Source organism: Pinus tabuliformis, chromosome 4_2, assembly GCF_031772625.1.
Source record: "Pinus tabuliformis cultivar Carrire ecotype Pingquan chromosome 4_2, CPIR1, whole genome shotgun sequence".
NCBI lineage: Eukaryota > Viridiplantae > Streptophyta > Pinopsida > Pinales > Pinaceae > Pinus > Pinus tabuliformis.
In genome coordinates, this window is record NC_142304.1 from 364,040,752 (window position 1) to 364,280,259 (window position 239,508).

At 40.3% G+C, this 239,508-nt stretch overlaps 2 protein-coding genes across 5 annotated transcripts; one reads left to right on the forward strand and one right to left on the reverse strand.

The window, feature by feature from the left end:
* Positions 1 to 2,113: 2,113 nt before the first annotated feature.
* Positions 2,114 to 169,444, reverse strand: LOC149169455 (pathogenesis-related homeodomain protein-like). 4 transcript variants are annotated; one of them, XM_089428700.1, is made up of 10 exons: positions 169,183 to 169,444; positions 168,056 to 168,117; positions 167,140 to 167,949; positions 130,107 to 130,272; positions 129,721 to 129,844; positions 107,623 to 107,735; positions 107,083 to 107,478; positions 61,998 to 62,231; positions 2,470 to 2,559; positions 2,114 to 2,281 (listed from the first exon to the last, which is right to left on the reverse strand). In XM_089428700.1, exons 3-10 carry the CDS (start codon positions 167,802 to 167,804, stop codon positions 2,129 to 2,131), a joined length of 1,941 nt encoding a protein of 646 aa, XP_089284826.1. In that variant the 5' UTR covers positions 167,805 to 167,949; positions 168,056 to 168,117; positions 169,183 to 169,444; the 3' UTR covers positions 2,114 to 2,128. The 4 variants fall into 4 exon arrangements, with proteins under 4 accessions (XP_089284826.1, XP_089284827.1, XP_089284825.1 ...); XM_089428701.1 differs by lacking the exon at positions 169,183 to 169,444 and adding an exon at positions 168,818 to 169,143; XM_089428699.1 differs by lacking the exon at positions 168,056 to 168,117.
* A 16,673-nt stretch (positions 169,445 to 186,117) lies between these two features.
* LOC149169456 (uncharacterized) lies at positions 186,118 to 186,903 on the forward strand. Its single transcript, XM_089425200.1, has one exon. The coding sequence runs from the start codon at positions 186,118 to 186,120 to the stop codon at positions 186,901 to 186,903; it is 786 nt and encodes a 261-aa protein (XP_089281326.1).
* The last annotated feature ends 52,605 nt before the right edge of the window (positions 186,904 to 239,508 follow it).

Sequence of the window (239,508 nt, forward strand, 5' to 3'; positions counted from 1 at the left end):
TTAATGAGAAAGGTTTAGGAGAAATATGGGAGAGTGATTATATAACTTCGTTATAGGGTTTGGGGGAGGGGCGTATTTCTTTTCCTTTATTTTTTTCATCCACCACCTCCTGCCCTCTTCCCGAACTGCTGCTGGCTCAACAGATTAGTTCACAATTGGAACTGATTGGAAGTGGCTGGTTCACCCAGTAGTTCAGGTGCTAAAAGGGCTGGACCAGGTCAGACAGGCTGATCTTGTTGACAATGGTAGTAACATACTTTCAGTACAAATATCAGTTTCAACTTTCTACTCATGCAACAATCTTTCATCTATCCTTGTCAGTTAACAGCAAACCTAAATCACAAGGTCTAAAAAAGTTCAGATCACTTCAAAGTGCACTTTGATTGCCATGTCCACCAGGGCAAATATCTGCCCAATCCAACTAGCACTACATCATCATGCATTCACAACAGCTATCCATACTCATTCGTTAACCAGGCTACCCAAGAAGTCACCACAAGGTCCTTTTGTGCATGTGAAGTTTGACTCACATGCTCTCTGATTGGACAAATCTTCTAGCTAACTTTGATTCCAAGCTTGCAAATCTAAATTAATGAAACTTGGTCTTCAGCTATGACAAGCATGCAACATTTCCCAACTGCATGTAATACATCTAATTCCAAGCTTCAGGAAACACTTCTCATGCAACACTTCTCATCTTTGTGCAATTACAAAATCTCTCAAATATCATGCAACACCTCATCTTTATGCACATGTCTCGACTCTCAACCATCATAAAACATTTCTCAGCTTCAATTTTGCTAAAAGATAATAGAAACACTCAAAGCATCCTGCAGCATAACCTCCATCCCAGAGTCAGTCTTCCCTTGTCATAAAGTGATCCTCGAATTCTTTATAGATTGTTCCATGTTAATCATCAATCCTCATACACTATGGCTTCCAAAATATGAAATTCGGCAAACATTTCAAGATCAGTTTCCAATTAATGAAGATTCGTCTGCAATAATTTGAAAGCTCACATAAAACATTTCACCTTCACAAGAATGAACTCCAACCATCATAATCAACCGAACCCCCTCTTGGTACATTGTGTTTACTTTTCCAAGAATCACACATGTATTTCTGGATGTTATAGGCACATTCCCCTTTGCCAATTAAATCTGCATGCTGATAATAATTACCCTCCATATCTTCCTTGAAGAGTGTTAAATCCACAATGAAAATCACGCCAAAAACACTATGCTTGCCAATAATAATTCCCATGCCCAATATGCTATTAATATGTGCTACTCAAAAACACAGTCACCCTCTCTCTTACCTCACACATATGCCTGCTTAATTTAAGCAACTGAGTCTCAACTAAACACTTTGTGTTCATGACAATCATCTTGCCTCTTGTCCAGAAACATGGGATCCATTAAGTCTTTGTGTTCCACCTTTCACTCCAAAGTGGCCCATCTCTAAATATAGTTCTATTCTTGTCACAACAGCAAATTCATTGATAATCTACTAAAGATAATAATGTGCACAAGATATCATAGTAATATTTTTTATTCAAATCACTTAACACATCTCCCTTTTCCACTGGAAACCTTAAACTTGAGTTTCCGCAATCAACTAATGGGATGATACGTTTTTAAAATTTGATATAAATAATTATCGACTAAATTGCATTATGAGAGTTGCTCAAGTAAAAGAAAATCAAAACACAGATTCATTGTTAGAAAAAGAATATACCATAGTCTGCTCACTGTTGGAGAACAATTAACTATCTGACAAATGAAATTTAAATAAAGTGATAACCAGTCCTAACTGCCACGCCATCAATAATCTGTCTCGACTCTCAACACTAGATGCTATTGTGGAGTTTTCAAAGGAACTTTTGCTGAACTTCATGCACCCAGACGGTGGAATGCTTAATGCTTGAATTCTGTTTTCTTGTAATTTTACATGCATGCTACATATTTTGTCGTATTATGCTTGGTTCCTATGCTTTTTAATAACATTTACTAACCATACCTTTTTAATATTTAATGTGTCTTTCTGTTTGTCATGGTTACTCTGTGTTTCAATCCAATGCACCAGTACTACTGTATTTATGTGAACTTGGTCTTTGTCTCCTAAGCATTCAGGTTGTGGACAAGAAGCTACAGAATATGAAACGTATCTGATATATTAACAAAATTGTAACTATTTGCATATAAAGAGACCAAACAATAGCAACCAATACCTTTCGGCTCTTCAGAGACATATAACGGGCATTTTTGAACCACATATGGACCTGAATAAGACCAAAATGTTTCCACATATGAATTAGATTAAAGGTTTAAAAAATGATAGTTTCTACTTCATACAATGAGGATTGACATCAAAGACAGGACAACTAATAACACTGCAAAATTCACAACTGCTACTAAGCTACCACCTGTGAAGAATATTAGTATTAGCTGAACACAATGCAGAACAAACCTTTCGAAACGTAAGGCCCAGTTGCTGTGACAGATTTTCCTTGTAAGACCTTGACGGTAGCTCATTTTCAGCAAAGACTTTGCGCAGCTTCTGTTTTAAGATCACATAAATATGTCTTCTTGTTAGAATTCATTGCATTACAATTTACAATTGTCCCTACTAGAATGGCCAGTTGTAGGCATTACATAATGCAAGATAAAGATAGATATGATCTAACATAATTAGAGCCTCATGGGTCAGGTCAATTGGAGATTCTCTACTGCAAAAGTTCATGGAGGTCTCATGGATCAAAAATCATCAAATCCCATCAACTCCCTTGTGGTTACCAGCGAGTATTTCAGCCAGTGGTTAATAGCAGTGTTGAAAATATCGGTATCGGCAAAATATCGGCGAGGGTCCAGAAAATATCTTATAGGCAATATTGGCGAAAATATCGGTAAATATCGGCAAGCATAAAAAATAATTTTTTCAAATTTTTAAATATAGCCGATATTTTGCCGATATTTTCAAAATATCGCGATATTTTTCCTATATTTGCCGATATTTTGAAAATATCGCGATATTATCAAAACAGAAAATATCGCGATATTTTCTCGGCGATATATCGTTTTGCCGAAAATATCGCGATATTTTCGAATATCGCCGATATTATCAACAGTGGTTAATAGTACATATTGTCCTCAATTCAAGACACTGTGGAAGGTGGGGAATTCTGCAGGAGGCTGGCAAGCAACCACTGACCTTATTTGGAATGTTTAATATGTCGGAAACTGAGGGCTATTTTTCTGAAAAAAAGTAATACACTTAGAACCATTACTGAACTGTACTAGCTCAGACTGGCGCACAGACTCAGAAAGAACAAAAAGCATATGAAGTTCAGCTAAGGAAAAGAATTTACCTGTACACCCATGAAAATAAAAAGAAAAAGGTGGACTGCTTAATGGTTATGGTGGTATTCATAAGACATTTATCAAGCAACCAAGTTCTTTTAAGATACAACATACTAGCAATGTGACTCTCTTACAAGTTAATGGTTGCGCAAAATCAAGCAGTTAGTGAAACTTTAATTTCTGTAAATTCTCCATTAAAAACATGAAAGAACCCTGTCAACAAAACTCATAAATCGCCAAGCAACCCTTACAAATGAAAATATTAAATATGATGAAGTAATTGAAGCCTATGCTCAATGAATATTTTCTGCGAGTTCCATTGAAATATTTTATAATCTATGGATGTTAGGAAAAATCACAGATCAGGACTGGAAGTGAAGTGAAATCTGAGATAAGAGATAAGAAGCCAAAATCCCATTCGATATTTTTCCAACATAAGAACCACTGAACCCTTGGCCATTTTGAGATTTGTAGCTTGGGAGGTACTCCAAACCCTAGGCTAGAGGGTTTTGGAGGAATGGATTTCACAAATGTGATTTGTGGGCTTAGAACCCAAGGTTGGGGTTTTGTACCCAAAGATGTGGGGCCAAAACCATGAGGAGATTTGGGCACTTGGCACATGGAGGATGTAGGGCATCCTTAAAGGAGAAAGGAGCCATTTCAAGCACCATGAGATACTTTATAAAAATGGAGGAAATAATTTTTAAATGTTTTGTGTGGGCTTGTGCAACTAAAGTCAAGTCAACCTAGACTTAGTGATGTGGCATGCCCCAAGGGCTAGTTGTTGCACACCCTAATGATTTGTATATATAGAAGTGAGGAGAAGCCTCATTTCTCACCACCACAAGTGCATACATCATTAGAGAAGACAATCTGAGGCAGCTGCATGCTTGGAGGAGGCAAATCAAGCAAGGAAGGAAGACAGTTGAACATCTTTCTGTGGTTTTGGTTTGTCCAGGACCAAGAGGAGGCCCGGGTCAAATATGAAGAGCTGATCTGGGCACCTTTCTGTGGAGAAAACCTTCAACGAACAAGGCCGCAGTCATATGTACTATATTCAGGATCAGATGAGACCTGGTTTGGGTGCTAACTGTGGTTACAATAGCTGTTGTAGAGGCCGCATGCTACTGTGATATTAGCACAAACAGGGAGACCTTGTAGAGGGAGGATACCAGCAGTTCGAAGGATTTTCTGGCCAGGTCGAAGGTGCAGACCTGTAGTGATTAAAGGGTGCCCTAACCAGGGCCGAGATCCTCAGGAGAAAGGCTGGACAGGGCAGCATTGAGGCAGGTTTGACAGAGGTATCTTTTGTTCTTCTTGTATGATGTATTGCTAAGTTTGCTGGTCCACATTTGGGAGATCATCCAAGTGCAAGGAGCATAAGGGATACATCACAGAGATTGCAGCAGCCAAGACAAGTCATGCAAGTCTGTTATGACAGCCTTAGAGAAGGAGGAATATAGAAGGAAGGCAGGGCTTGGAAGAAGGCAGAATAGTGCTGAGGTTAGAGGAGTTTTGAGGCAAGTGTTAAGGGCTGTTGCAGTGGATCAAGAAGCCCTAACCAGTGGGCTGAAAAACTCAGACCCTAGGGCATGTTACAGACTTGCATCTCAGATGTAGTATGGTGTTTCAAGTTGTTCTTTGCTAAGTGGATGTTGTCCTAGTGTAGGACAGTTGTGGGAGCAGCCAAAAGAGCAGGAATTAGGAGGGCTGTAGTGACTTGCTCCAAGCCCTAAGTATATCCTCCTGAAGGACTAAGAGGACTGTTCGAAGAGGTAGAATTGGCTGAGCTCAGGACTGATTCTTGAAAAACAAAGAAAGGAGGTCAAGGGAGCAAATCACATCAGCCCTCATTGTTGGAGAAGGACATCTCGCAGTGATAGGTGGCAGCCCTCCGTGCCCTAAGTGTGTCTTCATCAGGCAGCACAGGAAGGCACTAGTGGGAAGAAAGTCCCTAAGAGTTGTGTCCTTGAAGGACTAAGGAGCAGCTAGTTGGGCAAGAAGTCCCAAAGGAGTTGAGGAGCAACAGTGGGCAGTTGAGAGTTGTTCACAAATGGAGTTGTGAACAACTTAACAGGAGTCTCAATGTGTTGATGCATTGAAGGACTAACGATCAGCTAGAGAGCAGTTGGAGCCATGTTCAGTGACCTAATGGAGTTGGTTCATTGATAGAGGCAGAGTTGTGTTGTTGCAGATCAGAGCCAAAGGACTGGGCAGGTGTGTTTAGGAGATGACCGAGAGGAGCTGAGAGAGCATGTTACATCAGTCAAATGGTCAGCGTATCTTGTTCGGGCAGTTTGGTTGTCATAGTTGTTGACACCAAGTCCCCAGTTGTAGTCTTGTATCAGTGGATGTATGAGGGCCATTATCCCTAGTACGAGATCCCTAGAATTGTATTATCAGTTTTTTAATATAACGAAGTTGGGTTTTGCAAAAAGTTGTCTATATTTGTGCAAAGTAATTTGTTGTGATACTTGGATTGGTAGCATCAGTGATTGTAAGATTCTAACCTAGACTCCAATATTGTGGAAAATCAACATGGTATTAGACCTACTTTGAAGGGCCAGTGAATCAGAGTGTGCACAACAAAGCGGATCAGAGGGAGTTGAGATTGTCTAGATCATAGAGTAGAGGATTCAACTAAAAACATGGAGATGTGGTCTTGACTGGCTTTGCAATGAGATAGGCTAGGAGTTTTGGTGGATTGGTGTAGAAGTTGGTGAACAACAGTTTGTTGTGTGGCAAGTCGTTGATCATGAACTTCCTCTGACTTGCCATTGATTGTTGGGGTAGCTCGAGAATTTTTTTGGCGTGGATGAGATTGGTATGATCAAGATTACTTCATGTGATGGACAAGTTGTTGGCAGGCTAGTTTCTTCTTTGGGCAATGGTGTTGCATATCCGAGATTGGAGGGATGTGCACGAGTTGTGTTTGATCCAGGAGGATGAGTGCTTGCAGGATTGAGTTGCATTGATGATGGCCTATGTTCGACTGCAACTCGGACTAACCTTGTAGGACACAAGATCAGTAGCAAGTTGAGTCAGTGGAGGTACTACAGACTCAAAGAGAGTCTAGCTTCAGAGGGAGCAATCCTATGGAAGTTGGGGTCTTTAAGTTCAAATGAGATGAGGCAAAGGCTCTACCAAGATTGTGTGGTTCATTCTACAGAGATGTTGAAGTGATGGATGCCAAATGGGCTAGTGTCACCGGTATTGATGTTGGAGACTTCATAGTGTTGGAAGTACCTCCCTCACTAAGAGGGAGTGTTGAGATTTGTAGCTTGGGAGGTACTCCAAACCCTAGGCTAGAGGGTTTTGGAGGAATGGGCTTCACAAATATGATTTGTGGGCTTAGAACCCAAGGTTGGGGTTTTGTACCCAAAGATGTGGGGCCAAAACCATGGGGACATTTGGGAACTTGGCAAATGGAGGACGTAAGGCATCCATAAAGGAGCAAGGAGTCATTTTAAGCACCATGAGATGCCCTGTAAAAATGGAGGAAATCATTTTTGAATGTTTTGTGTGGGCTTGTGCAACTAAAGTCAAGTCAGCCTAGACTTAGTGATCCCCCAAGGGCTAGTTGGTGCACACCCTCATAATTTGTATATATAGAAGTGAGGAGAAACCTCATTTCTCACCACCACAAGTGCATACATCATTAGACAAGACAATTTGAGGAAGTTGCATGCTTGGAGGAGGAAAATCAAGCAAGGAAAGAAGACAGTTGGGCATCTTTCGATGGTTTTGGTTTGTGCAGGACCAAGAGGAGGAAGGGATGAGTATGAAGAGTTGATATGGGCACCTTTCTGTGGAGAAAACCTTCAAAAGGTAGCAGTCATCTATACTATATTCAGGAGCAGTCGAGACCTGGTTTGGGTGCTAACTGTTGTAGAGGTTGCATGTTGTTGTGATATTGGCACAGATAAGGAGACCTTGTAAAGGCAGGATACCACTAGTTTGAAGGACTTTCTGGCCAAGTCGAAGGTGCAGACCTGTAGTGATTATAGGGTGCCCTAACCAAGGTCGAGAACCTCAGGAGAAAGGTTGGACAGGGGCAGCATTGAAGCAAGTTTGACAGAGGTATGTTTTGTTCTTCAAGTATGATGTATTGCTAGGTTTGGTGGTCCAAATTTGGGAGATCATCCAAGTGCAAGGAGCATAAGGGTTACACCTCAGAGATTGCAGTGGCCAAGACAAGTCATGCAAGTCCGTTATGATAGCCTTAGAGAAGGACGATATAGAAGGAAGGCAGGGCTTGGAAGAAGGCCAAGTAGTGCTAAGGTTAGAGGAGCTTTGAGGCAGTGTTAAGGGTTGTTGCAATGGGTCAAGAAGCCCTAACCAGTGGGCCGAAAAACTCAGACTCTAGAGCGCATTGCAGAGTTGCATCTCAAATGTAGTATAGTGTTTCAAGTTGTTCTTTGCTAAGTGGATGTTGTCCTAGTGTAGGACAGTTGTTGGAGCAGCCAAAAGAGCAGGCGTTAGGAGGGATGTAGTGGCTTGGTCCAAGCCCCAAGTACATCCTGTTGAAGGACTAAGAGGATTGTTAGAAGAGGTAGAATTAGGTGAGGTCGGGAGTAATTCTTGAAGGACAAAGAAAGGAGGTCAAGGGAACAAATCACATCAGCCCAAGTTCATTGTTGGAGAAGGACATCTTGCAGTGATAGGTGGCAGCCCTCCGTGCCCTAAGTGTGTCTTCATCGAGCAGCGCAGGGAGGCACTAGTGGGAAGAAATTTCCTAATAGTTGTGTCCTTGAAGTACTAAGGAGCAACCAGTTGGGAAAGAAGTCCCAAAGGAAGTTGAGGAGCAACAGTGAGCAGTTGAGAGTTGTTCACAAATGGAGTTGTGAACAACTCGACAGGAGTATCGATGTGTTCATGTGTTTGAAGGACTAACGATCAGTTAGAGAGCAATTGGAACCATGCTTAGTGACCTCATGGAGTTGGTTCATTGATAGAGGCAGAGTTGTGTTGTTGCAGATCAAAGCTAAAGGACTAGGTAGGTGTGTTTAGGAGACGACCAAGAGTAATGAGAGAGCGCAATACATCAGCCAGATGGTCAGTGTATCTTGTTCGGGCAATTTGGTTGTCATAGTTGTTAACACCAAGTCCAAGTTGCAGTCTTGTATAAGTGGGATGTATGAGGACCATTATCCCTAGTACGGAAGCCCTAGAATGTTGTATGTTGAAAATTTGGCAACTCATGGATGAATTTCTAAAAATAGAACGTCTAAAAATAGAATTTCTACAAATAGAAAGTCTCAAGTATGACTTTCCAAATATAGTAAATCACCTTGCATCAATTGGTAATCAGGAATTGTTGATGGAAAATCCATTATGATCATCAATTAATCCTAGTAGTTCAATTTCGACTTAATCATCAATATTATTATTATTATGATACTATTATATTATTATTAAAAATAAATTCAAGTCATTCAATCATGGCTCTCAATAATGTTCTCTTACACTCTCATTATTGACATGGCATATTCCTCTTACACTCTCATTAATGCTCTTAGCCTCTTACACTCTCTTACACTCAATAAACGCTCGTCATAAAAGATTCCTCTTACACTCTTACGCTCTCATTAAAGCATGTCATGAAAGATTCCTCTTACGCACTCTTTAATGCATATATTACACTATCCTTCTTAATGGCATAAGTTACAAAGGCATTTGTACCTTCTTAATGGCATGAGTTACATTCTTAAACAGGCATATGTTACTCTCCCTCTTGACATGCAAGTTACTCCTCCTTTATGGCATGGATTCATTGCTCCTCCTATATATATGTGCTTCACTTTCTCTCCTTACAACTAGTGCATTGTGAAAGAAGAATTTGAACTTGAGAGAGATTTGGAGAGAGTTGAAGAAGATTGTGAGAGAGAGACATGGAGAGGAAGTGCAAAACTTGGTGAGCCAAGGTTGATTCAATGCTTCAGTGTTTCAGTGTTGATTCAGTTAAAGGGAAGGTTGATTCAGTTTGTGCATATGTTGCTGCTACAGTGATCTTCATGCTACAGGTTGTTCACGTTTGGGTGAACTTACTCACTCTCTTGATCTCTAATTGTACTTTGTATCTTTGTTGAACAATTGATTTCTAATAGAAGAAGAATTTGGTTGGGTTTTCCCCTTATGGGTTTTGCCCTGGTCATTGGACCTAAATTCTTTGTGTCTCATTTTGTTCTTGGTTGTCTTCTATTGTGCATTTGATTTATATTCTATCTACATTTTCTTATCTAATATTGCAGCATAAAGGCACTTTGTAATAAGTGATTGTTACAGCATAGAACATCAGCATTTCAACATTGTATTATCAGTTTGTTAATATAACGAAGTTGGGTTTTGTAAAAAGTTGTCTATATTTGCGCACTAGTAGATTTACTGTTGTATATTGTTACATTGTGCAAAGTAGTTTGTTGTGATACTCAGATTGGTAAAATTAGTGATTGTAAGATTCTAACCTAGACTCCAATATCATGAAAATCAACAAGCCACTTAAAACTTTAATCTTAGGCAGTAACCATGCTTTGGTGGGATGTTTTATAGGCAGTGTCACCCTGCCAGTTGCAATCAGCAACTGCTATCAAAGAAATATAGGAGCCTCATGGCTAGAAACTTACAAGTATTAATATAATCTTATCAATGTCCAACGAATGACCGCAAAAGTAGGTCAATAAGACGACTGAGTACAATATTGCCAATACACAGTGGCAACATTTACAGGGACCCATACATAAAGCAAGATGCAAAAAATAAAATGAAGAACCACTCTAAGATAATATCTAAAAACGGAGCACTGATAGAAGAAACAAATTTGGGAAAAAAGGACCCAAAATCTGCAATACTGATATAAAAAGAAACCTTACTAAAGGTTTATTTTTATATCAGTTTGCAAACCATGTGCATTCCCATTCATGTCCTCCCGAGTCCCCATTGTCCTCAATGAATCCATTGATGTTACGGTTAAAGAGCTCAGATTCACTGCAACGGTGCCTTGTATTAACATACCCAATCATTGTTTCTAGTACCAAAACATGGATTATAAGATCATAAGTTTTCCTAGATAATTCCCAAAGCATCTAAGACACATTGACAAGCACCACTTCCAAGAGAGCAAGTAAAAGAAGATGAACCACAAGAAGCTTATATGATCTACTAAATAGTATTGCAATCCTTCTAGGTTCTAGAAGGAAGCCAAATGAAAAATCATTACACAACTGCCAAAAGCTAGATCTTCTCAGTTTCCTAAACCAGAGCCTCAGCCCAAGAATACCTTGCCAAGACATTATTGAGCATTTCACACGAGGCCAAAATACAAATATACTCCTTGGAAAGGAAAGAATTACAAGGACATACTCTCCCATCAAAGAAGTGTAGAAGATGACAATGAAGCCCTTGAACCCTATTTAGTTTGTATCTTGTAGAGCCCGAGTGATTAGAAGATCCTTGGAAGTTACCTGACAATCTTATTCTCCTCATTACCTGATTGGTACTTAATCAAATGTATGTGGGTTTTTTGTGAGTTTTTGTAGCATCAAATGGTGTTCTAGTCTCGAAACTTCGCGGAGAGGTCAAAACACATGAGTTCTCCAAAACCCAAAAATTGTTTCTAGAAATTCCACCTAGAGAAAGCTCAATTAAATTAATCGACCATCATTTAAATTTTTTGGTAAGAAAGGTAAGAATTCTCTAGAAACTCACACAAATTGACTTAGAAATTGTCTTAGCCATCGATTAACTTTTAATCTTGGTCGTTGGGGTCCCAACTGGAGATTATAAAAAGAGATCGATTGATTGATGGAGAGACACACAGAAGAGATTTGGCAATGCGAGTTCCTTGGGCAGTTTGAGCTAGCTAGCAATAGAGTTCGAGCCAGAGAGGGGACGCAGAGCTAGGGAGGGGTAGACACAGTGATACGGAGGAAGTTTTCCAATTCCTGAGAGGCAAAGAGAGAAGGTCGAATTATTTCTTTAGGAGGTTGGATAAAGCCTCAAAGAGGGCATTCAATTTAGCTGGAGCAGTGGCAATTTCAGGTGCTAGGGGTTGGGAATATTTATAGAGGGCCAAGTTAGAGGCTTCCAAACCAGCAGCAATTAGTCAGTAGCTGATTCGAGGCAGTTCCGGGCTAGCAAGGTTCAGGTTTGCGCATAGGTGATGCAGGGCCTGCACAGAGGCAGTAGGAGAGTCAGTTCTATTAAAGTATGTAACTAGGTTTGGTCTTCATAAATATGATACTCTTGATTCTTCTATATTGTAAAAAGAAAGGAAAATTATTATTATTATTTTTGTGGCATGGGTTTCATGCTCAAGGTCAATTTATTTGTAGGTCAAGCACCCATTGAGTGCTTTTAGGGTTTGTCATAGAGTCAAGAAGTCAATTGAGACATTGTCATATATAAAAGCCCCATTAGGCACTTTGTATCATGTAAAGAGCATTTATATAAGTCAAAAAGAGTCAAATGGCCTCATCCAAGACCAAGTCGACCTACAAGCAATGACAAGTCGACCTCATAAGGGCTATTTGACCTCCACAAGAAGCCTATATAAGAGGTGCTCGACCTCATTTGAAGATAGATCAAGCAAGTTCATTAAAGCAACAAAGACAAGGAGACCTAGCGAGGAAGGCGAGAAGATCTAAAGAGAGAGAAAATTCAAATTTTAGAATTGTTTTGGGCCACACGTGCGAAACTAGGGCATCATTATTGCTGCAACTAGACCTCATTGCGGATTTGTCAAGAGAAGCAGAAATTTTAGAGCAAGAAGATCAAGGAAGGAAGTCGAGTTATCAAGGAAGAGGAAGCACATCAAGCGAAGGAGAGAGAAGGTCATTTCAGCCACTAAACTACCCACACGTGCAAAGTTGCAGTACTTGTAGGTTAGGGAGGCCGAAATTGTAGTTAAAATTTCATGTCTAAAATTTTGATCGAAGGAGAAGTTGGAGATGCTATGAGGCAAGTTTGACTTGGGTTGACTTTGTGAGAAGTAAGTTCATCAAGAAGAGGTTTGATTTGGTCTTGGAGGGGTCTTGGTCTTGGGTCATAGGTCTTGGAATTCGTCATTTGAAGATTCTGTAAGAAGAAAAGAATTATTGTGGGTTTTCCTCTCAAGAGGAGAGGTTTTGACCCTGGTGTTGACGGTGCTGGAAATCTGTCAACCAAGGGGATCTCCCCGGTATGAAGTCCCAATCAAACCTCACACCATTTGGTGTAGGAGTCCCATCCAGTATAAAGGCTCGATTGCCAAATCCTTAAAGATTTTCCTTGGCTCTAGCTATCAGCACAGGAGAGTGATGCAATGGTGTCTTCGAAAAGCAAGGGAGGTGTGCCTGGTGAGTGTGCAGTTGCAACTATGTCAAGGTTCCTCTACTACAAAAGGGGGATAAAAGTGAGCCTCTAAGTGAGAGGTAATAGTACCACCCAAGAAGAGACACACATGAACCAGAAAGCTTCGTCTAACATCCAGCGGAATAGTCCACAACGGATGTGATGGTTGTTACAACCAACAAACAAGGAAAGATCTATCTAGTATCCCGCGGAATAGTCCACAAGGATGGGACAACAATAACAACCATTACAACACATTCTCAATAAGATAAGCACTAAAATAACCAAAATAGTTCAACTATCTTAGTACATGTGAAAGCAAACATGAAATACAAACGTCCACAAAATAGTCTTACAAACATTCATAGTCCATGCATGAAGAACATGCTGGCCTTAAAAGGCTTTTGTTATTAAGAAAAATTTCCAAGACACATGTTTACAATGTACATCACTAGCCCCAATAGTGGGACATTGGAGCCACTCCTTGCTCCTCAAAGAACTAGTTGATCTCTCTAATGCCTTGCGAGAGGAGCCAAGGTGAAAAGTCTTTTGCTCATACAATGAAGGGGTATATATAACCAAGGGGTGATGCTTCCCTTTTGACTCTTTAACTACCCTCATGACTGTTCAACTTCCTATGACTTTTCAACTTACATGACTCTCCATATTCATGTGTGTCCTTTGGACTTCCACTTTACAATACATTTGAATATAATATACATGGTCCACAATGATGATGTGGCATATGACAGCTCATGAAAAGACATGACATGGCACTGCTGATGTAAACTGTTTGGATGTTGTGGCAGTGTCAGGCCACTGCTGCTGCTGTGAGTGATGTCTTCTTGAGAATACTCTTGTCTTCCACCTCCTCATGGCTTGGTGACAGGAGTCTTCAATGATCTCAAGTCTTGGGTTGTGGTCGCAAGTTGGTGTCCTTTTGCCTTGATAGATCAGCTTGCATGCTCAGCTACAAGAATGTCCTTTGCATGTCTTCCTCCTTCATCTCCTTCTTCATCATCCCGCCAAGTTCTTGTATCTGCAACTCACTCATGACGAGACAACATCAACCCGAAAACCTCCTAGCCTAAGATGATGCATTCTAGTCCAGGGACTGAGCTGGAACTAAGTTACAAGTTGGGAAGGGAGGCTCAGTGACTGCGCATTGCGCAGTCCCAGCAACTAGGGCTGAGGCTTGAGGTCTGGAATTACGCAATGCGCAGTTCAGGCTAGGCTGAGAGGTTGTCTTCTGCGCAATTTTGGAGATGAGTGAGTCTGGCTGAAGGAGGGGCCACTATGGAAGATTTTTGCGCAGTTCTGGAGAGGAAGGTTGATTGACTTCTGTGCAGTTCTAGAGAGGAAGGTTGACTGACTTCTGTGCAGTTCTAGAGAGGAAGGTTGACTGACTTCTGCGCAGTTTGGGAGATAGTGGGTCAGGATGAAGGGAGGACCACTGAAGGCAGCTTTTGCACAGTTCTGGAAGGGAAGGCTGACTAAAAAGATTGCGCAATTCTGGAAGGGAAGGTTGGGTCTTGGGCTCAGGAATTGCACAATCTAGCAGTCCTGGGAGGCAGGAACTGAGCATTGCACAAATCCAAGGGTCAAGGTCACAACCTGCTAACTGGAACATTGAAAAGATTGCACAATTCTACAAGGGAATGTTGGGTCTTGGGCTCAGGAATTGCGCAATGTAGCAGTCCTGGGAGGCAGGAACTGTGCATTGCGTAGATCCAAGGGTCAAGGTCACAGCCTGCTGACTGGAACTGCGCAATGCCTAGTCCAAGCAAGTTGGGTGAAGCCAAGTTGAAGGGCTCAGCAGCTTCTTCGGAAAAGGCTCAGTACTGGACCAGTGAGACTGATAGGTGAAGTGATGAAGCTTTGACTGTGTCCTAACACTTAGAATACTTGACGACTCAACAACATTGATCACCCATGACACGTGAACAACACTTTCGCTTGTGTGTGCCTGCTTCATGACTAGTTACGACAAGTATGACACCTAAGATAACCTTTATTATGATTGTGACGACACTTGTGCAACAGCACTCAAGACTTTGTGAATGAGTGTGACAGGTGTTTATATGGTTAGGAAAACTCATAAACACAAAGATGAGCCCTTGAAACCACCAAAATGAGCTTATGCATAAAGTGCGACAACTAGCATGCAAAAAGACGACATCTTGCCTATCTTGCGAAAGGGAGTGAAACACTTAGCAAAAACACATGGAATGACTTTCAGTGTTTGCGACCATACCTGTCATTGAAGACATAATGATATGACAATGATAAGTTGGTCTTCAAATTACACTAAGAGGTGCATTTCAACTTCATGAAAGATGTGCTTTGTTCTTCGTACCTACCCTCCAAAGGGTTGTGGATCAAATGGATTTTTTCATGCGGTCCTGATCTTTGATCTTCTATCATACCTCAAGGTTCCTTGGTCTTCTTATATGATGATTATCTTTTCTCCTCGACTCCTTAAGTGTCATCTAGCATGTCCTCCTTCATCTCCTTCTTCATCATCTTGCCATAGCATGGTAGAATTCCTGTATTTGCAATCCACTCATGACAAGACGACATCAGTCTGATAAACCCCTAGTCTAAGATGTCGCATGATAATCCATTGACTGAGCCGGAACTAGTATTAGGTCAAGGGGGAAGGCTCAGTGACTGGGCTAGACTAAGGGATAAGATTGCATAGTGCCCACTGAGGGAAAAATTTGCGTAGTGCCCATTGAGGGAAAAATTTGCGCAGAGCCCAATGAAGGACGAAATTGCGCAGTTTAAGCAGGTAGCGGTTATTGTAGGATGGGACCCTGGGAGGACAAACTGCGCAGTTTCAGGAGGCAAGGGGGACTGGGCAGCTGAGAGGCTTGAGAGACAAAACTACGCAGTTTCTGGAGGCAGTGAGCTCCGGCTGAGGGAAGGACACTAGAGGAAGCATCTGTGCAGTTTTGGAGGCCAAGGGAGGCTGGGCTTTCTACGCATTGCGCAATTCCAACAAGAAAGGAAAAAGCTTGGGGGTTGCAGATGCGAAGTGCACAGTTAGGAAGGTTGGATGAGGCTAGGTTGCTAAGAATCCTCTGGAATTTGGCTAAGTGTGGGATCAGTGGAACCGATGTGAGCAATGATAGAACTTGACTGTGACCACACACTTGGACACTTAGTGATACAACATAGATCATCTAGAACATATGAAAACATACTTCCCTTAATGCAATGACCTTTGTCGCAGCTTACGACAAGTGCGGCTCCAACAATAGACTTTCTGAGGATAATGACGACACTGGTGTAATAGTGTGTGAAACTTTGGAAATGAGTACTAAGTATGTCTATATGATGAGAACAACTCATTTTCACAAAGATTGCCCCTTGAAGCAAACCAAAACTCCCTTTTGCATGATAAGCGATAATTCCCATGCTCAGAGACGAGACTTGCTCTATTAAGATAAAAGTGTGAATGACACTTGAGATCCAAGAAGGGAGCTTGAAATCATCCACTGACCAATAAGTGAGTAAGGAATGTCTGATCATAGGATCCACAGTAGGCTCAAAAATTTGAATGTAAGCCAAAATTTTGGAGGGTATTGCAGCCGCTACAACACTTGGCGACACACTGGTAGAATCCAGCTTCTCTATTTTGGTTAACTCATTTCGTGCAGGGCCTTCGTTCTTCAGGGAGTATTGATTCACCGTGCAGATTACCTTGGCCTCCCCACTTACCCCACGAATAGACATGGTCCCCTCTATACCTTCTCAGTCGAACACAACATAATATTCAACATAGTCACAATGTTTCGAATTGGGAAGGGTAGTGTAGCTTGTGAGCTTAAGATTTTCAGAGCATAATTTTTCTTCTTTGGTGTTTCTCTATTGTCAGCAGGCCTGGACAGTACCCCAGCGGAGTCACGTAGGAATACAAACATTGCTCCGCTACCAGCGAGCCTGGACAGTGCCTCAACGGAGTTGCTTGCCTCACCTCTCTGCACAGGAAGCCTTTCTCTTCTTTCGCCTTTATTTATTTATTTAAAGAGAATTATGCATTGGCACTTATTTATTTTGGGGCGGAAGAGGGATCCTGACTTATTGAGAGCAGGAGAGGTTGTTCCTTCAGAGAAGCATATAGAAACCTTTGATTTAGGTTTTCTCGTTTAGATTTTTTCCCTTCTCCATTTCTACTAGTTGGATAAGCTTGAGAACACCAAAGCAGAAAAACCGAGTATAGGCATGAGGTTTCCAGACTAGACATGGGTTCATGGTTGGACCAAAACTCTCCTTACGGACGGATTGTATTTCCCGTCGGAACTTCATCAGCCAAAAGATATTACCAATGCAAGGAAGACGAACAGAACACTAGCCAAATGTTGAAGTGTTACAAGACTCTTTGTAGTTCGGCCACACGCATACTAAGAAGCCAAAATAGGTCCAGGCTCAACACTTATTCACACAATGAAAACAAAAAGAGACAAACAACAACAAAAACAAAAACAAAAGAAACAAAATGAAAGGAAAGAAAACATACCACAAGGAATCAAAACCAAAAATCAAGCAAAAGAGATTAAACCACAGCATAATGCAAGGAGAAAAGGGAGAAAAGACAAGAGAAACTAAAGGGAACAAAACGGGATGGGTGCGAGAGAATGAAAACTAACGATGCAGCTAATCCTACTCCTAACCTAACAGCTAGTAGGTTGGGTCACATGTAATGAAATTTCTAGTGAAGCCAACATAATTATACCTGACTTGCATCCACAGAGATACGAACAATTAAAACAGATATAAAGCAATGTGCAACAAAAAAATAAGAACTTGAATAATTTTCACAAGAAAAGGAAGGTCTTCCTATAGGCGAAACGGTGTGTCACAACCACTACTTTCATCCAATCCACATGCTTACCTTTTTGATGAATACCATTTTTCAACAAACCTCGGAAGCTTCTTGCGGATGTGTCTTCATCTACACCGAGCTCCTTAGCAAGCGCGAGGAAAGATTGAAACTTGTTGTTTGCTACAAAGCTTGCCAGGTAAGATTGTTCCAGCCATTCAACGATTGGATCGTAAAATTCATGATGGCCCTCTTGAAAACCCCGAAATCTTGGAAAAGGTGAATTTTCAACTAGAGGAGCAGGATCATGATGGGAATCTTGTGAGAAAAAATAGATTTGATCATACTCAAGAGTTATGTCAAGATAGTGAGGCCCTGCCATAACCATTAGCAAAAGCTGAAGTGCCTCGCTTGCTTGAGAAAAATCTGAATAGAGAGATGTTGAACAACGAAGACCAAGAGGTGTGAAACAATAGTCATTGGGTGTATTGATGGGAAAATGATAAGCTGAATGGCAGTCACCAAAGATAGAGAAATGATTAGATGAGCTAATTGAAGCATCAAATTCCCAATTTGCAATAAATGAAAAAAAATCGATTTGAACAGTCTCGCGAATGCTCTGAACAATTGAACCAAGTTCCTTGCGAGCCAAATATGATAGACCATTTTCCTGCAACTAGTGACAAATTGTACAAGCATCGTAGTCATCAAAAGAGTTTAAAAAGGATGCCAACACCACAAATACATGAGACCAGTTGGGACATGGTGAATGGAGAAGAACTTGATTCATGTGACAACTTGTGCATTCATTATCACTCAAGAGGATTTCTGGTGCGATGAGAGGACAAATTTGCAACATAAAATTTGCAAGAAGACCCAGGAGCTGACCATTAAGGGATAAATTCGATAAGTATGATTCCTTTGGACAAAGATAGTCTTTGCAATTCCATGACTCTATGAAAGATGCACATTCCCAACCCGAGTTTGATGCGAGAGATTTGCATGAAGATGAATGAACTATAACAGATTCTTGAATTCAGTCAGAAGTAAAATCTTGAAAATTTGAAAGGTCACACCCGGAATACCAAACATTTTTCACAAGGAAATTTACATCGAGTGAAACCATGCAAAGAGACGGATTGTGCAAGAGAAACCAAATCTGACTTAGTTCGGGGGGCTTACTAGAGTCACGAGATCCTGACATAACCATTAATGGAAGTTGAAGTGCCTCGACTCCCAACAGGTCCCGAAACTTCCCAGGATTGTAGAATCGCATTTTGAAGCTTGGACCATATCATGCATGGTTTGAGGATAGTTGCTATTGTTGATTTCAGTAAGACCACTGCTCATTGGATAGTAGCCATCTTTGTCACAGATTTTACCGGATTTTTCAACTTCAACAACCAAATTTCTCAAGTCAGAAGACTCTTCTGATCGCAAATTCAAAGATAAATGAATCAGTGAGATCTCATGAGCAAGCTAATTTGAAGAGTTGTCCTCATGCAAGAGAAGAGATGATGAGGGGTGGGAAGGGTTCTCTATGATTTGACTGTTTTCAATTTCATCATGGATAGCCTCACCGCCTTGTGTCCATCGAGGGGATAACTCATCGGATGAAGAAACAAAAGAGCATGGAGTATCTTCGTCGCAAGTAGATGCGTTGCAAATGGTAGGACACAAGGGATAGTGAGGTGAAAAGGAAGTTTCGATGATGAGGGGTGGGAAGGCTTCTCTATGATTTGACTGTTTTCAATTTCATCATGGATAGTTTCACCGCCTTGCGTCCATCGAGGGGATAACTCATCGGATGAAGAAACAGAAGAGCATGGGGTATCTTCGTCGCAAGTAGATGCGTTGCAAATGGTAGGACACAAGGGAGAGTGAACTATATTCTAGATCTAAATTAAAATCTTCATGAGAAACCAAAGATCATGTAATGTGCTTGGGCATTCGTCACAGCATACAGTGATAGAGTTATCGTCATTAGAATGATTACTACCCAAGGCTGGGGGTTGATGAAAGAATTAATTGCATTGGATTACCTATCGAGATTAGCAGATTGAAAATCATCCAAGTGCGAAAACTCATTATTTCAACATGGAAGATTTTGAAAGAGAGGAAAGATTGAAAGCATCTTCACCTTTCTGCTCCTCTACCTGGGTAATGTGACTGCTTTGTGTGAAAATTCCGAAGTCTGGAATCTTACTGCAACAACTAATATTATCTCTTCTATTTGTTAAATAAATTAAACAAATTATTTGCAGTTTCTTATGGAAAATATCGAAATAAATACACAGCAGCCTTCACAAATTAAATACTACGGAAAAATAAATGCAAGGAAAATTAGAGAAATGCTAGCACACATATAAGCACATTAACACAGTTATTTTTGGACAATCGTCCCCAGAAAAACCCAACTTGGGAAAACCGGTGCAGCAGATGAGGGTTTCTTTATTATTCTTCAGCAATAATTCATGTACAAGATATCAGACAGCAAAAAATAGAGAAAGAAACACTGGGAGAAATTTAGAATTAAATTTCTCGCTCTCCACCACGATAATCTGACCCTGAAATGGACCCCCTTCCCTTACGCTGATCTCACTGCGTCATCCTGTGTAGTGCCCTGATGAACTGCGTCCTCTCTCATGCTGGCCCTTCCAGAATTTATCTTGCACTCTCGGACTACTGTTGATGCCCTCTCTCTCTCCCCTGCAACTCACCCTTTGGCTCTATCTTCTCTTGTTGAACTTTAGCCACTGAGAAAATCGATCTCCCTAGGCAATTGAGTATCTGCACTGGTGCACTCCCCATCTACCTATCGACTTCTTCTTATAATCTTCTGTTGGAGCACCAACGGCCAAGATTAAAACATAATTGATGGCCCAAATTAATTCCATGTCGATTCGTGTCAGTTTCTAGATGATTCTCACCACATCTTAATTAATACTGATTAATTAACCATATTCCCTAAGTTTAGACTGAGGAAATAATTAAAAAAAAAGTTATTAATCTAATTGAGACACTTCTGGGTGGAATTTCCAGAAATGATTTCTGGGTTTTCGAGAACTCATTCATTATAGCCTCTCCACAAAGTTTCGTGGCTAGAACACATTTGATGCTACAAAAACTAACACTCCCTCTTAGCGAGGAAAGTGTTCTAGTGTTGTTGCCCCCTGTAGCAACACCCTATCTCTACATTATCTCCTGTCAGGTTGTTGTTGCCCACCAACAACTGTGCCACTCTGAAATGTGTTGCATCTGTGCTGCTACAGACCCTGCTGAACTGCTGTCAACTACTGCGACTCCCTATAAACTGTTGTTGTTGAGAATCCATCAGTGTCTGCTATTGAAATGGGTTCTCCACCATACCCATCTCTTCTCTGAAATGGATGAACTTAGCTCTCCCTAGAGCTTTTGTGAGTATGTTTGCTACCTGATCGCCTATGGGGACATACTACAGCTGGATTGCCCCACGCTAAACACAATCTCTGATGAAATGACATTTGATATCAATGTGCTTTGACCTATCATGAAATACTGGATTCTCAGAGTTTTATGCAACTCTGATTATAACAGTAAACATTGGTCGCTCCCATTTTCTTCCTGAACAAACTCACTAGCAATTTCCTAATCCATACGGCTTCACACGTAGCTGGGCTGGCTGCCATATATTCTTCTTCTGCTGAGCTCAGTGCTACTGACTTCTGCTTCCTTATGCACCAAGAGACCATCCCTGATCGAACGCTGAAGCAGTACCCGGGGGTGCATTCTTGTCCACTGAATTACCTGCCCAATCTCCATCTGTGAATCCGCTCAATCTAACGTCATCTCCTCGAGTATATTTTAACCCAAGCTCGATTGTTCCATGCACATAACTGAGAATGTGCCTAGTTGTTTCCCAATGTACCCTCTTCGATTCCACCCTGAACTGGCTAAGGGTATCCCTAATACATCTATCTTCTTCTAATTGGTAATCGTTGGTGTTACCATGGGTCTGCAATCTTGCATTCTGAATCTCTTCAAAATTTCTATAACATATCTCCCTTGCCCAAGGAAGATCTCCCCATTATGCCATACTTCCAATCCTCGAAAATAGTGCATCAACCCCATATCCTTCATGTCAAATCCTACTGCAAGGTTCCTTTTGCAGTCCTTTATGAGCCTCGATGATCCTGTCAAAAACAAATCATCTACATATAAAACTAGAATGACAAGCTCATTCTCCACCATCAGGTAGTAGAGAATGGGATCTGCATCACTCTTGATGCATCCCAACTGCTACAAGTAACTGTCAATCCGACCGTACCATGCCCCGAGTGCCTACTTGAGCCCATATAGGGCTTTCTTCAATCTGCATGCATGAGTTTGTTTCTCATGATTTTCGAAGCCTTCAGGCTGCTCTATCTATACCTCTTCTTCTATCACCTCTTTCAAAAATGTTGTCTTGACGTCCATCTGGTGAATTTCCCATCCCATTTGTGCTGCTATGGATATGACAGATCTGATAGAGGTATATCTAGCAACTGAGGCGAAGGTCTTCTCATAGTCTAGACTTTATTCCTTCCTTCTATGCATACCCCTTTGCCACGAATCTAGCCTTGTACTTCTCCACACTACCATCTGCAGCGTACTTGATCTTGTAGATCCATCTAGAACCTACAACTGATCTATCTTCTAGACGAGGCACTACCTCCCAAACATCATTTGTCATGATAGAGTTGTATTCTTCTACCATGGCATCCACCCACACCTGATGTTGTGTGGCTTCCTGAAAACTGGAAGGTTCTGCAACCTGAGCTACCAAGGCTTGATATCTGTCAGGCTGCCTGTGTTGTCTTTTGTCTGTCCTAGGAGCTCCGACAAACTCCTCTGCGTCTCTCAAGGTCTGGCGCACTTCCCTACTGGCTCTACCACTGGTGGTGGGAGGTTCAGTCAATTCCTCCTCCTGTTCCTATTGCTCTGTCTGCTGAGAACTTCCTGGATATCCTACTCTTGAGGAGATGCTGGTACTGGTCACTGTACTCAATCCCTGCGATTCTCTTCCTTCTTGTCCAACTTGCTATCCTTGCTGCTAGACTAATGGAACTTCTGCTAACTGATCTCCTGCATGCATCTCTCGAGATTTTCTGAAAGCTCTATCTTCCATGAACTTTCATCTTGTCTTACAACAATCTTCCTACTACTAGGAATGTAGATCTTTTATGCCTTTGAGGTTTCGCTATATCCTACGAGGAACCCCTTCTCTGCAGTCTGATCTAAATTACTCCGTTTTTCATCTGGGATTTGACAGTAAGCCACACTCCCAAAGATCGTCAAATGACTTACTTCAGGCTTCTTCCCTGTGAAGACTCCTTCTAGCATTTTCTTCCCTAATGCTCTATGAGGTGTTCTGTTTTGAATGTACATCGTTGTGTTACATGCCTCAACCCATAGAAATCTAGGCAAATCCTGGTCATATAACATAGCCTTTGCAGCCCCAACTATTGTTTTGTTCTTCCGCTCTGCTACGATGTTCTGCGTAGGGTTGTATGGAGTTGTCCATTCCCTTTTGATGCCTTCTTGTGCACAAAAACTTGTGAAGCCTTTACCAGTGTATTCTCCACCGTTATCTGAACGCAACACCTGGATATTTTTCCCTGTCGTGTTCTCTAAGAGTGCCTTGAACTACCTCAACCAATCAAAGACCTCAACTTTGATCTTTAGAAAATAGATCCAGGTCTTCCTGGAATGGTCATCGATAAAAGTGACAAAATATTCACTTCCACTAAGAGCTTTGGTGGACATAGTGCCACAAATATTTGTGTATCAATCCCAACACGCATTTTGCTCTGTTATCACTTCTGGGAAATGCTACCTTAGCGTACTTCCCAAGTACGCAGCCTCTACAAACGTCGTCGTGCTCAGTACTGAGAATTGGAACACTTGTCACAGTTTCTCTGAGCATCCTAAGTGCTCCATGGTGTAAATGTCCCATCCTCCTATGCCATAGTTCGTTCAGCTCCTTCCCACTGCTATTGTCCTTGCCTATCAGTGCCATTGGAGAATCAATCTGCAACTTGTATAACCTGTTGCTTCTAGCTCCAATCTATCTCACCTTCTTCCAGCTAGAGTGTTTGACATACACTTTCTTTCCCACAAAATGTACGATGTACCCCTTGTCTTGCAACTGGGACACTGAAATTAGGTTCATACCAAATCCTAGCACATCCAATACATTAGTAGCACTGGTGTTGGTTGTTGTTTCAGTTTGAAACTATATGGTGACTCTCCCTACCGGAGTACGTTTAGTTTTGTTCCCCATAGTGATCTAGAAGTCCATTTGCTCCTCCTGATAGTTAGAGAAATATTCTCTAACTCTCGTCATATGAGATGAAGCTCCACTATCAATATACCAGATACCAGATGATGTTGAACTTGACAAGCATGCAAATTCATCTTCCAATCTGGAAGACAATTCTGAGGCTTCCTGATTGCTGATTCTATCCATGACTTTTCTGTGCTATTTCTCCTTTCCTTTTCAATGCTGATTTTGTTGCTGCAAAATGTTGCGTCCTAGATGGAAATCTGCTCTGCAAGGAAACTGTTGCAACTCCCTCTACCTTTGGTAATCTTCGATCTGGAAAATTTTATTCTTTGTTGACTCTCTCAGAGAAATAAATTTTCCTCAAAAGCTAACCCTCCTAGCCCAAGGGATTGCGCTGCCTCTAGAAGGTTTCGAACTACTGCCTCTATAGAGATTTGAAATTCTCTTCCCTTCTGCTACTGAGCTCTCCGGCTTATGATTTGTGCTTTGATACCATGTGAAAATTCCGAAGTCTAAAATCTTACTGCAGCAACCGATATTATCTCTTCTATTTGCTAAATAAATTAAACAAATTATTTGCAGTTTCTTACGGCAAATATCAAAATAAATACACTGCAGCCTTCACAAATTAAATATTACGGAAAAATAAATGCAAGGAAAATTAGAGAAATGCTAGCACACATATAAGCACATTAACACAACTATTTTTGGACAATTGTCCTTGGAAAATCCCAACTTGGGAAAATTGGTGCAGCAGATGAGGGTTTCTTTATTATTCTTCGACAGTAATTCATGTACAAGATATCAAATAGCAAAAAATAGAGAAAGAAACGCCGAGAGAAATTTAGCATTAAAGTTCTCACTCTCCACAGCAATTCTCTAACCCTGAAACAAGCCCTCTGCCCTTACGTTGATCTCATTGTGTCATCCTCTGCACAGTGCCCTGATGAACTACGTCCTCTCTCACGCTGGCCCTTCCATAATTTATCCTGCACTCTCGGACTACTGTTGATGCCCTCTCTCTCTCTCCCCTGCAACTCACCCTCTGGTTCTATCATCTCTTGCTGAACTTCAGCCACTGAGAAAATCGATCTCCCTGGGCAACTTAGTATCTGCATTGGTGCACTCTCCATCGACCCATCGACTTCTTATAATCTTCTGTTGGAGCACCAACGACCAAGATTAAAACATAATCGATGGTGCAAATTAATTCCCTGACGATCCATGTCAGTTTGTAGATGATTCTCACAACATCTCAATTATTACCGATTAATTAACCATATTCCCTAAGTTTAGACTTAGGAAATAATTAAAAAATTGGTTAATAATCTAATTGAGACACTTCTGGGTGGAATTTCCAGAAATGATTTCTGGGTTTTGGAGAACTCATTCATTCTAGCCTCTCCACAAAGTTTCGTGGCTAGAACACATTCGATGCTACAAAAAGTAACAGTTACTCTAAGCGAGGAAAGTGTTCTAGTGGTGCTGCCCCCTGTAGCAACACCCTGCCTCTGCACTATCTCCTGTCACGCAGCCAATGTCTAGTTGTTGCTGCCCACCAACTACTGTGCAACTTTGATATGTGTTGCATCTGTGTTGCTGCTGACCTTGCTAAACTATTATCAACTACTGCAACTCCCTCTAAACTGTTGTTGAGAATCCATTAGTTTCTACTATTGAAATGGGTTCTCCACCATACCCATCTCTTCTCTGAACTGGATGAACTTAGCTCTCCCTAGAGCTTTTGTGAGTATGCCTGCTACCTAATCCCCTGTGGGGACATACTGCAGCTGGATTGCCCCACGCTGAACACAATCTCTGATGAAATGACTTCTGATATCAATGTGCTTCAACCTATCATCAAATACTGGATTCTCAGAGAGTTTTATGAAACTCTAATTATCACAGTAAACACTAGTTGCTCCCATTTTCTTCCTAAACAAACTCACTAGCAATTTCTTAAGCCATATGGCTTCGCACGTAGCCATGATGGTTGCCATATATTATGCTTCTGTTGAGCTCAGTGCTACTGACTTCTGCTTCCTGTTGCACCAAGAGACCATCCCTGATCCAACACTGAAGCAGTACCCCGAGGTACTTCTACTATTCACTGAAATTTCAGCCCTTCATTCAAATTTGATAATTTAAGATTCTCACTCTCCTTCAATACATGGAAAATATTTGGCTCTCTTGAGCAGCCAAGCAACCACCCTGCTCTCCAGTCAAGGTATTCTGTTGAATTTAATATATAACTAAAAGGCATATCATTGTTACATTGTATGAAGTTGTAAGCATTATTGGTTAGTGACCTTATTTGAAACAAAAATATAAATTGTTCATTGTCATGATAAGGATACCCTTTCAAAGGTGATTGTAAGTCAGTGTGATTGCAAAGGAGGGGATTTTGAATGTGTGAGGGTTATCTTTGGGTTTCAATGCAATGCAAGAAAAAGTGGTCAAAAAACTAGTTGAAGACTTGTTAAAACATTGTAAAAGAGAGTACGTTAGGGCTCTCTCTTTGAATTTCATTGTGATTGCAAGAGAGAAAATCCTATAATAAGATTCTATTTTCTCTGCTTCTTGTCCTAGACCACCTTGAAATTGAATAAGGGGGTCTAAGTACATTTGTCATTGTGCTTTGGATGTGTGACACTCTATTTTTATTGGGGTCTGACACGCACTTGCAATTTTTCATGACACACATGAAAATCAAATCGATTATTCACATGTAACAAGTAGATAGAAAGTCGCTTGGAACATTGGCAAAACATCAAAGACAACACTCTTTTGAAGCATTAAATTGACCATTACATTGTAAAAATTTGAAGGATACATCATTGAATTTGAGTATTAAAAAGGGTAAAGTTGTAAACCCTTTCAAGGCAATAGTCGTTTTCAAGTAAAGAATCAGTTGTAACCAGCCTCAAATTGAATAAGGCTAACATGAATAGTAGGCAGGCTGACTTATAGAACATGGAGTTGGAGCCAATTTGAAGGATGGAGGTATGTTATATACTTTGACTCAAAAACATATTTTTCTTCTTTGATATAAGAAGCCCAAAAAGGGTCTTTTACACAATGATTTTGATTTGACTCAATATAAAAATCCTAGAGCACACAATGGGCAAGGTTACTTGGGAGCGGGAGCAGAAGCAGGGAGTGGGAGGGGGAGCGACATTTTCAAAAGCTCCCGATTCAGGAGAGAATCGGGTGCGAATTTTTATATAATATATATTTTTATATATTTTGATGCATATATGTCAACAAAAGCATGTAGAATGACGAATTAGATATAAACAACATAAAAGCATGGAATGAACCATATAACATCAATTATATAGAGTTATGATCTTCATCAACAATGTCCACAAGTTAGTAATATACAACATATCAAGTCTCATGATTCATCAATCTTAAAGTTTCAAGCTTTCAAAATTCAATATATAACATTTATCATCATTGATCACTAAAGTTGTAATGTGTACTTGTAACCATTGCCATTACCAAGTAACCAAACGATAACAAAGAATATCTAACATGAAATGAAATGTTTCAACTTTCACGAAGCATCATATGCATAATTCATTACCAATGAGTTAGAAATGCAAACTTCAAACTTAAAATTGTCATATATTGTTTACAAAAAATACCATAATAAATATGCAAGAGACAATAGTCATAAAAAGTATTAGAAACTTGAAAAGACAAGTAAATCTATTATCTATTGCTTGATCCTCTTGCCACGAGAAATTTCTAATTACTTGTCTCTTGCTTTATTGGGAGTTTCCTCCTGCATAGTCAAACAACCTTGGTGCTCTTGATTAAATACAAGTTCCATAACCTAGTACCCCAGGTGCTCTTGTTTATTGGGAGTCTGCCCCACATAGAGGGCTTGGTGCTCTTGATTAAATACAAGTTCCATACCCTTCTACATGACAAAATCCAATGGAAACATTGCAATCCGCCAATCTTGAAATCCTAAAAAAATAATAAGTCTGTTGGATTTGAGTGAGATCTAAAATTCTACTTTCTCCATATGAAATCCAATGATGTCGAAACCACTCTCAAACATCCTGAGCCATTTCATGGTAATGTTAAAAAATTATGTAAAAGGATGAAAATGAAATATAAAGGAGAATGCCACTTTTACTTTAAGAATTTAACATTACAATGAATTGCATATCAATGCTAGGGCCATAGGCTTGAACATTACGCCGCCCCACTCAAAAAAAATTGTTTTCGATCTTCAATAGTTCCCTTTATCACTCCTAAATTACCAGAAGCATGTCACTCCTGATGCACTCTTGCCCAGAGCACGCTCTAGGGGTGGGTTCGGGGGGGGAGTCGCTCCCATGCAACCCTTGCAATGGGTGCTTTGACCCATTGACCAATGAACCAAGCATGAAACCCATGCTTTAATAAGTCAATTTCTTTTACAATAAAAAAAATCATTTTTCTTTCTTTTGACAAATACAATTATGAAGACCGACATTAGTTACATTCTTCAACACTCCCTCTTAACTAGGGAGGTATTCATAATTACATATATACAAAGGTACAAGGATGATCTCAAAATGATATGTTCTACGAAGAGTCATAGCACATGCAGTGCTACAGATTAGATACTTGACCAAGGTATCTAACCAATTGGGACTAAGGTGTGTTCCAAGCTTTAGCCACTATAGGTACCATTAGGCTTCAGCTCTAACACCAACCCAGGGATCTAGGTATCGTATCCAAGGTCGGAGCTCCACAAGACCAACCAGGTATCTAGATATCATCACAAGCCGACCAGATGTCCTCCCAAGTATCTTGTCGCCCCAAGATGCTTCATCTCTCCCTATCAACTAAATCAGATATATCCACCAGTCCAAGCATGCTCCAAAATGTTCAACCTTCTTATGGAGAGATCCTACACAATCACAACCCCAATTAGTAATATATATATATATATATAGAGAGAGAGAGAGAGAGCATAAACCTACAAGGTCCTCAATCATTCTGATGTTGCTTAGATCATCATCATATTATTCAAACACATCTCATCAGAAGCTTTCTTCTTTAACTTCTTCAGTAACACCAAACTCAGCCTCAGCACTTTTCAACTCAACCAAGTCTTTGTTTGCAACTTCATGAATCAAGAACATCCATCTGTAGAGCTTTTATTTTGATCTCATTCTTTCTTCAAGGTATTCACTATAGTTGTCATAATATGCCCTCCCTCTTAACTGGGGAGATATACCCTTTTCTTCTTTATATCAGAAACCTCTTTCTTCCAACGACACAAGATCTTTTATCATCTGAATAACTTCAACCTTTCAAAGCTTCATTCCTTCAGGAACACTATCTTTAATGTCATCATTATTCTTATAGCTCCCTCTTTCCATCATGCTCATCAAGTCATGAACATCTTCAACATCTTGAAGATCATGTACCTGCAAATCTTTCAACAAGTACAACCAAGTACAAATATATAGGAGCATGAAGTTAACTTTATCAAAATAGGGTTAGCATGTCATTGTAATGGAAGCATCAAAACAATCAAGCTTTAGACATCTAAAACCTAAACCTAGTTAGGTTTACAATCAACAAGAGTTACATTTTTCCTAGACTTCACCAACTTTGCTAGAAAAACCTTAGATTCCCGTCATCGAGATTTAAAGTCTTAGATATCAGCGACTAAATCAAGTTAGCAATCATTACATCTAGGGATTCAATATTGTCCCTAGAATTTCATGTCAAACTCTACTAGGGTTTTGTCACAAACCCTAGATTTCATTAATAAAAGGATATTAAGTTAGCATACTAGCATTTCATATCTGGGGTTTCATTATTATTTTCTTATACCAATCTCTTACTAGGGTTTTTATCGTTAACCCTAGATACACATACAATTTGATAAGACTAGGGTTTCAATTATACGGAAGCTAATACACCTAGGGTTTCATTCCTAGGATTGACTATTGCAAGGGTTTTGTCATAAACCCTAATTCATCAAACCCTAAAAATATAAGGTTTCATCATATAACTGAGATATCAACGACAAACCCTAAAAGGCTAGGGTTTCTTCAAAATCCTAAACATCAAGAGAGTAGGATATCATTATATGTTCTAGACTTTATCAACAAACCCTAAGTGGACTATGGTTTCATTATTAACATACCCTAAGCATCAAAAGGCTAGTGTTTTCAAGTGAACCCTAAAGATTAGGGTTTTACCAAAATAAACAAATGGTAAAATATAGTATATCAAGGGTAGATTCAATCTAAAAATTAATCACCCTAACAAGAATCTTTATGATTCAAAAGACCTAAACATGAAAAAGTTAGTGATATAAAACAAATTTCAAAATAACCATACCTTTTAATATGAAAAAGATCTTGCTACAAATATTTATACATACCTTGAGATTCTTCCTTTACAAACCTTGTAGGATTTTAGTTGAAGGGTTCCTTTAGCAACAAAGCTCCTTATAAGCCTTTCTTTGAAGATTCCTTATTTCTTCCTACAAGCTTAGTTTCGTGAAATAATACCATCCTTATTTCTTTATGTATTTACTACCAAGAGTATACAAGTATAATTACAAGTTCAGGATTTCAGATTCAAACCTTAAGTTCAAATCCAATTCTTACTAGGGTTTCCAATTTTACCCTAGACTAACTATAAACCCAAAAGCTAGGGTTTCTTAAGAAGGAACAAGGGTTTCCATATGAACTATCTAGGGTTTTACAATCCCTAGATACAATGAAAATTTTCAAGTCCTAGAATCATATAAGCAATTGAACATTTTTAATAAATGATCATGCTATACATACCTCAAGGTTACATACTTTAAGCAAGCGAACCAAGCTCTGTACCATGTTGAGAAATCTAGGGCAGCATAGATAGGGTTACATTAATTGATTTCTCTTGTAACTTGATAAATGCTTGTGATATTCTTTTAGATTCTTTATTTTTCTTGTTATTATTGTGTTCTATATCATCAAACAGCTACCAAAACATGAAGATCATCAAAGACAAATGGACACCAGATGTAGGCACTCAGCCAGGGCAAAACCCCTATGAAGGGGAAAACCCAGTCAAACTCTTCCTTTAGTAGATTCAAATCATGATGAGACAATCCAAGACTTTTGATCAAAACATTGACACCCTCCAATCCTTCAAGTCATCCTCCCTTGTAGACAAATCAAACTAAAGTCAAATCTCCAAGTCAATAAAGATCAGTTCTTCTGCAATCCTGAGATTTCCGGTCATCACTATAGCCCTGAAATTTTCGGTTCTTTTTGCAATCTTGAAATTTTCGGTTCTCTCTGCAATCTTGAGATTTCGGCTTCCCTTTAGATAGTAGTCTATTCTTCTTCGTTGTACCTTCTTCTTCCTTTAAGCTATCTCACATCCTCTTCTTCACTAAAAAGTTGCAAGTCAAATTACTTTTCTTCTGCTCCTCCAAACTAGGTCGAATGTTAGGGTATATATAGTGGTTTGTCACTATACTTTTAGGCCGACATGAACAGTAGGCAGGCCAACTTATAGAAGATGGAGTTGAGCCGACTTGAAGGATGGAGGTATGTTATATACTTTGACTCAAAAACATATTTTTCTTCTTTGACATAAGAAGCCCAAAAAGGGTCTTTTACATAATGATTTTGATTTGACTCAATACAAAAATCCTAGAGCACACAATGGGTGCTTTGACCTATTGACCAATGACCCAAGCATGAATCCCATGTTTTAATAAGTCAATTTCTTTTATAATAAAATATATATATATATATATCTTGCTTTTGACAAATACAATTATGAAGACCAACACTAGTTACATTCTTCAACAAAGGTGACACAAAAATAAGTGAGCATGACACATAAGCATATAATCAAGTGAGTGTGACAAGAGAGCCTGAGAGAAATGGATAAAGTAAGAAAGCGTTTACAAAATGTCTCTCAGAAAATAAAGGATTTGCAAGAGTACAGACATGAATCGCAAAATCAAATTAAAGCACTTGAGTAGAACTTACATCATAAACAAAACATAATTGATCATATGGTTGATACATTACAATCAACAAATGATCTTATCCAAAAGATTGATGCAACTTGTTACACGAAGGATTTGATAAAGAAGTTTGATGCAACATGTGATATAGAGGATCTTATCCAAAATTTCGATGCACCATGTGATAAAGATGATCTCGTCCAAAACATTGACATATGTTGTGATATAGATGAAATTATCCAAAAAATTGATGCAACATGTGATACTGATGAAATCATACAAATTGTTGATGCAACCTATGATACATAGGACATAATGCAGATGGTTGATGTGAAGTGTGATATAGAGGAAATAGAAGATATGATAGAGATAGAATCATGTAATCAATTGATGAAGGAAACAATGATTGAAGATGAATCACAAGAAGAAGCACGAAATGATTGTAGAAGTAGCAACAAATGTGAAGAAGCAAAAGAACAAAATGATCTTTCCAGGATTTTTGTCAAACCTTGGGAGGAATTATCATTCAATTGAAATCAACATGGCTTGGCATATGACAAAGGAACCAACTTTCATATCCCATATTACTCCAAACTAGTTCAATTTGTGATTGCAAGATTTATTGAAGATGTTCAGAATCTTGGTAACAAATTCCAACATTATCAAAGAGGATGTCACAAGGAGTATCAATGTTTTGATCTACGTCCTTGTCTTCATTGTGGGAAGACAAATCACCTATCTCAAAAATGTCAGAAGTATAAGCAAGTTAAGGGAACAATTCACTATGGATGGATCAATTCTTGGAGATGGAATCAAGAGGTAAATAAGTTGCATAAGTCTTACCATCTACTCATGATAGAGGTGAAGACACAGAAAAAAGAAGAAAGGGATAAAGCAAAATGCTATCAAGCAATTATTCCAGATGATTTTGGGCATGACTTGGATCCAATTCTATATGATCTTTGAAGACAAAGATGGTATTGTCCACACCCCAAGGGGGGGGGGAGCACATTGATAAAAGAAAAAGAGAGAGAGAGAAAAGAAACTCTCCTACACACTTGTGGGGGTTAGGGGAGGGGAGAGTATAGACGTGAAGATGATTAGTGGTAAACCAAAAACCACCACATTGTTCAAATCAAATTGGTTAGTGATTGTTAATTCTCCTACAAACCTATCACTTGACAAACCATTAATCTAGCAGATTACAAACCTATTGAATGAATTGCAGAACTGGTTTCCTAACATTAATTAGTGGAAGCAATACAAAACCAATCTTATAAAAAAATGACACATAGATTCTGCCCAATCAAATTAGTTCATCATTAAATTTATTCAGAGTCTACTTGAGCTCGCGTCCAAGGATAACGGTCCAACTTTGAAAATACAAGTACAACATTGTATTTGATCCAAATGATCAAACCTTCCTTGAGTGATTTGGATCTCCAATCTACTTGGACTCCCGTCTAAGGAAAATGGTCCAACTGTGAAAATACAAGTACAATATTGTATTTGATCAATCTAATCAAGCCCTCCTTGGGTGATTTTGATGTCCTTGCTACCCTCTTCCTCGGACCCAACACACTAGAGTATCATACTCCTCACTAAGATGCCTCACGACCTTAACAAAGCGGGAAAAATGAAAATTTGAATTTACATTCTAAACACCACAAGATGCCCAAGTCAGCCTCCCAGTGTTGAAGTCAGCCCTGTCCAAGAGGCACCTATTCGACCCCTTCTAGCTTGTATATATAGAGACCACTTGTCTCCACTCCAAGCACAATTCGCATCTCACAATCAAGTGTATTTTTTATCCATCCTAGTGAAGGAAGATGAGGAAGAAGAAGGTCGAGTTGAAGGAGAAGAAGTCGAGCTCAAGGAAGAGTCTCCTCACACATGTGAATTCTCTGGTTCCCTCACACGTGTGTATTACAGGTCTAAACTTATGTGGTAAAAGTCTAGTTTAAGGTCCAAAATTTTGAGATAACAAGGCCAAAATTTGACCACTTGTCTCCACTCCAAGCACAATTTGCATCTCACAATCAAGTGTATTTTTTATCCATCCTAGTAAAGGAAGATGAGGAAGAAGAAGGTCGAGTTGAAGGAGAAGAAGAAGTCGAGCTCAAGGAAGAGTCTCCTCACACATGTGAATTCTCTGGTTCCCTCACACGTGTGTATTATAGGTCTGAACTTATGTGGTAAAACTCTGGTTTAAGGTCCAAAATTTTGAGATAACAAGGCCAAAATTTGGCCCTAGTGCAAGTTTGTGGAGAGGCCTCTTGAAGTGATTTGGGGAAGTTTTGACTTGGCATCTTGAGGCATCTTTTGGTTGTCATCTTGCTTGTTAGTTTGACTTAGATGTATCTCTTGCTGCATTGATTCTCTAAGGTTGTTGGGTTTTTCCCCATAATGGGTTTTCCGGGGGTAAAATCTTGTTGTCTCTTTGTGCATTGTGATATCTATTGCTCTACTGTCTATGGGGTTGAATTTCTGAAGTATCATCTCTGTTGATGCAGCATTTGCCTGGTGGGGAAGACAAGAAGCTGATAAGCGACCAATCCTTCCCATCACTATATGGTGCCTTTGGAAGTGGAGGAACTTAAAAATCTTTGAGGATTCAAATATCTCCTCCAAATATGTTCTGTCTTCTATCTCAGCTCTCTTTCCTACTATCTGTTGAATGCAGTATATGTGGAGATTGATTTTGGTTTTGTGTCCTTGATGTTTCGGAGGGCTCTCATCTTTCTGTATTGTGTCCTTAAGTTTTTGTTGCTTCAGGTCTCCGACTGATATCATGCTGAATGCACAAGCGATCTTCTTATGAGATCCATCAGAACATCTTGTATATATTGCCTCAATATAATATAGTGCTTTTCTTTCTGAAAAAAGAAAAAAAAAAATTGCTTAATGATCATCTTGTTTCGCTAAATAACATCTACATCATTGGAAGTAATCATCATACTTCAGAAATAAAGTACTTGTATCTAGTGTACTATAAAAATCAACATTAAATCCCTCATCCGAATCTCCAAAGTGATTGACAGCCAAGATTAGATCTCGCCTCACATGAGAGCAAGGGTTGCGATTAAAACATAATGACTAAAGTAAATACTTTAATTTTTCTAAATTTTCTTTAGCTCAATAAACCAACATAATAATTATGTGCTTTTCCTAAGCTAAACTTAGGCTAAGTTACAAAAGAAACTTGTTCACACTAGAGCAAGTGTCTAAGAAGACTTTGGGCGACTTCTACATGCCTAGATTGTTGAAAATTGGCAGCTAAGGGATGAATTTCCCCATTGAAGCCCTTCCTGCTCTTCCAAAAGAGATCATGCACTACCCCCTTCATACACTTGATTGAATAAACAAATGTTATTGATAAGGACTTCATCAAGTTGGCTTGACATAATAAAGAGAATTTAAACTGGTGAAAGGAAATAATTATTGTGCCAAAGTCTGCTCCAATTCAAAGAGGGAAATATTAAATTTCAAATTTGGTCACCAAATAGATAAAGTCGGCTCACCCTCAAGACATGACCCTTAGCATAGACAAACAACTATATATTGGCATCCAAGCTCCACCATTTGGCAAGAAGTTAGATGATCTTTTGTGATGGTTCCCAAGGAAATAATGCAAGCTCCCTATGGCATATATTCCGAATTGATGCGAGATTTTGTGGAGTCCATGATCTGAGTTAATGCTAGTTTTTAGTGGAAGCTATATTGTTGGTCAATACAAGTTTTTTGTGGTTCCCCTTTGATGAAGTCTGAGCTCTCCTTCTGAGGTTCTAAAGCAGTGTGAATTACTCCCCCTATGATTCTACTGTGTTCCAAGTCATACTAGTGATGCGACGTTTTGTGATTTGGTGAAGTCTGAAGTCTTTGATTTCATGTGATTGTGTTCCACAATAATGCGAAGGTGTGACAGAATAGTGATGCGAGATACTCCTCCTTAGACAGTAATGCAAGATTCTTGGCATTACAGTGATGAAAGTTATGCACTCTATGTATGTGATGCATCACTGTAATCTGAATTGTTTCCTCTATTATTTGAAAGAGATCCAAAACTTTTTCTAAGCGAGTTCTTCCCATGATTCATGCATATGATGATACCAGATAGATGCAGTAGTGATGCAAGTTATCTGCTAAGGAAATTTGATGTTCTTCTGTGATTCTTCCTGAGACTAATCTGAGTATCCTCCTGAGGCTAATGCAAATATCTTCCTAAGGTGTAATGTGAGTTATGACAATGATATGAGTTCCCTTCCAGGGCATGACAGCGATGTTAACTCTCTTCTAAGATATGACAATGGTGCAAGTTATTTCTTCCATGGCATGACAATGATATGACTTATCTTTTGAGGTATGTCGGAACTGTAACCTTGATGATATGGCAGTGACCTTGCTATCATGGCAAGCACCTTTGTTATGTGATAGTAACCTATATATTACCAGTCACCTTGTTTTATATGGCAATGACCTTGATATATGACAGTGCCCTTAATATAGCAGTGATCCTTGTTAAGAGATAACAGTAATATGATAGCAATCTTAGATATATATGGCAGTATGATTTAACAAAGACATATATGGCAGTATGATAGTGATCAATGGCTTGTTAAAATATGTAACTAGGTTCGGTCTTCATAATTACATAAGTAATCATGATTTTATGTATTTAATGTAGAAAGAAAAATAAATTTATTATTGTTGTTCTTGAGGCATGGGTTTCATGCTCAAGGAAATTTATTTTATAGGTCAAGCACCCAATGAGTGATTCTAGGTTTGTCATAAAGTCAATTGAGTCATTGCCATGTATTGAAGACCCATTTTGGCATGTTACATATTGTAAAGAAAAAATTACTGAGTCAAAGTAGAGACAAAAGACCCTCTAAGACCCCGTCATGGCACAAAGATCAAGTTGGCCTACATGAAGAGACAAGTCGGCCTAAAGATAACAATGCATACCCCTCAAAATCCCATATATAAGAGGGAACTCAACCACATTTGGACACACTCTCAAGCAGGTTCAATCTCCCCAAGATAGAAGCTAAAAAAGGATGAAGAACAAGAACAAGAACAAGATCGAAGTTTTGGGCCTCTTTCTCTCTCTCTTGTGTTAGGGTTTCTACAGTTACTGGGAAAAATTTTGAATCTGCATCGAAGTTGTGAAGCTACATCTAGGTCAAAATTGTCAAGTTGCATCGAAGTTGTGAAGCTGCATCGAAGCTGTGAAGCTGCATCAAAATTGTGAAGCTACATTGAAGATGTGAAGCTGCAACGAGGTCAAAGTTGTGAATCTACTGGAGAGGTTGAAGTTGCAGTAGAATCTGTTGGACGAAGTAGCAGAAAAATCTGTTGGAGGGTTTGAAGTTGCAAAAGAATTTGCTAGGCAGAAGAATTTATTGGAAGTCGAAATTGCAGATGTTGCAGAGAAACTGTTAAAGGAAAGCTCGTCAAGGGACTTGGTCTTGGAGGGTCTTGGTCAAGTCATAGGTCTTGGAATTCGTCAATTGAAGATTCTATAAGAAGAGAATAATTCTTGTGGGTTTTCCTCTCAACTAGAGAGGTTTTGGCCTTGGTTGATCGCCTATATCTTGTGTCCTCTTGTCTCACTGTTCTTTATGGTTTGGTAGTTGTTTGATGAAAAGAACATAATAATAATTAAGTTGAAGAAGAATTTAACTAAGATAAGCAAAAATACATCACAAGCAGTTATCAAAGTAAGAGAAATCACACAATCTAGCTGCCCTAGGTTTTTCAACATGGTATCAGAGCTAAGGTGTTAAAATTGGCAACTTGCGCCAAACTCCACGTGGGTCACCTTATTTATGGTGGCTGATATATTTCTTGGAATCCTCTCATCGAGAGGTGTAGGATTGATCTAACAATAATCCGATTCCGACATGTATTCATGGAGATATGAATTTATTTGTATTTCTTGACAATTTGTCAAGGTCGTCCAGCAAGCAAAACAATGCTTTACACCCCCAGCTCATCCTCAATGTGGCATATAAAAGGAGCAGACCTTAAGGCTTTATGACACTCATCTCACCATCTCATTCCCCTCTCTCCTAGTCTATTTGGGTATGCGTAGGAGGAAGACACTCACACGTGGGAGAAGGAAGGACGCAGGTCTGATTTAGGGCAGCATTGACCTAAAGTTGACCGTGGAGCAGCAAGGCTGCATTTTCTCTGCATTGACCAGCGAAGAGGAGATTTGGCTGCGGTTTTGTGTTGGGCAACCTCTCCTAGGCTAGCCGCATTGCTAGGAAGCCAAGTGTTGACATGTTTTACCATATATTTGACCAGCGTTGACTGGTTAGGGCTAACTACAGAGCTGTAGATGCGTTGGTTGTGGTTTGATCATCTTTCGTGGACTATTTTGGGTTGCCTATCATTGTTGTTGAAGGCTGAGTTGACCAAGGTTGACTTGAGGTCATTTGGGAGCTATTTGACCAGCTTTGACTTTGCTGGTTAGGGTTTTATTGTTGCTGTTGTAAAATCACAGATTTGTGAAATTGTACTATCTCTCTCTCTGCTGAATTATTGAAGAATATAGAAGAATTGATCAAAGGGTTTCCCCGCATTGGGGTTTGTCCTTGGCTGGTGCCACATCTTGTGTCTCTTGTCTTGGCTTGTCTTCTACTGTTTACATTTATGCTCTATCTACATTTTACTATCATGTTGATGTGATTGCAATCTAGAAATTGATATTGGGCTAATAAGAAGATTTGAAGCAAATTGCTCTTAAGCATAGAACATACCATAATTTAACATGGTATCAAAGCCGAGGTGAAGACAAAGCCCAAGCAAGAGTGAAAGAGGAGTCACCAAAGATAGTTGGAAAGGTCAAAAAGGCTTCATGGGTTCCTCATCACACTTCCCGGCCGAAGACAAGCTCCGTGAGAAGTCTAATTATCACAGATGGCAGATGTCTCTTGATCTGACATTGGAAGAGAAAGAAGTGTTGGACTATGTGAGGGGCAAAATTACGGAACCTCCATCAAATGCATTGGCTGCTACAAAGAACAAGTACACTAAGGGCGAAGTCAAAGCGAAGAAGATCATCCGGGACTCAATTGACAAATGCCTGGTGGCCTACATTTCCGAGTTGAACACCTCCAAGGAGATCTACGATAGGAACTAACTATCACTACCCTTGGAGGGCTCCCATCCAAATGGTATATATTTAGAACCACTCCTCTCAATAATGATCGAATTCCAGGATTTGAAGAAATGATGTCGAGATGCATTCAAGAAGGGGCAAGGATGGTGAAGCATGAAATGCCTTCAAGCAAAGGCAACCCCACCGGTTTCTCCTCTCATGCCAAAAGGAGAAATAATTCTGGGTCTAAAGGTCATTTCAAAGGAAAACCCAAATCAAAGGGTGGAAAGAAGGGAAGATGCTTTGCTTGCAATAAATTTGGCCACTATGCGAGGGAGTGTCCAAATAGAAAGGACAAATCACATGATGATGATCAAAATCACTCTAGAGGCAACTCCATAAACAATCAAAGAAATGGCAGGTTCAATGGCAAAGGAAAGAGGAATGCAGGAAATCAAGGAAGTGGTCAACCCTCCAAGAAAGCAAGGAACTCCAAGTATGAATCAAATGTTGTTAACAATAAGCAAGATGAGTATTATCTGATATCGACCCTCTCCACTGCCTCTCCTCCGGACTCGTTGGGAAATTGGCTTATTGATAGTGGTGCCTCAAGGCACTTCACTGGTTACAAGGAAGCTCTCTCTAATCTAATAGAGAAGGAGACAAACTTGGAGACAATTCCACCTATCCCGTAAAGGGTGTAGGGAATGTTACTCTTCAATTAAATCAAGGTAACACAATCTATTTGCAAGATGTCTTATATGTACATGATCTCAAGAAGAACCTGGTGTCCATTTCGGCAATGGAAGACAAAGGCAACAAGGTAGCATTCATCGATGGAAAGGTACGTGTTTGGAAAAAGAATTTTAAAGATGCTTTTACTCTTGGGTTTTGGGTTGACTCTTTATATCAAGTTGGAGGAAGTCCGTTGGGAGTCATGTCTTGCGACACATCTCTATAGTCTGAACTATGGCACCGGAGGTTTGCCCACCTTCATTATAAAGCTCTACCCGATGTGAGACAGATGGTGACAGGGATGCCCGAGTTCAAAGTAGAGCATGAAGGTGTATGTTTGGGATGTGCTGAAGGAAAGCTCAAAAGGGGACCATTCCCCTCAAGCCATAGAAAGACCTCCAACATTTGTAGTTGGTTCACTCCGACATATCTGGTATGATGCCCGTGAACTCTTTGGGAGGATATCTATATTATCTCACTTTTACAGATGATTATTCTCGCAAGACTTGGATATACTTCTTGAAAAAGAAGGATGAAGTGTTCTCCGAGTTCTGTCACTTCAAATCCTTGATCGAGAATCAAACCGAGAAGAGAATCAAGATTTTAAAGACTGATAGTGGGACCGAGTATGAATCCAATGAGTTCCATGACTTTTGCAAAGAAGTTGGCATTAAGAGGGAGACAACAACAAAATACACTCCTGAGCAAAATGGTGTGGCTAAAAGGAAGAACCATACGATTATGGAAGTTGTTTGTTCCATGCTCCATGATCAAAGGCTTCCGAAGTTTCTATGGGTCGAAGCTGCAAATACCGTCGAATATGTTCAAAACCGATGCCCTTATCAAGCATTGGATTCCAAGACTCCCGAAGAAATGTTCACTAGTAAGAAACCCGATGTCTCTCATTTTAGAATTTTTGGAAGTCCCGTATATTTTCATGTGACGAATGAGAAAAGGAGCAAATTGGGTGCATATGGAAAGAAGGGAATCTTTGTGGGCTATAGCAAAAATTCTAAGGGCAATAGAATCTATGTGGCTGGTCAAAGGGAAGTCGAAATAAGTCACGATGTCACCTTTGACGAAGATATGGCTCTTATCAAAATTGACAATCTTCCTATTCTAAGGAAAGATAAAGGCTGCATTTTCTCTGCATTGACCAGCAAAGAGGAGATTTGGCTGCGGTTTTGTGTTGGGCAACCTCTCCTAGGCTAGCCGCATTGCTAGGAAGCCAAGTGTTTACATGTTTTACCATATATTTGACCAGCGTTGACTAGTTAGGGCTAACTGCAGAGCTGTAGATGCGTTGATTGTTGTTTGATCATCTTTCATGGACTATTTTGGGCTGCTTATCATTGTTGTTGAAGGCTGAGTTGACCAAGGTTGACTTGAGGTCATTTGGGAGCTATTTGGCCAGCTTTGACTTTGCTGGTTAGGGTTTTATTGTTGTTGTTGTAAAATCACAGATTTGTGGAATTGTACTATCTCTCTCTCTGCTAAATTATTGAAGAATATAGAAGAATTGACCAAAGGGTTTCCCCACATTGGGGTTTGTCCTTTTCTGGTGCCACATCTTGTGTCTCTTGTCTTGGCTTGTCTTCTACTGTTTACATTTATGCTCTATCTACATTTTACTATCATGTTGATGTGATTGCAATCTAGAAATTGATATTGGGCTAATAAGAAGATTTGAAGCAAATTGCTCTTAAGCATAGAACATACCATAATTTAACATGGTATCAGAGCCGAGGTGAAGACAAAGCCCAAGCAAGAGTGAAAGAGCAGTCACCGAAGACAGTTGGAAAGGTCAAAGAGGCTTCATGGGTTCCTCATCACACTTCCCGGCCGAAGACAAGCTCCGTGAGAAGTCTAACTATCACAGATGGCAGATGTCTCTTGATCTGACATTGGAAGAGAAAGAAGTGTTGGACTATGTGAGGGGCAGAATTACGGAACCTCCATCAAATGCACTGGCTGCTACAAAGAACAAGTACACTAAGGGTGAAGTCAAAGCGAAGAAGATCATCCGGGACTCAATTGACAAATGCCTGGTGGCCTACATTTCCGAGTTGAACACCTCCAAGGAGATCTACGATAGGAACTAACTATCACTACCCTTGGAGGGCTCCCATCCAAATGGTATATATTTAGAACCACTCCTCTCAATAATGGTCGAATTCCAGGATTTGAAGAAATGATGTCGAGATGCATTCAAGAAGGGACAAGGATGGTGAAGCAAGAAATGCCTTCAAGCAAAGGCAACCCCACTACTTTCTCCTCTCATGCCAAAAGGAGAAATAATTCTGGGTCTAAAGGTCATTTCAAAGGAAAACCCAAATCGAAGGGTGGAAGGAAGGGAAGATGCTTTGCTTGCAATAAATTTGGCCACTATGCGAGGGAGTGTCCAAATAGAAAGGACAAATCACATGATGATGATCAAAATCACTCTAGAGGCAACTCCATAAACAATCAAAGAAATGGCAGGTTAAATGGCAAAGGAAAGAGGAATGCAGGAAATCAAGGAAGTGGTCAACCCTCCAAGAAAGCAAGGAACTCCAGGTATGAATCAAATGTTGTTAACAATAAGCAAGATGAGTATTATTTGATATCGACCCTCTCCACTACCTCTCCTCCGAACTCGTTGGGAAATTGGCTTATTGATAGTGGTGCCTCAAGGCACTTCACTGGTTACAAGGAAGCTCTCTCTAATCTAATAGAGAAGGAGACAAACTTGGAGACAATTCCACCTATCCCGTAAAGGGTGTAGGGAATGTTACTCTTCAATTAAATCAAGGTAACACAATCCATTTGCAAGAAGTCTTATATGTACCTGATCTCAAGAAGAATCTGGTGTCCATTTCGGCAATGGAAGACAAAGGCAACAAGGTAGCATTCATCGATGGAAAGGTACGTGTTTGGAAAAAGAATTTTAAAGATGCTTTTACTCTTGGGTTTTGGGTTGACTCTTTATATCAAGTTGGAGGAAGTCCGTTGGGAGTCATGTCTTGCGACACATCTCTATAGTCTGAACTATGGCACCGAAGGTTTGCCCACCTTCATTATAAAACTCTACCCGATGTGAGACAGATGGTGACAGGGATGCCCGAGTTCAAAGTAGGGCATGAAGGTGTATGTCTGGGATGTGCTGAAGAAAAGCTCAAAAGGGGACCATTCCCCTCAAGCCATAGAAAGACCTCCGACATTTGTAGTTGGTTCACTGCGACATATCTGGTATGATGCCCGTGAACTCTTTGGGAGGATATCTATATTATCTCACTTTTACAGATGATTATTCTCGCAAGACTTGGATATACTTCTTGAAAAAGAAGGATGAAGTGTTCTCCTAGTTCCGTCACTTCAAAGCCTTGATCGAGAATCAAACCGAGAAGAGAATCAAGATTTTAAAGACTGATAATGGGACCGAGTATGAATCCAATGAGTTCCATGACTTTTGCAAAGAAGTTGGCATTAAGAGGGAGACCACAACACCATACACTCCTGAGCAGAATGGTGTGGCTGAAAGGAAGAACCATACGATTATGGAAGTTGTTTGTTCCATGCTCCATGATCAAAGGCTTCCGAAGTTTCTATGGGTCGAAGCTGCAAATACCGCCGTATATGTTCAAAACCGATGCCCTTATCAAGCATTGGATTCCAAGACTCCCGAAGAAATGTTCACTAGTAAGAAACCCGATGTCTCTCATTTTAGAATTTTTGGAAGTCCCGTATATTTTCATGTGTCGAAAGAGAAAAGGAGCAAATTGGGTGCATCTGGAAAGAAGGGAATCTTTGTGGGCTATAGCAAAAATTCTAAGGGCAATAGAATCTATGTGGCTGGTCAAAGGGAAGTCGAAATAAGTCACGATGTCACCTTTGATGAAGATATGGCTCTTATCAAAATTGACAATCTTCCTATTCTAAGGAAAGATAAAGAAGCTGACACCAGAAAGCCTGAAGAAAAGGAAGATGAAATGATGCCCGATGTTGAAGAACCTATGGATCTTATTGACCTCCCTCCGCAAGAGCCTTCCTCTTCTAGGAAGAGGCCCTCATGGCTGAGAGGGACCCTTGAAGATGCTGAGAGATATATTGCACCCAGAAGGACTTTCCGTGAAAGCAAGAAGCCAACCAGGTATCAGGGATACTTGACCATTATGAGCACCACCATTCAAAACGAGCCTACATCATTCGAAGAAGCCGTAAAGCATCAAGTATGGAAGGATGCTATGAATGAAGAATATGAGTCCATCATGAAGAATGACGTCTGGGATGTGGTCCCCAGACCCCAGGACAAAACAGTTGTCACCTCGAAATGGCTTTACAAAATCAAGCATAAAGCTGATGGGAGTGCTGAAAAGTACAAGGCTCGCTTTGTTGCTCGAGGCTTCTCTCAAAAGAAGGTGTGGATTATGATGAGATATTTGCACCTGTTGCCCGATACACCACCACCCGCTCGATCATAGCCCTTGCTGCTTCGCAAGGATGGAACCTACATCAAATGGATGTCAAGATCACGTTCTTGCATGGTTCGATTGAAGAGGAAGTCTATGTGGAACAACCCGAGGGGTTTGAGATTCATGATTGCGAATCTCATGTATGTAGGTTGAAGAAAGCCCTATATGGGCTGAAGTAAGCACCTCGAGCTTGGTATGAGAGGATCGATAGCTATCTGATGAAGTTGGGATTCACTAGGAGTGAAGCTGATCTGAACCTTTACTTTAAAGTTGAAGATGATAAGCCTCTCATACTGGTGTTGTATGTTGATGACCTCTTTCTGACTGGTGCAGGCCCTATCATTCACAAATGTAAGAGGGAGTTGGTTTCCGAATTTGAGATGAAGGACCTAGCACTGATGCACTGTTTTCTAGGAATGGAGGTCTAGAAAAATCCAAGAGAAATTTTCCTATCTCAAGGAAAATACGTGGTAAAGATATTGGAGAGATTTGGTATGGTGGACTGCAAGCCCATGACTACCCCGATGGAGCTTAACTTCAAGAAGTTATGCGGTAGTGTTGTCGGACCTGTTTTGGGAAATGCTTCTGAGTATTGTCAACTCATAGGAGCATTGATGTTCTTGGTGAACTTCTGTCCGGATATATGCTTCGCAGTCAACACGTTGAGCCAATATATGGTTGAGCCTCATCACTCACATTGGATTGGTGCCAAGAATCTTCTGAGATATCTTCGGGGCACAATCACTCATGGACTGAGATACACTGTCGGAGATGTGAGGCTGCATGGTTATTCCGATGTTGATTGGGCAGGCAATGTGGTGCACAGAAAAAGCACTTTCAGGTGTTGTTTCTCTTTGGGTTCTGCTTCGATATCCTCGATGAGCAGGAAGTAGAAGCCAGTGGCTTTGAGCACCACTGAGGCCGAATACATTGCTGCGAGTATGGCCTCCTGTGAAGTTGTCTGGTTGTGGAAGCTCTTTAGTGAGTTGTTTGGTCATATGTTGGATACTACCGTGATCCTCTGCGATAACCAGAGTGGGATTCGTTTATCAGAGAATCCCGTATTTCATGATCGCTCCAAGCACATCGATATCAGGTACCACTTTATCTGGGATATGGTACAACGAGGAGCAATAAGGCTCCATCATATTAGGACTGATGAGCAAGTCAACGACATTCTGACGAAGCACCTAGGAAAGGTCAAATTCTTGACTTTCCAAGCCAACTAGGAGTTGTGGAGAGACCCTCTTATGAGGGTCCTGTATGATACATACATTAAGCTCTGGGAGCTCTGAGGGGCTTTGGGTACTTCTTGGAGCGACGAGCGACCATAGGGTGACTCACCCTCCCCTAGTGGTGCACTATATATAGGGTGAATGGTTCAGCCTTCCCCTGTGATACCCCATGGCTACATGTAGAAAGGATGAGTGGTTCATCCTTCTCCTATCGAGACATCCTACCCATGCAGTCTAGGACTCATGGGAAGTACCTCTCATCTGACCAATGAGTAGGGAAATGAGGATAGGGACCATAGTAGTATCGATGGACGCATCGTGTATCTACCGTACTCCCTATGCTAGGATGACATTGATCTGGGATCAATTGGAACTGCCTTCGGGTCAATAAGAGTGATATAACTCACTCTTTTTTGGAACTATTTGGAACTGATTTCGGATCAATAAGAGTGCTATTAGACACTCTCTTTTATCTGGGACTGACTTCAGGTCAGTAGAGGATGGTATGATACATTCTCGATCATTTCTTCTTCTTCATAATTCAGTAGAGAATAGCAGTACAAGGCAGTGCATTTGATGGGAGAGATAGTACCGACAAATAGGTGGATTGGCAGATGGAGTTCTCCCTAGTTGAGAGGGAGTGTTAAAATTGGCAACTTGGGCCAAACTCCATGTGGGTCACCTTATTTATGGCAGTTGATATTTTTCTTGGATTCCTCTCATCGAGAGGTGTAGGATTGATCTAACGATCATCCAATTCTGACATGTATTCATGGAGATATGAATTTATTTGTATTTCTTGACAATTTGTCAAGGTCGGCCAGCAAGCAAAACAGTGTTTTACACCCCCAGCTCATCCTCAAAGTGGCATATAAAAGGAGGAGACCTTGAGGCATTATGACACTCATCTCACCATCTCATTCCTCTCTCTCCTAGTCTATTTGGGTATGCATAGGAGGAGGAAGACACTCACACGTGGGAGAAGGAAGGACGCAGGTCTGATTTAGGGCAGCGTTGACCTAGAGTTGACTGTGGAGCAACAAGGCTGCATTTTATCTGCGTTGACCAACGAAGAGGAGATTTGACTATGGTTTTAGGTTGGGCAACCTCTCCTAGGCTAGCCGCATTGCTAGGCAGACATGCGTTGACCTATTTTACCATATATTTGACCAGCATTGACTAGTTAGGGCTGACCGCAGAGCTGCAGATGCATTGACTGTTGTTTGACCATCTTTCGTGGATTGTTTGGGCTGCTTATCATTGTTGTTGAAGGCCGAGTTGACCAAGGTTGACTTGAGGTCATTTGGGAGTTGTTTGACCAGCTTTGACTTTGTTGGTTAGGGTTTTATCACTGATGTTGTAAAATCACAGATTTGTGTAAATGTACTATCTCTCTCTCTCTGCTAAATTATTGAAGAATATAGAAGAATTGATCAAAGGGTTTCCCCGCATTGAGGTTTGTCCTTGGCTAGAACCACATCTTGTGTCTCTTGTCTTGGCTTGTCTTCTACTGTTTACATTTATGTTCTATCTGCATTTTACTATCATGTTGATGTGATTGCAATCTAGAAATTGATATTGGGCTAATAAGAAGATTTGAAGTAAATTGCTCTTAAGCATACATAGAACATACCATAATTTAACATAAGGTGACAAGACAAGGAAAGGAAGCTTAAAGAAGGACACTCAAAAGCCAAAGCACAAGAAGATCATCAAGAGCATCAATCATCAAGAAGGACCATTCATCTCAAGGATCATCACATCTCGAAGAAGAAGACCTCAAAACCCTAGCTCATCCGGCAAAGGGTTCTACATTTGAAGCATTCTTGAGAAGCTCATACATTCCTCAATCATCATCACAAAGAAGATCTCAAGGACTCTTTCTTATCTCAAAGAAGGACTTCACATTGGAGCATCTTGAAGCCTCTACATCAAAGAAAAGCAAGGAGAAGTCGTTGTCATCATCATCTAGAAATCAAGGTGATCTCCCTCTCTGAGAGCCTAGGATCACTCTTGAAGGAAGACAACTTCATCAAAGAAGACATCTTCTATCATCAACATCATCAAGAAAGGCATCAAGTTGAAGATTTCATCATTAAGGAGTATCTTCACTTGACAAGTAAGTATCTTTATATCTATATCTGAATCTATCAAAATGACTTCATTTTGCAAGGAAAGCAACAAATTGGTTGGGTCAACAAACTATCTTGCATGGAAGAAGAGGACAGATTTAATCCTCATAGAAAATGAAGTCATTGATCATGTTAAGGGTTTAATTGTCGAACCTCCAAAGGAAGAAGCTCAAGCTCTAGCAAAATACATGAAGGGGGAAATAAGGGCTCAAAGAATTCTTATAGAATCAATCAAGGACTCTCTCATCCCCTATGTAGCAAAATTGGAGAAGTCAAAAGACATCTATGACAAACTGGTAGAATTATTCTTCGTGAGTACTGCAAGAGAAGTGATATCATTAAGAATCGAGCTCTACAAGATGAAGATATCAAAGGAAGAAGGAATAGCCTCATACTTTATGAGGGTGTCAGAAATACAAGACCAACTGCAAGAGTTGGGGGAAATAATGTCCGATAAGGAAATGACCACTGTGGTGCTCAATGCACCACCGAAGGGATGGCGAAACTTTGTATCACACATTTATGATAAGAAGGAAGCCACCCCATTCCATGAACTTTGGTCATTATGTAAGATTGAAGAAACCGGGTTGAAGGCAAAAAGTGAAGTAGGATCAAGCGAACAAGTTCAAGCATTTGCTTCCATGGCTAAAAGAAAAGGAAAGTTTGGAAACTTTGGTCCTTAGAAAAGGAAGAAGAATGTGTCAAAGATCCAATGCTATGGCTGTCAAGAATATGGACATTACAAGAGAGATTGTCCAAAATTCAAGAACAACAAGAGAAAAGAAAAAAATGAGGCTCATATCACTGAAGAAGTGGAAGAACCTGATGAGAAGAAATCCAATGTGATAGATCTTCACTATTAGGGTTTCTCCAATACATAGCAAGGAGAAGCGGGAAATGAAAAGACCTCCACCATGGCAGTCAAGTTGAAAAGCATTATGACGAGATGCATCTTAGTAGAAGATGGCATCATACTAGAAGCATACCGTTGAAGCAAGAGCTCATGATACCATAGTTGAAGTAAAAGTCTACATGGATGTAGTAGTCATCATATAAAGGAAGTAGCTCTTGGTAACGTGTAATGCATATGGATAAAAGAAAGTCATCTAGCATAGAGTTCATCATACATCATCATTGGGAAGGAGCATTTGCAAGATGAGGATAATCAAGATCCTCCGTTGGAATCTTCATTAGAAGGTTCACCTCTCTTGGAAGAAGCAAGTGTCTCACTAAGAATTCCACCTTGTATGGGATTCATTGTGTGGAAGAATGATGATATGGTAACAAAGGAGTGCAGCATGTCAAGATGGTTGAAGCACTCTCAATCAAGGAAAGGAAGTTGTCGAAGGAAGTCTAGATGACCAAAAGGAGAAAAGAGGTATGTATGCATATGTTTGATAGTTTAAGTCATGTCATCATATAGTTGCAAATACCATGGGTGTCTACCTCATGAGTATGATCAAAGGAAAGGGATCTCTTCTGTTGAAAAGATGCATGAAGGCATAATTCACATATTGAAAAGATGAAATCAACATAATATGTCCTCATATGGAATATGAGGTAGTTGACAAAGATGAAGGAACTGTGGATGGAAGCTCCTAGGGAGCAATATGTGAAGAAAGAAAGAAAAGATCGTGACAAATGCAACTATGGTCACATAGAAAAGGAAATCAACATCTAATGACTAGAAGAATTGACCATGACATCCCATGGAAATGGTATGAAGACTCTGATGAAGTCTGGAAAGGAAGGAGATCCTTGATATTGAATATCTTGGAGATGTGTCAATATGTATGTAGGATGTTGATGTTGCAACAAGCAAATGTCATGATGAAGGTCCATCACAAACAGTAATTTTGATTTAATGTTCATTTTTTATTTTTGAACAATATATGGATGGTTTGATACAAAGCTACCGAAAGAGAGTTGCAGATGTCAACTACAACTAGTACTCATGTGGTGAGATGGAAGATCCTGAAGAAAACATGATGTGGAAAAGGTAGTTGTTTGAAGAAAAGCCAGATATGGACTAGTAGATCACTTTCCAATGAAAGGAAGGATGGCATGACTCACATGGTTCGTGAAGGAAAGTGATGGATGGTCAATGCCCTATGAAAAAGTCCCAAGAGTTGAAGGCTCCATAATGATAAAGATGAAAATCATGACATTGAAAAGAGTTCTCCTTTCAATTGATAGTGCCATGATCTCCACCAAAAATTTATTGTTGGAAAACAAGTCCATGGCTAAGAAGGAGCTTGGACAAGTCCCTGGATAAGAGGGAGGTTGGGTATATTCCTTTTATAGGAATGGGTATATCTTCCCTATTTGAGAGGGAGAGATAGAAACATCATTCTTGTCTTCATATTGTGAAGAAATAATGGAGGATTGGGTAAAGCATCTGGCATATGATACTCTTTGAGGATGAGGTAGGGAATCCAAAATAAGAGTAGTTGAAGAGGACTGATATTCTTTGAGGATTGGGAATACAAGATAAGAATAGTCTTGGAAGGACATATCCTATGAACACTCGGGTGGTATATGTGCCTTGAGAGACAATGATGATGGTGTCTATCAGTCATTGGTCTCGCCAACATTGTGCTCTAATCTTGTGGAGAGATAGAGTTGTTAGTCAAAGCATTGCTATGTGACAATGTTGGTTGATATGATGTGAAACAGATGGCTTACCATTCTGACTCTTCCTATGAGAATTCTTCAGATTGAGAATGTCCAGGTACCTTGTATGGATTATGAATACCTCCCTAGTTAAGATGGAGTGTTGAAATATGTAACTAGGTTCGGTCTTCATAATGACATATGTAATCATGATTTTATGTATTTAATGTAAAAAGAAAAATAAATTTATTATTGTTGTTCTTGAGGCATGGGTTTCATGCTCAAGGAAATTTATTTTATAGGTCAAGCACCCATTGAGTGCTTCTAGGTTTGTCATAAAGTCAATTGAGTCATTGTCATGTATTGAAGACCCATTTGGGCATGTTACATATTGTAAAGAAAAATTTATTGAGTCAAAGTAGAGACAAAGATCCTCCAAGACCTCATCATGCCGCAAAGACCAAGTCAACCTACATGAAGGGACAAGTCGGCCTAAAGATAGCAATTCGTACCCCTCAAAAGCCTATATATAAGAAGGAACTCAACCTCATTTAAACACACTCTCAAGCAAGTTCGGTCTCCTCAAGATAGAAGTTGAAAGAGGACGAAGAACAAGAAGAAGAACAAGATCGAAGTTTTGGTCCTTTCTCTCTCCCTTGAGTTAGGGTTTCTACAGTTACTGGGCAAAATTTTGAAGCTGCATCGAAGCTGCGAAGCTACATCTAAGTTAAAACTGTGAAGTTGCATCAAAGGTGTGAAGCTACATCAAAGTTGTGAAGCTACATCAACGCTGTGAAGTTGCAACTTGAAACTAGGTCGAAGTTGTGAAAGATCGAAGATGTCAATCTGCTGGAGAGGTTGAAGTTGCAGTAGAATCTATTGGACAAAGTAGCAAAAGAATCTGTTGGAGGGGTTGAAGTTGTAGAAGAATTTGTTGGGCAGAAGAATTTGCTGAAGGTCGAAATTGCAGGAGTTGCTGAGAAATTGTTAAAAGGAAAACTCGTCAAGGGACTTCGCCTTGGAGGGTCTTGGTCAAGGGTCATAGGTCTTGGAATTCATCAATTGAAGATTCTATAAGAATAAAAGAATTCTAGTGGGTTTTCCTCTCAACTGGAGATGTTTTGGCCCTGGATGATCGACTATATCGTGTCCTCTTGTCTCACTATTCTTTATGGTTTGGTAGTTGTTTGATGAAAAGAACACAATAATAATTAAGTTGAAGAAGAATCTAACTAAGATAAGCAAAAATACATCACAAGCAATTATCAAAGTAAGAGAAATCACAAAATCTAGCTGCCCTAGATTTCTCAACACGGCTTGACTAGACAGTGATATATATAGCAGTATAATAGTGATCTATAGCAGCATTTCTTGCTTCTTATCACTGACATTTGGCAGTGATATTTGTGACTGCCTCTTGTGAAGAGACCCATCAAAGGTCTAGTTGAGAGCTTGCTAATGTTTCCTTAACAGGCTTATAAGGATGGCCCAAGGTGGGTTGATGTACTAGATATCTCTTTGAAACTGTACATTGTATCTCTTTCTATTGAACATTTGATATTAATCTAATGAAGAAGAATCTGGTTGGGTTTTCCCCCTTGTGGGGTTTTGCCCCAATCTGTGACCTAAATCCTGATGTCTCTATTGTGCATGCTTTTCTTCTGTTATTCCTTACAATTTTGTTGCATTGTTGATGTTTATTGTTCTCTCTACATAATTGTTAATGATGATATGATGTTATGGGGTGAATGTAATGTGAAATATTGAAAATGTTTAAAAGTGCAATTATCTACAATAAAGATCTAGCCCTAAAAATTAACATAGACACTTAACCTTGTGCAAAAGTACCTGCTTGAGCTACAAGCATCAACAATGGTCATTCAAAACCACCATATTATTCAAGTGAAGATGGTTAGTGGTAAACCAAAAACCACCACATTATTCAAATGAAATTGGTTAGTGATCATCCAAAACCACCCCATTATTTAAGAGAAGATGATTGGTAGTAAACTAGAAACCACCACATTATTCAAAACAAATTGGTTAGTAGTCATCCAAAACCACCATATTATTCAAGTCAAAATGGTTATTGGTAAACCATAAACCACCAGTATCAATGGAAGATGGTTAGTGGACAACCATAAAGACCACCAAATGAAATGAAGATGGTTAGTGGTCAACTAAAAAAACCACCACATAAAGAATCCAAAGTTTTGCCTTTGATCCTTTCAACCATAAAGCATTGAAAAACAAAACAATCCAAAGCTCCAACTTGGATCCTTTCAACTATGAACTATTGAAAAACAAAAAAATCCAAAGCTCAACCTTGGATCCCTTCAACAAACTGCTTACCATGCACCTCACAGGGGGGAATATCAGATACCAACGATAATAGTCTGGCTTCAAGATTCGAAGTCCAATCATTCAATCAAAATTCAATCGACATTTGGGAATTCCAACATAGCAATGGTTCTCCTCAAATCAACTATCGGTATGATAATCATAAAGAATGGGAATGTTCAAATATGTCAGTGGTTCACTTGCAAATGAATTGGAAGTTTTCGGGCTTTCTTCATCAAAGCCCAGTTCAATGATTTTAGATTGAAGATGATACAAGTTATTGGTACAATTATTCAGACTTGTTATTGACAGGGGGAATATTAAATTGTGAGTCCCTAGACAAACACAAAGTCTAAGACCACATTGATATGAGTTGTAAACCTCTTTATGAGATGATGTCATGATTAATTGATGAGTTGTTGGTGAGATCTAGTTCCAGAATGGTCAAGTTTTTGTACCATAAATTCATAGCATGAGATCAATATAGTGTGTCGAACAGCATAAAGCCTCTTCTACCAGTTTGTTATTATGTCTCGCTTGTGCTCAATTCTTAACACAATTGACACCACAAGTCCATGGATGGTGGAGACCAAGAGGCCTATCAAGGAGGAGGTCCCTGAGTGGTTGGAACATAATGTTGATGAGTTGAAGGAGGAGGTATCAGAGAATTGTTAGAGACAAAAGCACAATTGTAGATATAGTTGTAAGTGTATAAATTCTTGTAAAGATATATTTTATTGAGAGACTAAATTCGGATATTCCACAGTGTTCATCTTTAAAAGATGAACAGTGTGGAATATCCGAATTTAGTGTTCATTTTTAAAAGATGAACAGTGTGGAATATCCAAATTCAGTCTCTCAAAAACCACACCACAGAAAACTACAAACCATATATTTTATTATTGAAAAACTGAATGGTGATTACAAGCCTTCGTGGTGGTTTGCCTATATAGGCATTGACTAGCCACGAAGGTGAATGGTCACATTGTTTGACCTTTGACCTTTCATAACTAATAGTGTTACTAATTAATTATTTTATTATTATCATTTTTTAATATTATTTATTTAATTAATATTTTTATGAATATTTTATTCATAACATTGCCACCCCCTTAGAGATGTTTTGTCCTCAAAGCATAACAAACAAGGTTTTCTTTAGTTGAGCACGTTGCTATGGAATGGCGTCTATTTACTTTGACTTTGTTTGTGCCTTGTGAGTTGGTGAAGTTCTCATATGTATTTGCACCTTCCTTGAAGTTGGGAGCATCAACACCATATAATTTATAGTGTCGTCCTTGCCAACTAAAATCCATAAACTATTCTTCAAGGTTTTTAGTATAGCTTCCTAGCTTCGTTAAGCATTCTGCACCTAGCACTATATCCATTTCTTTGAGTGGTAGAGCATAGAGTTGTGTCTGTAGTTCTAGCTCTTGTACTTGAATTGAAACCTTATGACATTCTCCTATTTCCTTGAACTTTTTCCCAGTAGCAACAGTGATGGCCAGGTCCTTGATTGGGCACACACAAAGATTAAGTTATTTAGCAAGGTCAATGTTTATACAATTATGAGTACTTACAAAATCTACAAGTATATTGACATTAGATATCATTTTTGGGATTCAACTGCGTTAAGTAAGTCATTCAAACGTATGACCATTTCCATGAGAGGTAGTCGTAACTGACCAATTTCTCATGATTTTTGAATAGTTCACTTAGCACTCATTGCATCGGGTGATGCTCACAGGGGTGAAGAAGTGGGATTGAAACTAGTGAAATGTGGAGAACGAATCACATAGCATCAATCATCACTTCCGGGGCTTGCACCCGGTAACCAGGACTTCCCAGGAGGTCACCCATCCCAGAACTCCTCTGGCTCAAGCGCGCTTAACTGTGGAGTTTTCCCCACAATCAAGCCCACTTAGCTTGCTACCCCATTAAGCTTATGATCCCTTTAAGCTTTAGGGTTTTAGGTTGTAATCTCCTTGTCATGTTTGTTGGTGGTGTTGTAAGCTTACTGTTCTTTTTTCTAGTAGATAGGGTTCTTTGCTTTCGAAAGTGTGGTGGAACGTATTTTGCAATCGCTTGCTGTTTTTGACCTTTTGAAAAATTGCCTTCTTCATCCTGATTTTGCTAGACACATGAGATTGCAGCTAATTATGATTCTTGTGATGTTTCTTCAGGGTCTAAATCTGCATTGTGAGTTAGAATGTTTCTCCTTCAGGTTTTTGTACTTCAACTTGCCTTCCATCTATTATTTTATAGTATCGTAAGGACATGTCTTCACATTTATGTCCCAGTGTCCAATTTTCCCCACACTTGGACAATTGTTTTTCTTCTTGGTCCTTTTCTCTAACTCATTACTTGAAGAGTCTGGCTCTTCCTCAACTTCATAATTATATAATTTTTTGTTAAGGCATTTGTGTCCTGGCATCCATTTGTCTCCAAAATATTTGCATTTGTTTATCTTCTTATCCAAGTATCGTTGTTGATTTTCATCTTCCTTGAATGACGACATGTTGAGCTTACTTTTTTGTTCAATAAGCCTTGCTGCATGTCTAGCTTCTTCAATAGTTTCTAGTTTTTATAATTTCATTTATGCACGAATATAATCCTCAAGTCCACATCTATACATGTTAAGTAGTTGTTCATCAGTAAATCCTCTTTGTCGTGTATCAAATACTTCCCATTCGTGGGTATATTCGCTTAGAGACCCCTTTTGCTTGAGATGAACAAATTTGTTGTAGACATCATCTTCGTAGTAGTAGAAGAATCTTTCTAGCAAGGCATCCACAAAATTCTTCCAATGAAAAGAATGGGTGTCACATTTTCTAGACCACCATAGGAACAAATCATATGCTTCTACTTCCAAATTGTTAAATGTCGTCATGATTTTCTCACATTCACCTAATGGTGGGTTTGATTCGAAAATGGCTTTCATTTTATTAACCCAAACAATAGTGCCACTCTAGTCTTTACTATCATACTTGGGTACCTCCTTTTTAATCCGCTAATAGTCTTTTTCTAGAATTTTAGTGTAATATTGGCTACCTGAAAAGCATATCTCAAATGGATCTGCAGGTCCATGCATATTTTTGTTTTGCAGGCTAGATTTTGGTCTTTCAAAAGTTTGAACTATTAGCATGTCCACCTTTTCCATTAATTGATTAAGTTGTTCACTATGGTCGTCAAGTCTTTGGGTGGTTTCGTCAATTTTGAAGTGCAATATTTGCTCTATCATCGACATCAACCTCTTTTGTCCTTCCCTAAATTATGTTTGTGATTTTTCTATGTTACTAAGACGATATTGCGCGCTATTAACTTCATCCCTATAGCGGTTAATGTCAGATTGTAACTCCTCGTTGCTCGCCATCTTGTTCTTGTTTTTCCTGGCGAAACCCACCTTTTTTTACTATATATATAATAATTATTTTTTTATTTTTTTTATTATATATAATAATGTTAACTATATAATAGTTAATTATATAAGTTAATATATATATATATATATAGCTCTACTTATAAAATGATATTGTATGATCGAGGAACAAAAAGCGGGATCGAGGGATGTGACAGCTAACTTTATGTGTTGACTGCGACTTCAGAAGAATTGCGGCATGGAATACAAGTGGTCAGAATGAAGTGGGCAAAGAAAAGGACAACAGACAAGGCAGACGGACTTGGTTGGGATAGACGGAAACTTTGATCGAGATGTATGGCAGTGGAGTTGATGAACAGCGTGTGGGGGTAGTCGAGAGCAAGTGCTCAGAGCGATTCGGCATGGAACAATAGAGATGTCGACGGAGGTAGAGAATGACAGAACGACGGGACTAACGGCGTGGAGGCGGGTGGATCGAATCAGAGGAGCAGCGCAGACAGGAAGGAACACGATGGAGAGGAGAGGGTCAATGGATGCAGGGGAACCCAAACCTAGCGACCAGCAAGAAATACGTAGCGGGAAAAATGAAGACAATGGTGGATGAACAATGTTGCAGACGGGAGGATCGAAGGCTCTGATACCACTGTTAGAGACAAAAACACAATTGTAGAGATAGTTGTATGTAAGTGTATAAATTCTTGTAAAGATATATTTTATTATTGAAAAATTGAATGGTGATTACAAGCCTTCGTGGCGGTTTTCCTATATAGGCATTGACTAGCCATGAAGGTGAATGGTCACATTGTTTGACCTTTGACCTTTCATAACTAATGGTGTTACTAATTAATTAAATAATTATTTAATTATTTTTATTATTATCATTTTTTAATATTATTTATTTAATTAATATTTTTATGAACATTTTATTCATAACAAGGATGTTCCACTTTTAAGAGAGACAAATTTGGAGTGGAAGGAGAACATTGAGAGAGTACCATAGCCAATGCTATCACCTCCACAAAGATAGGCACCTAGGGGAAGAATTGGAAGACAACCCACTTTAGTTTCCACCTTAACCCCAAGAGTTGCACCTTCCACCTCAAGCTCAGCCTCAACATGTCCACCTACCACTTCTAGAATAAAAGCACCAACAATGACCTTTGCCCATAAAAGGGGTAGAGGGAATCATTGATATCTTAGCGCATCAAGATTATCCTTGTAGTATCTAGATGACTCATGATGATCATCTCATGAGATACATTTATTTTTGTTTTGATTTGATTTATATTATCCAATCATGAATTGTGGGCCGTGGCTCAGGACAAATATCATATTTCAATATCAATTTCTGATGTACCACTTGACTATTGAAATTTCTAAGTCTATCCGTTAGAAATTTTATCTGTATTCTTCTGGTTTATTTCTCCCACTTGTTAATTACGAACAAGTTATTTAAACATATAAACATCGAAATAAACACAATACAGTCTTAACCATATACAGATCAATAGCTGAAAGAAATAGCAAACACACAAGTGACACCGTTATTTTTGGACAACTCGTCACTAGAAAAACCCAATGTGGGAAAACCAGTGCAACAATTTTGAGGGTTTATTTTATATGCAGTCTATCCTTAAGTACAACTGGGTGCCAAACTGGCTCACCCGACAGAGAAAAATAACCGACAGTAATACCTCTCTATTCGGAAGCAGATATTCAGAAAATCTGCCCCACGAAACCCTCTCCAGCACAACTGAAGCACTGCATTAGCCCTCCTGGCCTCTGCGTCAACCTCAAAACCCTCTGTGTCAACCCTCTGAAGCACTGCGCAGCCTCTATGGCCTTTGCGTCACTCCTGTTGCCCTCTGCGTGGATGATGCAGGCTCTTCTGGCCTCTACGCTGTCTCAGCTAGCCTCTATGTGGCCTGCTCTGGCTTCTGCGTCTGCCTCTTTGCCTCTGCGCTGGTCTCTCGGCACTATCTCTGCCTCTCTATCCAGTACTCACTACCCCTCGCTGCAAACTGATCACTAATTCGACTTTACTTAGCAAACCCCGCTCTAGTAAATCGAATGACTAATCACTCTAGTGTATTCTCCAACTGACCCTCAAGCCTCCTCTTATACTTTTACTATGGTCCTTCAACGGTCGAGATTGCATCTCTAATCAATAGCTAAGATTAAATTTGGCTTGATCCATGTCATTTGGAACCTTCTAACCCAGTTTTATATTAATACCCATTAATATTTTACTTTTTCCTAAATTTAGACTTAGGAACTCAATTAAAAATATTAATTATTTTAATATCTCCTAAACCAGGAAGAATCTGCCCAAACCATTTCTAGGTCTTGTAGATTTCATGTGCTTTAGCCTCTCCACCAATTTTCATGGCTAGAGCACATCCGGTGCTACCCCAAATCAACACTCCCTCTTAGCGAGGATTGTGCTCTAGTAATACTACACACTGAGCATCACTTTGATTATACGACACCGGTACCCGTGCCGATGCTAGGCCTCCGTGCCCAACATCTTCTGCACTGCTACATCCTGCTCTACTGCCCATGGCCCTGCCACTGCCACTGTTGCATCCGTACAACAACTCCCTCTGCATCCGTGTTGTTGCTAGTCCTTTCTCCCAACACTGCATCTGCACTGCAACCCCCTCTCATCATGTTGCATCGTGCTACTGCACTGCAACTCAGTTACTGAGAAGTAAGTAACTGATCCACCCAACTACTGACATCCCTATCAAGCTAGAAACACTCTCGATGTTGAAGCTCTCTCTGTCGCTATCAAGTGCTCCCTCTACTGCCTCTGCGCTGCTGCAACAACTCCCTGCCTCTCGCACGTTGCAAACCTCTCTGTGCCATCATGCATTATTGCAACCCTCTTTGTGCCTCTCGCACTGTTGCAACATACTAGCTCTGCGCTGCATGGGACTCCTGCACTGTAGCACTATCTGCTGCTTCATCCGCATCCGTTTCTACCAACATCCCGTAGTCCTGCTACTCTCTTTTCAGGGCCCTCGTAGCAAGGTATAATCCAAGAGTTTGGGTACCTCAAGGATCCTACCCCTCATTGACTGTAGTCTTCCTGACTACAGCTCGATGTCTTCCCACCTCTTCTCTAGAGGTACATGAGCACTCATGGCACAATTGTCATCCTCCTCTACCTCCTTTTCCACCTTCGTTGGCACTGCCTTGGAGTCAAACACCTCTCCCTTGTTCTTCTTCCTCAAACACTAGTTCGCATAATGACCCAGTTCCCCACAGTTGAAGCACTTGACCTTGGAGAGGTCCTTTTTCTTCCTCTTCTCCTGCTTCCCTGCAGATGCCAGAGCTGCATCCTCTTCCTCTTCCTTCTTGATCCAAACTCCTTTGCTGCTACTTCCCGTCTTGCTCAGTTGTCTGATCTCTTCTTGGCGAAGAGCCGCCCACAATTCTTCCCAATCTGGAAGATTCGCTCTGCCCAGAATGCTCTAGACGAATGTCTCCCAATCCTCGAAGACTGCATTTAGAGCGGTCCTCACCATCAACTCCTGATCCGGCGTGGCCCTATGGAAGTTAGTTGGTTCCGGATCTCCTTCAATCTCCCGAGGAAGTGATCAATCTGCTCCCCCTTCTGCATCTGGTATGACCGCAGCTGATTCTAATGTAACATCTTCCTCTACACGGAAGTACACTGGTACAACTTCAAGGCACCCACGTTTCCTTTTCCGTCTACTTCTCGACAATATGTTGGACCACATGATCCTTGACCCCATCAAGGATGATGCATTTCGCCTTGGCCATTACCTCCTCGTACTCTTCATTTTCTGTCCGGTCAATTGGGATAGTCACTGTTCTCAAGGTGAAGGCCTTGATGCAATGTCTATCTAGAATGGACAAGATCCTGGCCTTCCAGACCACAAAGTTGGACGCCCCGTCCAACCTGTCCTGATCCCAAAGTGCATTCATGGCCATCTCTCTACTCCTCCTTTCGACTCCACTGAGTCTCTACTTCTCGTCTGGAAGTTCTCTGCTAGACTCCCTCTGAGTCTCAATTTCCCTCCGAGAAATCCACCTGCCAACCGTTGAGTCGCCCCTCTCCGATCTCCTATGCACCTGCAACACTAATCCGGATTCCTTAGCTAGAAATCCGCCTCAGTAGTGACTCCCTCCACCTTAGTTTTGCCCCGTTAGGTACTATTCTGCCCACAGCACCCCACCAGCTTCACTCCTCACAAACTGCCCACAGCTTCCTAAGCCCCGGCAACCGAAGGACTGAGCCTCTAGGCTCTACGCAATCCCAGCACTAGCTAAAATGCTCCCCAAGCCAACTGCGTCAACCCTCCTGGTCTTTGCGTGGCTCTTTGTGAGCCTTTTTCTGCCCTCCTCAGCCTCTGCACTGACCTCTCTCTGGCCTGAACTAATGATGCAGTCCCTCTGCGTCAACCCTTCTCCGTCGCTTTCTGCTAGGAACAACTTCTATCACTCGGGACAGTTGTTTCTGTTTCAAATGCTATGTTTCAATTGGTGCCTTCAGCTCTCCTGTGATCTGCAACCACGCTCTGATACCATGTTGAAATTTCTAAGTCTATTCGTTAGAAATTTTATTTGTATTCTTTTGGTTTATTTCTTCTACTTGTTAATTACGAACAAGTTATTTAAACATATAAACATCGAAATAAACACAATACAGTCTCAACCATCTATAAATCAATAGTTGAAAGAAATAGCAAACAGACAAGTGACATCGTTATTTTTGGACAAATCGTCCTCGGAAAAACCCAATGCGGGAAAACCGGTGAAGCAATTCTGAGGGTTTATTTTATTATGCAGTCTATCCTTGAGCACAACTGGGTGCCAAACTGGCTCACCCGACAAAGAAAAATAACCAACAATAATACCTCTCTATTTGGAAGCAGATATTCAAAAAACCTACCCCACGAAACCCTCTCCAGCACACTGAAGCACTGCGTCAGCCTCAAAACCCTCTGCGTCAGCACTCTGAGGCATTGCACAGCGTCTATGGCCTCTGCATCACTCTTGTTTCCCTCTGCGTGGATGACGCAGGCCCTTCTGGCCTTTACACTATCCCAGCTAGCCTCTGCATGGCCCGCTCTGGCTTTTGCGTCTGCCTCTCTGCCTCTGCGTTGGTCTCTCAGCACTATCTCTGCCTCTCTGTCCAGTACTCACTGCCCCTCGCTGCAAATTGATCACTAATTTGACTTTACTTAGCAAACCCCGCTCTAGTAAATCGAATGATTGATCACTCTAGTATATTCTCCAACTGACCCTCAAGCCTCTTATACTTTTCCTGTTGGTCCTTCAACAGCCGAGATTACATCTCTAATCAACTGCTAAGATTAGATTTGGCTTTGATCCATGTCATTTGGAACCTTCTAACCCAGTTTTATATTAATACCCATTAATATTTTATTTTTCCTAAGTTTAGACTTAGGAACTCCATTAAAAATAATTATTTTAATATCTCCTAAACCGGGAAGAATCTGCCCAAGCCATTTATGGGTCTTGGATCTCATGTGCTTTAGCCTCTCCACCAATTTTCATGGCTAGAGCACATCCGATGCTACCCCAAATCAACATTGACATCTTATATTGCAGTTGTATTTCCATATTTATGTGATATTGTGCTTGTTTGATGTTAGTGTGCTTGTTTGATGTTGATGTTGCTTTAGATGTTCAACTTTTGAAAGAAAATGATTATTTTTGTATTTTTTAAGTTTCCTGATAATTTCAGATATTTTCCTAGATATTGCCAATAAGTTCATTCAGTGCCTCTGGCAATAAAATCCTGATAACAATAAATATAACACTGATTTTAACTAGAGAAAACCCTTTCAAAAAAAAAAACTCGAGCATCTACTCAACTTTAAATTTCAGGCTTACAAACTTGCTGATTGACAGCTTCCACCTTAATTGTTGTTTGAATACAAAAACGGATATCAACAGCTGATTACTCATCTTCAGTACGGGTTTACAATGTTGACTCTTCCAAGTTCCACTTGAATTTCTGTTGGCAAAGACTTTGGGCCTACGGTGATAGTTTAAGTGATAACACTATTCTGAGTTGCAAACCATAAATCATAAAATGGAGATAATATATTGCATAAATTTCAATCTGTATCCATCTAACCATCTCAATTTCCATGGAACTTTTCCAAGTGGCAGTTTGCACAGCAACAAAGTATATGTCCAGTACCTCAACTGCATTAGCTGGCAGTCTGACAATATGTTTCTTATCCTTTATGCTACTTTGTGAATGCTCTGCTACTTTCTCATCTGCTTCCTTTCTAACATGCTCTTTCTCTTCATTTGAAGAATCCTTAGTGGTATTTGTATCCGGCTGTTTCACTCTTCTACGCCTCCTATTGGGTCCCCAGTCTTCATCTTCACTGACTTCATCTTCACAAGGTCCATCTTTTCCAAACATTTCCTGCAAAATAAACAAAGAAAATCATAAGAACTTAACAGATCTTTACATTCAGAAAACTTGTAGCTAAACCTCTAGTTTTTCCTTCCGAGAATGTAAAATGGTTGTAGTCTACAAATTTCTTAAGCAATATGAACGAATATAACCATTAAATGAAGCATAAACAGTAAAATTCCCGTTTGAGACAACAAAATATGGCACAGAAAAGAGAGCACTCAACAAAATTAATACCATGTTTTGACATGTAAAGAGCCTTAAATGCAACTTTATGTTAATATCTTTGCAATCAATCAGCCTTAAAGCCAATCTGACACCCTCACTACCTCCACGTTATTTTTAAAGGATTGATTGGGAATCTGGGTACTTTTTATTTATTCTGATACCACAAGAAGGATAAACTCCCATGAAATGAAAATGGCCATGCCATCTCCCATGTATCAATGAAAGATTCTCAACAATTCCTAAACTGTGTTATCTACAAAAAAGAGTTTTATTGAGGATAAGCAGAAAATTGATTTGCTCCATAAGACCAGCATGGATCCATCTTAACTCCAGATCTACCAAGCACCAAGAACGATCAAATCTTTCATGATGCAAACCTCTTTTTGAGTGCAAAACTTGAGGAAAGATTTTCACCTCGAGAGATTTGATTCCTCTTGACACTTGGTAGATCCGGAGTTAAGATGGATCTATGTTGGTTCTTAATAATATTATTTATATTTTATATAAATTTCACATCTATATATACAGAAATATTTGTATTTTTAATTTAATTAAAACATTGATTGATCAAGAGGTGCATTTTACAACCCAGTATGAGGGCAATGTGTGATTCTGTCCATGGTCAATGTGAATTTGAACATGTTCCTTTTAAATAAAAATAACATATTCTCTAAATTAAAAACAATGTTTGTTCTAATAAAAAAAATGGATATACACATTGATTAGTTTTAATTAAAAACATTATAAAACATCAATAATTCCACCCTCGGTGTTCTCGCTTGGTTGGTTATTGATATTATAAAAGGATAAAATAATTATTCAATAAAATATGAATAAATAAATAAAATAAAAATAAAAACCTTATATTTTCAAAGAAATATGTATAATTATTATAATTAAAAAAAATCAATACAGAGCTTATATAAACCACTTGAATATCCATCTTAACTAATACACTTCAATATCAACTTCATATTTATACATGGATAGAAAGTGTAAAAGTAAGTATATGTCTGTGAAAGAGAGACTTTGTAAATGAAAGTAAAAAATTCAATTACTTCTAATAATGGACAGACAAGTAATTCATTTAATTCATAATATAAAATTGATGTGGCACTTAAAAAATATTAATAATAATGAAAAATTCAATGTGGATCATAAATAAAATAATAATTGAAAAAAAAAAAAAAAAAAAAATTCTTAAGTTAAAGTATTTCAAGCACTCTCACTATTATACATTTTGGACCCTTTTAAGTTATAATTTTTGGTCATTTTTGTTTGAAATGTAGTAAAGATTTGTTGGAAATACAAGTTTAAGATGGGTAGTAAAATTTGTTGGAATTGAACTCTTTATGCATTCAAAAATGTAATTTAAACAATGAAAAATTACACATGGTGTGTGTGTGTGTGGCTCGAAACAATATAGATACATCTTAATCATATATCTATCAATCGCCCAAGGTTCAAATCGTTTAAGGTGCATTCCTTTTTCAAGTTTTGCATTCTAAAGGAGGTTTTCACCTCAACGGATTAGATCCCTCTCGATGCTTGCTAGATCCGTGGTTGAATTGGATCTATAGTATATACTAGTTATAATATAGTTACATGTTTTATAACTTTTTTAATTTAATTTTTTAATATGATATGCATAGCATTGATAATAGTCCATCGAGTTTAGTGTTAGTTTTTAATAGCCCGCTACTAATTTAATAAATATCCTGAGATGAAAGAATTGAAAATTGAGCTTCCAAACACATTTATTGAATATGTTGAGCATTCTAATAGAACAATAGCAGCGGTAAATAAATTCTTGAAGACATAAGCACACAATAAAACAGTACACCAAAAATTTACCCCAAAAACCCCAACTAAGGAAAACTTGCAACCTGTGTGTTCTCTTTATTTTCTTCAACAATAGAAAATTCAGAAAATTAAATAGAAGATGGAAAATCCTTCCCTTCACTCAACAATCGACAAGCACCCTTCTACACCCAATTGGACTTAATCTAGCCCAGTAAACCTCCCTTTACTGCGCAATACAAATTTTGTACAATCTCATATGACCTACACAATCGCTTTGCGCAAGAACTCATGCACTGCTACTGGAAGCACGAATCTGAAGATTGTGATGGCTATGTGGCTTCTTTTCTCTTGTTGGTCTGCGTTGTAGATGAAACTGTAGTCTTGGAATTTTCAATGCTTTATTGTTGAACAGAGAACACACAATTATAATGCATAATGCGCCCTTTCCCTCCTTTTGAAATCAACCTAGCCCACCATCTCCACGAATGGATAAGATTAAATCTCATGTATGGCTAAGATCATTTCACTTTTTGACTATAGGAAAATTAAAATTTTCCTAACTCAAAATAAAGAGACAAAGTGTAAATTGCACCTTAAGCCCACCTATGGGTCCCTCTGCCAAATTTAGTGCACCTCTAAATTTAGTTGAACCCTTCCTCCTCTAACTTCATTTAACAATCCCTCTTAGAGAGGAAGGTGTTTTGTGCTACACCCAGTTTATCTCTAAAGAAGACAAATTCGCCCCTTGCCAATGCCTTGGTTAGAATATCAGTTGTCTGCTCCTCTGTAGGCATGTATTGGAATCTAACTTTAACCCTCTCAACACAATCTCTAATATGTTGGTACTGGGTCTCGATGCGCTTGGAGTGGTCAGGAAACACTCAATTTTCAGAGAGCTTGATGCAGCTCAGATTATCACAGTGTATGACTGTGGGCTCCAACTTCTGACAGAACAACCCAACAAGTAGCTTCCTCAACCATATGGCCTCGCAAGCTACCAAGTTGGCAGTCGTAGTCAGTGTCAACTAAGTTGAGTGCCACTACTCTCTGCTTCTTGATGAAACAAGAAGCAGTTGTTGACCCAACACTGAAAGAACAACCCGAAGTGCTCCTTTTGTCTATTGAACCCCCTCCACAATCTGCATTTGTGAAGCCCTGAAGCCTCACACCATCAACCTACCAGTACAACAATCCATAATTTGTTATGCCACTAAGATAACTCAACACGTGCTTGGCAGCAACCTAGTGCAATTTGGTCAGCTCAACCATGAACTTGTTCAATTGGTTCGCTGCAAAGAAAATGTCTAATCATGTGTTCAACAGATACATCAACAACCTTATGAGTTACCTATAGAGAATAGCATCTACTCGCTCACTTCTGGTAGTGTCCAAATTCCTTTAGTTCGTGACTAGAGGCATCGTCATGGACCTGCAATCCTACATGTGGAACCTCTTCAGAATCTCTTGCGTGTACCTACCATGTCCCAAGAAGATCTCCCCATCACCCTGCCATACCTGCAACCCAAGGAGATAGTGCATCAACCCTATATCCTTCATCTCAAAACCCTCTGCAAGAGATCTCTTACAGTCACTAATGAGCTTCCCATCCCTTGTCAATATCAAATCGTCAACATATAACACAAGAATGAGATACTGCCCCCCAACCACGATATAATACAGGTTAGGGTCAACTTCACTCTTGGAGAAGCCTAATCCAAGAAGGTAGTTGTCTATCCAGACATAACATGTGTGTCTTTGCTTAAATTCTCAAACCCCTCGGGTTGCTCAACATATATCTCTTCCTCAACAATTCTGTTAAGGTGGTCTTCATGTCCATTTGGTGGATCTTTCACCCCATCTACGTTACAATCCCCAATATGGTCCTAATGGAGGAATATCAGGCCACTGGTGTGAACATCTCATTGTAGTCAATCCCTTCGACCTGAGAGAACCCTTTGGCCACAAATCTAGCCTTGCACTTCTCCAAACTCCCATCAGCTACGTGCTTGATCTTGTATACCCAACATGATCCCACAATTGATTTTCTAATTAGTCTTGGCACTATCTCCCAGAAATTGTTCATCATGATGGAGGAATATTCCACCACCATGGTATCTCGCCATACCTGCTAAGAAGTTACCCCATTATAGCAAGAAGGCTCTGAGTCTATCACCTCAGTCATAAGTGCCACGTACCACGTATATCTCTGTGGTTTTTTACTCTGTTTGAATGTGGAGTTGGGAGCTCCAACTCTCTCCTGACCCTCCCTAATCAACTGATCTACCCACCAAGCTCATCCTCTCCCTGTGCAAGAGTCACTGGCTAAGTGGGCTCCACTCGCTCTACTCTCACCTCTTGTTCCTGCACTTTCTCCTCATTAGCATGTTGCTCAAGCTGCCCAATGACTAGTTGTGATGAAGTCTAAGGAGTTGGTTGAGCCTCTTGCTTGGGAGCCTACTACTCCTCCTGTGCTACACCCTGCTTAGGCTCCAATGCCTTCCTAAGAGACCTTTCCTCCTTGAACTTCACATCATGCCCGATCAATGTCTTTCTGAGTGTTGGGACATACACCCTGTATGCCTTATGTATCTCGTTGTAGCCCACGAAACTGCCCTTCTCTGTTGTGGGCTCCAACTTCTTCCAGTTATCAAAAGACACATGGTAGTAAACTAGGCTGCCAAACATCCATAAGTAATGCACATCAAGCTTCTTGCCCGAGAAAGCCTCCTCTAGTGTGACTCTGCCCAACACCCTGTGTGGACTCCTATTTTGCAAAAAGATTGCAGTGTTGCATGTGTTTGCCCAAAGAAACACTAGCAGCCCCTAGTCATGCAACATGGCCCTAACTACTCCAACAATGCTTTGATCCTTGCGCTCAGCCACCCCATTCTGCTAAGGGTTATGAGGTGCTTTGAGCTCTCTCCTGACGCCTGCCTTAGCACACAAATCCTTGAAGGCAATAGAGATATACTCCCCACCTTTGTTTGACCCCAGCGCCTTGATCTTCCTACCAGCCTGGTTTTCCACCAAGGCTTTGAACTTCACAAACTTTGAGAAGACTTCATCTTTCTTATTCATGAAGAAGATCCAAGTCTTTCTCGAGTGGTCATCAATGAAGGTGACATAATATATGTATCCTATGAGGGATGGCGAGGAAAATGGTCCACAGACATCCGAATGTACGAACTCCAAGATGCTCTTGGCCTTAACGTCTCTATTGGGAAAGGATGTATTGGCATATTTTCCAAGTGTACAACCCTTGCACACATCATTCTAATCTACGCTGCATTGTGGTAGTCCTGTAGCAATCTCTCTGAGAATCTTCAGTGCTCCATGGTGTAAGTGACCCAAACACCTATGCCAAAGTTCCCTTAGGTCACAGCTCTACTCAATGACTCCTCTGTTGCTCAAGGTCGCAGTTGTCTCAAATTGTACTCCTCTGACTCCTCTGCTACTCAAGGTCACAGTTGTCTCAAATTGTACTCCTCTGACTCCTCCAGCACTACACCAATCCTCTCCTTCCAAGAACAGAATTTTGAGGCCCCATCAAGGCGGTCCTCAAATCTCAGCCCCAAATATGCCATTTCATTGTTGGTGTTGCTCAGAAACCCTAGCACAAAGCTTGCTAGGAGAAAACCCTAACATAAGTTAATTGCTACAAAACCCTAGGTCACGCTACCAGAAACCTTAACACAAACCTTGAACTAAATTGTGCCCTTTCCCTGCATCTTTCACCTGCTCCTAAACTGGAAACAATAATGTTGGTCTTCAATCAGAGGCTCAGCGATGATACCATGTTAGTTTTTAATATCCAACTACTAATTTAATAAATATTTTGAGATGAAAGAACTGAAAAATGAGCTTCAAAACAAATTTGGTAATTTTGTTGAGTATTCTAATTGAACAATAGCAACGGAAAATAAATTCTTGAAGACACAAGCACACAATAAATTTACCCAGGAAACCCTAACTGGGGAAAACCTGCAACTTATGTGTTCTCTTTATTTTTCTTCAGCAATAGCAAATTCTGAAAATTACATAGAAGATGGAAATCCTTTCCCTTCACTCAGAAATCAACCAACACCCTTTAGCACCAAGTTGGACTTAATCTAACCCACTCAACCTCCCTCTTCTGCACAGTACGAATTCTATACAGAGTCTTGTATGGCCTTCTGCGCAGTTGCTTTGTGCAAGAACTCATGCATTGTTGTTGGAAGCATGAATCTGAAGATTGTGATGGCTATGTGACCTCTTTTCTCTTGTTGGTATGCACTTTAGATGAAACCCTAGTGCTAGAATTCGCTACGCTCTATTGTTGAAGAGAAAACACATAATTTTGATGCATAATGAGCCAAGTCTATGCCCTTTCCCTCCTTTTGAAGTCAACCTAGCCCACCATCTCCACGAATGGCTGAGATTAAATCTCATGGATGACTGAGATAGTTTCACTTTTTGACTATAGGAAAATTAATTCCTAAGTCAAAATAAAGAGACAACATGTAAATTGCGCCTTCGGCCCACCTGTGGGTCCCTCTACCAAATTTAGTGCACCTCTAAATTTAGCTAAACACTTCCTCCTCTAACTTCATTTAACATTTATCTTTGTTCGTTAGTTGGAATCATTGTGATCCTCCCCACCTAGGTTCAAGTCTCGTAGTTTGACATGTTTATCTGGAGTAGAGTAACTATGTTGCGCTTTTAAGTGAGTCTATTAATTAAATTTAAATATGATGTTCTAAAATATAATGGTTATATGAATCATTATTTTAATTTTCGCAATTTTTGCATCCATTTAGTGAAGAATCCATCCCTGGCTAACAGTTAGAACCACAATAGATCGGATGGTAGTATATCAGTGTACAAGTGCAAAAATCTCATCATAGTCTATTCCCTCTTTCTGAGAGAAACCTCTAGCCACAAATCTAGCTTTATATTTTTCAATACTATCATCCTGCACCATGTTTAATTTTATACAACCATTTAAAAGTCACAATAGACTTACCTTTGGGCCTTAAAACTACTTCCCATACATCATTATGTATGATAGATTCATATTCTTTAACCATTGCATCTTTTCATACTTTATCTTTCATTGTTTCTTCAAAAGGGCATGGTTCAATTTGAATAATGTTGCTCATGGCTACAATGTATCCCTGTAACCGGCATGGTTTCTTGCTTTCTCTAAAAGTTCCTTTGGGGGCAGCATGTCTATTAGCATCTTGTAGAGTTTCCATGGGCTCCATGGGTTAATCAGCAAGATCAGGCTCAGGCTCAGGATCTTGAATTTCAAAGGCATCATTTTGTCTATCAACATTAGCAGTAGGAAAAGGAGTCTCTCTTACCTTTCCAAGAGTTGCATCTTCATCAAATGTTACATCCCTGCTAAACTCTATAGTTCTTTGACTAGGTACATATATTCTGTAAGCTTTAGAATTTTCACAATAACCAACAAACATACCTTTCTTACCTGAAGCTTCCATCTTGTTCCTCTTTTCTTTTGGCACATAAAGTAGACAAGGCAGCTAAAAATCCTCAAGTGCCCAGCCTCGGGCTTTTCACCAGTGAAGACTTCTTCAAGAGTCTTGTTGTTTAAGGCTCGATGTGGAGATCTATTTTGGACATAGACAGCAGTGTTAGCAGCTTCTCCCCATAGAAACTTTGGCAGCTTTCGATCATGGAAAACAGCTTTGATTGCTTCTTGTTGTCACTCAAATTGTACACAAAATTGCAAAAACGCTCAGGGCAGGGGTTGTCACTCTGATCCCTACCCTCTCTGTTTAAGTTGTCTCCTAACTACCAAGGGAGGCAGTTCCTATAGATGAGATGATGAACAACTTGTTGGGAACCAACAAGCCAAGGAGACACAACTGAATGGCCTAGCAACTTGGTTGAAATTAAGAGGCAAGTATGATTATTAAGCATGATTTCATTAGATTCCTTAAGATCACAAGTTAGAGACTTGTGCCTTCAAAATTAGTTACTTGCACAATGTGAATTAAATTCGAAGTTATTGGACGAACATTTGTTGCAAGATGCAAATTCTATCCTAAATGAAGTGTGAGACCTAGATCTATGTGAAATGCAAGTTCTTGGTTGATTTTAATTATATGCCTAATCTATGTGAATCCTTCTCCTCAATTCTTTTGGAACTAGTCTCGACCGCAAGTTGTAGAGAGAAGCCCAAAGGAAGGAGGCTATGGCCTCATTAATGATACCTCTCATGGGGTTATAACCACCTAGGTGCATTCATTCCTACAAGGGATTGTCTGCAAGAGAACTGCAAGGTCACCCATGTTAACTGCAAATGAGGGTCTAGAGTCCTCAAATTGTTTGAAGAAGGTGGTCCTATTTTCTGACAACCAAGCTTATGCTTGGAGGTATGTTTTAGAAATGCTAACTTAGAATGAAGATGCAAGATATGAGTGATTGCTTCAATGAGATTATTAAACGTGCCAATTATGCCAATTACTCCAACAAGATTTAATCACTTGAAATCAAATTACTTATATTGAACACAAGAACAATTAGGTGAAGCACTTATGAAAGATTATCTTAATGAAACAATTCCCGAAATGTGCCAATTACACCAACAAGATTTAACCACTTGAAATCAAAATACTTATAGTGATATTCAACACAAGAACAATTAGGTGAAGCACTTAGAGAGCAATTGAAAGATTATCTTAATGAAACAATTCCAATGAAACACAATTAGCGTTCCAGTTACTTCAAGAACTTATTAAAATGTGTTAATGAGATCTTATTCAATTTTCCTTTTGATGAAACAATTAGGCACAAGAAAAATCTTAAAACGTTTGTTACTTAGATCATAAGTCAATGAAGCACATTAGGTGATCTCAAACACAATATTGACAAGCTGAACAAGAGATTGCTAACAGCGATCCCTCAATAAGATTAATGCAACTACACAAATGAGATGCCAAGGATACCAAGATATACTGTGCAAAAATGCAAAGATGATGCAATATGCCAAATGCAACTAGCACCTTAACACTTTGAATGGGAAGGATCCTTCCATGCTAATGTGATATTTTGCACTGATGCAAGAAGAGATACAAGAGATGTGAATGGAAGGCTATTATCAAGACACCAATGCAATCTAGGATATTTCAAGAGATCCTTTTACACTATATCATTGTTATAGAGCAGCAAACAAATTACACAATAGCAAGCCCAAAATTCACTTGAAAACAGTCACTACTTCAATGGCAAAGCCTTTAAACAATTATAAAATGAATTTTAGACTTGTTAGGCTTATTAGAATTGAGTCTTAAGCTCTTAATTCAAATCTGATCAGACCTTAACAGTGATAACAGTCCAATATCTCAATGGCAAATGGAGTAAAGCAGTGACAACTTTACTCTTTAGTTTATTAGTGAATTACTTTAGAATCTTAAGGTTGCTTAGATTATTTTTAGGACCCTTTCTTAATGATTAAGTGTCACTACTTAAGCCACTGTTGTAAATACTTCAGATCTGATATAAATGTGAACAGTGAGATGAGAAGGATGAGGATAAGAGAAGCAAACCCTTAGACCTAGTGGCCTATGCCAAGTTTGGAAATAAGAGAGAAATGCCTCTTCCAACACTAGAACTCACAAAAGTTAACGTGAAAAATAAGGATCAGACCCCTTGGGACCACTGCAACCACAAAGTGTTAGCCCAAATACTTACGCAAATAATGGATCAGACTTGCTAACAAGACTAGGGCTTGAAATTTGGAAGTTTTGACCTTGTAACCCCTTCAAGAAGACCTGCAACACAAATGGATCAGCCTTAAAACAAATGTAAGCAATGAATTTAGCCTTCCAAGTGTTGCAGTTAGGCCTAGGAAGCCAAATAAGGCTTGTGGCCTAGTGGAAAGAAGCTTTAGGCCACATGGCTAGGGCTAGATGGCCCAAGATTCCTGAGATTAGCCCTCTAAACTTTCTTCCAATTGAATTAGGGCCTGCAAACACTAAAGTTAGCCACAAAATTGATTCTACTTCAAGCCCTAATGATTAGGAAAATTCTCAATGGCAAATTAGCAATGAAAATTATTTGAAAACCCTTGAGATCAATGCCTTTAGCCCTGCAATCAAAGAAAGATTAAAGGAAAAAAAAATTGGACAAGCAAAACACCTAAAATCCCTTGCGGCCTAGCAAGGAAGGCCTAATTAGACATGCAGCTAGGGCTTCTTGGCTGGATAGGCTTGCAGCCAAGCCCTCAAGGGCTAGAAACCGCTGCGGCTAGGCAAAATTAGCCCTCTAAAGTCTGTGAGACTATGACTGCCTCTAATATGCACAAAAATGATCTCTTAAGCCCAAATCAATGGTGAAATCCACAACAGGCAACTGCAACCAGCTTCAGATGTTAGCAAATGACAATAAAACACCAGTTGCAGCAGCAGAAAATCCCTCTAGGACTAGCGGCCTCCTCTTCTATCCTAGGCGTCGCAATTTGAGCACTTGAGTCTTGTAGATAAGGCCCTAAAAGGCCTAGATCAGCCTTCCTTGGCTTAACACACTTCTTCTTTGGGCTGGACAGCTCCTTTTAAGGCTGAAAATCCTCTCAAACCCTAGCCATCTAGGCTAGGTGAGGGCCAACATCTTCACACTTGAGTTTCTCTTTGAAGATTTGATCCTTTGGCACCGGAAAGCTAAATAAATGGAGCCCAAGACGCAAGATCTAGATAATTCTAAAATAAAACCCCAAAAATATTATTTGCAAGTGAGGAAAATAGTATACATGGTTAGAAATAATTTACAAATTATTTACAATAATCTACAAGAAAATATGAGCCCTAATTAGCAAATAATTCATTTGTAGCCCAAATAGATTTTGAAAATAAGAATGATAGAAATAATTTGTATTTTAATGTACCAATCCAAACCCTGCGCAATAAATCTTTAGATAAGCTCAGAGTCCAAACAAGGTGTGGTCACCTCAAAGTCTATGAACTTGGGCTTTCCCCAAAGTTGAATCATCTGAAAAGATCTCTACACACTCGAAAGATAGATCATTAGTTTCATAGGGTTTGATTCACACAAATAGGTCAGTGATCTAGAGATACCTGCTAGATCCACCAGCTTCAATGTGTTTACTCTAGCCCAAAACCTAAAGCAAGATACCTGTGCTAATAGATAGTCCAACCACTGGCTATGAAACAATAATCTTCAATAATAGCATAAAATTAGAGCATTAAACCCATTCAACACATACCATGAATCATTAAGAGAGAGACACCTTGAATTGAAACCCCAAAGACTTTTTATTAATGCAGAAATTCCAACAGAGCTTAGCTCAGTACAAAAGATTTTCAACAACAGTTCTTGTTACAATGAGGAGCTTGAAAGCTTCCTTACATAGAAAAAATGCTAGGGAATAACCCCTCCAAACAGAAATAACAGCTAGTTGAATCGGGCTTTCTTGAAAAGTGATGACCTCTTTTTCGTTTTTTCTTCTTGTCGTGGATAGCAAAGGCAATAGGTTCTCCCTCTTCATGCTTGGGAATTCTTCCTCTAAAAAATCATTTTAGCTTCTTCTTGGTTGCACTTTCCTAGGAGCTCATCAAATGTGGGAAACTCATCATTATTGTTGATGATAGTAATAAAAGTTTCCCAAGTTGGAGAAAGACCTCCAAGCATAATCAGCACTAGCTTTTATCAGATACAATTTCACCAACAATTGACAGTCAATCCTTGATTTTTGATATCCTCATGAAGTATGCTTGAATGGTCTCTCCTCTATTCATCTTAATGTCCTTGAGTTGATTCTTCAAAGCAAAAATTTGACTCAAATTGTTTACTTGATACATTCCAATCAGCTTGTCATACATTTCCTAAGATTTCTTCAACTTGGAGACATTGGTGATGAGACTGTCTCCAAGAGAATCAAGGATAATCTTCTTGGCCTTGACATCTCCCTTCTTGAATCTAGCCTTGACAACAGCATTCGAATTTTCTGGTGGTTATGCTACCTCGCCTTCCACATATTCCAATACATCATGTTCTTCGAGTAATATCCAATCTTGTCTTCAATTGACCAAAATTCGATGCATCATTCAGATTCTCTTCATTTTTGAAGTACGAAGAAGACATCTTGATCAAGTCAAACAAATTTCAGCAGCAAGTAAGATCTCTTTGAAGTAAAATTTCTGCAAAAGGAGTGATAGCTCTTATCTTCTTGGGCAAAAAAATTCAGCAGCGAGATCTCTTTGAAGTAAAATTTCTCCAAAGGAGTGATAGCTCTTATCTTCTTGCGCTTGTCTTCACCAAAGCTCTATTACCATGTTGAAATTTTGATGTTCTATGCTAAAACAATTACTTATTCCAAAAACTTCTTTCTGCTGCAATATTAGTTAAGCAAATGTAGATAGAACATAAACCAAATGCACAATAGAAGACAGTCAGGAACCAAATTTGACACAGAGAATTTAGGTCCAATGACCAGGGAAAAACCCACAAAGGGAAAACCCAACCAGATTCTTCTTCTATTAGATATCAATTGTTCAACAAAGATACATAATACAATCAGAGATCAAGAGGATGAGAAAGTTCACCCAAATCTGAATAAGTTGTAGCATAAAGATCACTAGTAGCAGCAAAATATGCAAACACTAAATTAACCTTCCCTTCAACTGAATCAACACTGAAACACAGAAGCATTGAATCAATCTTGGCTCACCAAGTTCTGCTCTTACTCTCCAAGTCCCTCTCTCTCTCACAATCTTCTTCAAGCCTCTCCAACTCTCTCTCTCGAGTTCGAATTCTTCTTTCACAATGCACAAGTTGTAGTAGTCAAGTGCGAAGACATGAGACACATATATAGGAGCAACGAATTCTTGTCATAAAGGAGGAACAATACGCATGCATTGGGAAAGAGTAACATATGCCATTTAGGGGAGAGTAACTCATGCCATTAAGGATAGGAACGCATGCCTTAGTAACTTATGCCATTAAATAGAGGTATGCATGCCTTAGTAACTTATGCCATTAAGAGAGGTAAGCATGCCTTAGTTAAGGAGAGTGTAACAGATGCATCAAAGAGAGCGTGAGATTTTTTATGACATGCCTTTAACGAGTGTAAGAGGAATATGCCACATCTTTAATAAGTGTGTAAGAGAGAGTGTAACATATCATTACGAGAGAGAGAGAGTTACATAGTGCCATGTGAGTCATCAAGGAAATAGGTGTGAAGTGATTGAGGTGATGAAGGCAAGGTGACTTGTAATTCCTTTTAATAATAATATCATAATATCATAAATGATAATAATAATAATAAAAATATTGATATTTAAGTCGATATTGAACTATTAGGATTGATTAATGATAAGTTAAGTGATTTTCCTTCAACTATACTTGATTACCAATTGATGCAAGGTGATTTATTATTTTTGGAAAGTCATATTTGAGATGCTAGACATGACTTTCTATTTTTAGAAAGTCACTTCAGAATTGTCAGAAATGATATTTTATTTAAGGAAATTCATCCCTGAACTGCCAATTTTCAACAACATAATTGCCAAAACCAACAAAAATTCATGAAACAATTCCAATGGAATTCTACCAAAAGTAGCAGAATTCTGCTTTTATGGGTACCTTTTCAGCATAAACTCTACCTTCTCCCAACAAGACCATATCAAGTTGTAGTAGTAAGTACTACTTCCAAAGTCTCAAACTCTTCCCAAGACTTGTTGGAGGAGCAAACTACAAGCTCCAATGTTAATGCTTCACGTATTAAAGTGACCACATAACATGTTAGTAATATAAAAAGACATTTAAACTAGCGATATTAACTAGTGCTAATTTTAGTTAGGTGGTTACATGACCTAACCATCTTAGGGTACTATTTATGATGTGATGTACATACAAATACATGAAAGAGTAGTATTTGTGTAAATGTAGGAAGGCCATCTCGGCCTCCCTGATGTACTTGCAACATAAATTTATTTTATTTTGATTTTGAGAAAAAAAATTGCAACAAAGAGAGAATATGTATAAAAGACAGAAGAATGCACAAAGAAAACATGACAAGGAATAGAAAGTTGGAAATACCAAGAGGGGGGTGAATCAGTATTTCTTAGCAATTAGCACTTTTTAATCTTTTTCAGAGCATTATTTAATCTTCAGTTATCATTATTGTTATTCTTCAGATAATCATAAACAATAATCAACAGTAGACAACACCATACAACAATGTAGAAAGATAAAATAGTGGACACAGAGATTTTTAGGTGGAAAACCCCCTCCGGGTCAAAAACCATCGAACACTTCTTAGTAATTGTCTTCTCCTCCTATTTAAAAGAAAAGTAATTACATCAAGATTTCAACTACAACTAAGGGAGGCATCAACCCCCTAATTCACAGGCTACAACCTGTAGGATGCTACTAAACCCTAATACATTGTTGCAACCGAAAGGACGCCCCAACGCTCTATAAGTCAGGCCACAACCTGACGAGTGCCCCAACACTCAGTTTACCAACTATTGTCGAAAAGGATGCTTCATCACCCTGTAGTTTATCAACCCCAACTGAAAGGACGCCACAACACCCTGAGCAGGCCACGACCTACCCTAGCACCGCCCTGCCACTCTGAAGTGTTCTTAGGCCATAACCTGAAGGTGACTCCAATCACCTGTCGTGCACCACCCTGCCACCCTAAAGAGTCAACAGACCACATTTCACAATTTTCATAATGGATCCCCATGTGTTCTGAATCAATATAGTAAATTTGTAAAGAAGATGTTGTATATCTATCAAATCCTTGTAGCCACTGACCACTGCACAATCTTGTTAAAGCTAATCATTGCACAAAGCTACACATCAATTCACTGCTCAACTGCACACCACTATCACTACTCAATTGCACATCATTGAGTGTCATTGCTCGCAAAGGTCACTATACATCATAACTGAACCATTGCACTGCTCATCATCAAGAGCTCAAAACGTTGGCTACCACTGCACATCATTGTACTAAATTGCTCATGAATGAATAAGCATCAAAGCTCATATGCAGACAATCATACATCACTTTGCTTCCCTGTTCCAAACTACTCACAATGTTGCAACCATTTGGCACTACTATCAAATGATGGCACAACCCAAGGTGCCTCAGGTCATCCTATGACCTGCTACCAATGCTCTCAAGCTTTTCCCTCAAAGAGCTACTAGCATAAGTGTGAACAATACTCCTTGGCTAGTCAAACCTTTCTATCCCGTCAATATGTTGTACAACTAGATGATTTTGCCTTCAAGACCTGCTTTCCTGCAAGGTTACAATTGTGTCAATGTACACTCTCAAGCTCATCACTACAACTATGGACACATTTGCAAATATGAGCAACAATTTCAAGCATTTTTTTTCTGTTTTTCTAGATTTTTCATAAGTTTTCCTTTACCCATTAGTTTTCCCTCATCTTGCAAGGGAGAGAGTGTTTTCATTTGCCATCATCAATTTATTGTGGAGTGGGGATTGATTTCAACAGTTGGTGGGGTATTTGTAGGTATTTGTAATAATTTGCATTTTCTTCTTTTTTTTCAAATTTTTGATAGGCCTTGCAATGCCTATCTATTTTCACTCTTTTTTATTTTCACTTTTAATGGACTATAGGAGATCTACGATTCATGTATCATCTAGATTTGTATTCTTTTATACAAAACTTTTGTATTTTGATTCTTCAATGTTGAATTTTTTTTTCCAATTTTTTTGTGCCCTAGGTTTAATTATTACCATGAAGACTAAAATGCTGAGAAATTTGGACCCTATGTGGGAATATGACCAACCTGGCAGGGTGTTAATACACAAACGTTGAGTTGCAATTTGTGTGAGAAGCATATGAGAAGGAGAATCAACCAGTTGAAATACCACCTTACACAAATTCCAGGACATAAAGTGGACACCTGTCTAAATGCAAGCCCAAAAATCATTGTATTACCAACAAATCACTTGCAAATTTGGGCATGGCTACAGATAATAGGGAAGGTGTGAAAGTTGAGCTTGGAAGGGGAGGAGTTGCAAGATCCCTGGAGGAAGAACTGATATTGGTACTTCAGCCTCACCTTCCACAATGCCTTCATCAACCCCATCATTTTTTGTTCCTGGAACCACACTTGGTGCACAAATAAAGGAGAAGCAAGCCATTGACATACTGGTGGATAGGTGTTTTATATGTACCAACTTTCCTTTCAACATTGCCAAGAACAATCCATTATACCAGTCTATTGCAATTTTTGGCATAGGGTACAAGGCCCTACTTATCATGAGTTAAAAGGGTCTATTCTTCAAAATGAAAAGATTAATAGCACTGGTAGATTGGACGAGCTTAAGGCATCATGGGAAAACACTAGATGCATTGTGATGGCAAATGATTGGACTGATCAAAGGGTAGGATCTTTCTTAACCTCTTCGTTAATTTTCCCAGGGGGGTAATGTTTATTAAATCTCTTGATGCATCTACACATATTAAAGATGCAACATTATTATGTGAGTTGTTGGACATGTTCATTCAGATGGTAAGTCCACAACATGTTGTCCATGTCATAACAGACAACACTATTGACTATGTCGATGCTGGGAAGTTGCTTACACTAAGGTATCCTACCTTATTTTAGACTCCTTGTGTTGCACATTGTATCAACTTGATTTTAGAGGATATGGGGAAAATTCCTTATATCAAGGATATTGTTGAATCAACTAGGAGCATAACAAAATTTATATATAATCATGCATTTGTGCTTAGCTTGATAAGAAGATTCACAAATAACAAGGAGTTGGTGCATCCTGTCATCATAGGGTTTGCCACTAGCTTCATATCTCTTCAATCTCTCTTGGCTTCTATGTGGGAGGTGAAGAGAGTGTTCCTTTCATATAAGTGGCATGCTTTATCATTTAGTCATAAACTGAATAGGGTGGCCTTATGCAAGCTAGTGCCAAACTAGGAGAGCTTTTGGTTAAGAGTGCAGGAGGTGTATGCCATTAGTGAACCTTTAGTAAAGGTTCTTTTATTGGTTGATGGAGATAAGCCCAGAATGGGCTACTTATATGAGGCCATGGATAGGGCCAAAGAATCCATCCATACCTACAATGAGGACAAGGGTGATGATAGATTTGACAACTGACTATTGATATGGAGAGTGATTAATGAGCCATGGAACAATACGCTCCATCACCCCATTCATTTTGCATGGATCTAGCTCAGCCCTGCATTTTCTTACTCCTGTGGTTTTAGAATTGATGTTGAGGTTATGGATGGATACCTCACAATTGTTCAAAGAATGGTGCCATCTCTTCAACAACATGCAAAGATTTCTAAAGAAATAGATTATAATTATTGAATTAATAATTTATGCCTCTCATACAAATTGGTATTCTAGCACCTTAATAACACGGCATATGTCTACTACAATCTACGATTATGGGTGAGGCAACTTTAGAAAACACAGAACATGGAGGTCATCTCATCGGATGGGATTGACACCATTGTTCCATGGACAGTTGAAACCAAGAGTCCTATCATAGAATTAGTTCTTGATATGGAGAGTGATTGATAAGCCATGGAACAATACGCTCCACCCCATTCATATTGAATGGATCTAGCTCAACCCTGCATTTTCTTACTCATGTGGTTTTAGATTTGATGTTGAGGTTATGGATGGATACCTCACATTTGTTCAAAGAATGGTGCCATCTCTACAACAACACGCAGAGATTTCTAAAGAAATAGAGATTATAATTATTGAATTAATAATTTTTGCTTCTCATACAAATTGGAATTCTAGCACCTTAATAACACGGCGTATGTCTACCACAATCTATGATTATGGGTGAGGCAAATTTAGAAAACACAAAACATGGAGGTCATCTCATCGGATGGGATTGACACCATTGTTCCATGGACAGTTGAAACCAAGAGTCCTATCATAGAATTAGTTCTTGATTGGTTAGACGAGGAGGCACATGAGGAGGTATCAAGGGAAAGACAAGGTAGAGGAGGAGGATTTTCCAAAGCAAACACCTTTAGAATGTTGATGATTGTAGCTTTGACATGAACTTTCGCACAGGTTTTCTGTCAAATGTGCAAGAAGTCCTTAGAGTCTTTTGTTTTCTCATTCACTTTATTTATAAAGTGAAGAGTCTTTTTGAGTTGAAAACTGTAATAAAGCATATTTAATTACATTAATGATTTAGATTAATCTCAACCATAGATCTCAAAGTGATATTAGGGTTTTGGTAGATTAGGTCTTCAACTCTAAGTATAAAAGCAGGGCAAGTATGGGGCAAAGGCACATTAACTCTTCGCAAAGAGAGTTTTGTCTAAAGGTGAAGAAAGAGGTTGAGGAAAGGAGAAAACAATGTAGCAGTGAGAAGAACATCCCAACAGTGATTGTAGGTTGTAAATCTATCTAGGAAACGAATTTTGTATAGCCGCATGGATCGTTATTATTCATACAAGCAATTTGTACAATCATACGAATAGAATCGTACCACAAGTTTCTCAAACTTGTTTTGCATTTCTCATTCAATAGGCCAAAAACTTCATTTTGAAGTGTCCTTGTAAGTTTTAAGTCATTAATGACAAGCGATATGAAGGAATTTTGTGTTTTGTGTTTATGCTTCTGTCGCATTTTCCAACCATCTGCGTGGTTGATGCATGCTAAGACCTTTTTTATTTATGTTATTGAGTAAATTTAAGATCCCACTTATTTAATAAAGAAGCATAGGATAGCAATCACCTATGGTTTGGAAAATTTACATGGTATCAAAGCTACTATGATTAAAAGTTCAAAGAGTAGTAGTTTGGTTGTAGATCAAAGATGGCATCAACTAGCCTCAAGTTCGAGGTCAAATTGGATGTTGCTTCTAATTTTCTATCATGGAAGGTCAAGGTTACTCTCTTGTAGGAAGATAACGATCTCTAGGTAGTTGTGAAAGATGTGACGACACCATTGATAGATCCATAGCAATTGGTACCCCACAACAAGAAGGTGATGAATTCAAAGCAGATGATAATGCATGCCATTAAAGATCACTTGATCCCTCACATAACTGAGAAGAACACTACTAAGGAGATGTTCAATGCACTAGTAAGTGCCTACCAAAGTGAGAACATGAACAAGAAAGTGATCTTACAAAACAAACTCAGATCTATAGAGATGATTGTTAAAATTTGGCAGCTTCGAGATGAATTTCTCCTAAAAGAAATTGTCTTTTAGTTTTGTTTGAACCACCTATAATAAAATTTCATTTCTGAAAATTCTAATATGACTTTCCAAAAATAGTAAGTCACATCTCAATTTGGAAGTGACCTTCAAAAAATAGAAAGTCATGTCTAAATGATCAAGGATGATCTCAACACATGGAATCAACTTTAAAATCAAATCAATCATGATTATGCAAGTCAAGAATTAATATTTTACCCTTACTAGCATTATTATTATCATTATCATCATACTATTATTTATAAAATAGTCTAAAGTCATTCACCTTTAATGGATTAATAGAAACGAATTCTCAATAGTCTCATGGAATAAGTCAATTAAATTGAGAATCTCTTACTTGGCAAATTGAACCTCTCTCTGGGAATAAAATAGTAACTCCACAAGCCCACGGGGCGTAGAATAGACGATGACGAGGTGTACTATTAAGTCACTCTAAGATGTGAAGGTCACTGGTTTGAAACTCGATGGGCAAAAATCCAATCATGTCAAGGATTGGTGTGGCCCTGGCCAGGTGCGATCCCTGGGTGATTTTGATTGCTTGGATGCCCTTGGGTCGCGATTTCTCAAGCCACAGGTCAAGCCTGATTTAATCTCTGATGAACTTAGACCACTTGATAAACAAACAAAAAATAGTAACTCCACACTTAAGAGAATGTAATTCTCCCTCATCCATTTGATGTATGGCAAAAGTGTAACTCCTCATTAAATGCACTTGTAACTCCCTCACTCAATTCGATTTGTAACTCTCACCAAATATTCTCTCATGTTTAAGTGTAACTCTCTCTCTCTCTCCCTATTTCGAATTGTAACTCCTCAAGACAAGTGTACCTCTATCTCTATTCTTGGGATGAGTTACACTTCTCCTCAAATAACTCCTCCCTCATGGAATTCGATTCTCATATTGTTGGTTCAAGGCATGAATTCATTTTGTAACTCCTCTCCTTTCTAATCTATTTAAGCAAGAGCAAGTGACAGTTGAGAGTAGCATGTTCATTGTGAAGGAGAGAAAGTGTTGGGTGTGTGAGAGCAAGTGAAGAGCAAGAGCAAGGGAAGAGTTGGAGAAAGTGTAGGACGAGATCTTCAAGCAAAGAGCAAGAGCACTTCAGCTGCAATTTGATCAGACATTGGTGACTTTATTCATTCTCATTCTCTCTCTCTTTGTACTCTATTGTGTTGAGAAATCAATGCTTATAGGAATTAGGGTTTGATTCCTCTTTCTTGATAATCACTTATGAATTATGTCGGCTTCTTTTACTTCTTTATTAGTTTGTCTTTCATCAAGCAATTACCAAATTATATGTACATAAAGACCATAAAAACACAACACAAGATGTAGGAGCTCAGCCAGGGCAAAACCCCTATAAGGGGAAAACCCAGTCAATGTCCTTCAGTAGATTCAAATCAAGATGAGACTCTTCTTAGACCTAGACAAAGACCTCCTCCAACCACCAAGTCATCCCTTCCCTTCAATAGATGATCCCTCTCAAAGTCTCCAAGTAACAACTCCCCAGCAACAGCGTCAATCCAGAATTTCGGCCCCACAGCAGCAGAACGTCAACCCCCAGCAACAAAACATTGGATCTGCAGTAGACACATAATTTCGGCCCCAGCAATTGCCCAGAATTAGGGCAGCATTCTGACTGCGTCTAGGGCAGCATTCTTGACTGCGTCTAGGGAAGCATTCTTGGCTGTGTTTAGACTTATGTTAGGGCTTCTCCATGGGGCAGCGTTAAGGCTTTTTGAGGCTGAGATAAGTGTTGTCCTCCATGACAGCATAGAGCTTTCCCATCTCCTAAGATAGTGTAGAGCCTTCTCCATTAGGGCAGCATTGACTCTTAGGATCTCTCCTCCCACCAAAACCCAAAGACAAGTGGAGAGGAAGAGATCACAAGAAGAGTGTATACAAATGACTAGCAAGCCACCTCTTTTTATACTAAAACTTGAGCACATGTGGGGCAATTTGGTTGATGGCCGACCTTGATGAATTGTCCCATAACACAAATAAATTCATATCTCCATGAATACATGTCAAAATCGGATGATCTTTAGATCAATCCTACATCTCTCGACAAGAGGAATCCAAGAAAAATGTTAGTTGCCATAAATAAGATGACCCACATGGATTTTGGCCCTAGTTTCCAATTTTAACACTCCCTCTCAACTAGGGAGAACTCCATCTGCTAATCCATCTGCCAGACTGTACTATCTCTACCATTAGTGCCCTACACTGCTCTGCTCTGTTGAACTATGAAGAAGAAGAAATGATCGAGAATGTATCATACCATCCTCTTCTGACCCGAAGTCAGTCCCATATAAAAGAGAGTGTCTCATACCACTCTTACTGACTCGAAGTCAATCCCAATGAAGAGAGTGTGTCATACCACTCTTACTGATCCGAAATCAGTTCCAAAAGAGAATGAGTTATAAAACTCTTACTGACCTTAAGTCAGTTCCAATTGATCCCAGATCAATATCATCCTCGCATGGGGAGTACGGTAGTAACACGATGCGTCCATCGGTACTACTATGGTCCCTATCCTCATTTCCCTACTCATTAGCCAGATGAGAGGTACTGCCCATGAGTCCCAGACTGCATGGGTAGGATGTCTCAGTAGGAGAAGGATGAACCACTCATCCTGCCTACATGTCGCCAGGGGTATCCCAAGGGAAGGCTGAACCACTCACCCTATACACAACAAATCACTAGGGGAAGGCTGAACCACTCACCCTGTACACAACAAATCACTAGGGGAAGGCTGAACCACTCACCCTATGACTGTGTCTTGGCAGGAGAAGGATGAACTACTCATCCTGCCTATATAGCAGACTACTAGGGGAAGGTTGAACCACTCACCCTATGGTTGCTCATTGCTGCACAATTTACCCCCAAGCCCCCCGGAGCTCCTAGAGCTCAATGTCCATATCATACAGGACCCTTAGGAGAGAGACTCTCCACGACTCCTAGTTGTTCTCGGAAAGTCAAGAATTTGACCTTTCCTAGGGGCTTCGACAAAATATCAGCGACCTACACATCAATCCCAATGCGATGGAGCCTTCTTGCTCCTCAATGTACCATATCCTAGATAAAGTGGTACCTGATGTCTATATGCTTGGAGCAATCATAGAACACAGGATTCCTTAACAATCGAATCCCCCTCTGGTTGTCACAGAAGATCACGACGTTATCCAACACGTGTCCAAACAGCTCACTGAAGAGCTTCCACAACTAGACAGCTTCACAGGAGGCCATACTCACTGCTATGTATCCGGCCTCATCGGTGCTTAAAGCAACCGACTTCTGCTTCCTGCTCATCCAGGATATCGAAGCAGAACCCAAAGAGAACCAGCACCTAGAAGTGCTCTTGCGATCCTCCACACTGCCTGCCCAATCAGCATCAGAATAATCATGCAGCTTCACATTTCTGGCAGTGTATCTCAATCCATGAGAGATTGTGCCCTAAAGATATCTCAAATGATTCTTGGCACCAATCTAGTGAGGCTCAACCATATATGAGCTCAACATGCTAACTGCAAAACATATATCCGGATGGGAGTTCACCAAGAACATCAATGCTGTTATGAGTTGACGAAACTCAGAGGCATTTTCCAAATCAAGTCGGCAGCATTACCGCATAACTTCTTAAAGTTAAGCTCCATCGAGGTAGTCATGGGCTTGCAGTTCACCATTTCAAATCCGGAATCCAACTCCCTCTTATTTTTGCAAATGAGAGGGTTTGCACCTGTCAGAAAGAGGTCATCCTCATAAGGTGCCTATATGAGAGGTCTATCATCCATAACTTCCAAGCAATGGTTTAGATCGGCTTCACTCCTAGTGAATCTCAGCTTCATCAGACAGCTATCAATCCTCTCATATCAAGCTCGGGGTGTTAGCTCCAAATCATAGAGAGCTTTCTTCAACTTGCATACATGAGATTCCTGATCATGAATCTCAAACCCCTCGGGTTGTTCCAAACCTGTGGACTTGCTACATGAGGGGAATGGTCCCCTTGTAAGATTTTCCTTCGGTACATCTCAGACATGTACCCTCATGCTCTTCTTGAATTCAGGCATCCCTGTCACCATCTAACTCACATCAGGTAGGGCCCCATAATAAGTAGACCTTCGGTGCTATAGAAGAGATGTGTCAACTGACATGGTCCCCAATGGACTTCCTGCAACTTGATACAAATTGCCAACCCTGAACCCAAGAATAAAAGCATCTTTGAAAATTCCATTTTCAAACACGTACATTTCCATCAATGAATGCCACCTTGAAACCTTTGACTTCCATTGCTGAAACGGACACCAGGTTCTTCTTGATATTAGGTACATAAAGAACTTCTTGTAAATGAATAGTTTTGCCCTCATTCAATTGAAGGGTAACATTCCCTACACCCTTTCTGGTATAAGTGGCATTGACTCCAAGTATAATCCCCACGACTGTTTCCATCTCTACCAGATTAGAGAGAGCTTCCTTCTATCTGATGAAGTGCCTTGAAGCACTACAATCAATAAGCCAAATTCCCAAAGAGTCTGGAGGAGAAGTAGTGGAGAAATACTTCTTTAGCTTATCAAAAACAACATTTAATTCTTCACACTTGGAGTTCCTAGCTTTCTTTAAAGAGAGTCATTTCCTTGATGACCTGCATTACCTGTCATTCCTCTAATCATTGAAGATGTCCCTAGAATGATTGTTATCATCATCAAGTGATGTGTCCCTACCATTCGGACACTCCTTCGCATAATGGCCGAACTTATTGCAAGCAAGGCATCTGCCTTTCCTTCCACCCTTAGATCCAAACTTCCCATTGAAGTGATCTTTAAGTAGGCCATTAGATGCTTCTGCTGTGCCACTCGGATAATATTCTCAGCTTCGACTTCACCCTTGGTGAATTTGAAGAAGGATGAGGAACACATTGAACCTTTTTGTCCTTTCCAACTGTCTTCGGTGATTGCCCTTTCACTCTTGCTTGGGCTTTGTCTTCACCTCACCTCTGATACCATGTTAATTTTAGATATATTCTATGCTAAGAGCAAATTTACTTCAATTTTCCATATCAGCTCAATATCAATTCTAGATAAGTAATCACATTTAGCATGATAGTAAAATGTAGATAGAGCATAAACATAAATCGCAGAAGACAAGCCAAGACAAGAAGACACAAGATGTGGCACCAGCCAGGGACAAACCCCAATGTGGGGAAACCCTTGATCAATTCTTCTTATATGTTCTTCAATAGTTCAGCAAAGAGAGAGAGACAGTACATATACATCAGAAGTCAACATTTTGACTTATCTAAATAAGAGAAGAGATCTTCTCAAAGAAGATGTCACATGAGGTAGCTGATCTGGACTCAAGTGAAGGCATGCTGACCCTCCAAGGTGACTCCATCACCATGCTACACCTCACTGTGTTGCACCTCATCATCTTGTTGCACCCGTCATTGTGTTGCACCCATTCACTGAGCTGCTCTTATCACTGAGCTGCACCCAATCACGACTGTACCCATTGTTGTGCACTATGTTGCACCATTCCATCACTATTGTACCCATCACCAACAAGCTGCTACAATGCATCGTGCTACTACTATGTCTACATGCCCATCATCACCATGTTGTACCAATGTGCAGCATAGTACCGCATCCATGCTGCCCACAACAGTTACTGCGTTTATCATGTTGTACCCATCCAAGCATGCTAAACATATTGTCAATACAACCATGTTGATACAACCAAGCTGCATCTTATTACATCATGTGCTGCACCATACTGTCCATTGTGCTGCACCTAAATATGTTGTCATATCAAACTTCAATCCTCTATGTTGCTAGCTATGGCCTGTGGCCTAGCCCAACAGCAAGACAACCCAACTATCTTTACCCAACGGCTTCCTATCAACCTTATTGTTGCACAGCCTTACATCGTCTAATGGCTGATAGTATCCTCTCCATGGACTGTGTTTAGGCAATGTTTGGTCTTCTCTTTGACAGCTAGGACTACGGCCTATTCTTCTCATTCTCTGTGGTTGGGTTAAGACTTGAGACTGCAGATTAGGACAGCAGCTTAGGGCACATGAAAACCCTCCTCAAACTGTAGCCTAGAACAACATTAAGGTCTTCTTCTTGACTGCGTTTAGGGTAGCATTCTAACTGCGTCTAGGGCAGCATTCTTGACTGTGTCTAGGGCAGCATTGTGACTATGTTTAGGGCAGCATTCTAACTGCGTTTAGGGCAGCATTCTGACTGCGTCTAGGGCAGCATTCTTGACTGCGTTTAGGGCAGCATTGTGACTGCGTTTAGGGCAGCATTCTGACTACGTCTAGGGAAGCATTCTTGACTGCGTTTAGGGCAGCATTCTTGACTACATTTAGACTTATGTTAGGGCTTCTCCATGGGGCAGCGTTAAGGCTTCTTGAGGCTAAGATAAGGGTTGTCCTCCATGACAGCATAGAGCTTTCCCATCTCCTAAGATAGCGTAGAGCCTTCTCCATTAGGGCAGTGTTGACTCTTAGGATCTCTCCTCCCACCAAAACCCAAAGACAAGTGGAGAGGAAGAGATCACAAGAAGAGTGTGTACAAATGACTAGCAAGCCACCTCTTTTTATACTAAAACGTTGAGCACATGTGGGGGCAATTTGGTTGTTGGCCGACCTTGACGAATTGTCCCATAACACAAATAAATTCATATCTCCATGAATACATGTTGGAATCGGATGATCTTTAGATCAATCCTACAACTCTCGACGAGAGGAATCCAAGAAAAATATCAGTTTCCATAAATAAGATGACCCACATGGAGTTTGGCCCTAGTTGCCAATTTTAACAGAAAGGCCAATAAGAAGGGTAGTGATAAGAACGTAGCCCCATTCAATCAGATGAAGAAGAGAAAAGGAAAAGGTTCTAGTAAGGGTAAGGGAAAGAGTGAGGAGTGTTGACCACACTTTGTCAACAGTCTAAAGAAACAGAATACAAAGACGTGAAGAAATTTTTTTCAAAGTTCAAAGTCATCATCCAACACTATTGTATCATTATAAACCCAATTTCTGCAAGTTGTATTGTAAATGATGCTAGTATGATCGTTTAATTATGTAACAACACCTAGGTAAGCCTCTAATTTTGGCAAAGGATTTCATCCTAGGAAGTTTTTTAACCTCACTGAATTATGTGTGTTTCTAAACACGGATAATCGGCAGAGTTTTTCTTCCAGCTTAAACCCCAAAGCTAGGGTAGAATTCATTGACAAGGTCTTAGGTGAGTCCTAGTGTTATATCAAGTCTTTTGTAAAAGTGTGTTTAGGAATAATTTTAGCACATTTGGCTAAATTATTTTATTACAAACACACTTGGTCTATACTAGATCATATTGTGTTGCAGAATTGGGTAAATTATTGAGGGTCTGAGTCTAAATGTGTTTTCCCCTTTCAAGGGTTGATATTGTAATAATTTGATGTAAAAAATATTTTGGTGCATGGTCCCTCATATTTAGACACCATGGCTAAAATAGTTGAGGGTGGAAAAATAATTAATCCTCTTTGGCATCAATTAATTAAATTTCCTAGCTAAATTAAAATGAAAATAATAAGTTCTCAGATCGGGGTGTGAGCTGGAAAGATTAGGTCCTACCACCGCCCATCGTTCACTATGAAGATCCTGAGGAGGTCCTCCACCACCCTCCACATGCACGAGGCACATGGAGTGGTGGCCTCGCACATGGCCTCATTTAATGCCACTCCAAAAGGTGGCAGCATCATAATATATGGGAATGTTCTCAGATTTTTTGCTAGTAAGTTTTGTAAGTTTCATGTTCGCAAATATTGTTCGAATTCGCTCTAGTCCAAGCAGCATGGAGGCTTGGGGGAGGCGTCCTTCGAGGTCCTTCCCTGAGCATTGGTTCAATTACAGTTGGTTCAGGCCACCTTTCTCAGGTATGTTTTCAGTCTCAAACTCTGTATCCCTGCTTCCATGGCTCGTTATATATGTCTGCTGGTCTCCGGGAAGAATGGTTATGTCTTGAATTGGATGGTTTGGAAGGAGCACTACCCGGATTCTTATACGGAAGTTGCAGAATTGTATGAGGGTTTTTTTGTTTTCTATCCTCCTATGTCTGTGTTCTTTGGAATTTTGTTGTCGCATATGGACATTTTTTGGGTAAGGCATATGTGTCGTTCCTGGTCTTCTTGATTTTGTCCCTGGCACACTGGATTTGGTTATCGTCTGAATATCTATGGTTTAGGCCCTGAACCTTCACGGTTTCGATATGTGTGCATTCAGTTTATACTTATACCCTCATCCATACAAGGCAGAGTCGGATTTGTGTTTCTTGGCTTTGGGACTATTTTTATTTCCAGTTTCTAGTCTGCAACAGGAGAAAGAATCGTTTTATGTATCAGTCGTGGCCCTCACATGTGGTTACTTTGGCAGGTTCCCTGGCCCGGTGCAACCCCTGGAAGCATATTGCTCTTGGGTATAGGCTATCCTCAGGTCGACTAACAGGGTTCAAGACAGTTGACCTCAGTTCTTTCAATCACTCCTGAACCATGGCACGTGCTACCTCTAGGAAGGGCAAGACCACCTAGGGTTCTCGCAGTCATGGTAAGTAGCCTAAAGACTCCTCTAAGTTTTGTAAGCCCAACGCTTCAGCAAGCAAGACCCGTGGTCATAAGTCAGCCTCCCGCATAATTAATGAAGTTGCCACTGCCTATCATGAGGGCAGCTCTGCCCAGGTCCGCCAGCTTATAGCAGAGTGGGAAGATGAGCTTAACCAGAAAGCTGGTATACTGGATATTGATTTGGATGATTGGCAGACTCTGGTGCCTGACCCAGGACACTCTCGGGGAAGATCTTCTCAATATAAACAGATTGTTCATTTGTATTGGATGATGAAGAACCTCTTGGTTAAAGCTTTGGAGCATATCCCTTTTGGCTCGCCTTTGTCTTCTCAGAGGTTCCCGGATTACAGTAAGGATTTCCAGCAAATTCAATTTCAACTCCAAATGCAAAATGGTCGCCTCAGTCGCGTTGAACAACATATTCTATGCATCCCACAAACTGAGCTTCCAGGTTCAAGTGCGAAGGATCCTGCTCCTGTTGATTCAATTGATGATGAGTAGTTTGATGTTTTACCCCTTGTTTTGACTCTTTTGTATGCAGTAGTTTCACAATTTTTAGCGTGTTTACAGTTATCTAGAATATAAAATGTACAAGGACACTCAAACTTATTTAGCTTAGCTTGACAGACTTATAATATTTTGCTTTTGGATGGCTTATCATGTCGTTAGATGGCCAACAGCACTGGTTTCCCTCTGGGCAAGTTGAGGCCACCTAACCAAATAGACATTGGTTGTAACTTGCCCATTTCTGACAGATAATGAATAGAAAGGTCCTACCAAGCTTACAAAAGTATTCAAAAAAATCATAAGCCAGAAAATTGATTAATTTTGAGTCAAAAATAATTATAGAGAAATTAACTTCTCCCCAAGTGGAAATTAATCAAAAAATTGTGGCTCAAAGGAAAGTCAATTTTTGGAGGTCCCCCACCAAGGAAAAAATGGATATTTTAAGAGAATTTGAGCCCTTTGACTTGATGGTTAAGTCAAAGTCAAATTTTTGAGGAAATTAATCCAAAATATTAATTTTTGGATTAATTAAAAGTGGATTTTAAGAAAAATCCGAATTTTTCCTCGTAATTAAAAATTCGACAGTGGAGATTAAAAGATGATCAAGCAATTTTCAAGGGTCGAGATTATTTCGACGAGGATCAAACCAACAAGCAGTTATTTTCCACTTGGAGGGGTTTCTCTATATAAAAAAGCTAATGAGTTTCTATTTTCTATCTTTGGATGATGTAATTCTTGAATGTTGGTATTAAGTTGTTTCTCTGCGAGAAACATTATTTTATCATAATAGAAAGACTTTGGAGTTAAGTTCATGGTGTTCTCCTTCTACTGATTTGTGGTATGTGTTAGCTATGTGTGATCCTGTATTGTGTTGAATATTTTAAATAAATTGTTATTTCATTTGTCAGTGATAAGAACATTATATTGATACGTGTTATCTTAGGTGATCTAATTCACAATATGATCTAATAGTTTTACTTTGAGAAAAATTATAGAGATTTACAAGTATGCAAGCCCTTGAGCTCTAAGTTCATAGACTTTGGGGAAGAGCCGACTATGTTTGGGCTCTGAGATTTTGTTGTGGTAACTGATTTTGCGGGAGGGTTTTGGCCAATATCTATTTTTCGAAATTAATTCATCCATTGTTATTCATTCAAAAAATATTTCTCCAAAATTATCATTTTGTAAATATTTGTACATTTGTAAATAATTTGTGAATTATTTCCTAACCATTTTATTTTGCAGTGCTTGGGGTTTTTATATTTTGGGGTTTTATTTTTGTATATATGTTTGGGGTTTGGTATTCTTTTATTCATTTGCGCATGTGGATTACAAATTGCTCAACAAAATTTTGTTGGGGTTTTGAGACAGATCTAGGCCTAGGAAGGCAAGATCTAGGTTCCAATCATCCTCCAAGCTCAACATCTAGCCTAAGAGAGGAAGTCGTTCGGCATTTTGCTGTGATTTGTGGCAATTTTTTTGCATTTGCAAGGGTTTGAAAATTTTTTAGGCCTTAAGGCCTAATCATCCTCCATTTTTGGCCTAGCCATGAGGCCTAGGAGCCTCCTAGGGCCCTTGACCCTCCTTAATCCCTTGGTTGGATCCCTTTTAGGGTTGGTCATGGCCTCTTAAGGCCCTCAGCCCCCTCTAGGGTAGTCGTCTAGCTCTCTAGGGGCCTCATCCCCCTCTCTCTTACTTGGCCGCAACCCTGGGCTACCCTTAGAGGCCCTCGGCCTCCCTTTTTGCTTAATCGCAGGCCCTCTAGGGCCTTCCCTTGCCCAATGTCAACCTTCTTAGGCTTGATGTCAGCCCTAAGGGGCTTGGCTTCCCTTGTCATCTCTCTTTTTGGACTTTCTCTACCCTTATTTTCCATTTCCAGCCCTTTGTTGGTTCTTTCTAGCCCTTGTGTTGGGGTTTCGTAGCCCTAGCCTTGTTTTCAACCCTCATTCAACTATTATTCAGTCATTGATTTAATTTTTCATCTCTAACATTTGGTTTTGCAGCATTTATAGAGCTAACGTGGTGGTTGTGGATTCTCAAGTCCATTGGAAGCCTCACTTGCCATCCATAAGGCCACAAGGCCTCTTGGTTTGCTCTCTATCCCTCTTGTTTCATCATTGTCCTAAATTTAATTTCTTAAGTATTTTGTGACAGCGGCACATTTAAGGTCTAAACACATTTTTAATAAGCCTAAATTCATTAGTATTCAATCTAGGGCATTAAGAATTAAGTCTAAGTCAATTTAAGTGCATTTCTTGTGGACTATTGAGTTGATTTCAGATCTGATAGGGTTTCAATCATGCTCCAAAGGTATGGAAGAATCTTCAATATGCTGCTCCAAGAATTTTCCAAGACAACGAAGGATTCTCCAATGTATGCTCCAAATCTTGAAGAATGCTTCACAAGTCAATAAGTCTTCACAAGTCTTCACAAAATCTTCGAGAAGATGTTCAAGCACAGGTCTAAGGTTGTCCACAAGGACTTAAGTCCTTCAACATATTTTCTCTTTCAAACTTTTCATCAACAAGATTTCAAGGCCTGCAAATAGCTAACCAAAGTCTTCTAGGTCTGCACTTTTTGTTGCTTGGTATAAATCTGCATTTACATACTGAATTTTGGTCCTTATTATTTACTACCCAAACCTTCTCTTAGTACAAGTCCGAGTTGGTCTTCTTTTACACAAGTCAGATCTGAGGCTTCTACACTGGAGTGTAAACATATTTCTTCACTGAACTGTACATAACTGAAATGCTTTCACAAATAAGTCTTTAATAGATCTGATACATGTCACTTCGCATTTCTTCAGGTTTCGTTCTTCAAATTCACGAGATGTGAATTTCAGATCTGCACTTATCCTTCCTTTTATTTTTATCCTTACTTTCAGGTACAAAGATGCAAATTTTCTTCACAATATAGGTTCAAAATGCCAGTACAAATTTCCACTGGACTGCAAAGAAATAATATTGTAGATCTGCAACAATTTAATGAGGGTCTGCAACAATTCCAATATGTAATCTTCACCAGTCCTTGAGAATAAGCAATTATCGATCTGCAACAGTTATGACTAGTAGTCTTCACCAATCAGAAAGAACGAACCACCTGTAAGTCTGCAACAAAAGATCGTTGAAGAAAAAAGAAACTCTTTCCACAAGTCCGCAAACGAGTTCTGGAATGGTGGTCACAGGTTGAGAAACAAATATTTCCTCAGATCCGCAAAGTGATATCAGAAATACAATCCCTTTCAGCTAGTTCACTAGATGCGAACTTTACTCCTCTTTGTGTTCTTATCTCTATCTCATCTACGGATCTTTTTTTCTCAAACAAATGCCTTGAATTTGTATTTATACTACTAGCAAGGGATGAAACGACACAAACTTATGGAGGAGCCGACTTAAAGCAATTGAAGCCAACCTGCATAATGGAGTAATTTATATATATATTGTCATATTTAGGTTGTCAACGAAGAGTAGAAGTGAGGTAAATATTATATAGGAGCTAGTGAAAATTTTAGGGTTAATTAGTAATATTTTTTATTAGGATGTTAATTGAAATAGGGATAGGAATAGGCTTTTAGAATTTTAGGAATTATGGGATTTGGGAATTAGGGTTTTAGAAATTTTAGGAATTATGGGATTTGGGAATTAGGGTTTTAGAAATTTTAGGAATTATGGGATTTGGGAATTAGGGTTTTTAGAAATTTTAGGAATTATGGGATTTAGGAATTAGGGCTCAAGAATTAATAAATTAGGAAATTGTTCCTAAAGACTAGGGTTAGGGTTTCATCAAGGAAAAGGGTTTTTATGACAGTCCTTAGATTGGGACTTTAGGTCTTGTTAGGCTAGGATTACAGCATTATTGTCAAGGTCTTTTAGGCATCACATAGTGAGGACTTCCTGTATGAGACTAGGGAATCTTCACATTCCAACAACTAGGGTTTGTCATAAATGTACTTAGATCATTAAGGCATGCACTAGGGTTTTCATCTTCAACAATGCTCATATTGACATCAATGACAACTTTGACCAACATGAATATTGTTAAATATGTTAAGGAGCATTGATCTTGTCCATTTTGATCTTGTTTATCTCTTAAGCAATTGACTTTTGGTATTATAGGCAACATTTTCTGGCACCGTTGAATTTGAGCACTTTCCCTTGTGGTGATGATTAGCAATTATCTAAGTACTTCATTATTCTAAATTGAAAACTAGTGTATCTTGTCCCTAAGTACTCAAGAAATCAAATAATCTCACCTTAAGAAGATTCACTCATATCTTCCATTTGCATCTTAAGACTAGCCTCTTGCATTAATTAATTAACTTCCAAGCATAAGCTTGGTTGATAAAGAGATAGGCCCACCTTTCTCATCTAGCTTGAGGAGTCTAGAACCTCTTTAGTGGTTAACACAGTGACCTTGCAGTCGTCAGAGCCACAATATCGCCGGAGGCATCAGGTGGTTAGAACCCAAGGGGAGGGATCGTTAATCAAGCCCTAGCTTGCTTCCCCTTGGTTTCTCTCTCACAACCTGTGAAAATTCGAGAAGCCTTGAATCACTACTGTAGCAACTGATTATACTTCTACCAAATCAAGTTATTTATAGTATTATCGGGTAAACATCGAAATAAATACAACTGCAGCCTTCACAACTTAAATAATATGCATAAACAAGAATATGAGCAAAAAAAATAACACACACAAGTGACACCGTTGTTTTAGGACCAATGTCCCCGGAAAAACCCAATGTGGGAAAACTGGTGCAGCCGCTGAGGGTTTGTATTATTAAGCAGTAATTTCTGAATACAATTCTTCGGATGCCCAAATTGGAAATACTATACAGAGATCTAACTGGACAAAAAGTAGTGAGATGATCTCACCATGCCACTAGAAAATTCAGCATTGATCTACGTTGGAGATGAGCCTCTACGTTGCCTCTGCACAGTACTACGTCACACACACGCAGTCGCTGCATCACTGCTGTTGGGACTGTGCTACACCTCCTCTGATCCTCTGTTGGCAGGAAACTTCGGCCCTTTGTCCTCCCGTCTCACACCCTGGCTCTGGCACTTGATCCTGATTGTTCCTCAGCAGAATTTCGGACTCCCTCTGAAGCTTTGCGTTGCCACAGCGTAGCTCTGCATGGCCACACGTCAGCCTCTCTGGACGTCTTTCTGCCCTCTCTGCCTTGTACTCTCCGAATCAAGAAAACTTCCTCTGGAAACTATCCCTGCCCCTCACTGCAAGAAACCACCTCGATCACTTCTCCAGCAAATGTTGCGCTGCTTTCTTCAGAAATCGATCTCTTGTCTCTCACTAGATGTTTCTTCCAAATGCCCATCAAGCCTCTTCTTATAATCTTCTCGTTGAGTAACCAACGGCCCAGATTAGATTCTAATCAATGGATCAGTTCATTTTGGCTTGATCCTCGTCTTCTTCTAGAGGTTTCACCCTCAGTTTAATTAATACCCTTTAATTATTTTAATTTCCTAAGTTTAGTCTTAGGCATACATTAAAAATAATTTATTATTTAATAAAACCTTCTCCAGGTGGAATTTTACAAAACAATTTCTTGGTATTCTGGAATACATGTGTCCTAGCCTCCCTGCAAATTTTGAGGCTTAGAGCACATCCGATGCTACCAGAAATCAACATAACCTACTATACAGACTAGCTTCAAAACAGTTAAGAGGAAGGATACACTTAGATAGGTATATAACTTAAAACAAACCAAGATTTTACATCTCATCTAGATTGTACGATTTGCATCTCATTTAGGATAGTGAAGCATCCTTAAGCAACAACTGTTCATCCGGTAACTTGGTAAATAATCTATCTTAAGCAAGTAATTGACTCCATTTAAGGCAAATCATTTAACTTGCTAATTTAACCAAGTTGCTAGGCCATTCAGTTGTGTCTCCCGTACTTGTTGGTTGCCAACAAATCTCCCATCTTCACATTTCATAGGGACTACCCCCCATAGTTTGTTGTACGGAAACAGCTAGAATAGAGAGGGCAAGGATCAGAGTGAGCCCCCGTCCTGAGCGTTGTCGCATCTTGCCTGTACCGTTTGAGCAACAACAAGGAGCTAGCCTCATAGCTAGGAAAGAAAGAATTGAGTAAAACCAAGTGTTTTATTTGTCATAAGTTGCGACATTATGCATCACAATGTCCAAAAAGGAAGAAAGGCAAAGGGAAGCAACAACAGAAGTAGGTAGCAGCCTTAGCAAAAACTTATATGAATGACTTTTGTCAGGTTTGAGAAAGAATTCTCAATGGTATCTTGCCTTTCTACTAGCACGCCTCTGAGGAATGCATAATAAGTGGACAGTGGGGCATCTCGTCATATGACATCGGCTTGAGAGTTGTTTTCCAGTCTCAGAGAGCAAAACTCAAGGGTAAAAGTTGAACTTGGTGATGATGCCAAGTATTGAACAATAGGAGTTGGTACTATTTCCTTCTAGCTTGAGTGAAGTCACACTTTAGCCTTTAATGATGTATTATTTGTTCTAGGTCTAAATAGACATTTTCTTTTGTTTCGGTTATGAAAGATAAGGGCTTTGTAGTAGAGTTAATAAAACACACATCTTTATCAAGCGAGAATAATCTAGCTCAAAAGAAACACAAGTGATTGGGGTTATGGAAGGCAATTTGTACAAGTCATAGGGTGAGCCTATTCGAGCCCTAATTCATAGCAATAACAACCTATGCGAGTTATGGCACAAGAGGATGGGGCACCTACATTATAGAGCATTGCCTATTATGATGAAAATAGACACAGGACTTATAGATACCAGCATTAATATATAGGGAGTATGCAGAGGCTGCATGCTTGGTAATATGCCAAGGTTGTTTTCCCAAGCAACTAGCATAGGTATAAGAAATTCTAGCAATTATTCAATTGAGTGTTTGTGGATCAATGTCAGTAGCATCAATTTTGTGAGGTATGTACTATGTTTCCATTATTAATGACCTCTCATAAAACGTGGATGTATTTCTTGAGGACAAAGGATGAGGTCTTTAGCAGGTTTCAGGAGTTCAAAGTTCTTGTTGAGAACTAGACAGCAAACAAGATCAAGGTCTTGAGATCAAATAATGGGGGTGAGTATACCTCCAACGATTTCAAGGATTTCTCCAAGCAAGCAAGAATCAGGAGGGAGCTAAAAGTCTTGTACGACCCATAGTACAATGGGATTGCAAAGTGAAAGAATCGATCCATCATATAGACTACTAGGGCCATGATCTATGACTAGAACTTGCCCATGTATTGTTGGGAAAATGCATGAAACACATCAGTCAACATCATAAACAGGTGCCTACATAGGATCTTGGAGGACAAGACACCAAAGGAGACATTCACTAGTGTGAAGGCAAAGGTAAGTCATTTTTGCATTTTTGGTTATCCAGTTTATATTCGTACCAATAGAGAAAGACCAAGTTGGAGCCCTCCAACGAGAAAGGTTTATTTTTGGCTTACAATGAGACTTCAAAGGCCTACAAGATCTATATTCCAGCACAAAGGAAAACAGTAGTAATCACAGATGTAAAGTTTGAGGAGAATTTCCATCCAAGAAGTAACACAAGCCCATTCTAGTGACAGAAGACGAGGAGCAAGAAGCTCCAAAGGTTGAGTTAGGGCCACCAAGGGCATTAGGATTTCTAGTTCAAGAAGTCAACAATCAGGAGAGAAGGAGATATTAGCCCCTTCTAGTTCCATCACGAGACCTCGATGGTTCACACAAACACTGAGGGCTCAAGAGTATGTTGAGACTCCTAAGAGCACATTCAGGGAGAGCAGGTTTCTAAAGAAGTTTCCCAACTATATGGCATTGATGACTAGTATCATTGATTATGAGCCCTCTAGTTTTCAGGAGGTGGCAAACAAATAGGTATGGTGATATGCCATGGTAGAAGAGTACACCTCCATCATGAAAAATGACGTTTGGGACATAGTTCCAAGAACAAAAGGGAAATTGGTTGCGAGTTCCAGGTGGCTCTACAAGATCAAGCATGTTTTAGATAGTAACATTATGAAATTCAAGGCAAGGACTATGGTGAGAGGATTCTCCTAGAAAGACAGAGTGGACTATGAGAAGTGGCTAGGTGCACTACCATTAGAGCTATTATGTCTATTATCCTAGTCATGGAATGGAGGATACATCAGATGGATGTGAAGACAACTTTCCTTAAAGGGATCATTCAAGAAGGAGTGTACATAGAGCAACTGTTGAAATTTCTAAGTATTACGCGTTAGAAATTTTATCTGTATTCTCTGGTTTATTTCGCCTACTTGTTTAATTACTAACAAGTTATTTAACCATATAAACACTCAAATAAACACAATACAGTCTCAACCATCTACAGATCAACATCTAAAAGAAATAAACAAACACACAAGTGACACCGTTATTTTTGGACAATCGTCCCCAGAAAAACCTAACTTGGGAAAATCAGCGCAACAGTTTTGAGGCTTTTATTATTATGCAGTCTTTCTGAGTACAACTGGGTGCCAAACTGGCTCACCCGACAGAAAAAATAATCCGGCAGTAATACCTCTCTATTCAGAAGCAGATATTCGGAAAGTCTGCCCCACGAAACCCTCTCTAGCACAATCTGAAGCTCAACGTCAGCCCTCCTGGCCTTTGCGTTAGCCTGAAACCCTTTGCGTCAGCCTTCTAAGACTCTGTGCAACCTCTATGACCCTTTGCGTCACTTCTGCAGCCTTTGCGTGGATGACGCAGGCCTTTCTGGCCTCTGCGTGGTTCCCTTTGGCTCTGTCTCCCTCTCTGCTTCTACGTTGGTCTTCCGACACTATCTCTACCTCGTACTCACTGCCCCTCGCTGCAGCTAATCACTAATTCGATTTCTCTTAGCAAACCTCGCTCTAGAAAATCGAATCACTGATCACTCTAGTGTGTTCTCCAACTGACCCTCAAGCCTCCTCTTATACTTTTCCTATTGGTCCTTCAACGGCCGAGATTACATCTCTAATCAACGACTAAGATTAGATTTGGCTTGATCCATGTCATTTAGAACCTTCTAACCCAGTTTTATATTAATACCCATTAATATTTTATTTTTCCTAAGTTTAGACTTAGGAACTCCATTAAAAATATTAATTATTTTAATATCTCCTTAACTGGGTAGAATCTTCCCAAACCATTTCTAGGTCTTGGAGATCTCATGTGCTTTAGCCTCTCCACCCATTTTCATGTCTAGAACACATCCGATGCTACCCCAAATCAACACTCCCTCTAAGCGAGGATTGTGCTCTAGTAATACTCCACAATGAGCATCACCCTAATTATACGACACCGATACCTATGCTGACGCTAGGCCTCCCTACCCAGCATCCTCTGCACTACTGCATCCTGTACTGCTACCCATGGCTCTGCCACTGCCACTGCTCCATCCGTACGGCAGCTCCCTCTGCATTTGTGCTGCTATTGGTCCTTTCTCCCAACACTGCATCTGCACTGCAACCCCCTCTCATCATGTTGCATCGTGTTATTGCTTACTGCTACTGCACTGCAACTCAGTTACTGAGAAGTAATTAACTAATCCACCCAACTATTGACATCCCTGTCAGGCTAGAAACACTCCTGATGCTGAAGCTCTCTATGTCGCCATCTTGTGCTCCCTCTCCTACCTCTGCGTTGCTGCAACAACTTTGTGCCTTTCGCACCGCTGCAAACCTCTTTGTGCCATCCTGCACTGTTGCAACCCCCTCTGCGCTGCATGGGACTTCTACACTTCTAGCACTCTCAGTTGCTTCATCCGCATTCATTTCTACCGACATCCACCATGCTGCTACTCTCACTTCGGGGCTCCCGTAGCTAGGTTTAATCTAAGAGTTTGGGTACCTCAAGTATTCTACCCCTCATCGCCTGTAGTCTTCCTGACTATAGCGCGATGTCTCCCCACCTCTTCTCTAGAGGTACATGAGCACTCATGGCTCAATTGTCATCCTCCTCTACCTCCTTTTCCACCTTCACTGGTGTTGCCTTGGAGTCAAATGCCTCTCCCTTATTCTTCTTCCTCAGACACTGGTTCGCATAATGCCCCAGTTCCCCACAGTTGAAGCACTTTATCTTGGAGAGGTCCTTTTTCTTCCTCTTCTCCTGCTTCCCCGCAGATGCCAAAGCTGCATCCTCTTCCTCCTCTGTCTTGACCCGGGCTCCTTTGCTACTACTTCCCGCCTTGGTCAGCCGTCTAATCTCTTCTTGGCAAAGAGTTGCCCATAATTCTTCCCAATCTGGAAGATTCGCCCTGCCCAGAATACTCTAGACGAATGTCTCCCACTCCTCGGAGAATGTGCTTAGAGCGGTCCTCACCATCAACTCCTGATCTGACGTGGACCCTATGGAAGTTAGTTGGTCTTGGATCTCCTTCAACCTACAGAGGAAGTGATCTATCTGCTCCCCCTTCTGCATCTGGTATGACCGCAACTGATTCTCCAGTAGCATCTTCCTCTGCACGGAAGTGTGCTGATACAATGTCTTCAAGGTGTCCCACATTTCCTTTGTCGTCTCCTTCTCGGCAATATGCTGGACCACATGATCCTTGACCCCATCAAGGATTATGCATTTCGCCTTGGCCATCGCATCCTCATACCTTTCATTTTCAGCTGGGTCAACTGGGATAGCCATGGTTCTCAAGGCGAAGGCCTTGATGCGATGTCTATCTAGAACGGACAGGATCTTGGTCTTCTAGATGACAAAGTTGTACGCCACGTCCAGCCTATCCTGATCCCTCAGTCCATTCATGGCCATCTCTCTACTCTTCCTTTCGACTCCTCTAAGTCTCTACTTCCCTCCTGGAAGTTCTCTCTTTGGCTCCCTCTGAGTCACTACTTCCCTCTTGGAAGTTCTCTGCTAGAATCCCTCTGAGTCTCGATTTCCCTCCTGGAAACCTGCCGGCCAATCGTTGAGTCGCACCTCTCCGATCTCCTATGCACCTGCAACGCTGATCCAGATTTCTGGGCTAGAAATTCGCCTAGGTAACTTCTCCCTCTACCTTGGTTTTGCCTCGTTAGTTATTGTTCTGTCTCGGCAGCAACAACACCCCACCAGCTTCACTCCCCGCAATCTGGCCACAGCTTCCTATGCCCCAACAATTGAAGGACTAAGCCTCTAGGCACTGTACTGGTTGAATTGCTCCACTAGCCAACTGCGCCTATCCTCCTGATCTCTGTGTGGCTCTTCGTGAGCCTCTTCTGCCCTCCTCAGCCTCTGCGCTGACCTCTCTCTGGCTCGAACTGATGTACCTCTGCATCAACCCTTCTCTGCTACTTTCTGCTAGGAACAACTTCTGTCACTCAGGACAACTGTTTCTGCTGCAAATGCTCTGATTCAGTTGGTGCCTTCAGCTCTCCTGTGATCTACAACCCTCTGATACCATGTTGAAATTTCTAAGTATTACCTGTTAGAAATTTTATCTGTATTCTCTGGTTTATTTCGCCTACTTGTTTAATTACTAACAAGTTATTTAACCATATAAACACTGAAATAAACACAATACAGTCTCAACCATCTACAAATCAACAGCTGAAAGAAATAGACAAACACACAAGTGACACCGTTATTTTTGGACAATCGTCCCCGAAAAAACCCAACTTGGGAAAACCGGTGCAACAGTTTTGAGGCTTTTATTATTATGCAATCTTTCTGAATACAACTGGGTGCCAAATTGGCTCACCTGACAGAGAAAATAATCCAACAGTAATACCTCTCTATTCGAAAGCAGATATTCGAAAAGTCTGCCCCACGAAACCCTCTAGCACAATCTGAATCTCAGCGTCAGCCCTCCTGGCCTCTGCGTTAGCCTGAAACCCTTTGTGTCAGCCTTCTGAGGCTCTACACAGCCTCTCTGACCCTCTGCGTCACTTCTACAGCCTTTGCATGGATGATGCAGGCCTTTCTAGCCTCTGCATGGTTTCCTCTGGCTCTGTGTCTGCCTCTCTGCTTCTGCGCTGGTCTTCTGACACTATCTCTGCCTCTCTACCTCGTACTCACTGCCCCTCGCTGAAACTGATCACTGATTCGATTTCTCTTAGCAAACCCTGCTCTAGAAAATCGAATCACTGATCAATCTAGTATGTTCTCCAACTGACCCTCAACCCTCCTCTTATACTTTTCCTGTTGATTCTTCAACGGCCTAGATTACATCTCTAATCAACGACTAAGATTAGATTTGGCTTGATCTGTGTCATTTAGAACCTTCTAACCCAATTTTATATTAATACCCATTAATATTTTATTTTTCCTAAGTTTAGACATAGGAACTCCATTAAAATTATTAATTATTTTAATATCTCCTTAACCGGGTAGAATCTTCCCAAACCATTTCTGAGTCTTGGAGATCTCATGTGCTTTAACCTCTCCACCATTTTTCATGTCTAGAGCACATCCGATGCTACCCCAAATCAACAGCAACCTCAGGGCTTTGAGGTACGTGGAAATAATTCCCATGTTTGCAAGCTTAAGGCCTTATATGGACTCAAGAAGGCATAGAGAGCATGGTATTCCAAGATCAATGAATACTTGCTTAGTATGGGCTTCACCAGAAGTGAAGCAGATTAGAACTTATACTTTATATTTGTTGGACTTACAGTTGTAGAGAAGCTCATTGTACGGGGAAAAGCAAATATGGGAATTGAGTTTGAGATGAAGGACATTAGCATAATGCATTACTTCTTGGGTTTGGAGGTTTGGCAGAAATCAAGGGAGATATTCCTTAGGCAAGGTATGTATGGAATTTAGATCCTGAAGAGATTACTGATGGAGAACTACAAACCTATGGCCACACCCATGATCACCAATCTGAAGAAGGTGACAGCTTCAAGTTCAAAGTTGGTAAATCCCATGTTGTAAAAGAAGTTGATAGGTTATTTGATGTATTTGGTCCACACCAGAGAAAATATATGTTTTGCAGTGAAAATTTTCAGTCAGTTCATGGTGGCGCCGAGGTAGGAGCAATGGCTAGCAGAAAAACATGTGCTCAAGTATTTGAGGGGAATGATGGTGTATGACCAAGATATCTGGTAGATGGTGAGGTGAAGTTGCAAGGGTATACATACTCAAATTGGGAAAGCAATGCAACAAATAGGAAGAGCACATTAGGGTGTTGTTTTAGTTTGGGATTAACAATAATATCCTAGTTCAGCAGGAAGCAAACTTCTGTGGCACTTAGCTCAGCAAAGCCAAAGTATATGGCAGCTAGTACAACAAGTTGTGAGGCCATTTGGCTTCACAAGTTACTTGCAAGTTTATTTGAATGGGAGTTGGATCCCATGGTGATCTATTGTGATAATCAGAGTTGTATCAAACTCTATGAATCCAATGTCCCATGACAAGTCCAAGCACATAGAGATCAGATATCATTTCACTCGATACAGGACTTAGAAGGGAGAAGTGAAGCTCCAGTATGTACCCTGCCCTTAGGAAAAGGGAAGTTTGAACTTTGAAGCATTCAAAAACAAACTTGAATTGGTGCAGAATTCCTTCCTCACTAAGAGGGATTGTTGATGATTGTAGCTTACACAAGAACTTCTGCACAAGTTTTGTGTCAAACATGCGGGAATTCATTCAAGTCTTCTACTTTGTAATTCACTTTATTTACAAAGTGAAAAGTCCTTTTGAGTTGTAAATATCTAATACAGTGTATTTAATTACATTAATGACTTAGTTTAATCTCAATCATAGATCTCAACGTGCGAATTGGGTTTTGGTAGATTAGGTCTTCAACTCAAGTATAAAGGTAGGGTGAGGTAGAGGGAAAAGACACATTGATTCTTCATTAATACAATTTCATCCGAAGGTGAAGAAAGAGGCCAAGGAAAGAATAAAACAGTGCAGCAGTGAGAAAAACAGCCCACCGTGATTGCAGGTTGCAGATCTATCTGTGCAGTGAATTTTAAGTCGTACATACTATGAATCCATATAGCCATATGGACAGTATGTACAACTTCCACACAGGTTTTGTGTCAAATGTGTGGTAAGCCATTCAAGTCTTCTACTTTGTAATTCACTTTATTTACAAGGTGAAAAGTCCTTTTGAGTTGTAAATATGTAATAAAGTGTATTTAATTACATTAATGACTTAGTTTAATCTCAATCGTAGATCTAAAAGTGAGAGTTGGGTTTTGGTAGATTAGGTTTTCAACTAAGTATAAAGGTAGGGCAAGGTAAAGGGAAAAGACACATTGATTCTTCACGAAGACAATTTCATCCGAAGGTGAAGAAAGAGGCCAAGGAAAGAATAAAACAGTGCAGCAGTGAAGAGAGCAGCCCAGCAGTGATTGCAAGTTGCAGATCTATCTGTGCAGTGAATTTTGTACAGCCATACAAATCCATATGGACAGTCTGTACAACTTCCACACAGGTTTTGTGTAAACGTGCAGGAAGTCATTCGAGTCTTCTAAATTGTAATTCACTTTATTTACAAATTGAAAAGTCCTTTTGAATTGTAAATATCTAATAACTTGTATTTAATTACATTAATGAGTTAGTTTAATTTCAATCGTAGATCTTAAAGTGAGAGTTTGGTTTTGGTAGATTAGATCTTCGACTCAAGTATAAAGGTAGGGCAAGGTAGAGGGAAAAGACACATTGATTTTACATTGATTCTTCACAAAGACAATTTCATCTGAAGCTGAAGATGGAGGCCAAGGAAAGAATAAAACAGTGCAGAAGTGAGAAGAGCAGCCCAGCAGTAATTGCAAGCTACAAATCTATCTGTGCAGTGAATTTTGCACAGCCGTACGAATCCATATAGCCATATGGACAGTCTGTACAGTTGTACAGATAGAGTCGTACTTCAGGTTTCTCAAAGTTGTTTTGCAGTTTTCTCATTCAACAGGCAGAAATCCATGTTTTTTCAGGAGCCCTTGTATGTTTTGACTCATTAATGAACCAATGATAAGCTGATTTGAAGGACAGATTTCATGCTTCACGTTTTATGCTTCATCTGTATTTTCTAGCAATATGTGTGATTGATGCATGCTCAGATTATTTTTACTTATGTTATTGAGTAAATTCAAAATGTAATTTATTTAGTATAGAAGCATAGGACAGCAGTCACCTTGGATTTGGAAAATTTACATACAGAATGTGACTATTTCCATTTAGAGTGGGCCAGCGCCACCACCTCACAGACTCTAATATACTGAGTTGGACATAGCAGTAGCAATAGCACAATTAGGGTCATCAAAGTATAGCTCCTGCTTCTTCTTGATGAAGTCAAAGTCCAACACCAGCCCCAAGGCCTTCTTCCTAAGGAAAATCTATTTCTAGAACTATTACCTTTGCACGTAAAAGGGGCAACAGGAATCACTATTTATTATCTGATTTCATTGTAGATGACTCATGATGATGAGATACATTTACTATATTTTTTGGTGATATTTTGAGGCTCTGGATTCAAGAATCAGGAGTCAGGACATGATTCAGTGTTGATGTGTCATGTAACACTAGACATGATATACAACGTATATATCAATTCTCTTTTCATATTTACATGGCAATTTATTTATTTGATGTTGCTTTTTAAGACATTGGAAAATATAAATGAATATTCTTGTACTTTTTTTAATTTTGCTGATATTTTACCCAATGTTGCAATGTTTTCTTTTCCAGACCCTCAGTGATATTTTTGCTGACACGGTGCATGCAACAATGCAACATCTGTTTCATGGAAAAGTGTGGCATGAATAGTCTTTCCTTACTAGTGATATGCTTAATGTCAGGAGACACAATACTTCTACTTCTGTTGTATCCTGACATAAAACAATCACTGGAAGCATGGAACTAGAATAGAAACAGGAGATCAATCTTGGCAGAAGCAATTAACAATGCCTAGGTACTTCTTAATTGGAAGATAAATCATCAGAATCCACTACCCAAGGATTCATATCAATGAATTATAATACATATTAAGAGGAAGCAACAAGAATCCAAGAAAGACAACCATCGTTTTGATGTAAAGATGAGAAAGCTGAACAGGAAAATTGGAGCTCATTTAATAGAACAAGTTTTCTACTTGAAGTCTTAATTCAGAAGTAACCTGGCAATGGGAACTTTAGCAATTTTCTCTAGAATGAAAATAGCTGATGTCCTCTAGAGAAGAATTCACTTTTCTAAGGTTTTAACAGGCTCTATCTTACTACAATATTGTTTTGGTTCATGTACATGCAAGTTATATACTCTACTTGAAGTTACTCCCCAGTCTGGATATGTTAGAATTAATTCATCTCAAACATTAAGAATCAGATTGCAGTAGAAAAGAAAAGTAGAAATACTAAACACAGAGTATTACAAACCAGATGTCAATCATGGATACATTTCCTGTTGATCATAAGAAAGTCAGACGTGGCCCATAATTTAAAAAAGTAAAGGAAAAAAAATAGCCGCAAAAATTCCATACTGCATAGGAATCGTAAATGTATTTTCAATTGTGATATTTGTCATATATAGAAATACTAGTTTCAGCATAGACTTACATCATGCAACTTTTTATAATCAACATCTCTTCGCTGCCTTCTCCCTGAAACTGGCATGTCTGAGCCATCATTCTCATCAGTATCTATATCTATTATAGCTTCTTGTCCGTTTTTTTCATCAGTGTCTCTGCTCCTCTTCCTTCCCTTAGAGATGTATTCATTTAGATTATCTGTTAAGGAGGCATCTGATTCATTGTCAGTTTCATTAGATGATTCTGACCATCCACTTGACTTTCCAGAATCACTCATATTATTCTCATAGCCTGTTTCATCTCTAATCTCTTGTTTCTCTGGATCATAATCATCATCTTCTGAATCATCTGATGGCCATTCTTCCCCATTCCCAGTAGCTGTACTTTCACCATTCGCAATACTAGCTGCATCAGCAAAAATTCCCTGGAAAATAGGAAAAAATGTATCCACAGTTCATAAAATGTCAAAAACTCACAACAGAATACACATATTCATGGATTGAGTGCAGATAACTACCAAACATTTCTTTTGTTTGATCAGTAGAAGTTAAGTTTGTGTGCTACCCACCTCCCAGCTATTATCAACTGTAAACTGGGTGCCCAAATGAGCATTTATTGCTTCCAAACTCTCTAGCTTACATTCGCAAACTTTACAGAGCCAACCCTGATCGCCAGGAGGAACTGGGCAAAAACAAAGATACTCATTGAATGATCTACCATGTACTTAAACATCATCTATGTTCTCTACCTAGTTATAAATTAAGGATAACTGCTTTTCATAAACCTTCAATATCTTGAACAATTTACAATGTACTGGCAATTATGCATGTGGGATAGATCTACCAACTAAATTTCCTATATGCTAATAATAATGCTTATCATAATCTTACAAGCACAGAATGTGATGCAAAATTGATGAAACAAACCAGTGTTACAAAAATCGTTATCAGCAGTTTAATGGTGAGGGTCGTGAATTTCAAATATTGGAAATAATGGAGAAAATATCAGCAAAAACCAGCAAACTTAAAATGTACAAAATATATTATTTTTTTCATTTCTCAAATATAAAATAAGAAAAACACCAAATAATCACATTGCTTCATAAACATGAAAAGCACACCAATGTATAAGATGTACAGGATGTCAAATTACACATCAGACATCAACTGTCGACAGTTTTCCAGTCAAGACTCAAAACTAAATAGACAATACAAAAATACACCAAAAATATACTAAATGTATCTCATTAGTCAATCTATTGGTTCCAGCAGCCCCTTTTGCAGGCAGAGGTAGTGGATCATTCTCTAGAAAAAGGTCCTATAGCTGCAGTCAAACATCCATTAGTGGTTGTCTCAGTCTATGTACGTACAGAGACTGGGGGCAGCACCTAACTCTCCTCACTCTCATTGTCCTCCTACTCTAATGCCACTAGGGCATCCTCCCTTACCACCTCCTTTAGTTTCTTTCTTTCAGCTTTCTTGTAGGAGTTGTTTTCACACTAATATATTGTATTTATCCTAGATGAATCTTTTAGTCCCTTTGACCTAGCTTTGGGGTCACATTTTAGACATTGATAAATTTTTTTCTTATTTTATGTTATCTTATCATCCTTCTCTAACCACTTAGGTGCCTCCTCCATAATAGGCCTCTCAGCATCCATCTGTTGATTTGGGGTAGCATCGGATGTGCTCTAGCCACGAAATTTGGTGGAGAGGTTGGGGCACATGAGATCTCCAATACCCAGAAAGGGTTTGGGCAGATTCTAAACAGATCAGGAGATATTAAAATAATTAATATTTTTAATGGAGTCCCTAAGTCTAAACTTAAGAAAAATAAAATATTAATGTGTATTAATATAAATCTGTGTTAGAATGGTCCAAAAAGACATGTATCAAGCCAGATCTAATCTTAGCCATTGATTAAGGACTTAATCTCAGCTGTTGATATGTCAACGAGAAAATTATAAGAGGGGGCTTGAGGGTCACTTGGAGAAAACACCAGAGTGATCAGTCATTCTATTCTCTAGAGCGGGGTTTGCTAAGAGAGATAGAATCAGTGATCGAGAGAGCAGCTGAGGGGCATTGAGTAGAGAGAAACAGAGAAGGCAGAGATTGTGTCGAGAGAGTAGCGCAGCAACCAAGGAGGGTGACGCAAAGCCAGCGAAGGCTCACGCAGGGCCACGCAGAGGTAGCGAAGTGTTGCACAAAGCACCAGAGGAGCCAGCGCAGCCGACCAGAGGCTCCCAGAGCTGACGCAAGGCCTCCTAGGGTTGACGCAGGCCTAGAAAGGCTGACGCAGGGCCAGCGTGAGACAGAGAGGGGCTGACGTAGTCCAGATTGGGCAAACGCTGGGGTTGCAGGAGCAGTTTTGTGCTGAAGAGTTGCCAGAAGGATTTTCCGAGGTTTCAGCCAGGAGATTTCTCTCAAACTGTGAGGTATAGCTGCTAAGGAAATTCTCTGTTGGGTAGGCCAGTTTCGGTAGCCAAATTGTACTCTGATATTCTTAATAAGAAAACCCTCAGATAGTTGCACTGGTTTTCCCGCATTGGGTTTTTCCGGGGACATTAGTCCAAAAAATAATGGTGTCATATGGTGTGTTTGTTCTTGTTTCTTTTAGTTGTTGATCTGTAATATGTTGAGCATGCACTGGTGTTTATTTTCAGTATTTACTTTGTAAATAACTTGTTAAAGAAAAAAATAACAAGTAGGTAGGAATAAATCAAGAAAAGTGCATGAAGGGTTTCTAAACTAAGTAAATTTATAAACTTCAACATGGTATCAGAGCGTGATTGCAGTTCACAAGACTAAAAGACATCAATCGAGCGGAGCAATAGCAACAGAAAACAGTTGTCCCAAGGTGACAGAAGCTATTTCTAGCAGCGCAGAACCCAAGAAGTGTGACACAGAGCCAGCCAGAGCCACGAAGAAGAAGTTGGGAGTTGCATAGAGCCTCAAAGAGGCTAGTGTTGTTGACGCAAAGGGTCAGAGGGCTGACACAGACCCATCTAGGGTGACGCAGAGCCAGCGTAAGGCAGAGAGGGGCTGACGCAGTTCACAAAAAGGCAGTTGCTAGAGTCTAGAAGGCTGCAGAAATATTGTAGAGTGGAGCTGGTGAGGTACTGTAGTCATAACATTACCTGACACAGCAGGGCCAGAGGAGTTGTTACCGAGGGTTTCTAGCCAAGGAACCTGGATCACCAGTGTAGTTGCACAAGACGAACAGAGTAGGGGGCATCTCGACAAGCGACAGAAGGATTTCCAAGAGGGAAATCAAGACTCAGAGGGAGTCCAGAAGAGAAATTCCAGATGGGAAGTAGACTCAGAGGAGCCGAATAAAGAACTTCCAGGAGGGAAGTAGAGGAGCGTCATGGCACTACACGGGGTAAGAGACCAAGATAGACTGGACGGAGCATCGAACTTCGCAGTCTAGAAGGCCAAAATCTTATCAGTGCTTGACAGAAATCGTGTCAAGAACTTCGCCTTGAAGGTTATAGCTATCCCAGTCGACCCCAATGAAAATGAAAGGTACAATGAGGTGATGGCGAGGGCCAAGTGCATTATCCTTGACGGGGTCAAGGATCATGTGGTACCACATATAGCCGAGAAGGAAATGGCAGTTGAGATGTGGGAAGCTCTCAAGAACCTGTACCAGCATACTTTTGTGCAGAGAAGAATGTTGCTCGAGAACCAGATGAGGTTGTATCAGATGAAGAAAGGTCAATCGCTTGACACCTTCCTCGGAGGACTGAATGAGATCCGAGACCAGTTGACTATTATAGGAGCGACACCGGTTCAGGAGCTTATGGTGAGGACAACCCTGAATGTTGTCTCAGAAGATTGGGAAGTGTTTGTCCAGAGTATCCTGGGCAGAGGGACTCTCCTACCTTGGGACGAGATGTGGGCAACTCTTCGCCAGGAAGAGATCAGACAGCAGTTGAAGACAGGTAGCAGCAGCAAAGGGATCAAGGTCAAGCAGGAGGAGGAGGATGTGGCCCTAGCATCTGAGGGAAAGCAGGAGAAGCGGAAGAAGAAAGATCTCTCCAAGAGCAAGTGCTTCCACTATGGGGAGATGGGTCATTATGCGACTCAGTGCCCAAGGAAGAAGAGTATGGGAGAGTCTTCCGAGACTAAGGCAGCGCCAGCACGGGCAAAGAAGGAAGTTTTGACAGACGATGACTGTGCCATGAGTGCACACGCACCACTCGAGCAGAAGTGGGGAGATATCGAGCTGTAGTCAGGCGGACTACAGGCGATGAGGCGCAGGATCCTCGAGGTACCCAGCCTCTTGGATTCGACCTTGCTACGAGAGCCTCGAAGAGGAGTAGCAGGACTGGTTGAGTCGAGTAGAGACAAATGCGGATGGAGCAGCAGAGAGAGCTATAGTGCAGGAGTCCCAAGACAGCGCAGAGCTAGCAGGCTGCAGCATTGCGAGAGGCACAGGAGTGTTGCACCAGTGCAGGAAGGCATAGAGAGGTGTGCAACAGTGCGAGATGCAAGGAGGTGTTGCAGCAGCATAGAGGTTAGAGAGAGGGAGCACTTGTCAGCGACAAAGGGAGCTTCAACATCAGTGGGTGTTTCTAGCCCAACAAGGAGGTCAGTTGGGAGATTAGTTACTTACTTCTCAGTAACTGAGTTGCAGTGTAGCAGTGGGCAGCATGATGAGAGGAGGTGCAGTGTAGTTGCAGTGCTGGGAGAAAGGACTAGTAGCAGCACAGATATAAAGGGAGCTATCGTACAGATGCAGCAGTGGCATTCTCAGAACCATGGGCAGTAGTACAGGGGGCAACAGTGCAGAGGATGGTGGGCAAGAAGGCCTAGCATCAGCACAGGTACCAATATCGGATGATCAGAGTAATACTCAGTGAGGGGTAATGCTAGAGCACAGTCCTCGCTAAGAGGGAGTGTTGATTCGGGGTAGCATTGGATGTGCTCTAGCCACGAAATTTGGTGGAGAGGTTGGGCCACATGAGATCTCCAATACCCAGAAAGGATTTGGGCAGATTCTAAACAAATCAGGAGATATTAAAATAATTAATATTTTTAATGGAGTCCCTAAGTCTAAACTTAGGGAAAATAAAATATTAATGTGTATTAATATGAATCTGTGTTAGATCAACGTCGGGTCAAGAGCGGAGCAAAGCGCGGACGTCTAGGGTTGCAGTTTTCTGAAGGCGATTTTCTCCATGGACGGGTGCAAAGGAGGGAGCTCCACTCCCTCCTACAAGGAGGCAGTGGCCAACAGGGGCAAGGAACCTCCAGAAACAGGCAGAAGTAACACTAAGGAAGGAAGAAGAAACACGGAAGAGGAAACAGAAAATATCAAATCGAAGGAGACTAATGGCACAAAAGACAAGGAGGAAAATGACAAAAAACAGGGAAAAAAAGACAAGAAACAAAAGGGACCGTGTAAACCAAAAGCTGAAATCACTCCCAGAGTAGTTTTAAATGATCTAGTGCTGCAGGCGCACAGGGATCACATGCAAACTTATGCAATCATCTGCAAATTCATGGGGCTATGGCCCACTGAAAAGGCTTTACAAACATGGATCAGATACCACTGGAAGCCTAAAGGGAGCATTGATCTTCATCTAGGATCCAAGGGATTCTTCACGGTGGTGTTTACAAACATTGAAGATAAAGACAAAGTGTTTGAAGGCGGGCCCTACTTCTATGCAGCAGCAGGACTCTATATGCGGCCGTGGATGATGAACTTCATACCGGAGCGGGAAACTTTTACTTCAGTCCCGGTTTGGGTAAGACTCTATTCTCTACCTCTTGATTATTGGCAAACAGAATCGCTAACTGCCATAGGCAATAAATTAGGAAGGTTTGTCAAAACTTCTGAAGCCACAAGGAGGGGAAAATATACCTCCTTTGCTAGGATCTGTGTAGAGATGGATCTATCTGGAGCTCTTCTGGATGAAGTCATCTTGGAGGTTTTTGATGAGGAATGGGTGCAGACAATCGATTATGAACATATTCCATTTAGGTGTCGTAAATGTCATGAACATGGGCACCTTCTAAGAGACTGCCCTCTCAGTAAAGCTGAGAACAAAAGCAAACCTAACACATTGAAAGATAAAGACAACTTTCACAAAGTAGTTCATAAAGGAAAAAAGCGAAAAAAAAAAAAAGGGCCAAAGCAGCACCAAAGGGAAGGACAAAAGGTTAGGTCGAATCAGTTCCAAGCTCTTGAAGAGGAGGAAGAATTAGCAGTGGAAGATCAAGTAATGAATGATGGTTATGACAAGAGGGAGAAGGAAGAAAAACGTGATCAGGAACAAGTAAACGAATCCCAAGGGTTTAACTAGCTATTTTATGAAGAACACTTGAAGCACCAACTAGCAAATAAATCTAAAGCAAAACAGAAAATAAAATTTTGGATATTTTAATATAGTTTGGTTGTTGAGAAATGGCTTACCTTGATGACAAACATTACCTTCAAGATTGCTAAGTTGTGAACTACAATCACATCGACACTAATCATGCACTTTGGGCAGTAAGATGGGATTGGACTCGAAAAGAGTATATCACCCCGCCTATGTCAAAAGTCCTCAACGACGTTTCAAAGCCAACTAGAAGCGGCCTCTAGCAAGACATCTCCAATCTTCAAGTTGACTATATGATGGAATGATCTTCACCTATTGAAGCCATCCCCTATAAGAATCGGTCCAACCTTGGTTCCATTCACTCCCCGTACAACAAGAATGGTGAAGTAGACTAATGCCTTGTCCATCCTCTCTACATGGCTATGTAACCCCTCAATGGATCACCCTTCTAAGACTTGTGTAATCCTTACTATTTATGAAATAATTTTATTATAAAACCTCATTCCAACATAAATCAAATAAACATGAAATAGGAAAATCCAACCCACACAATAGAGACAAGGTGTTTGCACAATTGAAAGTTCTAAATTATGGCATTAAAATGATCTCCCAAATCAACAACTTCAACTAGAGGAGAGGTTAGCCTTTTATAATTTTTCTTTAATAGCTAGTTGGACCTCTCTCTAGGAAAATAATTGACTTGTCATCCACATGTCAGAGACTAAGTAAAAGTTTTTAATAAAATATTATATTACAATGATTTTTGCCCACTTGAGGGAATCGATTTGGTTCAGCATGACCCTTAGAAGTCCATGTCCCACTTGCATTTGAGCCCAGAAGGATGAAATGGTCCTTGGATGCACAACATCCCTCTTCACGCTAGCTTGAGACTCAACTTGGTCCTTAAAACAATTCAACCTGGTCCATTTGATCCTTGGAAGCACAACATACCCTTTGCTTTGACCCCAAAAAGGAAAAATATGATGAATAGAAACCCAAACTTGCCCAACGACCACCTTATTTTGACCCAATGGCTATCTTAGGTGACTCATTCCACTTATTTTGGCTTGATTTGGTCCATAAGAACTCGACCTAGTCCTTGGTAGTTTGATTTGGTACTCTAGAGGAGAATTTGACTTCGCAATAGCTACTTTCTTGTCCACTTGAGATCCAATGACTAGCTTTACCCTCAAATAACTAGATTTGACCCCTAACATCCCTTGTTTAACTTGAATGGCTAGTAGGAAGGTCGAGGATTCTGGCACATGGGTTTTGTCCAACTAATATATTACGTAACTTTTGAGGTCAAATTTTCCCCTTCACACCAAGTCTCTTGATCCCATGTGACATGTAGTGAGGAAATCATCATGCAATAAATGAGGATCTCCAACGTCCGAGGGAAAATGAGGAATCTACCAACTAGGTTTTGTCCAACCAAATTTGTAGATCACTCTTGACGTATTGCATGTTTTATTCTATCAAAATTTGCCCCTGTTACGCTACTTGCAAGCCCCACAAACTGTTGGACCACCTTTTACTACCATTTTCTTGATGATGCCTACATATTTTGGAAAAAATTATGTGGCATGTCATCTAGATTTTTTGTTGAGCATTTTGAGACCAAGATAACCTTTTGAATTTGAGGACTGCATGCATGAAGAAACATGAACTTCCTCGAGAAGTGTGAGCTACTGAATTTTTGAGATTGCCTTGTTCAAAATTGTCTAAGGAATATCGCAACAAGGCAAAGGCCGCATACAAACTCTATGACTCATAACCTCATGGTAAGACATAGGTGCACCTTGACGTGAGCTAAACTAGCCCATACATTGGTGATCACCCTTATATAACGAAGGCTCCCATACAAAGCCCTCCAATCATATATAGGATGAAAGGAGCTAGGGACGTAACCCAAAGGAACCAGCCATGGCCGACCATCACAAGGTCTAGGACACATAAATACAAAGACTCGCATGGTTTTTACAAGGATTTGACTTGTGATGTTGGGCTCATAATGGTGATAATGAAAAGTGAAAAATGTACGTACCCCTGCCAGAATGAGGGTTAATGGGACAATTAGATTTAGCTAGCATAATTGAGCTTTTATTCATGGGCAAAAGCCAAATAAGTTGGCTTGTAAGTGATGCAACAAGATTTCCTTCTAGTGTAGGTGAACTCCCTATAGACCTTGGCAATAAAGCCATTGCTTACAAAACTAGCCCTTTCATCATCCCAATCAAGGGATCTTTCGCAAAGTTTGATAGAAATGCTTTTGGAACAATCTAAAGTGTTGCAAATGAAGCCATAATATGGTCTACAAGCTCCAAATTCCCCATAATCTGATGTAGTCCTATTAAGTGGAAAAAAAAAAAAAGTTTTATTATAGGTAACTCTTGCTGGAAAAGGGGTTATAGTTGGCTCCAACAGTGGGATCCAACTTTGGGACACGTGCTCCACCTGGGAGGATGTGAGAACTCCAGAACCTCATCATTGGCCTTGACACTATTTGATGGGCATCAATTGTTCCAAAGCCCAAATGATGATGGTCATCCTTGAGATGACAAGGGAGGGCTTGTACATCTCCTTGGAGCCCAATGCTTGAGTTAGAGAGTGCCATGTCACCCCTCCTACTCCTTTGAGGGTGACGTAGGGCGCCATGGACATGACAGGTGGCATAGAGTCACTTTGGAGGCTTGCACATGATCCTTGAGATGCATCTTGGAGTATGGGGAACTCATTAACCCATATCACACGTTTTAGTGACTTGCAGAGCTCATTTGGAGAATGAAATCATGCTTGAGGAGCATTTTCTCCCACATGTGGACTTTTATGGCACTTTTGTTATGGATTTTGGCTATGAGGTTGGCTTGTAACCTCTTTCCTATGGAACACTCAAAGCAAACTTGTCAATAGGGCTAAATTAGTCTAATTATTGTAAAAATGAGTGGGATAAGTCTCATATAAATAGAGCCTCCCCTCATTTCTATTTCTCATCATCACACATTGTATTCTATTCCTCTCTAAGAGAGTGTGAGCTAGCCTTTCTTCACTACATTGGGCAAAATGTGATATTTATGGATGTAACTTGCTAAAGGATGTGATTTTTGCTTGGAGACATTGTTCTAGGATTGAAAGAAGTGCCTTTGTGGGGGATTGTTGTAAGTTTATTCTATTATTGATATTTTGGATGTTGTAACGTTTAAAGTAGAGTTTCAATTGTCCCATGACTAAATGCTTTATCATTGTTGAAATTTTGCTTCAATATTGCATGTAAAATTGTCCTCTCTAAAGCCTATAGGAAAACTCTATGTGTGCAGACCCTATATTTAATTTCTTCCCTCACAAAATCAATAGCTGGGGTGTTTGAAGTGAATGCCCTAAGGTACCCCCCTTACTCCATTTATATCCTTCCTTAGAATTTGTGCCAATTAAGACTCCATTAAGCCCTTCTAGGTAAGGCATTGTTCTAGGAGTGTGTTGATCGCCATAAAATCTCATAAAATCTATTTATTTTCCTCACCTAGATAGTTAGGGAAGTTCCTAATATTTTAGGTCTAATTTATGCATAAAATTGTTACTTGATTGCATGTGGGTGGCTCATATTTTAGGCATAGCCTCTATAAATTCTCTACAAGTAAAATCTAGCATAGGGCATGGTATAACCTACCTTAAAAGGGTTGATGTCAGCCTTCTTATTTGTTGTTTATGCATATGCAACAATCATAAAACAATTTACCGTAGCCTAACATTAACCTCTATTAACCTCTATTTGAAGAGCTTGTCCCATTCTTGTTGAATATCATTTTAAGGCCTTTTCTAAAGCTGCCATGTCACATTGAATGCCATATTATTAAAGATCATTGAAACCCTAACTTATAAAAACCCATCTAGTGGTCTAGGTTTAAAGTACTTGAACCATAACATAAAAAACTTAGGTCATTTTTGGCCTTGTCGATACTCTATCCAACTTTCAACCTTCAAAAACTTATCACCTTAAGCCCTAGTATTAGAGTATCCTTACAAGTGATTTAGGGAAGCCTCCCTTGCAAGAGTAAGGTTGTTGAGGTGACAGTGGCAACCCTTCCTCTTTCTTGCCATAAGGTTTTGCCCCACCCAGTGAGGCTTTGCAACAAGCTTGCTAGAATTTGTGGCAACAGGCACTAAGCGGGTTGGGCCTATTCTTGGCTATGAACCTGTAGGGCCTATTGTTTGTTCTCCGAGTTGTCTATGTTGCAAGTTTGAACCATGGGACCACCGAAGATTTTTTGGAAGTGTTATTCTCCACTTATCTCACTATGATAGATAGCTTAAAAGGAGTCTTTTCGGATATACCCCAAATCATTGTATTGTGAGGTCCACACAACGTCCACCGAAAAAGGGTTATTTAAAAGGTATACCCCTGATCAGTGCTTTGAAAGTCTGATGTTTTATGTTCTAACAATTACTTGTCCAAAAACTTCTTTCTTTTTGCTACAATAGTAGTTAAGCAATTGTAAATAGAACATAAACCAAAAGCACAATTGAAGACAACCAAGAACAAGATAAAATAGAGAAATTAGGTCCAATGACCAAGGAAAAAACCCACAAGGGGAAAACCCAACCAGATATTTATTCTATTAAATATCAATTGTTTAGCAAAGATACAAAGTACAATGAGAAACCAAGAGAATAAGTTCACCCAAATCTAAACAAGTTGTAGCATGAATATCACTGGTAGTAGCAACCGATGCAAACACTAAATCAACCTTCAAGTTCTGCTTTTACTCTCCAAGTCTCTCTCTTTCACAATCTTCTTCAAGTCTCTCCAACTCTCTCTCTCTCAAGTTCAAATTCTTCTTTCACAATGCACAAGTAGTGAGAATGAGATGATATAAGATACATATATATAGGAGGAGCAACAAATTTTGGTCATAAAGAAGGAGCAATACGCATGCCTTGAAGAGGAGTTACATATGCAATTTAGGGAGGTACACATTCTTTTGTAAGTCATACCATTAAGGAGATACACATGCCTTTGTAACTCATGCCATTAAGGAGGTACACATGCCTTTGTTACCAATACCATTAAGGAAGTACGCATGCCTTTGTAACTCATGCCATTTAGGAAGTACACGTCTCAGAAAATTATGCCATAAAGGAGAGAATGTAACATCTACATTAAAGACTCTGTAAAAGGAATCTTTTATGACATACTTTAATGAGTATGTAAGAGGAATATGCCATGCTTTAATAAGTGCATAAGAGAGTGTAATGTATCCATTAAGTGAGAGAGAGTAACATATGCATTAATTGAGGGGAGTTACATATGACATGATTGAGTGCCATGATTGAGAGACATGAATTTCCTTTTAATAATAATATAATAGTATCATAAAGGATAATAGTAATAATAATAATATTGATGATTAAGTCGAGATTGAACTATTAGGATTGATTAATGATAAGTTAAGTGATTTTCCATCAACTATACTTGATTACCAATTGATGCAAGGTGATTTACTATTTTTGGAAAGTCATACTTGAGATGCTAGACATGACTTTCTATTTTTAGAAAGTCACTCCAGAATTGTCAGAAATGAGATTTTAGATAAGGAAATTCATCCCTGAGCTACCAATTTTCAACACTCCCTCTCAACTAGGGAGGAATTTCTTTCTACATCAAAGATCTTTGCTTTCTCTGCTCATCTTTGTTCATCTCTTCTTTGTATCATTTGGAACAATGATGTCTCAATCTAATGAAGAAGAATCATCATAGGGGAGATTCATCTATCACCCTATATCCACTAATCTTGCCATCTTGAAACGGGCTTGGGGGGATTACCACTTGTCAACACACGACAAAGATCACGCTCAACCAAGCTTTATCATAAGAGTCAAATGGTGGAACACCTGCATCCACAGAATTTATGGGCATTACCACTTGTCAACACATGACAAGGATAGTGCACAACCAAGTCTAATCTCTGCTTGGGGGGATTACCACTTGTCAACACATGACAAAGATCACGCTCAACCAAGCTTTACCATAAGAGTCAAATGGTAGAACACCTGCATCCACAGACTTTAGGGGCATTACCACTTGTCAACACATGACAAGGATTGTGCACAACCAAGTCTAATCTCTGCTTGGGGGGATTACCACTTGTCAACACATGACAAAGATCATGCTCAACCAAGCTTTACCATAAGAATCAAATGGTAGAACACCTGCATCCACAGACTTTAGGGGCATTACCACTTATCAACACATAACAAGGATCACGCTCAACCAAGCTTTACCATAAGAGTCAAATGGTAGAACACCTGCATCCACAGACTTTAGGGGGAATTACCACTTGTCAACACATGACAAGGATCATGCACAACCAAGTCTAATCTCTGCTTGGGGGGATTACCACTTGACAAGGATCACGCACAACCAAGTCTCACCTCTTCTTGGGGGAATTACCACTTGTCAAGGATCACGCACAACCAAGCTTTACCACACCCATTGGCCAGATGGGTGGTACTCCCAATAAGCCCAGCTTGTGGGTAGGATACATATTGGGGTATACTCATGGCAAGTCCTAGACTTGATGGTGGGGGGATTACCACTTGTCAACAATGAACACAATACAAGGGCTGCGCACAACCTACAGTCAAGAGTTCCCCAACCCCAAGAGCTCTCTTGGCTCCATTCCCAACATTGGAGCTCAAACAAGAGAGAAGAGCATAACTCAGTGTTCTTGATCATCCATGATCTCCCCCACCCGGAAGGGTTACATCCGTTAGTCCAAGCTGCTCTCTGAATACCAAGAACTTCCCTTTTGGCAAAGGCTTGGTAAATATGTCAACTATCTGATCATCAGTTGCGATATGATGGAGTCTTATTGCTCCTGTCAACACCGTATCCAGGATATAGTGATATTTGATCTCAATATGCTTGGACTTGTCATGGAACACAGGATTTTCTGCAAGTCAAATCCCACTTTTATTGTCATAGTATATTATTGTCGTATTTAGCACACGCTCAAACAACTCTCCAAAGAGCTTCCTCAACCATACTGCCTCATAGCTAGTCATGCTAGCAGCAATGTACTCCGCTACAGTCATGCTAAAGGTTACAGACTTCTGTTTTCTGCTCATCCAAGATATCATGGTAGATCTCAAGCTAAAGCAGCATCCAGATGTGCTCTTTCTGTTAGCAGAGTTACCATCCCAATTAGCATCAAAGTACCCATGTAGTCTCACATCTCCAGCAGCATATCTCAATCCAAGGTTGATGGTCCCATGCAAGTATTTCAGCACATGCATTGCAGCAATCCAATGCACATGTGATGGCTTAATCATATATTGGCTCAGAGTATTGACTACAAAACATATGTTTGGTCTAGTGTTCACTAAGAACATCAATGCCCCAATCAATTGTCGATACTCAAAAGGATTAGCCAAATCAGGTCCTACAACTTCACCACATAACTTTTTGAAATTCATTTCCATTGGTAGGTTCATGGACTTACATTTTGTTATACCAAATCTTTCCAGAAGCTTGACAACATATTTTCCTTGAGAAAGGAAAATATCACCAAGTCCCTGCCATACCTCTAAGCCCAAAAAATAGTGCGTCAAATGAAGATCCTTGTCATGTTCCTAAATAGGAATACAAGTGATATTAAGCAAATAAACTGTGCAGCAGAATATAAAAATGAAATACACATCAAACATCCATGGAAATGCTGCTAATAAGGAACTGCTAAGCCATATTATTAAAAATATGCAGGCTAAATATAATATATATTGGAATGGTGCACCTGAGCTTGTCCCAATGAACAAGCAAGACCAACCCCAGGTGGGAAAATGGCTGAGCTGAAAGCTGCCTAGCTACTACTGTAATATCCCGTTTTCGAGATATTCCCCAAACCCCAGTAAACTCCAACCAAATACGTATAAATGATATAATAACTGGGAAGCTCAAAGTGATGAAAATAACAATGGTGCAACATATAACAATATAACCATGAGATATAAGCAGATACTCAAGAAATGCAGAGAGAAATGTTAAGCCATTTTATTATACTGAGTAATAGAATGAGTACAGGAGCTTATCAGAAAGATGGCACCTCAACTTGCACGAGGCAAGTGAAGAAATACACTCAAAATAGCAAAGGAATGGCCTCTCTCTGAACTGCGTCCAAGCTGATGGAGAACTGTCGTGCTGCTGCTGCTGCTGGAAATCAAATGAGGATTTGGGGTTGTTCCCCTCCTCAGAAAATGCTAAAACTATGGAATCGGATTCTACTCAAGAAACCCAAAAAGCTTTTCTGAAATGGCCGACCCCTGAAAATCGCCCCCTTGAGGACCCATGCAATCCCTCAAGGCTCTACGCTGCCACTGAAATAAACCCACCACAACCCTGCCTAAAACTCAGCGAAAGTCCTCCAATATGCAAGGGTTGATCCCTTGCTCAACCTCCCAGCACAAACCCCCCTGCAAAACCTCAATCCAAAACTCCTGCTAAAAAGAACTGTGTCAACCCTCTCAAGACTGCACAGTCATCCAAGATGCTCAATCCTCCTGCCAAAATGTTGATGAAACTACTGCAAAAATATTGATGGAAATGCCTTGCCCGAGCAGGCACTCGAAGTCCCCCGGGGCTAAGGGTGAGATCTCCGAACAAAGACACTCAATGCACTAAACAGTGCTTCAGACTAGCTAAACAGCTAGCATGCTCTAAGTCGAAGTGACTAGCTCAAATGCACATAATCAAATGCCAAAATGAGGAGGCTCCTCTCTCCTTTATAGCGTTGGTCTCTCTCAATCCCAAGGCTCACCTCCTCCAATGTAGCTTTCCTCTTGCCACGTGTTTCTCACCATCTGCGCAGTCACTCCAAGTGTCTACATGGGCCCCTCTTCTACGTGGTTCTTTGGCCCCCCTTGGCTCACCTTTTAAGTTACAAAGTTGTGCTACTAGGGAGTGTCTTTATTCATGAAGTGAGTATGTCCCCCTCTCCTCCCCTTTTTTATTTATAAATAGCTATAGAAGGCAAAATTGAGCAAAATCGAATATTCCAATTAGCCATGGCTAATTAGGAATATTACAGCTACACCACTCAGCATTACATTGCCCCAGAAAACTATTGCACTTCGACTAGCTAGAAAGTGCTCAAAAACTACCCAAAAAATTGTGTGTTTTTAACCCCGGACTCCTTGGACAAAACCCAGAAAAACCCAAAGGGATTTTAGATGGTTTTGACTTCAAATTCTCGACCCCCTAGGAGCCACTCCCCAGCTATGGCTGCCAAATTCGACCTGCAGGAAACTACCTGCAAATCCCTCTGCAAACTCCTCCAAAATGTTGGATTTACCTATGCTATCCAACTCCTAACTACCCGGATGGCTCTTGGCCAAGATCAGTTGCTCCCCAAGTCCCCACGAATTGCTGTTGGATGGCCTCTGCGTTGTCCCTCTGCTCAGAAATGCGACTAACTGATGTGTTGGTCCAGCTAGCTACAAACTCCAACGAAAATGCCTACACTATGTTGCCTCCTCAGTTCCTGGATCTCCCAACAAGCAATGAATCCCCTTGCTGGCCTCCAACTCCTCCTGCGTGTTTTTTGGTTGCCCAGGAATACGCAGTTCCTTCTCTGCGCTGATGATTGAAGTGTGTTGTTGTCCCTAACTCCCTGAAACTCTTGTAGAACAGCCTCCCTAGGGCAGGCACAGATGGTCCCCCGAAGTAGAGGTTGAATCTCCCGCGTGAGATATTCGTGGCTAAACAGCTGGTAGACTTGCTAAGAAGCAAAGCGTACAAGTGAGTGTTTGTTTGCAAATGTAGAAGATGGTCCAAAATGAGAGTTTATCCCTCCTTATATTCCCTTGGGCCTCCCTAGCCTCATGTGGGCCCCTCCATCTACCCATTCGATTTCCCTCCAAGCATAATGAATGTCCAAGTTCGAATTCCCCATGTGGGTGGTCCCCACATCCCACTCGCTGCTAAATAAAGTCGAATTTTCCCCAAAGTTCCTAAGTTTAAGTGTGGGGTCCTCCTCCTAAGTCAAAATTGTGCCAAAAATGTGTAGTCGCACCCTGTGACTAATGTTTGTGAGAAGAGACCTGACAATCCTTCATTTCAAATTCAAAAGCTAACCCCCACTTACACTAGAGGATAAGAGGTTCTCCACCAGTCAAGAATAAGTCATCAACATATAATTACCAAAATCAAAGGCATACCTTGGACCGTCTTGAAGTAGAGATTTGGATCAGCATTGCTTCTGGTAAAACCAAGCTTCATCAAGAAGCTATCAATGCGAGCATACTCTTAGGGCTCACTTCAATCCATAGAGAGCTTTCTTCAGTCTACACACAAGAGTTTTCCTGCCATGCACTTCAAAGCCTTGTGGTTGCTCCATATATACTTCTTCCCTGAGGAAGCCATGCAGAAAAGCAGTTTTCACATCCATTTGGTGAAAAGTTCGTCCCTGGCTAGCAGCTAGAGCCACAATAGATCAAATGGTAGTATATTGAGCAACAGGTGTAAAAATCGCATCATATTCTACTCCCTCTTTCTGAGAGAAACCTCTAGCCACAAAATCTAACACTATATTTTTCAATATTGCCATCCGCACCATGTTTAATTTTGTAAAACCATTTAGGAGTCACAATAGACTTACCTTTGGGTCTTGGAACTACTTCCCATACATCATTATGTATGATGGACTCATTTTTTCGACAATTGCATCTTTCCATACTTGACCTTTCACTGCTTCTTCAAAAGTACATGGTTTAGTCTGAATAATATTGCTCATGGCTACAATGTATCCCTGGAATCAGCATGGTTTCTTTCTTTCTCTGAAGGCTCCTCTGGAGGCAGCATGTCTATCAACATCTTGTAGAGTGTCATGAAGCCAAAATGGTCTCTTTCTAGTAGGAGGATCCAAGTGGTCCATGGGCTCCATGGGTTCATCAGCAAGATCAGGCTCAGGCTCAGGATCTTCTTGTGCATCCAAGGCATCATCTTGACTTTCAACATTAGCAGGAGGAGGAGGAGTGTCTCTTGCCTTTCCAAAATCTTTCTTACTTGAAGCTTCCATCTTGGTCCTCTTTTCCTTTGGCACATGAAAGTAGACAAGGCAGCCAAAGATCCTCAAGTGCCCAACTTCAGGCTTTTCACCAGTGAAGACTTCTTCAGGAGTCTTGTTGTTTAAGACTCGGTGTGGAGATCTATTTCGGACATAGGCAGCAGTGTTAGCAACTTCTCCCCAAAGAAATTTTGGTAACTTCTGATCATGCAACATAGCTTTGACTACTTCCATGATGGTTCTATTCTTTCTTTCAGCCACACCATTTTGTTCTGGGTTACATGGTACAGTGGTCTCTTTCCTGATTCCAGCTTGTTTGCTATAGTCAATGAAATCATTTGAAGTGAACTCTCATTCGTTGTCAGATTTGGAGATTTTGATCTAACCAGTTTTGCTTTTACTTTAAGGGAATGGTCACTTTACATGCTTTCCACTTGCACACCCTTAGAAAACTCCATCATGATCCATTATAATTTCAAGCATTCCAGAAACCATCTTTCTCACATGAGGAAATGCTTTATAGTGAAGATGAGTGAACCTTTGGTGCCACAATTCACATTGATGATTACTATCATGAATCAATGCATGGATAGGTCTTCCATTGATTTTATAAAGATCTTCAAATCATGATCGCAGAGTGAAAGCAAGTAACAATAATTATCCATATTGACTTCATTGACTACAATGATATAATTCATATTTGATCATTGCAAAAGAGGTTAGTTTAGAAAACTATCATTCCATCATTTGCAAAGTCATGATTCTTTCTTGCAATCACTATTGTCAGTAAACCCATGACCTTTCACATCAAATATAATGTGAGAGAATCAAAATCCCCCTATCTAAAGTATTTGATTTCTATCATTTATTCTTTCATAACCTTCTATGCATTATACTTATTTTCAAGACAACACTTTCTTGCACATGCATAAACAAAAGTAAAACTACTCTTTACTTTTACATGCATCAACAAGTACCAAAACCACAACTATTAAACACATGCAACACCTTAATTACTATCTGCAAAATTACTATCATGTCTATTTATTATTGGATTAGGGAGCAGGCTTTCCTGAAAAGTGATGACCTCTTTTTCCTTTCTACTTCTTGTCTTGGGAAGCAAAGGCAGTAGGTTCTCCCTCTTCATGCTTAAGAATTCTTCCTCCAAAAAAAAAATCATTCTAGCCTCTTCTTGACTACACTTTCCCAAGAGCTCATCAAATGTGAGACACTTATCATTGTTATTGATGGTAATAATAAAAGTTTCCCAAGTTGGAGAAAGACCTCCAAGCGTAATCAGCACCAACTCTTTATCAAATACAATTTCACTAGCAGTTGACAATTGATCCTTGATTTTAGATATCCTCATGAAGTATACTTGAATGGTCTCTCCTTTGTTCATCTTAATGTCCTTGAGTTGATTCTTCAAGGCAAGGATTTGACTCAAGTTGTTTACTTGATACATTCCAATCAGCTTGTCATACATTTCCTTCGATTTCTTCAATTTGGAGACATAGATGATGAGATGGTCTCCAAGAGAATCAAGGATAATCTTCTTAGCCTTGATTTCTCCCTTCTTGTATCTGGCCTTGACAGTGGCATTTGAATTTTCTGGAGGTTCTGCAACCATGCCTTCAACATATTCCAGTATATCATGTTCTTCAAGAGTAACATCCAATATTGCCTTCCATGGACCAAAAATAGGAGCATCATTCAGCATCTCATCAGTCTTGAAGTAAGAAGACATCTTTCAGTAGTAAGTCAAACAGATTTCAGCAACAAGAAGAAGGAGCACCAAGTGATATTCCAGCAGTAAATAGGAGCAGCAGCAAGTGATATTTCAACAAAAATAGGAGCAGCAACAAGTGATATTTCAGCAAAAATAGGAGCAGCACGTGATATTTCAGCAGAAAATAGAAGGAGCAACAAGTGATATTTCAGCAGCAAGTGATATTTCAACGAAAATAGGAGCAGCAAGTGATATTTCAGCAAAAATAGGAGCAGCAAGTGATATTTCAGCAGAAAATAGAAGGAGCAACAAGTGATATTTCAGCAGAAAATAGAAGGATGACAGCTCTTATCTTCTTGGGTTTGTCTTCACCAAAGCTCTGGTACCATGTTGAAATTTTGATGTTCTATGTTGTAAAAATTACTTATTCCACAACTTCTTTTTTTTGCTACAATATTAGTTAAGCAATTGTAGATAGAACATAAACCAAAAGCACAATTGAAGACAACCAAGAACAAGATAAGACACGGAGAATTTAGGTCCAATGACTAGGGCAAAATCCATAAGGGGAAAACCCAACCAGATTCTTCTTAGGGCAGGGAGGTTAGGGTAGAATCCTAACAAATCTCCTATTAAAAATCAGAAAGAGAGGGCAAATCTAATGGACATTCCAAACCCTATCCTAAATCTCTAAAAGAAAACATAAATATGTATACATGACGACAAATATGGAAATAATTGATTAGAATCAATCCCCACTCCACAATATCTCTACATCAAGGGATGGTTGCTACATCAGATGTTGATCTCCCTGCTCCTTTTTGCAGATAACTTGGTCTTGTTGGAATCTACTCCTGAGGGACTGCATAGACAGATCTACATCCAGGCTAGCTTTTGTGACCTTCGACAGTTGACAAATAACCTAAGTAAAACCAAGGTTATGTTCTTCAATGCTTCGACGAAAACTCTTATAGACATGCATTTCTGCTACTAGGGGAAGGGACCAAGGACACCAGATCATACATCTACCTGGTATAGTTCACGGGACTTCATTTTGGTATGCAACAAGCCCTCCAGCATTGGCTTAGCAAAGGGTATGGTTCCCTGGCCCTTATCGAGAGACAGTGCTTCCAGAGTCCATTGCAGGACATCTCGTCCAAACCCTACCTCATGGACGTGATTATTAAACCCGTGGTCCTCTATGGCTCTGAGATTTGGGGGCCAAGCTTAGGACAAACAAACTCGAAACATCAAACATCACTAGGAATATGAAAACAATAGATGGTTGCTACATCAGATGTTGATCTCCCTGCTCCTTTTTGCAGATAACTTGGTCTTATTTGCATCTACTCCTGAGGGCCTGTAGAGACAGATCGACGCCCTAACCATCTTTCGTGACCTTCAACAGTTGATGGTTAACCTAGGTAAAGCCAAGGTCATGATCTTCAATGCTTCGAAGAAAGCTCTTATAGACATGTATTTCTACTACTAGAGGGAAGAGATCGAGGTCACCACATCATACATCTACTTGGGAGTGCAATTCATGGGACCTCATTTTGGTATGCAACAAACCCTCCAGCATCAGCGTACCAAAGGGTATGGTTCCCTAGCCCTTATCAAGAGACAGTGCTTCCAAAGTCAGTTTTAGGACATCTCGTCTAAATTCTACCTCGTGGATGTGATTTCCTCTATGGCTCCAAGATTTGGGAGCCAAGCTTGGTACAGACAAACTGGAAACATGACTAGCAATAGCTCTACATCAAAGGATGGTTGCCTTCTACATCAGGTGTTGATCTCCCTACTCTTTTTTGCAGAGAACTTGGTCTTGTTGACATCAACTCTAGAGGGCCTGCAAAGACAAGTCAACGCCCTGGCCAGCTTTTGTGACCTTCGACTGTTGGCGGTTAACCTAGGTAAAACCAAGGTTATGATCTTCAATTCTTAAAAGAAAACTCTTATAGACATACATTCCTACTACCGGGGGGAAGAGATTTAGGTCACCACATCATACATCTACCTGCGAGTACAGTTCACGGGACCTTGTTTTGGTATGCGACAAGCCCTCCAACATCGGCTTTGCAAAGGGTATGGTTCCCTAGTACTTATCAAGAGATAGTGCTTGTAGAGTCAGTTTCAAGACATCTCATCCAAACTCTATCTCATGGATGCGATTATTAGACCCACAGCCCTCTATGGCTCCGAGGTTTGTGGTCCAAGCTTGGCACAGACAAACTAGGCCTAGATGGAGAGAGTCTAAACCTTGCTTCTCGAGTGCATCATCCAATGCAAATATACAGTCCCGCAACCCATTATTCCTACAAAGTTTGGTGCCCACTCCTTCTGCCTCAAGGTCATCTTTTGCTTGGTTTCTTTCCTCCACAAAGTCATATCTTTCAAAGATTCAGCTACCAGAAGAAACTGGTACCCCTACCTTGCACTTTGTTCCTCAGAGACCCTTGCTTCAACTCACCCCTTGGGCCGGACACAATGTTGGTTCTCAAATGTTTCTCGACTTCCCCAAACACTGACCATCACCCTAGAGCATCTTCCCACCTTCAAATTACCCCTTGCTACACTGAGCCATCATGTGCCACCCAGATAGGTACTGAATCAGTGCATCAAAGAGGACATCTACAGATTGTACATTCAGGTCACTTGGACTTCCCCCCGATGGGTCTAGGCCCGAAGATGTCTTTCTACGTTGAGCATTTCCTGGAGTTACTTGATGGCATCATAGTCCGCCCCCCACACACGCACAAACATTGGATGCACTCACTCAAGATCCCTTTGGGCCAGCTTCAAGTTGGTTCTCATCGACTTCGAGTGGAGATTGACCACCATATACCACAATCTGATAGGATCTGCCAGGTGTGTCACCTTCAAGAGCCAGAGATAGAGCAGCACCTCACTTTTAGGTGCCCCCTATACTACGAGATCAGAGGGCGCTAGCACTACTTCTATAGAGATATGGGAGGATCCCTCTCTACCTTCTTCCAATATCCTGAGCAAAGATGCCTAGCCCTCTTCATCAGAAAGATATTTAGACACAGATCTCAAATCCTACATCCCCTGCCTCACTCAGGGACAATTCAGACAATCACATCACACTTTCAAGTTGATCCAGCTGATCAAAGCAACAAGAAAAGAGCTGAGTTCTAAAGTATTTCAAATAGTAGAACAATGAGACCTCAGGTCTCCCCTCTGCGCCCCCCCCCCCCTTGGGAGGCCAACCAATATCCTCGAGACCATTGTGGAAGTGCCGAACAGCACATCAGTTCACTCACCCCCAGAACATGAAAGGCGATAATATCATGATATTTGCAACATTAATTTTAATTCCAATATAAACAGTTACCCTATAAATACCAAATGAATGCTGATGTTATTTTTTAGGTCATGCTACATTTAACTTAAGCAAAGTAACAAAGTGACTTATGACAAACAACTATTGATTCAAACATTTTGATTCCCTTGAAACTCGTTACAAATTCTGCTCGAATAGATTTAATAGCTGTGTGCATCCACTCTAAAAATAGAAGAAGAGTTGCATACTGTTTTCAGTAGCCAAAGGTGGATCCAGACATTTCTGATGGAAGCCACGATTGCAAGCTCCATCACACAATATTATGTCATTATCCGGAAGAGCATCTGTCATTTTGCATTTTGCACAAAATATCTGTCAATCAAACAAACCAAAATATGATCACCATGTTTGTTAACTTTGGTAAATGAGATATTTCTAATGCCAGTGTTGAAATGAATTGAGAAATGAGTTGCTCCAATAGGAAAAACATCTTCTGATCTTAACTTGTATGCCATATTATGAATATGCAAAAAAAAGAGAAAAAAAAAAAAAAAAAACACACTTCTACAGTAGATGCAAAGCATCAAAACTTGATATCTTGTACAAAACTAAACAATATTAAACCCCAATTTACATGTTCATGAAATACACGTCCTTCTGGATCAATAACGGCATCTGCAATAGATCCTTCCGAACTTAGAAGATCAAGCTGATGCACTGCTTCACGAATTCCAAGTTTGCATTGCAGAATCTGCTTTTCAGCTCTCTGTAACTCCTTCTCTGGTTTTATTTTCTCCCGACTGTAAAACAAATGACTCACTACATCACTACAGTAGCACCATATTAGGTAATACATAAACGATAATGCATGTATGAAGTATTATGATCACTGTGAATGTTAAAGAGGCATGAACAATCATGATATAGGTGATTGTGAAGAAGGCATATTGCAAACATGCAATTAAATTAACAACACATGTAAAAGAGAAAGAAAGGAATAAAGAATTCACATTAAGGTTCACAGAGGACTTATCATGTTTGAACAGATTGAGGGACTGCATAATATATGCCCACCGTGTGCATAAAAGTAATGTTGACAATAATAAAGAAAAGCAAGTACTTAAGGATCACAACTACCATCGCCATAATATAGCTAAAGCCATTCTAAAGCTTCCTGGAAATTACCCCAGGGCCTGGCAAATAATAATATCAATGGAACAAAAATGTTAGGATGAATATTTAGTTGGCTCTCTCGATAATCCATTGTGGGTGCTTATCAACTACTCACACCAACATCTTTCCTACCATCAAAGAAGCTCCTCTCTTGCTACAATGAAGTTGGTGATAAGGACTCATCTCAAAGATCTAGGACATGGCCTTCTACAAGTAGGTCTTAGCCAGTGCCTTGTGATAGTGCACCCATCTCAAACCTATAGGCTGCGCCCTTCTACAAGAAGGTCATAGACAGTGCCTTCTGACAAGCGCACAAAAGATGGACCATAGGGATTGACAGCAATAAACAATGTGTACCAGCTGTTTGTATGAACCCAAGGGACATTTGTACCCAACTGTATATGTTAATACTAAATTCATTTAATACACTGTTTTCTATTTGTCCTCTATGTACCTCCTCTCCTAGAAAGAAAGAGCTGTTGGGGGATGACAAATCCCTCAAATGTTTACATGATATGAAAGAGGATAGAAAACCCCCCAAAAAAATTTCAAATAGAACTGCATGTGCTTTGGTTTCACAGTATTCAACTTAGATATAAAGCTAAAGAGAGCATGTTTTGTGTCATCCAATTCTATATGTCTGCTACCATATGTATATGAAGTTTGAACTTGAAAAAAAATCGGGATGATCTAACCAAAGTATTACAAGCCAGGCAAGACAGGTTTATGTTATGATTTGAAAGGACAAGCCTAAAAAGACGACATATTGTACGTAGAAGAGGGAAACATGTACAGGTTTCACAAACAAGGGTTTCAGAAAAGAAAAAAATTCACAAAAGGGGAAAGCAGGGCACACACATTTACATTAAATATTATTAATGTATTAGTAAAAAATCAGTACATATATATACACTGTTATTAATAGCACAATAATGAGTATATTACATTATTATTGCTGATCTAGGGAGTGTGAAAATGGTTCTAAAATAGGATTAATACTTATTGGAAGGTGCACTTTAAATAAGTAGATGATATCCTTTAACTGATGTTAAAATTAATGCCCCCGCAGCATAATAAACAATTTCATAGTGGAGTTTATTTTAGTTAGGAATGGAAAAGGGGGATTTGCAGAGTTAACACACTCGCCTGCAGTATGTGACAAAGATTAGAAGGTGGAGAGAGATTCATCCTAATCAAGATGGATTTCCTTATAGGGGAAAGGTGAATCAGGATTGAGACAGTATGCCCACAGCAAAGACTCTGGAAACAGGGCAGCTAACAGACATTCAGACATTCAAAATTGACAGCAGGTTGACTAATCATCTGTCATGGACGCAGACTGAAGCTGAGTTATTAATAATGGTTTTAATTGTATTTAAGCTGGAGGAAAGACTTGAGCCAGCTCAATAGTTTTAAGCACTTCCAAAGAGAATCAGTAAATGAGCTGATAGGGGCTGCTTTATTGATCTCACATGCAAGTTGATCTCGTGATTAGATCAACCATTCACTTGTTGGTGATTAGCAGACTGATCAAACAGCTGAAGAAATGGTATGGAGCCACTAGCCCAAGATGCCAGAATGCCAACCCAAAAGTTCTCTCACATACAGACACACACACGTCTGAGATGGAGATACTATCATGGCCCATCCTTGCAGACTGCCAAATCTGCGAAGAGTAGTTTATGCAACAGACAGACAAGGAAAGAAGACAAGTAGTTTATGGAAAGCAATTTCAAACAAACTGACAATGGTAGCATGCAAGCTGTGTTGACTTTTGTATCAATTGACAGAAGAAACACTACAATTATATATCGAATGTTTTGTAACTGAAATGGTACAAGCAAGCATTGTATTCCTTTCTGTTGAATAATGCAATTTTAACTTTGCGGCAATAATCGTACATTATTCTTCTGGATGGATTGATATGGAATCATGTGCTGACACCTGTTGTACGATGACCAGAGATATTGGCAGAAGTCATATCAATCTGCAGAAGATATGATCATGGAAGACAGAGCCTCGCCTAAACATCATAGTCTTGCATGATGAGTCGAATACATCTATCATTGGTAATCATATGAGTCACTGCCCAGAACTCAATGACAGGTTCAGAAATGAATTTACACAACAGAACAATGATACATTTGGAAAAACATTGACAAGGTCTACACTGGACCCCTACTAACCATGACAGTGATTTTGTCAAACATATCACAAATATGTAATCTACAGGTTTAAACAACATATCTGAACGTAGAGATCTCATACTTATCTGAGAATCGCTAAGAAGCATTGTTCCCTTATATCATTAGCTGCATTATCATCTATTAGGTCATAGATACATTTTTCATTCATTTACAAATCAAAACATGAGGAAAGTCATACATCATCACTGTCATAATACATGCTTATAACCAGCATAATAACAACAGAAATATCAAGGATACATCAGCCATAGAATCCACATATAAACCAGTACATTTACACATAAGATACCAAGGAAAGAACCTCTTATTAATGAATGCAAAAGCCAACCCGGGATGGAACTACAACATTCCACCCGACCATAGATTGGCTGACCCAAATCTTCCTTTAGCCAATCACCCTCATGCCATATTCCAAGCATGAATGTGGGACTCAAACCAGAAGAACCAACCGGGGCATCCCGAGGCTAAACCACCTCACCCTCATCAATATAAACTGGACTTTATCTCAATCCACACCGGATCACTAGGCCAACACAATAAACATGTAATGTCAGGGTTTACCATGATTTCCACCAAATCACTAGGCCAAAACAAGCATGGATGCCACTGGATTTCTCTACTTACACCGTGAGGAATTTCCTTGTCTCCTAGTCTCTCAGGCTTTACCGCAATTCACACCGAATCACTAGGCCCTAAACCGAGACTCCACCCTCTAGGCTTTACTGTATAACCCGCCATTCACCGGCAAGGATTCCTAGGCCTAATCAAGGGCAACCACCTCTAGGCTTTACCGTATATTCCTGTTAAAATTGGCAACTTGGGGCAAACTCCACGTGGGTCACCTCATTTATGGCAGCTGATATTTTTCCTAGATTCCTCTTGTCAAAAGGTGTAGGATTGATCTAAAGATCATCCAATTCCGACAAGTATTTATGGAGATATGAATTTATTAGTAATTACTTGACAAATTGTCAAGGTCGGCCAGTAGTTAAGTGTGTGGCACTCTTGCCCAACGTTGCATATAAATAGAGGAGAGGTTGAGTCATTATCTCAACTCATCTTACCTCTCATCTCTTTCATTGTCTCTTGGGTATACGAAGGAGAGAGGACGCAGCTAGGGCAGCGTGGGAAAGAGGACGCAGCTAGGGCAGCATTGGAGGAGAACGCAGCTAGGGCAGCAAGGATGTAGGAAGGTGCAGCAAATGGTTTAGGCCTGCGTTGACCAGCACATTGCCTCCATTGACTGTGCCCTTGTGTGGGCAGCCTCTCCTAGGCTAGCCGAAGTGCTGAACAAGTCTGCGTTGACTGTTTAAGGGCACATTTACAACTGCGTTATCTGGTTAGGGCTGGCTACAGTATGTTGTAGCATGCACTGTTGTTTTGACCATCTTACCTTGATTGTTTTGGGCTTCCACTACCTCTATTGGAGACCGAGTTCTCCTAGGTTGTCTTGAAGTCATTTTGGGAGCTGATTGATCACTTTTACCATTTCTATCCAAGGGTTTCATTACTGTTGTTGTAAATCACTGATTAGTGATATTGTACTATCTCTCTCTCTCTGCTAAACTATTGAAGATAAAAGAAGATTTGATCAAAGGGTTTCCCCACATTAGGGTTTGTCCCTGGCTAGCCGCCACATCTTGTGTCTCTTGTCTTGGCTTGTTTTTTGTCGATCGTTTAATGTTCTATCCGCACTTTATTTTATGTTGTGATTGCTAATCAATGGCTAATAAAAGGTAAAAAAAATAAACTGCTCTAAGCATAGAACATACCATAATTTAACATGGTATCAGAGCTAAGGTGAAAACAAAGCCCAAGCAAGAGCAATCACCGAAGAGAAGGTTGGCAAGGCTATCTTAAAGAAATCATGGGGTCCTCAACACACTTCCTTGCTAAAGACAAATTTCGCGAGAAGTATGACTATCATGGATGGAAGATGTCTCTCGATCTAACATTAGAAGAGCAGGAAGTGTTGGACCATGTAAGAGGCAGAGTTGTTGAGCCTCCATCAAATGCATCCGCTACTGCTAGAAACAAGTGGACTAAGGAAGAAGTCAAAGTAAGGAAGATCATTCGGGACTCTATCGACAAGCTCATGGTGGCCTATGTTTCTGAGTTGAACACCTCCAAGGAAATCTACGATAGACTGGTGAGTTTATTTAAAGTTAATGATGCAAATCAAGTTTTGTTCCTTAGAAATAAGCTGAAGGAAATTAAGAAGGGCAAAGATGAGAATATGCAAGCATATTTCTTAAGGATCACCGAGATCAAGAATGATCTCCTATCTATTGGGGAAGTAGTTCCTGACAGGGAAATGACACTCACAACTCTTGGAGGACTGCCACTTGAATGGTATATATTCAGGACTACTCTTCTCAACAATAATGTAATTCTTGGATTTGAGGAATTGATGGCAAGATGCATTCAAGAAGAAACAAGGATGGAAGAGCAAAAAATGCCTGCACTTAAAGGCCATCCCTCTGCCTTTTCTTCTCGTGCTAAAAGAAGAAACAATTCCGGGGCTAAATCCAAAGGAAAGGCTGGACCGAAGGGTGGAAGAAAAGGACGATGTTACAATTGCAATAAAATGGGCCACTATGCGAGGGAGTGCCCTGATAAAAGGGACTCACACCGAGACGATGATCAAAATCACTCTCAAAGCAATCAAAGGAATGGTAGGTCAAATGGCAGAGGTAAAAGAAATGTCGGAAATCAAGGAAGAGGACAACCCTTCAAGAAGGCAAGAAACTCCAGGTATGAATCTAATGTTGTTAACAATAAGCAAGATGAATATTATCTACCAGCGGCCCTCTCTACTATTGCTCCCCCAGACTCGCTGGGAAATTGGCTTATTGATAGTGGTGCCTCAAGGCACTTCACTGGTTACAAAGAAGCTCTCTCTAATCTGATAGAGAAGGAGACCAACCTGGAAATTGTTCTTGGGGACAACTCAAAATATCTCGTGAAAGGCGTAGGGAATGTCACCCTTCAATTGAATCAGGGAAATACAATTCATTTACAAGATGTATTATATGTACTTGATCTCAAAAAGAACCTAGTGTCCATTTCGGCAATGGAAGACAAAGGCTACAAGGTGGCCTTCTTCGATGGCAAGGTACGTGTATGGAAAAAGAACTTTAAAGATGCTTTCATTCTTGGGTTTCGAGTTGATTCATTATATCAGGTCGGAGGAAGTCCGCTGGGTGTCATGTCTTGTGACACATCTCTTCAGTCCGAACTATGGCATCGAAGGTTTGCTCACCTTCATTATAAAGCTCTACCTGATGCAAGACAAATGGTGACAGGGATGCCTGAGTTCCGAGTAGAACAAGAAGGTGTATGTCTGGGATGTGCTGAAGGAAAGCTCAAAAGGGGACCATTCCCCTCAAGCCAAAGCAAGACCTCCAATATATTACAGTTGGTTCACTCAGACATATCCGGTATGATGCCTGTGAACTCCTTGGGAGGATATTTATATTACCTCACTTTTACAGATGATTATTCTCGCAAGACTTGGATATACTTCTTGAAAAAGAAGGATGAAGTGTTCTCTTGGTTTCATCACTTCAAAGCCTTGATCGAGAATCAAACCGAAAAGAAGATCAAGATCTTAAGGACTGATAATGGGACTGAATATGAATCCAATGAGTTTCATGACTTTTGCAATGAGGCTGGCATTAAGAGGGAGACTACTACACCATATACTCCTGAGCAGAATGGTGTGGCGGAAAGGAAGAATCGTACGATTGTGGAAGTTGTCCGTGCTATGCTCCATGATCAAAGACTTCCAAAGTTTCTATGGGCCGAAGCTACAAATATCGTCGTATATGTACAAAACTGATGCCCTCATCAAGCATTGGGTTCCAAGACTCCCGAAGAGATGTTCACTGGTAAGAAACCTGACATATCTCATTTTAGAATTTTTGGAAGTCCTGTATATTTTCATGTGCTGAAAGAGAAAAGGAATAAATTGGGTGCATTTGGAAAGAAAGGAACCTTCATGGACTATAGCGAAAATACTAAGGGCTATAGAATCTATGTGGTTGGTCAAAGGGAGGTCGAGATTAGCCATGATGTCACCTTTGACGAAGATATGGCTCTTAGCAAAGTTGACAATCGTCCTACTCTAAGGGGATCTAAAGAAGCTGACACCAGGGAACCAAAGGAAAAGTAAGATGAGGCGATGCCCGATGTGGAACAGGATGATTAGTTCTCCTGTGGGCCAGGATGATTAGTTCTCCGTGGCGACTGTGGAACATGATGATTAGTTCTCCTGTGGGCCAGGATGATTAGTTCCCCATGGCGACTGTGGAACAGGATGATTAGTTCTCTTGTGGGCCAGGATGATTAGTTCTCCGTGGCGATTGTGGAATAGGATGATTAGTTCTCCTATGGCGACTGTTGGACAGGATGATTCGTTCTCCTGTGGACAAGATGATTAGTTCTCCTGTCGAGGCATCCTACCCATGCAATCTGGGACTCATGGGAAGTACCTCTCATCTGATCAATGAGCAGGGAAATGGGGTTAGGGACCATAGTAGTACTATCGATGGACGCATCGTTGTATCTACCGTACTCCCTATGCTAGGATGACCTCCATTGATCTGGGATCAATGATACTGATCTGGGATCAGTGAGAGTGGTATGACACACTCTGAGACTGACTTCGGGTCAGTGGAGGATGGTATGATACATCCTTGATCATTTCTTCTTCTTCATAGTTAGAGCAGAGCAGAGCAGGGCCAAGCTGTGCAGGGTAGTGCATTTGATGGTTGGGATAGTAGCGACGGTCAGACAGATTGCAGATGGAGTTCTCCCTAGTTGAGAGGGAGTGTTAAAATTGGCAACTAGGGCCAAACTCCACGTGGGTCACCTCATTTATGGCAGCTAATATTTTTCCTAGATTCCTCTTGTCAAGAGGTGTGGGATTGATCTAAAGATCATCCAATTCCGACAAGTATTTATGGAGATATGAATTTATTAGTAATTAGCTGACAAATTGTCAAGGTCGCCCAGCAGTTAAGTGTGTGGTACTCTTGCCCAGCGTTAGATATAAATAGAGGAGAGGTTGAGTCATTATCTCAACTCATCTTACCTCTCATCTCTTCCATTGTCTCTTGGGTATACAAAGGAGAGAGGATGTAGCTAGGGCAATGTGGGAAAGAGGACGCAGCTAGGGCAACATTGGAGGAGGACACAGCTAGGGCAGCAAGGACGCAGGAAGGTGCAGCGAATGTTTTAGGCCTGCGTTGACCAGCACATTGCCTCCATTGACTGCGGCCTTGTGTGGGCAGCCTCTCCTAGGCTAGACGAAGTGCTGAACAGGTCTGCGTTGACTGTTTAAGGGCACATTTATGATTGCGTTATCTGGTTAGGGCTAGCTGCAGTATGTTGTAGCATGCACTGTTGTTTTGACCGTCTTACCTTGATTGTTTTGGGTTGCCACTACCTCTATTGGAGACCGAGTTCTCCTAGGTTGTCTTGAAGTCATTTTGGGAGCTGATTGATCACTTTTACTATTGTTGTCCAAGGGCTTCATCACTGCTGTTGTAAATCACTGATTAGTGATATTGTACTATCTCTCTCTCTACTAAACTATTGAATATAAAAGAAGATTTGATCAAAGGGTTTCCCCACATTGGGGTTTGTCCCTGGCTAGCCGCCACATCTTGTGTCTCTTGTCTTGGCTTGTTTTCTGTCGGTAGTTTAATGTTCTATCTGCACTTTACTTTACATTGTGATTGCTAATCAGTGGCTAATAAAGAGTAAAAGAAGTAAATTGCTCTAAGCATAGAACATACCATAATTTAACAATTCTGCCATTAACCGGTCGAAGATTCCTAGGCCCACTCAGGCACACAATACATGGCTTTACCGCAACCCCACAGTCCGGTTCAAGAGTCACTAGGCCAGTGGTTTTACCACAATCCACATTCCAGTTCAGGGATCACTACACCATGTGTTCTTCCTTTCGGAGATCCACCTCACTCAACTTCGAATCCATCCGGCAATCCAGCTCAACCAAAACATGAGAACCCCATCACACCATGGCTATCCAGAAAAGGCAAGGCTACCCTGAAAACATTGTCACACCTGGGAAAACCCATGCCATGATAGCAAAGAACCACATGCAATACCATGCATGCCAAATCTATCAAGAAAATCACACATGCATATCGATACCTACAAAGAATCCTGATGTAGCTGCTTGATCCTGCTCTTCCTTGCTTGCTCCTTCCTTCCTCTTGTCTTCTTTGCCTTTCTTGATCCAATGCAAAAGTGCTCCAAGAAACTCTAAGTGTCCAAGAGTGAGAGAGAGAGAGAGAGAGAGAATAATGAGAGAGCTCCACAACTGAACTGAAAAAAGGTACCAATTGATCCTTAGAAGCCTTTTTATCAATTAGGCAGCAGGCCTCTATTTTCTTCATTTTTCATTATTTTCCTTCATTTTCCTCTTCACATGCAACCTGTGACCTTTCACCTTCCTTTCTCCTAATTTCCATTATTTTCATAAATAAAATGTCAATTAATGCCACTTTGGCTTTCCAAAGCCTTAGCCATTGCCTTTGCCAATTTCGTTAGCCATAATAAACCAATGAACACCCACACTAGGATGTTTTGCCCAACATTCAGCGTGGAATAAGTGTCCTATCAACCGTGGTTATTATTTTGCCTTTATTAACTTTTATTACATGGAATTTTCACCAGGGCTGTTACGGAACCCTCCCCCTTGGGGGACACCATCCTCAGTGTTCAACCACACATATACCTCAGCAAAGCCGTTGAAAAGAAAACGTACTGCCCATGGAACTTTATAACATAGCTCGATGCAGTATTTACAATGATTACCCTGCTGAAAAGCAAACCAACATGACAACATAACAACTATAATGACATGACACTCATATCGCTTATTGGAGCTTTATAACTTAGCTCATGGCGATATTTACATCCACATACATATGTACATATATCAAAACATCACCCAAACATATGCCAAAACATATACCAAAACGACCTTGCCTCAACCAGCAAACAATGAAGGATACATAGCCCACATCTGATCCGCCATCTCCCATGTAGCTTCATCGGGCCCAAAGTGCTTCCACTGCACTTTAACCTGCTCGATTGCTTGGTTCTGGAGCATGAGCACCTTTCTCTACAACATACATTGAGATTCCAACTGGAATTCTCTATCTGGCTCCAACTACAATACAAACCAATCAATCACATGATCAACATATTTAACATACTTCTTAAGCAATGGCACATGGAAAACATCATGGACTTTCACTGTCAGAGGCAATGCAAGTCGACAGCCTATTGGTCCGATCCTCTCCATAATCCTGAAAGATCCACAAAACCGGAGTGTCAGTTTGGCACATGATCCAATCCGCAAGGAGCTTTTCTTCAGTTTGATGCACAAGTACACCTGTTCCCCAACCTGGAACTCCTTGAACAACCTATTCTAATCTGCATAGCTCTTTTGCCTATCATGTGTTGCTTTCAAATTCTTCTTGATTACCTGCATTTCCCGCTCCATGTCTGCCAACATGCCTGGTCCAATCAACACCCGTTAACTGGATAACTCCAACTGATGGGAGTATTACAACTCCACCCATACAATGCCTCAAACGGACTCATCTTCAAAGATTCCTGATACACATTGTTGTAAGCGAACTCTGCCAGTGGAAGATATTCTTCCCACTTTCATTCTTGATGCATCACGTACATCCTCAACATGTCCTCCAATATCCTATTGACCCTCTCTGTCTGTCCATCTATTTGTGGATGATGAGTTGTACTAAAGGCCAACTCTATATGCCCAAACCTGCAAACAACTCCTTCCAAAAATTGAAAGTGAACTTTGCATCCCTGTTTGATATAATCTTCTTTGGAACACCATGCAACCTGACCATATCTCTGATGAACACCTTGCCATGTCACTAGTTGAATACGTAGTCTTCATTGGAATGAAGTGCGCAACCTTTGTCAACCTGTCCACAACAACCATGATGGAATCGTGTTGTCTAGATGTCTTGGGCAAATTTGTTTGAAATCCATGGAAATGGCCTCCCATTTCCACTCTGGAATCGCAATCGGCTGTAACAGTCCACCTAGATGCTTACACTCTGCCTTCACCTGCTAACAATCCAAGCACCTAGCCACAAACTCTGCTACATCCTTCTTCAGATTCGGCCAATAATAAAACTTCTTCACTACGGTCAATGTCTTATGATAGCCTGGGTGACCTAAATATGGTTTCGCATGAAACTCCCTCAAGATCACCTTCTTGAGCTCATTGTTGTCACATATATCCTGTCTCTAAACCTGACCAATCCATTTGCTGTAAGACAATAGTCCACATCCTGTGCACCTATACTTGTACCTGTACCACTAACTGTACCTGTACACTGTTGTAACCTGTGCATAAGCTCTCTATACCTACCATCCTGTTGACCTGCCTGTAATATCTACTCCCATAAGTCTGTCCCATAGGAGCTCATAGTTGCTATATGATTCACCTGTATCCGCCTGCTAAGACCATTTGCAACCTGTTCTCTTTTCCCTTGATGTACCTAATCTCGAAGTCAAACTCATTGATCGTGACCAACCATCTAGCTTGTCTGGCGTTCAGATTCAGTTGGTCAAATAGATACCTCAATCCACTGTGATCACTCATCAATACAAACCTTCTGCCAAGAAGATAGTGCCTCCACATCTTCAATGCATGTATGATCGCTGCTAGCTCAAGATCATGCGTCAGATAGTTCTGCTCGTGCTCATTCAGTTTCTGTGACTCATAGCACACTACATGTCCTTCCTGCATAAGGACTCCACCAAGTCCTCTCTTGCAAGCATTTGTACATACTACAAATTCTTTGTTCGAATCTACAGTCTTTAACATTGGAACATGTGTCAACCACTGCTTAAGCTGCTTAAAACTAGCCTCACACTCCTCTGTCCATTCAAACTTCTTACCTTTCCTTTGCCATGATGTAATAGGATAAGCAATCTGGGAGAAGTTCATGATGAACCTCCTATAATAACCTGCTAACCCCATGAAGGATCTCACCTCATCCACATTTCTAGGAGTTTCCCACTCCATGATAGCTCTTATCTTCTCTGGATCCATTGTTATGCCCTCCTTGGAGACAACATGTCCCAAGTAATGTACCTCAGTCTGAAAGAAACTACACTTGTTGAGCTTAGCATACAACTGATGCTCTCTCAACAATCTCAACACTGTTGCTAAATGCTCAGCATGCTCTTCTTCATTTTTAGAATATACCAATATGTCATCAATGAACACAATAACAAACTTGTCCAAATACAGATGCAACACACTATTCATCAAGCACATAAAGGTAGTTGGAGCATTAGTCAAACCAAATGGAACTACAACAAACTCATAATGCCCATACCTGGTCCGAAAAGTTGTCTTGTAAATGTCCTCTTTAATGCATATCTGATGATATCTGGATCTCAAATCAATCTTCGAGAACACTGCTGCTCCCTTCAGCGAATCAAACAAGTCGTCAATTGTCGGCAACGAATACCTGTTCTTGATGGTCAATATGTTCAACTGTCTAAAGTCAATGCATACCCTGAGAGTACCATCCTTCTTCTTCTCAAACAATATCGGTGCACCCCAAGGTGATACACTTGGCCTAATGTATCCTTTGTCAAGCATCTCATTCAGCTGCAACTTTAACTCTACCAACTCAAGTGTGTTCATCCTATAAAATGCTTTTGATGTTGGATCTGCCTCTGGCACCAACTCAATAGAAAAGTCTACTTCCCTGTGAGGTGGCAACTCTGAAATATCTGCAGGAAATACATCCTGAAACTGTTGTAGAACTGGGTACCTTCTCAAAACATCTGCATCCTCAACTTCCTTACCTTTGTCACTAGAAATGTGCATTGCAAATAACATACACCCTTTCCCGCGACTACGCTTGGCCTGCATAGTTGTCACCATTCTAACTAATGTTGTTTTTGTCTTACCCCGCAAGACTCTTTGTTCCCTATTGTCATCCAAGCACTCAATGTCTTTGTCATAACAATCCACCTTGGTTCTATGAAGGTACAACCAATCCATGCCCAACAACAAATTGTACGATCCCAACGGCAATACATTCAAATGTGTTGAAGTAAACATACCATTCAAATCAAATGTACAAACTCTTACCCAGTGATGAACTCACATCTTTGTACCTGTAGCCAACTGCACTAACCAAGATTCTACATGCACTTCTTTATTCAAACCACACTTGTCCACAAAGTCAAGAATAACATAACTATAATTAGATCCAGGTTCAATCAAAATAGAAACAACTTGATCACAAAGCTTACCGTCCATCTCAATGATAAATGCCTGATGGTCTGCCTGTTTATTGTTCAGCGTTGCATAGATATAAGGAATGCTCTTACCAACATCCCCAATAGTCTGCGCCTCCTGTGCACTATATATCTGAGGCCTACCACCTTGATTTTGTGGACAATCTCTCTTAAGGTGTTCCTTACCGCACATCCAATACTCCAACTATCCAATACCATCACCTCTATGTTGTTGTTGTGGTCCATGTCCCTGTCTAGCTGCATTGAACTTCTTTTGTGGTACCAAATTTTCTTTCTCTTCTGCATTCTGAGGCCTTGTTCTTTTCGATTGTTATTTACCCTTACCTTTATCCTTATCCTTCCCTTTCCATCATTGTTGAGATTCGTTCTTACGCTTTGACTATTCATAGCAATGTTTCAATTTTCCAATAATCCACTCAAGTGACCAAGGCTCATCATACTCAATCCGATCTCTGAATGCTAACGGCGAACCACTGACAAATCGTTGAATTTTAGCCTTCTCATCTTTAAGATATGGTACATTCCTCAATAGCTCCAGGAACTTAGTCGTGTACTCTTCATCTATTATCGATCCCATCTTTAGCTCATAGAATTCTTTGGCCTTACTGTCGTAATACCTTTCTGACAAGTACTTCTTCCTAAAAAGCCCCTTGAACTCATGCCAACTCAAGTCCTCCGTCCTGATGTCTCTGACCCGCTTCACATCTTCATACCAGATACTTGCTTTACCTTCCACGCTGAAGATAGCAATTTTGGCCTTCATGTTTTCTGTGTACTCATGTAACTCAAAGAACTTGTTCATCCCAAGTATCCAAGCCTCTGCATGTTCCGGCTTCTTCAAATCTCCATCAAAAGTAGGTGGCTTCGCTTTCTTAAATTCATCTGGCAAGTATCCCCTATCACTCCTCCTGTGAGGATGATAACAATGACGATCATAATGCCTATCAGAACCAAAACTAGAGTAGTACCTGTGTCTATCACCTCTCCTATCCGGAGTATCCAACAATCTACCATCTCTAATTGTGTCATCTTTATACGACTTGTGACATAATGAGACCTACTGCCATATGCCCCATTAATTCTGTCCTCCTGTCCATGGTTGATTCGAAGTGGCCCCTATCACTGCATTCTGGCAAACTCTGAAGGAGTATTACATTAACCTCTGCTTGTTTCTCATGTGCTTGCATAATTTTGTCATTGTCCGCCTTACAACTCCTTATTTCTTCCTTCAAGCTTCTCAATGTGTCTGCTAAATCAAAAGAGTGCCCAACACCATGTTTCTCATTTGATTCATAGGGAGAACCTTTGTAGTCTACAATCTTGCTAGTCATTTCTGATCTCTATCCTGCAAGCATACTATGTCATCTAAACCAAATCACAATAAACCAACGTAACTTAGCATAATTCGAGGAGGATATCTCATCTGTAAGATCAACAAATAAGCGTAGTACATGTATAACATAATCATGACAGCATATATACATATAATACATAAGCATATAACCATGTAACCATCATTGTAGCTAGAATCCAATCATCAATGCATGACCATATCAACTACACATACCATGACTTCATGCATGACAACAACATCCTTACCAATGTACACTAACAGTACGCAAGCATAAACAACATGTAACCAATCGTACATTGATGAAGACACACTTCACAACAACAATATCCTCTTTCACATGGCAACATCACTACAACCATGACCGATACTATGCATATGTAACAAGCATATAAACCACAAAGATGATTAACACACGTGCAACCGACATAAATGCATGACCAACACACACCGCCCATCTAATCCAAGGAGTGAACCATGCTTTGATACCACTCTGTAACACCCTCACCCCACATCTACCCAAGTAACTGGCCAACCGAGGTAAATATGCGACGAGAGACCACTATAATGGGATTCAACCTCCTAGGTAAACTTAAGGAAGTGGAATCGAGGGAAACACACCACACAGACCTTCCACATCAGCAACAGAACTCCCAGGAGCCATCCCAACCACTCAAGTAACCAACCCCTGAGACCAACTAAAGTTTTAGTGAATCAAACCCCTAGACGCTCCCCTGATATGGACAAGGGTGCATCAAGGGACTTCTCTCCTTAGACCTATGCCTGTGAATCCGGGATTCGTGCCACTTTTTCAAGCCCAAAGCCCAGGTCACTGCCCAGAACTCAATGACGGGTTTAGAAATGAATTTACATAACAAAACAATGATACATTTGCAAAAACATTGACAAGGTCTAGACTGGACCCCTACTAGCCATGATAGGGATTTTGTCAAACATATCACAAATATGTAATCTACAGGTTTAAACAACATATCTGAGCATAAGGATTTCATACTTATTTGAGAATCGCTAAGAAACATTGTTCCCTTATATCATTAGCTGCATTATCATCTATTAGGTCATAGATACATTTTTCATTCATTTACAAATCAAAACATGAGGAGAGCCATACATCATCATTGTCATAATACATGCTTATAACCAGCATAATAACAACAGAAATATCAAGGATACATCAGCCATAGAATCCACATATAAACCAGTACATTTACACATAAGATACCAAGGAAAGAACCTCTTATTAATGAATGCAAAAGCCAACCCGAGATGGGACTACCACATTCCACCCGACCATAGATTGGTTGAGACAAATCTCTCTTTAGCCAATCACCGTCATGCCATATTCCAAGCATGAATGTGGAACTCAAACTAGAAGAACCAACCAGGGCATCCTGAGGCTAAACCACCTCACCCTCATTAATAGAAACCAGGCTTTACCACAATCCACACTAGATCACTAGGCCAACACAATAAACATGTAATAACAGGCTTTACCATGATCTCCACTAGATCACTAGGCCAAAACAAGCATGGATGCCACCAAATTTCTCCACCTACACCGTGAGGAATTTTCCTATCTCCTAGTCTCTCAGGCTTTACTGCAATCCACACCGGATCACTAGGCCCTAAACTGAGACTCCACCCTCTAGACTTTACCGTATATCCCACCATTCACCAGTAAGGATTCCTAGGCCTAATCAACGGCAACCACCTCTAGGCTTTACCGTATATCCCTCCATTAACCAGTCAAGGATTCCTAGGCCTACCGAGGCACACAATACCTGGCTTTACCGCAACCCACACTCCGGTTCAAGGATCACTAGGCTAGTGGCTTTACCGCAATCCATAGTGTGGTTCAGGGATCACTAGGCCATGTGTTCTTCCTTTTGGAGATCCACCTCATTCAGCTTCGAACCCATCCAGCAATCCAGCTCAACTAAAACATGAGAACCCCATCACACCATGGTTATCCGGAAATGGCAAGGCTAGGCTGAAAACACTGTCACACCTGGAAAAACCCATGCCATGACAGCAAAGAACCACATGCAATACCATGCATGCCAAATCTAGCAAGGAAATCACACATGCAAATCAATACCTGCAAAGAATCCTGATGTAGTTGCTTGATCCTGCTCTTCCTTGCTTTCTCCTTCCTTCCTCTTACCTTCTTTGCCTTTCTTGATCCAATGCTAAAGTGCTCCAAGAAACTCTAAGTGTCCAAGAGTGAGAGAGAGAGAGAATAATGAGAGAGCTCCAAAACTAAACTGAAAAAAAAGGTACCAACTGATCCTCAGAAGCCTTTTTATCAATTAGGCCTCTATTTTCTTCATTTTCCATTATTTTCTTTCATTTTCCTCCTCACATGCAACCTGTGACCTTTCACCTTCCTTTTCTCCTAATTTCCTTATTTTCATAAATAAAATGCCATTTAATGTCACTTTTCCTTTCCAAAACCTTAGCCATTGTCTTTGTCAAATTCCTTAGCCATAATAAACCAGTGAACACCCACACTAGGATATTTTGCCCAACATTCAGCTTGGAATAAGTGTCCCATCAACCGTGGTTATTATTTTGCCTTTATTAACTTTTATTACATGGAATTTTCACCAGGGTTGTTACAGTACTAGTATCACTCAGAACATAAATGACAAATTTATGTTCCCAAAAATACTGAAGTTTGCAAAATCCAGTCCTACAATAACTATTCATCACAAATTTTCAAAGATCAGAAGATTACACAGAAGATTAATCTAGGATGGTTCGATCCGTTCTCAGTATGACATTTTTTATATCACTCAGAGCATCATATCATCTTGTATCAACGAAGATGAAAGTTCAGAAACGAGAAGATAGTCTCAGTAAACTTTGAGGAGAAAGCTTCTTGAAGAGAGAGGCAATGTTACGAATATAATTCATATAAAAATAATAAATATAATTATAATTATAATAAATAATAATTAATTATACTAATGGTTAGTTAGTTAGTAATGAAGAGGCATGTCTTAGAGATATGACCATTCATGAAAGGGCACATGCCTAGGGTATATAAACAGGCCCTCATTCTCATTTATAATCATCTCATATCAATTCTTATACAATATTCAACATACAGTTACATGTCTTACAATGGACATTTACGTCTTTGAAGTATTTTAAAGATTTCCGTTGCATATACGACTTTTGGTCGTTACATTAGAGTTGTAAGAAAGATGGATTGTACTCCATGCCAACTAGTTTGTGAAGCTCAGGGGCAAGGGTCAAAAGAGGAGGAGACCATCGAAGACTCAGAGGAAGGAGGGAAAGTGGAAGACTTAAAAGGAACCAAACAGGAAAAACAAAGACAGGTGCCATAGCTAGAAGTTATCAACTTCGTCACTCAAAAAATACCAAGAAGCAGGTGGAGTTCTTGGAATCTAGCATCAAGAAGAAAAGAGCTCAGACTCTAGACCATGTGTTGAATGCAGAGGTAGATAAAGCATTCTGAATCAAGGTTACTTGGGAGCGGGAGCGGAAGCGGGAACAAGGAGTGGCATCTTCAAAAGCTCCCGGTTCAGGAGCGAATCGGGGGTGAACTTTTATATAATATATATTTTTATATATTTTGATGCATATATGTCAACAAAAGCATGTAGAATGATGAATTAGTTATAAAAAGCATAAAAGCATGGATTAAACCATATAACATCAATCATCTAGTAGTTACAATCTTCATCAACCACAGGTCCAGAAGTTACAAGTTTTTATTTATATAGTATGTAAGGGTGCACATAACCAAAATAGCATCAAGTGCAATCCATCTCTAAACCAAAAATGCATCAACAAACAAGCTCTAGATGGCCTCTAGCATCCAAAAAAATCATGCTACAACAAATACCTGCATATCATCAAAATCATTGCCTATCTTGGAATCTTTGTCATTAATATCACCCTTTAAGCATTAACATAAGATAGAAAAAATGTTGCATGTCAAATCAAGATTTTGATTGAGTGATCAGTGCATTTTTAGTACGGTCATGATAGAGGAGTTCGACAACCAATGTCACTAACATCAAGGTACATAGAGGGATTGGTGCTCTTGATTAAATACAAGTTCCATACCCTAGTACATGTCAAAATCCAATGGAAACATTGCAATCACTTAAATCTTGAAATCCCGAAAAAGTGATAAATATGTTGGATTTTGAGTGAGACCTAAAATTCTACTTTCTCCATATGAAATCCAATGAGGTTCGAACCACTCTCAAACATCCTGAATCATTTCATGGTAATGTTAAAAATTTAAGTAATCCTTTTACTTTAAGAATTTAACATTACCATGAATTGCATATCAATACTAGGGCCATAGGCTTGACCATTGGTCTGCCCCACTCAAAAATTCTTGTTTCATTGAAAAAAATTGCATTTGGAACATGTTTGCAAACAAACAAAAAAATCGCAAAAAAAAGCTAGGGAGTGAAAAAAAAATTAGGGACCACGCTCCTGGGTCACTCCCGAAGGTAGTGCACTTCAAGAGCGGGTTCGGGGGGGGGGAGCCACTTCCCCGCAACCCTGTTCCAAATGAAGACACTCCAAATATGCCAGGATTGTTGACTTCTACTAGCATGTGAAGGAGATGGCAGTTTCCAATATTGAAAGGGAAGAGACCAATACAATTCTAGAAAAGTTTGAACAAATAGGAAGTAAATATGATGCTTTCATCACTATTGTTCTTAGCTTAGACAAGGAGGATACCAGAGTTGAAGATGTTGTTGAAGACAAGGACACTACAGTTGTTACCAAGAAAATGGAGGTATGGGCCCCTACAAACCCTATCCCCATGGATACTCAAGGCCAAGAAAGATCTATGGAGCCAACCTATCTTTTCTTGTTTATATGATAAATGTTGTGTGAGTTATTGATTTATGGGCTTCTCCTACTAGATTATGGACTCTTAGTACTTTGACCCTTTAGATGAATAAAGGCCATTAGTTTTTGAGACTATAATGGGCTCTTGGGTTTTTGAGACATGATTTGTTGAACTTCAACATCGAGGTTCAAAATTTGTCAAACCTAGAAAAAATTGAGATTCACTAAGGTTCATCCAATGTTGCACGAAGTGGGGACGAAGTGGGGACATTTTTTGGAAGCGAAGCGTCGAAAGTGTCATTTTCCAAAAATCTAAGAAGCGAAGCATCTCGAAAGCGTATATATATATATATATAATGAAAACATGCATATTTGTACATAAATCAAGATAGATATGGCATCCATTATACATCAATGATTAATTATTCGAGCATCAACCATCTAGATTCTAACAATTACAATGAATTTCGTGTTTCTTGCTTTTCATTTGTGCAACCTCCTCTATTTTTGATGTATTTTCTTCTTTGTTCCACTGAAACATTAGGGAAAATTGATATCCCTATGGGACACTTTTTGTCATCAGTGTTCAGCACCCCACAAAGATGCCTCCTCACACAGGTATACAAACCACTATAAGGTTTTCCCCCATGACAATCATGAGGGCACAAAAATTTGTAGCTTCCACCACCTCTTTCCCCCTCAAGTTTTGTCACATAATTTCACAAGGGTGTTAATGCATCTTTTCCCCTTGCATTTCAGTGACATCTTCATCCCCTTCATCTTCAAAGCCTTCCTCCTCATCATACATTGGGTCACTCATATGGGACCACTATCCTCTTCTCTTCTTCTTCCCTTCTATTCTACTTCCCACCACCATCATGAAAACCAAAAGTGGAATGATACATATAAGCCAAAAGAACATCATTTTGGAATATAAATATAGATGGACAACCTACAATAAAATGAGCAAGAAGAAAGAATGGTTAAGAGTAGGAGAGGGAGGAGACAAACAAGAATGACAAAAAAATGAAGGAGTTTGGGGTTTGCACTTACCTGTTTAGCTCTTGTAGATGGTAGCCCTTCTTTACTCCTCCAAGCTCCTCCTCCACTCCTCGAAACTCTCCTCAACCCTCTCACAAATCTGATCTCAAAAGCTAGGTATCTTCTCTCTTCTCCAAGTTCTCCAAAGATGCAAGAATAAGGAAAAGAGAGAGGGGAAATGCCTTTTAACCTCATCCTCTCTTTTCCCTAACTCACCCTCAACTCACCTAAACCCAACTCAAGTGCAAAAGTAAAAATAAAATGACTGCTCCGAAGAATCGTCTGCCTTTTTCCCCAATCTACTCGTGATGCATGGTGGATCCGTTTCAGAATTGCCGATCAGGCCACCGAAACCGAGGATCAGGCTGTTGTGGTTCCATTTTTCCAGTAATCGCGAAAAAAAGGCAGAATCACCTGAGGATCGATAGCAGATTTGTCTGAGATGCAAATCGCCCCCCTGATCCAGGGGGGAAGGATCCTGCAACACTGGGTTCATCATATCTCATGCCCATTGATTGAGTTCATAGATCAAGCTTGTAACCTTGTGTCGCAACTCAATTAGTTGAGATTCATCATATCTCATGGTCATTGACCAAGTCTACACCTCAACCTTGTAACCTCGTGTCACAACTCAAGCTTGTAATCTATCCTCGCAGTTTCTATTTGCATTAAAACATATTTTATGTTTATCGATGTTGATTTCTTACTATTTTATGTTTTATATTTCATTTTAAAGTTTATATATATCGCCAATCACTTTGAATGCAAGCTAGAAATTATAGGTTTCCATCTTTAACAAGGTTTGAGAACCTAAGTCACATGATAACCTATGATTTTTAGCTTGCACTCAAATTGATTGACTGGCCTGGTTCTGAGGGACCTCAACCTCTACACTTTTGTATTGTTTACTTGTATACTAATAGAATAGTATCTAACTTACACAAAAAATAGTACATCATTAAAATTAATGATAAATTAACAATGTATTATATAAATGACATTATTGTTATCAATAGAACACTATATCATCTCTTCCTCACATATACCACTTCTTCACCATACAACTTTGTCCTCATATGTATGGATTTTTTCTCAAATGAAAGATTGTTTATGTACATTTGGAGGGGGGAATATGAGGAGGTACACATCTATAAAAGGCTTTATATACATGTATAGGTTTGTATGTATCCACATAGATCTATGCATGCCTCTATATGGATTGCCTATGACTATTCTTCCCACTGTTTTCTCTTTTTGGGACTAAATGCATTCTTTATGCACAAAGTTTGGACATTGAAAAAACAAAGAGGACAAATTGACATTTTCCTAATCCCAAAAATGCAAGGAAATGCCTAGAAAATATTTCAAATGTCCTTTCTTACAATAAACCCCTAGGAAATGCTTACCATGTGTTTGCCCAATGTTTCTTGTAATATCCCAAACGGGATATTTGGCTAAATTTGCAGAAATCGAACGCAACCCAAATTTCACCATAAAATTACCATTCAATTAACAGAAGATTGCCATGTAAAATAAACTAGAGTGCATGCAATCAATAAGACGATAAGCAAAAATAATCTCAACTTTTATTATAATAGAAATTGGGGTTTACATGTTGATACAATAAAATAGCTGAGATGGAAAATTGGCCTCAAGAATCTGCTCCAATGTTGTGTTGGCCCTCCCAAAACTGAACTGAAATGTCACTGCTGAGCTCTCCCTTGAATTCTGGATGAATTCACCACAGGGAGATGGGTACTCGCCCAATCTCACTAAATCACCCGAGGGTTTCTGTCCTGGGGCTACCAATGGGGTAGAGAACTGAGTTTTCAACCTCTCATACAAGAAGAAATATCAAATCCAAGATGTCCTCTAATGGCCTCCTCCTCCTCTTTTATAGATCTGATAGACCCCTCTAGAACCTCCCATTGTATTATTATTTTAATCATTGAGCACTTTCCCTCTTTTATTCTATTTAAATATTCTTTTTAATGTGGGAAAAGGGTAAATTGGCCACCATGCCTCCTCAGGTCACTGAAAATCACTTCTAATCATCCCATCCTGTAGATCTTCTCGTTCTGGTTCCAACGAGCTATTACACTAAGGTGTTCCGTCAAGTATTCTTCTCAGAATGCCACCTTAAGCATAATTAATTGAGTTAAGCTCAATAATAACCCTGTTTTTTGGAAGTTGTTGGAATGCGGCGGAACGAAAGGCAAATTGTGTAGATGATGAAATATGCCAAGTGAATGCCATCAGATCCCCATAGAAACTCCTCAAAACCCCATCAAACATCTCCAAAAGCCCTTGGGCCCACTGATGAAGTAAACCTGCCCCTATGACTTGTCTGCCCCAACCCCGAAAGTCCATCCTAACCATGCCATGAGGACACTAGAAAAAGGAACATCACAAGTCCTCCCTCCCCAAGATTGCTTGCCCTCAACCAATCCAAACATGTGGACTAGTCTGTTGGCCCAATGAAACTGACACCCAATGCCCGGATCCCATACAAACCGTTGGGTGATGCTATGCCTCTGTGTCGACCCACCAGGAACGGATCCCTCAATGCCGAATCCCGAACCAATCTCTGACTAAACCTGTCATCAATAAATCCTCCTGGATCCCAATGCCACCAAGCGTCAATGCTCCATGGCTCCTGCTGTGCTATAGCTTCGGTTGTGAATGTTGCCCCATCGACTACATACCAACTCATTACCTCTCTCCAATCCAACCTCTAGCATAGGCCGAGGTCAACCCTACTCTGTTGATGCTGGGCTAGTGCTACTAAAATACTAATGAACTGTCGATCCACAACCCACTACCCACTAAAACATGCAATAACCCTCTCATCTAAGGGCTCTTGTTGTACTGTGCCCCAAACTAAGAATGATACTCCATCAATAGGATACCAACTCATGATCTCCCACCAATCTATCTCGTGAAAAGAATTGAATGCAAGGACACCTATGTATGGAACAAGTCTACTATGTTACCGTCGGTCCATGCTCAACTCATGTTGCTTTGTCTAGTCCATCTACAAGATTTGTCTGAGGAAGCTTGCCCCTAGGCAAAAGTGGGCAAGATGTGCTGCAAGCCCTGTCTATGTACTCCTGGAGAGGGTTGTGACCTAGAGATATTGCAGCTCTGTTGGCTGCCACTACACCTATTTGCACCTCATCAGTGGGTAGGTCGAAAGATGGATGCACCACCATCTCCAACAGTGCCTTCCTCTAATCGGAAACTCCACGCTCTTGCCATCTCCTAACCTCCTGCAAAACTACCCTGTCAACCTCTAATGCCTCCAGAGTACAAGTGTCTGCAAACACTGCCACCCTGCTAACTATCTGTACATCTATTTGCTCCTCATCAATGGTTGACCCCTAGGGTGGTTGCTCATCCATTATGAGCTCAATATGAACCTCCAACTAGCTCTCCCAAAAAGGTTCATCATGCATACTGTGCACATCATCCTCCTCAACTGACTCATGCTCCACCATATGTTGCACATGCTGAATCATCACTGGTGACTCATCATCCTGAATGTATCCCATGGGATCCAATGACTGTTCATCATATAAATCTAGCTTGTTGTCAACAACTCAACATGACTCATGCTCCTCAGAGGCATCCTCGTATGAACCCATGGACTCATCCAAAGAAGAACCCTCACCCTGAAAGTCAAAAGGAATCTCCACCTGCCCTACCTCTGTCATCTCCTCAATGTCACTCAAGCATGAGTGGTAAGGTCCCCAAGGCTCCTTGCAAATGAAGCAAAGTCCCTTCCTCCTCAACTCATTCTTGTTGCATGATCCACCCAACCTAAGTAGCTCCTCCTTGGTCAACTGTCTTCTGAACAACACAATGTTCTGCTCAACCAACCTTTCGGCTAGTTCATAAGCAGCAAGTGAAACCAATTGTTCCTTCCTCCAAATGGCCAACAACTCAGATTGCATCTTCTTGCAAATGGCATCACGGTCTCCCATAACTGAAGACAAAATGGACAACATGTTTGTTTTGACCGTGTCAGGATGATGTTTCTTAATGCTAAAGAAGCATCGGAACATATGATGGATCAAGTCATCACACCCCAAATCAAACATGATTTCATATGTTCTAACCATGGCCATGATTTCTAGAACCTCAAGCTTCTTCCCAAAGGTAGAGCCTGCACTATTGTCCAAGTCCTGAAAGGTCTCTACTATCAATGTGGAAATTCTCCGCATAACATCATCATTGTAAGGAGGTATGGGTGCGGTCAACCTCATAATGTTATTGAGACATGATGCAACAGGAAGTCTGACCACTTCACAAGGTTCCTCCAAGAACTTGTGTTGTATGAGAGCAAGCATAGCTGGTTTTAGAGTCCAAATCAGTTTCTTTCCTTCTAACTGATTTACTTCAGAAAGGAGTGCATCCAGTTCATCTAGTTTGAAAAGGGCTTTCATTGTGATTCTCATGTGTTTCAAATCGGTCCCAAGTGCAAAGATTCTATGTCATATTTCTTGTCTCTTCTGCACATCTCTTGGTTGTGCTTTCTGAAGAATGGCATAGACCCCTTTTGAGAATGGTTTGTTGTTTTATTTTGGTCTTTGGTCCAGATTGCAGTTCATTGATGTATTGTTGTGTTGTTTTAAGAGGTGTTTAAAAAAATCCATTATTCTGCAGATTGACCAACAAGATGTATGCACTCTACTATGACATTAAACACAACAATGAATTATGATTACATAGCCAGTTGACTCAACACCAACCTAGATGACTACAAATACAAGGTTGGCTAACATAAGTATGCTCTGACTCAACACCCTTCTCAGTCAAGCCCCCTCACATGGCACTTAGACCACAACATCCTATCGGTTATATGGGCACATCACACGAGACATCAACAAGGCTCAACATCATCACGACATATTCTGACCCTGTTTTGTCAATATATAAGATTCATTGCTGACAACAGTACTATTGCCATATACACTCCATGACCCAACCAAACCTTGGTACAACCAACTAATACCCAGAGTTGATAGTAGAGATTTTCGCATTAAGGGACAAGGCAAGTCTAGTGACACATTACACATACATTGTACTTATACATATAAATATAGTAAGGAAATAACATAAGAACCTGGACAGTCGAACAAAGATTTAGCCTCTTGTTGTACTTCTAGTCCATGCAGTTAGGAGATATAGGCGCCAGAAGACTGATAACACGCACAATACTGAGTATATCGTCCCTTTCAGAAAATGGCACAATGCATTCGTGTCTCTTTGAAGTCTACTCTGTACACAAGAATGGCAATAGCTGTAATCTGCAGTCAGCAAAATAGAAACCACGACAAGCTCAGAATTCAAGATGACTTCCAACCAAGAGTTGCACACGGTCACCCTTCAACAGCAACTAGATGGTCTACTGGGATTGAGACAATAGCTAGCAACGTGATGCTAAACCTGGAGCAAATCCAAACAAAGTACTCGGCCTTCCTTTATACTTTCTGTTGTACAACCAATTCGACCAACACAGTCTCCAGGATCAACTCCAATGTTATAATGGCAGTTTTGGCTCTACAGGCAACCCAAAAATAACCTTCATAAATGGTAGGGTGGTCTCCCCAATATCTATACCATTAATCTTCCCACTGATTTGGCCTCCAGAGCAGATTAGTTATGCCGGCAAATGCACTCAACTTAATTGTGCAACAATTGAGTCTCTGCATGGGAGTGTTGTCGACCTCCTTAATTGGAATAATTTAGACCTCTTGGAAACACGTTGTCGTCGCTTTTAATGGCACCCGTAGCACAAGTGCTTTGAGAGACATAGAAAGCTTCCTAGAGACAGCCTCTGGGTTGATTGTAGACCAGTGCCTAGGACATCTTAGATAGAGGAGTGCATGGAAGATTTTCAAGAGGGGCTTTCGGTTGCACTCCAATTGTCACGTAGTTGGAAAAAGAGGATAAAGGGGACTTGCTTCAATAAGCCTTTATGAAGGTAAACTCAAGCCAATACATGGGTCCAAATGCTCAGGGGGTAAATCGGGCTAATCTCAAGGAAGAATGTCTAGTTTTGGTGGCAGACACAAAACAATGAGCAGCTTAATATTGAAGCTGTAGTAAAGGTGGAGAGGAGGAGAGAGGAGGGAAATAGATGTGTAGGGCCATAAAGAAACAGAATGCTAAGCAACAATGCTCCAGGCGAAATATGGAAGAGGGAGGAGGTGGAATGGTAGAAATAGCATAGCACTAATTAAGGTTTCATGCTAGATATATCATGGGTACCTTTATCACCAAACAACATGAGTAAATCTGGGCTCACACAGGTACTGCAAGTTAATCGAATAACATAAGTAAATCTGTCTTGTACACAGGTACTACAGGTTACAGACTAATAGAAGTAACTTTGTCTTAAACGCAAGGACTGTTCGCTTATTTAGCAACCTAGATAAATCCATGAATCAGAGAGAAATCGACCGCTTCATTACACTATTTCAGAGAAAGGAAAACACAAATGAAATGAGATTTACAAAGAGGAAACATACTGCGCATTGATCTGCTTGGAATCACCAGAATAGTTTCATTAATACTTGGAGGGTCCAAATAACCAATCCATAACATTCAGCAGTGTATCGCTCTAGTCCCTCATGAATAGGCAATTAGAACCAAAGTGGAAACACATAATTTGGACCACTCTCAGTGCAGAATTCCGGAAACCCCTTATTTAAGAGTCTCTTCCCCCTATTTATACAGAGAAGGGGGGCTTTGAATCAACATTTACAAAATATCTCAGCCAAGGCCAACTGTCTGATTGACTAGCTGTCTCGGCCTGCGATAGCTCTATTGCCCAAAAATGATTTCCAAGGATTTGATTCCTTTCTTGAACAATGAAAACAAATAGAAATTACAGAATAATGAAAAGAAAAGGAAAACGGAAAGATGATGGAGGAAGTATCCCTCTATTGTTCCTGTGAAGGCCCCTGATCAGGCCACGTCTCTGCCACAATGAGTCCCTCTAGCTGCTCAGCTGGTCCTTGTCGCTTTCGCCTTAACTGCCTAAATCGCCCGTTCTTCAAAACTGGGAGCAGTCAACTATCAGTTTAATGCCATAGTACAGAAGCAAAGGACGCTTGGGCGGTACTTCGTCTTCCCTCTGCATGGAGCACCATGTTGGATCATCAAGTCCTCCTGAGCTTCCATGTCTTCATTTACTCTGTATTCTGTTTGATGACCATGCTGCTGGATATACGCCGAAAAATACCCTCGTCGTCCCACTAAGCGGAAGCGAAATAGACGTTTTAATGTTCGTTGATCTGGGTCGTTGATCCGGGCCTGTTGGTATCACAATCGCAATACAGGAGAGGGCCTTTTTACCATATTTCATAGTGCTTGCCAATTGTCCGGACGCGAAACTTCAATAAAGCATGATACATAAAATATTGCATCTGGAACCAGGACTCGCATATCGCCATGAGAAAAGGGAAAAGGGGCTTTAACACTGATTTATGGTGATTTTCGATGCTCTGGATGTGACAATTTATAAAATGTATCACATAAAATACCACATTCGGGAGGGTTCTCGCAAATCGCAGTCTCAAGTTGGAAGGGACTTCAACGGAGGAGGAACTTTGACTTGTGCAATCCCCGATTGCGATATCACAAGCGGCGAGGGAAGGAATTATCGCAATCGGCGAAAAAGACTTTATCCCAATTGACAAGCAAAGGAAATATTGCAATCGGCGAGACTAAGGAGGGACTTACGATATGATAATCGGCGGGGAACTTTGCAATATGTGATATCGGCGGATAACTTTGCGATATGCGATATCGGCAAAGAACTTTGCGATATGCGATATCAGCTGAGGAGGGATTTTATCGCAATCGGCGAGAAGGAGTGGTGATGGGACTTGGATATGGCAATCAGCGGGCAACTTTGCGATATGTGATATTGCAATAGCAAAAGTTAAAAAGGGAGACGGGCAGATATGTATCACAAAAAGGGAAGGGGCCGATAGCGATTATGGTTTGTGGGTCCCAACGCTTAAAAATGGTTTCAGCATGATTTCTGAATGTTTTAAAACATTTCAAAGGGGAATGGGAAACACGGCTAGAGTTGGATATACAAAGGGATTTCGGCTAGAGTTAAAAATGGGTCACTGCAGCTAGGGTTTAAAAAACAAAGGAAAGAATCGGTTTTGTGAAAGAAATGGTTTTAAGAGAATATAGAAATTTCTACAAAACAATTTAAACTGGGCTTGTTCTTCCTCATTTAATCTTCAATTTGCAAAGCACAGCAACCTCTTTCAGAAAAGTAGCAAATAGACAAATGATTAAACAAACTAAAAATTATTTCTAGGGGTTATCATGGATAACATATGGCTTGGAGGCTAGCTCCAAACATCTCTGTTCCTTTGCCCTCTTTGTACAACTGGAACTCTCTTTTCAGAAGGTGACAACACACGTCAAGCAACATGCTTCTCTTTCTGGAACTGATATATCATTTTGTCTCACGATTAATTGGCAACGTAGGGGCTGCCTTGCTACGATACCTTCATCTACCACTTAGAATGGTGACTTGATCATCGACCTTGGCAGGCACTCGATCTCTACTACACCATTATGATTACAAACTTTTACAAATTGATTTCTTGATTCATTTGCAGCACAGGACACACATCCAGTTGACGACACATTGAAGTTGCCAACAGTCCTTTGCTCCCAACGATCCACAATGCGACAAATCTGACCTTCATGCCATCAATTGCACACTACACAGTCTTGCAATCGCACGCTGAGATCCACACACGCCGCTCACCACGCCACAAGCAACGCCTCACATGCACACTGGCTCCTTGCGTTTCAATTCAATGTGACATGGGCTTGATCTGAACGTGAGGAATTCGGCTCCAGACACCTTCGAAAAAAAGAAAAAAAAATTGGTTTGCAGCACAAAACACTGATAAATGCGGCACAAAATTCCATCCCTTTGATTTGACTCAATCAGCGGTTGGCACGGGCCCATGACTCCATTTCTTATTCCTTATGGATCCTTAGTTTGAGGCCCAATCCATTCGACCTTCTATTGTCGCTTACGTATAGTCACAGTCAATCACGTGGGCCTTTAAATCGATTCTCTGGCTCCTGCATTGAATAACTCAGCACTGGAATTGGTTAATCAGAAGCGCAATGATTCCTCCAAATCAGCCACCTTGGAATACCGACACACATATACTATAAGTTCAACCTTTGATTTTTCCTAGAGAATGCACCCTGAAAAAGTCACAGCAGCTACAGTGGGTCTTTTCCATTGTTGTATCGATTTCCACTCTCCTGCCAACTCCACGAAAAAAATCGCCCACTAAAGTATAATAATTTGGACGGCTTTTTTCAAATATATTTACAGCTTTAAAAAGAAAACAAAAAATCACACGCCCTTTGCTACAGTCAACGACGGACCAACATTCCACCTCCGAAAGCAATCCGGAACTGATCCTTGCATGTAATAACTCTAGCCCTAGAACTTGATGAAGGTCATCGTGACAGGAGGGAGATGTGTAGAGGGAAAGGATCTAGGAACTAGGTCATGATCCATTAGATCTACTTCTCCTAACATATGAGGTCGAATGAAGAAAACTCAAGACAGGATGATACCCTAAAGAATAGCTAGGGGAAGGTCTAGATTGTCTCATTTGTTGTTGCCCGGTTGCTATAACTCACTGTTGGTGTCTCGGTGAACTAATATGCCTATTAGTGAGGGATCTGGGTTGGCCACGTCTCTAAGGTCTCTAGGGATGTAGAATGGTCTCTTTGGTCTGCACTGATCCAGAGCTAGAAGTAATGTTGTCATCAAATTTTCTCTCAATGTCCCTAACTTATGGGAGCACCGTAAAGAAGGAGGTGATCCACTGAACAAGATCTGGCCTGGGAGGAGGCTACAGAGTGGGTACAAATCCTAAGGCCCTCCTACATGTAAAGGGATAGACATCTCTAGTTTAAGGACTGGAGGAGACTAGAAAAGGTCTGGATCCCCCTAAACATGCAATGAAATCTCCCATATATCTCATAATAAATGGGGCAACGAAAGATGAAGTGCTCCTCCAACTCGATCTCTTAGAGATAACATAGCTGGCTATTAAAATTGGCAACTAGGGCCAAACTCCACCTTCGACGGCTCATATGATGGAGATGATATTTTTATTGGATTCCTCTTTCCAAGAGGTGCAGGATTGATCTAAAGATCATCTCATTCTGACAAGCAAAAATGGAATTATGAATTTATTTCTTCTATGGACAAACTGTCAAAGTCGGCCAGAAGTCTAATGTAGGCTCATGAAGCCCAATAGATGTGTCTCTTCACCCTCAACATTGTGTATAAATAGAAGAGGCATTTTCCTCATTTGGACACATCTCAACACACATATTTCTCTCTCCTCTCCTCATTGGTTCGTACAACAAAGGAGCAGCTCTTCTTCTTCATGCATTGACTTGGGTTGACCGAAAATTTCAGGACTGTTTTTGGGCCATCTGCAGCAGCGTTGACCAAGGGTCAAACTCACTCCTTTGACTGTGTTTTTCAGGCAAGAAATCCGATTTCCTTAGGCCGCATCTCCTGGCACAGAAATCAAGGAATTTGTTGTTGTTTGACTTGTGTTGACTGCAGAGTTGACTGTGTGTTGACTGAGTTTGACTGAATTTTTCAAGACTGTTTCGAGCTGATTTGGACCGTCTTTGGAGGCCGAGTTGACTAGGTTTGACCAAGATAATTTGGAGGAGACTATCTGTTGCTTTGACCAGCGTTGACTTTCTGGTTAGGGCATCCTGTTGACTGTTGTTTGACTGCACTGTTTTATAGTGATTGGGCAAGTAAATTTTGTATGATGTACTCTCTCTCTCTCTGCTGAACTTTTGAAGAATAATAAGAAGATTTGATCAAAGGGTTTTCCCCACATTGGGGTTTTTCCCTAGCATCTGCCAAATATTGTGTCCTCTTCTCTTGGCTTGTCTTCTGCTTATTGTTTATGTTCTATCTGCATTTACTATCAATGTTAATGTGATTGCTTATCTGGAAATTGATATTGGGCTAATAAGAAAAATTGAAATAAATTGCTCTAAAGTATAGAACATACCAGTGTTATCTACAATTAACATGGTATCAGAGTTGAGGTGAAGACAAAGCACAACAAAGGGTGAGAAAAGCTCACTGGGATTTGTTGGTCAAGGACAAGATTCAATGGCCTCCTCATCTTACTTCAAATCTGATGACAAGCTCAATGATAAGTTTGATTATCATGCATGGAAGATGTCTCTTGACTTGACTTTGGAAGAGCATGATGCTATGGACTATGTGCAGGGAAAGATTGTTGAACCTCCTTCAAATGCACCGGCTGCCGCTAAGACAAAGTACAAGAAAGGTGAAGTCAAAGCTAAGAAGATCATCAAGGATTTTATTCATAAGCATTTAGTTGCTTACATCTCCGATTTGGGTACATCTAAGGAGATGTATGACAAGTTTGTTATCATGTTTAAAGCTAGCAATGTAAACCAAGTCCTCTTTCTCAAGAACAAGTTGAAAGACATAAAGAAGGGAAAAGGAGAAGATATCCAATCCTAGTTCATGAGGATCACTGAAATCAAAAATGATCTTCTATCAATTGCAGAAGTTATTGCTGACACGGAGCTCACTCTCATTGCTCTTGGAGGTCTCCTTCGTGAATGGGATGTGTTCGACACTACTATCCTCAACAATGACTAGATTCGAGGTTTTGATGAATTGTTGACTAGATGTACTCAAGAAGAAACAAGGATGATAGAGAGAGACATTCCTTCAAATAGGAATGATCCTACTACATTCTCCGCTCATGCTAAAAAGAAGAGCAATGCAGGTTCAAAGAAGCAATGTCAAGGAAGACCGGGATTCAAAGATCGAAGAAAGGTAGATGCTTCATTTGTAACAAGTTTGGCCACTATGCTAGGGAGTGTCCTAATAAATGGGACACACCTCGAGACGATGACAACAACAACCGCAACAATTTTAGGGGCAACAACAATCAAAGGAATGGCGGGTTCAACAACAAAGAAAAAAGGAATGCTCCTGGAAATGGTCGACCTCCCAAAAGATCAAGAAACTCCAGGTATGATGAATCTACTACCTCTCCTCCGGATACCTTGGGAAATTCGTTGATTGATAGAGGTGCCTCAAGGCACTTCACTGGGTATAAGGAAGCTACTAACACTGCTGTGTATATTCAAAATGGATGCCCTCGTCAAACATTGGACTCTAAAACTCCCAAAGAAGTTTTCACCGGTACGAAACCTAATGTTTCTCGCTCTAGAATTTTTGGTAGCCTCGTGTATTTTCATGTACCAAAAGAAAAGAAAAGCAAATTGGATGCATCTAGGAAGAAAGGAACATTTGTGGGTTGCAGTGAAACTTAAAAGGCATTTAGAATCTATGTGCCTGGTCAAAGAGAAGTGGAAATAAGTCATGATGTCACCTTCGATGAAGATGTTGCCCTTGGGAAGATTAGGAACCTTCCTATTCCAAGGAAGGACAAAGAAGAAGATACAGGAAAGCAGGAAGAATCACAGGATGAGTTGATGCCCGATGATGGACCGATGGATCCCATTGATCCACCTCCCCATGAGCCCTCCTCCTCAAAAAGGAGACCCTCATGGCTTAGGGACACTCTCGAAGATGCCGAGAGACATATTGCACCAAGGGGGACATTTCGTGAAAGTAAGAAGTCGAATAGGTACCAAGGGTACTTAGCTACCATGAGCACCATTGTTCAAACTGAGCCTTGCACATTCGAAGAAGTTGTGAAGCACCAAGTTTGGAAGGATGCTATGAACGAAGAGTATGAGTCGATTATGAAGAATGATGTCTGGGATGTGGTCCCTAGACCCAAGGACAAATTTGTTGTCACCTCAAAATGGCTCTACAAGATCAAGCATGGAGCTGATGGAAGTGCTAAAAAGTTCAAGGCCAGGTTTGTTGCTCGAGGCTTCTCTCAAAAGGAAGGTGTGGACTATGATGAGATATTTGCACTAATTGTTGATATACCACCATCCGTTCGATCATTGCCCTTGCTGCCTCTCAAGGATGGAATTTACATCAAATGGATGTCAAGATTGCCTTCTTGCATGGTTCACTTAAGGAGGAAGTCTATGTAGAACAACCCGAGGGGTTCGAAGTTCTAGATCGAAAGACACATGTATGCAGGTTGAAGAAATCCCTCTATGGGTTGAAGCAAGCTCCCCGGGCTTGGTATGAGAGGATCGACAGCTATCTGATGAAGCTGGGTTTTACAAGAAGTGAAGTTGATCCGAACCTTTATTTCAAGGTTGAAAATGATAGACCTCTCATCTTGGTACTTTATGTGCATGATCTCTTTCTGACATATGCAGACCCTCTTATTTATCAATGCAATAGGGAATTGGCTTCCGAAATCGAGATGAAGGACCTAGGATTGATGCACTGCTTCCTAAGCTTGGAGGTCTGGCAAAAGCCAGGTGAGATTTTCCTTTCCCAATGAAAATACATTATGAAGCTACTTGAAAGATTTGGGATGGTGGATTGTAAGTCCAGGACTACTCCGACATGTGGACACTTCATAGGACTCAAGTCTTTCATCTCCTAATTCGAACAACCTAAATCTTTCTTCTTCTTCTGACCCTTCCTAGGTCCTTTCTTGCCTTCCGAATGTGGACTGGGTTCTAGATCTCATCCACTTTGGCTAAAATTCTCTTTTGCCCTGTCTGCTCCTAAACAAAATGATCCCAAAGTTTTTCAAAGGTGGGCATCTTCTCATAAGCACAAACACCCTTTACAAAAGAATTGCAAGGTGAAAGAACTCATTTAATGTTATGGGAACCAGCTCCTCATCCTCAACCTTCATCCTGGTAATAGGTGGCAGCAAGTTGATCACTCAAGTTAGTGATCTTCATCAATAGCTAGTGTCTAGCCACAATGTCTGTGTCACTCATGTGTGGCAGTGAGCTTGTTCCTCAAGAGCATCCTATGAGAAATTTTCACTCTAATATAGAGTGATCAAGGAATCATACATATCATTGGCCGACTTCTTATCCACAATATGAGTAAACAAGTGCTCCTTCACATAATAAAGAATGATTCTTTTTTCTTTGGCCACCTTCTTGTGTGTTTGGCCAATTATGTGGGATTGGTAAGAGCTGTAACCTTTGCTTCAACAAAACTCCAAAGTTCAACCTCCTCCAACAACAGCTGCAACATGTACTTCCAAGGTGTAAAGTTCAAAGTGCCCTCTAATCGGTCACATTCTCTAAGACCAATACTTGTGGTTGTCATTCCTGCAGCTTCTGAACACAGTGCAAACAAAACAATCCACCAGAAATAAACAAATCAGCAGCCTGTCACGACTCACAAGTGCAAATCACCTCTCCCAATGCCTAGTGCTTATATTTGGCACAGATCAACTTCAATCACTGAAGCTACACACCCACTGAAATCCTTCGACAGCTTCCTCTTGCAGGCAGCAACCCTCTTCAGAGTCCCTCTCCAGAGTTCATAAATGGATCCTGGAGGATTTCAGATGCACAACTTTGATACCGCATTAAATTTTCATGACATGGTAAGCAAACCCACATTCGTAAAACAAATAACAAAAATTGATTTACCTATCAAAACAGCGGATGAAGGAATGCTAGATCCACAAACACATAATTCCATAAACTAGGACAGAGAGTAGAATTTGCAGCATTCAATCGCATCACTCTCTAGAACTCTGTAAAGAAAGAATCACAAAGCAATACACGCAAAACACTGACTGTCTAATATCACAGTGAAATGCCCTAAGTCTCTTTTATAAAATAAGCGACAAAAGGGAAATACAATGTATCTGGACATCCACTAATGCACCCTAGTTGACAGAATCAACCCTACCATTAATGCACTGAGGATGAGTGCACACTCCTGCATTGATAACTCTACCTGGTATAGTATACCCTGTTGGAGAAGATGGAATGCATGCATGTATGCACTGAGCCTCCAAAATGAAGATCACTCATGCATGCCCCTGCTAGGGATCTGTGCCTTCCTGGAATAGTCCATGTATGCACCCTCACTCATGCACTGGGATCTGCGCCCGAACTGACTGAAGATACAAGTCTAAAGATAGTGCTCACTCACACATGGATGCCTAATAACTGCTGCTGCACTCCCAGGGAATAGTCCATGTATGCACCCTCACTCATGCACTGGGATCTGCGCCCAAACTGACTGCAGATACAAAGTTCAAAGATAGTGCTCACTCACACATGGATGCCTAATAACTACTGCTGCACTCCCAGGGAATAGTCCATGTACGCACCCTCACTCATGCACTGGGATCTGCGCCCTAACTGACTGAAGATACAATGTCTAAAGATAGTCTCACTCACACATGGATATCCAATAACTACTGATGCACTCTCAGGGAATAGTCCATGTATGCACCCTCACTCATGTGCTGGGATCTGCGCCCTAACTGACTGAAGATACAAAGTCCAAAGATAGTGCTCACTCACTCATGGATGCCTAATAACTACTGCTGCATTACCAGAGAATCTTATTGTGCATCCTCTCTCCCTGCTGGGCAAGGATCGAGGAACAGCTGCTGCAGGTGCTGTTACACTGGATTTACCCATCACTCTGTGCCACAGCTGAAGCAGAACAGTTGTTGAGCAAAATAAGATAGTAAGTTTTCAGGCCATTTTGACACATATTTAGTACCTTTTTTTGGGATTTAAATCATACAATAAGGAAAAAGCTGAAAAGTCAGCAAATACAGAGACATCACATTTTCGCCAAAGTTTTTGTAAAGCATCCTGTTATAGGGTACAGGTGATCAACAAAATCTAAGATGTATGAAGCATACGATATGCAAAAGCAAACAGATGTTTGGATATTCCAAAGTGCAGCCTAAGTTTTTCACACCCACTACTTGAAGAATGAACCTTATTCGAATTTCTTTAGCACTTATGGTAATATGTATACGGCTAAGTGAACCTTTATTAGTCTCTTCAGCCCATAAAAGACTGCATTATTTATTAAGTTTTAAGAAAAGTTCAGGATCAATTGACACATTGGGGAGACAAAATCAAAAAAAAATATACTAAGTTCTCCAGCTGCAAACCAATGGCATTTTAAGCAGATGATTCAGAACAAGACTAAGTCTGGTTTCTCTACAGACCTTTGAGCTTCTAAAAGGATGGAAAACTGATATTCAATGAGGAGTCTATTGACCCCAAATTTGGAAAGATGGATAGAGATCATTACTCCATTCAAATTGGTGTGTGGAAAAAGATTAACTTATAGACTAACAATCAATAATACAGCAAGAGAATTTCAATTAATTATCAAAACTTTTGAAAGGAAGGACAAATAAATGCATCCATGACCTATCATGTTCTTATAAAACATATCCAATTTTTGTTCCGCTTAAAATGAAGTATACCTTTAAATATGTACTAGTAAGTAACTAGCACTTAACTGCAGACTTCTGTATATCATAGATGGCATCTAAAACATTGTCAATTGAAGTAAGCATTTACAAGCACCCATATCCAGCAACCTATATTTTGGTGAGAAAATGCAAACAAAACATTTGAAGGGCTTGCATCATATTCCCAACCCATGGAGAACAGGGATCTGATAAACAAACCTCTGGCCTTTCCAGCCCTCCCCTGAATATGCATCAATAAGATTCTGCTCAAGTTTCATTTTGAGCAAAAGATATTTGATCCTTCTCTTTGCACGTGATACTTCATCCTGTGGAACATTTTGCGCCTTCTTTTTCTTCTTTCTCCTTTGCTGCTTCCTCTTCAAGCCATCTATATTACTAGTTCTCACAGTTTTCACCTTTGTTATATTTTTAGAATCACCCTTCCACTTTGTCCTCCTATTTTTTCTCTGTTGTGGCCGTTCAGGTTTCTGTGCAGCATAAGACCTCGAAGCAGAACTCTTACTGGGTTTTTTCTGACTGTCATTCTTAATCAAGTTTAATTTTGAGGCCTTCTTCAAAGTCTTTTTAACTAACTTCCCCGCTACAAAATTGGCATTTGTTTTTGAACTATTGCTCAGATATTGTTTGTCTTCTAGCTCAGAATCATTTCTCGATTCAGATGCTTCACCTGTCCTTTTTTTCGTGAGAATTGAGGCAATCATGTGTACATGTGACCGTGGTTTCCTTTCCCTCATCCTGCCAGAAATACTCCCGGCATTGTTAGTCTTCTGAATAGCAGCTTTAGGCCTTAGCTCTGATGCTGTATTTGACAACGCTTGCTTCTTTCGGAGTGAACCGGAAGAGCCTTTTCCTGCTTTCGGCATTTTTTCTTTCCGATGCTAGTACTGAAACATTAAGGTCACCCAAATCTGAGAGGTCCCAGAAAACTCTTACAGAAAACTACTGCCTGCAAATTGATGCCACCCAAATCCCACAGGCCCAAAATAACTCTTCAAATGGTTCCACTCCCTACAAAGTGCGGTCATTCAAAATGTATTAGCCTCGTAAACATAATCGGAATACACAGTTTTTAAGTACCCAAACAAAATCACTCAAAAGAATGACTGAAACCTACTTCAAATAAAATGAAGGTTCCTTAAAACTCGACAAGCCAAAATTATTCATATGATCTGATATCTGCAAATTGAAATCACTCAAAATTTTAATGTCCAAATTCGTATCATACCAATAACTACTGAGAAAACAGAAACCTCAAAAAATGTACATGTAATATAGTGCATACTGACTGAAGGGCACAGAATTTAGAAGAAGAGAAGGCAAAAATAACCGAAAAAGAATTCTAACCCAAAAAGACCTATCAACTGAAGCTACCAATTTCTAAGAAACCACAAGGAACCCCTGGAATGATCTCAATGACTACAGCTTGATATAATCCGAAACTGGATAAAAATGAATAACAAGAATATAAGTAGAAATTGATCCCAAGTAACTCTCATGAGGCCAGCAAAACTCAACCTAAATTCATGAAAAATACAGAAACTCGAGCAACCTCGAAACAAACAAATGAGAAACCTGTCATCACACAAATGATCCAAATGCACAATTTGAAGCTAATTATAATTATAACACCCAGAAAAAAATAATAAAAAAACCTGTAATATTTTATTTACCCGACTCTAGGAAACCTATACTAACAATTCGAATGGACCCAATACAAAAGAGTTCAGAAAAAACCCCGAAACTGAAGGTAAAAACTAAATAAAACACAGAGAACAAGTTCTCACAGGACTCCGAGACCTACAAAGTGAGGTCACCATAAATGTTCCCAAAATAAAGAAAATAAAATTAATAACAGAGGAATGTTGTAGAAAATAACCTGCAAAACAGTCAATCCCCTAATTGAGGTCATCTACAACTGAGAATCATACAAAGCCATCCCCAAACTGTCCTATACCTAGAAATTGAGGTCATGCTGATAACCGTTAAGCGTTACAACATGAGACCCTTAAATTGGAGTCACCATTATTTCTGAGGTCATCGTACTCCTTACAAATTAAGGCTTAAAACCTCCTCATTCTTGTTCTGACATAAATTGAACCTCGGACAGGAATCAAGTCTCTTCCTTCTCTCTCACATACATACATTGTGATAGTTCAGTGCAATTTAATTGTGCCCAATTCAAATATTGGACCTTCTACTGAAATCAGAAGTCAATGTAAGGTCATTGAGTTCAGTAAATACCAGATATAACAACATTCAACATTGAGGTTCAGTTATGTCCGACCATTTCCTGCTTCAGTGACTGCATCGGACAAAGCAGCATCATGGGCAACTAGTCAGCTACTCGTATAACTTTGTTTGGACAATGCAATTTCTTTTATTCTCATACCACTGAGAATGTAGGATGAAATTAACTATTCGTAGATCACCATGTCACAAAAACAATACAGGTATTCCCATCAATTTTTACACCAGATGTGAAAAAGGACGTACAGCAAATTATGATTAATAATCCTAATCACGTCTTCTGATTGGGCATTTTAGACGGAGGCAATTCAGAGCTTCTTATATTTATACTTTCATGTTTAATTAGTGATTACCGTCTAGTCAAACTTCCCTTGGGCTTCCTTAATTTTAGTCGTTGGTGCTTATATAATTTTAGGTAGCTTGAATCACTTATGTAGCTCATATATTTGGACTACCTTGCTATCATTTCTCGTGTACTTTGAATTTTAAAAGAGCCCAACAAATTTTGTGTTTGAGGGGAACCTTGAGGATGATTAGGGTTTTGCATATTAATAATCTGTTGAGTTAGAAAACTCATACCTTAATCTTTCTTTTTAGATTCTAGCTTGGATGTGCATTGCATTAAATGTGGGATAAGATGAATAATTTATAGATGAGTAATGGAGTATTTTTAAAAGGTGATTGATGTTAAGAGTAAGATTGATAATTTAATTTTTATTTAGGATGAATTTAATTTAATTTTAATTTTAAAGCTTTAAAAATATATTAATAAAGTATTTGGTTTTCATTAATTGATATTAATGGAGTATTTGGTTAATAACATAAGTGCCATGCTATATATATATAGGAGTGATGTAATAAAACCATTATGACATCCATTTTGAATCTCAACACTAACTATGAATCAATAACCCTTCTTCCACACAATTATGGTGGGATTACTAGTCTGGTGCAATTGGATTTTGATGGTAGTCTTTTATTTTGTTATTTGGGGTTTATGTGATTTGTATTCAACAGGGAAGTCAACAATTTAATTTTGATTTAGTCCAAGTTTAATTAAATTTTAATTTTAAAGCTTTAAAAAAATATTAATAAAGCATTTGGCTTCCATTAAGCGATATTAATGGAGTACATGGCTCTCATTAAGAAACATGAGTGGCATGTTATGCACTTAAGAGTGATGCAACAAAACCATTATGGCATATCCATTTTGAATCTCAATAGTAATTATGAATCAATAACCCTTCTTTCACGCGGTTATGGTGGGATTATGAATATGGTGCAATTGGATTTCAATGGTGGTCACTTATTCTATTATTTGGAGTCTACGTGATTTGATTTAACAATTTAAATATTTAGCTTTGGATGTGGGGCTGGTAGGACCCCTGGCTTGCAAAATTTTTGGCCCACGCTCCCTTAGGTTTCAAGAAACTCTTCTCTCCAAGTATTCACAAGTTCTTGTACTCCTCTTGTCCTCCTGCTTCACGTGCAGGTTTTTTCATAGGCATCATTTAGGTGGATCTCTTATATGGTTTCAAACCAAGGAATGAGGGTTGCCCCTCCTAAGCTCTTTATTGCTTGTTCAGGTGCCCTAGGCATCTAGCATCTAGTGGATCTCTTACCATGGAGTTATTCTACTATTGAATCAATATCAGGAAGGGAGCCTCCCAACCTCCCCCCTTATAAGCTTTTCCTTGAATGCCCTTCACCTTAGTTAGTTCTCCATTTCTTCTCATTTGAAAATCAATCCTTATTTCATTGACCATCCCTCGAGTCCTCATGGGCATGAAGGTGTATTTGAGGAATTTAGTTCACCACCAGGATAGGAAAATAGAAGACAACAAGGTCCCCATACAATCACTCTCTAGAAAGTTATAGAACAATGAGTGTTATTGTAACATACCTAGCCCCTTGATTAGGCTTGCAGGGTATCCAAACCTAACATCCTAAGTCACCTTAAGGAAGTGGGGTTATCAAAAATTCATCTTCTTGCATCCACCTCAAAACTCATTTATGATATCGCCGTCATCTTCTGCTCATGGAGAGCTTTTCAATGACATAAACCTTGTTCCATTATGAATCCAGGACACGAAGATATGGCCCTTAGAAACATTTTCCACTTGTGCCACATACACATATTTGTGCATCTAACACATAGCATATGACATGGCCACTGATGCCACATGTCACCTCAAGGGTGTGTCTTATTGGCACTAGGGGCACTAAGGCATGCCATGTCATTTACTTGGTCCCTAGGTAAATTATTTTACATTTATTAATATGCAGTTATAACTTAAGTTATTTATATTTATTACGTAAATCTTTTAACAAGGAAATTCTTCCCTTTTTACCCAAAACATTTTTGAAACCATCCATCATAACCCTCGTCACTCCTCATAGGTTGTGCTCTGCAAACCATACTCTCCCGCACTACTTTACTTGTTTGATTACTCCCGCAAAAAGACTTATCACATAAGCTTATAAACAATAATACATAAATATACATTTTCGTTAATGGGATTAATAAATCGTACTTCTCGAAAAGGAGAAAATAAAAGTCCATCTCGTAAGTGTAGACTCCACACCAATTCTTACCAAGTAAAAACATGAAAAAATTATATTTGAACATATTGCCTTCTTTCATGCAATTAGTAACTCTTGCCCAAAAAAATAGAGGTGAAAAACACCAAAGGAGGGAGAATGTATTAACATGTATTTATGCTTAAGTTGGCCTAGATCCATTTTAACTCTCGATCTATCAATTTTTTAGTGCAAAACTTGAGGAAAGGTTTGCACCTCGAAAGATTTAATCCTTCTTGTGCTTGATAGATATGGAGTTAAAATGGATCTAGGCAGATATATATATATATATATATATATATATGAACAAAGTCGAGATGTTTTAGTTAATAATTATAATTAATTGTTTTATTTATTTTATGTTTATTATTTTTATTTATATAAAATTTGACCAAGTCAAAATGTTTACATTACATAACATATAGGATAGGCCAATAAAACATCTCTTCCATACTAGGCTCAAGAGCGCCTCTAGGCTCAATTACCACTTAAAATATTTCCATGTGGAATACATCAAATTTGGTAAATTCTTAGAATTATATATTTGATATAAATTTAAGCCTTGTTCTCTGCTTTAGCCTTTAGATTTGTCTTCCATACATATAAATAACTTTATTTCTCCCCACATATCCTAGAAAGGGATTAAAGTTAGAGAAATCATATGACCATGGTAATTATTAATTCCTCAACAGAGACACAATAGGCATTAACTTCTCCCAATATCTTTCACAGGACTTAAGACATTTCAATGCATTAATATTTAGAATTCTATCTGGGTGAAAGAGATTACATGATAAATCGTCCAAAATGTTTAGAGACATTTAAACATCATGATGCATCCTTATGCCGCCACTAATGAAAATTTCCAGATGCATGATAGTTGAGCAAAGATACTCTTAATACATTAATTCAAGGCTCTAAAAGCTCCCACTTAGTTTTACAATAGATTTATTGGCTTCACGAGTTCTGTTGAGAAATTGGGAGGCTTGCATACTAAATTAGATTTCTCTTTATTTGATAATTGCTTGTGAAATGTGTTGGCTTCTTATTAATTTAATTATGTTCTTCTTCATCAAACAATTATCAAATGTAAAAACATGAAGATCATAGTACACAAGATATATGAAGAATAGGAAAGGAGATGGCTAGGGTTTCTGGAATGACTTGCGTCGTTGTCGTTGAACAGCATCAACCAGAGCAGCCAGAGTTAAACCCTGGCAATAGATCCATCGCCCACAAGACTGTGTGAGAGCGAATAGGGGCAGAGTGGCCTGTTGCGTCCTGGTATTCATCTGGATAGGCGAGGTTCTACGCAAATGTATGGAAGCCGAGAACTACAGGGGACCCAGCAAAAGCGGCCATCTCGGAGGGCCGGTCTATCTTGCTGAAAGCAGGTACCCTTGACATAGTGGCGGGGTTTTTTGGGCCTCTGAAAAATGATCTCAGCCCACCTAAATAGGAGAAAACAGGGTACAGTCCCAAACCTTGCAATGCTCTTGGGAAGACAGAGAAGGCAGATCTAACAGATCGAGGCCTAGACAATGTGGATCCACCAAGTATGGAGGAAGATCTAATGCAAATTTTTATCAGATCGATAGGAGGCAGACATTATTACATACAGATCAACAAGAGGATGAGCATTAAGGAGTTAAAAAAGGAGATCCAGATAAAACTGGGAACCCCAACAACATACCAAAATCTGATATATACAGGATACAGTCTGCAGGATAATCACACGCTTCAGGACTATGGCGTCACCAAAGATTCAACCATCATACTAAATCTGAGACTGCGAGGCGGATGCAAGGGAGCCAGCTCTAAAACTTCAAGCTCTTTCTGTGATGCAGTCAAAGGAAAGGAACACATGCAAAACAAACCAGCACCAACATCAGAACTACCAGGCCCCTACATTGTGGAACAGAAGCCGGAATCTCCAATGCTTACAGTATCTATGCCGAAGGTAACTAATCTATACATAGATTTAGCCCAAAAATCTGTTATCTGTAGATTTAATGGTTTCTGGCCAAAGTCTGATGCACTGCATCAATGGATCTTCTCCACATGGTCACCCAACTGTGAAATCTATCTATGCCCAAAAGGGTTTTTCATAGTCATATTTAACACAAAACGAGAACGAGATAACATCATCAATCAGGGGCCTTGGTTTTGGGGCAATGCTGGCCTCTTCATCACCCCCTGGTTCCCGGATTTCGATGCCAACACCATGGTAGTTTCAACAATGCCAGTTTGGGTAAGGCTACATAACCTCCCACTACATTTTTGGCATCACAAAGTTTTAATAGCCATTGGGAACTCCTTGGGGAAGTTCCTAAAATCAGATGAAGATAGGATTACTCGGGGAATCTTCACATATGCCAGAATATGTGTAGAAGTGGACCTGAGTCAAGGACTACCAGATCACATCACATTGAATTTTAATAATTCACTGTTGACACAATCGCTTGACTATGAGAACACAACATTTAGATGTCGCGGATGTTTCCAAACAGGGCACCTCCACTACGCCTGTCCACTAGCTAGGAAGGAGCCTAAAGGAAATAAGAAACAACAGAAAAAACCCAAAGGTTGGTAGCATACTGAACCGCTAGAAGAAGAGGAATTGAAGACAGAACCTACAGGCGAGCAAATGGGATAGGAAAACATACAAGAAGAAAAGACCCAGGAGACTAACTTGGGGCATAACAATATGGAACAACAACAAGAACCTCAGCTAGAAGTAAGTGGCATCAAACGAACTCACGGCTCCGAAGGATTGGAATCTGACAAAGAACAACTAACGAATAGAATGGAAAACCAGCTTGCCATTATTGATACCACTCCCAACACTGGAGGTTGGCGAAGAGTGGAGAAGAAGAAGGGCAGGAAAGCATAGGCCAGTTGGATCATTTTTTCTTTTCTTGTTGTTTTCCTGATTTCAGGAACACTCATTCCACATTTCTTTGACAAGATAGTATATCTTACATCGTGTGGGCTCTATGATCTGCAAATTATACAGCAAAAATGAATGCTTAACGCATATACTATGTAACTTTTTATTTCGGTTAATAAAAATTTTGATTTTTTCTTTGGGAAAAAAGTACACAAGATATAGGCTCCAAGTGAGGGGAAAACCCTCCAAGGGGAAAACTTATAAAATAAATCTCTTCTTAGAATCATATCAAAATGAGATATCCAAGACCCATGACCAACCTTCTAGATGCCAAACCAAACCCTCCTTCTGCATAGAAAATCCATAGAGACCAACAAAAAATCTTCAACAAGAGATAAGATAAGGCAAAACTTCCACAAACCCTTCTCCAACTTCAGAATGCGGCCCTCCTTCTACTGCGAAATTTTAGAACTAATTGAGTGAATTGTGTGTGTCCAAATTAGCTCAAATTATCTTCTATTTATACTCCAGAGGGGTGTGAATAGGCATGTCCTTTGGGCAAGCCCAACTTGGCATCTAGAGGGGGTTTTGACCCAAATTACATAATTAAAATTTATTTTTTTCCTTTTTCTTTACAATAGGTCCAAATAGGACTTTGACTCAACAAATCCTAGAAGCTTGAAAAACATGCTTCTCTATTAAAATAATAATAATTATTATTATTTTTATTCTTTTTCTTTTACATAAAATATACAATGATATAAGTACAAATATCATTATGGACCAAACCTAATTACATTTTCTAGCACTCCCTATTAACTAGGGAGGTATTTATAATTCCACAATTCGTACAAGGATACTTCTCAAATTGAAATATTCTCATAAGAGAGTCAGATTGATAAGCTATATTTAAGCATCGAAATTATAACCAACATTATTAAATAACAACATAACAAGCTCTAACTCTCCACAATATTAGAGCACAATGATGGGAGGCATACATATGGACACCACAACCTCTCAAATCACATACCCCATTTGTTTGTTCAATAGGTATGTCCTTCTAGGACTATTCTTATCTTGGATTCCCAAACCTCAAGGAATATTGGTCCTTCTTGACCACTTTTGTCTTGGATACCTTGTTCAATCCTCAAAGAGTGTCGGTCCACAGGACCACTTCCTATCTTGGATTCCCAATCCTCAAGGAGTACCAGTCCCATATGCTTATCAATCCTCTATTCTCCCTCCCAATGTGATACGCTAGATACACGACGGTTAGTCCTAGACTAGTGTATGACACACATGGAGAATATGGTGTCCACCAACACTCCCTCTCAATCAGGGAGGAGGTCCTTACTCCTCAAACATGAGGGATATTTCTTACTCCCTCTCAATCAGGGAGACATCATCACAACATTTAGCTTGTCTCATACTTCATCAATGCATCAACTACTTGTTCTTTTGTGGAGATCTTCATGGTCGCTGCAAAGACTCTTATTTCACAATACATCATATTTGAGCTTTGACCTTCTTTCACATTTCATCTTCATGACAATGTTTCTTGACTCCTAGCAACATCACGTCATATCAAACTTCAAGCTTCCTGGATCTTGCCAATTATAAAACAACATTGTCATCAACTGGTTCATTTGTCTTCTACAAAAAGTCGAGCTTCCTCACAGCTACTAGCACATGTCTATAACATAGTTCTGCCTCATAAGTCATATAAACTTTCAAATATTAATTTTGCTCTCATGCTTATTCAAACCATCAATAGTGTTATTCACACAATTCATGTGTTCCATGATCAAATCACAAAACTGTAGATACATCAATATCATCCAAAAAAATATGTTAGCTGTTATCCTTCCAACCTCTGCATATATTTCTACAATATGTCTTTCCAGGGAGCCAAATCATATGTCAAACAAATCATCAGTATCAGACTTGCCAAATCACAATGGCCTCAAATCAAGGTTTCAAATTCTACTACTTGCTCCCTCTAAAGTCAATCATTATTTTGCATGTTCTATCTTCATATCGCAACAAGGTTTTGCTTCAACTTTCAATCATCAATATGTTCCTGCAATATGCTCATCAACTGGAATCTTAAATATCATGAGGGTTCTTGTAGCTCCCTCTTTCCAACATGCTCATCATTCAAGAAGTCATCATCAAGCATGATTCTTGCTTTACTTTGTTCTTCCATCCTTCCCATCTTGCTTCCACAACTTTGATAGCCTTCATTATGTGCCTGCAATTATCATCAAGTACAACCAAACAAAAATATACAAAGACAAGAGCATGATGTCAATCCTGTCAATCTAGGGTTTCCATGATTTCTCAAAAGTGTACTTCTAAGGTTTTAGTTACAAACCCTAGAAATTTATTGATCTAACCCTTATTAGGGTTTTTACTGATAGTGGAGACACCCTATCCTAGGGTTTTGTCTTTGAGCCCTAGGATTTTATCTTAATCCAATCCTTGCTAGGGCTTAGCATATACTCTAGGGTTTTATATTTCAAAACTAGGGTTTTAATATCAAAGAACATTTAGCCTTGTATACCCTAGATACCATTTCCCAAGAGTTAGGGTTCTCTTAGAGGAATCAATTAATTAGGGTTAGGGTTTTTGCTTTTAGGTTTAATTCAATCTGAGTTGGGTTCAGAAACCATAAATACCAAGAGTCTTCAAGACTTCACAAGATTGCAAGGCCTACAAACCCTAAATTCTCAAGACTTTCAAAAAACATGCAAACAAACAACTGCAAAACCCTAGAGACCTTTTATAGCTATATCTATGGAGACCCTTTCAAATGATCATCATCATAATCTTGACATGTACAGTGAAATGTATATAAAAATTGTACATACCTTTGTGACCTTACCATACCTTCTTCTTTGGTCTAGATCAACTTCATTCAAAAGAGACAACTTCTTAGCACATGGATGAGCTTCATCGATCTTTTGATTTAGTACTACCATAGTTTACAAATTTTGGTCAAGGTAACATATTCCACAATTTCTTCAAATCCAATCTTCAGGTCAGCTTTATTGTAGTATTTCATTCATTCTTCAAGTATAATTTTGATTACACAGTTTTCATATGCCATCAAAATTATACTTTAAGAATGAATGAAATAATACAATAAATCCGACTTGAAGTTTAGGCCTGAAGAAAGTTTGGAATATGTTACCTTGACCAAGATTTGTAAACTATGGTAGTACTAAATCCGAAGATCAATGAAGCTCATCTATTTGCTTATATATGTTTTCTAGGTACACGGACCATTGGTGAAAGAAGCGAGTTATAGTAACGATGCAACCTTCACAAAGATTAGTGATGCCTTGAAGTGTGCCATGGATCACTGCAAAGCGATTTGCTGCCAAAGTAATGCCTTTTTGCCACGATGCCACAAAGTATATAGTATCGTTGTAGTATAGTAGAGTTTGTGAGCCATAGGCTACAATGATATTTGAAATGTGCAAATTAAAGTCCTCTACAATGTGTGCTTCGAGTTTGACATAGGAATATGTATTAAGTTAGTGTCATGTTGTCCCACGTAAAGTTCGACTTAACTTTACAAATAATGGGTGAAAATGGTAGTCTTCTTGTCTTCTTGATCAGTCATAATTTTTTCAATGAACCTCAAAAAATCACTTATAAACTACTTTTCATTCCTTCAAATCCAAATATGAGCGAGCCATAGGGTACTATAATGAGCCTCAGTGAAATGTCGATACGAGCGTAGCCATTCTCATTGCTTTATCAAACTTCATTGTAGGTCGGCTTTTACACAGTTTTTATGAATATTACTGCTAAGTTATCTTTGTTATTGCCATCAGATGTATTTTCTTATTGACATCAAAGTCTTCATGGTTAGTGTTTATTGTCCATACGTCAGAGTATTGTCTCATTATAATTTACACAAGCCATGGTATGATCGATACCACTACGTTGTACGTAAGTCCAAGCTATTGTCAACACAAAGAGAGCCATTTGCAATCAAGCCAAAAGTATGTATATCAAATACGAGTTGTGTCATATCATTAAGCCTCAGTGTTATTGTCATACAAATGCGAGGGCCATAGAGATCTTGGAGAGGGTCACTATTACTTCATTCGAACCATAATAATGCAATGCCATATGATGCTAAGTAGTGTAAAAAAGTTCTTGTGTATAATAACAATGTCATTATATTGTGTGATGTCACTACCATAACTCGGAGTCAATGAAATGATATCCAATGTATATATCTTAGTCAATACAAGTGATGCCACCATGGATATTTCACAATCAATGTGATATGGTCAACCCTCAGAGATGAGTGTGATTATAATATATTTTGAGCTATATCAAATGGATGTGAGAATCAGATGTTAGACCAATGCGGGCCTCAATCAAAAAACCAATAAGGTCCTTGTAAACTTGTGCGAGCCATATACAAGTAAAATAAGTGAATTGTTGTATATTGAGACACCAGAATTATGATGCAATCATTCATAATGATGCCACTCTACATTTAATCAAGCCACAAAGACACTAAATTTAATTGAACTACAGAGACATAATGTGATGTCCATTGAAAATATATTTTGTATCACAACAGTAATTCAAGCCTCTTCCATACCAGTAGTTTATTTGTTAAATATCAAAAGTGTCTTTGTCCATACATGAGTATATCGAGCAACGGAATAATGTGATCCACCCCATAAGATCTCAGAGATTTAAAGCAAGTTTGTCATAGAATCAACGTGATGCATGCCAATAGAATGATCTATAGGTGTGAGCCTTTCTGAATCGAACTACAATAATAGAAACAAGGCAATGTAATAATGATTAGGTTTATATAGATTTGAGGTACAATAACTCTGAGATCAGGAATTTTCCTTACGTCATAGAAGATAGATCGTTGTATCCATAGGAAGCCCAAAATTTTATCTAATTAAACCACATAGAGATATGAAAAGCTACAAGGATGCCCCATACTTTGATCCAAATGCCAATAGAATGTGATCTTCACGCCTCCTTCTTTAAACCTTTGCTCTGATACCATGTTGAGAGAATCGAGAGGCTTGCATAGTAAATTAGATTTCTCTTTCTTTTATAACTACTTGTGAAATTTGTTGGCTTCTTTGTTGGGTGTCTGTTATATTCTTTCCACGACTACCCCATGCACGGGGGGGTGGAAGTCCCCCCTCTACATTGTGTCGGGCGTAGTAGGGGGAGCGGCTGCCCCCCTGCAGGGGGTCCGAGGCAGTGCCCCAAGATTTTTTTTTTGGACCCTATATTAGGTGGGTGGACCTACTTATGGTCTTGTGCATGGATTTTGCACATGGTTTTGCACATGATGGTTTTTGTCCATGGTATTTTGTAGATCTGGTCAAGGGAACTACGATTATGTTCTAATCTAGGGTTAATGGATTGGGGTTTATGGATGCTTTGGCATGTATATATATATGTATTATAACATTGAAAGGAATACAATGAAAAATCAATGTCGCAGTCTCGGTTTTGAATCTAGGGGAAAATCTTAGTGTATATATGTTTTATGTTTTACGCTCTCACCATTGTTTATTTTCTATCTTTTAGAATTCATATGCAGGTAATTTCTAAATGGGGTTAAAACCTACATTTAGTATCAGAGTTGTTTTGGCTTCAAGGGGATGCCTTTACTATTAAGGGGTTTTGATCGGGCCTGTAGTAGACCCTGTTCAGTGGGAGATCTGCGGGATCGATTCTTATGGTGAAAGAAGATGGCGAGCAGTGGAAAGATAGAGATTAAGAAATTTAATGGTCAGATTTTTGAGTTGTGGGAACTCAAGATGGAGGATCTGCTAGTGGATAAAGATTAGTGGATCGCAGTAGATCTAGGTACTAAACCAACAACAATGTCAGTTGAAGACTAAGCGAAGTTGGATCGGAAGGCAAAGAGCACAATACGATTGTGTGTCTCAGATTCAGTATTGTTGAATGTATCAGGGGAAGCTTCGGCGAAGGTGTTGTAAGACAAGTTAGGGACGTTGTACCAATCTAAGTATCTGGTGAATAAATTGTTCCTGTGGAAAAAGCTATATAACCTGAGGATGAAGGATGGAAACTCTGTGACAGAGCATCTGAACAACTTTAATACTGTGGTAATTCAATTTTTATTTGTTGATATTAAAATTTCAGATGAAGATAAGTGCATCAATTTGTTGTGTTCTCTACCAGATTCGTGGGATAGTATGGTTGTTGCAATAGGTAGTAATGTAACCACCTTACAATTTGATGAAATAGTATCATCCTTGTTGTTGGAGGAGACGAGACGAAAAAATATGGAGGGTCAGAATGGTGATGCCCTGTCTATACGAGGACGGTCCCAAAACATAAACAAAAATAAGTCCTCGAGTCGGAGATCTAAATCTCCAGGAAAACCTGTAAAGATGTGTTAGAAATGCGGAAAGGAAGGGCACTTCAAAAGGGATTGTAAAGGGAAAGCTCCTGAGAAAGGAAAGGGATCTGATAATTCTCCTTCTGCAGAGGCGAAAACCACCTCAGATGAAGGTGGGGATGTGTACTTGGCTTCTTCTTCAAGTACACATGTAGATCATGAGGCATGGTTGATTGACTCAGGTGCATCCTTTCACTTCACTACCCATAGAGAGTGGTTTTGTGAGTATGAGAAATATGATGGTGGTGATGTCTTCTTAGGGGATGACAGGAAGGCTAGAATCGTTGGTCGTGGAAAAGTCAAGCTGAAGTTGTAAGGTGGAAGGATTAGAACACTTCCAGGTGTTTTGCATATTCCTACATTGGCCAAAAATATGATTTATGTAAGCAAGCTAGATGATGCAGGTGTAAAAATAGTGTTCGAGAAAGATACCTACAAGATGGTTCGGGGAGCACTGGTATTGATGCGGGGAGTTCGGATTGGAACTCTGTACAAGCTTCAGGGTAGCACTATTATTGATGGGTGCAACAATTCTGTGGTTCCTGAAAGTGGAGTAGAAAATCTAGTGGTCTCTGGAGAAAAGACCATGCTATGGCATCAAAGGCTTGGACATATTGGAGAGAAGGGCCTTCGAATACTTCATGGTAATGGTATGATAGAAGGTATGTCTAATTTCTCTCTAGTTTTTTTATTTCTGTGAAAATTGTGTATATGGGAAGCAAAATCGGGTGAGTTTCCCCTCTGGTGCTAAGAGGGCGAAACAGATATTAGAGCTTGTGCACAGTGATGTGTTTGGACCTATATCAGTTCCATCATTGGGTAAGTCTGTGTACTATGTATCATTTATAGATGACTTATCAAGGAATGCATGGATATATTTCCTATGAAGAAATATGAAGTCTTTGATAGGTTTAAAGAATTTAAGGCTCTGGTGGAAAACTAGACAGAGAAGAAGATAAAGGTGTTGAGGACAGATAACATGGAGAGTTTTGCAAGAAGGAATTTGAAGAGTTCTGTAAGAAGTGTGGTATAGCACAACAAAAGACTACTCTATACACACCTCAACGAAATGGAGTTGTAGAAAGAATGAACAAGATGTTGATGGAAAAGGCAAGAAGCATGCTCAGTGGTGTTTGGTTGGGACAAGAATTATGGGCAGAGGAAATGGAGATTGCATGTTATGTGGTCAACAAATCACCTTCATCAATGTTGGAGGATAAGACTCCACAAGAGGTATGGCTGGTAAGAAACCTTCTCTTTCACATCTGAGGGTATTTGGATGTGATGCATATGTACATGTTCCAAAGGAGAAAAGAACAAAGTTGGATAGTAAATCTGAAAGGTGCATCTTTATTGGGTATAAGGATGGTTTAAAAGGTTATATGATTTGGAACCCATAAACAAGGAAGGTTGTGTACAACCAAGATGTAGTGTTTAGAGAGTTGAAAAATGTTATTAAACATGAAGTCCTACCAAAGGAACCTGAGAAGATAGAGTTTGAGCTAAAGAAGAAGAATCAGACTCTACAGCAGAAGAGGAATCAGAAGATGAAGAGCCACAAACTCCAATTATGAGAAGATCAGTTTGAGAAAGAAGGTAACCTGGTTGATGAAATGACATCTTTGCACAAAAATGAGACCTGGGATCTAGTGGATCGGCTGGAAAAAAACCCATTGGTAGCAAATGGGTGTTTAAGAAGAAGATGAATGCAGAAGGCAAGGTGGAGAAATACAAAGCTTGGTTGGTAGCAAAAGGTTATTCCCAAGTGACGGGAATTGATTTTGGTGATATTTTTTCTCCTATTACCAAGGTAGCTTCTATTATATTACTTTTATCTGTTGATGTTGCTTTTGATTTTGAGGTAGAACATATGGATGTGAAGACAACATTTCTTCACGGGGATCTGAAAGAAGAGATCTACATGAAAAAACTTGAATGCTTTGTGGTGAAGGGTAAGAAAGAACGGGTATGCAAATTAAAAAAGTCTTTGTATGGGTTAAAACAGTCACCAAGGATGTGGTATCAGAAATTTGATACATTTATACAGGGACTTGGCTTCACCAGAAGTAAAGCAGATCACTATGTGTATTTTAAATTAATTGGTGACGTGTTATTTATCTGGTCTTGTATGTGGATGATATGTTGATGGTTGGAAATGACAAAGAAATTATCCAAGATTTGAAGACCCAATTGTCCTCCAAATTCGATTTGAAAGATATTGGTGCTACAAACTATATTTTGTGCATGGAAATTAAATGAGATCGGGCAAAGAGGAAGCTCTGGTTAAACCAGAGGAAGTATGTCGAGATAAAACTACATAGGTTTAATATGCGGGAAAGTAAATCGGTGAAAGTTCTTATTCCTATAGGTGTAAAATTATCTGCTGAATAGTGTCCCAAGACACAAGAAGAGGAAGAGGACATGTCTCGTATGCCATATGCAAGTGCAGTCAGTAGCTTGATGTATGCAATGGTCTGTACTAGACCAGACATTGCACATGCCGTGGGAGTATTGAGCAGGTTTATGTCAAAACCAAGGAAGGAGCATTGGACAACAATGAAGTGGGTTTTCATATATTTGTGTGGCACTAGTGATTATGGTTTGTGCTACCAAGGAAGACTAGTATTGGACAAAGTTTTGGACATCCGTGGCTTTGTTGATGCAGATTGGGCTAGAGATCTAGATCAGAGAAGATCTACAAGTGGGTATGTGTTTAACCTATTTGGAGGTGGAGTCAGTTGGATGAGTAAGATACAGTCTATAGTGACGCTTTCAACTACAGAGGTGGAATACATGGCAACCACTCATGCAAGCAAGGAAGTAGTTTGGTTGCAAAGATTGTGTTCAAGTATGGGGTTAGTACAACGAGCTATAAGGATAGACTATGATAGCCAAAGTGCAATTTTCTTGGCAAAGAACCCTGCTTATCATTCAAAGACAAAGCACATTAATGCTCAATATCACTTTGTGAGGGATATGGTTGAGGATAAAAAGGTGTTTCTAGTAAAGTTGGACACTTCAAAGAATATTGCAGATGCATTGACAAAGTCTGTGAGCACTAAGAAGTTCTCTTGGTGTAGAGAAACAATGGGCATTGCAAGGTTGGACCAATGACTAAGCTTTCATGTGGAATAGCTCTGCGTGCGCGTTCTGCAGCTGAACCCTGAGGCCCGCACGCAGTGCGTCCTGCAAGCTGCGAACTTGCCTGCTCTCGGCCGATCTGAATGCTGCAGTCTTCTGCATGCAGTGGTTGGGCCGCTTCATGGACCGATCTGCCGGATTTTGACACTCCCGCTCCTGGGGATTGAAACTATGGAGGGGTTGGGCTCTCCTCAGGCGGCTCCCCCACCTCCCCCGCCGAGATCGCCTGTTGAGGCCTTCTCCCAGCTCTTGGCTGGTCTCCCAAAGAAGAAAACAGCAGAAGCAGCAAAGTTTGTTAAAAAACTAGATGATATTTCGGTGATCTCTCTTCCTCCAGAAACCCCGATCCAAGTTGCTATGTCGTTAGCTGAACGGGTTCTCATCGGCCAGTTCACAGGACTATGGTCATCTCCAAAATCCACTGAGAGCTGGGTCATCAGAAACTGGGCGCCGCTAATCAAAGAAAATGTCACCTCATACTTTCTGGGGAGAGGATACTTCCTCTTCGAATTCACATCAAAGGAAGACAAAGACCTGATCTTCCAAAAGGGCCCCTACTTCATGGGCCCTCAGGGTTTGTATCTGAACAACTGGACCCCAGACTTTAATCCGATAGTTGATGTACCCAAAGCAGTCCTGGTATGGGTCAGACTTCCAAATCTTCCAATGCACTGTTGGAATTGGGACTCACTGAGACATATTGGAAATGCCCTGGGGAAATTCATAGACCGAGCAAATAATAAAGATCAATATGACTGTGCGAGGATCTGCATAGAGGTTGATCTGGAGGTGGGATTACCAGAGGCCATCACAATAAAAGTCGGAAGTTGGACGCATTTACAGAAACTGGATTATGAACAACTGCCCTTCAAATGCCGGAAATGTCATGTTTATGGACATTTCACCAGAGATTCCCCGACCAACAATGAGCTTGCACAAGGGAAGGAGGACGGATGGAACCAAGTCAAGAGATCCAAATCACATCCTAAGAATCAGAAACTGGGAGGCCCTAACGGCAAAGGGCCTCACCAGACTACTACTCACCAGATCCTGACCAAGACTGCGCCAGAAAACAAGTTCGACCCTCTGAGCTCGCAAACAGAGGGCACCCAGGAGATCGAGCTACAAAAGGAGACAGAAATGACTCAGGAGACCGAGGTCCATAAAACAACTCCTTCAGGAAAAGGTACCCCCTCAGCCTCCCTCAAAGGAGCCAACACTGAAGATCCCAAAGATAAGATTTTAGAAGAGGAGGAAGAAGAACAGGAATCTGAAGAATCAGAAGAGGAAGGGGAAATAGGAGAGTCCCAAACCTTAGTAAGAAGATCTACAAGAGGCCGGAAAACGGACAGGGAAAAAAGGGAGCAGGAGACCTACAAAGAAAAACTTCAGGGCAGCCAACCAACCTTGGAAAAACTGCTAGCTCCAAAGTCAAAGATGCTGAAAAGCCAGATCCAAGGCTCCAAGGGAGCCCACCAGAAACACAAATAATGAAGATCATCTCCTAGAATTGTAGAGGTATGGGGAGTAAAGCTAAGGAAGAAGCCATCAGAAACTTAATCAGAATAGAGACCCCAGACATACTTCTCGTCTAGGAGACAAAGCTGGAAGACATAGTCTTCCTTCAAACAAGCAAGAAACTCTGGTTCAAAAGTGAAGCAAGAGCAATCTCTGCCCGGGGAGCCTCGGGAGGAATCGGCACTTTATGGAACATGAGCAAATTTGCAGTCCTATTTGAGGCTAGAAATACCCACTGGTTGCTGCTGAAAATGCAGAACCTAGACACCAAGGAAATTTTTTGTCTTTTTAATGTTTACTCTCCAGTCAATGTTGGGGAAAAAAGAACTGTTGGGACTCCATAAGACAACAAGCAGATTTGACAAACATGGAGAATATTATTATAGCCGGGGACCTCAATCTCATTCTCCATTCATCTGAAAAAAGGGGAGGCAGCATAGTATGTGATCCAGCAAGGGAATGGGTGGAGGACATTTTGCAGGAGTGGGACATGCTGGATATCAAACCCTCTTCCGATAAGTACTCTTGGTCTAATAAAAGAATGGGCCCTGGCCATATTGCTGCCAGGCTAGATAGATTCTTTATTCAAAGCTCCTTCTTGCTGCTAGGCCTAGAACCAAGAATGCATATTCTTCCTAATAGCATTTCGGACCATAAGCCCATTAAACTAGAGCTTCTAGCTCATCTTGATTTGGGGCCTATCCCATTTCGTTTTAGCCCGCTCTGGATAAAGGAGCCAGACTTCATGCAAATTGTCAAGGATTGCTGGAATCAGTCGGTCAAAGGCTCACCTTTCTATATCTGGGAAGAAAAGCTCAGAAGGGTAAGAGGAGCTCTCAAAAGATGGGCTAAAACTCTGCCTAATCCGGCTATAGACAGAAAATCCATGAAAGCCTCGCTTGCCTCCCACCAAAAGAGTATGGAGAAGGACACAATCCCTAAGGAGGTGCCAGAACAGGAATCTCATCTGCAGCAGTGCTACCACAGGGCTTGCTTAGCTGAAGAAGAATATTGGAGATTAAAATCTTGCAATCTTTGGCTCAAAGCAGGGGATAGGAACACTGCCTACTTTCACAAACAAACCCAGGCAAGGAAATGTTTTCACACTATCTCGGAGATCAAAGAGGATAATGACATTCATAAGGATTTTTAGTATATAAAGAAAGCAACCTTTTTACACTTTCAAAGCTTGTATAGTGAGGACAAGGATTCGAATCAATATTCAGATCTGCTAGATGTTATACCTTCTGTAATATCTCAGTGAACAAAGGAAACTCTTGAGGCCAAAATCACTAAAGAGGAAGTGGAAAAAGCCCTCTTTGATATGGACCCGGATAAGGCCCCTCGGCTGGATGGCTTCTCGGCCAGATTTCTCCAAGCTTGCTGGCCGATTATAGAAAAGGATCTGCTCAAAATGGTGCAAAAATCTCAGAATACTCAGAAAATAGGAGGCAGCACAAACTCTGCCTTCTTAGCCCTTATCCCCAAGGAGAAAGGCGCCAACATCTTCAGCAGATTTCGTCCGATCTCCCTATGTAACACTAGATACAAATTAATCACCAAAATAATCGCAAACAGATTGAAGCTCATACTTCCCAAAATAATCCCTGAGAACCAAGGAGGCTTCATCCAAGGAAGGCAGATCGTGGACAACTTCATTCTCGTCCAAGAGGCAATTCACTCAAGTCTTCTCTGAAAAGAGCAAGGTATGGCAATTAAACTTGATTTAGCCAATGCATTTGATCGAGTAAATCATAGCTTTCTTTTAAATGTTATGAGCAAATTTGGGTTTGGAGAAAATTTCATTAAATGGATCCGGGCATGCATCTCGGAGCCATGGATCGCCCCTCTAGTGAATGGTAGAGCCACTGACTTTTTCAAAGCTTCGAGAGGACTTAGACAGGGGTGTCCTCTATCCCCTCTACTATTTTTCATCCAAGCTTCTGTCCTCAGCTTCCTGTTAAACAAAAAGTTGCAAGATCAAGACATCAATGGATTGTGCATTGCAAGAGGGGTAAAAAACATAAATCATGCCTTGTTTGCGGACGACACATTGTTACTGGGACCTGCTACACTCACCTCTGCATCAAAATTCAAAGTGATTTTGGATGACTTCAGTAAGGCCTCAGGTAGTGCTGTAAATAAGAGCAAATGCCACATATACAGCTGGAACATTACCCCAAGGGTGTTATCTGATATTTCTAGATGTTTGGGCTTCGCAGCCTCTTCCTCCTGGTCTTCTTTTAAATACTTGGGACTACCTATACACCATAAGAGACCTACAAGCAAAGACTGGCTCCCACAGTTGGAAAAATTCAAGTCAAAAATACAAGCTTGGGGTTACTCTTGGCTAAAAACTGCTGGAAAATCAATTTTAATTAAATCAGTGCTTATCAGTCTCCCTTTATTCCAATTCATTGGGCTCCTTGCTAAGGCAAGCATCATAAAAAAAATGGAAGAATATATTCGGAGGTTCTTCTGGAAGGGAGGAAAACAAAACGAAAATAAAATTCCTCTTATCATCTGGGAAACCATTACCAAGCCTTTGTGGGAGGGTGGCTTAAATTTTAAAAATCTCTGCCAGCAGAATGTGGCAATGGCAGCAAAGATCATATGGAAAATCATTGCACCCAATCCGGGCTGGGCTCAAGTCACTCTCTGGAAAAAATATTTCAGGGGATCCCACACCAGATGTTTGGATAATGTTATTCAAAGGCCTAACTCGGCATTCCTGAAGCTGTATGCTAAAGCTGCCCCTCTAATAACAGCACACTCCTATTGGATTCCAGGTAATGGTAAAAAGGTCAGCATTTGGACTGACATAACCATGAATAAAGATCCAGTTAAAAACAAAGCCTCCATCAACACGCTGCGTAGCTGGATGGACAGAGAGGGTCTGTGCACGTTGTGGAATATTTCATTATGGAACAACGATATCTGGGCAGGTTGGAAACGCATCGAGGTGCTGGAGCCCTGTCAAATGAATGGGCCACGTTACGGATTGTTTGCACGGAATGGCGCCCACGCATATGAGGAAAAGAGATCAGAAAGGATGGGGAACGAACATCAGAGGCTACGAATTCTCCCTGGGGTATATCAAATTGAATGAGCGACCATATGTTCCCCCCAATCCAACTCCATGGCGAGGTGTATGGTGCACTCCTTCATTGCCCAAAATTGACTTCTTTGCCTGGCAGCTCTGTCACAACAAAATCTTAACCTATGACATTCTACAGAAGAAAGGTTTCTACGGTCCCTCCATCTGCTCATTGTGCAGTGAGAACGCAGAGTCAGCAGTTCATTTGTTTCTTGAGTGTAACTTCTCCAAGCAGGTATGGACTTCACTTATTCAAAATCCGGATCCAAATTTCAAGCTCCCTGGCACCATGGTGGATCTCTTTTCAAACTGGGCAACCAGATACCCTGGCCCAGCTCCTAAAAATCAGACCATTAAAACAACGTGGGCAGTCCTCCCAAAGATCATAAGCTGGTAGATATGGCTTGAACGCAACAGAAGAATCTTCAGAAATACAAAGCAGAACCACAAGATTTTAGAAAACAAAATCAAATGCCAAATCAAGGAGTGCTTGGCTGATATAAAAGATGACTCCAACCTCAGTCAACAGGACATCATTTGGGGATCGATTCTAGGCCTTCAATTCCAACCAGCAGTCAGAAACGCCCCTATCATTAAAGACTGGCAGATAAGGAAGTCTGAAAGTGATTTTCAAGACTGGATCAAAACGCAAGCAAGACACTCCCTCTTTTTTGATGGGGCAGCAAAGGGTAACCCGGGCAAAGCTGGAGCAGGAGGTGTTGTTTTAAATTCAATAGGAGAAAAATTCCATTCCTATGCCTGGGGTCTCGGATATTCTTCCAGCATTCAAGCGGAGGCCTTAGCCCTCCTTCAAGGTCTCAAGAGCCTCAAAGAATTAAACATAAAAGAAGCCAACGTTATAGGAGATTCCCAGATCATCATAAACGCAATGGCTTCCAAATCCCCAACTCTGGATCTTAATCTAGCAAGACTGATAACCAGAATCAAAGGCTTGGAAAGCTACTTTCAGGATTTGAGATATTATCATGTGCTGAGAACCCATAATAAAGAGGCGGACATAGAAGCCAACAAAGCTGTCCTCCTCTCTGCCGGAACCAAGATGAAAGACGGAAAAGAATCATGGGAACCCATTCCATAATCTGATCGCTGCCATGTTCTACTGCTTGATATTAAATAAATTTGTCTGCATCTTCAAGTGGGGGAAAATCTCTGAAATTGATTCCATGGACTCTTTAGCAAGAAAGAATTCTGCAAGCTCCAACTGCATACTTAGTCACTGCAGTGAGCGGAAACAGGGCAAAGAGATTTCCAATGTAATCAGATTTTTGGCATTCAGGCCAAGTTGAATACAAATAATCCATAACCGTTTCTGTTAAAAAAAAAATGACTAAGCTCTCCTGTGGCCCCTTGTGGAAAGAAAACAACAATTGGGAGAATGTTGGGGGTGTGTTATATTCTTTCCATGACTACCTGGAATACAATGAAAAATAAATCTGGTAGTCCCGGTTTTGCGATCCAGGGGAAAATCTTTGTGTATATCTATTTTATGTTTTATGCTTTTGCCATTGTTTATTTTCTGTTTTTTAGAATTTGTGTTTAGGTAATTTATGTACGGGGTTAAAACCTACATTCTTATTACTTTAATTACTTTCTTCTTTATCAAACAATTATCAAATGTAAAAACATGAAGATCATAATACACAAGAGACACAAGATATAGGCTCCAATCCAGGGCCAAACCCCTCCAAGGGGAAACCTAGAAAAAAATAATATTTTTATAAAATCATATCAAAGTGAGATATCCAAGACACATGAATAACCTTCTATATTCTAAGTCAAACCCTCCTTCTGCACAACAAATCCATCAACAATAGACCAACAACAAATCTTCGACAAGAGATCAAGCAGAACTTCTACAAATCCTTCTGGATCCATAAACTGCCGTGGATATTCCACTGGGTAGTTAGTCACAACAAATCTGACAATAATATATTAAAATACTAAAATTTTACACTTACAATTTTATTAAAATTCTAGATTTGTAGATTTTAACTCTAATTAGTGCATGCACGTGAATGGAAATTATGCAAAAAAAGTAGAAAACGACAAAATAAGCTCATGCACAAATGTAAGACACAAGATATGCTCTTTGGGAAACCCTTTCTAGAGAAAACCCAGCTAGAAGGTGAGGCGGCTTCGCTCTCTTTCTCTGTCTGGAAATATGGTTGCAGGTACAAAGAAGTAAGTATGTGGCCCATGGGCTACTATAATGCACAAATCCTCTATATGTGCTCTACATCCTATCTATCCTTGCTATCTTTGCTCAGTTATGGAACAAAATGTTATCGAAAGAATGGAATGCCTCTTCCTCCTAGTGGCCCGATTATAACACAACCCGATAGCCTACTAGTGGTTAATTTTTGCTACATCGACTCTTAACTAGAGTTAAATATTGAATATTCTAGAGTATTTTACATCATAATCATGTGGCTAGCCCATTTTCCATGAATAATGGGGGCTGACGCAACATCCTCCTGAACTATACGTGTGAAAACAAGAAGGTCAACTTATGAGTGGCATAAATTTTGCATAAAGACTCTGATTGAGCTACTTCTTGCACCGTTGGAAATATTTGTGTGTAGAATATCATGAAGTGGTGTTGGGCCAGAGCAACAAAGTTTTACCCCCAAAAAACGTCGTTTGATGCCTCAAAACGCTCCCAGAAGGTTTCAAACCCCGTTTTGCCAAATTGGGCCCTGTTGGTAAAAACGGTCCCATGAGTTGATTCCTCCACTTTTCCCACTCCAAATGCATCGAGATGGATGACAAACAATATAATGATCCAATCTGGATCACACCTCCCCATTTTGGGAGGCTTTTGGTCCCCAAAAGCTTCTACTGAATGAGGTGAGGAAATTTTTCCTCCACCTTCTCTCTGGTGTACCATTTAGCTTTGCCTGGAAGTTGTTCCTTCAGTCCAATCTACCAAAGTCATGTTGCCCCTATCTTGTAGTTCTGGAGCTCTTCTGCAAAATTGTATCTTCTGTCAACTTTGACTGAGCATCGAGTGCCAAATTGTCAACAAACTATAGGACTTGTTCCTCTTTCTGATATAGCATGGAAGGCTCATAGAGTTTCAAATTCTCTACATTCACAACTCAGTAAATGTGCATATATGGTGGTAAACTGAGTCGATAAGCATTATCACCCACCTTTTCCAGTATCTTAAAGGGACCATACCTTAGAGACTTGATTTTCTTACCAGACCCCTGCACCCTCTCCTTGTTCAACTGTAACTATACTCTGTCTCCCACCTTGAATGACTTCTCTATTCTGTGTTGATCATGCCTGGCCTTATAGTTCTCTTACAACTTCTGTAGTGTTTCTTATACTTATAGATGGATCTGCCTGATATTCTCTATAAGATTTTTAGCCCTCAAAGCATCTTCTATAATATCTTCCCTCACTCCTCCTTGCTGCCCATATGCAATATCCAAAGGTGAAGGTAGAAAATATCTAAAACAAGTTTCACATGGAGACTTTCCTGTAGAAGTGTGGATTGCTCTGTTATAAGAATGTTGTATATATACCATATTTTCATCCCAACTCTTCGGATGCTTCTGGTTGTAACCCCTCAAAAGTTGCACCAAAGTCCTATTGACTACTTCTGTCTACCCATAAGCCTGTGGATGGAACGTTGTAGATCTCTTCAACTTTGTGTCCATCTTCTCCCATAATGTAGTCTAGAATGCACTGAGAAATCTTGTATTCATGTCTAAAATGATGCTCCTTGGTATCCCAAAGTGCACCCAGACTTGTCCAAAGAACAAGTTGTTGCTTCTTGCCCATTGATGGTATTTTTATAGGGCATCAAAACACACATCTTGTTGAACCTGTCAACTACCACGAACATGTATTCATGTCCCTTTCTGGTTGTCGGTAATCCTCCCACAAAGTCCATGGAAATTCTTTCCCAAGGAGGAGTAGGTACAAGTAAGGGATGATATAGACATTGTTTCTTGTTTCTAGGCTTCTTGATACAACAAAGCATGCATCCTCTTATGAACCTAGCTACTTGCTCTTACATCTTGGGCCAATACACATACCTTTATAAGTTAGCCATAGTCTTCCCTGCACCAAAGTGCCATGCAACCTTGGAGGTGTGAGCCTCTTTGATAAGCTACAATCGCTCACCCTTAGGAACACATAACTTATCCAGCTTGTAGAGTAACCCATCTTGCAGATGGTAGTCAACCGTGCTATCACCATCATGCACATGAATATGACTTTTCCATTGTCGATACACCTCCTTGAAGTCCTCATCTTCTGAATATGCCTCTCTGTATGCATCATGGGTGAATGGCTCCATGTGCATAAGAGTCCCTAAAGCTATGATTTTTTATATGGGTGGCATTGATAGCATGTTGTCCATCTTATTTGTGCTACCCTTCTTATACTTGATCACCAAATGAAACTGTTGTAAAAACCCCATCCACTTGTAATGCCTGGTATACTTTAGCTTACTTTGGCCCTGCAAGTACTGTAACGGTTGGTGATCTGTGTGGATTACTGTCTCCTTTCCCATCAAATAGTGCTTCCACTTCTTCACAACTTGCACCATGGTATAGAGCTCCTTGTCGTAGGTAGGGTAGTTAAGGACTGCCCCATGAAATACTTCAGAATGGTAGCATACAAGCCTTCATCCCTGCATCAAGATAGCTCCCATAACATACCCACTCGCATATGTCTCCACTTCAAAGGGCCGCTACAAGTTTGGTAATGCCAGAATTGATGCTTGACTGATATTCTTCTTTAGCTCTTTGAAATCCGTTTGCTGACATTTCCCCACTAGAAACTCTTGCCACTTGTTGTTATGGCATGGAGTGTTGCTACTATCACTGAAAATGAGGCTATGAATTTCCTCACATACTGTGTTTCCCTAATGAAACTCCCGACCTTAGAAACATTAGTAGGAATCGACCATTTCATGATGTCCTCCATCTTGGAAGGATCTATCTTCAGTTCTCCTCCACCAATCACATACCCTAGATACACCAAAGACTATTGCACAAACTCGCACTTCTTGAGATTTTCTAGCAGTTGGTGCTTCTTCAATGTTTCTAGCACCTGCGTCAAATGTGACATATGCTCCTCCCAGGTAGCACTATATACCAATATATAATCCAAATAAACAATAACAAAAGAATCTATAAAATGGCACAATACATCATTTATTAATCTCATAAATGCAACGGGTACATTACATAGACCAAATGACATGACTAACCACTCATACAAACCTTGCCTAGTTTTGAAGGCGGTCTTCCAAGTGTCTTCCTATTGCTGAAGCCTACTCGGATTCACCTGCTTCTGTACTAATGTACAAATGATCTTCTCACTCACATCCAAGTTGATTTCAACTTGGTTTCTCAAATAAGTGGCCATGGGATTCTTCTTCTTATTATCTTTCTTCTTGTTTTTTCAGGTTTAGCACTTGATGCAACTTCCATCACTTCTCCTCTGTATAGCCATCAATGTTGCAGTGGTTTCTAGGATCTTTGCAATGGTGTTAAGAGGATGCTATCTTTTTATATTTTCCCACTTTTTGCTTCTTCTTCTTCCCCTCCTCAGAAGCTTCTTGTTGCTCCTTCTACTTCGATCCACTTGATTGTGCTCTTTTCAAGCCTATTTTTTCCAAGTATTGTACCTACACACAAGCCTCGTCCACTGATTTTGGCTTGAACAATATCACTTGCTCATGCAGATTTCAGTGTAGACAACCCAAATACTTGAGGAGTGCCTCTGGGCTCTTTGGAGATATACCCAACATTATAGCCATCTTCCTAAATTTTGTGGTGTACTCCTGCACGCTTTGGCCCGACTTTTGTGAAATAATGCCACCGGATCCACTGGTCCTCCACGTACCCAATGGGATAAAACTGTGACTTAATGAGGGTTTTAAAATCCTCCCATTTGGTCACTGAAGGTTCTACCTCCAACCTCAGGGTTTCCATGTGGCTCTCCCATCTGTGATCCTTCAAAAAAGCATGCCAAGATGATTTGGGAGGCGCACTATAGTCAATTCGCTGGACATGTCAGAGTAGAGAAAATAGTGACAATGCTGCATAAGTATTTTTATTGGTTGAACCTTCAACGAGATGTTGGGAAGTACATCCTGCACTGGCCCTGCCATTACCAAACCAACCATCAAGAATCAAGGCCTATATACTCCTTTGCTTACTCCTAGTCGACCTTGGGAATCCATCTCCATGGATTACATGTCAGTCCTTCCTTCTACTAAGCATGGCAATGACTATGTTTTCATGGTCGTCGACATATTCTCTAAGATGGCCATTCTAGCGACCTGCAAGAAGAGTATCACAACAGAAGCCACTACTAAGCTCTTCTTTGAACGAGTGTGGCTACACTTTGGGATCCCACAATCCATTATCTCAGATCAGGACAGCAGGTTCCTAAGTACATTTTTGTCAAGTCTCTAGTCGATGTTGGATACCAAGCTCACTAAGTCCACGACTTTCCACCCCCAAACTGATGGCCAAACAAAGGTCGTTAACAGGATGTTCATGCACATTTACACATGTTCAACTCGAAGCATCCACACACATGGGATGAAATCCTCCCCTATGTCTAGCACAACTACAATAGAGATCTCCATAGCTCAACTAGCCATAACCCCTTTAAGGCGAGGTTGGGATTCCAACCACTATGTCCCATTGATGTGGCCATACCGTTTGCAACTACTCAGGCAGATTCGACTCATGTCTAGTCCAAAGATGACAAGGCTAACTGCTTCACTGAGTGCATTCATCACGTCCTCCAGCAGGTCTATGACATATTGGACAAAGCCAATGCTAAGTATAAGCAACGTCGTGATCAACATCGGGGCCACACAAGTTCCAGGTGGGTGACAAAGTTTGGTTACATTTGCAAAAGGAGCGCATCACTGGGCCCGACTGCAAGCTTCTCTCACTCTAATATGGGCCTTACACCACCACTAAGGTTTTGGATACAATTATTTCAAGCTCAACATTCCACCATTCCTTGGCCTGCACCCAGTGTTCAATGTTGACCGCCTTCGACCATACTTTCCACCATTATTTGACACATCAGACATTGCAGAATCGCTCACACCAACAAAGTTAAACCTAGATTGCATGGAACATGCCACACCTAGTCAGATCATGGACACATAGATCAAGAACACTCGCCAATAGAATATTCAAATGTATCGGGTTGTCAAAGATGGACAACTCCTACACTAAGGCAAGTGGCTCACCTGGGACCAAATTCAACAGAAGTTTCCCTATCTCATGGAGGCACCCAACACAATGGGGACCATTGCTTCATAAGGGGGGAGGAATGGTCCAGGTGGATATAGGTGGCCACCCGCCTATTCCGCTTGGACTCCCACCACTGTTTCTTTCAGTTTTTCAGTTTCCTTAATTGTAACACACTTTACTATTTTTGGTAGTTTTTCAGGTCCTGAACTTCCGGAGTCATTTTGAGGCCCTAAATGACATTTTTTTTGGAAAACGGGCAAACATAAACGTTCTAGTGATGTTTGTAGTCAAAATGTGTAGTCCTTGGATATATATTTCTAACGAGGTATTATGCACGTCAAACAGAGATAGTATGCCAAAGTTACGATCCCGGGAAGTTGATGTACCAATTTACCCAAACGGGGCCCACAGTTTTGGCATTTCATCTCCCAGGGTTAGATTTTTGGATGTTTACGGTTTTCCATTATTTCTCAATAATAAATAGGCCTTTGAACCTCATTGTAACATAGTTCGAAGGCATGTAGCCGCCACATCTCTTCTCAGAGATAAGCTAACATCGCCCGAGCTAGTTTATTTCCATTCTATTTGTAAGCATATGTTAGTTCTTTGATATTAATGAAATGAAGTGTTATTTCTGCTACAACTATGTATTTATGGTTACATCTGTATTTTGTTGTGTTCTCGTTTAAGTTCGGATCACCTTTTGACCCTTTTTTTTTTTCACAATAGGTCCAAATAGGACTTCGACTCTTTGACTCAACAAATCCTAGAGGCACGAAGAACATTCTTATCTATTGAAATCATAATAATAATAATAATAATAATAAATTTTCTTTTTTTACTTTTACATAAAATATACAATGATATAAGTACAAATATCATTATGTAGGTTGAACCTAGTTACGTTTTATAACAAAGTCTTTACTATAAAACCTGAGTATTCCAAGCATTACACATTTTAAATGAACAAATGAGTGTAGATATTTACAAGCATTCCTCTTTTAGAGGCAACATTCATCCATTCATATCTAAGATTAATTTATAACCCATCATTGGTCATAAAACACTGAACATCAATATAATTTCATTAACGAAAGAAGTTTATACACTTATCAAATTCACTTGAATTGATTCGAAACTAAAGAAAGGAGAGCCACTCTCCACCCAACCACAGGAACAAGTACACTATAGGTTTCTCGCAACTAGCCACCCCCAAGCTAAATATGATGCCTTAAGGAAAACTTCACATAAGGTTCTACAGGGTTCACTTCAGGGTAGATAATTGAAGGTCACTCTCCTTCACATACATGGTTCAGGTTTCTCCTCTCATCTCCCTCTCACTCTCTTTTCCTCTACATCCACGTTATATGTATCTTCTATCTTTTGGACTCTTTGAGCTCTCTAGTCAACCACACAAACTCTCTCTTTTCCTTGCCTTCAGAAATCACTTCTTCTCCACAACACACGCTACCCACCATAAAAAATATGGGTCCCTACCTTAGGTTATGTGGGAGACCATAAGTCTCCAGAAAGGGATATGTGCCCCATACCTCAGGGAGAGTTTAGTACCACTTTCCCCATTACTTCATAACTACTAGAAATTTGGGTAGTTCAACTACCACATCAATGGTCTCGTAAACCATTCAGTTAGATGAGAAGTTTCTCCAATCCCTCTCACAACTCTCCTCTCAAACAAGCTTCCCTCCTAGGCACCAATATTCATGTTGCTTGCTCTCTTATTTAGCTTTAACATATTAAATAAAATGAATATTACATCAATTAACTATCTAGCAAAATATCCAAGCTGAACATTCTAGCATTATAAGTATTAATTACGTATTACAAAAATTTGGGGATTAAAAAGGGATGATACAATCCCCTCCCCCTTTAAGGAACATCGTCTTCAGTGTTCATACCGCTTCAGGTACTCTTCTTTTGTTGCAACAATGTTCCTAAATGCTTCGTTAGTCCTCTTCATTTATTATTTCTTGTCACTGTTTCTGCGTTATTTGGCCTCCTCCAAACCTTTACCTTTCCTACGACATTTATCAATGCACGAGCATATTGAAACCTCTCTTTATGCATAAGCAATTTTCGTAAATTTTCACAAAGCTGAATAAGATATTTATTCAAATATAATACTTATCTATGTGGTTTTGCATTCACATCCTCATGACTTCCACATAAAGTCTTAGCTCATTATTCTTTTATTTTCTGGGATATACCTAGTGTACTCCTTTCCCTGACAAATATTCGCTATTTTGGGTTCAGGCAATCCCCTTCTCTGTTGCACACAATCCCTCGAGCACCTTTTTCCTGATCTGGGCTTTCCTACATATGAAGAGTGCGAAGATTTGTGGAATCTTATAACCAAGGTATCAATTGATTGCTCCATACTACATAATATTTCTAGAGATGGTTGTGGTGAAACATAGGGTTCTTGTGTCCTAATAGTGGTCTCTTTTGACCACTTTCTAGTTAAATAGTCCTCAGTTGTTATTTTCATGCAACTGTATCATCTTAAATGTATCATGTACATACAATCATCATGAGATGTTATCTGCAAATTTTCAATAAGAAATATTTTTTATTTTTTTTCATATAGATTCTATATTCTAATGCATTTTATAAAGTGACTTAGCAATTTGTAAACTATCATGGATATTCCACTGGACAGTTTGTCCCAATAAATCTGGTAAAATTATATTTAAAAATATGAAATCTACATTATTATGGTTTTATTTCACTTCAAATATATGGATCTATAGATTATTGTTAATTGTGTGTGCATGTAAATTAAAATTATGCATAAAATAGAGAAAAATGAAATAAACTCACAAACCATGATTTGACACGATATATAACTTTGTAAACCCTTTTAGGAGAAAACCCAACTGGAGGGTGAGGTCGCTCTTCTCTCTTTCTCTGAATAGAAAATGGATGCGAGTACAAAGAAGTATGGCATGTGGCTTGTGGGCAATGATAGTGTATAAATCCTCTTTGTGTTCTCTAATTGCTATCCCTCTTAGCTATTTTTCTCATCTATGGAACAAATGCATTTGAAAGGAATGGAATGCCTTTTCCTCCTAATGGCCTAGTTATAACACAACCTAATAGCCTACTAGTGATTAGGTTTGACTACCTCAACTCTTAACTAGAGTTATAATATGGAATATTCTAGAGTTTTCTTCATCATAATCATGTGGCTAGTCCCTTTTCCACGAATAATGGGAGTTGACGTGACGTCCTCTCAAATCATCGCGGTGAAAATAGGAAGGTCAACTTCTAAGTGGCATAACTTTTGCATATGAACTCTTATTGACGTAATTCTTGCGTCATTGGAAAGGTATCTATGTGTAGAATATGAAAATAAGGTATGGAGGTATTAAAGAGGCTAAATTTTACCCCCAAAACATTATTTAATGCCTTAAAATGGTCCGAGAAGGTTTCATGCCCCAATTTGTCAAACTAGGTCATGTCGATAAAAATTGCCCTATGAGTTGATTTTTCCACCTTTTCCACTTTGAAAGAATCAATATGGATGACAAAAAATATAATGATCCAATCTGGATAAAACTTCCCCATTTTGGGAGGCTTTTGTTGCCCAAAATATTCTACTAAATGAGGTGAGGAAAATGTTCCTCCACCTTCTCCTGGAGTACCATTTAGCTTTGCGTGGAAGTTGTCCTTTCAGGCCAATCTGCCAAAGGTCGTGTTGTTGATGTCTCGTAGTATTATGCCTTTTCTAGAAAATTGTATCTTCTACCAACTCTACCTACGCATATAGTGCCAAATACTCCATATAAGGTAGGACCTATTCCTCTTTCTAATCTAGCATGGAAGACCCATAGAGTTTCAGATTCTCTACATTCACAACTAAGTAAATTCACATGTATGGTGGTAGAATGAGTTGATAGGAATTATCACCCACTTTTTCCAGTATCTTGAAGGGACCATACCGTAGATCCTTGATTTTCTTACCAGGCCCCCATGGCCTCTCCTTGTTCAATTGTAGACATATTCTGTCTCCCACCTTGAATGACTTCTCTGTTCTATGTTGATCATTCTTGGCCTTATGTTTTTCCTGCAACTTTTGCAATGTCTCATGTATGTGTATATAGATGTGCCTGATCTTATATATAATTTTTTCAACCCTCATGGCGTCCCCTATAAGATCCTCCTCACTCCTCCTTGCTTCCCATATGCAATATCCAAAGGTGAAGGTGAGAAATATCTAAAACAAGATTCAAATGGTAACTTACCAATAGAAGTGTGGACTGCTATGTTATAAGAGTGTTGTATATATACTAGATTTTCATCCCAAGTCTTTGAATGCTTCTGATTATATCACCTCAAAAGTTTCACTAAAGTCTTGTTGACTACTTCTGTTTACCCATTATTTTGAAGATGGAATGTTGTAGACCTCTTCAACTTCATGTCCATCTTCTCCCACAATGTAGTCCAAAATGCATTGAGAAATTTCATGTCACTATCTAAAACAATGTTCCTTGGTATCCCAAATTTCACCCACACCCGTCGGAAGAACAAGTTTGCTACTTCTTTCCCACTGATGACCTTTTACAAAGCATTAGAACGCACATCTTACTGAACTTGTCAACTACCATGAACATGTAGTCATGTCCCTTCCTGATTATTGGTAAACCTCCCACAAACCCCATGGAAATGATTTCCCAAGAACGAGTGGGTACAGGTAAGGGATGATATAGATCATGTTTCATGTTCATAGGCTTGATGGTAAACAAAGCATGCATCCTCTTATGAGCCTAACTACATGTTCTTGCATATTGGGCCAATTCACATACCTCTGCAAATTGGCCACTATATTCCCTAAACCAAATTTTTATGCAAACTTGGAGGTCTGAGCCTCTTTAATTAGTTGTAAACACTCACCTTTAGGAACACATAGCTTATCCAACCTATAAAGTAGCTCATACTTGAGATGGTAGTCAACGGTGTTGTCACCATCATGCACATGACTCTCTCTGCAACTACTGAAACACCTCTTGAAGTCCTCATCCTATGATTATGCCTCTCTATATGCATCATGGGCGAATGGTTCCATATGCATCAGAGTTCCCAAAGCTATGAACTTTGACATGGGTGGCCTTGAAATCATGTCAGCGAAATTGTTTGTGTTTCCATTCTTTGCTTTATCACTAAATGAAACTAATGTAGAAACCCCATTCACTTGTAATGCTTGGTCTATTGTAGCTTAATTTGAGCCTGTAAGTATTGTAGTGGTTGGTGATATGTGTGGATTACTATCTCCTTTTCCCAGTAAAAACTCTTGCCACTTGTTATTATGGCGTGGAGTGGCGTTGCTACCACTGAAAACAAGGTTATGAATTTCCTCAAGTATTATGCTTCCCTAATGAAATTCCTACCCACAAACATTAGTATGCACCAACCATTTCATGATGGCCTCGATCTTGGCAGGATCTATCTTAATCTATCCTCCACCTATCACATATCCCAAATACACCAAAGGTTGTATTACAAACTCATAGTTCTTGAGATTTGTTAGCAACTATACTTCTTTCATGTCTCCAACACCTATGTCAAACGTAAGATGTGCTCCTCCCAGGTAGCAATGTATAATAGTATATCATCCAAACAGGCAATAGTAAACGAATCTACAAAAAGGTGCAATATATCATGCATTAAACTCATAAATGTAGTTGGTGCATTTCATAGGCCAAATGGTGTGACTAACCACTCATACAAACCTTGCATAGTTTTGAAGGCAATCTTCCAGGTATCTTCTTCTTTTACTTGAACCTGATGATATCTAAACTTTAAATCTAGCTTGGTGAAGTATTTTTCTTGCTGCAACTGATCGAACAGATCATCTATCATGTGTAGGTTGGTACTTGTTCTTAAACATGATTTCCTTTAACATCGTGTAATCAATACAAATCCGCCAAGTCCCATTCTTCTTTGGCACAATGATGATGGGTGACCCACATGGTGATGTACTTGGTCAAATGACACCATGTTCTAACAATTGTTGCAACTGTTTCTTCACCTCACTTGCTTCTATAACAAATTTCTTGTACAACCCAATATTTGGAAATGGGGAGTCCAACAACAACTAGATCTCGTGTTCCACTTCCCTCTTGGGTGGTAACCCTTTAGGTTCACATAACACATCCCTATATGTTTGTAGCAACTCTTCCAGTTGATTTTTTTTTTCTTAGTACACCCTTCCAAAGATGCCTTACTTTTTTCAGAATCTTCTACAAAATGATTTTCTCTTAAAAATAGTAAAACATACTTCTTGTTGGAACTGATCAATTTCTTGGCTTGGTTGGCACTTACCAGTGAAATTTTTGACTTGCCTTTGTGCACATTATGGTAAATAATTTTCCATCCTTGATGAGTTGATACTAGTTGGCTATTTTCATGAATATTTCATCTCGCTTATACATGCAGGGACTTTCAAACGTAGCTCCACATACATTAAGGAACTACATCTAGCTCTGCTTCATAAATAAAACCAGGACTAATGGCAAATCTAATTTTGCATTGTTTTGTTACCTTCAAATATGCATCCTTATTACACATCTCAATGGATATGGGCTTGGATGATCATGAAATTTCAATCCTAATTTGTTGACCAGCTCTACTGCAATGAGATTCACCTATGATCATGAATCAAATAGAGCATCATGTTGAAAATGCAACAAGATGATGGAGCTTAGTGGAAAGGAGTCGCCTTCACTAAGTGGGTCCGCAGGCTATTTTTGGCGCAAAGTCTATTTTTAGACTATGTCTATTTTTAGACATATGGATCATGGTCTATGAGTTGCAGGATGCTGTTTATGGATGATTGGTCATGTTGGGAAAATAGATGGACTTCTATTTTTGGTTCACAGCTGAGTGATCAGAGTCTATTTTTAGACTGCCAGGTTAAAAATAGAAATAGTCAAATATTATTAGCCCTTAGTAATATTTGGACTCTAAACATTATCTTATTCTCTTGGAGCACTTCAGTTCGAGCTACAGATGTGGCACATGCAACTGACAAAAGGAATCACATGGTTTCTTATGTGTTAGTTGAGCTATTGCATGGAGGACTTCAGTTAGAACTCATGCATGTGAGTTCTGTGGAGTTGGATGTGGATTTGATGGAGTTGTGTTCAGTTTGACTTAGTTGAACTAGTTGTATTTAGTCTAACTAAAGAATACACTAGTGATGAGTTGTGTGAATTGATTTTTAAATAATTCACTAATTATTAACTCATAAAGAAACTAAAGAATACATCAATTAACTCAGTGCATGGACAGTTCAACAGAGACAAGTGTTAGAGGCAAGTGAAAGGGTGAGTTGTGACTATCAGTTGTGCATGAGATTTGCATATGCATGGATTGAGTAATGCCAATGAGGATTCCACAGTGTGGGCCAATATCAAGGCAATTGTAGCTTGTGCTCACGTGATTCTCATGCAGGATTGCGCAGTGGAGGCAGGCAAAGCAGCGGAGGAGATTTGAACCTGTGACTTGTTCGGATTTGAGCTAGTTTTGTGTGTAATAGGTGGATATAGTACTGAGTACTTGTGAGGAGTATTGTACTATGTATTGTTACATTTTATCAATCATTATAATATACAGATAGTGTGGGGTTTTCAGCTGTATGCTTTCCCCGGGTTACATACTGTGTTAATGTGCATATGCGATTGATGTTTCATTGTTTTTGATGCTGCTAAATTGATGATCAATGTAGAGGAGGTTATGTATTATGCATGTATTTCCGCAATAGTGTATAATCAGGATAATCTCTGTGAATAAGTGTCATATTATTCAAAATTTCTACATGGTATTGGAGCTGGTTGATTTGTAGAAAAAGTTCTACAGGATATCAAAGCGGGATTGATCATCAAATCTATTATTCAGAAAGTGTTTACATTTTATTTCTTCAGGCAGAGTCTGTAATCGGGCCAGGTAGCTTCTGGATTCATCCTTCTTTTGGAAGGTGAGATATCTGGTGAATGACCATACAGTCGATCTCTGTACAAGAAATACTTTGTTCTCACGAATTTCAGATCAGAAGCGGTTGAGTTTTGAGCTGGTGGAATGGCGCTCAAGGATAAACTCAGAAACATCAAATCTAAGAATGGAGATGCCACAGATTGTCCACAGAAGAAGAAAAATAAGCAAGCTGTTGGATCTGCAGCGGGAGAGGCCTTTGCCTCGCAGTTTGAGCTGGATTTTTCGTTGATCGCATGCTTGGTATCAAGTGTGATGGGATCGGTATGGTTCTTGGACAGTGGTGCATCTTTTCACATGACAGGAGATTGAGATTTGTTTTCTGATCCGGAGGAGAAATATCTTGGAGTGCACATCGAGATGGCCGATGATGGTAGATACAGTGCGACCGGTATCGGTACCATTTCCTTTGAGAGGGAGTCTGGTAAACCCTTCAGATTGAAGGAAGTGATGCATGTTCCAGGATTGAAGAAGAATCTTATCTCTGTGGCGATGTTAGAAGACATGGGATATGATGTTGTCTTCAGCGAGGGAAAGGCTTTCCTGTGCAGCAAGACAACTGAAGAAACCCGGAAGATAGGGGTTCGAGTCAAGAACCTTTATCAGTTGCATGTAGATGCATGCAAAACCTTGAGTAGCGAGCAAACTGATGGAGACTTGGTGGTTGAGAGGGAGCGTATATTACCTCTCAACATGCAGAGCCAGAAGAAGTCTCAGACAATTGTGGAGGAGCCACAATTGGTGCAGCAGCTTCAGGAGGTTGTGGAGCAGCCACAACAAGGGAAGCTCAGAGGAGATCGAGTAGAGACATATACTCATGCAGAGACCTCCAGTAGGGGGAAACTTCGAGCCAGGTGGGCTGAGGGATTGCATGCAGCCATACCTCCAGGTAGGAGGTGGGGTGATGTGGATTGATCGTCCCAAGGAGGAGGGGCATGATCCTTGAGGTACCCAACCTCTTGGATGAGACCTTGCTACGGGAGCCCCGATGTGGAGTAGCAGGGACTGACTGATTGGGTAGAGACAGATGCGGATGGAGCAGCAGAGAGAGTGATAGTGTAGGGAATCCCAGGACAGCGCATAGCTAGCAGGCTGCAGTAATGTGAGAGGCACAAGTGTTTTTCATAGTGCTAGGTGGCACAGAGAGGTGTGCAATGGTGCGAGATGCATGGAGATGTTGCAGTAGCGCAGATGTCAGAGAGGGAGCACTTGTCAGTAGCAGGTAGAGCTTCAGCATCAGAGTATGTTCTTAGCCCAACAGAGTGGTCAGTTGGGAGTGTTTTTGTTCCAAGTGTTGTTGGAGCAAGTGGACCAGGCAAATGTGTTGCATGCAGAACATTCCAGAGTTGCAGGATAGGGGTTGCTGATAATCCATATCTTGTTGAGAGGGAGTGTTGAAAATGCAACAAGATGATGGAGCTTAGTGGAAAGGAGTCGCCTTCACTAAGTGGGCCCGCAGGCTATTTTTGGCGCAAAGTCTATTTTTAGACATATGGATCATGGTCTATGAGTTGCAGGATGCTATTTATGGATGATTGGTCATGTTGGGAAAAATAGATGGACTTCTATTTTTGGTTCACAGCGGAGTGATCAGAGTCTATTTTTAGACTGCCAGGCTAAAAATAGGAACAATCAAATATTATTAACCCTTAGTAATATTTGCACTCTAAACATTATCTTATTCTCTTGGAGCACTTCAGTTTGAGCTACGGATGTGGCACATGCAGCTAACAAAAGGAATCATGTGGTTTCTTATGTGTTAGTTGAGCTATTGCATGGAGGACTTCAGTTAGAACTCATGCATGTGAGTTCTGTGGAGTTGGATGTGGAGTTGATGGAGTTGTGTTCAGTTTGACTTAGTTGAACTAGTTGTATTTAGTCTAACTAAAGAATACACTAGTGATGAGTTGTGTGAATTGATTGTTAATTAATTCACTAATTATTAACTCATAAAGAAACTAAAGAATACATCAGTTAACTCAGTGCATGGACAGTTCAACAGAGACAGGTGTTAGAGGTAAGTGAAAGGGTGAGTTGTGACTATCAGTTGTGCATGAGATTTGCACATGCATGGATTGAGTAATGCCAATGAGGATTGCGCAATGGAGGTAGGCAAAGCAGCGGAGGAGATTTGAACCTGTGACTTGTTCGGATCTGAGCTAGTTTTGTGTGTAACAGGTGGAGATAGTACTGAGTACTTGTGAGGAGTATTGTACTATGTATTGTTACATGTTCTCAATCATTATAATATACAGATAGTGTGGGGTTTTCAGCTGTATGCTCTCCCCGGGTTACATACTGTGTTAATGTGTGCATGCGATTGATGTTTCATTGTTTTTGATGCTGCTAAATTGATGATCAACGTAGAGGAGGTTATGTATTATGCATGTATTCTGCAATAGTTTATAATCAAGATAATCTCTGTGAATAAGTGTCATATTATTCAAAATTTCTACACATCAATCTTTGTATTCTTGAAATGTATCTTTATATGGAATAATTTGGTCATTTCTTTCCCTTCTTCTTGTTGAAAGCGATTCAAATTCAGATCCTTTTGCACTGACATTGTTACAGATCCATTTGGGAACATCAAATCCCAACATTCAGATCAGTGATTTAGGACTCATCAAACCCTAAAATTAGTTGTTTCATGCCCTAAACAATTCAACCCTTTGAATGCCTCCTTCCTAGACAGTTTCATGACTTGAAGACATCCAGAAATTGCCTCTAGAGGGACTAGCGTAGGTAAGCCCTTATGAAGGTGCACTGCAAAGTAGCTAAGTCCACTGCCAGGGTGCTCTGCAGAGCACTTAGGCTTCCTTTCACTTGCGCTGGGTGAGAATGAGCGAAATTCACATAGGGTTTAGGGAATATTCTTATCTTGTGGAGTCATCTAGAAGTTTCCAGTCTTATCAACTCCTATGAGCTCGAAAATGGATGAGGAATGAGTTAAGGATCATCCTATCCTCTCATCCCTTCCTCCATGGAACTAATTCTATGTATGGAAGGCCATTCAATGTCACCATTAATGACAAAACCTCCTTCATCTTCTTATAAATTGACCACTCATCTAAGTGATCAGGGGCTGGATTATGTTGAATTGTAAGGAGATAATGCTGCTATGAGACTTGACTTTGGAGCAAATGATGTGATGCCACAAGCTTGTCTTGTTTTTGATGTGATGTGGATGGGATCCAAGCTGGAGGAATGACTTTGAATCAGACACTGATGGTTGTAATTCCTTCTTCTATCTAATAAAGTGTTTGAACCTTTTTCCATATGATGTGTTCTTTCATAATGCTTATATGTATGAATTGATTCTGATTCCTTTCATTTATATTCAATGGATCGTATGCTTTGATCGGTTTTCGTCTTCTGTTGTGTTGACAGGGTACTTTTCAAGCGGATTAAGTACAGGAAGGAGTGACGGAATCGATACAAGGGAGACGAGAGGAAAGTGGAACTACAGGTAGGCCTTCTATCCTCTCTTCTTATCTATTGCTTATAGGGAAAGTCTAAAACACTTTAAACTGTTGTTCTAGGCACAACTACTTGTCTAGTGAATTAGTATTTATCCGTAGATGCTAAATTCTCCAAAACAAATTGGCGACTCCACTGGGGAAGAATCCTCTTTCCTAGTAGCTTATCCACCTCCTAAGACATCCTTGTAGACTCTATTTGTGTTCATAGATTGTAATTCAACTGTTTACATTGAAAAATTGGTCAAAACTGTGTCAAATTGCCTCTTGAAATGGCTTATTGTCACCAGTGCAGGCTTGTGAGGGACACAGTGCGCTGCAGAGCATCCCTGGCTTAGGGATAATGCTCTGAAGCGCACTGTCTCCCACTCTGGGCTGTGCTGATCCTCCTAGGATCAATTTCCCACCTTTGGAAAGAGTTTTTACCAAATTTTCTCTATTTGTTTGTTTGTTGATTGATCAATGAATGTTATGTCTCTAAAAATGAGTGTTTATCTCCTGGTTTAGCCCAGCTTTGATTGGATTGATTAATGTTTCTTCATGTTTTCTTTGTCATTATCGATCAATAGCCAAATTTAGGATATAATTGATTAATATTCATTCGAAAGAAAGTGTCGTAAAGTCTTCTCTTCCTTCGAATTTAAACTGTTATAAAAGTCTTTGTTCATATGAAATATTGATTGATTGTACGTGCATATTTTCTTTTTGTTCATATTCACATTAAGGGAATTGAAAAGAAGTACATGCATGTTGCATTGAAAAAGTTTGTGTGTGCTGATAGGAATAGTATAGGAAATTGCATTTAGATTGTGCTCTTTGCTCTTTGATCAAAAGAAATTTGATTGCTCTATCCATAAGTAGCTAGGATTTTCATCTTTAAATTGAATGGAAAGAATGCTTATCATGATAGTTGCATTCCTAGGAATTTAAGAATACATCACGTGGTGAACTTGAAAGGCAAATTCCTAAGCAAGATCAAATTAAAATAAACATCAATTTACCTAATGGGGAATTGTCATTAACGAGAACATTTAGTGGTTCTAGGCTAGAGATGTGTTCTGACGTCGTAAAACAAAACATCTATTGCTAACTTGTCTGCAATACATCCCGAGTGTGATGCCTCATTCCACGTACGTGAGTATATTGTAGCTCGTCCAGGTACCTTTAGGTATATAGGGCAGTGTTACAGTACATAAAGTATATGGGAATGCTCTCATTGTGTGGTTTTGCATTAGACAATGCTTATATGGACTAGGCCTCCACGTACCTTTAGGTATATATGGGAGGACAACTCTAGGTTGCTATCCATCCTTAAGTAACCGAGTCAGTCGCCTTGTAAATTGTGATACACCGAACACAACATTCGAGGAGATTGCCTGCCCGTACTTCTTGGTTCGCTAGGAGGTATTATGCAGTTCACAGTTACTTGGTAAACCTTTTGCCTAGTATACCCCTTTTTGTTTATGTCTTTTTTGATAATAAAATTAATTAGCAATCATGGAGGAACATCAACCCATACCCCGTCGTTCGGAGAGCAACGAGCAAACTGCCTTTGCCTCCTGAAGCGACACTAATTCGAGCAAAGCGGTCTCGCTTAACTGAGTCTAGTACATCAAGAACTCCTAGGTATTCATCTGAGTTACCAAAATCATCTATTTCAGTAAGTACAGAGACTCCAGTTACTCCAACTATTTTTGGCCCATTTGTTTTGAAGAAGAAGTTTCACAATTACCTGAGGACATTAGCACTGATCCTAGTGAAACAGTAACCGAGGTTGTTCAACAGCAAGTTGATCCTCAACCTGAAGTTGCTTAACAAGAAAGTACTTCTGAACTTGAATTAGTTCAACTAGAAGTTAATCCAGAATTTATCCCAATTCAAACGGAAGTTACCTCTAGATATGAAGTTGTTCAGGAACCTCTTTCTAAAACTATTGCTCATTTACCCAAACATCTGGACTTCGAATTTGAACATTCAGAAGTTGTTACTTTACTGGAAGATGATTAATCGGTTACCCCTCAGACATCAGTAACTATTGAAACTTCAACTTCATCAACACCAGAAATCTTTTACGGACCTGGCAGTGAAGTTCTTCCACCAGGTTTAATTGCTATAGAGGAGGAATTGGAAGAAGATTTCACACTTGGAACCCCGTTTCACTTTGGAACTGGGCTTTATCTTTACCCTAATACTCCTGATTTTTTCGCTTCCTTTGATCCTTCTTCTTTTCAAGTACCCATCGATTCTTTAGGATAACTTTTAGGTTAGTTAACTATGGCTGAGCAACCGTCAACATCTCAGATTGTATCATCTAATGCAGCTGTAGTAGAATCTTCTATGGTAACCTCTTCGATGTTTTCTACCACACCTAAGTTGCACCTGTATGGTGAATTGTCCATCCCGGTTGGTTACCAATGATTGTCTGGAACCCAGTAGGGGTTGCTTCTACACCATGGTCATCACCCATGTCCTCAACCAGAATTTTACCTGGTTCTTCTCTAATGGGAACTCAACAGTTTGATCCTACATATCAGTATCAAGCCGGGCAAGATGGTTAACAAAGACCTATGTATCCATTAAATATTGGATTGCCACCATATGGAGAGCAATATGCTTATTCACCGTATCCTCCTTATTTCGAAGGACTACCATATGGTAATATCCCATAGTATTCAAGTCAATCTAGAATTAGAGTTTATCAATGGAAACCAACAATGCCAGTTCAACCGAGGTTTGTGTATCCAACACAACTAATGCAAACTGTGTCAGCGATTCCTACTACACCTGTTGTTGCTATTGTACCACAGTCACAAGTTCAAATTGTTGTATCTCAACCAGTACAAACTAATCCTTCTACCTTGCAACCACAAGTTTTGGGTCGAGAAGTCAAGTTCCTCAAGTTATTGTACAACAACCACTTGTTTCTAGAGTTCAGCAACAACCTCAGGTTAGTATACCCTTATCTAGACTGACCCAGGCTTACACTGGTATAGTTTATTCACAACCTGGCCAACCTTTCATTGTTGGACAACAACAACCGTTAAATCACAACAGTTGTACCAACAACAACAACAATTGATTCAACAACCATGGCAGCCTCAATTTCAACAACCCCAATTCCAACGATTTCAACCCCAGTTTGGACTTGTTTCACAGGCTCAACCTGGTTTTGGTCAATCTCAAGCTTACTAAGGTCTTGGTCAACAAGGCTTTGTAGGTTATGGACAACCACACATTCAACCTGGTTATCAACAACCACCTTATACTGGTTTTGTTCAAAAACCATACCATGGTTACCAAATGTAGATGCCCTATGTCGGTATGCAAAGACCTATTGCTCACGCAATTCCATCATATCCCGGGTATGCTCAACATGACTTGAATTGACAACTGCCGTTTTTAGAAACTTTAGAATTACTAGATTTAAATCGGCTTACTAATGATCCAATCTTATATGCACCTTGGTGGCCGACAATTCTGCATAAGTTACCATCTGACATTCCGAAATTTAACGGAAATCCTGGAGAAGACCCATCAAATCATGTCATGACCTTTCATTTGTGGTGTTCATCAAACTCCTTAAATGATGATTCGGTCATACTTCGTCTTTTCCAAAGAACACTTACTGGTCCAGCTGTTAAATGGTACATTGAATTATCAAGAGCTTCTTTCAATAATTTCACCACTTTAGCCACTACATTTTTTACCGACTTCCAGTTACCTATCAGATACGAGACTGGAACGAAACTCCTAACCAAATTTAAATAGACTACTACTACCCATATATCAGATCATATTCATGAGTGGCGGCGTCATCGTTGAGCGGTTAAGACATATGTTCCCAATCAGCTTTTAGCTGAGTGGTTCATAAAATCCTTGTTGCCATCAATCACTGAGGATGTGGCAAAAGGTGGAGTTGTCACAGAAGAGCAAGTTATTGCTCATGCCCAATACTTGGATTTTATTTACACACCATCTGGCATGCTTTATGATAAAATTCCCAATGCACCTCGACCAACTTTCACTATTCCCCCTCCTTCACAATTGAGTAAGGACTCTCATGCCGTCGATGGTGTGATCGGTTCTTCAAGCACACAAACAGCAGGAAGACCATCTAGTCAAACTCTTTCTATTTCTAGTCAAACTACCAATGCATCAGAAAATACTCTTGCCTCCGAGATTAATGCCGTGTCATCTGACAAAGGCAAAAATCCAAAGCAACCAGGGAGCAAGAAAAAGGGGAAAAACAAAAAGAAACAAGAAAATTCCCCTGTAGAGAAATCATTTGATTCCTCTACTTTAGCAAGGAAACCTCATTATCCATGTCTGATATGTAATGATCAACATTTTACAAGAGATTGCCCACATCGCTCTGAGGTCTCTAAAGTTTTAAAGAATTTAAACACATCGGTAGTGTTGATTGATCCGTTTCCAACCCCGGAGACACATTTGGTTGCAACATACCATGCTTCCACATCCCAAGTACTCATGTTATCCATCACAAAGCCATAAAACGAAGTTTTGGTGTTTATGAGAAACAAATATATTAGAAATCCGTCGTCATCATCGAATAATCAGGCCACTGATCAACCTAATCCTTCGACTTCGACTTCATCTGAAGTTGTTCCACCCATTGTACCTGAATTGACAATAAAACCACCAAAGGGAGTTGTGCACAAATCAACATTCAACCCTCGGGCTCGAGCAACTCAAAATTATAACATAGTGGAAGATCTTGCTCAATCGCCTTCTGCTATGTTGACACTTGAGGTGTTGCAAAACTGTCCCTCCTAGAAGTAGGCTTTACTGTCAGCAATAGGCGAAATAGATCCTACGGATTCAAATCTTGTGGTTTTTAACCATGCGGGATATACACCATAGTTACTGGCGCAATTAGCTTTCCTAATCCAAGTAAAAGCTCTCAATAAGAATGTTCACCGAACTATTATTGATGAGGGGGCATCTACTTGCATTATGTCCATGAGCTGTTGGAAAACACTTGGTTCACCGCCATTGTCACGATCACCAACCACGTTGAAAGATTTTGATGGAAGAACATATACTCCATGTGGGATTTTGAGTAACCTGCAAATCGAACTAGGGGGCAAAACAATTACTGTTGAAGTTGAGGTAGTTGACGGACCCCTCGATTACAACATTTTACTGGGAAGGCCTTGGGTATATGCTATGGCTGCTATGGTTTCCACATACTTTCATACTATTGCATTCCCTTTTAAGGGTGGGATCACAATCATTGATCAACTAGCCTTCTTTTCCAATACTTCACAAGCTACGGGAAGCATTCCGTTGGTACACGGACCCCCGCTGTCACTTCAAAGTGTTGGAGTAGGTCTCTTTAAAGATCCTTCCCTAATGGGTACTTTTACCCAACCATCACCATCTAATTTGGTGGAAGTAGCAAGAGTAGATACTTGAAACATGATTTCCTCCACCTCATCTGATTTAAGGAGGATTACCAACAAAGTTGAAGTTGATAGTAAAATTTAGGTGATGCCGTTAAGCCCCATTGAATCATCATAGCAATCAATTGATAGTAAAATTTAGGTGATGCCGTTAAGCCCCATTGAATCATCATAGCAATCAATCTTTCAGGCTTGTGCGGCAAACCCAAATCGACATGCAACAATTATATGGGTAGATTGGTCGTTAGAATATGATACCTCTTCGGATCCTTTTTCACGTATACATTCTACGAATGAAGGAATCATCCAATCACTAATGATAGGAGAGGAACCATGGGAAGATTATCATCATCGTTCCCATCTTCCAGATGACATCGAAGATTATTCAAATGAACTAAACCACCCATCAGTTGTTGATTTCCTATTGAATTCAGTTTTCATAGACACAATCAAATTTGAGTGAAATCTGTCAAATGTTGAAGAAACGATTTCTATTAATATTTCGACTAAGCCTAATATTGTAGAGAACATTCATGTCAGCAAATCTTGTCCTTCATTGGAACTTGATAATTATCGTGCTCTTTTCCGTGAATTTAGAGATATTTTTGCATGGTCTTATGAGGAGATGCCAGGCATTGACTCTAGTATTGTTGAACACGAAATTAAAATGTACCCTAATGTCAAGCCAGTTCGACAGTGGCTTTGACCTATTCATCCAAAGAAAGTTGCTGCAATTAAAGTAGAAGTTGAAAAACTTTTTCAGACTAGTTTCATTTACCGTGTTCCTCTTACTGACTGGGTTTCCAACATTGTTCCTGTCATGAAGAAACAAGGAACAATACGAGTGTGCATCGATTATAGGGATGTAAATCAGGCATGTCTAAAGGGCAATTATCCTACACCTTTTATCGACCAGATTATTGATGAATGTGGCAGATGTGAAATATTCTCATTTATGGATGGATTTTCCGGCTACAATCAAATCAATATACACCCACAGGACCAATCGAAAAAATCTTTTATTTGTCCATGGGGCACATTTGCCTATAAGAAACTCCCATTCGGTTTGAAGAACGCTGGGGCTACATTTCAGAGGGCTATGAATTATGCCTTCCATGACATCAAACACATTGTTCAACCTTACCTTGACGATTTACATGCTCATTCACGAAAGCGGACTAATAACCCATAACATTTGAGAGCAATATTTTTATGATGCCGACACTACAAGATTCGACTCAATCCACAGAAATGTGTGTTTTGTGTTCGTTCTGGTCGCTTGCTTGGATTTCTAGTGTCTCGAGAAGGGATTCGACTGGATCCATTAAAGGTTCAAGCAATTCTGGATTTGCCTCCACCTTCAAATCTTTTAGAGTTACAGAGACTCCAAGGGAAATCCAACTTTCTAAGGAGGTTCATTCCTAATTACACTGAAATGGCTAAAGGTTTTACATGTCTTTTGAAAAAGGAGATACCCTTTCATTGGGATCAGGTTGCGCAAGCTTCCTTTGACGCTCTTAAAGATACCCTGATTAGAGCTTCATTAATGTACTCTCTAAATTACCAAAATGACTGTTACTTGTATCTCGCCGCTGCAAATACAACCATTGGCATGGTTTTAGTCTAGGAAGAAAATGGGATTGAACATCCTATTTATTACTTGAGTCGTAATCTCAAAGATACAGAAAGTAAGTATGCTTATGTTGAAAAACTAGCTTTGGTAGCTGTGCAAGTTGTTCAGAGATTTCGCCATTATATCCTGTTACAGAAAACAACTGTCATTTCAAATTGCAACCCTATGACATACATTCTGTCACATCAATTGCTGGTGGACAAATATTTAAAATGGATAGTTATTTTACAGGAATTTGATTTAGAATTCATCAAGTCTAAGTCAAAGAAATCTCTAGTTTTCATTGAGTTACTACGTGATCTTCCCTCTACCTGCATCGAATCAACGTCTGAACCATCAATTTTGGATGAGTCTTTGTTTCTAATTTCGTCATCTGATGCTTGGTATGGAGATATACTGATTTATCTCCAAACCCAAACTTTTCAACAAGATACCTCTCGCTCGCAACAACGACGTATTTGTTACCAAGCTAAAGATTATCTGATCATTGGCGACACACTTTACCGTCATGGTATCGATACAGTTTTATGGAGGTGCATCACGCAGGAGGAGGTTGAGAAAGCATTGAATGATTTCCATTCAGGTGCCTGTGGTGGACACTTATCTAGATATGCAACCGCACAAAGGGTTCTTTGTGCTGGTTACTTCTGGCCAACTATATTTAAAGATTGTATTATTGCTGTCAGAAGATGTCATGCATGCCAGATATATGGCCGAAAAACTAGATTACCACCTTCACCATTGCATCCAGTTGTTGTTGTTGGCCCATTCGCCAAATGGGGCATTGACTTTATGACATGTAACCCCACCTCGGCCGGGGGGCATGGGTATGTTATAGTCGCCATTGACTATTTTACCAAATGGGCCGAGGCAATGCCAACATTTAACAACAATGGCGAAACAGCTGCTCTTTTATTTTTTTAACCATGTGGTTGCCTGATTTGGTGTACCACAAGCCATAGTCACAGATCATGGGTTTCATTTTTGCAATCACACGATGGCTGAGTTGACTGCTAAGTTAGGACTGTCACATGATAGTTCTACCCCGTACTACCCGCAAGCGAATGGACAAGTTGAGGCCATCAACAAGGTCCTAAAGCGAATGTTACAAAGAATGATAGGGGTTCATAAAAGAAACTGGCACTTAATCCTATACTTTTCCTTGTGGGCATATCAAACCTCGGTAAGAAATGCAACTGGATTTACACCTTTTCAATTGGTGTAATGTTTGGAAGCAATCTTATCGATACAATGTGAAATTTCATCACTCAAACTCGCGATTGACCTATTACACGACACTTCTGAAGAAGAAGCGTGTTTCTTTGAATTAATCCATCTGGATAAAACCCGTCGTGATGCCACATTGGCTAACAAAGCGTATATGAAACGTATTAAGGCGCAATATGATAGAAATGTCAAACCTCGTATCTTCTCATAAGGAGACCTAGCCTTGCTTTACGATCAGGAAGTTGATAAACTTGGAGTAGGGAAATTCGAGCCAATGTGGATGGGTCCTTATGTTGTCAACTGTGTTCTGGCAAAAGGAGCCTACGAGTTAGTAGATTATGATGGGATTCCAGTGTTGCAGCCCCGAAACGGGCTGTACCTTAAACGTTACTATGCTTGATTAATTGTAGTAAAACTCATTGTATATATGCTTTCATTGCATGTGTGTGTGTGTGTCTTTTAGAGATTTTTATTTGGTTAGTAATCTGCTTTGCATTTGTTGCAGATGTCGGAGTCTTCGAAACCTTTTGTTGGTTACGCCGATGGTGCTAATCATAGTACGTAGAATTTGTCTTCTGCAGCATGGGCCATTTTCGCTCCAAGTGGCGAGTTAGTGAGTTTTCAAGGGATTTGTATCGGTCGATCAACAAACAATATCGTTGAGTATAGTGTGTTGATTGAACTACTCTCTGATGCCATTTCACTTGGCATTCACCGAATCATTGTTAGGTTGGACTCTCAACTTGTTGTACTAAAACTAACAAACATTTATACTATCCGAAATCCAACAATTTTTTGTATGTTCCTTAGAGTTCGTATTTTGGAAAGACATTTTGAACACATTCAATATCAACATATTTCCAGAAATCTTAACACATGAACTGATTCTCTAGCGAATTACGTGTTAAATAGATATTTTCAACATATGTAAAAGTAATATTTTCAATTCACATCATCAGTTGAATAGGATTGCAAATAACCATAAAAAACTCTAAAAGTAAAATAGATAGGTGTTTTAAAAGATTTTACAAAATTTGTGCCCAAGACATTGGTCATCTGACCCGAAAACTCAAAAATGCATACAAAATATCCTAAGTAGATCTAGTGGTGTTCATGGTAACAAGTCACATCCTGTGCTATCATGCGTAAAAGCTTAGCCCAACGGTTAGGAACACCAATAGTGTGGCGCTGCAGCCTCATAGGTAACTCCTTGATCCAGATATCTGGAATACCAAGGGTTAATCCCTCTATGTGATCCTGCAACTCTGCTAAGGTCTCGGCCAAATCCAAGTCTTGGAGAACTACTCTCCCGATGTTTCTCTGTGCTAACCCACTTGCAACTTGTTGGCGTACTGTAGGTCGAACAATACCCACATCTGTATGCATAAGAGTAATTTTAGTTTAGTCTTGGAAACATTAAAAAACACAAAAAACATGTAGAAACTTGAAAAATAAAAAACACTTTGGTTAAACAACTTACCCATAGCACCCCATTGTGCTCCAACTGGTAGAATCAAATCTAGATCTCCATGAGAATCCATCCATGAGTATCGATGCTTCTCGATAACAACATGTTGTCACTCAAGCCAGCTGAAAAATGCAGGGGAGAAAATGATTGTTGACTGACCAACATGTCGAGCCATCAATTCGACCCACCTCTGCATACATGGATCTCTAGGACCAGCCACACCCAGTGATACATGTTGTGGTTGCATCAATGGGATTTTCTCTAAGGCAAAAGAAATCAAGATTGAACCATAGAAAAAATTCTTCGTCTTACCACTTTTTACCTTAGTCAGTTGTTCTTTCAGCAATGAAAGTACAACCTCGCACCAGTTGAAAACTTTTGGCTCTAGACACTCCAATGCATACTGCATATAAGATCTGTTTGCCAGATGTAGTGTCACACTGCTAGCCAATTTTGCGATCGTAAAGAGGATCGTTCTTAAAGGCAAATCACTTACATCCCAGATGTTTATTTTCCCATCCCTGCTACGTTGTGTACCTGGCCGACAAAACTGTCTGATGTAATCTCTCACCGATTCACCTCCACGGGCAAATCCAGAAAGTGAGATGGGGGCACCTCACCTCAACAGTCCGGTAAGAAAGTAAATATCCTCAATAGTAATAGGGACCATCTTGTACCTATTGTGAAATTTCTAATCTGTCGGATCCCATGCACGAACAAGGAACTGTAATAGTTCTATTTGTTGCCTCATTCCGGACAACTTAAAGTATTTGAGTAACCCACAATTCCCGAGGGCCTCAACTGTACCCGGGTTATTTAGGGCAACCATGTCTTGTTCTTCACGCTCTCTTTCTCACCATGTAATCGAAATTCTGATCCGATGAAAGGTTGAAACACAATCATATACTAAATTAGGATCCATTCCATGCAAAAAACAAGCCAAAAAGATGAAACCCCAGGGGCCCCAAAAAACCCTAAAACTTGCATGAAATGACAAAATAATGAACTAAAAGGAAAGTAGAGAGGTTTAGTTCCAACCTGGTCTGGATGGCTTGAGAAATGGTCCACAGAATCTTTCGCAATCAGCCGGTGAAGTTTGAGGTAAAATTGAGCTCAAAGTACAAAACTAGATGGTAAGTTCCAAATGGTAAAAATAATATGGTAAAAACTTATTTTATGTTTATGTCATGTTAATTAATCGATTAAAAATTAGTATTTGCCTGTTTTTACCTATGAAACAAATATTTTTAATCCATTTGGTGATGTTTTGAGCAGGTTTACAACTGATTTGCAGAATTCAACGTGCTCGATTGTAAGTTGTACTTTTGACCACAAAGTACACTTTTATGTCTTTTTCGAGCTTTGTTAAAAACGAAAAAGGAACCCCCTTGGAGTCCTCTTTAAGCTCTTTTCGAACTCTCTAAACATGAAAGATTGTCGAGTGCTTATCCTTTCCAACTCGTTAACGGATTGGAAATGATATCTCACTTGTATTATTTTACGCTTTTTCAGACTTGAGAGATTAATTTACGAAAAAGAATTTGTGGAGTTTTCTTTTTGTACCTTTTAAAACTCTCTAAACATGAAAAGGACAGAGTTATCTTTGTCGTTAAACTCATTAAAAACATTAAATAACGACAAACTTGTCCATCTAGACAAGACCGAGTTTCACCTTTGCTAGACTCGTTAAAACATCAAATAGTGATGGATTCGCCCAAAGGGTGAAATTATACAACAAGCATATGTTATCCTCCTCAAGCTTGATAAAAATAAAGAGGTACTAATCAACAATGACTGGGGAAAATGGAAAAAGGGGAAACCACTTTATGGTAGCAGGTCGCTCTTGAACATGACACTTTGACTCCATCACTGTGACTATCTGGGCTGGGTTATTAACTTGATGGTTATCACACCATTTTTCTATCATACCATCCATTGCTTTGTTTTGGGTCAATGCTACCAATTCACATTAGTGTCGCCGACATGTTCAAGAGAAGTCATTTAGTAAAAATCCATCTTTTGCAATACCATAAAACTTCATTTTCATGAGTGCCATTCCCGAACTTTATGTCGTAAGTAAAATTCCATCTCTAAAATCACTACACTCATTTCGTGTCGTTGATGTGGGATACATCAAGTCCCTCATGCGATGAGTCACTTCTTGTCGACATCAACTCATTATCCAAGAAGTTGACTTAGAAATGCCCATTCAGTACCTTGAGGCTTGCATGCATCAATGGCAGGTTTCTCGCTTTTGACGATAGGCATACATCAATGGCCTCAGACCAAAAGACTTTGTATGGTGTTCGACATCAAATCATCCATTCAGACCATGCAGAATGTATTGCAATACCTTGAGGATCATTATCATTATCAGTGATTTCTCTCGCATCTGCTAACAACTTACATCATCAGCTAGTAATCAGATGGTGTCTTCCCATGTTCGACTTCAGATCACATATTCACATGGTTAGACTCGTACTTGAGCAAACGGTTGAACGAGATTGAAGACCTCGGATCTAGTTTCATCCATATGGGCTGCAATATCAGGAGTACTAAATCATATGTACAATGGCTTTACATTGATAGTCATTCCGATCATGGGTCTATATCTGTAGACGAATGTTTATGTACATGTAATGAAAATTTATAAGCTGAGAATGGTGTTATCGAGAAATCTAGTGTCCACTCGGAGCTGCTAGTCCCACTAAGACTGGTAGCTATCTTAGAAACAAACAAACTAAAACTACTTTCGTTTTCCTTTATGAGAAGTAGATAAGAGTGGAATGAAGGACACCAACCTCAGTCTTGCGCTTGGTTCCTTGCTCGGTTCCTCTCCCTTCTGACAGATCCTTGCCACTTCTCCTTCGTCTACCTGGCTTCAAAGAGCACCTGTGGAATCAAAGCAGCATAATACTATCGAAGAACAGAGATCTACAATCATAAACAATATAGGACCAGATGTATATTGACCACACAAATGCATATATCATCAAACATACAATAATGTGGAGGAAAACTTGAATAGCTTTATTAATATCAAGAATAGCAAAGAGGATTACAACCAATTGTTCTGACCCAACATCATCCTCTAGCATGAAAGCCCTTCTTTCACCTCATGAAAAGCTTAGATCACCCAACACTATGATATTCCAACAAGAAACCAACAACACTTCCTTACAAGATCCAAAATTCCAGCCTCTGGATCTCTAGGATGAGGGATCCATATATAGATGATTGCAGGGGGGTGAGTCAGCTTCTGGGATTTTGATTAATGTCCTCTCTCTGATATTTCTTGATTCCACTTGGAGATTGATGATATCTTACTCATCCCTGGGCGAATTCAGAGAGGCAAGTGTCATAGGAGAAGTTTCTGGAAGATTCTATGATCATCCACCTCGCAAACTGTCTCTGCCATTCATCCACTCTCGCCCATCGCACCCTATAGAAGGGCTTTTCAGTATGCATCGCACCCTTTACACTGGGCAGGTGGGATGCATCGCACCCTTAGCACTGAGCAACCTGTATGGTCCAGTTTTGACCAGTTTCCCGTGGAGAACTTCTGGGAGATGATGTAATCAGCTGACCTTGTTCCTTTAGGGTATGAAACAACACTTTTAGGGACTTAGGAGCCCTTGGTTTATGGACATGTTTGATTGGGGTTGCAGTGCCCAAAAATGTCTATAACAACTACCCCTAAAGCATGAGGTCGTTAATCTTTTGATGTCGGGTGAAATGCTTTATCATGAGGATCCAAAGTTTTTTCGAGCTAGAAGACGACTTGTAATAAGATACAATACAATACATTATCTTCATAATATTTTTCATGATATAGCTGAGGCGGGCATTCCCATGCTCATCTTTATAAATTCATTTTCATGTACATAAGATAGACAACCGTCTGTGCGGGAGACTGATGATTCTAATAGAGTCATCATCCTTTGATTCAGATGATCACCTGTGTAGCAACAATGTACATTTGATGTCGTTATTTTCCTGAATATATCGCAGCCCGGATGGATAAAACTAGATCCGGGGTCTTCAAACTCGTTCAATCTTCACTCGGAGTACAAGTCGATCCATGTGAAAGATGTTCTGGAGTCGAACATGGAAAGACATTGCCTGATTACCAGCCAATGATGTAAGCTGTTAACAGGCGTGAGAGGAATCACCGATAATGATGATGACCCTCAAGGTACTATAGTACAATTCGCGTGGTATGAATAAGGGACTTGCATTGAACACTGCACAAAATATTTCGGTCGAAGGCCATTGATGTAAACCTGTCGCCGGAAGTGAGAAACTTGCCATTGAGGCATACAAGATTCAAAGTACTAAAAGGGTTGTTCCTAAGTCGGCTTCTTGGATAATGAGCTGATGTCGACAAGAAGCGACCCACCGTAGGAGGGCCTTAATGAATCCCACATCTACGACACGAAACGGAGTAAATGATTTTGGAGGTGAAAACGATCTGATGATACAGGGTTCAGGGTGGCGGTCATGAAAGAATGGAGCGTGAATGTATTGCAGCGGATGAGACACAGGTGAATTCTCTGAGCGACTTCTCTTGAACATACCGGCGACACTGACATGGATTGGTAGTGTTAACCCCAAATATGGATGGTGTGATGGACCAATGGTGATATGACCAGTGAACGGAACAACCCAACCTGACTCGGATGTGGAGTGAAAGTGTCATGTTCAAGAGCGACTTGCTACCAATAAAGTTTCTTCAATTTTTCTTCCCAATTTTTCCCCATTCATTGCTGTCCAGTGCCTCTTTATTTTTGTCAAGCTTGAGGAGGATAACATATGCTTGTTCTATAATTTGCCCTTCGGGCAAACCCGTCGCTATACTTTAACAAGCCTAGCGACAGTGAAACTCGTTCTTGTCTGTATGGACAAGTTTGTCGCTATTCGGTTTTAACGAGTTTAACGACAAAGATAACTCGGTCATTTTCAATTTTAGAGAGTCTGAAAGGGACGTAAAGGAAACCCCAACAATCCTTTTTTGTCATATAATCCCTTAAGTCCGAAAAAGTATAAAATAATACGAAAGGGATGAATTTTTGGTAATTTTAATGAGCCGAACAAAACAAGCGCTCGATCTTTTTGTGTAATAATCCCTCAGGTCCAAAAAGATTAAAATCTAGAGGAGGGATAGCACTTCCAGTAGCTTTAATGAGTTAGAGAGGCCAATTGCTCGGCAATCTTTTCATATTTTACGAGTAAGATGAAAAGAGCTTAAAGGAGACTTGTTTTTTGAGGAATGAGTGATAATTTCAGGTAGCAGCTGATTCCAGGTAAGGTTTGGAATTTTCCAATCATGGCAGTGTCACAAGGATGGCTAACAGGATGACTCTTCACAGCTGTTCCTCAAAAGGGGTAAACAATCAAATGGAGGTGAATGATCGGCTAAAACAGAGTGGAGGTGATGGTAAGAACACGACCAGGGCTCAAAAGCTGATGATAATGCATTCATAATGGTTATTTACCGGAGATTGGTTCATTTTTTAGTGAGATTAAACTCTAGGGGAACATTTGCTCATTGCTTAGGTTTAATTTTTAACGAGCTTGAACCTTGCGGTAACACTGCTCTTGATAAGTTTGCATGCCCGCAACATAATAACGCAAATCGAGGTGCATGCCCCCAAGCTTCATTGTATTCAACACGGTGGTTGGAATGAAGGTTTACCTTCGAGATCTTTGAAATACTCAACTTGGATTTTACGAGATCGTAATCAAAGACTCGATTTGGAAAGGGAGTTGTTTCATTTTTTAATGAGGTTGACACAAGATAGGAATTGTCCTCAAAATCCACTGTATTTACAGTATTTGATAGAAAATAAAAAACTGAAGGATGATTAAGGTTGCTGGAATAATCTTCGTGGTAATTCGGAAGATGGGAACAATGGTGGAAATCTTCCCATGGTGCCTCTCCTATCATCTTTGATTAAATGATTCCTTCGTCTGTAGAATGTACATGTGACCAAGGATCTGAAGCGGTGCCATATTCCTTAGACCTATCTATCCAAACACTCGATGAGCGTTGATTTGGGTTTGCCTCCCATGCCAAAAACATTGATTGCTACAAGATTTCTATTGGGCTTGGAGGCAATACCCGCAAATGATCCGTTTTAATATCGTTTTCAGAGATCTTTTGAATAGAAGATATCATATTGCAGGTTCCCACTGTTTCCACTTCCGCCAGATTGATTGGAGGCGGTAGGGCAAAAGTCCCCATTAATATAGGGTCTTTTAGTAGGCCTACTCCGATATTTTGAAGCGAGTGAGGGCTTTTGTGGATCATCAGAATGCTTCCCGTAACTTGTAAACTATTGGGGAGAAATGTTTTTTGGTCGACGATTGTAATTCCTCCTTGAAAGGGAAATGCAATCTTCTTGAAGTAGGTCGACACAACTGTTATAGACATTTTTGTGCCTTACAGCATAGGGCATGAAATGTCAATAATCTAAGGGATCCAAAGTCCCTAAACATGTTGTTCTTACCCTTAGAGGAACAAGGTCAGCAAACCACAGCACTGCAAACCAGTTCTCCACTGAAAAACACTAAAAAACAGGTCAATTTTGGATCAAAGCAGCTGCTCCACTAGGCATCTGCGCTGCATAGCAGGTACAACAAAGGCTACCTGCTATGCATAGCAGGTAGAACAAAGGCTACCTACGTTGGGCGTACTTGGACATGTGGAGGAATCTTTTTCTCAAAGTGCCAGTGCCCAGGAAGCTTCTAAAAAGACACTTGATCATAAGATTCGCCTAATGATGAGTTAAGAGCTTCTAAAACTCCAAGTGGAAGGCAGAAACTCTGAGTGAAGGACTGAAGAACAACTGGAGTTGAAGAGGACAACAAGTCACACATCAAGATGACTTATCTTCACTCCAAAACTCTATATAAGGATCTCATCCCATGGGATCTAGAGGCCGGGAATTTAGCGCGAAGAATTGCTGTTGGTTTACAGTTGTGAGCATTGGGTGATTGCTTGAGGGAGGTGAAGAAGAGATTTCTCTCCGTCGGGAAGGTGATGCTGGATTGGACCTCTCATGGTTGTATCACTGCCTGAACCTTACTTCCATATATTAATAAAGCATTTGAGGTTCTTCTATTCGCATGTGTTTCAATAGTGTATTGTCTTACTTGCATCTTTGATTTATGCTAATCCTTGAATCAGTTATGCATGCATGCTTCTTGTAGTTTCCTTTTCTTGTCTTATTTGCAGGATCTCGTGTAGCTGGGCCCGTGAAAAGACTTGGAGCTGGGAGCAAGCGGCAATCAAAGGAGATTGGATCGACCATTTGCGCAAGACATCGGTAAGTGGATCTCTTCCTTTTATCTCTTGCATGTCATAAAGAAGAAACTTTAGATAGCTTTGCTTTCAGCTGTTGCTAAGGAACTGTCACCCTTAGAGTGGGTTAGGGTCATTCCGAGTTGGATACTTTCCCCCACAACAGACTGGCGACTCCGCTGGGGAGCGTGTCTTGTTGGTAACTTGTGTTTCTTGCTATTCATTTCTTAAACAAAAGAGTACCGAATCGAACTGCATGCGAGTCCTTCGAATGCAAAGTAGAGGGCAGCTACTCTAGCCCAGTGCTGGGCATGTTTATGATTTGAAGAGCTGATCCACAAGGACTCTTTTTAGCTCTTTGTGATAGTGTTCATCTTCCTTTAATCATCCTCTAGTGTATACTTGACTGACAGCCTCTGATTTGGCCAAAAACCGCTCATTTTTGAGCAAACTGTGACCCGGAATCTGAGAGAGACGTGACTTGTCTCATCAGTGCAGCTGCCACAAAGGCTACCTGCACTGCAACGTAGGTCCCGAAGGGGCTACCTGCGCTGCATCTCAGATTGACAGTGCAGCACCTGCGCTGATCCAGTTTTGCCTTGTGCAACTTGGATTCTCCACTGTCTGTTGCCCAGTTTTCAGTATTGTTTTTGCAGCCTGTTGTCAACCTGTATACCCAGCTGAAACCACTTCTCTTTGCCTTTATTTCGCCTCAGTTGTATGAAGAAACCGTGATTGTTCTTATTGTATTTCTTGCTGTCATTCACAGTTTCCCATAGCGAAAGTGAACTAGTCTTGCTATGACCTCTTGAATCTAGACCTGTGAGAAAGTGTCGGTGTGATTCTAAGAGTTAGTTTATTGCTGTTCATAGCTGCTTGAGCATTTGCTTTCGTTATATGGCTCGAATCTCAGTATTTCTTGTGATTGAAACGAGTAAATATTAAGGTGTTCTTTTGATTATTGGACAATACTTGTTTGTTTTCGCTTGAAATTGAATTCGAAATCGTACAACAGCTTTCTTTTTGTCATACACCAAACATTAAGAAAGAAGAAAAGAAATACTTGCATTGTGCATGTGCATTTTGACAGCTTGCATGTCAATTTAGGAAAAGTGCATCAGTGTGTGCTCTATGATCTGTTTGAAAAGATGATGTCTTTCTTTTCCTTCAGCAGTTAAGGTTTTCATAAGTTGAAAGAATTGAAAAAGCTTGCTTATCATTCTTAGACTGCATTTAGGAGTTGTATCATACATCACGTGGTGATCCATAAAGGCAAACTGCTAAGCAAGATCAACCTAAAAAGAATTGAATTTATCTAACAACGCTTTGAAACATAATGAAACACAGTAGAGGTCTAGGTAGAGACGTGAACCGGCGTCTTTAAACACAGTGACTGTCAATCTCTACGAAGGTGGGTGATTCCTCCTGAGGGACGATAGCACTAATACGGACTTGTGTCCCCGCGTACCGTCGCGTATATTGGGGGACCCCTATAGGAACAAAGCCTTTATCCATAGGAAGCCGTGTCGGCCGCCCTACTGATCGCGATGCAGTGAACACAGCATTCACGAAGATCGACCACTCGTACCGTAAAACGTATTCTGTGGTTTCGCGAAAGGTTTGGCACACCCTTGCCTAGAACTCCAGAGCAGTTTCTTTTGGCCTTTTTCAAACTCTATAACTGAAAAAGTCCATCCGAGCATTTGTCACTTCGGGCTCGTTAATACATCGAAGGAGACTAGAGTCATCTTTAGCTTTTTCTCGACTCTTAAAACATGAAAAAGCAAGTTGTGTCTTAAAAGCGTCTAAAATTAATTCATTTCGAAAACACATTTTACCCTGTGCATTGTTGGTTGATCAAGTAATCCGCAACCGTGGAAGAAAGTCAATCGATGAACCGTCGTTCGCGGAGGAATACGAGACAACCGTCTTTGTCCCCGGAATCGAAAACAACCCGGGCAAAGCGATCTCGTTCAACTGGTTCCAAATCTCCTGTCAAAGTTAGAACAAGTGTTCCGACGACATCTGAGGTTCCGGTTACTCCAAACATTTCTGGAAACCCTGCCCCTATTGAAGAAGTTCAACAGCCCCAGAAGGACACTAACACTGATCCTAGCCTGAGAGCAAGTACTTGTGTTACTGAATCAGTTCCGTCAGTGATCGGTTCAGAAAGTCTTGCTCCTCAAACAACTGTCGCTGTCGAAACAACCCCTTCTTCGGCACCAGAAATATTCTACGGACCTGACGGTCTTCCTCTTCCACCCGGTCTGATCGCAATAGAAGAGATTGTAGAAGATCCGCAAGCAACTACTCCAACACATTTTGGAGCAGGGATCACTCTACTTCCTACTGCATCAGAAGCTAGCCTATCACCCAGAGAAGTTCCTGAAGAATCACTAGGCAATCTACTGGATAGACTAAAAATGTCTGAACAACCGTCGACATCTAGGACTGTGCCAAATGACACAGCGACCGCAGAACTCCCTGCGGTCATTCCGACAATGTTCGCCGGCATACCATCTGTCCCTAACTCTCAACAGCTTGAGGGGGTCCCTTCGGGGGCCATGACGACAGTGTGGTCTGTTCCTGTTTGTTCTCCCGGGATAATACCCGGTAACTCCTATGTTGGAACTCAACAAATCGATCCTTTCGGGAATCCATTTGGGCAATCCGGTCCTCGAGGTGTAATAAATCCTCTCGGTGCCGGACCACCACCGTATGGGGGGCAATATGCTTTTTCATTACCCCCTCCTGGAGGGTACCCATACGGGAGTTCACAACCATACCCAAGTTATACTGGAATAACTACCAGTGGTTGGATACCTATGCTACCCCAGCAACCAAGAGTTGTGTATTCTATGCAGCAACAAATGCCTGTGACGAACATCCCGACGACACCAGCAATTGTGACTGTGTCGCAAGTTCAAACGATACCTGTTGCATGTCAACCTCAGTTTTCTCAGGTTGTAATGCAACAACCCGTTGACCCTGCGACTCAACCACAATCGCCGGATGGCGGGGCGACACAAGCACAAACGGGTACCCTTGCCCCTCATCTTGGCCCAGTGGTAAGCATCGCACAACAACCAATGGTATCACAACCATGGTTGGTGCAGTATCAACAACCGCAGTTCCAGCAAGTGTACCAAGGTACCGAGCAGCAAATTTTTGCGAACAATGGACAACCGTACTTACAATACGGTCAAAACCAGCCACTCTATGGTGGAATAGTCCATCTACCGTATCAATCATATCAGCATCAATTACACTATGCTGGTATGCAAAGACCAACTGCTCAGGCGATTCCGTCGTATCCTGGGTACGCTTCACCCAACTTGAGTCAGCAGCTGCCATTCGTGGCAACTCTGGAGTTACCCGATCTACGTCGGTTGACAAACGATCCTATCGCCTACGCCCCTTGGTGGCCTATGATTCCTCACAAACTTCCATCGGACATTCCTAAATTTAATGGAAATCCAGGTGAAGACCCGTCGAATCACGTCATGACATTTCATCTATGGTGTTCATCGAACACTCTGAACGATGATTCGATAAGACTTCGCCTCTTCCAGAGGACATTGACAGGTCCGGCGGCCAAATGGTATATAGAATTGCCAAGAGCCTCTTTCGACAATTTCAGCTCCTTAGCCACGACTTTCTTAACCCATTTTCAACTACCTATCAGGTATGAAACAGGAACCGAGATACTAACCAACTTCAAACAGACGACAGCTACTCACATATCAGATCATATACATGAGTGGCGTCGTCGACGAAGGATGGTGAAAACATACGTTCCTGATCAGCTATTAGCCGAATGGTTTATAAAGTCATTACTTCCGGCTATAACGGAAGATGTGGCCAAGGGGGGAGTCGTAACGGAGGAGCAAGTCATTGCTCGTGCTCAATATTTAGACTTAGTATATACTCAGTCTGGCACGCTCTACGACAAGATACCTGACGCCCCTAGACCTGAATTTTCAATTCCTCCCCCTCCTAAATCGAATATTGACTCTCATGCCGGTGATGGCGTGATTGGCACTACAAGCGCGAAGTCGAAAAAGGCTTCACCTCAGAAAGCCCGTAAGACTTCAGATCGAAATGTCCATGAGGATATTATTGCTTCGGAAGTAAATGCCATATCAGCAGATAAAGGCAAAGAAACCAATCAACCAGGAAGCAAGAAGAAGCAAAACAAAGGGAAGAAGAAGCAACAGGATGATCCGTCACCTGAGAAGGCTTCTTCAAGCTCTCCTAGGAAAGGGAAACAGAAAGAGAAGTCACCTGGTCCATGTTCTATATGTGACGAGGACCATTGGACACGAGATTGTCCGTACAAAGCTGAGCTCAAGAGATTCTTTAAAAGTCCAAAGAACCCAGCTGTGTTGACTGACCCGTTTCCCAACCCAGGTCAAAATATGGTTGATAGTGGAAAAGCTTCCCCGTCGCAAGTGCTGATGTTGTCGATCTCTAAGCAGCAAAATGATGCTTTGATTTCGACAAGGAGCAAAGATTACGGGAATCCGCAACTGTCAAACGAAAAAGGTAAAGATCAACCTAGTAGTTCGACAACAACTTCGACAGAAGTTGTCCCACCCATAACACCGGAATTAACGATAAAACCACCTAAGGGTGTGGTACACAAGTCGACTTTTAATCCTCGTGCCAGAGCGGCGCAACATTATAACATAGTGGAAGATTTGGCTCAATCGCCATCCGCTATGTCGACTCTAGAAGTACTACAAAATTGTCCATCCCAAAGGCAGGCATTGTTATCGGCAATAGGGGGGGTTGATCCTAAGGATTCCAATCTTGTGTCCTTTGATCACAAAGGGTATGACCCTCAGCTACCAGCTCAACTCGCTTTCCTTATCCAGGTAAAGGCCCTCAACAAAACTGTTCACAGAACAATTATTGACGAGGGGGCATCGACATGTATTATGTCGATGAGCTGCTGGAAAACGTTAGGGTCACCAACCTTGTCGAGATCTTCGACAACACTAAAGGCTTTCGACGGTAGGACATATACCCCTTACGGTATCCTAAGTAACTTGAAAGTTGAACTAGGTGGAAAAACAGTAGAGATTGATGTTGAAGTCATAGATGGAAATCTGGATTACAACATCCTACTGGGAAGACCATGGATTTATGCCATGGCAGCTGTCGTGTCGACTTATTTTAGGAAGATCGCATTCCCGTTTGAAGGAGGGATTACGGTCGTCGACCAACAGAACTTCCTCCTTAATGGTTCACAAGTTATGGGAAGCATTCCCATGATCCATGAAAGCGACCATTCAATTCAAGATATAGGAGTAGGCTTGTTGAAAGACCCCACGATGATGGGAACTTTCTCGCTACCAAATCATATGTACATAGGAAATGTACCATTGGTGGCTACCTGCAACATGATATCTTCCACGAAGGTCGCAAAAGACAAAGTCATCATGGATCGGGCAATGGTTTTACACCCGAGCCCAATCGAAATATTGTAGCAATCAATATTTCAGGCATGGGAGGTGAGCCCAAATCAACGCTCGTCAAGCATGTGGGTAGATAGGTCAGGAGAATGTGGTACCCCTTTAGATCCTTGGTCACGAGTGCATGCAAGTGACGAAGGAATCCTGCAGTCAATGATGCTTGAGGGGGCACCATGGGATGATAACCACCATCGTTCCCTTCCAAAGGAAGATACTCAAGGCGACCTGTATCACTCTTCAGTATTTGAATTCCTAACAAATACTGTAAATACGGTGGACTCCGAGAGAAACCTATCCAATATAGAAGAGACTATAGCCATAGATATCTCGACAAAAACAGACATTGTAGAGAATATTTATGTCGGCAAAGGTTGTTCCCCTTCAGAACAAGAAATATATAAAGCTCTTTTCCGCGAATTTAGAGATGTCTTTGCTTGGTCATATGATGAAATGCCAGGCATTGACTCGAGTATCGTTGAACATGAAATTAAGATGTATCCTGATGTCAAACCAGTGAGACAATGGCTTCGGCAGGTGCACCCCAAGAAAGCCGCTGCCATTAAGGCGGAAGTTGAAAAGCTCCTCCATGCTGGTTTCATCTACCCGGTTCCTCTAACCGATTGGGTATCGAATATTGTCCCTGTTATGAAAAAACAAGGAACAATACGAGTGTGCGTCGATTATAGGGATGTAAATCAAGCCTGTCCAAAGGACAACTACCCTACACCCTTCATCGACCAGATAATTGATGAATGCGCCGGATGTGAAATCTGTTCGTTTATGGACGGATTTTCTGGGTATAATCAAATTAATATCCGCCCACAGGACCAGTCAAAGACTGCATTTATCTGTCCGTGGGGCACATTCGCTTATCGAAAATTACCCTTTGGTTTAAAGAACGCAGGGGCGACGTTTCAGAGAGCAATGAATTATGCTTTCCATGACATCAAGAACATCGTTCAACCTTATCTCGACGATCTTCCAGCTCATTCGCAAAAGCGGACTGATCATCCGCATCATTTAAGAGCAATATTTCTACGTTGCCGACACTACAAAATAAGACTCAATCCACACAAATGTGTATTTTGCGTCGGTTCTGGTCATCTACTTGGCTTTATAGTCTCCAAGGATGGGATTCGTCTCGACCCTTGCAAGGTGCAGGCAATCATTAATTTGCCTCCACCTTCAAACTTGCTTCAGATTCAGAAACTACAAGGGAAAGGAAACTTTCTGAGGAGGTTCATTCCAAATTACGCAGAACTTGCTAAAGGTTATACCCGTCTCCTGAAGAAGGATGTACCTTTCGTCTGGGACCAGGTCGCACAAGCTTCCTTTGATGCTTTGAAAGAAGCGCTAATCAAGGCATCATTAATGTACGCCCCAGACTATCTAAGGGATTTTAACCTGTATCTGACTGCAGCAGATACGACCATTGCGATGGTTTTAGTTCAAGAAGTCGATGGAAGTGAACACCCTATATATTATTTAAGTAAAAACTTAAATGATACAGAAAGTAAATATTCTCATGTTGAAAAGCTAGCATTGGCAGCTGTTCAAGCGATACAAAGATTTCGGCATTATGTCCTCTTTAGGAAGACCACTGTATTGTCAGATTGCAACCCCATGACTTATATACTGTCACGACAGTTGCTTGGGGGCAAATATTCAAAGTGGATAGCTATCCTTCAAGAGTTTGATATGGAATTTGTAAAATCCAAATCAAAGAAAGCTTTAGTGTTCGCAGAATTATTATGCGATCTCCCATCATCGTCAAACGATGAAACGTCCAAAGAATCGATCGTGGACGAAAGTTTGTTTCTGATATCAGCAAGTGATGAGTGGTATGGAGATATAATAGTTTATCTCCAAACCCAAAAGTTTCGGCCAGACACCTCTCACTCAGAACAAAAACGCATTCGATACCAAGCAAAAGACTACATGATCGTCGGTGATACGCTTTACCGTCGTGGTGTCGATACGGTCCTGAGAAGGTGTCTAACCCATGAGGAAGCCGAAAAAGCCCTGAATGAATGTCATTCAGGCACCTGTGGGGGCATCAATCTGGATATGCTACAGCACAAAGAATCTTACGAGCAGGATACTTCTGGCCAACCATGTTCAAAGATTGCATAACCACAGTTAGAAGTTGCCATGCATGTCAGATTTTTGATAGCAAAACCAGAAGACCCCCCGCTCCTTTACAGCCAATAATAGCTGTGGGGCCTTTCGCCAAGTGGGGCATCGATTTCATGCAATGTAACCCCACCTCGACCGGGGGGCATGGGTATATTATAGTCGCAGTTGACTATTTTACCAAATGGGCCGAGGCGATGCCTACATTGGATAACACTGGTGAAACAGCAGCCCTATTCTTTTTTAATCATGTGGTCGCTAGATTCGGCGTGCCACAGGCCATAGTGACAGATCATGGATCGCATTTCCGCAATCACATGATGGTTGAATTAACTGCCAAACTAGGATTGTCTCACGACAGCTCTACTCCGTACTATCCGCAAGCTAACGGACAAGTTGAAGCGATCAACAAAGTCCTGAAGCGCATGCTGCAAAGGATGGTGGGGGTTCACAAAAGAAGATGGCATTTGATCCTGTACTCGGCTTTGTGGGCCTATCGAACATCGGTAAGGAACGCCACTGGGTTCACACCGTTTCAGCTGGTGTATGGCCTGGAAGCGGTCCTACCAATCCAGTGCGAAATCTCGTCCCTTAAACTCGCAATTGATCTCCTCCCCGGAACCTCAGAAGAAGAAGCTCGTTTCTTAGAGTTAATCCAGTTGGATGAAACTCGTCGTGACGCCGCCTTGGCCAACGAAGCCCATAAGAAACGAGTCAAAGCGCAGTTCGACAAAAATGTCAAACCTCGTGTCTTCTCGGAAGGTGATTTGGTCTTGCTTTATGACCAAGAATCCGATAAATTGGGAGCTGTGAAGTTCAAGTCCTTATGGATGGGCCCTTATATTGTTAAAAGTGTGTTAGCAAAAGGTGCCTACGAGTTAGTAGATTATGACGGAATCCCACTGGCGCAACCCCGCAACGGGTTGTACCTTAAACGTTACTATGCCTAATAGTAACCTGTATGCTTTTGTTACATTTTTGTTTTCGCTAAAGCGTTTGTTCCGGTTTAAGTAATCCGCTTTTACACTTATTGCAGATGTCAAATCCATTGGAACCATGGGTTGGATATGCTGACGGAGCGAGTCGTAGTTCGAGGAACCTATCCTCAGCAGCATGGGCCATTTTTAACCCAAGCGGCAAGCTAGTGAGTTTCAGGGGGGTATGTATTGGTCAATCAACAAATAATATCGCTGAGTATAGCGCGTTGATAGAAATCCTCTCTGATGCCATCACACGTGGCATACGCTGGCTAGTCGTCAGGCTAGACTCACAGCTCGTGGTACTACAGCTCAAAGGTACCTACTCTGTCCGAAATCCAGCTATTTATCGCAAGTTCCTAAGAGTTAAAATCTTGGAAAGACAGTTTGATTTTATCCAATATCAACACATTTCCAGAAACTTAAACACATTAACCAACTCATTAGCAAACTATGTGTTAGATATACATTTGCAAATTTGATAAAAAGAGAAGCATCATGATGTTTCATACATGGATCACATAAAAAACTGGAATAAACCTCGAAAATCAAAAATATATATAACTGTTTACGGTTTACATATAATGTTCTGTAACCAAGACAAAATCGGTCATATGACCCCAAAACTCAAAAATGGCTGGGGGGCACCCTAGCCTAGTGATGCTCATGATAACATGCCACGGCCTGAGCAATCATGCGCAGAGACGAGACCATCGTCTAGGAACACCAGCAGTATGTCGCTGCAGCCGCAGAGGCAACTCGTCAATCCGTACATCCGGAATCCCGAAGGTAAGACCCTCGACCTGTTCCTGCACGGCGGCAAGAGTCTCGGCCAAGTCAAGGTCACGGAGAATAGCCCTCCCTGGAGCCTCCCCTGCTAGGGCAGCGGCCGGAACTCCCGGACGAACTGCTGGACGGACGGGGCCCACATCTGCATGCACACATGAGTTTGATTAGAATCTTGATAAAGTAAAGCACAAAGACATTATAGAGAAAAAACTGTAAACAGTGATAAGGTCAAAATATTTACCAAGATCACCCCACTGCTCGCCATTCGGTAGTACCAAATCCGGATCACCTCGGAAATCCATGCCAACATATGGATACTCGGAAAAAGCCATATCCTGCCGCTCGAACCACCTAAAGAAGGCATCAGTGAAAGTAATCTTAGACTGACCTGCATGTCTAGCCATGTGGTCAACCCACCTCTGCATGCGTGGCTCAGTAGGAGATGGCAAGTCGAGGACAATGTACTGAGGTTGCATCAGGGGTATCTTCTCCAAAGCGAAGGCAGTCAAAACTGAACCAAAGCCAAAATTCTTCAGTCTCCTGTCCTTTACTTTGGTCAACTGGTTTTTCATCTGAACCAGTACTGCATCACACTAGTTGAAAACTTTCGGCTGAAGACACTCCAGGGCGTGCTGCACATATGACCTGTTGGCAACATGAGGGAATGCACTATCGGCCATCCTACAAATCGTGAACAGAATAGACCTGAGAGACCTGTCAGTAACATCACAGATGGAAATCTTGCCGTCTCTGCTCGGCTGGGATCCCTCCCTGCAATACTGACGGATATAGTCTTTCACGGAATCACTCCCTCGGGCCGAACCGGACAAGGAAACGGGGGCACCCCGCCTTGACAAACCAGTCAAGAAGTAGATGTCCACTATGGTCAAAGGGATGGACTTGCCCCTAATCTAGAGCACTTGGTTAACAGGATCCCAAGCATCAAGCAGGTACTGCAGTAAACGTATCTGTGCCCTCATGCTAGATATACGGAAGAATTTTAGCAAGCCACAGTTCCGCAACGCGCTCACGGTAACAGGATCATGGAGGGCAATCATGTCCTCCTCTTCATGCTCTCGTTCTCGCCACGTAAGAGTCATTCTGCTCCAATAAACTCTGCAAAACAAACAAGAGGAGGAGTAAGATCCCTGACTCAGTGAAGAAAATGGCAAAAATCTCATGAAAAATTGTGCAACCAAGAAGTTTTCTGCGCCCAACGCAGGTAGAGAAGGGTCTACCTGCGTTGGGGAACAAACTGCCTTTGAAAATGAAGGCCCCAACGCAGGTTTCGATATAGGGCACCTGCGCTGATGGCAGAGCGCCCTAGAGAAACCCCAGGGGCTCATGGGGGCAGGAAAACAAGCATGAAACTGAGAAATAAGACCATGAAAGGATAGAGCTAGGGTTTAGCTCCTACCTGGTGAAAACGGCGCTGAAAATCGTCCACAGAATCTCCCGAAATCAGCTGGTGAAAAATCAAGAGGAAGAGGCACCTCCAAAGCTCCAACAAACCAAATGCACATGAAATGGTAAAATGAGAGGTAAAAACATCTTTTAAATGCTTTTTACGTAGTTCAAAGTAAAATATTAGTATTTTTACTTCATGTTATCCGTTTCTAACAAAGTTTGTTGCAGCAATTGATGATACAGTACTATCTCTGAAAAGAAAAAGCTAGTCATGGTAAAATATGAATTTGATCTTATCAAACGAGCAGTTTTGGCAAAGTTCATGCTCGTTAAAAAATAAACGCAAGAACCGAGCAGTTTTAGCGCATAGTTCATGCTCGTTAAAAAATAAACATAAGATTGAGCAGTGTTTTGGCGCATTCAAGCTCTTTAAAAAATGAACCCAGTACCGGTAAATAACCATTTGAGACCGTAAATTCATCAGCCATAAAAGCCTTGGTCGTGTTTGTGCACCGTCACCTCCACTTTTCATTTGGCCGATCATTCACATCCACTTGATTGTTTACCTATTTTGAGGAACAGCTGCGAAGAGTGATTCCACCTAGCCATCCTTGTAATACTGCCGTGATTGGAAAATTCCAACCTGTACCTGGAATCTGCTGCTATCCCTGTTTATCACTCGTTCCTCAAAAGACGAGTCTTCTTTGAGCTCTTTTCACTGACTCGTAAAATATGAAAAGTTTGCCGAGTTTTGGCCTTCCAGCTCGTTAAAAGGACCAGAAGAGCTATCCCTCCTCTAGATTTTAATCTTTTTGGACCTGAGGGATTATTGCACAAAAAGATCGAGCGCTTGTCTGGTTCGGCTCGATAAAGATATCGAACATTCATCCCTTCTGTATTGTTTTATACTTTTTCGGACTTAAGGGATTAGATGACGAAAAAGGACCCCTGGAGTCCACTTTATGTACCCTTTTCAGACTCTCTAAAAATGAAAAGGACCGAGTTGTCTTTGTCGCTGGGCTCGTTAAAAATATTAGATAGCGACAAACTTGTCTTTAGACGAGAACGAGTTTCCCTATCGCTAGGCTCGTTAAAACATAGCGATGGGCTTGCCCGAAGGGCAGGTTATAGATCAAGCATATGTTATCCTCCTCAAGCTTGACAAAAATAAAGAGGTACTGGTCAGAAATGACTGGGGAAAAATTGGGAAGAACCTCAAAGCTTAATGGTAGCAAGTCGCTCTTGAACATGACACTTTTGCCTCCGTAAATATCGGGTTGGGTTATTATCATTCACCGGTCCCTTCACCATGGTCTCGCCATACCATCCATACATGGGGTAATGCTACCGATCCATCACATCAGTGTCGTTATATGTTCAAGAGATGTCATTCAGAAAGTGTCAACCGGGTCCCATCCACTACCGTACATCATCTTTCATCCTTCCATGACCGCCACCCTGAATCATATTTCACAGATCGTTTTCACCATCATCACTAGCTCCGTTCCGTGTCACTGATGTGGGATTCATTAAGGCCCTCCTTTGACGGATCACTTCTTGTCGACATCAGCTCACTATCCAAGAAGTTGATCTAGGAACACCCCCTCAGTACTTTGAAGCTTGCATGCCTCAATGGCAAGTTTCTCACTCCCGGCGATAGGTATACATTAATGACCTTCGACCAGGAGACTTTGCGTGGTGTTCGACGTCAGATCCTATATTCACACCACGTGAATTGTGCTGCAGTACCTTGAGGGTCATCATCATTATCGGTGATTCCTCTCGCGCTTGTTAACAGTTTACATTATTGACTGGTAATCAAGCGATGTCTTTCCATGTTCGACTTCAAGAAATTCTCACATGGATCGACTTGTACTAAGGTGAAGATCGGACAAGTTTGAAGACCCCGGATCTAGTTTCATCCATCCGGGCTGCGATATATATTCAGGAGATAAAAACATAGACATGTGCAGCAGATGATCATCCTACTAAAAGGATGATAATTAAAAGCAGAGAATTATCAGTCTATTATCAGACGATCGTCTGTTTATGTACAGCAAATGTATTTATAAAGCTGAGCATGGGAAATGCCCGCCTCAGCTAGATCATGAAAAGAAAGTATGAAAAGATAATGTATTGTATTGTATTTTGTTACAGGTCACCTCCCGACGATTGAATGAACTTCGGATCCTCCTAATAAAGCATTTCACCCGATAAACGACCTCATACTTTAGGGGGCAACTGTTATAGACATTTTTGTGCCTTACAGCATAGGGCATGAAATGTCAATAATCTAAGGGATCCAAAGTCCCTAAACATGTTGTTCTTACCCTTAGAGGAACAAGGTCAGCAAACCACAGCACTGCAAATCAGTTCTCCACTGAAAAACACTCAAAAACAGGTCAATTTTGGATCAAAGCAGCTGCTCCACTAGGCATCTGCGCTGATAGCAGGTACAACAAAGGCTACCTGCTATGCATAGCAGGTAGAACAAAGGCTACCTGCGTTGGGCGTACTTGGACATGTGGAGGAATCTTTTTCTCAAAGTGCCAGTGCCCAGGAAGCTTCTAAAAAGACACTTGATCATAAGATTCGCCTAATGATGAGTTAAGAGCTTCTAAAACTCCAAGTGGAAGGCAGAAACTCTGAGTGAAGGACTGAAGAACAACTGGAGTTGAAGAGGACAACAAGTCACACATCAAGCTGACTTATCTTCACTCCAAAACTCTATATAAGGATCTCATCCCATGGGATCTAGAGGCCGGAATTTAGTGCAAAGAATTGCTGTTGGTTTACAGTTGTGAGCATTGGGTGATTGCTTGAGGGAGGTGAAGAAGAGATTTCTCTCCGTCGGGAAGGTGATGCTGGATTGGACCTCTCATGGTTGTATCACCGCCTGAACCTTACTTCCATATATTAATAAAGCATTTGAGGTTCTTCTATTCGCATGTGTTTCAATAGTGTATTGTCTTACTTGCGTCTTTGATTTATGCTAATCCTTGAATCAGTTATGCATGCATGCTTCTTGTAGTTTCCTTTTCTTGTCTTATTTCCAGGATCTCGTGTAGCTAGGCCCGTGAAAAGACTTGGAGCTGGGAGCAAGCGGCAATCAAAGGAGACTGGATCGACCATTTGCGCAAGACATCGGTAAGTGGATCTCTTCCTTTTATCTCTTGCATGTCATAAAGAAGAAACTTTAGATAGCTTTGCTTTCAGCTGTTGCTAAGGAACTGTCACCCTTAGAGTGGGTTAGGGTCATTCCGAGTTGGATACTTTCCCCCACAACAACAACGCTGCCATAGCATATATCTAGGGCCTTCCCAGTAGGATTTTGTAATCGAGGTTTCCGTCAATTACTTCAACATATATTTCTACTGTTTTTCCCCCCAGTTCGACTTGCAAGTTACTTAAAATCCCGTATGGGGTGTATGTTCGTCCATCAAATGCTTTTAATGTTGTCGAAGATCGCGACAAGGGTGGAGATCTTAAAGTTTTCTAGCAACTCATCGACATAATACATGTAGATTCCCCCTCATCAATAATTGTTCGATGAACAGTTTTGTTGAGGGCTTTCACTTGAATAAGGAAAGCTAGTTGAGCTGGTAACTGAGGGTCATATCCTTTGTGATTAAAGGACACAAGATTAGAATCCGTTGGGTCAATCCCACCTATCGCTGATAATAAAGCCTGCTTTTGAGAGGGGCAATTTTGCAATATCTCAAGTGTCGACATAGCGGATGGCGATTGGGCCAGATCCTCCACTATATTATAATGCTGTGCTACTCTGGCACGGGGATTAAATGTCGATTTGTGTACTAATCCCTTTGGCGGATTTATCGTTAGTTCAGGAATGATGGATGGCACAACTTCGGTCGAAGTTGTTGTCGAACTACTGGGTTGATCATTGGCCTTGTTGTCCGACAGCTGTGGATTCCCGTAATCTTTATTCCTTGTCGATATCAAAGCATTGTTTTGATGCTTTGAAACCAACAACATTAGCACTTGGGGACGGGAAGCATTGTCACAGACTAGATTTTGTCCCTGGATTTGGAAAATGGATCAGTCAATACTGCCAA

Bases quoted from the DNA above. Each gene is read 5' to 3' on its own strand.
- LOC149169456 (XM_089425200.1), top strand. From the start codon at position 186,118: ATGGAGAATATTATTATAGCCGGGGACCTCAATCTCATTCTCCATTCA.
- LOC149169455 (XM_089428699.1), bottom strand. From the start codon at position 167,804: ATGCCGAAAGCAGGAAAAGGCTCTTCCGGTTCACTCCGAAAGAAGCAA. The intron at 129,845-130,106 runs GTAAATTGGGGT...TTTGATTGACAG, and splicing joins GACGTGTATTTCATGAACAT to ATATTTTGTGCAAAATGCAA. The intron at 2,282-2,469 runs GTTTGTTCTGCA...GGTCTTATTCAG, and splicing joins TGGGCCTTACGTTTCGAAAG to GTCCATATGTGGTTCAAAAA.